A 232,699-nucleotide genomic window follows, 5' to 3' on the forward strand; every position below is an offset into this window, starting at 1 on the left:
GCGCGGTAATGTTATATCTTGTATCAATTTCCAGTACACCATGCAAGTAAAAAAAAACTGTCTTGTGGTTGAGATTTCAGATTTTGATTTACAGAAACCTGTTTAATGCTCAGCATAACTTGGGATAGAACACACACATACAAGGACAACTGAAAAAGTATCCAGTATTGAAATTCAAAAAAATACTTTAATTATATGGATGATGCAAGTAACATTATCCATGTATCCCTATTTTGTAAATATTAACGTTATCCTTTAGTCCCCAGGACACTATCAAGAATATTTCTCCTTCCTGGAAGTTAACATTTGCAACATTTTAATTTAATCAAAAACCCATAATTCACAAAGGAGGTGCAATACAGTATGCATTCTGTACAATGATATTTTCCCCGTAGGAGGAAGCTTACAGAAAAGTCACTGAATTAGAGAGAACATTGTACAAAGTTGATAGTTTAACATTAAGTAACATTTGCTTATAGAATTGAATTAACATGCAATAAAAGTTACCAATAACAAGCAGGTATGGCTGTGTGATTGGTGCAAAAGTTTTTGAAGGGCTTAAATAGGCAGAAATTACAATCAGAGCTGACCACTCATGCCTTTTTTAAAAAAAATACAAGATAATCATAAGTGACTTCCAAGCATTTTTTGTTTTTCTTAACTGACAATTGCATGTCCTGCTTGCCACTTGTCAAAAACCTTCTCCGTTTTATTGTGACAGGGCATAGCACGCAACATAATAAATTTCACATCTTTTCTGCAAACACGTGCTCCGCGTCCCATATTAAAGAAATTTTAGCCAACAAATTCTACTGCAAAGTTTACAAAGTGTAAGTTGTTAATTTTTTTTGATAGTCTGGAGATTTCATCTTTAAGATGGTGGGATTTGCTTACTTTCCAAGAATCCAAGCTTTAGTTGCTGAGCACATCCGACTTACAGAAGATTTCGGTTTCCAAAGATATTATTGGGATCCACATACTGCTTAACAGATTTCAGCATCCCAACACCGACATCTGAGATACTCTCCTTCAACCATCGTTTTCGTAACTTACCCACTAGAAGACAGACACAAAATGCTTGAGTACACACGTTATGTTGCAAGATCAATCTTTTGAACATGGCAAATAAATACTGAGAGATAAATGATTTTATTTAGAAGAGGAGAAATGCAGTGTGTCATATGATTTATTGAGCTCTACGGACTATCAAGCTCATTAAACTCAGTGTTCACCAAAAGAGTACCATGCTGCACAATCCACAAGTTCAGTGCAAAATGGAGAATTAATATGTAGAAAATGTAAAGATATGAAGGTTTTAATGAAAACAGTAACACCTACTAAAGCAGTGCCTTCAATTGTTTTTGAGTAAGGTGAATTTTTTGGTCATGGGGCTTAGACTAACCAGCTTTTAAATTATTAAAAACTGGTGTTCATTTCGGTCTTCCTTACTGCATTTGTAACCAGCACAGCTGATTGCAAATCTATGCTGTACTCTTCAGCTGTTTAATTTAGTTGAATTCTCTTGACCTCAAAAAACCTGTGCAATTTTCCACTTATAGAAATGCATACTGAAATAGGTGGTGTGCAACATACTGTCATTTTTATCAGATAAACATTATTTGGTAGAGTTCTCCATATTCATTCGTGTAGCACAATAATTCATGAATGACATTCTGAGCAAATCACCTTAAATCATCACTACATAAACCTATCCACGAGGCAGCTCTACACATTGCAGGAGAGGGGAGGATGAGCATTATGCCACTTTCAAGTGCAAACATAAATATCACCAAATAGCTACTGTAGTTACAAATGTAGTTGTCCAGAAAAGGACACATACAGTAGTTGACTGGATGTAACACATTATTGCCACTACAGGGTGTACAAACTAACAGGCATGCTTGGCTGCACATTTCCAACATGACTGTAACTCCATGTGGAATTACACTGACGTTTGAACACCAGAAAACAAACATCCCTGCATAGAAAATGAAGCTGCTCAGAGCTCCAAAAGCAGAAGGTACTTGGAGTGCATCATTAGCTTTGTCAGGGTGTTAATTTGCACATCCATCTTGTCATATTTCCTGAGTTTATATTTTTATCATAGTAAATTGAATATTCATTTGACTAGTGAGCTGAAAACATGCAGGTTACGTGGCTGCCATGCTTGCAACCTTGCTTAAAATTTCTTTACACCATCGCCTCTAATAGACAAAGTCATATCCACTTTTCACTGTAAATCAGAGACAACAGAAAAGCACGTTTACAACCTGGAAAAAGCTTTGGGTTTGGTGGTGGCGGCGGCGGGGTGAAGGATGGGGGAAGAAAGAGGCTAAATAATGTGAAACCGATGCTTCTACTGTATTGTTACAAGAACAAACTCTACCTCAATATAACCAAGCCTAGTTCAGCACAGATTTCATGAATGCATCCTAATGTTAATCAGAAGTGACTCTATTGGCCAAAAACTAATAAAATGATTGAGCACTTGAAAGCACAAAGCCCCACATTAACGGCAACATGATAAGAATTCCTAGAAAAACTAATTATTTGCTACATCATATTCCAATGTATGCATTTTTACTTTAACACTTCAAAAGCACACTGAACATTGTTAAAAGGTAAATTTAGATGACCTAGATAATTTTTTTGCCCCAGGAATAACAATGCAAGGGAAAATCCAGCATCTTGTGCTGTGAAATGAAACACTAGAGAATAAGGAACTAAATAGTCAGCGGGAGCACCCGGCTGTCAAGAATTAATTTAGCTTTCCATCCAATGTTATGTCCATCAAAGTGCAACTAATGAGTTCTAGCTCTTAACTTACTGTTATGAATGTCATGGCTGTGTCACACCAGCAACAAGGGCCATTTAAAGGCCCATTTAGTTCACAGAAGTTAAGCTGCCATTTTTGCAAGCAGGCATGGTTTTCACCATTTGAATCTGTATGACTCTTCTGAGCTCTGAAGATGTCATACGGACTCAAAACGTTAATGCTGGGTTTTTTTTCTCACCACAGATGCTGTTAGACCTGCTGAGTTATTCCAGCATTTTCTGTTTCTGTTTCAGATTTCCAGATCCGCAGTATTTTGCTTTTATCTTATGATTTTCACCATTTCAGGACTGCAGCTTCTACTCAAAACTAGATGGAAATAACATGCTTCCCATGTTCAGTTTCTAACTTCTGAGCAACAGTTCCATCTCCCTTCCCTGGTTAATATACTTCACTCACTATTTGTGTGAAAGGTCAATTATTCAATGCACAGAACACCCCACTATCTATTTGTACTTGAATTTTCAGGTTGATAATAGGATATCATTTCACATAGCATTTCTATTGAATGTGGAAGATGCTAAATACTTGCTGATCAATTCCATGTCATTTGGTGCCAGTGCTTCTAAAATAAATCCTTTGTCAGTGTTGCTTCTAAGCAATGTAGATTCAAACTTCACAATAGGGCAGTAGCACAGAATCTAGGGTGATGCATCATTGCTGTAACTGGGTAGGTTCTGCATTGCTGGAGGTGCTATCACACAAATAAGATATAAAATCCAAGACCCAGCTGTTAATTCAAGTGTGCATTGAAGATTGCACACTGTTATTTGAAGGGTATGGAGTTTTTGCAGTACGTGTGCCACTACCAAAAAATAGATTAGTCATTTACTTCTTTGCAGTTTGTCACATTAGCTGTATGCAAAATGGCTGCTGTTTTTGCCTACATAATAATACCAAATAAAACATAAGACTTAGAAATAATTGAGATTTTATATGGTGCTTATATAAATTCAGCTTTCAACAATTGTCAGTTTAGTATAACAGACAACTTGAGTGAAGTTTGTATTTCTTCCAGTCTTCCACCTTAGATTACATCAGTTTTCTTCAATGCACCAATAGACAAGTACAAGAACTCCATTTATCACAAAGTAATTGCAAACAGACAAACTAGTCTGCCGCTCCCCAGCTAACTATTATTAATCACAATTACAGTTGAGACAGTGCAAGAGAAACAATTTTTGAGATGACATTAAATTCTCAATAGAGAATACAAAGGCAAGACCCCAAGGTCAGTAAATGAAATGGATAACAATAAGAAAATTCAGCACAGCACATCTTCCAGAATAATTTATTACGCCTGATACCATTGTACAGTGAATATTTGTCATATTGTGTTCTCAAAATAAGCCCTCAAGTTCAACAATCATTTAGTTTCATGGCTGTAATGCATTTTATCTAGTCAATGGTATGCATGTTATTTTAATTAACTGCATTCTTCTTAATTCAGAAAGATTAAATCATGTTTGAAAACATTTCATTTGGACAAAATGTTTTAAAGCCAGTGGAGGTAGGAGGATTGGAAAGCTTTATTTATCAGTTTGCTGTTTCAGTGACTACAATGGGAAATACAAGCCTATGGCAAGAGTTAACGGGGTTGGGTGTGGGAAGAGGGGAAGAATTGTACAAAAGGTCAGATTCAGAAGTCTGAAGGGTGTGGGTGGAGACATGGCCGGAATGGTTGCAGAAGTGGAGTTTAGCAAGACCATGAAAGGATATGAAGGGTGTTTTTTAAAATGTAATATGTTGGGAGGCAAGAAATTAATATAAATTGATGATGATGGGAGTCAAGAGTTAGTGGAACTTAGTGCGAGACTTGGTATCGAAGCTGAGTTTTGGACAGGTTGAAATTTATGGAGGGAGGAAGATGGAAAACCAGCAAAGGATATTGCCATTCAAATATCAAGGTGACAAAGCATGGAAAAGAGTAAGAAGTGAAAACAAACCATCTTAGTGATGGAGAGGAAAAGGATGGGAGCTCAGCTTTGTATAGGAGAGGACAGTGAGGTTTTGCATGTAGAGATTTAGCAATGAAGAGAAAAGTGGAAGCGTAATGAATTCAGCAGCAGAGTGAAAATTAAGGCAGGGGCCAAAAACTATGTTCGTCCTGATGTTCAGTCAGAAGTTGCTACTCATCCAAGATACCAGACATGCATGAAAGTTCTCATAGTGTTAAGAGCGGTGGGGGAAGAGATTAGCATACATATGGTACTGACAGCAGATGTTACCTCATGGGCAGCATTTAGATAAGCAAGAGGGGGTTTACAATGGATTACTGGCGAACTCCAGAGCTAATGGGATGATCAGAGAAGTTATTGCAAGAGATGCGTTAACTGCATTAATTTTAGCAACTCAGTTGCAACCACCACTTATATCAAATGATCAGGAAAAGTGATCAAAAGGTTTCTTGTTTCCTGAACAATGGCTCCCATTGAGACGACTGATATCTAGACTAGGCGTAAGCCTATCCCCCACGTTGTACTATGCTGCATGTGCCTGCAAACCATTGTAATGTAAAGATGCTCAGCAGAGCAAGGGTTAATGTGGGACTGGAGAGTAGCACCGCCCACGGTATCATGTATAGAGTCACATGGTAACAGAGCAGAGAGAAAACTCTAGACGCAGCCTACCTGCATGGCAGCAGCACCATGCATGACATTAACTGGGATCTGTATATAGTTAAAGACTACCAATAAATGGTTCATGTTTAAACAGAAGTCTAAAGACCTCATCATTGACACATCAAATAAACGCGAAACACAACTCCCCACATCAAGCTGGGTTTTTCTTCCTGCTGACATAGTTTCAATGCCTGCTTCTCCTTTACAGAGATTAGGATTTCTAGCCTGGTTCTGTGTCCCCTCCCCACATAGGCAGTTTACCAGCTTTCGCAATTCTGAATCCAACCTCATGCCTCTCTCTTCTCTTCCTAATCACCTCCATGCATTATTTTCCTCCTCTCCCTCCCAATTATCTAATTACCCACCCTCGGACTCTGGCCTGAAAACTGTTCTTGGTTGTAACTTCTCATGTGCAATGGCACAGGTGACTAACTAGTGTATCACATAGATATTGCAACACTGAAATATGCCAATGGTGTTTATCCGCCACGAGCAATATTTCAAGTCCCATGTACCTGTCCTGTTCTCACACCCCTACATTCCCAATTCAACTACCTATATGACTTATTCTGAAATATTGACAATGTCTGCTTGAATCTTTTTCTAAGTCTCTTACATTTCATCTTATAAATAGTTCTAGATTCCTCAATCATTGGTGACAGACTGTTTTGGTTCAGTACCTTTCTTTCATAATTTTAAAAACCTTTTTCAAATCACTTTTTTTACTTCCTCTGATCCAATGGAAACGGTGCCAATTGCTCAGGTTTTCTTTGTATTTTTATTTCTTCATACCAGGCAGCATTCTAATGACTCTGCACCATTCCAGTTCTATTGCCTCAATGACTTTCATACTGCATCAAGTCCAGAATTGTGCATGTTACTTCACTGTGGTCTTACTAAGGTTTTATGCAGATTCACAATTGCATCTTGATGTATATTCCATGCCTTTTGTCATAAAGTCCTGAATTCCATTAGCTTTATTTCTGGCCTTATGCAGTTGAGATGCTGCTTTTAATATCCTATGAATATGAAACCTCAAATCTCACAGCTTTCCTCCCAAGTATAAATATTTATTTTGATAAAAGCAGGAAACCACAGGCGAGTTAGCCTGACATCTGACATGGGGTAATTGCTAGGATCCATTATTGAGGAGGTTTTAGAAAATCATAATGTGATCAGGCAGAGTCAACACTACTTTGTCAAAGGGAAATCATGTTTAACTAATTTGTTAGAGTCTTTGAGGAAGTAACAAGCACGGTGGATAAAGAGGAACCTGTAGATGTGATGTACTTAGATTTCCAAAATGCATTTGATAAGGTGCCATATCAAAGGTTAAAACACAAGGTAAGAGAACATGGTGTAGGGGGTAACATATTAGTATCGATAAAGGATTGGTTAACTAGTAGGAAGTAGAGAGTAGAGATAAATGGGTCTTTTTTTGGGTTGGCAAGCTATATCTAATGGGAGTGCCAGAGTAATCAGTGCTGAGGCCTTGACTATTTACAATCTACATCAATGACTTGGATGAAGAAACTGAATGTATGGCAGCTAAATTTGCCAATGACACCAAGATAGGTAGGAAATTAAGTTGTCAAGAGGAGCTAGAGTGTGTGTAAAGGGATATAGACAGGTTAGGTGAGTGGACAAAAATTTGGCAGATGAAGCATAATGTGGGAAAATGTGAACTTGTCCACTTTGGCAGGAAGAATAGAAAAGCAGCAAATTATTTACATGGAGAGAGATTGCAGAACTTGGTCATACAGAGGAATCTCTCGTGATACATGAATCACAAAAAGTTAATATGCGGGTACAGCAAATGATTAGGAAGGTAAATAGAATACTGTCATTTATTGCAAGGAGAATGGAATATAAGGAAGTTTTACTGCATCTGTACAGGGCATTGGTGAGACCATATCTGGGATGCTGTGTATAATTTTGGTCTCCTTATTTGAAAAAAAGATGTAATTACATTAGCAGTTCAGAGAAGGCTCACTCAACTCATTTCTGAGATGAGGTTTTATCTTAAGAAGAAAAACTAAACAGGCTGGGCTTATGCCCATTGGAGTTTAGAAGAATGAGAGATGATCTTATTGAAATATATAAGATCCTGAGGTGACTCGATTGGGTGGATACTGGAAGGATGTTTCCACCTTTCGGGGAGACTAGAACTAGGGGATGTAGTTTAAGAATAAGAGATCTCCTTTTTAAGATGGAGATGAGGGGAAATTTTTTCCCTGAATGTTGTTTATAGGTAGAATTCTCTTCCCCAGAAAGCAGTGGTGGTTGAATCGTTGAATTTATTCAAGGCAGAGTTTGACAGATCTTTGACAGACAAGGGAGTCAAGTGTTATGGAGGACAAACAGGAAAATATAGTTGAGACCACAACCAGATGAACCATGATCTCATTAATAGCAGAGCAGGCTCGGAGGGCCAAATGGCCTACTCCTGCCCCTAAGTCCTAAGTCCCTATGTTCATAAACCAAAATGCACTACCTTGCATTTACTAAGATCCTATAAATTTTTTTGAGGAGTTGGATGGAGGGGGAGGGGGTTGGAGCACCAGGGGAGAAGAGAAATGTAGATGTGATGTACATGGACTTTTAGAAAATCTTTAACACAATACCACACGAAGGCTGTTGGAGAACATTTAGAGGTATAAAATTATGAACTCCATTTGCCAACTTTTTCACATTCCATCAATATCCCCTTGTATCTTTCTTTGGTGCCCAGATCATGATTCCTGTTTTAGCATTGCCTGCAGACTCCCTTTAGTACCATCTCCAACTTATTAATTTACACTTATTCAGTTCCAGAAGAGAAACTTGTGTAGCACCACTATCTACATCTATCCACTCTGAGGAACTGCTTGTAACCCTCATTTTCTGTTTCCTTTCCCAAATAGTTTTTAAAAAATGAAATTTGCCAACATCCCCTAATTTTATACCTTTAAATGTTCTCCAACAGCCTTCGTGCGGTATTGTGTCAAAGATTTTCTAAAAGTCCATGTACATCACATCTACATTTCTCTTCTCCTCTGGTGCCCCAACCCCTCCCCCTCCATCCAACTCCTCAAAAAAATTTATCGGATCTGTTGAGCACAATCTTCCTTTCGGAAATCAGCATTGACTGCTTCAACTTATTTCCCCATCATTTAGATAATTACTAATTTCATCTTGGAAGATTCTAACATTTTCCCTAATACAGATGTTGAACCAACTGGCCTATAATTACCCTTTTGAAAATAGATATTACATTGGCAACTCGCCAATCCTCCTGCACATACCTCCTCTCAACAGAACTCTCACCCAATATCTATGGCCTCTGCTGTTTCTTACCTCATTTCTCTCAGGGTCCTTGGGTATATCCAATCAGGTCTCAGCACTTTGTCCTCTTTTAGCTTAACTAGCTTCTCAAACATTATACTTTTATTTTGGTATCTCTCATCTTGTTTTTAGTTCAGAATTTACCCAACATGCCAATTAACCTTCTTTAAATTAAGGTAAAATTCCAAAATAGCAATGCCATTGTGAAAGTGCAGAACTAGAGATCTAAAGTATTGAGTAAATTAAGATATGATGTGGTAGCACTGTATGTAGTTATCAACATGCAGGAGGGATAAGTTACATGCCCCAGATGCCCAAAGCAAATCAGCTCAAATACTCAGGGCCATTTTAGCATTCATGCAGTTTTACGGACATCAAGGTACATTCATCTTGTACTTTAGATACATTTTAAAACATTATTTTATTCAATCCATTTAATTCAAATCCTTGGTCACTCCAGTGAAGTGCAGTGCAAGTTAAATGATAGTGAACTGTAAATTAACTGGAATCAATGTCATATAATCGCATTCTTAACCAGATTTCAATGGTGTACATATTGTAGTTTAAATGATCAGAAACTGATCTGTAGTTTAAATGATCAGAAACTGATCAAGTATTGTCTCAATTGTCAATTGGCTCATTTGCCTCATTACTAATTTGAATACAGGCAAATAGTAGTTCAGTTATGAAGCATTTGTATAAGAGGCTTTCACAGGCAATGGGCCCAAATTTAACTCTATGCAAGTGAATGGGTTTTGGGCGAGTTAAAAATTGGGCCTAATAAATCTAATTATCTGCAATTATTTTGTCTAACCATAATTGAGGCTAGAGATGAAGTGATCATCTCTCCTATTGATCTTTAGGTAAAAAAATCAAACTATTATGCCAACTGTTAAAGTTTGTATATTTCTGTTCAATAAGATTTCAACTATTGCTATCTACAGATTGTTAAACCCAATACGTTTCTTTTGCCAATCAAACTTCTTCCCGAGTCCCAAGATACCTGTATTTTTAAAACATTCCAAATCCCCTGCTGCTGACCAAGTGTTTTCCTGAAGCATAAAGAGAAAATACTGTTTTCACTGGAAATACTCATTTTTTTTAGAACTCATAATGGCGACTTGTACAAGGTGCTTGTGAAAAAAAAAACATTTTAGGTAGGAAAGCAGAGCACTGAAAAAGGCACTGGAGCCCAGCTGGTAGGTCCCAAAGATCAATATGCCTCAATTGTCCACTCAAACATTAATTCAGTTTTTCCATGCTTTAAATATTCACCAATTTTAAATATTCACCACCCTCAATGTAAAGTAGGAAAATCTAAACTGTCTGCCCACATTCCTTTTTCCAACCTTGAGCCCAATATCTTTGATTCCTGCTACAACTCAAATAATAACTTGCTACTGTCTCTGGCCACTACTGATGGAGCCAGTGCATCCATATTTTCAGCTGTTTGACTGAGCTGACTTAAATCACCTCCAAACTTAACTAATCCAGCATACTCTTTGCTGGCCTCCCTTGCCCAAAATTCTGTTGCACGTACCCTGTCCCCAACAATGCTCTGATTGCACATCGCCTGTGTTTTTGCTGACTGCACTGGCTACAAACCGACAGCACATCACATTTAAAATCCAATGCCGACCTTGGCCTACTCTATTTCTGCAACCCACTCCAGCCTGATATCCATCCGAAATGGTTCATTACTCCAACTATGGCATCATGCCCTTTATTCCTTGATTGGTGGCACCCCTTTCAGCCACCTCAGTCTTTGCCTTTAAAAATCTCACGGTCTGTCTCAAATAAATTTTTTTAACATGCTGCAAATACTCAAAGTCAGGCAACATTTGTGGAGAGAAACAGTTAACATTTCAGGGCGATGACCTTTCATCAGAAGTGAAGATAGAAATATAAGAGTTTTTAAACAAATAGAAGAAATGAGGAGGTAGGAAGAACAAAAGGGGTCTGTGATAGGAGGAGAGCAGGGGAGATTAACTAACAAAAGGTTTCATGATGCAAAAGTCAAAGAGAGTGGTAATGAGTATAGTAAAGAAACAAAGGTTGTGTCCAGATGAGGCATGTATGACTACATAGCAACCATCTACATGCAACATGAAAGGATAAAGAAAGCAAGCAGGCAACAAAAAGCAAGAGTAAAAAGTACACAGAACAAGATGGAGGAAGAGTTTAGGATCTAAAGTTGTCGAACTCAATATTGAGTCCAGAAGGCAGCAGAGTGCCAAGATGAAAGATGAGGTGCAGTTTCTCGAGCTTGCATTGAGCTTCAATGGGACACTGGTTGCAGCCACAGGCAAAGATCAGAGTGGTACGAAGATGGGGAATTAAAATGAAAAGCGACAGGAGGCTCAGTGGGCCAGGAAAGGGTTTGAAACAAGATCTGTGTCCCATGCATCCAAGTGTATTAATACAGAGTTACTTAATTGATCTATTCCCTTGAGAATCTTTAATATTTGGATAATATCTCTTTTCCAGAGTAAACAATCTCAACCCCTTCAACTTCTCATATTTCAGATGCTTTAAGTTACATATCAGCAAATCTAGGTCCTGAATATCCTTGCTGTCATATAGCAACCAGAATTGTGCATATTGCACAAATATACTGGTGCTTCATTCAATCTTTCATTGTCTGGAACCAGTGATCTATCCTGTAGGCTATACCTCCCAAGATCTAGTTAGCTTTTCTTCTTTCACTGCTGGTTTCAGTGAACCATATACCAATATCCCCAGATTCTGCTCACATGGTTTCCTGTAGTCTACAGCTATTCAGCTTAAACTCTATTTCTCTTCCCAATAAATTGAAGTTGCCGACATTCAATATAATTTACCATTCATTATCCCACCTTCCCAGTCAACCCAAATCCCTTTGCATTTAGTTTGTCTGCTCCCTAATACTCAACCATCATGTGTTACAATTTGGTAACATTTGCAAAATTATAGTTTTCTTTAACATCAGTACCAAGTTATTTACATATACTACAAATATCCCCAGCACTGACCACAATAACCCATTGACATGTCAATGCAGCCTCCATTCACAATTTAACCAATATTCACTGATGTAGCCAATTCTTTATCCGTCCCAGAAGTTTGTTTCTCATTTCATACTGACCTACTTTGTAGATTAATTGCTTGTGTGGCACAGTATCAAAAGCCTTGCTGAAACCTCAATATATTATCCACCTCGAACAAGGCCTGCTATTTCTTCAAAGATCTCCAACAAACCTGTTAGGCAAAAACTTCTTCCCATAATGTCATGCTGAGTACTTCATGTTATATACATTTAGACTTCATTAACCGCTCTATCAAAGTGCATTTTAATACTTTATGGATGTTAGGCTCACTGGCCTATAGGTTAGAATTATAAAATACTACAGCACAGAAGGAGGCCATTTAATCTATTGAGACTGTGCCAATTCTTTGAAGAGCTCCATTCCCTGTTTTTTCTCCACATCCCTGCAATTTATTCTCATTCAAGTATTTTATCTTATTCCTTTTTGAAGGCAGCTATTCAATCTGTATCTACCACATGATCAAGCAGTGCATTCCAAACCCTAACTATTCATTATGAAAAAATAGCTTTCCTCATATCACCCTCTTCTTTTGCCAATCATTTTAAATCATTGTTAGTGTATACTGATGAAAGGCTTGAAAAATGCCCAGTCTCTTTCAAATTACTCTGGAAGGATAAGGCATCTCAAAAATTTCAGCAACAGGTGAAGCAAGCCATTTCACGCTGCTACTACATGGTAGCAACACGAGTGGTATTTTCCACTAACAGGACGCTGCCGTCAAGCCAAATAGGTGTTCTGCCCACCACAATGAGTAATGTGGTATATGAATTTCAGTGTCAGTGTGATGCCTGGTATGTAGGCTGGATGTCCTAATGACTGGCAGATCATATAAAACAGCATGTCCCTTCAGCTGTTCGCAATAGGCAGAGGACTGACCGTACTCAACCAGCCCGTGCTTGCAAAACTCAGAACATAATGCCTAACATTACACGTGATCTGCAACTGGACAGTACTTGCTGAACAATCCTGTGTGCACTAAGAATTATACCAACAACCAATTTAAGATTCAGTCAAGCTTGCAATGTGGCTCACTTATGCTCACTAGAAGCTACATTTTTGACACGCAGGGACCTGCCCTCTACAGGCAAAAGGAACATGTCCAGGCATTGCCCCATTTCTTAACTAAACAAAAAAGCATGGGGGACAATAGTTCCTGAGTGCATTCTCATTGGCAATGCCTCAACTAATCAGAGTCGAATGGCCAGCCAATCAGCACCCTTTTCTCATATAGTATAAATTGTTAAGACCTTAAGGTGTAGGAGCAGAAGTAGCCCATTCGGCCCATTCAGTCTGCATGGCCATTCAATGAGATCATGGCTGATCTGATAATCCTCAAATCCACTTTCCTGCTTTTTCCCCATAAACCTTGATTCCCTTACTGATTAAAAATCTGTCTATCTCAGCCTTGAACATACTTAATGACCCAGCCTCTACAGCCCTCTGTGGTAAAGAACTCCACAGATTCACTACCCTCCGACAGAAGTTGTTGTTCCTCATCTCTGTCTTAAATGGGCGACCCCTTACTCTGAGATTACGCCCTCTGGCCCTAGGCTCTCCCACAAGGTAAAACAACTTCTCAGCATCTAACCTGTCAAGCCCGCTAAGAATTTTATGCACTTCAATAAGGTCACCTCTCATTCTTCTAAGCTCCAATGAGTATAGGCCCAACCTACTCAACCTCTCCTCATAAGAAAATCCCTCCGTCCCTGGGCTCAACCTAGTGAACCTCCCCTGGACTGCCTCCAATGCCAGTATATCTTTCCTTAGATAAGGGGATCAAAGCTGTTCACAGTATTCTAGGTGTGGTCTAGCTAGTGCCTTGTATAGTTTTAGCAAGACTTCCCTATTTTTATACCCTTTGAAATAAAGGGGGAAAAAAATTCATTGTTGCTCATTTGGCATTCTTGTGTCTGTCCTTATGAATACAAGACAAAAAGCTTCTACAACATATCTCTTCCTTCAGCAGTACTGTCAAAATAGTATATTTCAAAAAGGCTGTTTGAGTGTGGTATGTAAATGCGTTGTGTGGTGTAGCACTGATGGACCTTTGCATGTTTGATCTCCCTGCTCTCTGCCACTAGCTGGTCTTAGCTAGTGGGATGCTACAGTTGACTTTAGCTTAGTGAGAAGAGTGAATAAATAAATCAGGGAGTCATTCCATGAATGATCAGACTTGAGACATCTCTGCCTACACTCGCATTGGGAGAATAGCCACTTGAATGAAGCATCAGAAGCCTTTGGAACAATGTTACATTACAAGCCTTACAAGAGGAAGGGGAAAGCACATGAGAAAGTGTACTCACCTCCGTGATGGTGAGAAAGGCTTCCTCCATTCTCAAGTATTTCTTCTCTGGCTGAAGCCTAATTTAATAATTTAATAAAAATGAATTTAAATCATTAGTTAAATACATTCATCAACACATACCTCAAGTCGTTTTTGATCATGTTACACTGCTATCCTTCAAGTTTTCCCTATACATAACCAATAGTTATAGCTTGGTAGTATAGAACTTGAACATTGTTGAAAAAGAGATATATTTTGCTGAACCTTTCATCTTGCATTCATTCCGACAAATGCAAGAATGCCAAATGTCAAATGGTCACAACAATTTATACTACAGGAGAAAAGGGTGTTGATTGGTTGGCAAATCAATTCCGAATGCTTTCTCCTTGGCAACACCGCGACCAAAGGGCAACTATAGGCTTCCCAAGCTCCAACGTAATTCAAAAAAAGGGTGCAAGGTTTGAGCATATTCCTTTTGTTTGCAAAGAATGGGTCCCTGCATAGAAATGTATGTCACTTCTAGCAAGCATAAATGAGCTATGTTGCAAGCTTGACTGAGTATTTTAAATAGGTTGTTAGTGTAGCTATTATCGTACTCAGGGTTGTTCAGCAAATGTTGGGCAATCGCAAAATCGTATCTAACAGTAGACACTTTGTTTTGTTTTGGATTTTGTAAGCATGGGCTGGTTGAGTACAGTTTGTACTCTGCCTATTGTAAACAATCAAAGGAACATGCTGTTTGATTCAAATCAGTCAATCGCTGGGATGTATGGCCTAAGTAACTGGCATCACATCAGCACTGAAATGATGGCAGCATCCTGTTAGTGGAAAATATCCATCATTTAGCCACTGCATTGTAACAGCGTGAAATGGTTTGCATAACCTATTCAAATCTTTGAGATACTTTGTCTTTCCAGGGTAATTTGAGGTAGACTGGGAACTTTTCAGGTCTGACAGTGGTGGACCATTTGCCAGTTTGTGCAATACACAATGGTCAGTGATCTAATCAGGACAGCCATTGTCCCACAGGATAGTTTTGATTCATTCTGTTTCTACATCAAGCTTGCAATGTGAGCAAATAGCTAGGGCCCAATTTATAAGATTGCTGATAAGGCCAATCTTCCAGCTTGGAGCTATATGAATCACAACATGTTTACTGATCAGTGGAAGAAGGCTTATGGTAGGCAGTAGTGGAGAACCCATGAGCGAATTTCTCAACTAGCACATCAAGGAAAAGGAGCAAGATAGACAACTCCATCTCAAAAGTGAATTTGAGCACAGGATGGAGCTTATTAAGGTTTGTAAGCAAATCCTTACACAGAACTGCAGACTCAAAGATCGCGAAAGCATCATCTACTTATTGGAAGTATGCACAGGGCATGAAGTTAGAGCTCCCTCCATCAAAAGCATATTTGTCATGGAAACCAATAAAAATATTAGCAAGTGCTGGACCTAGAGGGGATCCCATGGCCACACCATTTATTTGGGCATACATGGCGTCATTAATACTGAACTTGACTGCATGAGTTGCTGAGTTCATAAGTTCAATGAATACAGATTCATAAAATGGTGGTGTGTCTATATTGCCGTGATATAGCGATGCAGTGCAAACGTCGATGGTGTCCATCAGTGGCACATTCATAAATAAGCTTGGTCGAGCTCAACTCAAATGGTTTAGTGAATGACGACAGCCCGTGCTTAGTGAGTTTCCAACTTACTTGAAGGATTCCTTCATCTTCACAAGACTATATGCAACCTACATATTGATAGCAATACCTTGTCTAATACAAAAACAGAATTACCTGGAAAAACTCAGCAGGTCTGGCAGCATCGGCGGAGAAGAAAAGAGTTGACGTTTCGAGTCCTCATGACCCTTCAACAGAACTGTAATTCTGTTTTTGTTTTGGATTTCCAGCATCCGCAGTAGTTTTTTGTTTTTATACCTTGTCTAATGCTTGTTCAATTCTAGGAGCATAATTTATGAACGTGCCACAAAAGGAAGCCACTACTATCTACCACAAGCTTACTTTCGCTGGTCAATATAGATGTTGGAATTCGTATAGCTCCATGTGCTATAAGATTGACCTCGCCAACAATCTTGTTAATACTGCCCTAGTCATTTTCTCAGATGGCAAGCTTGACACAGAAATAGGTGCACCAAGACTATGCTGTGGGACAACCGCTATCCTGATCAGATCATTCTTCACTGTGGATTGTGCAAACTTGTAAATGGGCCTAAGGCCATCAGTTTCAGACCCGAAAAGTGCCCAACCTACCTCAAATTACCATTGAAAGGTAAAGTAGCTCAAAAACTGAACATCAGGCTAAGCAAGTCATTTCACACTGCTACTATGCAGTAGTTATGCAAGTGGTATTTTCCACGAACAGGATGTTGTCATCAGTCCAAAACGACTTTCTGGTTACCACACAATTGAGCAATGTCATGCATGAATTTCAGTGCTGGTGCGATGTCAGGTACATAGGCCATACATCCCAACAACTGGCTGATCAAATCAAACATCATGTTCCTTTGGTTATCATAATAAGCAAAGTACAGACCGTACTCAAACAACTCAACGCTTTGTGATTGGGCGGCACTTACTGAACAATCCTGAGGGCGCTAATAGCTATGGCAAGAGCCAATTTAAGATATTCAGTCGAGCTCGTAACATGGCTCATTTATGTTTGCTAGAAGCTACATACATAGGGACCCGTTCTCTGCAATCAAAAGGAATACGTTCAAGCCTTGCACCTATCTTGAATTACCTGTTCCCCCTTGCTTTCTCCATGGCAACGTCTCGGCCAATCAGATTCGACTTGCCAACTAATCAGCACCCTTTTCTCTCCTGTAGGATAAATTGTGATCATTTGAAATTTGGCATTCTTGCATTTGTCCTATGAGTACAAGACGTTTTGGCAACATGTCTCTCTTTTCAGCAATATTCAAGTTTTGTACTACCAAGCGACTGTTTGCATACTAGAGTTTGTTTCCTTCACTAGAGCTCGTCTGGAATAGGATACCAAAACATTTTAATAGCTCAACAGTAGCTTCAGTAAGCATAGGCCAAGATGATTATCTCGACCTACAACTTTGTTCCAACAACTAGATTATGGACCAACAACAAATCTTCAGCTTTGTGCAACTTTGTGTAACCATAGTGAACTTTGTGGCCTGCAAAATCTTACTCCCATTTGTAAACATGCATGTAGGTGATCAGGTGTGTTTCAGAGTTCAGAAAAAAAAAGACGTGGATCAGTTGCACAAAATAGAAGCCAGTCACAATATTACTGTTCTCATTCTGCAAATTAATAAAACTTTACAATTAATTCAAAATATCTTCAAACAAAAGTTGATTTTTTACATTACACATATCTTTAAAATAAACAATAGTTCAGAATAAGAAATGGGGAGGCTCCAGGAGTACCTGGACAACATTACCTCAATTTGCTCAAACACAGCAATTGGGTCGCTTATACCCCTGTAATTAAAAGCAAAGTAGAAATAGACACAAGCCCCAGCATCATAAGTTTGGGTAACTCTGGAAGAGAAGAAAAATGTTTTGTTGGACAATCACACAAATAATTTTCTCAATAGTTTGTTATATTGTTCTTACATTTAATACATTTTAATATAAGTTCATTGATTGAAATCTATGGCCTGGTTCTGCACAGGGTAGCTGTTATAAGGTGAAACCCAGAAGGATGGGCTTTCCCTGAATGTTCTGCAGAATTGAACTGCAGGGCTGCTTAATTTTTTTTCTTTGGCATTCCAATCCACAGTTGAATTGACAGGCTGGAGGCCTCTTGGGCAGGAAGCCTACTTCACACGGTCAAAGCCTAAGAGAGCAGATGGGTCGATTGGAGTTTGGTGGGGCTGGCGGAGCAGATGAAAGAGATAGCTGCAGAAGAGGAAGTCATCCCGTGGTGATCAGGGGTATCCTGATTATGGGGAGAAGATTGGATGGTGGTCAAGGAAGGAGATGGGGGATGAGCAGGAGGGAAAGATAGAGTGGTCAGATTGAGGCAGGCAGGGGTTGGGGCTAACAGGTTAGCATGTTGAGCCTGGGGGAAGTGTTCCTGCTCCTTTTTGCCCAAAGGCAGTGCTGTAAAGACACTCATCTCATGGATTTTGTCCTTCTCGCCTCCTTTAAGCTGCTGAGTTTCAATGTTCCAGATTCTAGCTACCATGACCACCTTAGCCCTTACTCACACTGCCAATGAAAAGCTCTAAAGCTTGATTACTCCAATTCTCTACTCACGGGCCTCTGAATTTTCACCCTTCAAAAACTACAACTCATTCAAACTCCACTCTGCACACCTATCCAACACTAATTCCTGCCCTTTCATTACCAACACTAATTTCCTCAACTAGGCCCTCTGTGGTCTTGGCCCATGTTAATTTTTCTCGCTTTTCTAGCACCATGTTTCAGCATATCGGCCACTCATAGCTCTGGCCTCCTTTGCATCCCCTACAATTTACTCTAGCTACAGTCTCTTTTCTACTTTAAAAGTCTCAAAACAACTATAGTCTTTTGCCACATACCACTATCTATCTCCCATCACGTCTTGGTGTTCAGTTGTCACCTGTGAAGTTTGTTGCAATTAGAATTGTGATGTGATTGTTTACATCTTATGACTGACTGTCTCTTACAGTATTGCAAAGGTTACTGTTGCTAACATGTTAGCAATTTTAAAAAAAAGTTACAGTAAGGCTGCATTTATTTTACAGCACTATTACACAGCAACAGTATTACAAAGGTAAAGTGCACCATTACTGCCTTCAGAGGAATCTGAACTCACCTCAAGATCTGGTTTTCCCCTGTCACCTATGGAGGTAGTAGGAGTAAAGCGAAATTAACAGCCACCCTGAAGGTGCAGGTAGCCATTTTGTTCTGTTCAAAAGTGAGCAAAGCACTCAACCTGCTTACTTATGTCAGCAATACTGTTTACCACTTGGTACAGAAGTTCCACAAACACCAGGGAAGGTTTGACAGCTGATTACATTTTGTAATTCTGAATTAAAAATACTTAAGAGTGCCCCAGTTATTTATTGCACAGCTTAGTAAAAATAAATGCATCAAAATTAATTTTTGTTTATTCCAAATACTGCCTCTCAATGCAAGTTAAAAAATAGGCTATATTATAATAATTACTACAAATGTCTGCTCAGAACTGGGCTTGACAAACATAGTCCCTTGCTCACTGTGGTCAATGTTTACAGAGGTCAAATTATCAGATATATCTTGCCCAGTTGCCCAATAGGTGCTTGGGAATTAAGTTCCATAGGATTAAGTGTTGTATTTCAACATGTTTTGTTCAGCAAGGTCAAATGCAAACATGTTGGCCAGCGAGTTATTCCCAGGAAAGGGCAAGTTAGCCAATTATGCATTCACATGGACAAAGGGTAAAACAATTGTAAATAGCAGACCTGGATAGCATAAGAGGTGGGAAATCACATGAACCAAACATTGTTGAGAGCTGAATTTAAAAAAAACTTACCTGCATGTAGCAAGAGGAGGAAACTGAACACCTTTTTCTTTACATTCTCTTACTAGTTTCTCTTTCACATTCCTGCAGAGGTCAATCACCCTAAAATACATATTCAGAGTAAAACATTGGGTCTATTTATAGGTGAAATAGTTTGTCTGCTGAACAAATGCTGATAAAAGTCTGTTTAAAGTTTGTCTTCCTGAACCAATTCTTCTGCAATGCCAGAAGTAATAGCAATGAGTGATTTTTAAAAAAAAATTAAACTACTGTACCATGTATATTCATTTTGTGTTCAAGTAATTCATCAGCATATATCGCATATGTTAATTATATATTAACCACAGCTGGATCATCAACATAATTGATCTTATAATGCCGAATAAGATATACTGGTTGATCCTTTGCGATGCTGTACACAAGGATGCAATATTAAATGTAGTCTTCAGGTCCAGTAGGGTGAAAGAGCAGGTATGTGGGCTCAAATAAGTTCCAATTTTAAATTCATATATTTTGTCCTTTTTTATATAGTACTTTTATATTTATAATAGCAAAACGCGCTACAATTTTGCGAAGTTAGCTGAAGCACAGGAATTTGTGCAGAACCAGCCAAGAAGCTTGGAGATGTAAACTGAGTCACTACAGCACCACTACTGGCAAGGTTTAAAGACAGTACAAGAGTTTACTTGGGTAATTTTCAATATAAATGTGGACAAAGGAATTTATAATGGAAAAGGCTAGCAAAAAGGTTTGACAATAAGTTGACAAAAAGTAGTTATATAGACAGGAAGTGAATACAGGTGTAGGTTTTTAAACATATTAGAGATGATAATGCATTAAATGCCACATACATTTTCACTTTTATATCCCAATACAATTATCCGTTATAAAGTGATTGCAAAAATGTGATCGTTAGATCCAAACTGAAGAAATTTAGGAGATACTACTAGATGTGAACAATCCAGTTTTAAGGGCATGATTTCTATTGTCAAATTTAAGGCATTCACCAGATCATGAGAAAGCCTGCCGAATTAGGATGCAACTTTGAGACCATAAACCTCAAGGCCTACATATAACATAATCACTATGTTTTGACTATAGGAGGCCAAGTGACAAAGTTAGTGCTGAGGAAAAAAAAAATCCTTCGAATTTAAAAAAGGTTAATCAAATTTAAAGAATAGATTAAGTGTTATTTTCCTCAGACATCCTTCTACAAAGAAAGACTGCATTTATATAGCACCTTATCACATTCTCAAGATGTCTCAAAGTTTAGTCACTGTTATGTAGTCAAGTGTGGCAACTAATTTGCACACTGCAAAAGGTACACAAACAGCAGATTTGCATTTTGAAAAATATAAACATGTTGATTCAGGGAAGAATGATATAGTCAGGATAGAGCACACAATTCCTGTTCTTAGTGCCATGGGATCTTTTAAGTCTACCTGAGCCAACAACTGTGTCTCGAATGGAAGACTACACCTACAATAATACAACAATGTCTCAGTATTTCATTGAAGTGCCAGCCCACAAGTAAGATTTGAACCAAACTGTTGACCTCAAGGCAAGAATGCAAGTAACTGAACCAGAATGAAACTTGGAACATTTCCATAAATATAGGTCTAGAGCCTAGTCCTGCTCCTAATTCATATGTTGTTGTATAAGAAAAATAGAAGCATGAGCAAATGCAAAAGATACAAAATAAAGTGCTTTTTGGTGGCCCAACTAAAACTAGAACATTGAGAGGGGAACAGATAAGAAATTTGGCACATGAAAGTTAATAAACACATTTCTCAAAAGCATGTTTGTTAACACAAAGTGCACCAGTGCACTAAAAATAGATATTAAGTAGATAATTTGCATTTAACATATATATATATAATATATATATATATATATATATATTTGTCAAAACTTACTGACCCCCTTGCCAACTGAATTTAATAGATGGATTTTTGAATATGGTCTTAGTACAGGTGATTGAGGAGTTGAGCCATTTCCCACTGTGGACACTTGCAATTCCAAAAAGTTCACTTTCTGCTAGTTATAACATACTCCTCTCCAGGATTGGGTAGGGGGAATTAAGTCATGAACATACCTTAAAAATTGTGATTGCGTAAGAATAGCCAATGGGTCAAAACCAAACTGAATCTCTTCAAGAACTGATATTTTACTTGACCCTTACGCTGACTGATGACCCAAATTTCTTCTCCAATTTAGCTTGTCACACCACAAGTAGCTGAAGTATAGAGTGAATGTCTGAAGATAACACTGAAGTGGCTCATACTATAGGGAAAGGCACACTGAGAATTTATAATCTGCTTAATTACTCCCATGGGAGTTATGCATGAAGTTTGGGTTATGTGCTGTTATCAATAAGAGTGCACAATAACAGCAGACATTGTTCTTAATGTCTATTCCTAGAGGGACTGCAGATTACCAGAATATCATGGTGCTGGGCCTATTCCAGTGACTGTCATCATGGGCAATACAGGAATGTGCATTTTGGCCTCCTCTGCAATGTATGCAACATTAAAAGATATTGGTGGTACTGCAGGTTTTAAAAATGAACAGTTTTCTTTAGACAGAGCTGTACAAGCTAGAAATTACATTTATAATAAAGATGAACTATTTCATCAACATACAAATGCTACAAAGCAGAATAAAAATACTTATCAGTAAGAAATGTTTACAAGAATTCTTTACCGGTCCCAAGGAACAGAGGTTTCAAACGATTCTCCTATGATGTAATAGTCCATGCCCAAGTCCTAAGGAACATACAGCAGTGTTAGAAATAGTATTTCTTATACTATAAACAGTAACCTTATTCTAAAACATCTATAAAAAAGTTCCCCATCATCAGAATACAAGGCATTCTATTTAATTTGCTGTCAGCTATAGAAATAATGGCAACCTTCCGTCTTGTAAGACGACGGTTTGCACCGTAGTGATCGGCTCTGTTAAGCATCGCCTGGTGTGCTTCAGGAGCCCCACTCTGGCATGGCAGTCTCTGCTATATTTGCTGCAGAGGAAGACATGCGCTGAGAGTGCACAATTCACTGGCCTCTGTTTACTCAGGGCCTTCTTCTCGGCCAGCTGAGCTTTTCATTTCTTTTCGTCCCTTCCAATGTCCTTCCAAATAGTCAGCCTCCAGAGGTTGCAACCATCTTGCAGTTTTCAGTGTCAATGTCATCTTCATATCGTGCATGCAGGTGTCCTTGTAGCAGAGATATGAATGCCCTGAAGGCTGTGACCCAATGGCCAGTTTGATGTACTGAAGGTCTTTGGGTACATGACTATCATCCATCCGATGAACGTAGCTGAGCCAGTGCAGACATCATTGGCTTAGCAATGAGTGTATGTTGACAGAATTAGCATGCTCTAGTATCCTGCCAAGTGACGCTAAGGATATATCTGAGATAGAGAAGGTTGAAGCTTTAGCCTTTTATCCTGCTTAGCATGTTGTCCAGGTCTCACCACCTTAGAGGATTGCGCTGAGGATGCAGGCTTGGTAGACTTGCAGTTTGGTGTTCTCAGTCAGGTTGCTGTTGTTCCACATACACTTACTCAGCCTGGACATAACTTCAGCTTTTGCGATACATGTGTTGATTTCAGCATTAACTGACAGATTGCTGGTGATTGTGGAGCTTAGATATGTGAAGCTATCAAGAACCTCCACTGTCACATTGTCAATACTGATGGATGGGAGTATGGCAACATCCTTGATCATTTCATTTGTCTTTCTGATGCTAATGGTCAAACCAAATTCTTTACAGGTGTGAGTCAGTCCATTTGATGCTGAAGGTGTTCCTCGGTATGGAACGTTAATACAGCATCGTCAGTGTACAGCAACTCTGAGGAGGACTTGGCACACTTTTGTCTTGGGTCTCAGGCGAGAAAGGTAAAGCAGCTTTCCATCAGTTCTGGTATGTAAGTAGACACCTCTGTAGAAAACCTGAAAGTATATGACACCAGCAAAGTGAAGAATATGCCAAAGAGTGTCAATGCCAGAACACAACCATATTTGCCCCCATTTGTGGATGCCAAAGGGTTCCGATGCAGCTATGGCACACTGCCAATTTTCTCCTGCAGCTTAAATAGATCGCCTCTGCTTACAAGGTCGAATGCCTTGGTGAGATTGATGAAGGCAGTATACAGTTCGTGACATTTCTCCTGCAGCTGCTGGACCAGGAGGTTCATGTCAATTGTAGATCTTCCAATTGTGAAGCCTCACTGGGATTTCAAATAGATGCATCCGCCAGGATCTGCTGTCTGGCAAGTGCAACACAGGCAAATGCTTTTTCCACGATGGTCAGCAGGGAGATGCCTCGATAGTTGCTGCAATCACTGTGGTCTTCCTTGTTTTTGTATAGGATCAGAAGCTTTGCATCACACATCACAGGGCACGTCCCCCTCCCTCCAGCAGAAACAGAAGTTTGTGCAGATACTGGTGTGCCAGTTTTCCATGCTTGTTGAGTTCAAGCGGTAGAGCATCAGCACCTGTAGCTTTGCCCATAGTAAGTGAGTCATTAGCTTTACTAAGTTCTTCCACTGTGGGTTCAGTATCCAGCTCTACCATGATAGGCAGACTTTCTATGTTGGCTAGAGCTTCTTTGGTGACAGTGTTCTCCCTAGAATACAACTCAAGGTAGTGTCCTACCCATCTCACCAGCTGCTTACTGTAGTCGGTGATGACTCCCCTGCCTTTGTCTTCAATGGATCCACTTTCTTTGCTGATGGACTTCTTGCGTTTTTCCCCTTCATACATATCCCTAGCATTCAATGTCAAAAAACATTATGGCAAAGTTGTAGCTGGTAGTCACTGATGCACTGCCTAGCAGTCTTTTGGACTTCACTTTGAGTGGCTCTAGCGCATTGAGTCTTTTTGCTCGGATCTCTCTTGTAATTAATGAGAGCGGACCGCTGGGCTTGAATGACAGGTTCCATCACAATGACGTTAGCCTCAAACCAGTCAGCATTTCTCTGCTCTTGTTTCCGAAATGTTGAAAGTGTGGCATTGTGAATGTTTCTCGAAGTATGTTCTATTTTGCTTCTTCACTCTGTTTGGGAATACCAGAAGGTGCACATTCAATCGAATTGGGGAACTTTGATTTCTACCTGGGGTAGGTAGTATAGCTGATGTTGATACAGGACAGCATTTCTGCTCTGAATGAAAAATCTTCAACAGTAAATGGACTGACTCTCACACCAGTAAAGAATTTGGTTTGACCATTAGCATCCAAACACTGGTCCACATCATGGAGTGATCTATATCACAGTCAGTGCTGTGGTAGCTGAAAGGTGTTGAGAATGCTATTCAAACAGTCACATCTGGTGACAATCAGATCCAGCTGGTGCCAATGTCCTGATCTTGGACATCTCCAGGACACATTGTGGCATGGTTTGTTCTGAAGGTGCAGTTACATGAAGCTCATGGTAGCAGCAAAGCTCAAGTAGTCTCTGTCCGTTCTCATTTATCTTTCCCAAGCCATGATGTCTTGAGGCAGAAGGGCCATACCTCAGTCCACATCAAATCTTGCATTGAAATTCCACCAATAGGTAAAGATGTCCTGAATTAGGGATTCTGCTGATAGCAGTGTCAAGCTCCTCAAAGAACTGGTCATGGAGCACAACATCATGAGGTTAACTGGTCCTGAGTTGAAAAGCAGATGGAGGGAACATGTTCTGAACCATTTATGGGGGGAGTTCTAACAACAAGAGTAGCGAGTTCTTTATAGCAAAACCTGCACCTTGCTCACACATTTCCTCTCAACTCTTCCCCTGCCAGGTGTACCTGTAATGTTTTTCTTTCAGTGATCTGCTCTTCGCAAGCCTGGTCTCTTGTAGAAACAGTGGCGTTTGTTTTTCCATGACCAATATTCCAACCAGTAATCCACAAATACGTTTTACCAATTCTAAGCCTTTGCATTAGGTGAGACATCCATGCTATAAGAACAAATTTACCAATGGTTCACACTGAAAGAAAAATTACCACGCTCCCATCCTCACCGATGAACAATTAGCTTCTAGTTACAAGGAACTTGAAGCTCCTCATTATTTTGATTACTAATGCTGCTTAAAGAGTTGAGAAGAATGTGAATCAAATTTTTGTAAAAGTTTTAAATTTAACAGGCCCATTAAAAAATTGCTGGCTAGAAGCATGTTAATGTGAAACTGTTAGTAATGGTTCTGTATTGAATATTTCCATCCGGTTTAGAACTTTCAATTTTTCCCCAAATTCATCTCCAAAATTTTTTGCTGTCTACAGGAAAATATACCAAAATTACTAAATTAAAATGAAAACAGAAACTTAATACTTCTATAAGAAACATACCCGGATGTAAGCAATAACAAATGTTAGCATATAGCCCCGTTGTCCATTATCTTCTCCAGCTGCCAGGCCCCTGTAATCAAAAACATTCATCTTAACAGAGGCAAGGCAACAGCTCTCAGATATCAAACCTTTTATTCACTGATATATTTGATGAGTTTATGTTTTAATTGGGGGCCAGAATTCAGCACTCTTTTTGCATTTCAAAACATATGCATGGGCCTCTGTTTTTCTACACTTGACATTTGTGTGCTGGTAAATGCAAAGTCAGTGCAGGTTGATGCACAATAATTGTGGGCGGGGGGGGGGGGGGGGGGGGGGGTAAGAAATAGATCATAACATTCCAAAAAATACTGAACAGAATGAGGATTTACAGTTTTTTTGTTTCTTTTACATTTAAAAACAAACACACCCAACCCTCATTCTCATTTATTAACTTGCAACTATTTGGTAGAAACTTTTATCATCTATCCAGAATTATCATCCACCCGGAATGAATTGAACAACAGACTGGGTAACAATCCTGCTAATCGGAGTAAGTAAAACTGTAAATGAATTAATAAGAATACTAGACACAGCAGGATTCACCAGAGTGCAAGGAAGCTGCTGAGGTGGGGGAAGGGATGTTACTTGAAATATTTTTTAAAAACCTAAACTAAAACGGTTTAATGAGAATTGTGGACCCAGTTACAGTAAAAACCTTAATCGTCTGACTAATAAATTAAAGAAGGTTATTACCCAGATTAAATACAAATTGACAACTGAGAGATATCTCAAAACTTAAAAACACAATTAGTTAAATTTTTTTTAAATGGCTGGGCTATTAGGTTTTGCAGCACTAGCATGTGGGAATTGGTGACACCAGTGTGACCCACAACAACTACATTTGGTTTAAATGTCTGCAGCTCAAGGAACTTCAGCTTAGAGTTGATGCGGAGTCCGAGCTTTGGACAATGCAATTCATCAGGGAGGGAGAAAGTTACCTGGACACTTTGTTATAGGAGGCAGACACACCCCATAGGTTAAATGCTTCAGATTTGGTCTGTGGTCAGGGACAGCGGACGGTGTGACGACATACCTGTGAAGCAGGTATGGGAATCCAGAAAGTAGCACTCCACCGACTCCACCCCGAGCTTCCTCCAACTCAACTAGTCCCCGCCACCTGAGTCCCCCCACCGGCCTCCCCAATTCCCCTGACCCGATCTGACTAGACCCTACACCTGAAAACACCCCAACACCCCGACTTCACCACCTTACCCACCTACCACCCTAACCACTTACCAATCCTACTCCTTAACCATTTACTTCACCCACCCTACACCCTCAAACACTTAGCTTGCCCACTTACTTCACCCATCCTACCTCCTTCCCACCTACCTCACCCACTGTACCCCCTGACTACTTTCCTTACCCACCTAACCCTGTCACACACCCTACCACCTTACCCACTTAGCCTCTCTTGTAGTTTTTCAAAGAAGCTTTGGGACATTTAAACTCTATCTTCCAAAATACAGCAGCTACTGTCGTAAAAAAGGAATGTGGTTTCCGCATGGATTCTCACCGCTGCTCTCTCAGAGGTTTCCTGCGCTGACTGAGCTCTTCAAGATCCTCCATCGGAAGATTGCCCAGAAAAAAACTGGAGGAAGGTAAGTGTGTACTTCTTTTTGTCTGATCAGCATTGGAAATAGGGGTTCTGACCCTGAATGAAAGATTTGGACCTATAGGGCAGTTAGTCTTTCATCCCTCATTGGGAAAATGCTGGAGCACATTATTGAGGAAGCAGTGGCGAGACATTTAGAAATCATCATTAAACCATGTTGAATCTGCTTGATTGTAAGAAAGGGAAATTATGTTTGACAAATTCATTAAGTTTCTTTAAGGATGTAATGGGCAGAGTGGGTAAAGGAGAACCTGTAGATGTAGTGTATTTGGATTTCCAAAAGCATTCAATAAGTTACTACATACAAGGTTACTGCACAAAATAAGAGCTCATGTGTTGAGGGTAATATATTAACATGGATAAAGGATTGGCTAACTATCAGAAAACAGAGTTGGAATAAATAGGTCATTTTCAGGTTGGCAAATTGTAATAGGATACCACAGGGATCAGTGCTAGAACCTCAACTATTTACCATCTAAATTAATGACTTGGATGAATGACCAAGTGTATTGCAGCCAAATTTGCTGACAATTCAAAGATAGTAGGAAAGCAAGTTGTGAGGAGGACACAAAGAGTCTGCAAAGGGATACATATGTGCTAAGTGAGTGGGCAAATATTGGCAAAATGTGGAAAATGAGGTTATCCACTTTTGTAAGAGGCATAAAAAAGCAAAATATTATTTAAATAGAGAAACTACAGAATGCTGCAGTAGAGAGAGATCTGGGTTTGCTCATATACAAATCACATAGTTAACATGCAGGTCCAGCAAGTAATTATGAAGGCAAATGGAACATTGCAAATACGGTGGAATATAAAAGTAGGGAAGTTTTGCTATAACCATGTAGAGCCTGAGTGACACCACACTTAAGAGTACTGTGTACAGTTTTGGTCCTAGTGTAGGGAGAGATAAACTTGTATTGGAGGCAGTTCAGGAAGATTCACTAGGTTGATTCTTGGGATGAAGAGGTTGTCTTAAGAGGAAAACTTGAGCAGATTGGGCCTATGCACATTGGAGTTCAGAAGGATCAGAAGTTATCTTATTGGACAATATAAGATTCTGAAGGGGTTTGACAGGGCACATGCTGAGGGGGTGTTTCCCTCGTAGGGGAATCTAGAACTAAGGGGCATAGTCTCAGAATTAGTGGTCGTCTATTTAAGACATATACACAGACAGTACTGGAAAAACTCAGCAGGTCTGGCAGCATCTGTGGAGAAATGGTTTTGAGACTAACGCTTTGTTTCTTTACTACTACCATTGCCACTCCCTTTGCCCTTTGTTCCTTCACATCTTTGGTATTTAATCTCCCCCACCCTCTAACCCATCCCTGACCTTCCTTTTTTGTTCCACCTGACCCTCTCTCTTTTTTCAACAGCATAAAACCCATCACGTTTCTACCTCCATTCAGTTCCAAAGAAGAGTCACATTGGGCTTGAAACATTAACTATGTTTCTGTTTCTACAGATGCTGCCAGACCTGCTGAGTTTTTCCAACACATTGTTTTTATTTCAGATCTCCAGCATCTGCAGTATTTTGCTTTTATTTTAGTGCCTATTTAAGACAGGTCATTCAATATACTCAAGGCTGAGATAAACAGGTTCTTGAACTGTTGGAAGTTGAGGGTTATGGGGAGAGGCAGGAAAGTGCAGTGGAATTCAAGATCAGATCATCCATGGTCTCATGACCTTACTGAATAGCTGAGCAGGCTCGAGGGGCTGCATGGCTCACTCCTGCTCCTATTTCTTATACTATGTCTATACAGCAAAAATTAAAGCATGCAGGATCCAGATACTTTTTTAAAAAGCCAAAGAGGTTGTGAACAGTTTTAACAGCTATTGATTTCACTCTCCACCTCATATACAATGACTTCTACCTTACATTGTATGTTAATTATTATAGAACCTTGATGTCTTGGTGGTAGGGATATGTAACTGCACTGTATGTAAATGGAACTAGAAAAGTAATTTTTGTAATTCATTATATGGTCCAGATTTATTTTTTGAAGTCTTACCCAACTTTGGCAGCAATATCATAAACATGTTTTTCTTGTTGAAGAACCTTTTCTCTGCTACCCTCAAAAAGTAGGGTAGCTACGCATAACTCATTTGGATCAAATCCCTTGAACTGTGGAAATAAAAGTATGAAATTATTAAACAGAATTTGAAGGTGTGGTCATGTTGCATCTAAAACCAGAGATATTTTAAATATTTACACTTGAATGGTTCAATTAAATGCATTTTAGAATAACTACCAGGTTCTAATGGTACATTTAAGGAGGGGAAACAGTCCTAATTCCCCTAAAATGTGGGAAATCAAATCTGGAATGAAGTCGACTATCCTTACCCAGTCTGGCCTACATGTGACTCCAGAGCCACAGCAATATGGTTGAATCTTAACTGCCCTCTGAAATAGTCTAGTAAGCCACTCCGTTCAAGGCAACTAGGAATGAGCAACAAATGCTGGCTTTGCTAGCGATGCCCACATCTCATGAAATAATAAAAAACACGAGCAAAAATGTTCTGAAAAATTAGACTGCATGAATTAGCATATTAAATCAAACATTGCAGTTATAACATGCTAGTTGATAATCACAGAACTTAGTTCATTTGACAGAATTTTAAAAAATAAATAAGTGGACAGCAGGTGATGGTGTTCCCATGCGTCTGCATTCCTTGTCCTTTTAGGGAGATAGAAGTCACGAAGTTAGAAAGGTGCTGCTGAAGAAGCCTTGGCAAGTTGCTGCAGTGCTTCATGTAAATGGTACACACTGCCGCCACTGTGCACCAGTGGAGGAGGGAATGTTGAAGATGGTAGATAGGTTGCCTTTCAAGCGGGCTGCTCTGTCCTGAGAGTTGTTGAGCTTCTTGAGCATTGTTGGAACTGCACACATCCAGGCAAGTAAGACTATTTCATCACACTCCTAGCTTGTGCCTTGAATGTGGAAAGCGTTTTGGGAGCAAGTTACCCACTGCAGAACAACAGGCCCCTGGCCTGTTCTTGTGGCCAGAGTATTTATATAGCCCCATCTAGTGATGTTTCTGATCAATGGTGATCCTAGAATACTGGTGGTGGGGGATTTCAGCAATGGTAAAGCCACTGAATGTCATGGGGAGGTCAGGAGGAGGCCAACATGGATCATCTACCCAGCACTCCTGGCTGATGATGGTTTCAAACGCTTAAGTCTTGTCTTTTGCACTTATACTGTTAGTTGTTTAATTGTTCAATATTAATTGTTCAACCGCTGGACGTGGAAGGACTGCAGAGCTTTGATCTGATCTGTTGGTTGTGGGATTGCTTAGCTCTGTCTATAGCATGCTGCTTCTGCTGTCAAGCATACATGTAGTCCCTCCCTTTGTTATAGCTTCACCAGGTTGGCACCTCATTTTTAGGTATACCTGGTGCTGCTCTCCTACACTCTTCATTGAACCAGGGTTGGCCCTGGCTTGATGGTAATGGTAGAGTAAGGGAAATGCCAGGTAATGAGGTTACAGGTTGTTGTGGGATACAGTTCTTTTCCTGCTAAGGGTCCATAGCATCTCATGAATCCCCAGTTTGACCTGCTAGGTCTAATTATGCATCCTCTAAACTGTAAACTTTCCAGCAAATAGCAAGCAAAATCTGAATAATTCAGGCTGTTTACTCAAAGCAGTTACAGTTTCTAGCTCTGTAGAAAAGGTCAACTTCCTTAGCATAATACCTTGTTGTTACATGCTATAATACTCCTGTTCACCTATCTTTTTGTGATTACTCTACTAAAGTGATTCCACCCACATTTAGAAGTTAAAATAGTTGCTTGGAAATCACATATTTCACTTGTAGTGCTGGGCGCTTCGCTCAATTAGGCTAAGACACTTTTTGATTGGGATATTGTGTTTAAAATGATGGTAAACAACAGCTCTCAAGGCAGGATTATGACTGACAACTAACTCAAGTCAATCGGGTTTCCTCTATTGAGCTATTTAATGGAATTGAAGTCGTCATCCATGAATTTGTTAATCTGATACCTTGCCAATTGTGTATAATATGTAAAATTAAAGTTGGCTGCCAAGGACAATCTTTAAGGGAATTACATATATGTCAATAGAGGTAAAACAATTTGGCGCTCAGCAGTTCAAGTAGCGACGGATGTTTTGATCACGGCCAGAACAAGCAAGTTTGGAAACTTTGTAATTCATAAAATATGTTTCATTACAAGAGACCATCATTCTAGAGTTTTCCGGAAACTGAGAAAAAATGGTCTTCAAAAATTCATTGTAATTGTATATATATTCTAAAATAATACTTGTGCCTTAGAATAGCTGGCCATATCTTTCTTTGTATAAATCAAACTGTAGTTTCAGCCTGCAACAATTGATGACAGGAATTTTACACAAGTTCAGTATCTGGTATCTTTGTTAGCTAGGGAATTGCTCTGCTCAAACTACATCAACTCAGCACAGCAGAGTAAAGCATCCAAATTTCAGATTGTAATGGACAAAGTCAATATGCAAAACCTATCAAGCAGTTTGCATCAGAAAATTGCTGAAAGGAGTTCAAATCCTAATGGTTACACTATTAAATGGAGGTTGAATAAATAGTAAAGCTGAAAATCACAATCTGATTTACCTCAACTTCCCATTTGTAAACAGAAAATAAAATGACTGTATTCAAAGCAATGTAACACTTTAAAATGTAAAACTCAGCAAAAAAGCTATGATTTCCAATATAATTTAGATAACGACAAATGCTGCAGTAGCAATTTGCGTAAAAACATATTCACACGACTTTTATAGGAAAAAACCAAGTTTTTTCTTAATTCATTTAGAATATTGTCAACAACAAACTAAGTTAGTTCTGTATGTTTACTCTAAAGGTTAATCACCAGCTTCTGCCAAAAGGTCACTTGGAATCTTAGAATGGTTACAGCACTGAAGGAGGCCATTTGGCCTGTGGTGTCTGTGCTGGTCCTCTGAAGGTGCAATTCACCTAGTGCCACTCCCTACCTTTTCCCCATAGACCTGCAAATATTTCCTTTTTCAATTCCCTTTGGAAAGCCTCAAATGACCCTGCCTCCACCACACTCTCAGGCAGGCACTCCTGGTCCTACCAACTCACTGTGTAAAAACGTTTTTCCTTATGTCACCATTGCTTCTTCTGCTAATTACTTTAAATCTGTGCTCTCTGGTTCTCGATCCTTGCACCAGTGGGAACAGTTTCTCCCCATCTATTCTGTCCAGACTCTGATTTTGAATACCTCTATCTAATCACCTCTCAACTCCTCTTTTCCAAGGAGAACAGTCCCAACTTCTCCAATCTTTCTACACAATTGAAGTTCTTCATCCCTGGAAACATCATCATGAATCTTTTCTGCACCATCTCTAATGCCTTCATATCTTTCCTAAAACGTGCTGCCCAGAAGTAAATGCAATACTCCAGTTGAGGCTGTACCGGTATTTTACGCAAATTTAACACAACCTCCTTGCTCTTGTGCTCTATGTCCCTATTAATAAAGCCTATGATACTGTATGCTTCATTAGCCACTCTGAACCTGTCCTGCCACCTTCAATGATTTATGCACATGTACGCCCAGGTCCCTCTGCGCCACTTTTAGAACTGTATCCTTTATTTTATACTGTCTCTCTGCATTCTTCTTACCAAAGTGAATCATTTCACACTTCTCTGCGCTAAATTTCATCTGCCACCAACTTGTCTATGTCCTTTTGAAGTTCTACACTATCATCCTCACAGTTCACAATGCTTCCAAGTTTCATATTATCTGAAAATTTTGAAATTGTGCTCTGTGCACAGGTGTAAGTCTTTAATATATATCAGGAAGAGCATGGTCCTAACACTGATCTCTGGGGAACTCCACTATAAACCTTCCTCTAGTTCGAAAAACAACCATTCACCACCACTGTTTCCTGCCACTCAGCCAATTTTGTATCCATGTTGCTACTGCCCCTTTTATTCCATAAGCTCCATCTTTGTTCACAAATCTGTTGTGTGACACTTCATCAAATGCTTTTTGGAAGTCATGTACACCACATCAACACAAACATGGGCTGGAGGTGTGTGTACGCAAAAGGGGATTTGGTGGCCGATCAGGTCATTAGATACAATACTATATGGAATGAAAGCAAATTATTCCATTTTAATAAAGTGCACAGTGGGAAAAAGCCGAGACCGTCTGACTCACCTTAAATTGCTCTTCATAAATGCAACTTACAAATATCCTAACAATTTTGACAAAAGCAGAGCGATGATTTATAAAACTTCAGTGCTTGTGCTGAAATTTTAGCTTCTGTGGGTGAGTTATACCTAGCTTATCTTTCTACTTTATTGAAAAGTATTACTTTACAATGTTGAAAAACTGAAAAATTGAACATACCTTGGTAATGTAGAACTTTTTCAGTCCATCCAAAAATGAAGTAAAAATTGAGGCCACTTGTGGTTTTAGTGCATGTCCTATTTTGAAAAAGCATATTTTATTTGGAAATACAGCATTCCTTTGGATTTTAGATAACAAACCCATCTATACAGATTGATAATTTGACCAACATATTTACAGTGTTGATAATGGATTTTTACAATCATAGCTTTCTTATTTGATTGGGAGCATTTAATTGATAAGAAACAAGAATTGAACACAAAAATGCTAATAATATTGTCATAATATATTACAAACCTTCAAGAAAGCAGAAAATGATAAATTTGATAAAGCTCCATTCTCCCAATTCATATTATTTAGTTTGGACATTTGTCATTATTGGTCTCTAAGTCCTCCTAAAAGTAACATCACACTTTACCTAATATTAATTATATTCTGGCAATGCCCAGGAAATGCAAATACAGCAATGTTTAAAAGAATAGTCATTCATGGGGACAAAGGGCACCTTAAGATTTAAAATCCATTTTCATTGTCTGGCTAATTATTACAGTACTAAAAAGCATACAAAAAATGAAAACAACATACATGTTCATTAACTGGGCCATGTCAGACACTTATATTTTGAATATATTGCAATGATTGAAAGGATTCATGCAATATTCAGAGCTGATCTTTGTTTAGCTCAACTTTAGGCACAGCACAGTGCGATGAACTGTCAGACATTAATCCGCTTTTCAATCGATTTAAACAATTTGGCCTGGAATTTCAACTCAATTGCACTTTAAATTTACAATGCAGTCCCGTGATATCAGTGTAACTGGTGCAAAAGACCACAGCACTAAGTGCAAATTGCTTTCAATGCAATGAGTCTCCACGATCTTACTCACTAGTTTTAAAAACACTGCTAGATGCAGGGCCACAAAACTGGTCATGGCCCAAGGTGAAATAATCAGCATTGGAGCATCCACTAATTACAGTTGTTTGCAGGCCTTCTGAGTAGGTTCAAAAAAAATTAAACAATAACTTTTGGGTGCAGCGACACCAATACATATATTACAAATTTATTTCCAGATTTAAGAAGCTCACTATTGCACCCAATCCAACTAGAACATTTTTTGATATCCCAATCCAACTAGAAAATGTTTTGATATATCGTCATTTTTAGTAATTTGAAATCGTGTTACACATGGTGGATTGCCACTGATTTCAAATGCCTATTTTTTTTGTGATAAACTCACTTTCAGCTGTATTAGGTAAACTGCACCACGTTACCATTCTTAAACACATCAAAGAACTTTTTTTCAAAAAAAGCAAAACAATTTTTTTAAATTATGTTTTAAAACACTGCTGATTGTTAGTTCATGAGAGATTTGCATTTAGTGATATGCAAATTAGGGAGTAAAAACAGGGGCAGGTGAACGCTTTTCAACACAATTTTAGGTGCGATCACTGATGGTACCTAAAGCAAAAACTCTACCCCTCTAAATCTACTATATTAGTTGAGAAAGGTTTGTGATTTCACCCATCCATTAAAAACCTGGATTTACTCAGGGTCAGGTCATTTAGCCTGTTGAGCCTGTGCTGGCTCTCTGCAACAGCAATTTAGCTAGTCCCACTCCCCTACTCTCTCCCTGTAGCCCTGCAAATTGTTTCCTTTCAAATGCATATCCAATTCCTTTTGAAAACTACAATTGAATCTACCTCCATCACCCTTTCAGGCAGCATGTTCCAGATTGTAACCACTTGTTGCAGAAAGGAATTTTCCTCATGTTGCCTTTAAATCTTTTGTCAGTAACCTCTGAGCTCGACCCTTCCATCAATGGGAACAGTTTTTCTTGATCTACTTTGTCTAGGCCCCTCATGATTTTGAGCACCTCTATCAAATCTCCTCTCAACCCTCTCTTCGTGAAGAACCACCCCACCTTCTCCAATCTATCACATAACTGAAGCTCCTCAACCCCAGAAACATTCCAGTAGATCTTTTCTACACTCTCTAAAGCCTCTGCATCCTTCCTAGTGTGGTGCACAGAATTGGACATAATACTCCAGCTGAGATCGAACCAGTGTTTCGTAACGAAGTACTTGCTTTTGTACTCTTTGCCTCCAATTATAAAGCCAGGATCGAGCATGCCTGTTTAACTACTTACAATCTGTCCTGCCACCTGCACTGATTTGTGCACATAGGTTATGGCAGATACCGAGGGCACAATACAGCAGAGTCCCTAGAGGAATATAAAATGTGCAGGGGGAACTTAAAAAGGGAATTAGGGAAGCTAAGAGAAGTGCATGAGAACACATTGGTGGGTAGATTAAAGGAAAACCCAAAGGGGTTTTTTAGATATGTAAACAGCAAGAGAATAACTAGGGAAAGAGTAGGGCCAATTAGGGACCATAGGAGGTAATGTGTGTGTGGACCTGGAAGACATGGGTGCGGTCCTCAATGAATACTTTGCGTCAGTCTTCACAATGGAAAAGGACAACGCAGGTAGAGACATCAGGGTGAAGGACTGTGAAACATTAGAGGAAGCTAACAGAGAGAGAGAGAGGAGGTACCAGCGGATTTAACGGCTTTAAAAGTGGATAAATCCACAGGCCCGGATGAGATGTATCCCAGGCTGCTGAGGGAGGAAGGTAAGAGATATCAGGGGCCCAGGTAGTAATTTTCAAATCCTCTCTGGCCACAGATAAAGTGCCAGAGGACTGGAGGACTGCTAATGTTGTCCCATTATTAAAAAAAGGAAGGGGTAGACCAGGAAATTACAGGCTAGTCAGCCTAACCTCAGTGGTGGGGAAGTTAAAAGAATTCTAGAGGGACAGCATATATCTGCACTTGGAGAGATACGGATTAATCAAGGGTGGTCAGCATGGATTTGTTAAGGGAAGGTAGTGTTCGACAAATTTGATCAAATTTTTTGAGGAGGTAACCAGGGTCTTGATGAGGGTAAAGCATTTGATGTGGTCTACATGGACTTTAGCAAGGCTTTTGATAAAGTCCCTCATGGCAGACTGGTCAGGAAAGAGCGAGCCCATGGCATCCATAGCAAAGTGGCATTTTGGATCTAAAATTGGCTGAGTGGCAAAAAGCAGAGGGTGATTGGAGGGGGATATTTCTATGACTGGAAGTCTGGTTCCAGTGGGGTTCCAAAGGGCTTGGTGCTGGGACCCTTGCTGTTTGTGGTGTACATAAATGATTTGGACTTAAATGTAGGGGATATGACATGAAAATTGGTAGGGCGATAAATAGTGAGGAGGATAGCTGTAAACTGCAGGAGGATATCAATGGACTGGTCAGGTGGGCAGAGCAGTGGCAAATGGAATTCAACCAAGTGTGAGGTAATGCACTTAGGGAAAGCTAACAAGGCAAGGGATTACACTTTGAATGACTGGACCCTGGAAAGTACTGAAGATCAGAGGGACCTTGGTGTGCATATCCACAGATCCTTGAATGTAGCAGGGCAGGTAGATAAGGTAGTTAAGAAGGCATATGGGATACCTGTATTCTACATCTCAGCTAATAAAGGCAAGAACAGGGAGGTTATGCTGGAACTGTATAAAACACTGCTTAGGCCACAACTGGAGTACTGCATGCAGTTCTGGTCACCACATTATAGGAAGGATGTGATTGCACTGGAGAGGGTGCAGAGAAGATTTACCAGGTTGCTGCCTGGGCTGAAGGGTCTGAGCTAGATAAGATTGGATAGGCTGGGGTTGTTTCCTTGGAGCAGCGAAGGTTGGGAGAACACTGATAGAGATGTATAAGATTGAGGGACATAGCTAGGGTGAATCTGAAGGCATTTTTTCCATTAGTAGAGGGGTCAATAACTAGGGAGCATAGATTTAAGGTAAGAGGTAGAAGGCTAAGCAGGGAGTTGAGGAGAATTTTTTTCACCTAGAGCGTGGTGGGAGTCTGGAACTCACTGCCTGAAAGGACGGTTGAGTCAGAAACTCTTGTAACATTTAAGAAGTATTTAAATAATCACTTGTGTTGCCATAGCCTCCAGGGCTATGGGCCAAGCATTGGAAAATGGGATTAGTGTAGTCAGATCTTTTTGACCTAAACAGACAAGACTGGCCTCCTTCTGTGCTATAAACATCTATGAGTCTATGTTCCTGCACCCCCTTTAGAATTTCGCCCTTTAGTTTATATTGCCGTTCCTCGTCCTTCCTACCAAAATGCATCAGCTCACAGTTTTATGTTTTAAATTTCATCTGTCACTTGCCCACCTATTCCACTAGCCTACGCCCTCGAAGTTTATCACGATCCTCCTCACAGTTGAAATCATGATCTGTATACTAGTCTAAGTCATCAATATGTATCAAGAAAAGCAGTGGCCCTAGTGCATCAATATATACCTTCCTCTGGTCTAAACAACAAAATGTTTATCAATATTCTATTTCCTGCCACTCAGCCAACTTCACATCCATGCTGCTACTGTCTCTTTTATTCCATGGGCTTCAACTTTGCTGGCAAGTCAGTAATGTGGCACTTTATCAAACACCTGAACATAGAAGTCCACAACACATCATCAACTGCATTGCCCTCATCAACCTTCCTTGTTACCTTGTGAAAAAAAAATCAATCAAGTTACTTAAACACAATTTGCCTTTAACAAATCTGTGCTGTAATTCCTTAATTAATCAGCATTTGTAAGAGTGACATTTAATTTTGCACTGGATTATTGTTTATAAAAGCTTTCACACCAACTGACTGGCCTGTAGTTGCTGGATTATTCTTACAGGCCTTTTGGAACAAGGGTATAACATTTGCAATTCTCGAGTCCTCTGGCACCACCCCTGTATAAAGAGGATTGGAAGATTATGGCTAGTACTTCCTCAATTTCCACCCTTATTTCCCACAGTATTTCAGATGCATCCCATTCAGTTCCAATATCTTATCAACTTGAAGTACAGCCTGCTTTTCTAATACTTCCTCTTTGACAATGTTTAGCCCATTCAGTACCACCTCCTTCACTGTGATTTTTGCAGCATCATCTTCCTTGGTAAAGACAGATGCAAATTATTCATTTACTATTTCAGCCCATGCCCTCTGCCTTCATGCACAAGTCTCCATTTTGGTGCCTAATCAGCCCTGCCCTTCCTCTTGCTATCCTTTTACTATTTGTGCCTATAGAAGACTATTGGATTCTCCTTTATGTTAATTGCCAGTCTTTTCTTTCATTCTTCAAGAAATGCCTACCTTGAAGAAGTATTGCTCTTCTCTCCGACAGGATTTCCGTATCTCTCTTTTGCCTTGTTCACCTTCATTGCTTTCCATTTCTCTCCTGGTGACAAGGTGTTTACTAAAACCCACTTTCACAGCCATATTTTCTTTCTCAGTGACTGTCTCCGTCTCCGACTTACCCCACCTGGATTTCAACTGAAATTCCATCCCTCGTTTCGAACCCACCCATGATTACAGGTATCTCCGGGGCATAAAACGTTTCTCGGACTGCTGTTCCCGTCGCATTCTGAGATCCACACTCAGTGCCATGCGCTGCCATATGAACACACTCGACCTCTCCCTCCAGCAGCACCGCCGCACCCTTTTTCAAAGCTGCGCGTGCCCCCAGTTTCATTTTATTCTTCGTCTCATCTGACGCCTCAACAAGAAACTTTTTCTCTTTCTCTCAAGTGCTAAGGAACGCAAGCTCCAACAACTCATCGACACCAACACCCATCTAGGACCCTCCACCCCTGCCTGTCCCTCCGTCCCCACCCCATCTTCCAATCCCAGCCCCAGCCGTGTATTCGCTATACCCCCTGACCTTCCCCTCACTGAACATTCAGTGCTCAGCAAAGGACTTAGTTTCATACCCTTAAGCCCTCATCTCAATGAATTTCGGGCTCGGCACGATGCTGAACTCTTCTTCCGCCGCCTTCGTCTCCACGCTCACTTCTTTGGGCAGGAGTTCTCTCCCTGTTCAACGGATCCTTTTACCCACCTCCAATATTCTCCCTCCACCTGGACCCCTCCCTCTGCATTCTTACCTTCTCTTGATCTTTTCATTGAGAACTGTCGGCATGACATTAGTCGTTTCAATTTCTCTGCTCCTCTCACCCATTCTAACCTGTCTCTCTCTGAACCTACTGCACTCCGTTCTCTCAGGTCCAACCCTAACATTGTCATCAAACCCGCTGACAAGGGTGGTGCTGTTGTTGTCTGGCGCACTGACCTCTACCTCGCGGAGGCTGAGCGTCAACTCGCAGACACTTCCTCCTACCTCTCCCTGGACCATGACCCCACCACTGACCATCAAGCCATTGTTTCCAGGACTGTCACTGACCTCATCTCCTCTGGAGATCTTCCTCCCACAGCTTCCAACCTGATAGTCGCCCAACCTCGGACGGCCCACTTCTACCTCCTACCCAAAATCCACAAACAGGACTGTCCTGGCAGACCGATCGTGTCAGCCTGTTCCTGCCCCACGGAACTCATCGCTCGTTATCTTGACTCCCTTCTCCCTCCCCTTGTCCAATCTCTTCCCACCTACATCTGTGATTCCTCTGACACCTTACGTCACATCAACAATTTCCAGTTCCCTGGCCCCAACCGCCTCCTCTTCACCATGGACGTCCAATCCCTCTACACCTCCATCCCCCACCAGGATGGTCTGAGGGCTCTCAGCTTCTTCCTCGAACAGAGGCCCGAACAATCCCCATCCACAACTACTCTCCTCCGTCTGGCTGAACTTGTTCTCACACTGAACAATTTCTCCTTTAACTCCTCTCACTTCCTCCAAATAAAAGGTGTGGCTATGGGTACCCGCATGGGCCCCAGCTATGCCTGTCTCTTTATGGGGTATGTGGAACATTCCTTGTTCCAGTCCTACTCTGGCCCCCTCCCACAACTCTTTCTCCGGTACAGCGATGATTACTTCGGTGCTGCTTCATGCTCTCGTCGGGACCTGGAAAAATTTATTAATTTTGCTTCCAATCTCCACCCCTCCATCATTTTCACATGGTCCATCTCTGACACTTCCCTTCCCTTCCTTGACCTCTCTGTCTCAATTTCTGGTGATAGACTGTCCACCAATATTCATTACAAGCCTACCGACTCCCACAGCTACCTCGACTACAGCTCCTCACACCCCGCTTCCTGTAAGGACTCCATCCCATTCTCTCAGTTCCTTTGCCTCCGTTGCAAATGTTCTGATGATGCTACCTTCAAAAACAGTTCCTCTAACATGTCCTCCTTCTTCCTTAACCGAGGTTTTCCACCCACGGTAGTTGATAGGGCCCTCAACTGTGTCCAGCCCATCTCCCGCACATCCGCCCTCACGCCTTCTCCTCCCTCCCAGAAACATGATAGGATCCCCCTTGTCCTCACTTATCACCCCACCAGCCTCCACATTCAAAGGATCATCCTCCGCCATTTCCGCCAACTCCAGCATGATGCCACCACCAAACACATCTTCCCTTCACCCCCCCGGCGGCATTCCGTAGGGATCGTTCCCTCCGTGACACCCTGGTCCACTCCTCCATCACCACCTACTCATCAACCCCCACCTACGGCACCTCCCCATGCATACGCAAAATATGCAACACCTGCCTCTTCACTTCCTCTCTCCTCACCGTCCAAGGGCCCAAACACTCCTTTCAAGTGAAGCAGCATTTCACTTGCATTTCCCCCAACTTAGTCTACTGCATTCGTTGCTCCCAATGTGGTCTCCTCTACATTGGAGAGACCAAACGCAGACTGGGCAACCGCTTTGCAGAACACCTTCGGTCTGTCCGCAAGAATGACCCAGACCTCCCTGTCACTTGCCATTTTAACACTCCACCCTGCTCTCTCGCCCACGTCTGTCCCTGCTGCATTGTTCCAGTGAAGCTCAACGCAAACTGGAGGAACAGCACCTCATCTTCCGACTAAGCACTTTACAGCCTTCCGGACTGAATATTGAGTTCAACAACTTTAGATCTTAAACTCCCTCCTCCATCCCCACCCCCTTTCCATTTCTTCCCCTTCCCTTTTGTTTTTTCCAATAATTTATATAGATTTTTCTTTTCCCACCTATTTCCATTATTTTTAAATCTATACCTTTTATGCCATTTTAGTCTTATTTCACCCCACCCCCACTAGAGCTATCTGTACCTTGCGTGTCCTGCCATCCATTCTTAATTAGCACATTCTTTTAGATAATATCACCACCTTCAACACCTCTTTGTTCTTTTGTCTGTGACATCTTTTGATTATCTGCTCCTATCACTGCTTGCTTGTCCCTACAACCACTGCCCACCCCCCCCACCCCCATACTTCTCTCCACCCACCTTAAACCAGCTTATATTTCACCCCTCTCCTATTTTTACTTAGTTCTGTTGAAGGGTCATGAGGACTCGAAACGTCAACCTTGCTCTTCTCCGCCGATGCTGCCAGACCTGCTGAGTTTTTCCAGGTATTTCTGTTTTTGTTTTCTTTCATTCTCCTTGGCTCTATTTCCTTTCTCACTTCCTCTCTGAACTTTATATTCATTCAATCCGGTACTCAGATGCGTTATACGCACCCTTCTTGTGCTTCATCTCTCTCTATATCTCTTTTGTCCTTTAGGGAGCTCTAGCTTTGGTTACCCTACCTACGCTCTCGTGGGAATGTACCTTGACTATAACTGAACCATCTCCACTTTTAAAGGCAGCCCATTGATCCGTTACAGTTTTGCCTCCCAATCTTTGATTCTGATTTATCTGATACAGAACCATTTTTAATATACTGAATTGGTCTTCCACTTAAGTATTTTTACAATAGATTGCTCCTTGTTCTTTACCATAGCTAATTTGAACTTTATATTATGATCACTGTTGCCTAAATGTCCTCTAGTGACATTTGATCTACTTGTCTAAGTTACGGATTCTGACAATTCCTTTTAGTCACTTAGACAAAAACTAAAGAAAAACACACCGAAAACATGGACTTAGAGTTTGTTAGTTTAGTGAACATTTCCTCCCCAAACATAAAATACCAACTTTATTGCAGCAATGGAGTATTACTGCTCTGTAGAGAAAGAACATTTAGACACAACACATCTCTCACGTGCCATTTGTGATTCACTTGGTAGCCCTCTCACCTGAGTCAGAAGCTTGTGGGCTCACTTCAGGACTTGAGCTCAAAAATTAAGGTTGACACTACAGTACAGTACTGAATGAATGCACTGTTGGGTGGCATGTTTAACCAAGGCTCCATCTGCCCTGTCAGGCAGACGTAAACAATGCAATGGCACTATCTCAGAAGAGCAGGGGAGTATCCCTGGTGGTCTGGCCAATATTTATCCCTCAATTAATATCATAAAAACAGATTATTTGATAGTGATCACATTGCTGATTGCGGGACCTTGCTGTGTGCAAATTGGCTGTCCCATTTCCCACATTACAAGTGACTAAAACACAAAAAATACTTTTGACTGTGAAGCACTTTGGAATGCCCCAAGTTCATAAAAGGTGCTATATAAATGCAAGTCTTTCTTTTTACAGTTGAACTAAACTGTTGGTAAACCATCATTTTCTATAATGGGCTTGTCATCACTAAACTAAATTCTATATTGTTCAGTGTTTTGTAGATATTGCATTAAGCTACATTGCAAATTGGCGAGAGTTATATAATAATTGAATGAAATTTCAAATATAAGAAGGGAATGTGAGCTACAACTTGGCTTGGTCTTTGTGAACTCTAGATAATTTATTTCTTCTGTTCAGCTCTATGGTGTGCAAACACAAAAGAAAAAAAATCAAATCCTGAAAGCTATTCAAAATAATGAGGTCTCTTAGGAACTACACACTTTGAGCCCAGCGATATCAATTCTATGTTTTGTAAAAAAACTACAATGGAGGATAATCCAAAATTTCCATCATTACATATAGAGAAATAAAAGTAACATAATCCTAATTATCTTGTCATAATAGATAATTCAGTGTAACATATTGAACATTGGAGTATACTGATAGTAATGCAGACTCAGTAACTGAAATACAGTATTCTGTAACTATTGAATGGTTTGATGTATTCACTTATGAGGTTTGCTTTTTTGTATCACACCTGCAAAGACTTTACTCAAGACACAAAGCTATTCACACCAGCAAACTCAAAAGTTTTGAAGTTTTGTATCTCCCAAGAGTCACATCACTAGTTATAGGAGAAGATGGTACACGTGGTTGCAGTGTCTAATGGATAAAGTGAGCATTGGCTTTTGATTGCCTTTTTTTTCTTTTTTTCCGTTATGCATGTTGGTAACATTTTACAGACTTCGATACTCAATTTTTTAAATTTCGTAATGAAGACAAAAAGTTGAGAGATTATAGTCATACAGTACTTTAGAATATTGGATTGATCTGGAGGCATAAAATTTACACACCGTTGTGAATCCTTTAAATAACAAATGTATAAACCAATTTGACAAATGACCAGCACTTTGACATATTTACTTAGTAACCCTGAACTTCTGAGCAATTTATCATACTATTTAACATTTAAATATAGTGAACCCTCTACAACCAGTGCTGGATCTGACTTCAGATGTCTCAACAGGAATTCAAATTTAACTCAATAAAACCAAGTTGGGATCATCACGAGCCACTTAACAGCCCTCAAAACAGGTTTCAATGGATTAATATCTACCACTCAAGGAAGCTGTGTGTTGTAACTTAAAGTTAGATTGGCCTTTTTGGGACCGAAGGCTCAAATTCAGAGATGAGAGCAAAAGCTAATTCTTTTTAAAGAAAATATATATTTATTAAAAGACCCTAACAGGGTCTTTGAAGTCAGGTTTTTATTCCCTTCCCTTGTCAATGTAATTAATTGGATATTCAGCCACAATTTTAGCCCATTGCTGAAACGAAAAGGAGAAAAAAAAAGGGCCCCTGATAATCGAATGCATGCACTATGATGTTTGATAGTGTCATTTAACATGGAGTCAATGTCAATTCATGTAGTACTGGATTATTACATCCTTAGCTCTTATAGGTCATATAATAAACTAAAATACAAACTTTAAAATTAATATACATCATTGTTAATAAAAATCTCTTCCAAAAATTAATATTTGCTTACCAAACTGGAACTGTGTATTGTCCATTAGACGGATTGATGCAGGAGCACATCTCTGCAGAGATGAAAGTATAAAACAAATTCTCACTCTGATATCAAAATAAACTAGGTAATAATTTTGAAGGGCAAGAAATTTGTGGGTTTACTCCTGCCAAATTTTCAATATTCCAATTTTTGGTACAAAACTCTTGCATCGGACCTAGTATCTTACCAGTTCCTAAACACAATCTTTTCAAACGGAATATAACCAAAATGCTTGTTGAAACAAGAGAAGGAAATGCACAGTAAGTCAATGAGCAACTCTGGAAAGACAATTCATGACCAAAAATTATGTAACTAATCTTTTCTCTTTAACTGACCTACACATTGCCAGCATTTTCTGATTATATTCAGATCTACAATTTGATTTGTGAAGAACTTAAAAGCCTTGCATCTTACCTGGCATACAGCTTGGAACGATAAGGCAGCAGAGCTTTGAAATGGGCTAAAGTTTATGGAAGGTGGACAATGCCCAGAACATTGGAAGAGTCAAGTTTTGAGGCAGCAAAGGCATAAACCAAGGTTTCAGCAGCTAATGGGCGGAGGTAGGAGCAAGGCTATAGCTTATAAAAAACACCTTTTACATGTAGATTCATAGAATGCTACCAGCATAGAAGACCAGCATTTGGCCTGTTGTGTCTGTGTAGTTCACTGCAAGAGCTACTCAGCTAGTCCCACTTGCCTGCCTTTTCTCAGTAGCCCTGCAAATCTTCTCTCTTCGGATAGATATCCGATTTCCTTTTTAAAGCCACTATTGAGCCTCCACCACGCTCAGGATGTGCATTCCAGAACATATCACTCACTGCATAAAACTTTCCCTCATGTCACCTTTGATTCTTTTGCCTATCACCTTAAATCAAGTTTCCTCTGGTTCTCGACCCTTCTGCCCTTTTCTTTCTAGTCTGTCTAGATCCCTCGTGATTTTGAGCATCTCGATCATATCTCCTCTCCAGCTTCTCCTCTCTAAAGAGAACAGCCCCAGCTTTGTCAATCTATCCATGTAACTGCAATCTCTCATCCCTGAGACCATTCTCATGAATCTTTTTCTGTGCCCTCTCTAAAGCCTTCACCCTCTTTCCTAAAGTGTGCTACCCAGAATTGAACACAATCCTACAGGTGAAGCTGAACCAGTTTTTATAAAAGATCCACCATAATTTCCTTGCTTTTATACTCAATGCCCTATTCATAAAGTTCAGGATTGCATATGCTTTTTTAATTGTTTTCTCAACCTTCAATGATTTGTGCACATAGACCCCCAGGTCCCTCTGCTCCTGCATCCCCTTTAGAATTGTATGCTTTATTTTTTATTTCCTTTCCTTGTTCTTCCTACCAAAATGAATCACTTCACAATTCTCCACATTAAATTCCATCTCCCACACCATACTCCTCCAGCATTTCTTGTTTTTTTGCCCAACATAGTGGGATTGCCCATGCTTGATTCCACTCTTAACCAACCAGCCATTGCATCTACAGGAATGATTTCTCTTCCTGCCCATTACCTCCACAGTGACCCAAGGAGTCATCTCCTCTTCCTCATCCACATGTTGCCCTTTGTCGACAGCATCAGCAGACATGGGGTCAGCTTCCACATTACGCCAACAACTCCAAACTCAATCTCTCTCCACAATGTCACTCGATCCTTCCACTACAACTTTATAATGTCAAACTGCTTGTCCAATACTTAAGTCTTTGATTAATCACAATTTTCTCCAGTTAAATAACTGAAAGATTGAAGCCATTCCCTATGCCCCAAACTCCATCATTTATATCCTATCCCACACCAGGTTCCACTCACCTAACACCCCTGATCTGTTGTCCCAAATTTCCCCTACATCTTTTAAAGTTTAATATAGTCGCCGTCATCTTTAAATCTCTTCATGCCTTAACTCCACCCATACCTAACCTTCTAATGTTTACAACTTTCTCCCCAACAAAAGTCTCCATTCATCTGATTCCGGCCTTTTAAGTCAGCTTAAAATTTCAAAACTGCGACTGATAGATTTTTGTTAGGCAAGGGTGTTAAGGTATAAGTAATCAATGCAGGTAAATTAAGTTACATGAACCATGATCTAACTACATGCTAGAATAGGGTCAAAGCACTGAACAATTCCTATTGTCCATAAAATGCTTTGGGACTTTTTTTTGTAAAAGGGCAATATAAAGACAATTTATTGTTAAGCGAAGGAATATAACACTCAATTCCATTATTAACCTTTGTATGATGAGGGATGATACACAATATTGGAATAAGTACTTTCACAGGTATAGCAAGAAAAGGAATACAATGATGGATGATTAACATTGTAAGGATTGCCCAAAGAAATATAAGATATACAAATAGAAAACTTATTGGTGACCATAGCATCATCTTTTAAGTCTGATTTAACCACCACTTCCATTTGAGAACTTGAATGCAATCAGTTCACAGTACAGGATTCTCAAGGCAGACCATCCTCAGCACCACATTTACACTTTTATACAGCTGAACAAGACCATAAGACAAATCATGACAAGATGTCACGTGGTACAGTTAAAATCATTAAGCATGAATTGCTTGCGTGTTCACTGTGCATGTTAAATTACTGAAGAACTTCTGCTTTAGGTTATTCGCTGTATTGCTGTCAATGTTTCTGTATGCCATGAGTTCTAATCCCTCCAAAAGGAGCTACAAAACTTTGTCTGCAGCTGCCAGTCTTTCAACTGTTCAGAACTGGGTACAAATATAACCGTTTTGTTGGAGGAAATGCTCAGTATCTCATATGCAGGAATGAATAATTACCTGTCGTGCTACCTCTCGCAAACAGGCCACACCGTGTTCAAAATCTGGAAACACAATAGAGCCATATTTCTGGTATTCAGGCAAAGGCCTGACCTTTATTGTTACCTCTGTGACCACACCAAGTGTTCCTGAAATAAGAGAATATAGGTCTATTAAGACAGCTATACATTGCAATCATTTTAAAGTTAACAGAATAAAATCACATACATTGGAGACAGGAAAATATGAGAAGTAAAAGTCTTTTAAAAGAACATATCTCCACCATAGTTTTGGGTTCTTTGGTCTTCCTTCTCCCCACCCCCCCCCCACCCCCCCCACCCCAACCGCGCCAACCAACCCTCCTACCCTGCCCCGCACAGGAAAGACAAGTGGTTTATAATATGGATTCTCAACAAAACTGTCTGAAAGATATTAGCACCATAGTGGACACAGGCAAACAAAAGGCATTTACAAGTTAGCTAGGACTGACCACAACCAAAGCTTCTGCTAAAAGCATAATGACAATCCCTGCAGAAAATGTTTTGCACAGACTCTAAACAATGATTAATTTTCTGCATTGTTGTGTCCAATGGCACAATGCTAATAATAGAACCCTGAAAATCTTAGAGTGTCCTGCCGATTTATCGCCATAACCCTAGTTACCCCTTACAAGGAGGGTTACGGTCAGGAATAAAAGCAAAAAATGCTAGAAATGCTCAGCAGGTCTAGCAACAACTTTGGGGAGAGAAACAAAGTTAAAGTTTCAGGTTGATGACCTTTCGTCAGAGCGAACGAAAGTCAAATAAAAGGACATTAATCCGAAATGTTAATTCTATTTCCCTCTCCACAGAATCTGCCAGACCTGCTGAGCATTTCTAGTATTTTCTACTTTTATTTCAGATCTCCACTCATGCACAGTATTTTGCTTCTGTGTTAGGTTACAGTCAGGCTTGAAGCCTCCATAACCTTCGAGTCCCTACTCCTCATGCCTGAAGAGACACCAATAAGCCAAATAAAAGGGGGCGCACACTGGCCTCAGCTAGGGTTGCCAACGCTCCCACAATGGTCGGGAGACCCCAGAATTGGCGCCAATCTCCTACTCGCCAAACAAAGCATTCCAGCAACGCCAGCCAGGATCGGCCACCAGCCAACCACAGCCCATTCTCAGGTACCACCTGACCCTCCAGACAGCCAGGGCCAATTGCTACCCAATCACAGCCTGTGCTCAGGTACCACTTGACCTTCCCTGCGTCACGTACCAGCTGCCAGCCAAACACAGCCTGTGTTCACATGCCAGCTGATCTTCCCTGAGCCAGGAACCTACTCTCCCACCCACAGAAAAGTCAGACTCGGCATTGGCAGGCCTCACTGGACAGAAATATCCGCATGGCCTACGGAGCACATGATCAGTGTTCCAAACAGTTGGGGCTATGCCCACTTGGGCTACAGAGCTGCAGGAAAGGGCGCTGATTATGAGCCAAGGTTAGGCTCAACTGAGACTGGCTGGATGCTTGTATAATGATTGATTAGTGTTATTGAGGTTATTAATTAGTGTTGGATTGAATTGGTGGTGACCAGGTAAGACTGTGGTTCACTGCGGATTTCCATCCCCCAAGAGCAATTGGCGAGGGGAGGAATTGTTCAGACTCAATAGCAGAATTTAGTGAAGACAGGTTCATTTCCTCTCACTCTGCGTCACACTGAATCGGTGCTCAGTTCACAGAAACAGACGATGTGACTCGAGACCAGGGTAACTAGTTTAACAGAAAAGCTTGATGGAGCACAGCCCTGTAGCTGCTTTCTGCTGTATCTTTGCAGTTACCAATCTCAAATGTATTACATATACAACGATATAATACACAGCACAGAAAGTGGCCATTCAGCTCAACTAGTCTGTGCTGTGACGTCACTTCCGCCAGCTTCCCACGATGTCACATCCGCCAATGTCTCTCAGAATACATCAGCCAGAGTTGGCAACCCTAGACCTCACCCATCAAAATGGTCTAGGCTAGACAACAGCTTCTAGTTTAAGATGCATTCGTCCCCATGATTGAAGGAGTCAACAAGTGTGTTAGCAGGGTCAGTACACGCCTGGGCAAATCTCACTAGCTCAGAAAGATGAAAGGGCAATTTTTCATGTCCACGGGTCAGACAGGTGTCAGAGATGTACTCATAATGGCTCTTAAGAGCTAAGAAATAGGATTGGGAGTAGGTCATGTGGCCCTTTGTGCCTGCTCCACCATTCAAGAAGATCATGGTTGACCATCTACCTCAACTCCACCTTCCTGCTCTAGCCCCATGCCCTTAATTACCTTAGCACCCACCCAAGTATCTATCAGCTTCCATCTTAAATATACTCAAGAACTGAGCATGCACAGCTCTCTAGGGTAGAAAATCCAAAGATTCACAAGCCGTGAGTGGAGAAATTTCTTCTCATCTTAGTCCTAGATAGTCAACCCCTTATACTGAAACTATGACACTGTATCCTTGATTTCCCAGTCAGGGAAAGAATTGTCAGTATCCACCTTGTCCCTGTCAAGCTCCTTAAGAATTTTAAATAAAAACAGAAAGTGCTGGAAAAACTCAGCAGGTCTGGCAGCATCTGTAGAGACAGAAACAGAGTTTAATGTTTCAAGTCTAACATGACTTATTCAAGACTGAATAGAGGTAGAAACGTGATGGGTTTTATGCTGTTGAAAAAAGGGGGAGGGTCAGGTGAAACAAAAGGGAAGGTCAGGGATGGGTTAGAGAGCAGGGGAGATTAAATACCAAAAATGTCAAGGAACAAAGGGCAAAGGGAGTGGTAATGGCAGTATTAAAGAAACAAAGCATAGGTCCAGAATAGGTGTTAATATCAGAATAAAAATCAGCTCAGTCTGAAAGCCAAAACAAGAAACAGATTGACACGTGGCAAAAAAAGAATGGAGGACAGAGTTTATGGTCTGAAGTTGTTGAACTCAGTGTTGAGTCCAGAAGGCTGTAAAGTGCCTAATTGGAAGATGAGGTGCTGTCACTCCAGCTTACGTTGAGCTTCACTGGAACATTGTAGCAGGCTGAGGACAGAAATGTGAGCACGAGAGCAAGATGGTGAATTGTAATGGCAAACAACCGGCAACCTGGGGTCCTGCTTGCAGACTGAGTGGAGGTTTTCTGCAAAGCAATCACCCAGTCTGTGTTTGGTCTCCCTAAAGTAGAGGAGACTGCATTGTGAGCAGCAAATACAGCAGGCCACATTGAAAGAGGTACAAGTAAAGCACTGCTTCACCTGGAAGAAGTGTTTGAGTCCTTGGACAAAAGCCAACATACATTTGCCTTACTAATTGCTTGCTGCATCTTCATGTTAACTTTGTGATTCATGTGTAAGGATGCCCCAGGTCCCTCTGAAGGCAAACATTTCCCAGTCACTCACCATTCAAAAATATTCTGCGTTTTTTATTTTTCTGACCAAAATGGGTAAATTTCAACTCTGCCTCATTGTATTCTGTCTGCCATGTTCATGCCCACTCACCCAACTGTCTACATCCTTCTGCAACCATATTGTGCTCCCCTCACAGCTTATTTTTTCCTCCTAACTTTGCAACAACAATAAACTTGGATATACTGTTACAATCCCCATAGAGAATAATAACTTTTAAAAGAAAGGAATCCCCACAGCACCAATGGAAAGAAAACTGATGGACAAGATCTCACTTTTTAAAACTTTTGCTGTTCCAAACCAAGTAAAATCAACATAATTCAAATATTAACAGGCAAAAGTTACTTTAAATAAAAAGATAAATTTCATTCTAAATAGTTGATACAAAGATACACCTCAGAGTTACAAGTCATTATTTCCCACACAAATGTGGCACCACAGAAAATCTCAATCTTTCCAACTCAGCCTCTGGCATTGGGACCTCTCACTTCCCATTGAACGGATTTGGCCCTCAAGTTGCTTTCACCGGCAGCCGTATTCTCTGAGGTTCCTGGATACAGTTAACACCAAAAAGAGACACTACTACGAACCCTCTTTCACTCAGATCATGATAATCCTGATGGCACAGAATCCCCAGAGACTCCCTTCTCAGACCCCTTTAAATGGCCAGGTTGGCTCTTCCAAAACTGAAATAGTAGCAGTGGGTCCCGTTCCAATCCAGTCTCCTGCTCTCCCCATCTGCAGCTCTGTCCTTTCTAACTGTATAACACACAGTAACAGTCCTGCTCTATGATCAGAGCCCTGCTTCAACACCAAGATATGTTCTGAGCTGCAGGTTCTGAGACCAGTTACATTCTTCTTCCTGCCAAACATAAAACTGATCCATTCTTGGCAAACGTTGCTTTCTTCCTCTGAAGAATTTTGTGTTCCGAACTGCCTGCCACAAAACAGGCTGGAATTTGACACCACTGCAATTAGCTTTCTACTTACCCTCTGATTTTTAGCTTTTCATCTCCAAGTCAACCTCAGGTCACATGGGCATTTCTTGGAACTAAACTGCCTGCTAGAGAGTCTACTTGCACCCCTTTGAGAAAATGCCCCTGTTTCACTTTGGAAATAACGGGGGCATCGCACAAAAAGAAAATACAGGCTTTTCCCAAAGCATATGGATCATCATAATGTTACACTCAATCCCTCAACCGGGTCATTAATTTAGGTCATTTATAGCTGAGGCTGAGGTAAATGTCTTTTCCCGCTTTCTGAAATAGCAGGGTTATGTTTGCTACCTTCCAATCTTTGGAAATTGTTCTAGAATCAAAGGAATTCTGGAAAATCAAAACCAAATGCATCCACTATCTCTGCAGTCACCTCTTTTAAAAATCCCACAATCCAGGTCGTCAGGTCAAGGGGATTTGTCATCACTTGATTCCATTAATTTCTCCAGTGCTATTTCTTTATGTCCCTCATTCTCAGTAGACCATTGTTTCCCCATTATTTCTGGAATATCTGTTGTGCCTTTTACCATGAAGAGATATAAAGCATTTGTTTAATGTCTCTGCCATTTCCCCATTCCCCATTATAATTTCATCTGTCTCTACCACTTAGACAAATCTCTTCCAATTTGCTTACTTACAGAAACATTTATAATCAATTTTTATGTCTCTTCCTAATCTATCATATTCTCTTTATATTTCCTGAATTTCAAGGTCCTCCTTTGCTGAATTCCAAAATCGTCCAAATCCGCTACTCTTTTTGGCAACATTAAAAGCTTCTTCCTTTGATCTAGTAATCTCTTAACTCCTCGAGCCAGGGTTGGACCACTTTTTGTGGTTTTATGTGCTTAAAAGTGTACATTTGCTGCAAATTATCTATTAGTTCTTTAAATACTAGCTATTGCTGGTCTACTGTCATATCTTTCAATGTAGCTTCTTAACCTACCTTAGCCATCTCACCCCTCATACCAGTCTAGCTTGCTTTGTTTAGATTTAAGACCTTAGCTTCATACTTAACTAAATCACTTTCAAGCTTTATATAAAATTCTATTATATGATCGTTATTCCCAATGGGTCCCTTTATTAGAAGTTTATTAATCATTTCTTGTTGCACAATACCAAATCCAAATAGCCTGTTCTCAAGTTGACATGCTGATCTAGAAAGCTATCTTGTATGCATGCCACGGATTCCACCCACCTGTTCCATATTCATGAGCTGCCCTCTCATAGACCCTGCAAATTCTGTGGGTCACTGTCACATGTGGTGTACCTTTCATGGTCAAAACTAGAGTGCTTTCTTAGACTTAGCTCTCTGTCGCATGGTAATAACAAAATTGCTTCAAAAACCACCTTAACACTATCCTATATGCATAATTGTGTAAGCAGTACTGATTAAATTAACTTGGCACAGAATACATTTGGAGCCAATCTACAATGAAGTTTAAAAATATGAAATGCAGGAAATTAAGGTTCTTGTATTTATATAATGGCATTAATATAATAATTCATAGCAGCATTATAAAACAAAATATGACAAAGCCATACAAGGTGATATTAGGGCAGAAATGGTAAGTTTTGAGGCACTCAACTAGATCGTGGCTGATCTTCTACCTCACTGCCATTTTCCCGCTCCATCCCCATGTCCCTTGATATGATAGATTTCTAGATATTAAAGATAACATAAGAAATAGGAGCTGGAGTAGATCATTGGGTCAATCAAGACTGCTCCACTATTCAATGCAATCATCCCTGACCTTATGCCATGTTCTGCCCACTCACTTAGCCTGTCTAAATCCCCTTGAAGAATCTTTGCATCCTCCTCATAACTCAGATTCCCATCTTTGTGTCATCAGCATTTCATTTGGTCCCTACATCCAAATCATTGATTTGGTTATGAATAGCTGGGGTCCAAGCACTGATCCTTGTGGTACCCCACTAGTCACAGCATGCAAACCTGAGAATTACCCATTTATTCCTTCTGTTTTCTGTCTGTTAACCAGTTCTCAATCCATGACAGTATATTACCCCCCAATCCCATGTGCTCTAATTTTGCTTATTAACCTTCCATGTGGGACCTTATTGGAAGCTTTCTGAAAATCGAAACACAACGCACCCATTGATTCCTCCTTATCTATTTTTTTGGTTACATTCTCAAAAAACTCCAACAGGTTTGTCAAATATGACTCCTCTTTCATAAATCCACATTGACTCTGCCCAATCCTACCATTATTTTCTAAGATTCCAGTTATCAATCCTTTATAACAGATTCTAGCATTTTCCCTACTACTGATGTCAGGCTTACAGGTCTGAAATTTCCTGCTTTAGGTCTCCCTTTCTTAAACAGTGGGGTTACACTTGCTACCTTCCAATCTGCAGGAACCATTCCAGGATCTATAGAATTTTGGAAGATGACCACCAACACGGCCACCTCTTTCAACAGGTACAAGGGAATAATCAACTTTCAGTCCCATTAATTTTTCCAGCACTACTTTTTTCCTAATACTAATTTCTTTCAGTTCTTAAATCTTGCTATACCCTTGGTTCTCTAGTATGCCTGGGAGGGATTTTGTATCTTCCTCTGTGAAGACAGACAGAAATAAAGTATTTGTTTAGTTTATCTGCCATTTCCTTATTCCCCAGTACAAATTCTCCTGTCTCTGCCTGTAGTGACAAATTTGTCTTTGCTAAACTTATCCTTCTTACATACCTTAGAAACTTTGACAGTTCATTTCTATGTTTCTCGCTAGTTTACTTTCAAATTCTGTTTTCTTTTTATCAGTTTCTTGGTTCTCCTTTGCCAAATTCTAAAATGCTCATAATCCTCGAGCTTACTACTTTTTCTAGTAACTTTAAAAGCCTCTTTCTTTGATCTAACACAATCTTTAACTTCTCGTTAGCCATGGTTGGATCATCTTTCCTGCTGGGTTTTTGTGCCTCAAAGTAATCTAAGTTTTTGTAAATCATACATTAGTTGTTTAAATGCCTGTCTACCACCATACTCTTTAATGTAGTTTCCAAATCTAACACAGCCAATTTGCCCCACACACCTTTGTAATTTCCTTTGTTTAGATTTAAGACACTAGTTTTGGATCGAACTACATCACTTTCAAACTTAATGTAAAATTCTATCATATTATAGTCACTCTTCTGTCAAGGCTCCTTTACAATGAGATTATTAATTAGCCTTTTCTCATTGCACAATAATAGATCTAAAATAGTCAACTATTTAGTTGGTTCCTCAATATACTGTTTGAGAAAACAATCTCGTATACATTCCAGGAATTTGACCTACACAGCATTAGTGCTAATTAGGTTTACCCAGTCTATACAGAGATTGAAGTCCACCATGATTACTGTATTACTCTTGTTACATGCACCTCTAATTTCCTGAATTATACCATGCTCTATTTGGTGGCCTATAAGCCACTCCTACCAACATTTGCTGCGTCTTAGCTCCATCCAAACAGATTCTACACCTTGATCTTCCGATCTTTGTGCACACTGCCCCTTCCTGCCACACTCAGATTATCAATTCCCTCATTGCTACCTTGCTCTCTTGCCTTGTCCTCTCTCTTTAGTTTATCACATCTTCCCTCACCTGATCCCTCATCCCCACTATTTAGTTTAAAGCTCTGTCTAATTATAAGACTCACTAAAACACTGGTCCCAGCGCAGTTTAGCTGAAACCATCCCAATTGCACAGCTCCCACTTTCCCAGTACTCATGCAATGAATCGAAACCCATTTCCCCCACACCAATCTTTGAGTCACGCATTTTGCTCTCTAATCTTATTTACCCTGCTCCAATTTGCTCCTGGTTCAGGTTATCTTGAGGTTTTGCTTTTGAATTTAGCCCCTACCTGCACATACTCTCTAGGCAGAACCTCTTTCTTAGTCCTACCTATGTCATTGGGCCATTTAAGTACCACAACAATTGGATCCTCCCACAACAAGTTCCTCTCTAGCCCAGAGCAGATGTCCCGATCCCTGGCACCAGGCAAGCAACATGGCCTTCTGAACTCACACTCTAGGCTGCAGAGAACTGTGTCTATCCACTTGGCTATACTGTTCCCTACTACCACTACATTCCTATTACTTTCCCTTGCTTGAATGGCTTCCTGCACCACAGTGCCAGCTTCTGTCCATACAGGCTGCAAGAACCTTGAAGCTGCTGGACAATTGCAAGGACTAAGGCTCCTCCACTTCTACCTTGCTGATCCCCTTACTTGCCTCATTCACAGTCACACCTTTCTGCCCCTGGGCCAAATCAAATGGCCCTATCATAAGGGGTGTAACCGCTTCCTGGATCAAAAAACGTCCAGGTAACTTTCCCCTCCAGCTCAATGACCAGCCAAAGTTCCACCAGCCGCAGACATTTATTGCAGATGTTTTTGCCTTGGATCACGCAGGTGTCCATGAATTCCCATGTTCTACCTCTGCGACAGGACACCTGCCCCATCGTGTTTAATTAATTATTTTACCCATTAAATTTTAATTAACATTTCTAGTACTACCTCTATATATTATTATTATTTCAATAAATGTTCGACTTACCCCAATTGAGATTCCCTCGTTGGAAGGTAAGTAGGAGATACTCATCAGCCAATCTAATAAGTTTTATTAGTATTAGCAAATCTTACAACTATAAATAAAACATTAAAGCTACAAAAATTATCTGAGTTTTGAAAGATAAATGAGAAAAATGCTCAAGCTACCTCTTTTCCTGTGGTATCATACTTCGATTTTTCTCAGAAAGTGGTCACTCCACTCTGGAGCCACGGATTGGATTGCTCTTTTTGGTGCTGCTGCCTGTCTCCAGGCCCTCCTTATGTAAGGACATCAAATTGCATGAACTACTCTAGGTGTGGTCTGTATAGTTGTAGCATGAGTTCCCTATTTTCATACTTACCACCCTTGCAATAAAGGCCAATTTTCATTTGCCTTCCTAATGACTTGCTTTATCTGTATATTGGCTTATTGTGTTTCATATAAGAGGACACCCATATCCATCTGTACTGCAGCAGTATGTAGTCTGTCTCCATTTAAATAATGTTTTGCTTTTCTATTCTCCTTGCCACGTGTATAATCTCACATTTTCCACATTATACTCCATCTGCCAGATTTTTGCCCACTGACTTAACCTATCTATATTTGCAGTGTGCGTGTTCTCCTCACAACTTGCTTTCCCACTTTTTTGTCAGCAAATTTGGCTACAATGCGCTTGGCCCCTTCATCCTAGTCATTAATATAAATTGTAAATAGTTGAGACCCCAGCACTGACCCCTCTGGCACTCCACTCATTACTGTTTGCTAACCTGAAAATTACCCATTTATCCAGACTCTGTTTCCTGTTAGTTAGCCAGTCCTCTATCAATGCTAAGATATTACTCCAACACCATAAAGTCTTATCTTTTGCAACAACCCTTTTATGTGGCACCTTATCAAATAGGTTTTGGAAATCCAATTACACTTCCTCGATTGATTTCCCTTTATCTACCCTGCTATTCACATCCTCAAAGAGCTCTGAAATTTGTCAAACACTATAAAACCGTGTTGACTCTACTTGATTCTATTATGATTTTCTAAGTGTCCTGCAAATATCTTAATAATGGATTCTAGCATTTTCCTAATGACAGGTGTTAGGCCCATAGTTTCCTGCTTTCTATTTCCATCATTTCTTGAACATAGGTGTTACATTGGAGTTTTCCATTCAGCTGGGACCTTTCCAGAATTTTGGAAGATTATAACCAATCCATCCACTATTTCTGCAGCCACTTCTTTTCTTTCCCTAGGATGCAGGCCATCAATACCAGGGGGCTTGTCAACCTTTAGTCCCATTAGTTTACCTTGTACTTGTTCTCATGTGATAATGCTTTGTGTTAAGATCCTCATTCTCTTCTGTCCCCTGATTTTCTATTATTATTGGGTTGCTTTTAGTGTCATCTATTGTGAAGACAGATACAAAATACTTGTTCAAAGTCTCTGGCATTCCCTAATTTCCCTTTATTAATTAATTAGTCTTATCCTCTAATGAACCAACTATAGCTACTCTCTTCCTTTTTTATATACTTGTAGAAGCTCTTACTATCTGTTCTTGTATTTCTTGTTGGTTTACTCTTAATATATTTTCTCCCTCTATTCTTGTTTAATCATCCTTTGTTGGTTTCAAAAAGCTCCCAATCTTCTGGCCTTTGGCTAATCTTTGCAGCTTTGTATGCCCTTTTTTTCAATTTAATACCTTTGTTAACTTCCTTAGTTAACTGTAGATAGTTCAGCTATCTCGGAATCTTTCTTTCTCAATGGAATATATCCTTGTTGAGAGTTATGAAATATCTCCTTAAATGTCTGCCACTGTTTATCTACCATCTTATCTTTTAGAACATAAGAACTAGGAGCAGGAGTAGGCAATTCATCCCCTCGAGCCTGCCCCGCCATTCAATACGATCATGGCTGATCTCCTTTCGGCCTCAACTCCAATTTCCTGCCCTCTCCCCATAACCTTTCAACCCATTACTAATTAAAAATCTGTCTATCTCCTCCTCAAATTTATTCAGCGTCCTGGCATCCAATGTACTCTGAGGTCGTGAATTCCACAGATTCACGACCCTTTGAGAAAAGTAATTCCTCCTCATCTCTGATTTAAATCTACCACCCCTTAGCCTAAAACTATGGCCTCTCCTTCTAGAATGACCCACAAGGGGCAACATCCGCTCCACGTCTACTTTGTCTATCCCCTTTAGCATCTTATATACCTCAATTAGATCTCCTCTCATCCTTCTAAACTCTAGCAAGTATAGGCCTAAACTGCTCAATCTCTCCTCATAAGACAAGCCCCGCATCTCTGGAATCAATCTACTGAACCGCCTCCAATGCAACTACATCCTTCCTCAAGTAAAGGGGCCAAAACTGTGCACAGTTGCAACAACACTTCCCTATTTTTATACTCCATTCCTTTAGCAATAAATGCCAAAATTCCATTTGCCTTCCTTATTACCTGCTGTACCTGCATACTAACTTTCAGCAATTCATGCATGAGGACACCCAGGTCCCTCTACACTGAAGCATTCTGAAATTTCTCTCCATTTCAATAATAAGTCACCTTTTTATTCTTCCGACCAAAATGGATAGCCTCACACTTATCCACGTTAAATGCCATCTGTCAAATTTTGGCCCATTCACCTAACCTGTCCCTATCCATTTGTAAATTTCTTATTTCTTCATTGCAACTTACTTTCCCACCTATTTTGGTGTCATTTACAAATTTAGCTATAGTACCTTCTGTCCTGAATCCAAGTCACTAATATAGATTGTAAATAGTTGGGGCCTAAGGATCGAACCCTGTGGCACCCCACTAGTTACAGCTTGCCATCCAGAAAAAGACCCATTTATCCCGACTCTCTGCTTTCTGTTGGTTAGCCAATCCTCTATCCCGGCTAATATATTACCCCTAACTTAATCCAGTCTACCCAGTCACTTTAAATAACTCTTGACTTCAATGCTTTGCAATTGCTTTCAGGTTTAAGACACTAGTTTCCAAACCAAGTTTTTAACCCTCAAAATGAATGTGAAATTCAATGTTTTGATCAATCTTTCCTTTACTGGAAGGTCATTAATTAATATTGTCTCATTACACATTTCCAAGTCAAAAATAACCAGTTCCTTGTTTGGTTTCAGAATGCATTGTTCCAAGCAACTGTTCCAAATACACTCTATGAACTCAAGAAGATTAAAGCTGTCCGTGATTATTGCAGTACCTTTCTTACAAACCTCAATTATTTCTTGATTTATACTTTGTCCTACAGTACAGCTGATAGAAGGCCTACAGGCTACTCCCATCACTGATTTCTTGCCCCTGTTATTTCTTACCTCCACCCAAACTGACTGTACATCTTGACCTTCCAAGCCACGATCATTTCTCACTCATGTACTGATCTCAACCTTGTTTTTCTACCCTTCCAAAATGTCAATTATCCCTGAACACTCAGTTTCCAGCCTTGGTCACCTTGCAATCATGTCTCTAATGGTTATCAGATCAAACCAGTTTATTTCTATTTTTTCCATCAATTCAACCATCTTATGACGAATGCATTCAAGTAACAATCCTTTAATTTTGTCTTTTAACCATTTTTCCCCTACTCTGACCCTATCTCGTGTTGCAATCTTATGTTTGTAAATTCAGTCCCTTCCTGCCATGCTCTGGTTATTATTAACCATACTACATCCCTGCGCTATTGCTTTGACCTTTCTCTTAAACGTTTTAGATTTCTCCTCACATGAACCCTGTCCTCACTATTTAGTTTAAAGCCCTCTCTACAGCCCTCGTTATTCAATTCACCAGGACACCAGCCCCAGAATGGTTCAAGTGAAGCTCATCCCAATGGAATAGCTCTCTCTTTCCCGAGTGCCAATTCCCTATGAATTGAGACCCATTACTCCCACACGAATCTTTGAGCCGTGCATTCAACTCTCTGATCTAATGACCCTATGCCAATTTGCTCTTGGCTCAGGTAGCAATCCAGAGGTTATTACCTTGGTGGTTCTGCTTTTTAATTTAGCCCCCTGCTGCTTATGCTCCCTCGGCAGAACCTCTCTCTTCATCCTACCTAGGCCAGTGCCACCCATGTGAACTGCCACAACTGAATATTTCCCCTCCCACTACAAGTTCCTCTCCAGCCCCAAGGAGAGACCCTTAACCCAGGCATGGGCAGGCAAACACAGCCTTCACTCTCAGTTGCAGAGAACAGTATCTATTCCCCTAAACATACCGTCCCCTGCCAACACTACATGCCTTTTTACTGTTCCAACTTGAATGGCCTCCGTACCATGGTACTGTGGTCAGTTTGCTCATCCACCCTGCAATTCCTGCTCTCATCAACACAGGACTCTACCCCCTGGTATTCTATCCCTCTAGGTATAAAGGACAAACCTCTTGAATACGTTCTGTGCCTGTTCATGACATTTTCATGATGTGTACCTCTATTCCTAAGTGTCTGTTTCTAGCTTTTCATCATTTAGAAAGTACCTGTTCTATCCTTTATCGATCCAAAGTGGATGACCTCACATTGCCTACATTGAATTACATTTACCACAGTTCTGCCTATTCACTTAATCTATCACTATCGCTTAGCGATTTTAATTTTCCATATATGCTGCTATCAATGTCCTGTATCTTTACATCATCAGTAAATTTGAATTCCTGCTATCCCATCATCTAGGTAGTTAATGAATGGAGTGAATAGTTGAGACCTCTACACAAATTTTGAGGGACACTTCTAGTTACATCCTGCCAAAATGTACCCACACAACGCAAGCTCTAAGGCACAGCCACCCGCTCACTTGCAACTCCCTCAGCCCCACTCTATACCATGAGTCAATTCCAGGCACACCCAGAACAGTCTCCTCTTCGAATGTGTCTCTCTCTCTGGCCAGTAGGTTTCATCAGCTTGTACTATTGTTTGCAATTTTCCTGCATGCCCCAGATTTTGTACCAATGTTAGGAGATAGAAATTCATTATGTTAGCAAAGTGACAATCATACAGTGGCATATATATGGAAATTTATAGAAGATAAGAGGGTGGGGTGGGAAGGGGGAGGAACGAACAGAAACCGAGTGCAGGAAGCAAGGGGAAGGAGCAAGGAAGAACTGATCACACTCATCCTAAGCATTCAGGAGAAGTCCAAAAGTGGATTTAATGTATTTTTTCCTAAATCATACAGAAGTTTTATACAGTTTAAGGATGTTCAAAATAACACATTGTGCTAATTGTTGTCCATTGCCACCCAAACACACCTACCAAGTTTCAATAATAATAAAAACTGGAAAATGTTGGAGATGCTCAGCAGGTCAGGCAGCATATGTTGAAAGAAACAGAGTTAATGTTTCAGGTCAATGATCATTCATCAGAAAAGATAGAAATGTAATAGGTTTTGAGCATTCAAGAGGGCAGAGGGGAAGGTCTGTGATAGCGTGGAGTGAAGAAGCGATTACATGATAAAAGATTTCATAGTACAAAAACTGAAGGGGGTGGTTATGGGACAGGCAAAGAAGCAAAGGATTGGTGCAGACAAGGTGTGAATAGCTGGATAGCAAACATCCACATGCAAAGGCAGGGAAAGAAGGAAAGGGAAGGAAGAGGAGAAAACCAAAGAAAAGAAACAAAGAAAAAAATGAAACAAGATGGACGCAGAGATTATATCTAAAGTTGTTGAACTCAGTGTTGAGTCCAGGAGGCTATAAAGTGCCCAGTCAAAAGATGACATGTTCCTCGAGCTTGCATTGAGCTTCACTGGAACACTGTAGCAGGCCAAGGACAGGAAGGTCAGATTGGGAGAAAGGTAGAGAATTGAAATGACAAGCAACAGGAAGCTCAGAGTCATGCTTACAGACTAAGTCCCAGTTGCCCAGTCTGTGTTTGGTCTCCCCAGTGTAGAGGAGAGCACACTGTGAGCAGGGAATATAGTATACTAAATTGAAACAAATATTTTGCTGCTTCACTTGGCAAGAGAGTTTGTGGCCTTGGACAATGAGAAAGAAAGGGGTAAAAAGATAGGTTTGGCATCTCCTGCGCTTGTATGGAAAGGTGCCATAGGAAAGAGAAGGGGTGATGGGGTGGCTGAGGAGTGGAGCAGGGTTTTGTGGAGGGAACGGTCCCTTCAGAATGTTGAAATAGGGGATGATGTGTTTGGTGCTGGCACCTAACTGGAGCTTGGAGAAATGTCGGAGGATGATCTGTTGAGTATAGAGGCTGGTGAGGTGGAAGGTGAAAACAAGAGCAACTATATCATGGCTCTGGGAGGCATGGAAAGGGATGAGAGCAGAAGTGCGGGAAATAGATCGGACACAGTGGAGGGCCCCGCAATCCACCCTGGGGAGGAATCCTCCGTTCAATAAAAATGAAGGCATATCAGAAGCATGAGTATGGAAACTTGCATCTTCTGAACAGGTGTGATGGAAAGGAGAAACTGGGAGAATAGAAAAGAGTCCTTACAGGGAGTGGGATGTAAGGAAGTGTAGTTGAGGTAGCCACGGGAGTCTGTGGGTTTGCTCTGAATATTAGTTGATAGCCTATCCCTAAAAGCAAGGGCAGAGAGGTCAAGGAAGGGTGGGGAAGAGTCAGAAATGGACCAGGTGAAGGTGAGAGAAGGGTGGAAATTGGAAACAAAGTCAGTGAAATTTTCCAATTCAGGATGAGAACAGGAAGCAGCACCAATACAATGTACTGGGGAAAAAAGAGACGAAGGAGGGTCCCAAGTATGACTGGAAGGAGTGTTCCACGTACCCCATAAAAAGGCAGGCATAGCTAGGACTCATACTGGTACCCATAGCAACACCGTTTATTTGGAGAAAGTGAATGGAGTTAAAGGAAAAGTTGTTCAAGGTGAGAGCAAGTTCAGCCAGGTGAAGGGTTGTGGTGGTGGTGGTGATGGGGACTGCTTGGGTCTCTGTTCAAGGAAGAAACTCTCAGACCACGGTGGTGGGAGATGAAGACGTAGAGGGCTTGGGTGTCCATGGTGAAGAGGAGACAGTTAGGACCAGGAAAATGGAAACTGTCAAACTGATGGTAAGGCACGGTAAGAGTCATGGATGTAGGTAGGAAGAAACTGTACAAAGGGAGAAAAAATTGAGTCGAGAGGGGAAGAAATAAATTCATTTGGGCACAAACCAGCTGAAACAATGGGTCAACCAGGGCCATCCTGTTTAAGGATTTTGGAAAGGAGGTAGAAGTGGGCAATTTGGGGTTGGGGAGCTTTGAGGTTGAAGGCTGTGGAGGTAAGATCTCCAGAAGAGATGAGGTCAGTACCAAGTGTCATTATATACTGGACACCATTTGGGACCACTATCCATTTTGAGCACACAACCAATTAACAAAAGTTTGTTACTTATCCATACCCAAATGCAGACTTTAGTAGCGAGGTGATGAGACAGCTCTACTGCAACATTATAAAAATCAAAAATCTAAATTTATCTACACCAGTTGCACATGTCCTACAGTCAGCATGAAGCTGAATCTGAGAGTCTATATTTTCAAGAAACTGAATTATACAAATGCTTCACTAGCATTGCTAAATTTTATTGATGCAGCACTTGATCAGTTGTTGCTATGCAATCTGAAAATGAAAATCTTTGGCAACAGTACACCTCAAGTTACCTAAACTGTCAGCAACAATGTGCAAAAGTTAGACTAAATTTTGTTTTAAAAACCTATTTATCATGCAGAAACCATCCTCTCAATCACTTGTTACATAGAATTTTACAATGCAAACAGACCATTCGGCCCAACAAGTCTATGCCACTGTTTATGCTTCAATGAGCTTCCTGTCACCTTAACTCATCACATCCAATCAACAAATCCTCTATTCCTTTCACTCACTCATCTAATTTTCACTCACTTATCTAATTTTCCCTTACTGTATTACAATGGAAAACCTGGAGAGGAAAAACTGAAATGGTACCTTCAGATCCCATAATGAAGTGGTAAATATCAGGGCCAGTTGACATTCTTGGACCTTGACAACTTTTCTCTACTATGCCTCTTGGTGTAACCATTTTTATATGCACAACCTGTTAACACAGTAAAAGCCATAAATTATTTGCTATAGCCCAGTTTATGAAAGCATTGTGTGAAGTTAAATTTGATATTCAGTGTTTATTACCGAAAAGAGACACGTTGCCAAAGCTTTTCGTCTTGTAGTTATCAGGACAAAAGCAACAATGCCCAATTTCAAACTATCACAACAATTTATACCACAGGCGAAAAGGCTGCAGATTGGTTGGCAAGTTGACTGATTGGCCGAGGGTTGTCAGGGAGAAGGCAACGGGAAACTATAGGCTTCCCGTGTTTCCGGGTAATTCAAAAAGCGCAAGGCTTGAACATATTCCTTTTGTTCGCAGAGAGTGGGTCCCCGTGTATGAATGTATGTAGTTTCTAGTAAGCACAAACAAGCCAAGCTTTGAGCTTGACTGATTATCTTAAATTGATCGTTAGTGTAGCTATTAACCCACTCGGAACTATCCAAGTGTTGCCCAATCATGGAATCACATCTAACAGTAGACATTTTGTTTTGGGTTTTGCAAATGTGGGCTGGTTGAGTATGGTCTGTACTCTGTCTATTATGAACAGCCGTTGCGAGGTGTCAGCTGTGGCTCAGTTCATAGCACCCTCGCCTCTGAATCAGAGGGTTGTGGGTTCACGTCCCACTCCCGGAAACCAAGAACTGTGATTGTACTCGAAAGAGTTGCAATCTGTGACTGTTAAAAAGAAAATGAACAGCCGTTGCTTTCTCCATAGCAATGCCTCAGCCAAAGTTGACTTACCAACAAATCAGTACCCCTTTTCTCTTGTAGTTTAAATTGCTGTGATCATTTGAAATTTGGCATTCCTGCATTTGTCCTGACGAGTGCAAGATGAAAAGCCTCAGCAACCCGTCTCTCTTTTCAGCAATATTCAAGCTCTGTACAAACAAACAGCTATTCAGTGATTATTCAGAGTCATGTTTCTTTTCAATTCATTGGCAGACATTTATAAAAGAAATCAAATAGTGTAATCCAACTGATATTTTATTGCTCCCTGAGCAATTTCGATTTTAGGGCAGAAAATGGAGATGTTAAGTCAGTTTTAGATTTGGTTCAGAACTACAACTTCGTAAAGACCAGACACAGAATGGCCATCATTCTTCCTCCAAGTCACACACCATCCTGACCAAGACATCCGTCTTCATTTTTTCATTGTTACTGGGTCAAAATGCTGTTACTTGCTGCCCAATACCATTGTGGGAACATCAGCAGCATAAAATCTGAAGTGGTTCAGGGCAGCAGCCCAACATAGCCTTGTCTGGGCAAATGGAGATGAGCAATAAACGCACCTCCCAGATAACAAATGAAAATATGAGTCCTGCTTGAATACATTGAAGAAGCCAATCAAATGCAATGTAATTGCATGTTTTCAACAACTCACCAGATCTTCAATGTTACCGTAGATATTTTTTTTCATGCCTGAAGCCCTCGTAGCTACCCAGCCTCCAAGGCTGCTGAACTCCATCGAATCTGGCTCATGTCCAGTGCAGTAGCCATGTTCACTAAGCTTCAACAAGAAGAAAGTATTAGCATTGCAAAAATAAGGACCAATGGAATATTATAACATTTCATTTTATTATGCTCCTTTGAAGCAGTTGTTTTTTTTTAAATACTCCATAATCAGTATGATATCCTTCACTGTAAAAGACAATGAAACAGTCCAGCAAATCTATTACATACAAATTGGCAACCACTATTATGGAAATATTATTTTTTTTTTAAAATCAGCTTTTACCTTTAATTGAAATTCAGCTTTAAACTGGAAGAAGTTGAGAATCTGTCATTAGCTATTACGGTAGAGTTTTAGCGCTAAGAAAATGGCTGCTATCTCAAAATGCCAGCTCCAATTCAAACATGAAAACTATTAAGAGAGATATGTCGCTGAAGCTTTTCATCTTGCACTCATCAAGACAAATGCCAGAATGCCAAAGTTCAAACAATCTCACCAATTTGTACCACATGAGAAAAGGGCACTGACTGGTTGGCAAGTCTACTCTGATTGACCGTGTTGTTGCCATGGAGAAAACAACAGGAAACTATAGGTTCCCTGTGCTTCTGGGTAATTCAAGAAAAGAGGACAATTTGTTGTGATAATTTGAAATTTGGCATTCTTGCCTTTGTCCTGATGACCGCAAGACAGAAAGCTTTAGCATTTTCTTTCTCTTTTCAGCAATATTCAAGTTCAAACGTGAAAATTTCACAAAGCTGTTGCTTTCAGAACAGAACCAATGGCTTTGAGAATTATTTAACTTCAGAAGTTGCAATGCCTTATGTCCTAAAATCAAAACCTAAGGGCTAAAGATACAATTACCACAGCACAATCACTGTGAAGTTAATGTCAATTGAAGCAGTTTGCCTATAGGAATGGGGACAAAAGTACTTTCAATAAGAAGGTTCTTTCAACATATAATTTAAACTTATGGGTTCCTCCAGCAGCTCATTATCCATCTTCGGTGTGGATTACATGCACAAACCCAGGATTTTTGCATCGGCAATACGTTTATGGCTCTTGCAAAAATAATGTAAAACAAATTCCGCGAGTCTGGTCAGATAACTAATAGGCACAGAGCTTTGCATAAGTTATTCCACATTGACACTCAAAACTGAATCCAGAGCCTCTAACTTAAATAAAGGTAATTACAAGGGTACAAAGACAGAGCTGGCTAAGTGAAATTGGGAAAACAGGTTAAAAGAAAAGGCAATGGAGAAGTGGCAGACATTTTAGGAGATATTTCATAACTTTCAAAGATATATTCCATGAGAAAGAAAGATTCCACAAGAAGGGTGTACCATCCATGGCTAACTAACCAAGTTAAGGATGATATGAAATTGAAATAAAAAATATAAAATGCTGCAACGGTGTGGTAGACCAGAGGATTGGAAAAATTTTAAAAACCAGCAAAGAATGACTAAAGAAGAATGAGGAAGAAATTGAAATGCGAGAGAAAACCAGCAAGAAATATAAAAACAGACAGTAAAGGCTTCTACAAGTATATAAAAAGGAAAGGAGTAGCTCAAGTGACGTTGGTCCCTTAGAGGATGAGGCTGAAGAATTAATAATGGGAAACAAGGAAATGGTAGAGACTTTGAACAAGTATTTTGTACTTGTCTTCATAGTAGAAGATACTAGAAGCATCCCAAGCAAATCAAGAGACAAAAGGGAGGGAGGAACTTAAAATAATTACTATCACTAGAGAAAAAGAACTGGGGAAACTAATTGGCCCAAAGGCTGACAAGTCTTCTGGACCCATTGGCCTGCATCCTAGGGTCTTAAAAGAAATGGCTGCAGAGATAATGTAATCTTCCAAAATTCCCTAGATTCTGGAAAGGTCACAGCGGATTGAAAAACTGCAAATCTAACACCTCTATTCAAGAAAGGAAGGAGACAGGAAGCTGGAAATTATGGACCAGTTAGCCTAACGTCGGTCATTGGGAAAATGTTAGAATCCATTATTAAGGAGGTAGTAGCAGGATACTTGGAAAATTATAATGTGATTGGACAGAGTAATACGGTTTTGTGAAAGGAAATAGTGTTTGACAAATTCATTAGTTCTTTGAGGATGTAACCAGCAGGGTGGACCAAGGGTTACCGATAGATGCAGTGTATTTGGATTTCCAAAAAGCATTCGATAAAGGTGCCACATAAAAGGTTACTTCAAAGATAAAAGTGTTGGGGATGTTATATTAGCATGGATAGAGGATAGGCTAACTAACAGGAAAGAGAAAGCCTGGGTGTGGGGGTCATTTTCAGGTTAGCAAGCTGTAACAAGTGGAGTGACACAGGGATCAGTCCTGGAGTCTAAACTATTTATGATTTTTATTAATTACTTGGGTAAAGGAACTGACTGTATTGTCACCAAATTTACAGATGCCACAAAGATAGGTGAGAAGGCAAGTTGTGAGGCAGATATAAAGAATCTGCAAAGGGATGTAGATAGGTTAAGTGAGTGGGAAAAAATTGGCAGATGGAGAATATGGGGAAAATGTGAGGTTGTCCACTTTGGCAGGAAGAATAGAAAATAATATTATTTGAATGGAGACACACTTCAGAATGCTGCAGTACAGAGGGATCTTGTACATGAATCACAAAAAATTAACGTGCCAATACGGCAAGTAATTAGGAAGGCAAATGGAACACTGACCTTTCTTGTAAGGGGTATGGAGTATAGAAGTAGGGAAGTCTTGTTATAACTGTACAGGGCATTAGTGAGACCTCACCTGAAGTACTGTGTAGAGTTTTCGTCTCCGTACTTAAGTATATGCTTATATTAGTAGTTCAGAGAAGGACCGCTAGGCGGATTCCTGGGATGACGGGGTTGTCTTATGAGAAAGGGTTGAACAGGTTGGGCCTATACTCACTGGACTTTAGAAGTATCAGAGGTGATTTTGGTAAAACATAAGATTCTAAGGGTGCTTGACAGGGTGTATGCTAAGAGGATGTTTCCCATCATGGGGGAATCTAAAACTAGGGAGCATAGTTTAAAAATAAGGGGTCTCCCATTTAAGACAGAGGGGGAATTTCTTCTCTCAGAGGGTTGTTAGTCTTTTGAATTCTTTTCCACAAGAGAACATTAGAGGTTGGGTCACTGAATACATTCAAGGCTGAGTTGGACAAATTTTTGATCGACAAAGGCTTCAAAGATTATGGGGCGCAGGCAGGAAAGTGGACATAAGGCCACATCCAGATTAGCCATGAGCTTATTGAGTAGTGGAGAAACTTGATGGTGTGAATGGTCTACTTCTGGTCCTCTTTCTTATGATCTTATTTCATGTCTGTCTAAGCCTTTGAACCGACTAAATTAACAGAACCCAAATTTAAGCAGATTGAAAGGGTCTTTTACTATTATCTATATCAAGTGATCTGTTCATAACAGTTGAAATTCGTCAATTTTACAAAGAAAATCTGCTTACTATATGGATTTACAGTAGCAATATTACCCTCAGTGCAGGATTTGTTGTCTACATTTTGTTGTCTACTGTAACCAAAGGCAAATTTCGTAAGTTTTTTCTACATATCAAGTCACATAGCTTAATAAATGAATTACACTTGCTGCATTACTCATTGCTGAAACACTTGAGACAAGAAAATCTAACTATTACAGATGCTAGTGGATCAGGGGTTTGGATAGTTGCTCTTTAGTTGCAAATACCGAGGAACCAATAGGAAAATCGTTTCAGCTTCTACAACTGAAAATATATGGCTTCACAGGTGAAAAATTATTGAAACACTGTTCTTGGATAAATATATACTACAGCCCCTAAATGGGGTTTCTGAAAAATCTCATTGGTACAAGACATGAATACCAATTTTGTGGGTGGGGAAACAATGTATATGAAGAATAGGCAAAATTCCAGAATTCTATTCAGAATATGATGAGTTTACATAATAGAGCCATAGTTTAATCAGTATTGCAGCAAATTACCCTCTATGTATATTTATTTATAAATATTCTCAGATACACATCACCATTGGCTGTAGCTAATAGAAATCACTGAAAAGCAAAAACACAAAAAGAGCTATGCTTACAAAAATGTGTAGTTAAGCCAAATGTATATGGCTATCACGGTTAACTAAATTTCATTAGCAATATCACATTGCTTGCTCCGATCTGTAAAATGTCACAAACTGCTTCCAAATTAAAAATTTATAAGAAAGTAGCACTTCGAATTCTTTTGCATTACATTTTGCAAGCAGAATAGATTTCTGTCATGGCAATTGGCAGAAAACATTTGTAAACTGCCTGAAGTAAAACCTCTTAAGAAGTGATATATCCTGGAACCATCTGGCAGGAAAAACACTGATCCTTTGTGGAACACATCAACATCTACTTGAGATGCAACACAAGTATTCTGGCACACCGACTGATTACTAATTCCGAATTTTCAGAATTTACTTTGTTATTCCATCTGCTCAACACCCAAGTCTATCACCTCGAAAACAAAAAGGAACATTTGGGCATTTCCTCAAAGGCAGTTAAAAACCATGAGGTCTTGTCGATGTTTACATTCTGGAATTGTTGTATTACACAAAAATACTGTGGTTTACAACCCACTCAGTACTAAATATGCTCTGCAATATATGCCAGTATTTATTTCCCAGCAACAGATGCCTTCAGAAATAGCATTTTGCATTGCTCAAATCTTCATGGTTATGGACAGTCAACTGGTCTTAGTTAGTTAACAGCGTATTTCATCCTCTCAATATTAACTGGGTGCCTAATTAAAACCCAAGTTCAAAATGCTTGGTTTTATTATTCCAAATATTGTATCCTCTTTTGTCCAGCAGGATAAGAAATGCTAACAGCACAGCTGAGACTCAACCCATAACAATAAAATTGACAAAGTCAGTGCAGAGATTTTCTTAATGCAATGAAGCTTCAGATTTAATAGAAGTATTTATTACTCATTTTAAGTTTACAATTTTTGATTCAGTTTGAGGGCTAACTTCAGAACTATACTTCATTATCCTAGCATTTTCCAGGTTTAAATGCCATAATTCAATGTTTTAAAAAAATATAGAAAAGTTGACTTAAACACAGGATGGCTATGATTTACAAACCTTTTCACACATTTAAAATGAGAAGTTGTCTCAAAATTTGATGGTACTATATCCATATGTGACGCTGTGAGCTGAAGGATATATTTAACCAACTGAACCCAAACTTTTTTCAATTCCAACTGTTGTACTTAAGCTTGGCCACAGAGTGGCACTATAGTAGTGCATTTCCCAAAGAATGGTGGAGGCTTGCTAAAGACAAGTCCAATGTTCTGATAAGAGGCCCATAGGAATTCATTCTCATGTTCTTCCCCTGTTTTTATTGAGTTATGTGGCTTGCCAGCCTATTCAGTTCAACAATATTACTGCTTCATCAGTTCATATCTTCTCTCCAGTATCCCTTAAATGTCTTCCTTGGTCACTGGATTGTTCTGCCTGGCACTGCTGGTTGCTTAGCTACCCTTCCAGGTGGCTTAGTGCCTGCCTGGTTGACTGGCCTTGCAGAAATGCTACCCAGTCGCTATCTCAATGCTGCCTCAAATAGCCCTGTAGCAATCAGAGGGAAAAACAGTTGTCAGTGCTGCTTCGCCCACTTTTGTCAATCAGTCTGTCGACAATTTGTCATTAGTTTTCTTTAATGAAGCAACAATTTTTATTGAATTATTTAATTCACCGCCCCACATTCCACCTAAAAAATATCATACCTTGAATTAATATTGCCCGAAGCCCCAGTCTTTCTTCAAAGTTGACATGTTAGGGTCCTTTCAATTTTTTTTATTCTTTCATGGGGTGTGGGCGTCACTGACAAGGTCAGTATTTTCCGTTGCCCATTCCTCATTACCCTTGAGCTAAGTGGCCTGCTGGACCATTTCAGAGGGCAGTTAAGAGTCAACCACATTGCTGTGGTTCTGGAGTCACATGTCGGCCAGGCAAGGAGGGCAGATTTCCTTTCCTAAAGAACATTAGTGAACCAGATGGGTTTTTATGACAATCAATCAATGATAGTTTCATCGTCACAATTACTGGGACTAGCTTTCAATTCCAGATTTTTTTATTAATTGAATTTTAAAAATTCCACCAGCTGCCATGGTGGGATTTTAACTTGTATTGACCTGGTTCTCACCAGTGATGTTTTCACCATGACATTACCACTACTCCACTGTCTCCCCCACATCTTATTTTCCTCACATCTTTATTTCGTTAATCTTGTCAACTTACTCCTAATGCATTTAACGTATGGACCCCTAATGTTGCCAACTAACTAATTTACTTAGTGTTGTTATGCACCATTCTGTATAAGGCCATTTTAAAGTCATGAACTGACCATTTTAATATAATTTGAGTTGATTTTCAACTTTTGTACTCTTCCCCAGCCCCTCTGCCAATCCTATTCCTCCTCCCCTTTCTTCCCCATTTAACCATGCCACAACCTACCCTTATCCACTACCCCAGCTCCTCCTTTCATTTTTTTTCTGATCCTCCTTCCCCTCTATAAAGTAATTATTTCAATAGTGCAGCCACTTCCTTTAACCTTCAAGGAAACTCTAACATCCTCCATTGACCTTTGCTTCTTATCCATTTCCCCACCAAATTTCTACCTTTTCTCTGCCAGTTTCTCTTTGTACTCTACTTGTACTCTAATGCTTTTTCTTATTCCAAACCCCATCAGGTTCTACCCTTAGCCAGCTCACTATACCTTCTCCCACCTGTTCCTTCCTTCTCTTGTACTCCATCCTCACAGTCCTGGCCCAAGTATTTTCCATCATATAAACCCCTTGACTTGAAGACTGCACTTAGTTTTAAACTTCCATGTGCAGCAACATGTAGATCAATCATCAATGAATGGGTTGCAACATAAAATTTCAAAATTCATCATTTACCTGCAGTAGCTAAATCACTTGCAAATGGTAATGAGATATGACCTTAAAAATTGTAAAGTCCAGTCAGGTAACACTAGTTGCAAAGCATGTTATGTAGTTTAATGGTCTGGAAAGTCAGCATGTAGTTCCAGTACCAAGATATTGGGTGGAAGTACTCATCACAGGAACACAAAAGGACAATAGGCAAGTGTTTTGTTAACATGTATGAGATTTTAAGAAAAAAGAAAAAACTCAAACACAATAGGGTTTTCCCAAGATTCAAACCCCTTCAGGTTGAATGTAAAAAGTCACCCATTTGCAAAGTCAGCTTTGACAAATTTCACATCTCATCTGATAAGGGTTGTCAAACACTGAAAAGGATCAATCTTACCTGTCTTTCAAGATCTTGCCCAGTAATGCCAGCCTCCACATGAGCTGTCAAGTTCTTTTCATCAACCCACAATATTCGATTCTGTTTTAGCGAAAAATTGAAATAAAATAAGTGCACCTATTTCAGTCCATTAAAACCGTTAAAATGTACTAATGTTCAAAATACATCACAAGCTTCCCATCTTTGAATCATCTAATATCAATACTTGCAATTAACCAATATATGGGACATTACACTTGACGCATCTTTTCTTGCTGGGTAAGGTTCCATGAGTGCACGACACCCTCCAGGGCCTTACATTAATTATTCATTCTTAAGCATTTGCAGGGAGACTGAGCAGAACTTTTGACTTCTTGGGAACAGGGAGAGGGCACATCACAGCCAAGTTCAATTCTTTCCCCACCCAAGATCCAACAAGCACACTTCCAGCAGGAGTCAATAGATAAACGATCAGGAGTAGGAACCACTCATCAATACAGGGCATAGGGTATAACTGTAGCAACTGCAATACTGCTCTTGGCTGATCAGTTGACTCAGCACAGACCACAAATCAAACCAGAGGATCATCTTTTTATTCACGACAAAACTACTTATTGTCTTTATCAGCTTAGCCACGGTAAAACGTCACAGGGTACATAACATTACATACATTCAACTGCAGGTGTCCAAAGGTCTAAACACTTTATAATAAAATAGCTTGATTAGAAGCAACAGTAGAATTCAGGAGACCAGCATCAACTGACGTGACTGACAGAATGTGTGTGGTCCCTTCAGTCCGTAATCAGGAGGTTTTTATGTAAGTAGTGTGTAATTTCTTACCCTCAGTTATTTTTCCTAATTTTAAAATAAAATCCAGCAGCAGGCTTTTTGGTGATTTTAAAAAGGAAGGAAGGTTATTTCTTATCACACACTTGCCCCAGTTGTTCAAATTGTGACATCTCAATCACTTGTCTGTTCACACTCACACATGCAAAGATTAGATTCAGATGAAGTTTAAGCCCTAATTATAAAAATGGAATCTATAACTCAGTCTCTATGTTGATGCAGGCTTGAGGTCGTCTTAGTTGAGTTGATACTCTAGTTGAAGCCTCTTGTAGATGAATAGCCAGGAGATTGGTTCTCAGATAGACTTGGAAGCTGGAGCAAGTATAGTACTTTGGCTGCATTAGAAGACTTTCAGCTATGAAGGTTCAGCTGTTTCTTAGTGTTTCAGATGTTTCTCTCCTGGATTTGCTTTGTTCAGGTTATTTTAAACTGCAGTCCCTGAAAGTTAGTTTCAGTCACATGACTGCAGGGTTAACACTTCTGTGGTCCAGACCACCACAATCCATTGGCAGTTGACAATGGTCATTCACTCTTATATCTGACCCAACTTGTACTCAAATATTCTTCTTTGTTCGATATGGCATTCAGAGTCCAGAGATCCCATATTCCTCAAACACTGATCCATTCTTAAACAATGTTATGCGTAAATTTCACAGGTGGCTGCAAAGTACCCTTAAGGATTCAGGTCCACGTTTAACAAAATTTTGGCCACAGAATCTAATCATGTGACAGTGGGCAGTATAGGTTGTAGCCATCTTAACAGGCTTTGTGGCTACTTTCAAAAAGCATGATCTTACAGTCCATAATATCCAATATCATCATGCTTGTACTGAGCATGACACTGACATACAACAGTTGCACAGCAAAAACAGATTAATAACATCTTCACTGTTATTCCTGGAAGCAGTCTTGAAGTGAGCACATACTAAATCACCTCCCCTAAAAAGGTTTTGTGACATCATAATAGCAGAGCTGTGCCAATAGGGGTGTTCCCAATACTACATAGCATAAACTATCTCCTGACTCTGATCAGAAGCCATTGTTGTGCATACACACTTGCCCATATTGCGTCCTCCCGCACATGCACAATTTACCCATTGATGCCGTCAAGTGGTGTAACCAGTACCAGTTTTGCATTGGTACAGAGGCATGCGTAATGATATCATCATGCACCATCAAGTGCCACTCACTCACTGTGCATTTCAAGGATCATGATTTTTGAAACTTTCCTGCTGCAAGCTCCACCAGAATATTTTGAAATTTGGAAACATGAAATTGGTTCTGGAGTGAGTATTTTTGAACACTGATCTACAATTTAGAGCTTTCAATAAAATGTTATACCTGAGAGGGGTTCCAAGGCTCTGGAGCTGGTGTGCTCCTTTACTGTAGATCTGGATCCTTGTCCATAAATTGCTCTGCCCTCTCTGATTGTCTCTCTGCCATTGCCCAAGTTCTCCTGCTTCTAACGATGGGTGCATTTAAGCCATGTTTAATATATTAATGTTATTTCCATTGAGCATGTCTAAATGAGGCTTCCACCACTGCTCATCCATCAACCATACACTACTAGAATAGCAGCTTTATCTCCCTACACTATAGTCAGGACTTGATTTTCCTGCCCTAAACCAGGTGATAAGGCCATGGGTGCACTCAGTGATGCCCTGGGAAGACTCAACAAAATGAAGTGATGGTGCATGTTCACCTGCAAGTAAACCAGATCAATGAATGAATTCTCATCTGAAGGCCTTTCCTGAACAGATGCTCATTTATGGGACAAATAAAATCAACAAGTATGGCTACCCTCTTATCAGGTGATGATGCAGTACAATTTTGGCAGGGGCAGGACTGTGTTCTACACCATAATGAGGAATGAGACGGCTGAGATGCTGAATCAGATTGAGAGTGTGTTCATTGCAGGATCCCATCATTTCATTGATCACATGAAGGAGGCAATGGATAGGGACATCGAGATAAATGCATTCAAGGACCATCTCCCAGCTATCACAGTGCTCCTGTGACAATTCCATGCTATGCAGAGCAGGTGGACATCGGCTTTACATCACCATCCCTGAATGCTAAGGATCCAACCTCGGCTTAAGGAGTGCTTAGACTAATAAACATGCCTGCCTGCACAACATCTGAGGGGGTGTCTTCTCAGTGCCCTGCCACACAGAGAACCAGATATGACATGGACCACAACAACGGAAGAAAACAGAATCACAGAATTGTTACGCCACAGGAGGAGGCTATTTGGCCCGTGTCTGCGCTGGCTCTCCAAATAAGCATTATGACTTAGTGCCATTCTCCTGCCTTTTTCGTGCACCCTTGCACATTGTTTCTATTCAAATAATCATCCAATGTCCTTTTGAATGCTTCGATTGAACCTGCCTCCACCACGCTTCCAGGCACTGCATTCCAGATCTGAACAACTCACTGTGTGAAAAAGCTTTTTCTCACATCACATTTGCTTCTTTTGCAAACCACTTCAAAATCTATGCCTCCTCATTCTTGATCCTTTTACAGGCAGGAACAGTTTCTCCCGATCTACTCTATCCAGCCCCCTCTATCAAATTTCCTCTCAGCCTTCTCCTCTCCAAGGAGAACAGTCCCAACCTCTCTAATCTATCTTCATAACTGAAGTTTCTCATCCCTGGAACCATTCTTGTAAACCTCTTCTGCACTCTCTCCAATGTGTTCAGCTCCTTCCTATAATGTGGCACCCAGAACTGTACACAATACTCCAGCTGAGGTCTAACTAGTGTCTTATATAAGTTTCGCATAACCTCCTTGCTCTTGCACCCTATGCCCCTATTAATATAGCCCAGGATACTATACGCTTTATTAACTGCTCTCTCCACCTGTCCTGCCACCTTCAATGATCTATGCACATATACATCCAGGTCTATCTGCTCCTGCACCCACTTAAGGATTGTACGTTTTATTTTATATTGTCTGTCCATGTTGTTCCTACCAAAATGCATCATCTCACATTGAACTTCATCTGCCACCTATCTGCCCATTCCATCAACTTGTCTATGTCCTTTTGAAGTTCATGTTTCCAAGTTTTGTATCATCCACAAACTTTGAAATTGTCCCCTGCACACCAAGATCTAGATCATTAATAGGTATCAGGGTGTCAACGACATCAGCTTCTTTGTGCGGCAAAGTGCCTCCTGATGCTTCAGGTTGTCAGCTGGTGTCCATCAAACAAGGACGAATGAAGGAATCAAACACTTGGGGAGTATATCCTATGCAATCGGGCTTCTCAAGAGTTTATAATTGATCAATTAGCTTTTAAAAACAAAAATATCCTTCAAGGTTACTGCTTGAGTGAGTGTTGCTCAAACTGTGGGCATTAAACCAGCATCCAACTTAATTGTAATTCTCTGTACAATGGAACTCTTCAAGAAGAGGGCAAAAGTATACAAATGCCAATAGAATACCCAGCAGATATACATTAAGGGGAGTAAAACTAGAGGGAAGAAGGGAATCTAAAATGGAGCTTTTTGTTTGAGTCTAGAGTTCAAATGTGCCAGAGCACATGTTGGACGAAAAGGAAATGGTTTCACAAAGATTATTAAAGGAGATGAGGCAAGTCAAAACATTTGAAAATGGCATATGAGGGAAGTCAAATGTAGTAACCTCTGAATAAACAGTTAATGCATATTGCTCACTCCAAAGCCCATATTGAATACATCTTCTTTAATAAATAGTTCACTTCCTTATTGCAGTTCTCCTCAGTATTGACTACCTGTCTGTTATGACTACAGCCAGTGTTAATTGCTGCCATAATCCAAATTCCAGAGGGAAACTTGGCTTACAGGCCACTACTATTATTATTGTATTCTAATAACGAGAAGACGACATACTGATCTCAGCAGTAAGAGATGCAGCAACACTTTTGGGCTTTTAAAAATGAAAAGTAAAAGTTTTATAAAGAAAGGAAAACTTAAGCACACAAGATTACAGTTACACAATTACGGTTAGTCTTACAAAACATTCCCCCAAAACTCTCTACTTGGTCAAGTCCACAAGTAAACACTTTCCAGGCAACACTCCATTATAGATGTTTAAATATGAAAAATCCAGTAATATCACACAAGGCAAACTGCTGTAACTTCAATAAAGGTACACCCACATGATCTTTAGCCTCTGGTATGGAATCCACTTCAGAATAAAACTTCTTGCCGCAGCCCAAGACTTCTCAACAGCTCCAGCCACCTCTCCAGCCAAATAGCTAATAAAAAAGCTATCCCCAGTAACCCAATATATCTTTTCCCCCTTCCATCACAGTCCCATTGTTCTCACATCTCTTTGAAACTCAAACCCTTCCAAATACTAAATCTTTCATGTTTCCATATTGCCTTTGCTTTTGGGTAAATAAAAATATAACATCCCCACTACTATTTACCCATGAACTCCTGCAAACACTTTCCTCGTTACCTCTGACTCCCCTTTGAAATTCAAACAACCTCTCAACTTATCTAAAAATGCAAGTGTTAGATCTAACCTACTTGTGCCTCAACTTAACACCTCTACCATTTTAATGTTTCCAAAATCCCAAACAATCGGTATAATGGCACAGCCGATGGCAAATGCTGAGATACTCACCAAAGGGAACTTGAAACAACTGCCACAACTGTTTTGCAACCTGTATAAATTTCGAGGTGCATGCCTTGAATTCAATCGTAATAAGACCACAAGTCTTATAAGTTGCTTATAAAACTAAATTAAACCTTTATTAATAGAAGAAATGATTGTAAGCACAGACATACATCTACAAATTACTATGATAACTCAAATCCCCGAGTTAATCTAACTCCTAGTTACACTTTTGTTAAGGCAACAGTAAGACATAGATTTTAAAAGACCAAGGCAAAGAAACACATTACCCTGAACAATCCAATTCAAATTGAGTTTTCTTAATTTAGGTTCTTTGTTGACAGTAGCTTGAGGCTTGGATGCTGGAGGCTTTCACACTTATTGGATCTTAGAATGCCTGCCCTTACACACAACCTTGGCTCCTATATACATATTTTCCCCTTTGAATGCAAATTCCCATTGTTTCACTATGTCTTTGGACTTTACCTCTCTGATGATAAAAATCTCTCAAAGTACCAATTTTACCAGTAATCTTTAGGAAAAATAAACACACTATTTCTAAACTTCTGGCTAGGTGTAATATTTCACCCCTTCCCTTGAATCGATCTAGTCTGTTTTATTTTAAAATGCAAAGGTTCCCTTTACACCTGTTTACCTACTTCACATTTCAAACCTAGCTTATCTTCTGACACAACAAAGCCTTCAGGCCAGCTGCCTTTAATTAAATTAGGTCCACACACACATACATACACAGACCCCACTATTACTCTACTTCACAATAAATCCCAATAACATCATGACAATTATTATATCTTCCTGACACCAGGCTCCTATCAAACCCTTGCCCAGCTTAATTAAATCACACACATCGACATCCAGCCTTAACAGAATAACACAAAATATTTTGTTAAAAATTCATCTCACACTGTCCAATGTGGTGTCATCCACAAATTTAGAAATCATGATTATGATCCCAAAGTCCAAATTGTGAACAGCAGTGGTCCCAGCACTGATTCTGGTAGAACACCACTTCCTACCTTCTGCCACTCTGAATAGCTACCCTTTACTCCCAATCTCTGCTTTCTGTCGTGAAAGCAGCTAACAGTTCACTCTGTCACCCCATTCCACACTCGGACCTTATTCATTAGTCTATTATTTCACACCTAATCGAAAGCATTTTAAAAATCTAGGTAAATTACATCTACTACATTACCATGCCTACTCTGTGTTACCTCATCAAAAAGTTTAATGACGTTAGTCAAGCAAGTTTTTCACTTTTGAAATTTATACTGGCTATTCATTATTACAGTTTTCCTTTCTAAATGTTCTTCTATTCTCTCCTTTGGTAGGGATTCCATCATCACCACTGATATCAGGCTGAGTGGTCTATAATTCCCAGGGCATGTTCTCTCCCCCTTCTTAAATATAGGAATGTAGCTATCCGCCAGTCCTTTGGCACTAGATCTTTTTATAATCAATTATTAAATGTGTAGTAATGCCTTTGCTATATCTTCCCTAGATTCTTTTAAAATATGTGATACAATCCACGTGGACCAGGGACTTTATCCTCTTTGAGTTTAGTTAGTTTACTCAATACATCCCCTTGTTATTTTAAATGCACGAGATTACTCACCTCATCATTCAATGTCATGTCTACCTGGTCAATCTCCCTGGTAAATACCAAAGTAAAATAATTATTCTTTCATTATCTGTGGTATTTATCCTGTCTATCCCTTAACGGTCCTATTTCAATCACAACATTCTTCTTTTAAAATTAAAATATTTTACTATTCTGTTTAATGTGCTGTGATAATGTAATTTCATAGTTCCTCTTTGCCTTAATTATTTTTTTGACTTCTCTCCCAGTATCTTCGTATTTTCTCTCATTATGCACTCCTCTGCTCTCCATGTACTTGATGTATACCTCTTTCCTAACCCTCAATTTTTTTCCTTATGTCTTGATTCAAGAATAGAATCTCACTAGTGTTTAGTATGTTCTTTCCTTTTCGCATAATATATTTTTCCTGCACTCTGTTGAACAGCATTTTAAATGTAGAGCAACTACAGGAAGCATCGCTTTTTGCTAACATTGTTGCCCATTTTATTTTCAAGTTCTATTCGTAGCCCCTACAGAGGCCACTTTAGAAGGCAGTTACAAGCCAACCACGCTAGCATGGGGTTGGAGTCACAAATGGGCTTTACCGGCTGGTTTTCTTCCCTGAAAGACATTAAATACACCAGTTGAGGTTTTACAATTCAACATCTTCGTGATCATTGTTATTGATGGCAGCTTTTTATTTCTAGATTTTTATTAAAACTGAACCCAAATTCTCAAACTGCTGTGGTATGAATTGAACTTCCATTTTCTGGATTATTAGTCAATGCCGATGGATTACTAGTCAGTAGTCAAACCCCAACACTACGATACACCTAACATCTCCTTTCATTGTAGCATAAGTGTAGAACACAAAACTTCATTGAGCATTGCTTATTTTGCACCTTCAGTACAATAATTTCTATGAATCATACTGAGTCTTGACTTGGACAGATTGAGACATATGATAATCATGTAGGTTGATGGGTCTGGGAGTTGCAGCAGTGAAGTTTAAAGCAGAATACAGATGGAGTCAATTAAAGACAAAGTCGCACCTCATTATCTCGAGCACAAGGACACAAGAAATAGGAGCAGGAGTAGACCACACAGCCCATCGAGCCTGCTCTACCGTTCAATACGATCGTGGCTGATCTTGGGCTTCAGCTCAATTTTTCAACCTGCTCCCCAAATCCCTTAATTTCTTGGGACACCAAAAATCTGTCTATGCCAACCTTAAATGTATTCAGTGATGAAGTATCCACAACCCTCTTGGGGTAGAGAATTCCAGATTCACAATCCTTTGAGCAAAACAATTTCTCCCCATCTCATCCTAAATGATCGGCCCCTATCCTAAGACTGTGCTCCTGTGTTTTGGGTTCCCTGACTAATGGAAGCAATCTTTTAGCGTCCACCCTATCAAGCCCGTTCGGAATTTTGTAGGTTTCAATGAGATCACCTCCCATTCTTCTAAATTCCAGAAAATATAAGCCCAATTTACTCAGCCTTTCATCATAGCACAACCTCCTCATCCCAGGGACCAATTTAGTGAATCTTCGCTGTACCGATGCAAATACATCCTTACTTAAATTTGGGGGAAAAATCTGCACACAGTACTCCAGAACTGATCTCACCAAAACCCTGTATCATTGCAGTAAGACTTCTTTATTCTTGCACTCCAATCCCGTCCGTACAATAAAGGCCAACATGTCATTTGCCTTCCTAATTGCTTGCTGCACCTGCATGCTAACTTTCTGCATTCCTGTACAAGCACACCCAAGTCTCTTTGAAAATCAACACTTAGAATTTTCTCACCTTTTAGAAAAATCTGCTTTTTTATTCTTATGACCAAAGTGAATAACTTCACACTTCCCTATATGATACTGCATCTGCCATCTTGCTGTCCATTCACCTAATTTGTCTATGTCTTTGCAGCCCCTCATTGTCCTCCCCACAGCTTACCCTTTCCATCTAGCTTGGTATCATCAGCAAACTTAGATACATTACTCTCTGTTTCTTCATCTAAGTCATTCATATAGACTGTAAATAGCTGAAGCCCCAGCACTTATCCTTGTGGCACTCCACCATTCACTAATTGCGAACTTGGAAAAGGCCCCTTTTATGGCCGCTCTGTTTTCTATCCATTAACCATTCCTCTAATATATATGCTAATATATTACCCCCAACTCCATGAGCTCTTATTTTGCCTATATTTGCCTCCAGTCTTGGCAACCCTGATCTGATGTGGCATGGAATGCTGAAAAGCTGTAATGGCACCTAGAGTTTGTAGAGCAGAATAGCCAAATAATGCTCCAAACCTTGGGGAGTCCATTGTATTGCTTACTAGTCCTGTTTGAATTTTGAGAGGCTGGAGCTGTTTTTAGGACTGCAGCCCCATCAGTAAATAAATCCTAAATCAGAGCCCTTAAATGTTGTCAACGAGATCAAGCAATTAACTTGGATTTAATCCTTTTTCAATGTGGTCCCTATGAAGCTCAGGGAAACCAAACATGAACACCAGTTAATGGAAAATAATCCCCACCCAAAAATAACATTTAAAACTTCCAAGTATATGTTGCTGCTGCCAAAGAGGCATATCCACCTCTTACCAGCTGCTATGCCAGGCATCAAGGTGCCCTCCCTTCTCAGTCTACTGAGCGCCTGGGGGCAAGCCTCAGAGGATTCTGTGAAGATTCACACCATCTTTAATGAATGCAGTTTCTAGTACGTTGCTGTCATTGACATCACATGCATTGCAAATGCACTGTTAATGCACAGTTTGCAGTTACAGCATCACCAATGTAAGAAATGATACTTTTTAGAATATTATAAGATTCCAATAGCAAGCACAGTATGAGGTTATCTGGCAGAAAGTGGTTTCCCTTCTCTCTGGAAAATAACAAACAGTCTCTAGAAATGTCAATGTCGCCTCGTTCAGGTTTCCATATTGACATCCCTAAGTTGATAAGAGGGTGCAAAATGCCATCCTATCTCTTTAAGTGTCTAGTCAGGGCTAACAAATGACTCCCAGCACAAGGTAAACTAAAAGCTGATCTCGAGTTAAAGTGATGGACAAGGGGGAAAGTGAGCCCCCCTTGGTCACCTGGCCTGTGATCACTGGCCAGTGCTATACAAACAAGTGATTGACATAGGGTAAACAACTAGCCCCTAGAAATAGAGCATATTAACTGGTGCTTGGAGGCAGGGGGCAGTCCTCGACAGGCAAGTGCCTTCTTCAGATGTAGGAAGGCCAGGAAAGATGGAGGAAGCCTGGGGGGAGTTTAATACTTCGGCTACTCAGCAGAAGGCTGCTGCCACATGCTACAGAGATCAACATAGACTCTGCGTCATCCATCCATTTGTCCTCTGGCATCAGTAAACTGCCTCTCACCTGTCACGGGCTATATGCTTTTCCTGTCTATTTAACTTATGCATCATATCTGAACTGCTGCTTTTTAATAAACTATCTGAAAGTCACTTATGAGTTCTTGACTGCCTATTTGGGTAATCTATGACTCCAGAACCTTAAAACTGATACTAAGCAGAGAAAAAGGCTTCATCCTGCTTCCTATGTCCCAGATTGTGTGGAGCGAAGAGAAAAACAAAGTCGGTGGACAATTTGGGAAGGGCCATGAGTGGGGGAGGGAAGAGTGCAATATGTAAAGGATGCTTCTCAGAAGACAAAAACTCTATAAAGCTAGGTAATCTTTCTTGTACAGGATGCTTGCTCCATACACTACTGAAGACAAACAGAGTAGTACTAGACTGGACAGAAAGATGGCATTTACAAAGAAATAATGATGTCATTTACAACATTACTCCAAGGTCACAAGATTCTCAGGATAGGAGCGTCACTGGCAAAGTTGACATTTATTGTCCAAGCATATGCTTTCATATATGGGGACAAATCACGTGCCCAACATGCCTATTACTCTTTTAATACACTGATAAAAAAGCAATTGCCCCCAGATTTCCAATTAGCCATATGTGGCTAGCAGCTGAAGTATTGCACAACACTAGTACAGCTAAACAAAGTAAAAGTACTGATGTAACAAAACCAATTTCAAGCTCAAAACTTTAAGAACAGCAAAAATTAAACAAAGGTGAAAAACCATTTGCCATTAAGCAGAACCCTTCCAAATCTGGGTGGAGAGTGAAACTAGCATAATACTAGCAAAGGTGTTCGAAAGAAAATTTATGGGGCTGAGAAGAGTTACCTTCTCTGCTCAATCTTTTGCTATATTTTCAGGATCAGGGAAAGTTGGAGAAAAGAATGAAGAAATCTGTAACTACACAATAGAAGATTGTTTAGCCTCCAAACTGATTCATCAATGTTCCTTGAGCAGAAACATTGAACAGATGATTGCCTAAGGGTGCAAAGGAGACAATGGAATGCAAGCCTGGAAAATGCTCTGGATTACCCATGTGAATGCTTCACTTATGCAAGTGGAACACTAAATAACTCAGGAGTTGCAGATACAATGTTCATTGCAGTTGAATGTTGAGTGCATTGCCCTGGTTAAAGTGCCAACAGTCAAGCAGCACTCTATTTTAACTGAAAAGTGATGATCAGGTCAACCCCTGTTTCACATACCATGGTATGTGCAATTTTAGAAATCTTGAATAGTTAAACCATTGTGATAATGGTTAAATCTTTGGGACAATAACGATGTGTCGCAATCAAGCAGAGAACATGAAACTAATGATTTTCTATCCCAACTGACCCATATCAATGCTGGGGAGCCTTAAGTCCAAATAGATATTTTTCGTTTCTATGGTAACAGACCCAAGCCTAGGTCAAGAACAGATTTAAATCAGTTTTCCAAGCAAATTTTTCAAATGCTTTCAATTTTTTGGGAAGAATTTGAAGAATTTTCACACAGAAAGGTCCCACAAATAATACTTTGATAATAACCAGATAATCTGTTTTCATAGAATCATAGGTTTACGGCACAGAAAGAGGCCACTCAGCCCATCATGTCTGTGCCGGCCGAAAAATGAGCCATCCAGCTTAATCTCACTTTCCAGCAATGGTCCGTAGCCCTGCAGGTTATGGCACTTGAGCATATCCAGACCACTTTTAAACAAGTCGAGTCTCTACTACCCTTTCATGCAGTGCGTTTCAGGCCCCTACTACCCACTGGGTGAAAAGATTTTTCCTTATCTCCCCACTAATCTATCACTTTAAATCTACACCCCCTAGTCACTGATCTTTGTGCTAAATTAAATAGGCCCTTCCCATCCACTCCATCCAGGCCCCTCACAATTTGGTACATCTCAATCAAAGGCATCAAGGGGTATGGGGAGAGAGCAGGAGTATGGCATTGAGATAGAGGGTCAGCCATGATCTTGCTGAATGGCGGAGGAGGCTCGAAGGGCCAAATGACATACTCCTGCTATGTTTTTATGTTTCTCCCCTTGGCCTCCTCTGTTCCAAGGAGAACAACCCCAGGCCACCCAACCTTTCCTCAAAGCTGCAATTTTCTAGTCCTGACAACAGCCTAATAAATCTGACGACAGAAGCAAATTGGTCCCTGGGATGAAGAGGTTGTGCTATGATGAAAGGCTGAGTAAATTGGGCTTATATTTTCTGAAAATCCAAACACTATTTTGTTTTTCCTCTTTGAAAAATTATATATTAAAATCTATTAAGTTAAAAGTGCTTAAAATTAATCAGGAAGCATAATTTTTAAAACAAAAAATTTAAAAAAGAATTTCCCACAAGCCTAGCCCTTTTAGTTGCTGCAATAATTATACCACTAATTCCCCCACTTAGTCTTTCCTGTACTGATGCTTAATTTCTCTGCAATACAGGAGGAGGAATGCTGGGCACATTTACAGCATAAATTGCAAACTCTAAGTAGTTGTCCTCACATGTCACAGGCTTATAAATCAGAGCTGTTTAATTATCAGTGATTAAACATCCCCTAAATAGCTAAGCTGCTTAATCAATTTTTTTGGTTTTCAAGGTTGCCATCCAAGGGCCAGTATCATCTGCAGAGGGCAATGTAGATTGGCTATGTCAGGAATGGTTGGTGGAGCTGGACCTCTGCTGAACTTCAACACTTCTTTTTAAAAAAGCACCAACTCCTGACAGCAATTGGTCGGATGGCACAAACAATTACACTTGCGCACTTGGTTTGCATTCTGTCCGCTGATGCATGCCTATTTTCTCCCACTGATGTCATTGGCGTGCACACGTCAGCCAGTGCCAGTAGTGGTTTGTGCCTGCGCAAATGGTAACATCACTTGCTCAGTCGCTCTCTGGCACGTCCTGTTCACCACTGGCCAGCTCCCTCCGCCCCTCTGAGACCACGCTGTGCCTCGACATTCCATTCACTGACTGTTGCAAGCCATGGTATATCAGGGTCTGACTTGCTCCCCCAGTTGTTGCTATTTACACTCACAAACAACTTATACACACGCCATCTTACCTAGTTACTATTCCTAATGGGCACCATAATATACATCATTGTTGCCTGACATATATTGGTTCCCCAGCCCCTGGTTAATGGTTACGGAATGAATTGTATCAAGTGTCTCTAGCAGTGGTGGTGTCCAGTTATTTCAGAGTGCTAAAGATTTTTATAATTCTGGGATGCTCATTAATTCAGAGTCATATTACCAAAATAACACTGCATCTCAGTAGATGCATGGCAAACTCGATATCTTTCACACCACAATTAGCTTTTGCAAAATTCTCAATGCAGCAAACTACATAGCAAAAGCTTGTGAACATCGTTTTGGTCTGGGAAATAATGTACAGCAAAGTTCAACCTTGTAAACAGAGTTGCCTGACTGCCATTTGGATTGTTTCTACTGGGGCTAACATGGCACTCTAATCCAGGGAGAATTCTGCAAATCTGCTTCAACTTTTCTATGGATCTGCTGCATTTTAATAAGAGCTCTTCAGCTTTGACGTCATGGGCAATTCAACTACATGTGCGAGAAGTGCGTCCTCTACAGTTGTGGCATCTCCAAACTCAGTCTTTTTTAAAAAAAACTCATTTCTGGTTGTTTTACGAAAGCACCAAACAAATTAACTTCTGAGTTTCAATCTTTTCAGAGATAATCAGCAGTGCAAAGTTCAAAGTAGTGACACAAAAACTCAAGCTAACTTCAGTCAAACCCAGGCCCCAAGTGATGCTGCACTGTGCAGAAGCAGCAAACAAGAATTACACAGATCTCTGAAAGCACAGCAATCACCCTGATTTCTTTAGATAGAGTAGAATATCAATAAAGTTGCATGAAGTTGGTGATCATTATAGGGTAGAGGTGAACTCTGCAGAAACTAAAAATTAACAGAGTCATGTGTACTAGTTGCGATCTTCATGTAGTGGATGCAGATATCATCCAGCAGCATTCTCCATCTTTATCATTTTTTCTGTATTATTGGTGTCAATTTTCTTTGCTAGTCAGTACCATTCTGCAAGTAAATAACTAGTGTAAGTTTAGCTAACACAAACTTTTATGCTGTGAAAAGTTTCACACACAAGGACGTCTCTGGTATTATGACACTGCGTCATAATTTGCTGGCAAAACAATGGAGTGTTTAATGTACAAGCCATTATTTTGCACGCAAATCATAATGCAATTTGTGGCAATGAAGAAATACTCCATGTCCACAAATTGTAGTGAAAATGGCAATCGGCTGCCACCCTCCGCATGAGTTATTACTGCAGTTGTGCATTAATTATTAATTAAACTGGTCACAGAAAGTTAGGGCAGGTGCTTGACAAGACACTCAAATACTCCACCCAGAAAAAAAACAAGTGAAATCACAGATTGTCATTCCTGAAGGTAGTAAAGAGATTTTAATTATTACTTTTACCTTTTTTTCTATCTTTATTAAATCTCTTTCCTTCTACTTGTTTCTTTCTGTACTTGATTTGACTTTAATTTACCCCATTCCCTTCTCTTGTCATTCCTCTTTCTTTCACAATCCTTAAATCTCATTAAGGAAATAGACTTTGATTCCATCATTCACCAGCTCCCAGACATCACCACACCATAATCAACTTGCACTTCTAGCAATTTGCGGCGCAAAAAAGCTTAAGCTAAAGGATGAGGGGAAAAAGTCTAACTAACAGAGCCTTTGAGAGGCCTAACTCCTAAAAATTCTGGCCAATGGCTTCACAAAAATGCTTAATGGGAGGTTGCCCCTTTTATTTTCTTCCTTCCCTTTGGACTTGAGTTGGTGCACCCTGCAGAGTAAACAGCCAGTTAATCAGTTCCTCAATGCTTGATTTCGATTCTCTTCCCTCACTGCCTAAGAATTTGTAATGATAACCAATTTATTTTTCCAGTATGTTGAAGCTTAGCCACTCACTGCTCCTCACACATAGGCATTTTCAGCCACTCAACTCTTACTGCCTCACCGGAAAATATGATTTCTATTGACATATACACAGTATTTGCCAAATTAAAATTACCAAGGCCTGAATCTTCTGGTCGGCGTGCAGGCACAGGCCCCGCTCGCTGATGTGTAAAATGACACGGAACGTCACTGCGCGTCATTCCGATCTTCAGTTCGGTGGGCGCACACCAGAGTCGGCTACGCGCCCGCCAACTTGTCAAAGGCCTGTTAAGGCCATTTAAAAACCAACTGAAATCATTAACAGGACTGCCCATCCAACCTTAAGGTTGGGATGAGGTTTCATGAAGGCTTTATAAATTAAATAAAAATTTTTATTGAAATACATAAACATGTCCCAGCTCTTGTGACACTGTCACATGAGGGAACATGTAATTTTTAAAATTCTTTTTTTCCATTTTTCATAATGAAATTAATCTCCTCGAGGCAGCTCCATGCCTCGGAGATTTCTGCGCTCTTTCGCACGCATGTGCAAAACAGTGCAGGCCTCGATTCTTCCTCCTCTCTCTGCCCGCACAGGGAGCGCTGTGCACTTCCAGGTGTGCGGGCCTTAATTGGCCCGCCCACGTAAAATGGCGGCACGCAGCCAATCACATGCAGCGAATGGCTGCGTGCCTGCCTTTGCTCACTCCCGCCCAGCCCATACGACAGAGAAAATTCTCCCCCATGTGAATAAAAGGTGTTTTGTCTGGGTGTTGTAAAAACAATACAAACCCTATCTGTGTTTGCAAATACAGATGGTTGGGCCTCTTTATTTTCATTTAACAGATCCAATGGAGAGTTAAAAAAGAGGACAATGATTTTTTTTTACAAAATGCATTTATTTACATAATGAAGTAAAAAATGCATCGCACTATAATTGTGGATTAAGCTCATTCTTTATAGGTCTTCATTCTGATTGGCTTTAATAACTACTATCTATTTAGTTGAACATGCAGGTTTATTTAAATAGCTATCGCTAGATTGGTCGTGTTAACATGTTCTACCCATCTCAATCTGAAACTAGCAGTCCCCTGTGCTCCCAACCCACACCTCTTTCTGCTGCTGCTGCCAGATCCCATAACTCCAGTGCTACCAGATTCCAGATCTCTCCCCTAACCCCCACCCCACTCCCCACCACCCCACCCCCAACAACTGTCGAGTGCTAACAGACCTCATGACTCCACCATGCTGTCTGACTGCAGCACTTTCACCCGGCAGACCAAAGAACTCTTAATGCCCTCCAGTTACTGAGCTGACACAAGCAATCACAAGGATCAAAGGTCTTTTGGTGCACTTCCAGATGTGTCAATGTAACAAAACCTAAAAGCAATCAGTGGGTGATTGATATATGGATGAGCAGAATAGAGTCAAGCTGCTGATGTATCCATATGCTTGGAAGACATTATCTTTTGCTCATGTTGCAATTCCAGTACCATAACAATTTTGTCACTAGTCAGGTAATGTCTTCTAAAAAGGGTTTTACTCTTTCACTGTCCAAATGTAGAAGATTAGCGGTTCGAAAGATACCAGTCATGCTCACAAGCATAGAACAGAATTAATGAATGGAAGTGTCATGGAATATTTAGTGAAGGTAATTAGCTCAAAGGTGAAAAGCACAAGAAACTGAACACAAAAGCTAACTTGGACCTTTCCTGGCAGCTCACCAAGACATGGGGAATGTGGCAATGAACTAGTAGGCATAAGAAGCAACGGTTGTTCACAAGTAACCAGAAAAGGCTATTTTACATGTAATCGATCTAGAAAGGAAGACTGCAAGCACAGCAAAAGAAACATGGAAGAAACAAATTTCAAAATAGTCAAAATGTGCCACAGTCCAAGCAAGCTCAGGTGTGCTATGCTTGTGAAAAAAGTTATTTCTTTCAACGTGTAAGCATTGAAAAGTTGAAGTTATTGCAGAAAATCACAGAAAGATTTAAACTTGAACTGAAAAAACGCATACTGTGAAAAGAGAAGTCTTTACCGCAATGATGTGTTATTTTTAAAAATACACAAAATAATTAAATAATTTGATAATGCACAAATTCTGGAGGCACATTCTTCAGAATCAATAATAAGTCTAAAAGCAAAATACTGCAGATGCTGGAAATCTGAAATAAAAACAGAAAATGCTGGAAAAACTCCAAAGGTCTGGCGGCATCCGTGGAAAGAAAAACAGTTAACTTTTGTGTCCGAATGACTCTTCTTCAGAGCTCTAATGCTGCCAGACCTGCTGAGGTTTTCCAGTATTTTCTGTCAATAATAAATCTGTTTGCCTGTCCTGATTGACAAGAGTGCTCATTGTGCAAGCTATAAATGATGATAGTCTTGGTGTTTGTAAAATATCCTGAAGAAAAATTCTTATTGTGTAAGGGTAACCAAGTAAACAGGATGCTGAGCTAACCTAACTTTCCTTCAGGTGTGCCAACAAATGCACTATTTCCCCAAAGAGGGCAGGCAATTCATTTGCTCCCATACATTTCTTTGCACCCATACATTTCAATTGTCAATCAATAAATGTGTAAACCTATGAATATGTAAGCCACATGGAATGAGTTGCCTTTTGATAAACCCTTCATTACGGTGGAGAATGCTCAGATCTCTATTAAGTACCTCCAACAAAATTACTGATGGTGACATATATGGAACCATAGACAACAGTTCCATATGCTACTAATCCAATATAAGCAATGTGTTGCCTGATTCCAATTAAGAGGCTATAATTAACGATAGTCAAATAAAAAAATGTTCAGAGCTACAACCAAATAGCAATGTCTTCTAAGACATGAAAACTTTTAATAGTTAATTAATATTTCTCAAAAATCACAAAATAGAACATTGTGGATTATTCTGAAACTTGACAAAAATAGGTGCATTTCTGAATTTTATATTTTAAGATTTTAAATTAACTTTATCATTGAGGAAATCCTGTGGTTTCAGTGGCAATGTCCTACACTCCTAACTGGCTGCCCATTGAGAAAACTGTGTCAGGAGAGATATTTTTGTACATTTTTCGGAAATCAAGTTGAAAGAATGCTGTTTCTCAATTGAACTATTTGAAATATTAATTTACACAGTCTGACAGACCATGTAATTGTTAAAATTAATTCGGGAGCTTAACCAGTAAGGAAAACGTTTGCAGGAAAATGGCAATATCCAGATATTGAATGCCTCACATCACAGGGTGTAGGATCTGTTTCATTTCATGTCAAACATAAAAGAATTCCAATGGTGTGAATCACAACTCAGGTTACTCAACTTTAGTTCTGCTGGAGATCTCAACTCTGAGCATATTGGAAACTCACATCGGAAGACTTGCGTCCAAAGACCCAGCCACTTTGTATCAAATGGATTCTAAAAGCACTCTTAAAAGGATTCTATTTTTATTTTTATGAATTGTGCTAGAGTACTTTGCAGTACCAGATTGTTTCGATGTATTATTCAGCCAAATAAAACAAAGCTGTCCATTTTAGCCTTACATAGTGACCTGGTTGCCACTCCTTAAGAATTTGAGGAATATGGTGAACATGCCACTTCATCTCTAAGTGGTTAATATAGTAATTAATGGTAATTATTTAACCCAGGCAAAATATCTGAAATACAGCAAGGAAAGGGCTAATTAGAAGATATGACCCATTTGTGGAAACTCCCTTTTCATTGTCAATATGGGTCAAAAATGTGGACAGAACAAAAACAATTTCTATTACTCCATTTCAACTCACATCAGAAAGCAGTGCAAGTATTTGTCTCAAGGTAAGACTGGGGAAAATCTTCCATTTTAAAAAAAATCATAAAAATTAGCACTCAAATTTTCCAGTTTGAGAAGAATTCCTGCTCGTGGAGATTACATCTTGCTAAAATTCATGTTTAAAAATTCGGGCATATGTTTGAAAAAGTTGCACAGAATTGTGAAATGTTAGTTCTCTTTTGTATAATCTGACACTTCAGCTATAGTATGCTGTGCTCCTGCAGTACATTTCAAGTTGTTTAATTAACTTTGGAAACTGTTCACCAAACAGCATCACATGCTGGAGTTTTTCAAAAAAAGATTTATGGGCTGGAATGTAAAAGTGACAGCATTCACATAGCAGAGTTCTGGGAGCAGTTTAAGCATTTCTGAAAGACAATTATTTAAGAAAAGCATGTTCAACTACCATAACCCTTTTATGATCTCTCATCAATCTAGTCAAGGAGGTTTTCCCATCTTAAGTGATGAAGCAGATCAAATTATTTTGATGATTTTTTTTTAAAACTAAAAACATTATTCTTGTTTGGAAAGCTATAACAGATTAAAAATCAATAATGTAAAACATTAGATGATATTAGTTTAATAAATGTATTTAAGCTTGCAAAATCTGAAATTATACTGGCAGCAAGACTAGTTGAATGGAATAAGTTTGCATTATCAGTGTCCTGCTCAGGCCAGTGTGCTTACTGCAGCTATGACGTGCTTGCTGATTCATTAGTCTCCATTCAAAGGCTTTTAAAAAAAAAGTGACTCCTGTTGGATCCAACAACTTCACTGCGCTCAATTTAGCTTTAACACAAATAAAATCCTCAACCAGAATCACTTCAAATGTAATGTGTTCGAATTTATGAGGCCACTTCAGCTGTGGTCCAGTTTGTAGCATTTTTGCACCAGAAGGTTGTGGGTTCAAGTCCCACTGGGGCTCAAGTGCAATGATCTACGTTGACACTCCAGTGCAGTACTGAGGGAGTGCTGCATCATCAGAGGTGCTGACTTTTGGATGAGACATTTAACCCAGGCCCCTCTTGGGTGGATGTAAAAGATTCGATGGCATTATCATGAAGAAGAGTAAGGGGAGTTATCTTTGGTGTCCTGGTCAATATTTATCCATCAATCAACAACAAAAAAAGATTATCTGGCCATTATCACATTGCTGTTTGCGGGAGCTTGCAGTGTGCAAATTGGCTGCCACATTTTTCACATTACAAAGTCACAAGTGCTTCATTACCATCTACCATCTATTGGTCATGAAAGACAGTATACAAATGCAAGTTTTTCTTTATGGGATAAATTCTGCAAACAAGGGACACCACATGGCTCACTTTTTGATCAATATACAAGGATAATTTAAGATGTATAATAATTTTTTAACATTTTACTAGTATTCAATTTCTTGCACAATATATAGCAGATTGATAATGAGAACAGAAGAAAAATCAACAAACATCCACGTTTTCACAAAGGTATGCATTTTGTTAAAAATGGTAAATGGAAGGATTATCTTCTCTGAAACAGCATAAAATGAGAAGACCAACCAGTTAAATCCTGATATACCTCAAATTAGCATACTTCAGAAAACTCAGTACAACCAGCACAATCCACTATAAAAGTCAAGCTTCCTAATCAATTGAGTACCTGTAATCACTTCAAATGGAACACAAGATATGTTCTTAGCTGCATGTGGAAGGTACAAAGCTCCTTATGGATGCTTTGGTTAAAATAAGCTTGACAAGAGGGTTGGACTTGGAAGGGTTTAAATTAAGTTTTTACTTTTATTGCCATCAGGAGTCTTTTCCCGAAAACTTTATTACATACCATCTGTGAAGTATCCAAAGAAAGTATGGTTCGTTTTTCATCTGTGGGACACTCCAGAGCATCGGAAACACTTGTCCCTCCTGCAAGTAAAGGAAATTAAATGACTGATTTTATAGTGGTTTTGCTTTTCTTTGTTTTACAAACACTTAACACTGATGGTCTCCAGACAACTCAGCGCAGATGTGCTCAGCAGGACATGGACTGCCATTCAGACTGTGATAATGTTAGGAAAGTGTTGACAGAACTGCAAGTTGAATTACTTCTGATATATGCAAAGTATTGATGCTATTCAATACAAGAAATCACTTCAAAAACAGATGTCACGAAGTATGCAAATAACACCAAATTTTCAATTTATACCGAATAATTTATAACACTAAACTCAAAAGACAACACTACAACTACAAAAATAAACCCAGACTATTTGTGCACAGAAATAGTAGACAATATGGAAGCATATCATATTAGAGAACCAATATGTGCCAGCCAGTGGGACACAGTCAATCATCTCAGGCTGCTCATCTCTATAGAGAAACACTGAAAAGGAACCAACAGCTTTCCCAAAGGAAGGAGGAACTCTATATGCACCTCTATATAGGTACATAGGTTTGTTATTTCACCCATTATATTTTGAAATGTGGCAACTGTAACAAAATAGTGGGAAAATCTCCAGGGCACTTAATAGCGCAAAAGAAATAGAGGGGCATTATACCAAAAACAGGCTTGGATCCATTATAAAAAGAGATTTGTTTCAGTCTGTCCCAGAGAACTCTGCAAGCCAATGTCCAGAATGTAGGGTATCTACTTACAATGTCGCATAGCAAACTGTATAATTTTGGCTGGTTAATGTCATCAGGACCCCATGCATGTATTTCAGAGTTCCGAGTCTCGACTCTTGCCAACCAGTGCCTAGCCTCAGTTACCTACAGGGACAGTGTATGCATTCTATATCAGGCAAAGAAAAGCTCTCTATGTATGAATTTCTCAGTGTTGGTTTGGAGCTGCTGAGCTAATCAATTCTGTCAGGCATCCAGCTGACCAAAAAAGTATTTACTTTGTTGCAGCATGGTTCCATGGGCCTCTAGCACCCAAACAGCAATTATTCATTAGTCCGAAAAGGCTTTATACTGCAGAATCCTACCTTGATGTCTAAAGAGACACACTTTCAGCAAGAGTCACTGGGTAGGGGTCAGGAATGATAGCTGTGACCCATTTTCTCTCTCCCTAATCCAGAAATGCTAAAGAAAAGTACAATGTTTCTACTACCCCAAATGAAATAAGAAAGGGACACATTAGTGGAATACTGGAAGAAATTAGATTGCTCTGCGATTGAGATACTAGGATAATCCTAGACATTCGTGCAGATTTTCTGAAAATTCCAGAGTGTGGGTTGTCAGAGAGATTTGATGCACCTAAGGTTTCAACTAATTTTTTCTTTATAGCCCAGAATAAAGGTAAATTACACATCATTGTCCCTCTTTGAAGCAAGCTCAAGCAATGCAAAACTCCACCTACAGAGTTCTATAGAACAAAACATCCAATATTATTAGGTTTAATTCTATTACTAGTTAGAAAACTGTAATCTAGCTTGAAAAACAGCAACAATTAGCAGCAAAAATACCTTTTAAAATTTAAAATATAATTTCAGATTACATAGGTCAATTTATCTAGAATAATACTCAGTAATAATGCTCAGTTTTTGTCTTTCTGGGCTATTTTGATTTTAAGGAGCATGTCTCCAGGTGGGCTTATTTGGTGGGCATTACCTGGCACATGCAGAGGATTGGAGTGAGTGATTCACGTGCAGCAGGTGGAGAAAAAAAATACAGCAGAAGATATGGGGTGCCCAACAACAAAATTACCCTGGCTAGAGACATTACTTCCATGAGGGATGGGATGGATTGATAGGGACAGCAAAGAAAGGATGGGGATGGCATTAGAATGATGAAAGGAATTGTAAAGATATGGCATGGATGAGATGATGGAGTTGGTTACATGTGACAAAATGGCAGGGACAATTATTTGATACAACTTATTACTCAAAAGCTATTCTTTGTGCTAAAAATGAAGATCCACTAGATTTGAATGAAAAAGTTTTAGAAACGCTGTCAGGTGAATTTTAAAAATACATTAGAATTGATTCTGTAGATGAAGAACAGTCTATACCCTCCAGGGATTCTACACAGACTAGTTCCAAAGGGCATGCCATTGCACAAACTGCTCATGCATGTATGCAACTGCTCAGGAAGAAGGAGATATATTATTGCGACAATACATGAATCCTAAACAAGGACTTTGTCATGAACAAGACTGGTAGTTCAGAAGCTGTTTTCTTCAATGACAGATGCTGAAATTATTACAGGCAAATTTCAAGGGGAGTGTATTTAATCCTTGAATGATATTGAGCCCATCAGTTGTAAACCTTCTTTTTCAACTCAGGAGAAAACAGTTCCCAACGAGACTTCCATATTCTATGACTATAAACACGTCACAAGGTCAGATTCCTGACAACATTTGTATTTATATTCCTAGGCCTGTTTTTACACATTGACAGATTTATTTAGCTTTCTCAGAGAAGTTCTGATTCTGTTAAAACCTTTGGTGAAAGAAATATTTAAAGTAGTACTTTTGCAATAAACATACTAATCAGGCCACAGGGCTCTAATAGTTCCTGTGTATTCCTTTAGATATGGGCATCCATTCAGCAATTAGCTAAAGTTCTTGCAGCAGGTAAGCTTTTTTTTTGGTCAATTCTAGAGTTTCCCTCACATCACTAAACAAATGCAAAAGAACAAATTAATTAATTCTTGGGAATGCCAAGTTTGAATGTTAGGTAGCTTTAAACTCAAATACATATCTATCTGGCTGAGCGATAAGTATTCTGCCACTTCTGTTGCCAAATCATTCAAGCAAACTTATGCTTCTAAGTCTAAACTAGTGAAAAAGGTTCACCGGATATATGTGTAACAATCATAGAGGGCGTCTACATCATATGCATCAGTAGAACTGCTACAGAACATTAGGATTCCAGTCTTCATATCAAATAAGTTGGAGAACATGGAGGCAAAAGACAACAAATTACTACTGGAACCGTTTCACCAGCAGCCAAAACAAAGGTTTTTGAAAACACAAATTAGATTTTACCCTCTCCACATCCCATGATTTGTGGGTACAGAACACGACTAAGCCAACCATAACTACATTATGAAACTAGAACAGTCAACAGACTATACAAGCAAAAACTTTGAACAATTAATGAAAAATAGATTCTAAATTGCCTGCAGGAAGCAGACTGGTTACTTCAGTGTCCAGCAGAGACACAAATCAAATTAATGTAGATTTTGAATAAATTTGAGAGCAGCATTTGTAATTGTGCCTTTAAAAATTAGGAAGGTGAACCTTAGTTTGAATAAAAACTGTAATGTTATTCATTGAAACAATTATTCAATTTTACTTCTTTTTCCATAAATTTGTTCTTCTCCCCTCCTGAAGAAATTATTTCCTCATTAGTGCACAATTCCAAGGAGATTTGATTAGAAGTCAGCTTCCAGTATACCCAATGTGATCATTCTTCATGTTAGCTTAGGCACAACACAGTCAAACTCAATCCTGTCCCTATCTGGTCTCCACACACATTGCCAGTAATCAAAATTGCAAACATTGCCTGATTTTACCCTGCCTAATACTATTAACTGGGTAGATTTAGCTACCTTTGCACAAAGCAGTGACTGAACATAGAACCGTCCTGGTTCAGTGGTAATTCCCTTGTTTTAGAGTCAGAAGGTCATGGGTCAAAGTCTCACTCCAACAACTGAAGTACATAATCTAGACTGCTACTTCAGCGCAGTGCTAAAGGAATGCAGCGTTAGAGGCAATGCTTTTCAGATGAAATGTTAAACCAAGGTCTGCCTGCCCTCTCAAGCAAATATAAAACTTCATGGCACTATTTGAAGAAATATGTCCTAGCCAAATCAAACAACATGCTCCAGTTGACACTTAAGTGTTTCCATGTTTTAGTGTTTATACAGAACCCGATGAAACTTAAAAACATGCCACTTCTCAAATTTGCTCAAATGCTGGATTCTCCACAAGCTTGGATAAACTTCACCTTTTTTGTAGATTAAAAACACAACTGGTACCAACTTTCAATCTAACTCAGTGGCAGCCTTATGGTTTGTGCTGTTATGCTCTTTACTCGAGTGGCTGAAATAAAATCACTGAAAACGCTGCAACCAACAGCAGCAATTTACTGATCCAAGTGAATAGATTGAACTCTCACTAATAAAAACAGATGTTATAAACCCACTTTTTTTTCTGAAATCTACTGACTTTTATTAGCATTTCCTAAAATAACTAACTGCATACAAGCAGGCACTGTTATTCTTTATTTGCTGACTTCTAAACAAGTTACCTTTCAATAGACAAATCTTTGTAGCTCACTGGTGCGTGCTTAAGTTTCATTTCAGATTCAGTAGCAGGAAAGCAAAGCCTCTGTTTCTATATTTTGTTATTGGAGCCCAGAAATCCAGGTGTTACCATAAATCTCTCCATAGCCTATATTTGCTATTTTTTGCAGTGTTACCCAAATCATAAGCAAAGGTTTAGAAACTAGCAATTACAAGTAAATATGGTTGAGAGCCAAGCATTTAGCTTAAAATGCAGGTTCACTAATTTAGAATTTACTTCAGATTATTTACATAAAACAATGACTATTACAATTAGGAAATAGAAAATTGATTTTATGGTTGCTTTATTGACCTAGGTATAGCTTAAAAGAAAACAAGACCTCATTCAGCTGAAACTCAAATGTACACACTCAAAAAATTTTAATTTATGCTTGGATTATAACTTTCATGCTGTGGGTCAATGGAAAATTTGAATTGGATTAACATATGTACATGAAGCATACATTATCCAGATTTTTTTTTTTATAAATTTCTCTCTTCTGGAATTAAAAGGTTTATGGAGTATGTAAAATGATGAAAAACAAAAAAAGTTACAGTAACTAAAACTTATCACTTTGGATAAGCATGACTACTAATGGTTCAAGAAACCTCCCAACAAATTCTACAAAGTCAGATTTTTGCCAGTTTCCTGTAATTAGCAGCAGTGGAAAAAAAACTGAAATTACAGTTAACCAACAATCAATGGAGTGAAACTTTAGTTCCTACAAGTGCCATTCCACACATTCAATGCTCCCGTCTACTTTTTCCACTAAAGTCCGTGATCAGAAATTCTATTCCCATAACAAACACTTTTCACTCTCAATTTCAGGATGTGGTCTCAGATATACATGAGCAAAGCTGCATTTATTGCCCACTCCTACTAGTCCAGGTGATGGCAATGGCCATTCTTGAACTGTTGAGAGTTTTTGTGATGGTTGAACTTCCATAATGTTACTAAAGTAGGGAATTCCGGGATTTTGACATGATGGTAAAGAAATGGCAGAATATGTCCAAGTTAACATGGTGAGATTTGAAAATAAACTCAAGTGATGGCATTCCCACTATCTTTGATGCTTTCGTCTTCCTCACCATTACAGGAGAAAGTAAACGTGATGAATTGTTGCAGAGCATCCTGCGCATAGTAAACTTGGTAACTAGTCTGCCGATGGATACTGAGTTCAGTAGGAGGGGTGGTCAAGTGAACTGTTTTGTTGAATTTCAGCCAACATCATAGATTCATCTATCACACCCTTGGGTTCTGTCCTGCTCCAACACCAAAACAAACCATCAGAAGTGGAGGTAGTGGTATACAGTTGGGTAGATGTGAATCTGGAAAGTCCTTAACATAAGACTATGGATCCCCATGATTTCAGACCAAACAATGCCAAAGAATTTTGCCGATTACGACTTGCCTCCCATAACTGACAGATCAGTACTCCTCTATGTTAAACATCAGTTGGTAGTACTGAGGGAAGCAAGGTGCAAAATACGCTCAGAGAACTTCAACGTTCACCATCAAGAGTGGATTGGTACCATCACCACTGGCTGAACATGTCACATTCCAAACCACCACGGTACTGGATAGGGCCTGTGTTAGGTGAGAAAAATCAGCAAAAGGGAATAACCTGCTTTATTATGTCCTCAAATCCACTGATAGGAGTAACCACCAATAGGCCTCAAGAAGAAAGCATCATTTTCGCAGTGAGGTCTTGCTCCCTCAGGTAGTGTGGTGCTACCACACTAAGTCACAGGTCTTACAACCCAAAACCAAGCATCCAATAAGCATTTGAGGACATCAGCAGAATTGAGTGCCATCACAATCTGTTACCTCATGGCTTGACATCCTCATTCCTCCAGATCCATCAAATCAGGATATCAACTTTGATTCAATCAGAAAGGTTAGAAAGGCGCATCAGGAGCAGAAGCAGGCATACGTCAAAACAAGGTGCCAATCTAGTAAAGCTACAACATGCATGAACATCAAAAGGAGATGCAGAGAGCTTAATGATCCCAAAAGCAAACTGACTAACACAAAGCTCTGCAGCCTTACAAACTCCAGGTGAAAATGGCACTGCTCTATCAGCCAACTAATGAGAGCAGGAAGCTTAATGAACATCTCATCTTCAACCACTATAAAGTCTTGCACAAGTGCAAGAAATATGACTTGTGTTTGCAAGCATTTTGAGCCAAAAGTCAAATGAATGACCTTACTCAGCCTCTTCTTAAGCCTCCTCACCATGGATGCCAGCATCTAGCTAATACAATTTGATTTATGTAACAGGAAGAGGAGTACAGTCAGCTGAGCACAGCAAATGTTATAGGTTGTGATAATATTCTGACTGTAGTGAAGACTTGCATATTAGAGCTGGCCTGCCAAAGTTTACAATGCAGTTATGACTCCGGCATCTATGCAGCAATGACAAAACTGCCTGGTAGAACCTATCCACAAATAAAAAAGGAGAAATCTAGCCCTGCCAATCTAACAATCTTGTCAACCTCCACCCAATCAAATTGTAATGCTTCCTACATTACAAGAGTGACTACACTTCACAGTACTTTATCAGCTGCAAAGCACTTTAGGAGCTTCCGAGTTGTGAAAGCTCCTCTATAAATGCTGGTCGTTCTTTACGAGAAGCAATACCATGGAAGAAGAGAACAATGCCACCTCCTAACTCCAATAGCCCTGCTTGCCAACACTCAGTTTACATTCCACTGAATTACTTGTCATAGACTTCATCCAGAAATGGACACAAGATAAATGCCAGGAGAGGCGCAAGTGTAACTGCCCTCAACATTAAGGCAGCATTCAACCAAGTGTGGCCTCAGGAAGCCCTACTGTGATTGCAGGCATGCAAGATGACTATTGTGGTTGTCAGCAATCAATCACCAAAACTTCAAAACATCGTTGCTGGAATTCCTCAGGGTAGCATCATTCTCCTAACTATCTTCAGCTGCTTCAATGACCTTTGCTCTGATATAAGGTCAAGGGTGGAATAGATCACTGCCTATTCGAGTGCACAGCTTCAGTGAAAACACCTCAATGATGCAGCAGACATGGGACGATATTCATGTTGGGCTGATAAGTGTCTGGTAATATGTGCCACACAAGTGCTGGGCGACAGCAATCTCCAACAAGATTCAACCCCATCCTCTGATCGACAATGGCACCAACATCACAGAATTCCCATATCCATAACCACAGCTACAGAGCAGGCAACATACACTGCAACAAATGGCTCACTTCCTAACCTAAGCATGTCTTAAGGCAGCATGGAATGCCACTGGCTAAGATGGGTGCAGTTGCAACACTCAAGCAGATCGACGCCATCCAACATACAGCAATCTGCTTGATTGAGCCACTGTTACTGAACTCCATATTCACCTCATCAAAAGTGCACAGTGATTGCAGTATGAAGAGTCTACAGGACAAACTACAGCAACTCATCAAATTTTCTTCAACTAAACCTCCCATCCCCTTGATCTCTCCCAATAAGGAAGTCAGGAATACCATGGCCATCACCTCCATATTCCTAAATACCCTGATTTGACCATATTCCACCAGTCCTTCATCTCCATGTCAAACTCCTGCCATTTCTTGCCTAACACCATCGTGCGAGCACCATCAGTACAAGGAATCTGGCATTAATCCATCGTGTACCACTATATTCTGAGGATAACTTGCAATGAGCAATAAATGTGGTCTTTCCAGAGTAACCTACAGCCTAGGGACAAAAGTTAAAATAAAAACTTGGTTTGATATTTATGGCCATTATCAGAGATCCAAACCCACAATTTTTCTAGCTGTTGGAAAAGGACATGTGATACTTCATTGCAGGGTCTAATGTCTGCAACCATGGGTCTGGTATACATGAAAAGTGTATCAAGTTTTTCCATCTGGATTGTGAAGCCATGAATTTAACAAATTATTTAGTGTTGGGCAAGACATGCATTAACACTGCTGGTTTCCTTAAGCACCAAACTCACACCGAGAAGTTTTATAATTAAATGCTTACCAACAACACAAATGTCAATATACAGCAGATAAAACTACTTAACACAAAATGGAAAGCCACAGGGGACTCACCAAGAATGACTGCCAGGAAGACCCATTTTAGTAGTCTCTCTAAGTGGCTGCTAGTTTTAACGAGTACTGGCTGTTTTGCATTTGGCTTGCAACCAGCTGCATGAATTCCATGCTTCAGAAACCCAGCAGCAATGATGCAATATAAAAGCTGCCTTAGAATCTATAACTGTCTTTTAAGAACAATCCAGGTCAGGTTCTTTTAATGAAAAAACAATTCAATATTACTTTATAAGTTTATGGATTCAAGGAGCCACTGCTGACACTATATGGACACTGGCATTTGACTCACTTTCCTATCTTGATGTATGCTAATATCTGCCTGAATGTTTGTTCTTTTGATCCTTCTTTTTTCCCGCTTGTTCCTCCATTTCTCCCTCATTCAATTGCCCTCTCATTCTGAGTTTGTTTTCTCCCTAATTTTTTCTGCCAACGCAACTTTGTACTTTATCTTTTCTTTTCCGTTCCCCATGAGTAGAGTGATTCATATCGTGACCACATAACACAGACTTGCATGGACCCAGCATTAAACACAAAGCTGCTAGGTAAGGCATACAAGAGAATACATTAACCACAACAGGTCACATGGCACAAAACAAACATGTCAAGTAGCTATAATAAAAACAGAAAATGCTGGAAAAACTCAGGTCTGGCAGCATCTGTGGAGAGAGAAACAGAATCAATGCTTCAAGTCAGTATGACTTCTTCAGAGCTAGAGAAGTAGAAATGTGATGGAATTTGTACTGTTTTGGGGAGGGGGGGTGGGGGGGAGAGTTGAGCAGGTGAAGCTAAATAAAAGATCAGTGATGGGTGAGAGTCAAGAAGAGATTGACAAAGATGTCATGGACACAAGACAAAGGGAATGTTAATTGTAGTGGTAAGGGCTAAAGGTGGTGTTGATAATGGCATAAAGGTAAGAAAGCAGAATGTGTGAATAGCAGAACGAGAATCAGCGTTATGTGAAAGTACAACATAGAAACAAGTGTCAGATGGTCCTTTTGGGTGTGGGTTGGGGGGATGGGGCAGTGGTTGGGGAAAAATGGTAGGAAAAGGGATTTTAAAAAGGGATAAAACAGTAAATAAATGGAAATAAATAAAAAAAATTAAAACATAAAAACTAGGAGCAGGAGTAGGCAATTCAGCCCCTCGAGCCTGCCCCGCCATTCAATACGATCATGGCTGATCTCATTTCGGCCTCAACTCCAATTTCCTGCCCTCTCCCCATAACCTTTCAACCCATTATTAATTTAAAATCTGTCTATCTCTTCCTCAAATTTATTCAGCGTCCTGGCATCCAATGTACTCTGAGGTCGTGAATTCCACAGATTCACGACCCTTTGAGAAAAGTAATTCCTCCTCATCTCTGATTTAAATCTACCACCCCTTAGCCTAAAACTATGGCCTCTCCTTCTAGAATGATCCACAAGGGGAAACATCCGCTCCACGTCTACTTTGTCTATCCCCTTTAGCATCTTATACACCTCAATTAGATCTCCTCTCATCCTTCTAAACTCTAGCGAGTATAGGCCTAAACTGCTCAACCTCTCCTCATAAGACAAGCCCCGCTTCTTTGGAATCAATCTACTGAACCTCCTCTGAACCGCCTCCAATGCAACTATATCCTTCCTCAAGTAAAGGGACCAAAACTGTGCACAGTACTCCAGGTGCAGTCTCACCAATGCCTTGTACAGTTGCAACAATGCTTCCCTATTTTTATACTCTAATCCTTTAGCAATAAATGCCAAAAGTCCATTTGCCTTCCTTATTACATGCTGTACCTCCATACTAGCTTTCAGCGATTCATGCATGAGGACACCCAGGTCCCTCTGCACTGAAGCATTCTGAAGTTTCTCTTCATTTAAATAATAAGTCTCCTTTTTATTCTTCCGACCAAAATGGATAACCTCACACTTATCCACGTTAAACTCCATCTGCCAAATTTTGGACCATTCACTTAACCTGTCCCTATCTATTTGTAAATTTCTTATTTCTACATTGCAACTTAGTTTCCCACCTACTTTGGTGTCATCTGCAAATTTAGCTATAGTACCTTCTATCCCTGAATCCAAGTCATTAATATAGATTGTAAATAGTTGGGGCCCCAAGGACCAAACCCTGTGGCACCCCACTTGTTACAGCTTGCCATCCAGGAAAAGACCTATTTATCCCGACTCTCTGCTTTCTGTTGGTTAGCCAATCCTCTATCCAAGCTAATATATTACCCCTAACTCCGTGTGATCTTATCTTGTGTATTAATCTTTTGTGCGGCATCTTATCAAAGGCCTTCTGGAAGTCCAGTATACTACATCTACAGGATCCCCATTATTCACTTTGCTTGTCACATCTTCAAAGAACTCTAGCAAATTAGTCAAACATGATTTACTCTTCATAAAACCATGCTGACTCTGATGGATTGCATTTTGTCTTTCCAAATGCCCCATTACTGCTTCCTTAATAATGGATTCCAACAATTTCCCAACAACAGACATTAAACTAACTGGTCTATAGTTTCCTTCTTTCTGCCTCCCCCCCACCCCGCCCGCCCCGCCTTTTTGAATAAGGGCATTATATTAGCATGTTTCTAATCCACTGGAACCTTTCCAGAATCCAGGGAATTTTGGAATATTATAGCCAATGCTCCCAGTATTTCCTGATTTATATTGTGCCCTACTGCTGAACTACTGTTTGGGGACCTATAGATTACTCCCACCAGAGACTTCTTTCCCTTGCTATTTCTTATTTCTACCCAGACTGACTCTACATCTTGCTCTCCAGTGCCACTTCCTTTAAGACCCTGGGATGTAGGCCATCAGGTCCTGGGGACTTGTCACCCTTTAATTCTAATAGTTTGCTCAGTGCTTTTTCTCTAGTGATGGTGATTGTTCTAAGTTCCTCCTCTATACCCTCTGCACTACCTGTTACTATTGGGGTGGTACTAGTGTCCTCCACCGTGAAAACTGAGGCAAAATATTGATTAAGCGTCTCTGCCATTTCTGCGTTCCCCACTATTAACTCCCCAGTCTCATCCTTCAAGGGATCAACATTCACTTTAGCTACTCTCTTTCCTTTTCTATACTTGTAGAGGCTTTTGTTATCAGTTTTTACATTTTGCACCAGTTTTCCTTCATAATTTACCTTTGCTCTTTTTATTATTTTTTAGTAACCCTTTGTTGATCTTTAAAAGTTTCCCAATCTTCCAGCCTGGCACTGACCTTTGCAATTTGGTATGCCTTAGTTTTTGCCTTTATGTTATCTTTAACTTCCTTGCTTAGCCATGGAAGCTTTTTCCCCCTCTTACCATCTTTCTTCCTCTTTGGAATATATTTTACTTGGGAGGAATTAAATATTTCCTTAAATATCTGCCACTGTTCACCAACCTTGTAGTCTTCCCAGTCCACTAGGGCCAAATCTGCCCTCATGCCTATGTATTTACCTTTGTTTAACTCCAGAACATTAGTGTGGGACTCAAGTTTCTCACTCTCAAACTGAACTTGAAATTCTGGCATGCTATGATTACTCTTCCCTGGAGGATCCTTTATTATGAGATCATTAATTAATCCCATCTCATTACACAAAACCAAATCCAGAATAGCCTGCTCCCTAGCTAAAAGCTACTGCGGATGCTGGAAATCCAAAACAAAAACAGAATTACCTGGAAAAACTCAGCAGGTCTGGCAGCATCGGCGGAGAAGAAATCAGTTAACGTTTCGAGCCTTCATGGCCCTTCGGCAGAACTGAAGCATAGTTAGAAGAAGGGAGAAATATAAATTGGTTTAAGGTGGGTGGGGTGGGGGGTGGTGGAGAGAGAGACACATTGAGGGTGTGGTGATTGTGGAGATGAGCAGATAATCAAAAGATGTCATAGACAAAAGGGTCAAAGAGGTGTCGAAGGTGGTGACATTTGTCTGAGAAAAGTGCTAATTAAGAATGGAAGACAGGATATTCAAAGTACAGCTCTAGTGGGGGTGGGGTGGAAAGACTAACAAGGTATTAGTTTAGATTTAAAAATAATGGAAATAGGTGGGGAAAGAAGAATCTATATAAATTATTGAAAAAAAAAAGGGGGGGGGGCAAGAAACGGGGTGGGGATGGGGGGAGGGGGAGTTTAAGATCTAAAGTTGTTGAATTCAATATTCAGCCCAGAAGGCTGTAAAGTGCCTAGTCGGAAGATGAGGTGCTGTTCCTCCAGTTTGCGTTGGGCTTCACTGGAACAATGCAGCAAGCCAAGGACAGACATGTGGGCAAGAGAACAGGGTGGAGTGTTACAATGGCAAGCGACAGGGAGGTTTGGGTTTTTCTTGCGGACAGACCGCAGGTGTTCCGCAAAACGGTCGCCCAGTTTGCGTTTGGTCTCTCCAATGTAGAGGAGACCGCATTGGGAGCAAACAATGCAGTAGACTAAGTTAGGGGAAATGCAAGTGAAATGCTGCTTCACTTGAAAGGAGTGTTTGGGCCCTTGGACGGTGAGGAGAGAGGAAGTGAAGGGGCAGGTGTTGCATCTTCTGCGTGGACATGGGGAGGTGCCATAAGTGGGGGTTGAGGAGTAGGGGGTGATGGAGGAGTGGACCAGGGTGTCCCGGAGGGAACGATCCCTACGAATGCCGCCGGGGGTGTGAAGGGACGATGTGTTTGGTGGTGGCATCATGCTGGAGTTGGCGGAAATGGCGGAGGATGATCCTTTGAATGCGGAGGCTGGTGGGGTGATAAGTGAGGACAAGGGGGACCCTGTCATGTTTCTGGGAAGGAGGAGAAGGCGTGAGGGAGGATGCGCGGGTTATGGGCCGGACACGGTTGTTGACAGGGCCCTCAACCGTGTCCGGCCCATAACCCGCGCATCCTCCCTCACGCCTTCTCCTCCTTCCCAGAAACATGGTAGGGTCCCCCTTGTCCTCACTTATCACCCCACCAGCCTCCGCATTCAAAGGATCATCCTCCGCCATTTCCGCCAACTCCAGCATGATGCCACCACCAAACACATCTTCCCTTCACCCCCCCTGACGGCATTCCGTAGGGATCGTTCCCTCCGGGACACCCTGGTCCACTCCTCCATCACCCCCTACTCCTCAACCCCCACTTATGGCACCTCCCCATGCCCACGCAGAAGATGCAACACCTGCCCCTTCACTTCCTCTCTCCTCACCGTCCAAGGGCCCAAACACTCCTTTCAAGTGAAGCAGCATTTCACTTGCATTTCCCCTAACTTAGTCTACTGCATTCGTTGCTCCCAATGCGGTCTCCTCTACACTGGAGAGACCAAACGCAAACTGGACGACCGCTTTGCAGAACACCTGCGGTCTGTCCGCAAGAAAGACCCAAACCTCCCTGTCGCTTGCCATTTTAACACTCCACCCTGTTCTCTTGCCCACATGTCTGTCCTTGGCTTGCTGCATTGTTCCAGTGAAGCCCAACGCAAACTGGAGGAACAGCACCTCATCTTCCGACTAGGCACTTTACAGCCTTCTGGGCTGAATATTGAATTCAACAACTTTAGATCTTAAACTCCCCCTCCCCCCATCCCCACCCCGTTTCTCCCCCCACCCCACTTTTTTTTTTCAATAATTTATATAGATTCTTCTTTCCCCACCTATTTCCATTATTTTTAAATCTAAACTAAAACCTTGTTAGTCTTTCCACCCCACCCCCACTAGAGCTGTACTTTGAATATCCTGTCTTCCATTCTTAATTAGCACTTTTCTCAGACAAATGTCACCACCTTCGACACCTCTTTGACCCTTTTGTCTATGACATCTTTTGATTATCTGCTCATCTCCACAATCACCACACCCTCAATGTGTCTCTCCTCCCCCACCCCACCCACCTTAAACCAATTTATATTTCTCCCTTCTTCTAACTATGCTTCAGTTCTGCCGAAGGGCCGTGAAGGCTCGAAACGTTAACTGATTTCTTCTCCGCCGATGCTGCCAGACCTGCTGAGTTTTTCCAGGTAATTCTGTTTTTGTTTTAGCCTGCTCCCTAGCTGGTTCCACAACATATTGCTCCAAGAAACAGTCTCTAATACACTCTATGAACTCTCCCTCAAGGCTACCCTTGCCAATTTGATTAGTCCAGTCTATATGCATATTAAAATCACCCATGATTATTGCCATGCCTTTCTTACATGCTTCCAGTATTTCCTGGTTTATATTGTGCCCTACTGTTGAACTACTGTTTGAGGACCTATAAATTACTCCCGCCAGGGACTTCTTTCCCTTGCTATTTCTTATTTCTACCCAGACTGACTCTACGTCTTGCTCTCCAGTGCTTATATCATTCCTCACTATAGCACTGATCTCTTCCTTTACTAACGAAGCTACACCACCTCCTTTTCCTTCCTGCCTATCCTTCCAAAACAGAGTACCCTTGGATATTCAACTCCCAAACCCGCTCTCCCTGTAACCACGTCTCAGTAATCGTCACCAAGTCATACCTATTTATCTCTATTTGCGCTGTTAACTCATTAGTTATATTCCGAATGCTATGCACATTCAGATACAAAGCCTTTAAGTTTGCCCTATTGTCAATTTTCCCTACTCTTATATGGTTCTTTGGTGCAATATAGCGTTCACACACACTGTCCCTTCCTTTCACTCTTTGGTAACAATCAGGCTCGTCACTAACCTGCACTCTTACCCTCTCCTTAAACTTTGATTTTTTATATTTCCATGCAACTGAACCCTCCTCCCACTATTTAGTTTAGAGCCGTATCTGCAACCCTAGTTATGCGATTCGCCAGGACACTGGTCCCAGCATGATTCAAGTGGAGCCTGTCCGAACGGAATAGCTCCCTCTTTCCCCAGTGCAGGTGCCAATGTCCCACGAATTCAAACCCATTTCTCCCACACCAATCTTTGAGCCACACATTTACCTCTTTAATCTTATTGACCCTGTGCCAATTAGCTTGTGGCTCAGGTAGTAATCCGGAGATTACCACCTTCTTAGTTCTGCTTTTTAATTTAGCCCCTAGCTGCTCGTATTCCCTCAGCAGAACCTCTTTCCTCGTTCTACCTATTAAAATAAGTTTTAAAAAAGGGATGAAGATAGAGGACAGAGTTCATGGTCTGAAGTTGTTGAACTCAACGTTAAGTCCAGAATGTTAAGCTGCAAAACGGTTTGCGTGGGCTTCACTGGAACATTGCAGCAGGCCAAGGACAGACATGTGGGCATGAGAGCAGGATGGTGAGTTGAAATGCCAAGCAACAGGAAGGTTGGGGTCATGCTTGCGGACAGGCCGAAGGTGTTCTGCGAAGCAATCACCCAGTCTGTGCTTGGTCTCCCCAAGTAGAGGAGTCCGTATTGGGAGTAGCAAATGCAGTAGATCAAACTGAAGCGCTGCTTCACCTGAAAAGTGTGTTTGGGTCCTTGGATGGTGAAAAGGGAGGAGGTAAAGGGGCAGGTGTTGCACCTTCTGCGATTGCACGGGAAGGTGCTGTGGGAAGGGGATGAGGTGTTGGGGGTGATGGAAGAGTGGACCAGGGTGTCCCGGAGGGAATGGTCCCTAAGGAATGCTGACAGCGGGGCGAGGGGAAGATGTGTTTAATGGTGGCATCATGCTGCAAGTTACGAAAAATAATTTGTGATGCTGCCGACATTACCTACTGATGCTGTGCTGCTCAAGTTAAGCAGCCTATGCCTTTATTTTTCTTAACCCAAGTCACGATACTCATCCTGTAATTTCCTTCAAGTCAAATTGCATAGCTCAATTGCAATACATTTTTCAAATTAGAAAAAAGTCAAAAGAACTCCAAGTAAAGGAACTTGGAAAAATATTAACCTGTTTGACATGGGAGTAGAAAACAAAGATTAAACAGAATTATTGGCTTTATTTAGAACCCAGGTGGTCATAAGCAGCCTTTTAAAAAGTAAGTATGAATTGAATTTACTTTTTGCAAAGGTATATTGCAGCATGAACAGTGAAAACAAATGGCCAATGTTAGAACAATTTTAAAAGTACTCTGACAAATTAGATACTCCTTTGCAGCATATCTCCTGAAATGCAAGGTGGAAACACATGAACAATCATGAAGAGTGCAATTGAAGTTACATCATCAGCTGAAGCATCGATTCCAACCTGCTTGAGATAACAGGGAACTTCAACTCAGCTGTAAACCACAGTTGTACTTTTGTGCAGAATTACAACAACAATTTATATTTAAATTGTGCCTTTCACATAATGAACTTCCCAAGCCTCTTAAATAAGCTTTCCAACTCCCCAGATAATGTGAAACGAAAGTGTTGACATGGACAGGCTGAGAGCAATCAGTATAAATTCCATATTTCAAGCAACACCAAACATGTTGTAATTAAATGTAATTTTTCTGTGTCTTACACATAGTGTCTCGGCAACCTCGGGATCAAGCCCGTGCCGGATTTCGGATCTTGCCGGTTTTCTGATCGGGAGGGTTCGGGCGTGCAGAAAGTGATGAGGGCATGTTTTTCTAGTAGGGATTGCAAAGGGCAGTTTTGAAAGAGAGACAATGCTGCAAGCTAAGCCAGGAAATTTCTTGAAGCTGCTTTAGATCAGCCAGTGTTACTTTGCCGAAGCTCTGTTTATGTATGTAAATGGGGTTCCCACTGCATTGGCGGTAGAGTGGGAGGAGCTTCAAGGAGTTTCCCAGCCATACAATTAGACCAAAGATGTCAGTGAGGTGATGGCTACTTAAAAAAAAAAGTCCAGTTTTTGGATAGCCGGATTTGAGACAGTACCTGTACTGACATTTGGTACTGCAAAAACAAAACCCAAGTTAGATATTTGGAAAACACATTCTAGTTCAAATTTTCTTCAGGCTATAAAACTGCAAATTCAAAAGCTTAATGAATTGCCTTTTCTTGAAAAAACTTCTTGGAAGCCAATTTCTCTTCAGTAAATGAACATTTTTCAGGGTCGATTCTGTTTGAACCTCAGTTAATTTGGGGCAATTAAGTAAAGTTGAGCAAACTACAATTTAGTTTTATAATTAAACTTACAATTATACAATATACAATTAAAAATACTTACCACCAAATGGAATGATGCAAACATTGTGCTTAGAAGCCAGCTGTACTATCTTGACAACATCAGAATGACAGCCTGGAATACAAAATAATTTTGGTTGTAAAAACGCGTACTGTACATGACAGACAATGCAACACTTATGGCTGCAATTAGTTATTCAGACAACATGGAATATGGCAGGAGCAAAAATGCACATGTAATTTGAGCAAAAGTGTACTTTGGAAACATACTTTCCATATTTTTCACATTTAGAGAATTCTATGCTCATTATATATTTGGCTAAGCGTATGCCAGTTTGAAAACGTTGGCAAAAAACACAAACCACTACACTTACTTGGCCAGATTACAACATCCGGAACTCGTTCAACCTTGCCTTCACGTAGAGCAAAAATCTCATGTAAGCAATGGCCTGCATTTAAAACAAAGTGCAATAGTTGATCACAAAATAGTTTGAGTATTTTATATTTATTTAAGAAAAATTCAGATTTCTTACCATGGGACCTTATTAACCTATCTTCTGGATCTTGTGAAAACGGGATACCCAAGTCCTTTAGTTCCTTCAGACATTCTTCATTTAGAATGGATAATGGAAGATCATCTAAATTTGGTGTAGTCTTCAAAGTAAAAAAGAAAGTGTAATTAATTTCTATAAATTATTGTTCAACCGCAAAAGAGAATTCTTTCAAGTTAGCAGTCTTGCCAAAACCAAAACAGCAAGGCGGCATTTTTTGTTTTAAAATTAATAGGCCAAACATGCCCCATTTTCTCACTTAAGTACTTAAAACGGTGCACTGGAATAAATCAGGCCATCATTTGAGCACCAACATTTTGTACCAGAAAAATTTTACAAAACTAGAACCTGAGTTAGGCATTTCTCTTGTTATTTCAGGTTCAACAAATCATGCAAAATCTTTTGCTTATAGTATACCAGCAAGATATCAAAGGAATGTCAAAGAACTGTTGTGCACAACTTTATTACCCTTGGGGTCGTTCTGTGCTCCAAACTCGCTCCAAAGGATTTTTCCATCCACTCCTTCAAAGCTGGCAGTACCATGCCACTAAGCCGATACCTGAGCAAGAAACTTTCACTCATCAGTTACCATGAGCATAGTGCTGTATTTTTACAAGTCACTATTTTTACACAAACCCTCATGCGTTCAGCAAAAGAATCCCGACCCCATGCATAGTAAACAAACTGCTGGGTGAACGATTAATGGTTAATGCGACAGTGTATTTGGGTCATCGCACTTACACAGAAAAACGGGTAAGTGGTGTTTTTGACAAGTTTACAGAATTTTAAAGAAAATCAAATGCTCAATATTTTAATACCTGCTTCTCTAGAGAGAGGAAGTAATCATTATGGTAAAACCTACAAGATATACTCTTAGATTTCAGAACTATTTGATATGCTTCAAATCTATTAACCGTTTCCAAATCAAAATATTTGATATTAAATGATTAAGTTAATTCTCTCCAGTTTCAAAAATATTCCAGTTCATATCATTGCAAATTCTAAATAAATTCCAAGAAAAATAAATGTACTTCACAGGGACTCTTGTCCACATTCATGTTTATAAGATTCAAGTGTAAATGTCAGGTTTGGAAAATGAAAAAATGCAGTAATTATTCAATTGAAAAGGGTTAAATGCTTCCTTCCCCTGTTCCTTCTCAAACTGTTAAAGGACTGGTTTGATTAGTTATTCATGATGATGGCGTAAATTGAGCTTTATTGTTGTATTTCTTGTCATAAACAAAGTTATTTTGGAAAAACAGTTAGAAGAAAATCAATTTTTTGAAATCATAACGGATAATTTCAGTTTGTTCCAAAATTTATAAACTATTAATGTATGGGTCTTACCTTTAGTAAACTTGAACAGCAATAACTATCACTCTGAACATAGAGTCATAGAGTTATACAGCACAGAAATAGGTCCTTCGGCCCATCGTGTCTATGCCAGCCATTAAGTACCTATCTATTCTAATCCCATTTTCTAGCGCTTGGCCCGTAGCCCTGTATGCTATGGTGTTTCAAGTGAAGTGAGAAAACATCACAGAATGAACATTTATCTACAATCTACTTCAGATATCTAGATTTATACGCTAAGAAAGAAAAAATTAAATCTTAAATACCATGATATCTGCTTATTGTAGACCAGAGTCATACAAGGTGAGTGTTATTCTCTGAAGAGTTCGCTAAATAAAAAAGTGTATTGATTAAGGGCCTTAATGGAAATTGTTTACCAGTTCCATTATGTAGAGTAAATTTAAACTGTGCTTTAGTCAGTGCTTCCGCTATTGTAGGAGTGGTGTTAAAATTGCCTATTACTGATGTTGGCTTGGTCTTAGGGAACAATCTAGCTAGAGGCCATGTACTGCAGGCATGTCCAACATGGGGCCCGCAGGACAGCTCTGCTATGCAGACCACGGAGCCAATTTTGAAATTGCCAGTCAAACAGGTAAATTGGAATGGAAGATTCTGCAAGGGCCAACACCTCCACTCACAGGCTGTTTCACTACCATGTTTTGTCAGCAGCAAATATGGGAGAGAAACAATCTATGATTTGAGGAGCAGCTGCAGCGAGTTCAGGGAAACAAGGTGGGGAGGGCAGTGCGTGCACACGCGCAGGAGTCGGGGCGAGAGAGACAGAGTGTATGTTGGAGCGAGAGTGAGAGCACACCAGTGTGTGGGAATGAGGGAGTGTGGGATAGAGTGAGCACCCAGAGACTGGAAGTGAGTCCGGCTCTCCCACACTCCCCCGGCTCTCCCACACTCCCCCGGCTCTCCCACACTCCCCCGGCTCTCCCACACTCCCCCGGCTCTCCCACACTCCCCCGGCTCTCCCACACTCCCCCGGCTCTCCCACACTCCCCCGGCTCTCCCACACTCCCCCGGCTCTCCCACACTCCCCCGGCTCTCCCACACTCCCCCGGCTCTCCCACACTCCCCCGGCTCTCCCACACTCCCCCGGCTCTCCCACACTCTGGCTGTTCGTATTAATTACTCTTTTTTAATTTAACAACTTTTTGCTAAGAAATTGCTTTATTTTTGCTAAGCAATTGTTTCTTAATACCTCAACTTTTTTTTTCAAAATTCAGTTTAAAGTTGTACTGACACTTATCTTTCTGAAATTTGCTCATCAGCCCCTTGAGGGAGAATAAAATGAAAATGTGCCCCCCCCACCAAGTGAAAAGGTTGAACGTTCCTGATGTACTGCATCCAGACACTTCCACAAAATCAACTGAAGCTGTTAAAGATAAGGATGAATCAGCAAGATCAATGGGCTTGGAAAAACATATAGATAAAAACAAAAAACTACTGCGGATGCTGGAAATCCAAAAAAAAAACCAGAATTACCTGGAAAAACTCAGCAGGTCTGGCAGCATCGGCAGAGAAGAAAAGAGTCGACGTTTCGAGTCCTCATGACCCTTCAACAGAACTGAGTATAGTTAGGAGAGGGGTGAAATATAAGCTGGTTTAAGGTAGGGGGGTGGAGAGAGAAGTTGAGGGTGGGGTGGTTGTAGGGACAAGCAAGCAGTGATAGGAGCAGATAATCAAAAGATGTCACAGACAAAAGGATCAAAGAGGTGTTGAAGGTGGTGATATTATCTAAGAAAATGTGCTAATTAAGAATGGATGGAAGGACACTCAAGGAACAGCTCTAGTGGGGGTGGGGTGGAAAGACTGACAAGGTATTAGTTGTAGATTTAAAATAGGTAGGAAATAGGTGGGAAAAGAAAAATCTATATAAATTATTGAAAAAAACAAAAGAGAGGGGGAATAAACGGAGTGGGGATGGGGGGAGGGAGTTTAAGATCTAAAGTTGTTGAATTCAATATTCAGCCCAGAAGGCTGTAAAGTGCCTAGTCGGAAGATGAGGTGCTGTTCTTCCAGTTTGCGTTGGGCTTCACTGGAACAATGCAGCAAGCCAAGGACAGACATGTGGGCAAGAGAGCAGGGTGGAGTGTTAAAATGGCAAGCGACAGGGAGGTTTGGGTCTTTCTTGCAGACAGACCGCAGGTGTTCTGCAAAGCGGTCGCCCAGTTTGCGTTTGGTCTCTCCAATGTAGAGGAGACCGCATTGGGAGCAACGAATGCAGTAGACTAAGTTAGGGGAAATGCAAGTGAAATGCTGCTTCACATGGAGGAGAAACATGATAGGGTCCCCTTGTCCTCACTTATCACCCCACCAGCCTCCGCATTCAAAGGATCATCCTCCGCCATTTCCGCCAACTCCAGCATGATGCCACCACCAAACACATCTTCCCTTCACCCCCCCGGCGGCATTCCGTAGGGATCATTCCCTCCGGGACACCCTGGTCCACTCCTCCATCACCCCCTACTCCTCAACCCCCACCTATGGCACCTCCCCATGCCCACGCAGAAGATGCAACACCTGCCCCTTCACTTCCTTTCTCCTCACCGTCCAAGGACCCAAACACTCCTTTCAAGTGAAGCAGCATTTCACTTGCATTTCCCCTAACTTAGTCTACTGCATTCGTTGCTCCCAATGCTCTACATTGGAGAGACACCAAACGCAAACTGGGTGACCGCTTTGCAGAACACCTGCGGTCTGTCCGCAAGAAAGACCCAAACCTCCCTGTCGCTTGCCATTTTAACACTCCACCCTGCTCTCTTGCCCACATGTCTATCCTTGGCTTGCTCCATTGTTCCAGTGAAGCCCAACGCAAACTGGAAGAACAGCACCTCATCTTCCGACTAGGCACTTTACAGCCTTCCGGGCTGAATACTGAATTCAACAACTTTAGATCTTAAACTCCCTCCCCCCATCCCCACTCCGTTTCTTCCCCCTCTCTTTTGTTTTTTTCAATAATTTATATAGATTTTTCTTTTCCCACCTATTTCCATTATTTTTAAATCTACAACTAATACCTTGTCAGTCTTTCCACCCCACCCCCACTAGAGTTGTACCTTGAGTATCCTGCCATCCATTCTTAATTAGCACTTTTCTTAGATAATGTCACCACCTTCAACACCTCTTTGATCCTTTTGTCTGTGACATCTTTTGATTATCTGCTCCTATCACTGCTTGCTTGCCCCTACAACCACCCCACCCTCAACTTCTCTACCCCCCCCACCCCCCACCTTAAACCAGCTTATATTTCACCCCTCTCCTAACTATACTCAGTTCTGTTGAAGGGTCGTGAGGACTCGAAACGTCGACTCTTTTCTTCTCCGCCGATGCTGCCAGACCTGCTGAGTTTTTCCAGGTAATTCTGTTTTTGTTTTGGAAAAACATATGTCTGTCTCTGAATCTGTTGCCAAAAACATTGGTTTGACTCAGGTGGTGTCCTAATAGTCAGACGCTTAGGCTTCTGAGATTAAAATGACACTGAAGCCTCAGGCTGACAGCAAAGATTCAAGAACAACTGGAAACAAATTGAAGCTTTGAATTAAGCTCGCTGACAGAACCTAAGCCACATGTGTCAAAGCAGAATACAGCAATGGCACACCAGGCTGATGGAGAAAACAAAGGAAGACAGTGCTTTAAAACAAAATGACTTGGCTGTAATTAATGCTGATACTGTGGAACTGCGAGGGAGAGTTAAAATTCTGAAATGTAAATTAAAACTTCAGAATGACAAAGCAGTTGCTCTTGAGGGAAGAATTAAGCAAAGTTTGTGCTGAGTGGGGAGAAGAATTTTTTAAAATCCATGGATCGGGTAGAAAAGAGCATCAGGATTTCCTGGAGGATCATCACTGTGACCCTAAGGCAAATTCTGAATTGAAGGAGAACCATAATTCTGCATTTAAACAGAAAGAGAACGATTCAGTTGTTTGACTGGCTGAGACTTTTTTTTAAAAGAGTTGAACAATAAAAACAATAAAAAAAAACTTAGAGCCATGAAAGAGCATGGTAATCCAAAGTTAAACCCTGAGCAAAGTGGTTTGCACGCTGTTAAAATCAACATCCTACGACAATGTAATTTCTAATTCTAAAGAACAACAAAAGGACATAATTAAGCCACAAGAGAAGGGGAGTTGTGACAGAGGATTTTGTCTCGATTTACAGATTATACCTATTGGAATTCAGAAACACGGGATTGCAAGCAATGTTACTACATTTTAGTTCTTTACAAAGTTACCCAAACTGATCCGATTGTGCCACCTTTAATAAGAACAGAAAATGCTAGTAAAACTCAGCAGGTCTGGCAGCACCTATGAAGAGAGAAACAAAGTTAATGCTTCGAGGCCATATGACTCTTCTTCCAATCTAAAGAGAAGTAGAAATGTGATGTGATGGATTTTATGCTGTTTGAGAGGAGGTGGAACAGATGGAGCAAGATAGGAGGTCAGCGATAGGTGGCAGCTAAGGAGAGACTGACAGATGTCAAGGACACAAGACAAAGGGAATGTTAATGCTAGTGGTAAAGTGTAAAGAAGATGCTGATAGTGGCATAAAGGTAAGGTAGCAGAAGCAGGCCGCAGGGCACAAGAGGGGGTGCAGGTGTGAGACGGAGTGCACCTCTATTATTCACCACACAGAATGTGGTTGGAAGCTTGTGCTTGGATTGATGAGACGAAGTTCGCAAGGATTTAAACAAGGCTGGAGGGAGAATTCTCTTGGTTAACACTTACCGTGAAAGTCAATTTGGGGATTAGAAGTTATCTGGCTGGAAAAGGAAAATGGAAGCAAGCCTACAGGAGCTGAGAACAGCTTCGGACTGGTTCCTGGAAAACGAAGTGTCCACCTGAGGGACAGAGTAAAGTATGACCCTGGAGGGTGATTTTGTCAGTTTAAAAATTAAATGGGGGAATCTTTTCTGTAATTTAGGGTAGAAGTTGCCTACTGTCAAGGCACGGAGGGCATCACAGAATTTATCCTTGACTTCATCAGGGTTTGTCATGGTAGGGGCATATACACTGATGAAAGTTGCTTGCCTGTTGCCATGCAGGGGGCGATTAAGCACTATCAGACAATCATTAATATCCTTGGGAAGGCAAGTCAACTTACTGACGAGATGGATCATGGCAGCAAAGTCTATGCCAGCTTCGCACCACTCTTTTCCACAGCCACTCCAAACAATGTGTAACCTGCATCAATTACCTTGGGCTGACCTCCTCAGGTAGGAGAGTCTCCCCAAGAGCGACAATCTGGACGTTGTAACTGATCAGCTCTCTAATAATAAGGGCAGTTCTCTCAGGTCTGTCAGCTGTGCGTTGTCAATGAGGGTATGGACATTTCTTGTGCCAATGGTGACCGGTGTCACCTTTACTTTCTTTACAAGAGATTGCGACATTGATGGGGTCCTTGCAGGCTGCAGCCTGTTGGCCAGGGAGGTGAAGCAGACAATGTTTAGGCCACCTTTTCTAGACCCTTCCTCATACTAGGGGAGTGAGCAGTGTGGTTTTGAAAAGGGCTGCTCAGTTACTTAGGGGGCTGCCGAGTTCCACTTGATTCCTTCCAGTGAAAAACGACCCTACGGCCTGAGCTGCCTGTGTGCAGGTTCATGACTACAGCTCCCAGTGAATTCACACCTGCTGCTACATCGCTCACCCATCGCAACTTGAAACAGATAAATGATGGATGACCGGTGATATAATTATGAACAGGACCTATACATGAACTGGATTATAGCAAGGTAAGGTCTCACATTGTCAGCCTCAGTCTCTTGTCCTGACCAATCTTGGCCCAGTGGTAAGACGAGTTTAGATGGCTCTACAGTTGCTAGTTACCCTCCAATAACTTGTCTACCTTGTCCAAGTAGCTGCCATCACAGCTGATACTCAGGCATGAATTCCGGGAATCAACAATGCATGAAAGCAAGGATCAGTGTCCCCATCTCATTTCAAGACAACTAGCAAGTCAATGAGGCATGCAAATTCTTCGCACTTCTGAGAAACGTTCGAACCAAAAATTCAGCTCTTCGTGCACATAGACACTAATATATTGGCAGCAACAATTCCAAATGCCAAGCCACAGAATTAAATGGCTCTTCCAGTCTCAGGAACCAGGACACTAACAAAATGCTCTCCTCAAGCTCTTTGGAAGATGTCACGGCTTCTTCCACTTAAGCTTTAAACTGCTGTTCAGCCAAAACTATGGAAGTTTTGCTAAAACATGATCATCACATCCTGTTAAATAAGATTCTGACACTACTGGATCAGAATTTTCCTTTTTTAACAACAGAAAAGGAAAAGCTATGGTCCAATTCTGATTCAGTTTAGAACAGTAGATATTTTTTGCTTGGAATGTCTTAAGTGCTGCCAAACTTCATTATACATATTTGGTGAACAGATGAGTGCACTTGGCGCTGACAAACTCAGGTCTACAATTAAAGATGTGCAAAGAGATTACAACACAATTAAGTTCCTTATTTCTCTTGTAGCCATTTACTATCCAGTTTGGAATCTCTTGCAGTTTCAAGTAACACAGGCTTAAATTCAACAGCAGAAGGTGACAGAAAATAATCTTGCTCCACTCTTGTGAAAACAGTCTAGAGATTAAAGTATAGAAAAAAAATGCCTTCCCTCGTGTGTATTTTTACTTTCATTTGTGTATTTTGCATGACATACTTCTAAACACTAATTAATCACTAACTCTCCAGCCACATAGCTCTGCAGCAGCACTGCCACAGCTCAAAGGCTACTTTGATCGCCACTCCATTTTTTTTAAAACCACATTTGCACGGCAAAAGTCAATGTCTTCAGGTCATGCTCTAAAGGCATTAGACGACAACATTAGTGTCTGGTCTCTGTTGAGGGAAACAGTTGTCAAACATACAATTTTCTGTCGGAAATCATTTTTCACTACAGATTGAAAACAAAATGATAACCTTCTGCAGAATTTCAATTTGAAACAATTCTTATAGATGGCCCGGGGTGGGGGGGGGGGGGGGGGGGGGGTAGGGCGGGGAATTCTTCCAAAGCTATAAAGACAATTTCAATATATTTTTATGCTATTAAAATATAGCAGACTAAACATTGTTTCAAACATTTGGGGCCAGGTATTTGCAACACAGTTTAAATGTCAAAGCCAAGAACTGGGTGGCACTTAACTACAATGCCATGCAGTTGATGAATGCTGTGATACAAGTCTGTACCCTGATTATGTATGCAGCAAGTTCCAGACCTCATCCATGCCATTTGTGGGAAGGAGAAAGGAGAGTCAAAAGCGCAGCCCACCTCTTTCCAAGTCAATTTCACATGCTCTCTGATGAGGGAAAGTTAAAAAATAATCATACTGGGAACAAGGTTTGAAATCCTACACCCAATTCTAATGAGTTTCAGTCAGTTTTTTTTTGGTGGAAGTGTGGAAACTTTATTAGAGAAGGAAAGTTACAATTAGGTTTCTTATTGAAGGTTAAAGTCAACTCTTGATACAAGTTTAATAAATGCTATTATCTAGGAATGCTTTTATAATAAAGCCAGCCTTGAGGTATCATTGCAGTATTAACTTCTTGAAAATTCAAAGACTGCTTTCTTTTGTTGGAAAGATTACATAAAAGCTACTACTTTACTGCAAACATACCCCAGCTGTGTAGACTGGGGAGGTTACATTGCTTCTAATCAGACATGTTTATGAAATACATGACTGAACCAGTACTGACCAAGCGAGGGACAATGTGGGGCTTTGTAAAGATTTTAATGCAGTGAATTAAAATAAAGTGATTAAGTATATATCACTTAAAAAGTGAATTTGAGAATATTCCATCCATTCGTCATCGTAAAATGTGAGGATGTTGTTAAACCTCAACATATAGCTCTGAAGTATTACAGCCTGTTTATTTGTAACAGAAAAATCAGCATTATTATTTTGAGAATATCTGTATACTGAAACAGTAAACAATGGTGGGATTCAGATATATCAGCTTAACCCTCCAAGCACTGCAGATGAGTTTACACAATCTGAGGCCAACAAGTTTGTATGCAGCAGCAAGCATGTGCATAAATTGCATCAAAACCAGTATATCTGGTTACATGCTTATCTTCATAATCTTGGCTTATCATTGGCTAGAAATTCGGTTTCCATCCAACCAAACCCTTATTTAAAAATACGTTGCTCTCATCTTAGTTAGACAGTGTAGGAAAATAGATATAAATTTGACATGGGAATTGCTAAGCATAGCCAAATGCAAAAGAAATCCTTACCTTCTGCCTGTAAATTCACCTTGCCCTTTCTTATTAAATGTAAACTTGGAGTCATTATATCCCCATCCATTCCACTTCAGGACCTCCTGCCTGTAAATAAAGAAATTACTTTAATGTCCAAAAAATTAAATATTCAAGATTAGCTTGTTATTTAAAAACTATATTAATGCCTCTATAGATCAAGTCTAATTCGGCACCTGGCATATTTGTGGTGTACTGAGAACAGCAAAAAGGCACCTTGAATAGAAGTTTAAAATTGGTTGACTCAACAACTGATAGTTATATAACACCTTTAACACAATGCAACGTCCTAAAGTGCTTCACAGGAACATTATGAGACAAACACAAAGCCACATAAGGAGATATTAGGTCAAATGACGAAACATTTGGTTAAAGATTTTATAGACCTCCTTAAAGGAGGCAAGCAAGGTAGAGAGTTCGAGGTGTAGGGAGCAAATTCCAGAACTTGGGACCTAAGGCAACTGAAGGCATGACCACCAATGGTGGAGCAATTATAATCAGGGATGCTCAAGGGCCAGAATTAGACGACAGATAACTTGGAGGCTAGAGAAGATTAAGAGATAGTAAGGGGGTGAAACCATGGATAGATTTGAAAACAAAGATGAGAATTTTAGAATCAAGACACTACTTGACTGGGGGCCAATGTAGGTCAACGAGCACAGAAGTGATGGGTAAACAGGACTTGGTGCAAGTTTAAGAAATGGGCAGCAAAATTAAGCTTCAAACTGATAGAATGTGGAAAACCAGTCAGGAATGAGTTGAAATAGTTGAGTCTAGAGGTAGTGAAGACATGAATGAGGGTTTCAGCAGCAGATTAGCTGAAGCGAAGGTGTCATTACAGAGGTGGAAATAGGCAGTCATGGGGATGGCACAAATATGCGTTTGGAAGCTCATCTCTGGGTCAAATCTGACACCAAAGTTGCAAACTGACTGGCTTAATCGCAGACTGTTGCCAGGGAGAGGGATGGAGTTGGTAACTGGGGAATGGAGTTTGGAGCGGAGATCAAAACAATGCCTTAAGTATCCAACTTAAGATAATAATTTAACAATGCGTATCACCAACATAGGCAAGACAGAGTCAAAATGGTTCAAATTCCTTCAAACAACTAATCACGACTCATAAAAACAGAAAATGCTAGTAAACCTCGGCAGGTCTGGCAGCATCTGTGGAGACGTTTTACCAGCATTTTCTGTTTTTATTTCAGATTTCCAGCATCTGCAGTATTTTGCTTTTAATCACTACTCATATATCAGCAAAGTTCTTTCCATTGGACTAACTTTGAGTTCTCATCTTAATTGGAGGAAATTCCTGCTCACCTCCTACCGAATGTCAAGAGAAGCAGTCTGATAAGTTAGCAGCAGTGGAGGAGTCAAGACAGGTTTTTTTTTAACGCTTTCATGGGATGTGGACGTCGCTGGCAAGGCCTAATTGCCCTTGAATTAAGAGAAAATCATATTGCTGTGATATACAAGCCAGACCAGGTAAGGAGGGCATATTTCCTTCCCTTTCTGGTGAAACAGAGAAAAAAAAAAGATTTTTTTTTAAAATGACAATCGATGATAGTTCCATGGTCACCAATACTGAGATTAGCTTTTCATTCCAGAATTTAAATTCAACCATTAGCTATGGTGGGATTTGAACCCATGTCTCCAGATCATTAACCTGCGCTCCTGGATTACTAGTTCAGTGACATTTACCACTACACCACCGTCTCCCAAGGTAGAGCTGGACATCACTAGCATACATGTGGAAACTTATGCTTGCTTTCAGATGATGTGATTAAGAAGCAGCCTGCCGATGAGAAATAGGAGAAGTCCAAGGATAGATCTTTGGCGGGCTCCAGAGGCAACAACTCAGATCAATGGGTTTGGTTTGTGATGGTAAAGAAAAGAAGCCTTTGTAACATAAGTTACAATTTAAAAAAAAATCAAATTCTCAGTCCTACTGCTAGATTGTATTATTTACAAAATGAGGAAATCTAGATTTAACTTTGATTACATTGAATATGCATTACAGTAGAATGTAATATAAAAGCTCTCCAAACAAAATTTGCGTTTTATATTTAAAGTTAATTCACTTTTATTATTTATGGAACTTGGGCAAAATATTAGTGTGGTTCACTATGTCCTCCACACTTCTCCAAAATGGCATGATCTAGTGTCGAAGATGCCAAAACACCAAAGTATCCAACTTAAACTAACAATTTAACATTGTGTAATATTGTTTATCACTGACATGGGCGAGACAGAGTCAAAATAGTTCAAATTCCTTCACACAACCAATGCTCACAAATAAGCTAAGTTCTTTACACTGGATATACTTAGAGTTCTCAATTTGCCATCTCAAGCAGTTCACATAGAAATTTTACATCTGATTTGTGAGGGGACTAAGACCTCACCCTGTATATTTTTTTATATAAAATTCACATAGATAGCCTCATGGTTATTTCTGAATTTTTAAAAACCGGACAAAAACCTTTTAAAATGGCTGAAGCTATGTCTGTCTGTGACCCTCGAACGAAAGGAGCTATCATGGCAGTATTGCAGAACCTTGCACGTCATCATCACTGAAGAGATACTAACAACCCCTGGTGGGCTCCAGAGACCAAATTCAAAGAGAGCTATACAAAGGCCATCTGCATTTCATAAGCCAAGTTGGCCTACCAGAGTCTTTTCGGCTGCTAGGACAAAGGACCTCACAAACTTCTTTTCAAGTCTTAATGGGTGAAATAATTAATTATCTTGGGCACACAGACAAGGGATACACATTCCTTGTCAAAGACAATGTAAAGAGGTGGGAGTCATGTGACATGAACCCCTCGCTAGTAGAACCAGTTATACTGCCTTGCTGTAGTGCAAGCTCAGTCTTCCATTTTACCATTTACAAGCAGCCTCTCAGAAAAAGGGGCTCTGCCCAGATTGAATATCTGGCCTCATCTACACTGTTTCTGCTGGAACTTCTGTAGCATCACCTACAAGACGGATTCATCTCTGCATGCCTATCTTATCGTATGGAGTGAACTCCACTGGAAAAGTGAATTCCACAGCATCGGTTTTCAGCCTGCTAAACTCCCTGAAGGAATACCTCATTGGACTTCAATTTTGGACTCTGAACCCATGTAAATCATAATTCTTTTCTCTGTGGTCTTTGCCTTGTAAATCTTTCTTTTCTCCATCCATCTTTTACTGTATGAGTGCACTGGAGGCAACGTGGTGTTCCTCCTCTGCAGTTTGAGAGGGTCCAAATAAATTAACCCTTTGAGCTCATCCTATCTCAAGTTTGCTGTAGGGTGATTAATAGAAAACTGGATCACACCAAAACTGTGGGGCTGAGAAATATGCCACTGCTTATAAAGGGGAAAGCAAATCAAAACACCTTTCAGTTTATGGACAGGTGGGCAGGAGGAGCATTCAAAGCTGCTTAACTTCACCCTCCTCCTGTCTGTAAGAGATTTTGTTATGGGGAGACTCCAGATAGAGTCTAGTAGCTTCCTCACAGGAGATGGGGAAGAAAAAATGTCACAGAAGGTAAAAAAGGCTTGGGATGGGGGGAGGTGGGGGGGCGGGAGAAGGAGGAAAGAATAGGTTTCAATTCAAAGCTGAAAGTAACAGCCATAATTATTTTTTATTTTACCCTTTTTACTGATAGTTTTGATCACTCACTTAAAATTAGCTAAAGTTTGAGATTTTATTTTGCCTTTGTATATCACTTTTTAATTTTGTGGTAATCAGCTGGCATCTTTTGCACTGCAGGAAGTAGCAAAAATCATGCAACTTTGAAACTAACTAGAACAGGCTTGTCCAACGTACACAGAACGCAGGCCACATTCTATACGGCCCCCAGAGCTAGTTTTCAAAATTCCAGTCAAACAGGTAAGTTTGAATGGAAGATTCTGCATGGAGCTGCTCCTCCAGTCACAGGTTCAATATCAGTAGGAGAGAAACAGCCTATCAGCAGCAAACGCAGGAGAGAAACAATCTGTGATTGGAGGAGCAGCAAACACCAACAGCAGTGAGTTTGAAGCCCAGGGAGCGTGGACAAGGGAGCGGAGGTGCTGGGTCCTGGAGCGCGGCTCAAGCAATGAGGCACCTGGTATGGGGCTCAGGCAAGTTCAAGTGGGGGTCCATGCAAGCTGAAGCAAAACACGAGGCAGCAGAAGCAGTGCCCAATGGCACCTGAGAAAGTGGGTGTCAGGAGGGGGCGCGGGCCTGAGGGTGGCAGGGAGCGAGAGTGCGGGGGCGGAGGGCACACACACACACGCGCACGCCCTTTGAGTGAGAAAAATTCTGAAATGGGGCCGCTAGGCGAAAAGGTTGGACAAGCCGGAACTAGAGCTTCACATACAATTTCGCAAGACATACTTTTGCTCCAGAGAAAATGGTTATCATCAAAATGATCTTAGCTTGCTACCATAGAAGTTATACAGGTTTAGCAGCCTTTCTTCGCAAGGATGTAGCTAAAACATGGCAATGAGGAAATCAGAACACGGCAGCTATGACAAATTATTTTCACGAGGTCCATCGGTAGAATGCCAATGAAATGAAACTATTTTTATGCTACAATGAATAGCCATTGAATTCATATCTACAGTACCTGGAAAGCCTCAACTTATTTAGAATGACTGTTCAGAATCAGACTAACCCATCTTTCCCACATTGATTGAATAGCAATATTAAAGTATGCACACGTGCAACACCTGTGGAAGATCATGGATGACAATCTTCTGAAGTTTTTTTGAATTTCACTGCTATAACTTCAACATGCAGCACTGCTTATAACATCTGCCTCACAGCTGGAGAGAGGATACATGCTAATAAGTAGTGGATTACTGAAAACACACCAGTGAATAATAAATGGTTGTGTTTCTGTGTTTTTATTCTCAGTAAAGCACCACTGTACTTGATGTATTCATAATATCTTTTGGCACCTATCTTTAAAATATTTATTGCCCTGAAAGTTTGGATGTTTCCAGTACCATCCTCATCAATGCAGCTACAGCTTTGAGGACACCATCAAAACTTTGACGACTGGCATTCATACTATCTTGAGCTAAGAAGCAAGATTGACTGGGTTCCACTGTTCATCTCAATAAGCGCCGAAGAATGGAAAGGAAGGGACCAAGTCTGAAAAAAATAGATAAGAATAACCAGCAGTACAGGGTTGGGCCAAGTCCCACTATCTCTGAAGAATATTTGCACCTACTATGAAAAGCTTTAGCAAACCCCTCTTTCCCCCACCCATATTACATAAAATGTTAACACCTTATGGAAAACAAACAATAAATATTTTAAAATTTAATGTGTGGTTAGGGTCACTTTTGACTAAAGATTACTAGTGGACAAGTAACACCAGTCTTGCATCATAACTGTGCCTCAGAAATCAGCAAGAATTTGAAATAAACATATCGAGTCTACAGGAAGTATAATGGCCAAATCTTCAGAATAACATGTCAAATTTTCAACACAATATATCAAATTGTAGTACAATATTTAACATACAATGCTATTTTCAAAAAATAACTTATGCTAATGTGCCTGGTTTGTTATCAGGTCATCTACTAGATACAAGACTAGAAACTATCAAGCTGAAGAAAGAATGGGCTTTAGTCTTTGCTTTTCTTACCCTTTACTAACTTACACTCCGTTGCTCTGCTTTTTACTAATATTCAAAATTAAGTAAATTGCTGGAATAATGTACCGAATGAATTAACCTCCAGTTATTGATCTCCTATGACCTTGCTCATTACTGAAAAATTTAGGGGTTAGTAACAAGGGATTAAGCACTTTCTGGTGTATTTGTCTTACAAAAGCATACCCCTTAGTATATCTAAATATGCTGTTGGGCTCTGATGTCCATCTTACTCGAATGACATTTGTTGAGAGCTTCAGAAGCAGAGCTCTGGAATTAAGTGAAATTAGAGGGAGGAGTTTAAATATATAACTACATTTTCTGTTCTTCACAACGTACAGAATAAACATTAAGCAAGCAAAGTACGCAAAAACATGAAAACAGATGAGGGAGCTCAAGTTGTTTGGCATCATAGCCTCATTTCTGGATCTCTGACTTTGTATTCTTTTAAATGCTTTCATTGTAAATTTTAGTTTTAGACATGGAAAAAAAAAATCAAACTGGAGTTTTAGCTTTGCATATTTTTGTTCTAGTTAACAATTTATTTTTAACAATTGTGAAAATTTGTACACTTCTCACAACTGAGAACTTCACATGAAAAATGTAGACATTACAATAGTATGAGTCAGCCCAAGACAGTGGTCAGGGAGGTGGATGTCAAGGAAACAGCGCTTGTCGTAAGACCAAAGACAATGTAAATACTGAAGCCAATGTTTACTTAGCCTTTAATTTGAGTAAAAATTGTGGCTAATCCAGGACTGAATATTGGACAAGCAGTGGAACAACACAGAGGCTCGCACATAAATAGTAGTAGTGTTGCCAAAATTCACATTTCCCAAAGAAGTCCAAAATGGGAGCCTTGACATGGTACTAAACATACATACAAACATACGAAATAGGAGCAGAAGTAGGCCATTTGGACCCTCAAGCCTGCTTCACCATTTGATAAGATCATGAAAAATCATGGCTAAAGGTTTCAGGCCATTTCTAATTCCTTCAGCTTCGCTTTGGCACAGTCTTGAGACTCCCTGTAAAACTATTTTTGAGCACCCTTGAAAAATATGACAAGACAATGTCATAAAAGCCACTCGGATGAAGTGTACCAGAGAGCAAACCCAGCAGGGGTCAACCTTTATGAAGTTAGGAAAGAAATTAGCAAAAGGAAAAGGAAGCAAAGTTTAAAAATAAAAAACAAACATTTCTAAAAAAAAACTTGATATGACTTGAATCAGAGCTTATTGTGCTCAAAAGTATTGCTGTCTCATTTGTGCTCAATATCGCAATGAAAATGACATCTATCTGTTCCCTGAACTACTGTAAAACCATATTTGGATCTCAGTTCACTACATACACATTATAACAGATTAAAAAACCTGAATCAGTACCATATCCTGGTTAAACTTTGTAAAGACTCATGAAGGTTAAGGGTTAGCAGTCAGGGGCTTAACAGCGTAATTCAATATGCTGCTCTGACAGCCAACAGCAGTTTGGTTACTGCCATAAATTTATAACTAGATATTTCTTATTCTTTACAACTATTCCTTAATTTAAAAATAAACGTGAACAAAACTACATTCGTTAAGCAAAGAACGTAAAAACGTGAAAACAGATGAGGGAGCTTGGCATCATAGCATTGTATTTCTGGCAGAATATAAAGAAATTCCAGTTAATAGTGCGCAAGAGAGTTTTTTCCTTCGAGTCTTTTCAAAAGTTCCAGGTTTCCATGAAGGTTTTAGGAAATCGCGGCCATTTGTAAAAATAATCCATCGTCTGTTGGGATAAGATGCTGTGTGCTCACACAACAGTATCCAGGCAAAATTATAAATCAAACTAATGTTTCCCTGCTTTCCAAGAATTAAGGAGGAGATGCTATTTGATAATAAATCATTAATTGTATAGTGCTTTAACACAAAACATTCCAGGGCACTTCAAGGAGGCAAAAATAATGAAATATCAAGGACTAATGGGAGAATATTCAGGTGCAAAAGCGAAAGTAATTTCAAATTTTACGAATGACAACAAATTGTTGGTTATAGTTAACAAAGGAAGGATGCAATACTATATAAGACAATATTACTAAACGTGCAGAATTGGCGAGTAACTGGTGAATTCATTTCAATATAGGTTGTACATTTTGATAGAAAGAACGTGGCCACATACTGCTTGGATAATAAGAGGCTAAATGGGGTAAGGAAGGAAAGGGATCCAGCAGTTCACATTCACAAATCACTAAAATTAGCAACACAAGTTAATAAAGGCCACAAAAAAAAAAAAGCACCCGTGTTCATTTCTAGAGGTTTTCAATTGAAAAGCAGATGTGTTAAACTTGTATCGAACCATGATTAGGCCGCACATGGATTACTGTGTTCTGGTCTCCATATAATAAAAACAATGGAAAGGCACTACAGAAGATCAGAAAATTTACAAGGATGACACCAAAACCTAAGGGTTATAACTATCAGAAAAGGGTGAAGAGGCAGCGGCTCTTTTTTCTAGAAAAAAGAGAGAAGGCTGAGAGATGGTTTTTTAAAAATTCATTCATGGGGTGTGGGTGTCGCTGGCTAGGCCAGCATTTATTGCCTATACCCAATTGCCCTCGAGAAGATGGTGATGAGCTGCATTCTTGAACCGGTGCAGTCCATGTGGAGAAAGGACATAAACGGTGCTGTTGGGGAGGGAGCTCCAGGATTTTAACCCAGCAACACTGAAGGAATGGCGATATATTTCCAAGTCAGGGTGGTGTGTGGCTTGGAGGAGAACTTCCAGGTGGTGGTGTTCCCATGTGCCTAATAGCCTTGTCCTTCTAGGTGGTGGTGGTCGTGGGTTTGGAAGGTGCCGTCCAAGGAGAGCAAGGGGAGACGGTGGCGTAATGGCATTGTCACTGGACTGGTAATCCAGAGACCCAAGGCAATGCTCCGAGGGCCATGGCAGATGGTGGGATTCGAACCCAGAATTAGAATCCAATAAGAATCTGTAATTAAAGTCTAATGATGATCACGAAACCAGTCATTTGTCGTAAAATGTCCTTTAGAGAAGGAAATCTGCCATCCTCACCTGGTCTGGCCTACATGTGACTCTAGATCTGCAATAATGCCCTTCAAAATGGCCCAGCAAGCCACTCAGTTGTGTCAAACTGCTAAAGAGTCAATCAAAAGGAATGAAACCAGACGGACCACCCGGCATTGACCTAGGCACCGGAAATGGCGACAGCCCTGCAAAGTCCTCCTTACTAACATTTGGCCTGTGCCAAAATTGGGCGAGCTGTCTCACAAGACTAGTCAAACAGTCTGTCATAGTCATGCTCATGGAATCATACCTTACAGGTATTGTGCCAGACATCTTGCCGCGCCCCTAGCCAAGCTGCTCTAGTACAGCTACAACAATGGCATCTGCCCAGCAATGTGGAAAATTGCCCAGGTATACCAAAAGTAGGACGAATCCAACCCAGCCAATTACCACCCCATCAGCCTACTCTTGATCATCAGTAAAATGATGGAAGCTCACTTTGGGTTCTTCTTCCGACATCATTATAGCCTTGCTCATGGAACTAGGACAAAACGTGAACAAAACAGTTGAACTCCAGAGGTGCATTGAAGTGACTGCCCTTGACATCAAGGCAGCATTTCACCAAGTGTGGCAACAAGGAGCCCTAGCAAACTGGAATCAATGGGAATCAGGGGGCAAACTCTCCATTGGTTGGAGTCATACCTAGCACAAAGGAAGATAGATGTGGTTGTTGGAGGTCAGTCATCTCAATTCCAGGACATCACTGCAGGAGTTCCTCGACATCGCTGCAGAAGTCATCAGGGTAGTGTCCTAGGCCCAACCATCTTCAATTGCTTCATCAATGACCTTCGTTCCATCATAAGGTCAGAAGTAGGGATGTTCGCTGATGATTGCAACAATGTTCAGCATCATTTGCAACTCCTCAGATACTGAAGCAGTCCATGTCCAAATGCAGCAAGACCTGGACAATATCCAGGCTTGGGCTGACATGGCACATAACATTCACGCCATCATCTCCAAAAAGAGAGAATCTAACCATCACCCCTTGATGTTCAATGGCATTACCATTACTGAATCCCCCACTCTCAAAATCCTGGGGGGTTACCATTGACCAGAAACTGAACTGGACTAGCCATATAAATATTGTGGCTACAAGAGCAGGTCAGAAGCTAGGAATCCTGCAACGAGTAACTCATCTCCTGACTCCCCAAAGCCTGTCCACCATCTACATGGTACAAGTTAGGAGTGTGACGGAATACTCCCCACTTGCCTGGATGAGTGCAGCTCCCACAACACTCAAGAAACTCGACACCATCCAGGACAGAGCAGCCCACTTGATGGGCACCACATCCACAAACATTCACTCCCTCCACTACCGACACACAATAGCAGCATGTGTACCATCCACAAGGTGCACTGCAGGAATTCACCAAGACTCCTGAGACAGCACCTCCCAAACCCACGACCACTACCACCTAGAATGACAAGGGCAGCAGAAGATGGGAACACAGCCACCTGGAGGTTCCCCTCCAAGTCACTCAACAACCTGACTTGAAAATATATCACCGCTCCTTCACTGTTGCTGGGTCAAAGTCCTGGAACTCCCTTCCTAACAGCACTGTAGGTGTACCTACACCACATGGACTACAGTGGTTCAAGGCAGCAGCTCACCACCACCTTCTCAAGGGCAACTAGGGTTGGGCAATAAATGCTGGCCCAGCCAACGAAGTCCAGATCGCGTGAAGGTATAAAAAAAAATTACCCTGTGTCTCTGGATTACTAGTCCAGTGACAATACCACTGCACCATCGCCTCCCCAACCTAATAAAGCTTTTTAAGATAATGAAAAGGTTTGATAGGGTAGACAGAAAGAAAATGTTTCCACTTGTGGAGATAGTCCAATGCTAGAAGTAGATTTCTTCTTCACTGTTAATAAAACCAATAGTGAATTCAGGAGAAACTTCTTTACCCAGAGAGTGGTCAGATTATGGAACTCGTTACCACAAGTAGTAATTCAGGCAAATATACAGATGCATTAAGGTAAAGCTGGATAAATACAAAGGAGAAAGGGATAGAAGCATAAGCTGATAGAGTTAGGAGGAGGTTCAAGTGGAGTATAATTGTTGGCATTATCCAGTTGGGAAAATGGCCCATTCCTGTGCTGCTGAGTTGAGTACCAGCTGTGCCCCTCAACTTTGTATGCATATATTTAATGTAAAAAACTTTCAAAATGGTCTTCATTATTACAATAAACGCAAAATACTGCAGATGCTGGAAATCTGAAATAAAAACAGAAAATGCTGGGAAAGCTCAGCAAGTCCGGCAGCATCTGCGGAGAGAGAAACAGAGTTAACATTTCAAGTCTGTATGGCTCTTCAGAACTAAAGACAAGTAGAAATGTAATGGATTTTATACTGCTTAAGAGGGATTGGAGCAAGTGGAGCAAAAAAGATCAGCGCTAGGTGGGACCTCATGAGTGATTGACAAAAATGTCATGGAGACAAGACAAAGGGCATGTTAATTTTAGTGTAAAGACGAAAGAAAGTGCTCATAGTGTCATAAAGGTAAGATAGCAGAATGTGTTAATAGCAGAACAAGAGTCAGCACTCTGTGAAAACACAACATAGAAACAAGTGACAAATGGCCCTGTGGGTTTGGTAAGTGGGGTGGTTGGGGAAAAGGGGAAAAAAGGATAAAACAGTATATTTTTAAAATATTAAAATAAAAATAAAACAATTGGATTGAAAAAAGGGTCAAGATAGAGGAGAGTGTTCATGGTCTGAATTCAAGGCTGCTGAATTCAATGTTAAGTCCAGAAGACTGTAAAATGCCTAATCAGAAGTCAAGGTGCTGTTCCTCCAGTTTGTGTTTGGCTTCACTGGAACATTGCAGCAGGCCAAGGACAGACATGCGGGTGTGTTATTTGTGTATTTAAATTAAAAAAAAATTTTTTTTTAAAACTCTTTTTCCCCGAACACCACCCCCCGCCTCCACCAAACCCACAGGGCCATTTGTCACTTGTTTCTATGTTGTGTTTTCACAGAGCGCTGACCCTTGTTCTGCTATTAACACATTCTGCTATCTTACATTTATGCCACTATCAGCACCTTCTTTAGTCTTTACACTATAATTAACATGCCCTTTGTCTTGTGTCCATGACATCTTTGTCAATCTCTCCTTAGCTGTCACCTATGCCTGACCTATCTTGCTCCACCTGCTCAACCCCTCTAAAACAGTGTAAAATCCATCACATTTCTACTTCTCTTTAGCTCTGAAGAGTCATACAGACTTGAAACATGAACGCTGTTTCCCTCTCCACAGATGCTACCAGACCTGCTGAGTTTTTCCAGCATTTTGTCTTTACTTCAATAATATTAGTTGGTTTCAATAGTTCATAAAAAGATGCAAAATCTAATTCCAATGGTAAATCTAAGCATTCATGCTCACCACATTGTTAAATGTTTGCTTAGACAAAGATAAACATAAACCAAATTGGTTACACTCCCAAAGAAGTGAAGTGTTGAAGTTTTAAAAAAGCAAAAGGTTTTACTGAGATGAATATGCATGCATTTTAAATAGAGTCAGAAATGCACGGGTTCATAGGCTGAGAACTGCAGACAAAATAAAGCATACGAGACTGTTGGTGTTAATTTATGGAATAGACTGCCACCCTGTGGAAATGAATGGTACAATCCTTTTACCTCCTGGCCACAGGTTCAAATCCAATCCCAACAGACTCTTTCCTCCACACACGTCTTAATTTCAATTGAGATTCAGATCCCAATCAAGTTCAAAATCAACATGAATCTATCGGACAAAACTGTCCACTGCTCAACACGAACAATCAATCCAATCCAAAAGTCACAAGGATGGCAAGTGTATTTAACTGACTGGTACAGTTGGAATTAGAGTACTTAGGCCAACAGAGCAGGAACTTAATATTGCCTCACCCTTTTATACTTGGCCTACAAGTGCACACAAGTGTGTTCATACTAAGAAGCAGAATCCCTCATCTTGTGGGGGAAAAAATGCCAACGAGCACATTTGTTGTCCAACCTTTTGATTCTAAATAAATAAATCATTGGACCAGATGTTCCAAGCAGCAGCAATGATCAACAGGCATTGCCGCAACAATCAACAATTCCTCTGATTCCAAGCCACATTTCTACTGGGATCTCCCAAGCTCGGCTTCCACGGAAACGTAGAGGGCAGTGTATTTCAGGGAACTTGAGTGGATTAGAGTTGGGGGAAGACTAGCTGCCGTATGGCATTTCTTAAAAGGTCCAGTTAGTTAATGAATAGGTGGGTGAATGGGCAGCAGGGCCGGGAGGGCAAGGCAGGCAGTCAGGTCGGGGGGTTAGATTTGGGGGAAATATTAGATTAAGTTTTAATCTTGTTAACATTTCACAGAATCACACAGCGCAGAAGAGGCCGTTCGGCCCATCGGGTCTGCACCGACACGTGATAAACACCTGACCTACCTAACTAATCCCATTTACCAGCACTTGGCCCATAGCCTTGAATGTTATGACGTGCCAAGTGCTCATCCAGGTACTTTTTAAAGGATGTGAGGCAACCCACCTCCACCACCCTCCCAGGCAGTGCATTCCAGACCGTCACCACCCTCTGGGTAAAAACATTTTTCCTCACATCCCTCCTAAACCTCCTGCCCCTCACCTTGAACTTATGTCCCCTCGTGACTGACCCTTCAACTAAGGGGAACAGCTACTTCCTATCCACCCTGTCCATGTTTCTCATTTCCTGGGTAACTATTCAGCCAAGTACTGTGCAACTGTCTGAAGTCTCTGACTCCTGCTCAGAGTCGGAGACGCTCATGCAGGGTCCCAGGAAGGAGAATTGCCCGTTGGATGTTGAAACTTCTTGGCCAATTTCCATATAGGTCCGCATGTCAGGACTTCCATAGGGTCCCAAAGTGCATCTTGTCACACATCTGGTCTCCAACAATCCAACATTGGCCCAATGTTTTAAAATTAAGTCCATCCTGGGAAGCACATTTCCCCTTAAAGAAAAAAGTAGTGCATGGAAAGTAAAACTTGGAAATTTGGTGGCTAGTTCACAGAACAACATACAACTGGATTGCCCATTGGGTTACAAGCAATACCTCTCTCTTTTAGGATTGTGATTCAAATGCAACCCAAAACGACCAGATTAAAATGATCTTCTCTCTGGTGGCCATGTGAGAGAAAAGGTTCGGCAATCTCAATCTAGTTTTCACTAGAAACAACTTCATTACAATTTGATACAAACTCAAAGACCATATGCTAATGCAAGAGACAGAAGTTTTTTCATGCTGGTGCACTAGGCTCTTTTTAGATTGTAGTTATGCACTGTTGGAAGTGGAAGGGGGCGGGGGTGGGGTAAATGTTTTACTCTATATCTATGATTGCCAACATCCAGGATTGTCCATATCCAGGATTGTCCTACAGTCTCCAAAAATTAATGATTAATCAGCAGGACCAACCTGAGAATATATGTCATCAGAGAATATTTTTAAAAATTTGTTTTAGTTATACAAATGTTGGGAAATCAGAAAGCAGTCTTTGACAAACAGTCAAGAATCACCCAAACCAGTAAAAGTCTATTCACTTTCCAATTAAAATGGGAAAACAGTGCCCCATGAGATTGAAAGTGTTAGGTGACCAATAGTGAGAGAGGAGACAGATTATGGAGAGATAAAACCTCCAGGAATACATCGAACCAGAGTTGGCAAAACTACTTATATCTAGTATGTGCTTGAAGCTAATTGTGGTTACTGAATGCAGAAAACTTCCACTTTCCCAGTGCAGTCCCCTTTACCCAGATGAGCACCGAGTAGAGGTGATGCGATGTGGGGGTATTAAGAAGGGTGGTCTGGGATGTGGGAATATTGAGGAGCAAAGGCCATTGGTTCAGGGGAAGTGGAAGGTTCTGAAATTTCTCAGTTGCAGAAGCAGAATTAAAGTATAGGCCAGGAGCCGGCAACCTATCTTACTGGAAGAGCTTTCTTTTTAAAAAAAAGTTTGCCTAAAATAAAATTTATTGGGAGCCTCGAGGCTGAAAATAATTAAAGAATGGAATAAATCATACCTTAAGAAAATAATTGTTTTTTTTCCCCAAACAGAAAAATTTAAGGAACATTATGTACTTATTTGATGCTGTAAAAAGTAATTTGCTTTACCTTCTCTGAGACTTATGAGTGACCACAGTTACTATTGAATTTCACATAATTTTAATCTCATATATAGGTTGGACAAAAATGCAGTGTTTATATCTTGGTAATAGGTGAAAAAAAACATGTGTGCTTTCAGATTTGAATCCTGACACTACCCAAGTCTAAATTTGCCTTTTGCGTTACCAACTTTTTCCCAGAGAATCATAACAGCACATTTTCCTTCACTTTTTTGGCAAAAAAAATCACTGCAGTGAGGTTAGCTGCACAGTATTATTTGAACATACTGGATTTTTAAATTCATTAAGATGGAAGGTCCGTGAACCAGATCCTGGATTAATTAATGCAATGATGACATGCACCATTAGAAGTCTTCTTTTAGTTGCTGGGGTGGATTAAATTGCATATGCGGGTAAGAAAGAACAGTCCTCTAAAATACTGTTCATTTTCCTGCTTCAAAACACAGTTGTAAAATAGCTTTGATAGGAGCAGAAAAATTGAGAGAATTGAATGTTACCACACCGTTACAAATTGGTCATATAAACACCATTAAACAGAAGCTGCATATGAGATCAAGAGCCACATGAGGTACGAGAACTGCAGGTTGCCAACCCCTGGTGTATGCAGATGAACCTTTGGGGTTGGGCAGTCAAAAAGCAGAGTTGGAAGAGTCCAGAAAGGCCATCATGGTGGCAAAGAAACTGGAGAGGCCAGATTTTACAGGTTTCAAGTGAATTGCATCACATTAGGGAGGAAGTAAAATTCACACCACACAAATGCCAAGCAATGATCATCTCTAATAAGAGGATGTCTAACCATCACTGCTGGGAGATTTAATGGCATTTATCAACATCGAATCCCCCATCAACATTGTAAAGGTCATTGTTGACCAGAAGCTTAACTAAACCAGCTACATAAATACTGAGGCTACAAGAGCAGGTCAGAGGCTGGATATTCTGCAGCAAGTAACTCACCTCCTGACTGTACCCCTCAATCCCTCCCACTAAGCCATTGCGCTACCTACAAAGGTACAAGTCAGGAGTGTGATGAAATACTCTCCATTTGCCTGACTCCCCAACAACACTCAAGAAACTCAACACCATCCAGAACAAAGCAGCCACTTGATTAGCACCCCATCCAGCACACCACAGCCAAAACATGCACCATTCACACGATGTACTGTGGCAACTCGCCAAGACTTCTTCAACAGCAAGCCATTCTATCACCTAGAAGGGCAAGAGCAGGCAGTGCATGTGAACATCACTACCTCCAATACCACCCCCCCCCAACCAAATCAATTGACACATCTGGCTTGGAAACATATCATAATTCCTTCATTGTCACTGGGTCAAAATCCTGGAGCTCCCTCTCAAACAGCACTGTGGGAGCACCTTCACCATATGGATGGCAGCAGTTCAAGTAGGTGAATCACCACCACCTTAGAGGGCAATTAGGGGTGGGCAATAAATGTTAACCTTGTGAATGAATATAAGAGTCCCACCAGCTTTGGATACCAAACTAGAAAAGGAATGTGTGGGAGAGAGGAGAGTGAAAAATTAACTGTTACAGTTACAGTGTTACAAGTAGGAGGGAGAGTGATCACATTATTAGCTGATCTCCTGAGAGCAATATCCAACCTGAGTGTGAGGATACGTTGTTTTATAAATCAGAACTACTGATCCATGACAATTGGGTAGGTCAAATTATCTGTTTATCATTGTACACGTGTACTTATTTATGCACATCATAGCACTTTGTGAATAAATTTGTGTAAAAACTTCAAAATCAGTAGCTTTGATTACTATTAAAAGCTTAACTAGGTAGTTACTTTAATCATTTCAGAAAAATCCCAGAAGTAGGTCAGATGAAGATTCAATTATCAAGTGGAGTGTTGGGTGATGTGGATTACTGATGTGGGGAAGATAGTACTGGGCTCAAGTTGGTGTCAACCAGTGTAGAAGCAGTAAATTAGGATGCAAAAGTCTGGAAGAATTGAGGCAAGTTGTAAAATAACAGGAGACAGATCTGATGTTCAAGTACACTGGAAAACAATTTGTAAGTTTAAGAGATAAGGGATGAGGGTGGTGGGCAAAGTTGCATTGGGAGTGGGTTTTTGAAGAACCAATGACAAAACGACACTATTGAGGGTCTGGGTCAGGCACAAGAGTAAAACTTGCCCCACTCTACTTACAGTGCATTTTCTCTAAATGATGCTATTTGTAGGTACCCTATATGTTCAGTTGATTTTTATTGCTTTATGTATATTTGAGCAATCAGCTGCATGTGTGACACTTCACATATGTAATATTTTCAAGTATCATGGATGAGCTAGATATACACATATATTTGTGACATAGTAAGGGGTACCCTAATGTCTTTTTACCCTCTAATTGTTCTCATGATTGCCATAAAATCATATGGCTGAGTAGGTAAAGAGACAAACTAGTTTAAGCACAGCTCCACTTTAGCAGCGGAATAATGCATTGTGCACTAGAGTAAAACACTCCTTTCTCATCCTCTTACTTCCTATAAGCAATTTATAGACGATTGCAAGTGTTATTTTTTTCTTATAAAATCTTTTAACCCTAAACTATGATATAATGAAACTCGACAATTCCCTGAATATAAAAACACTCAACTTTCTTTTACAGCCAGAATTGAGAAATTATTCTTCACTTTGCCAATTCTGTTTAATCTCAAATGTCAAGCAGTGACCTTAAGTCTCTGATTACTTTGGAATCAGTGTGCAGTGCACTACAACCAAACAGCAGTATCAAATATAGTAAAGTTACATAAATGTATATTTAGCACTTTAAACAGCAACATCCCTCTATTTATCCAGATGGTGGCAGTGTTGCACTGTTAGATCTGCTTCAAGTTCCCTGCTTTACTGTATGGTCAGTGTGTGTAAAAAAAAATCACCAAATTACCCTTTTCCAGGCAAATCAGGTTAAAAATCAGTTCACCAAATCCTAGTTTAAAAAAAAAATTGTAAGATTTGGGTCTAAAGATGTGACAAGTTAAACGAAAAGTGCATACATCACAAACTTTAAATTTTACAAAGTATTTCCAGTATGAAATTTTTTACTAATTTATAATTTATTAGGTTAAAACACATTAAATGGTACCTTAGAAAGTGTGGTTCATGCTTACATGAGCTAGAAAATTATTTTTAACTAAGTTACTACACATAAATATGAAAACATTACAAGTCAATTTGTCATTTGAAGAACAATCTAAATTAATGCATTTCACAGACAGGAGTCAAGATTAGAGACCAGATGAAAAATTACTTCAAGATTGGGCAACACAGCTGGTTAGGACACCACTACTGCTTCTGAACAATTTAAATCCAGCTCAAACTGATGAAATTGAAGTTTATTTTTTCTGCACTGTCAAAAAAGTAATGGATGAAATTAACTTGGATACCGAGATTGAAGCCATCCATTACACAATATTGCTAATTTATACAAAAATAAGAGCAACCTGTGGGCACAAGGTTCATTGTTTTGGAAAACTTATGCTATCTGACAAGAAAGTACCACAAAATTAAAGATATACTATCACGATGGAATAATGGAAACTCTATTTGATCCATAAGTCACATTCCTGCTTTTGATATTAACATCACCTTTTCAAAGAAGAGGACATTTTTCATGCAAAGTGGAACACCAAAATGCAGTGTTCTGAAGAAGAGTCATACGAGACTCAAAACGTTAACTCAATTTCTCTCTCCACAGATGCTGCCAGGCCTGCTGAGCTTTTCCAGCATTTTCTGGTTTTACACAAAAATGCAGGGGCACAATGGAAGGGCACTTGCCCAATGTGAGAACTATATTGGTGCAGGGACATAGATATGTCCTTGTCTTTGCCAGGTCACTGGTAGAGGCCTGGAAGTAGGCCACACACACCTATGGGTTTAGGAATGATTTATGATTATATGGTGCACTGATCAAACTGTTCTCTTTAGAATTGAATGCTTTTATGAATATTACAGCATATTTAGATATGGATTTATAGGCTTTGTCCAAGGTACTATCTGGTTTTTAACCACAACTCAGATCTGAATTCCCCCAGAAAGAGATCGATGCAGCATGCTCACAGTCCAGACAGACAATTAAAATTTAAATATTTTGAGAGCACACTTCAAAGCAATCATCCATTTACAGTGCCATCACTAAATCATTTCAGTGCAGCGCATATATAGTCACATAAGAATATTTACCTTGTAATTTCCTTGAAAGAAAACAAAGAATTTAATGACCCATGTATAAACCTGTTTTTGTATCACCCTTTGACTGTAGACTCCTAGTGTAGTTTTCAGAGGCACATACTATTTATATTTTTTAAAAAGCCATCCACGTTTTGGATGGAATGTTCCAAGTTTTTTTGGAACTGGTAAATGAGCTGCTATAATAATACTGTTTCATATTTACATCATGGCATTGTTTCTTGATGTCACCATGTAGAAATGTTTCTATCATCTTAGTAGTCACGACATCACTACTCTTTGTAAGCGAGCTGGCAAAAATCGTCAGCACCCACATGCCTTAAATGTTGAGCATGCATACTGCAGCAGACTGGAGAAATTATCTGTGTCTTCACCTAGCCGACAATGTAACAGCAACCAGAGATGATAGTGCCAAACATCCCAGCTCTTTAACTCCTAGTCTGTCTCTCCCTCTTCAGGTCCCCACTTTATTACTGCCCTCTCAAAAGTATCTAAAATGTAGACAATTCTCAAACCTCTCAATTGTGTTGTGTGTAATGGTGGGCAATGCAGAATAATCAATTATTATAAGTTTCAATCTCTAGAAAGAACTAGTGACTTATGTAAATTCCCAGAAAGCAGGAAATTTGATTTATGTATGCACATTAAGACGGTTAGGATTACTTTAATTAATATTCAGAATATAAATCAGAATCTTTTCTTTTAGCAAAGCAAGGAAGGAGTGATAAAAAGTTGGATACTTTCTTAAACATGCTTGTGGTGCTATGGGTGGGTTTAGTATGTAGTGTTCAGCTCAAGTGTAGCACTATACTTTCTGGCGAACTTGTAATAATGTAGCTGAATAAAACATTAAAAGTAAAAAATAAATAAAAATCCCTAGAAACAAACATCATCTGTGGGAAGGTAAGATTGGCATTTAAAATCCATGGTCCATGATCAGAACTGGGGAGAAAAGTATTTCCAGACTGAAAACACTAACCCTACCTTGCTTCCCCACCCCACCCCCACTCCGCATTGATGCTGCCTGATTTGCTGAAGGTTTCTAGCATTTCCTGTTTATCTGTCAAATTTCCAGTGTCTGCATTCTTTTGCTTCCATTTGCAAGTACGGAACTGCATCTGGAGCAAGTTTTATCCAGCCATCATCAGTCAATGTATATTGTGACCTCATCTTACCAGGATGTTCCTCAATTCCATCCATCAAAAGCCTGGAGAAGCACCTGAGGGTTCCAAAAATCCAGTATTTATGCTAACGGGAATGTACTGTCATCCTAAACAATGGGCAATGTGAATCACCTCCAAAGTGTAAGAGTGGTGGGATCAGCTTACAGGAATCAGTAACTCCACTGAACCAAAAGATTAAATTATTTAAGTCTTATGAATTTGTATCAACTCTCACCGTATTATTAAAAAGATTAAAAATTCCTGTTCTTCACTAAAAATCAGATCACAAGGCCCATGCAGCACATTTGTCAAGTCATTAGCATAATGTGTGCTACATATGCAGTATGTAAGACTGTGCATGTATAACAACATCAAAGCATGGCACAGACTACAGGACCTAGTTTACAGCAGGAAATTTGTCTTGAGAATTCAGGTATTAAGCAGCAATCATTCTCTTTTGCAGCTGTTTCACCTGTACTGCTACTGCCCTCAAAATACCAAGATTTTGGCCAGCTCTGGACAGTTAGATACATGGATAATCAGTGCCTAGCCGTTAATATTGAATAATATTACCACTCACTGTGGTTTGTGAACCCTTATCACCTCTTTGTATCAAATTCTAGTGAAGTAGGATAACTGTTTCTACAAGATTGCTGAAGAAGTCTAGATTTACTAAATGTGAAAACAACAATTTAGGTATTTTACAAAAAGGGAGAAAACTGCATTAATAATTGTGCATTGTAATTTAACTTAACTGTGCCTTTTTCTGTCTCTTGCTCATTTACAGTTTCAATAATGTTCAAAATAAAATTGATCCATGCTTTTTTTTGGCGCCAATGGTCCATCTCCCCCTCAGTTTTTCTCATGTTTGACATTAAAAGTAGAACTTAAGAAAACATGAAAAACCTTTTTTAAAACAAAAGAACTAACTTCAAGCAAACCAATTCACAAAAATCTCAAAATCTTCCCATTCTAAATCCATCCTAACTGCTAGTTCCTCCAGTTTTATCTTAGCAAAATTTACCCCAATAATCAATCCCATTATGTCATAATTGACTGAAAACAAGACTAATGGGTCTATAGTTTGTAGGGTGGGATTTTACGCCCCCGCCAAAGTCAATGGACTTTTGAATGACTCACTCCATTTTACGGCCTCACCCCTGCCGTGACGGAGCCATAAAATTCCGCCTGTGGTGTCTGCTTCATCGTTTATGAATATGGACATTAGCTTGTTTCCAATTCTAAATTGCCAAAGAAATACAGTTCATATATATTAACCTATATATACACAATGTACAATAGGTTACAACCATCTCTGATCTAATACCATCTCTTCAAAAATGCACAGCACAAACTCATTAAACATATTGTCTCTATCTTCAGAATAGCTAAAGTACATCAACTTCATCCAATTAAGAGTCTTCATTTCATGGCATAAATATGAAAGCTATGATTATCTTAACAACTGCAATGGCATGTATAGTAATTTGCAGACAACAATCCTTTTCGGGGTTTTCTTTAATTTTTACATAACAAATTTACTTACAGAAATTGCCTTACAATGCTTTTCAATAAAATGTCTGCAAATATTTCTGAGGGGGCTTATTTTTCTGGTATTTAGGGCAAATCTTGAGAATGGATAAGAAACTGGGTGAAATCAAGGTAACTAGTATTCATTAGAAGAGTTATGATCGGATTGGAGAAAAGAATACTGACTGTAGTTTTCAGTGCTAAAGCCACTTGGGCCTGTTGTAACAGTCAGCACTTTAGACAATCCAAAATCCAATCACAGGACCAAATACTGAAGACAATTCTTAGAATGAAGTCAAGTTATGGCCTGGATAGAGATTTCCTCTCAAACTTGGCTTCTAATTCCTGTACTTCTCTGGACATCAAGACTATGTTTCTGGGCGAACAGTGGCAACCTTCTGTATCATAAGACAATGGTTTGTGCCGTGGTCAACTGTGTGTTAACCATCGCCTGGTGTGGCTTAGGAGCCCGGCTCTGGCATGACAGTCTCTGTCATATTTGTTGCAAAGGAAGACATGGGCTGAGAAGGTGCACAATTCACTGGCCTCTGTTTTCTCTGGGCCCTCTTCTCAGCCAGCTTAGCTGGCCACTGACCTCTTCCATTGCCCTTCCAAACAGCCAGTCTCCAGAGGTTACGGCCATCAGCGATCGCCTCCCATATTGACTGTCTGTCAATATCTGCCATCTTCATATCTCACTTGCAGCGGAGGCGTGGGCATCCAGTGGCCAGTTCACTGCACAGAAGGTCTTTTCATACACTACCTTCATCCATCTATGAATGTGGCGGAACCAGCGCAGACATCGTTGGCTCAGCAATTAGAGTATGCTGATGGAAGTAACACACTCGACAACTAGTCATTTAGTAGTTCAGAACTTGAGTATTGCTGAAAAAAAACATTTTGTCGAAGCTTTTCATCTTGCACTCATCAGGACAAATCACAAGAATACCAATGTCGGGGGAGCAACAACTTTATACTATATGAGAAGAGAGCGCTGATAGGTTGGCAAGTGAACTCTGATCAGTAGAGACGTTGCCATGGAGAATGCACCAGTTAATGGTGTCTGACAGTTAACTGCCAAGCATTGTTGGAAATTTAAATCAGACATCTTAACTCTGATTGGTCAAGTCACTGCCCTGAGGAATGAACCAGTGAATGGCTATCACTTGTTTAGCTGAAACAGGTGCAACGTGTACACGTTCTGTCTGCGAAGAACAGAGCCTGTGTATTAATATATGTAGCTTCCAGTACACACAAATGCGCCACACTGCGTGCCCAGCTGACAATCTTAAATTGGTTATCTGCATAATTCTTAGCAAACTGAGAATTATTTAGCAAATGTTAGCCTATCACTGAATCACATCTAATGTTGAACACTGTGTTTTGAGTTTTGCAAGCATAGGCTGGTTACCTTGCCCATTACAAACAGTGGAAGGGATATGCTGTTTGATACAATCCACCAGTCTTTGGATGTACAGCTTACTTACCTAGAATCACACTGGCACAAAGTCATTTACCACATTACATGAGATAGGCAGAATGTCTTTTTGCCTTGACGGCAGCATCCTATTTGTGGCGAATACCACTTGTGTTGCTGCTGCATAGTAGCAGCGTGAAACAGCTAGCTTCACCTGTTGCTCAAATTTGTGAGATACCTTGCCCTTCCAGGGTAATCCGAGGTAGACTGGGCATTTTTCAGGGCTGAAAGTGATGGCCTTGGGCCCGTTCATGAGTTTGCGCGATACACAGTGCAAAATGATCTCTTCAGGTTTGCCATTATCCCACAAGATGTCTTTGATGCATCCTACTTCAGCATCAAGCTTGCATGGTGAGCAAATGGCTTGGGCCCTATTTATGAGGTTGCCGATAAGGTCAATCTTATAGTGTGTGGAACTATAAGAATCCCAATACATGTATTGACCAGTGAAGATAGGCTTGTGGTAGGCTGTGGTAGAGAATCCCCTGATAGATTTCTCAACTAGTACGTCAAGGAAAGGGAGTTTGACTGCTGCATTTCAAAGGTGAATATGAGAGCAGAATGGAGCCCATTAAGACATGTAAGGAAATTATCACCTGCTGCTACAGATTTTAATATAACATATGTATTATCCACATATTGGAAATATGGTGACCTTCTCCTGCCAAGAATATTTCTGAAACAATGAAGGTGGAAACTGTGCAGTCTTTTCTCCTGCCTAGTATATGTTGTCCAAGTCTCACCACCATACTGGAGTTCGCTGAGAATGCAGGCTTGGTAGACTTGCAGTTTGGTGTTCTCTGTCAGATTTCTGTTGCTCCACATTCTCTTACTCAGCTTGGACATAACAGCTGCAGTTTTTGCGATGCGTGTGCTAATTTCAGCATCACCATTGCTAGTGATTGTAAAGCCTATATACGTGAAGCTATCAACAACCTCCAGCATCACATTATAAATGCTGATAGATGGCAGTAGGGCAACATACATGACATCTGTCTTCTTGATGCTGCTAGCAAGGCCAAACATTTTACAGGTGTGAGCGAGTCTGTCCATTTGCTGCTAAAGGTGTTCGTTGGCATGGAATATTAGTGCAGCATCACCAGTGTAGAGCAATTCTCTGAGGGGGACTTGGCACACTTTTGTCTTGGATCTCAGGCAAGCAAGGCAGAACAGCTTTCTATCAGTTCTGGTATGTAAGTAGACATCCTCTGTTGACAACCTGAAGGCATATTACAGCAGCAAACTGAAGAATTTGCCAAAGAGTATCAGTACCAGAACACAATCCTGTTTAACCCAACTGCAGATCTCAAAGAGTTCCAATGGTGCCCCATCATAGCTGGCTTTACTCATTATGTTGTCATGGAAAGAAATCACATTCAGTAGCTTTGACAAGCAGCCAATTTTCTCGACCGGCTTTAATAGACCGCCTTTCTCACATGGTCGAATGCCTTGGTGAGATCGATGAAGGTTATATATAGTGGTCTCCTTTGTTCACGGCATTTCTCTTGCAAATGCCGGACTGAGAAGATCATGACAACTATAGATCTTCCAGTTCTAAAACCACACTGGGATTTGAGATAGATGAGTTCAGCCAGGATCTGCAGTCTGCCAAGGGCAACACAGGCCTTTTCCGACGATGCTCAGCAAGGAGAGATACCTCAATAGTTGTTACAGTCACTGCAGTCATCCTTGGTCTTGTACAGAGTCACAACCTTGTATCACGCATATCCTGGGCACTGCACCATCCCTCCAGCAGAGACAGTGAAGTTTATACAGATGCTGCAGGAGTGCCAGTTTCCCATGCTCGAGTTCAGGCAGTATAGCATCTGCACCTGGAGCTGTGCCCATGGCCAGCAAGTCAACAACTTTGCTAAGCTCCTCCAACTTGGGTTCAATATTCAGCTCTGTGACAGGCAGGCTCAAACAGATCAATGTGACGCATCGAGTGGGTGAAAGGGGTTAAAGTGCTTTCCACTTGTACGTGCTAGTTTGCTACTCATTTTCAGCCTACACAGCTAGTTATTTGCAGTGCGAAAAAGAGCCATATATGTAAGTCTCTCCATCGGAAAGTCCTCAGCTGTACAGAGCAACATTGGAATAAAACAGAAGACTGCTTGTATCTATAATCTGCTGCTGCTTTTTGCTCTGTAATCGGTGGAAAAGATATAGAAAAATCTGAATCTAGATCTTCTATCAAACTTGACTTCAAATTCCTGGACTTCTCTTGACATCACAAAGATGCAATTTTCACTGCCTGACAAGGGTTATCAGGGCAGAAACCCTCATAGCATTTAAAAACACACTTATATTTGCATTTGAAGTGCCATAAACTACAAAGTTATGCACCAAGAACTGTAAAGTGGGATTAAATTAGTTACTACATGTCGTCCGACACAGACAAGGATGAGATTTTTAAATTTTTTAAATCAACCGGGACCAACCGGGAGTTGGTCAATGTAGTAGGTCTGTGAGCACAGTTCGGTGAACAGGACCTGGTGCAAGTTAAGACACAGGCAGCAGAGTTTTGGGTGACTTTAAGTTTAGATGGTAAAATGTGGATGACCAGCCAGAAGTCTTGGAATAGTCAAGCATAGAGGGAATGATGACATGAATGACAGTTTCAGCACCAGATGAGTTGAGACAGGGGTGATGTTCTGGAGTGGGAAATAGGTGGTCTTACTTAGTGATGGCACAAATGAAGTTGGAAACTTATCTCGGGGTCAAATGTGACATTAAGGCTGCGAACGAACTGGCTTAATCTTAGACTGTTGCCAGGGAAAAGGATGGAATTGGTAGCTAGAGAATGAAATTCTGAGAGGGGGCCGAAAACAATGGCTTTGGTCTTCCCAATATTTAATTGAAGGAAATTTCTGCTCATCAAATACTGGATGATAGCTAAGCAGTCTGAAAATTTAGCAACAGTGGACAGTGTGGTGAGGGAGAGGTGGCGTCATCAGCATACATGTGCAAAGTTTAAATTAGTTTAGGCAAAATATCATTCCAGTTCCCTGTGAAAATTGGTCAACAGTAGAAAACTGCCCATAATTTGGCTCCTACTCCATATCTCAAATACACATACGTGGATAGTTAATGAGGAAAATGGAACTGCCCTACTGATGCAATCAGATTTAGAGAGCATTTTCTGTAGTTGGGTTAAAGTACGTGTTGGAAAAAATTATGGCATATGGATCTTAATGTAAATTTTTTGTATTCGTTCGTGGGGCGTGGGCATCGCTGGCTAGGCCAGCATTTATTGCCCATCACTAATTGCCCTTGTTCAGAGGGCATTTAAGAGTCAACCACATTGCTGTGGGTCTGGAGTCACATGTAAGCCAGACCAGGTACAGTCCGCAGATTTCCTTCCTTAAAGGACATTAGCGAGTCAGATAGGTTTTTACAACAATTGGCAATGGTTTCACAGTCATCATCAGGTTTTTAATCCCGGATTTTTATTGAATTCAAATTTCACCATCTGCTACGGTGGGGTTCTGGAATACTAGTCTAGTGACAATGCCACTATGCCACCGCCACCCCATGTGTGAGAACCCATCCAATTTTTAACCTATAAAAGGATAGAACAGCTAGGAGAAGTGGAGGCCCAAAAGGGACTTGGGAGTACCACAGACCCAGACATGAAAAGAGGAAAACCCGTGATGGAAAGCTTTGGGAATCATAGATTCAATGACAGCTATTCTTTCCATACATGCTACATTTGTCATACGTCATGTCTCAAGTTACTCATACTCTATCCCAGATTATTTACTGAAACAAAATCTAATTGCATTTGAATGAATCAATGTTATCTTCTTCCATCTTTTTCCCAGGGAGTATCTTCCAAAGGTTGATCACTTGCTCCCTGAAATGCTTCTACAGGTAAGTAACTTCAATGTAGAGACATTCAAAAATCTGCCAACTAACTGCAAGTTAGCAAGAATGTTCAAATCCTACAATAGCATATCATATTCACAGGTGAAGTCTGCCATCCTCATTAGCTTTGTAGCATCTGTGAATTTAATAATTGTGCTTGATGTAATTATTTGCTGCTTTAAAAAAGAAAAGCACTTGCTTTACCTGTACTTAGACACTTAGTATCTTTAATATTGTAAAAGGTCCCAAGGCACTTCACAGGAGCATTAACAAAATTTTAAACTGAGCTGCATAAGGAGATGTTAAAACAGATGACCAAAAGCTTATCAAAAAGGAAGGTTTTAAGGAGCACCTTAAAGCAGGAAAGAGGCAGTGAGGTAGGAGATTTAAGAAGGGGACTCCAGTGCTTAGGGTCTTAACAGCCAAAGGCACAGCTGTCAATAGTGAACCAATTGAAAACTAGAGATGCTTAAAAAGCCAGAATTGGAGGAACACATATCTTAGAAGATAGTGGAGCTGAAGGGGCAAGGCCATGGAGGAATATGAAAATAGGATAAGAATTTTAAAATCAAATTGTGGCTTAATTGGGGGTCAAAATAGGTCAGTGGGCATAGATTGATGGGCGAATGTGAATTGCTGCATGTTAGGACATGGGTTGCAGTTTTAGGTGACCTCAACTTTCCAGAGGGTGGGATGTAGGAGGCCAGCCAGGAATAACGATGTCTAGAGGAAACAGGCACATGGATGAGGGTTTTAGCAGATGAGCAGGGGAAGGGGCAGGGTTGGGCATTATTATGGAGCTGGGAATAGGCCGTTTTAATGATGACACAGATATGCAGTTGGGAGCTCATCTCGGATCAAATATGACGCCCAAGTTGTCTGGTCATGCCTCAGGCAGTTGACAGGGAGAGACACAGAGTCAATAACTAGGGAACGGAGTTTGTGACAAGGGGATCAGTCTTCCCAATATTTAGTTGGGGAAAATTTCTACTCATCAACTACTGGATGGCGGACAAGCAGTTTGACAATTTAGAGACAGTGGAGGAGTGGAGAGAGGTGGTGGTGAAATGGCAGTCACCACAAATAGCACAGACTCTGAACAGGGTGGTGGGAAATGTTCAAACATAAAGTATACACAAAATAATAATGCAATGTTCATGAAATTGATTAATAAAAACACTTCTAAACCTCGGGAAAATGTTTTTTTTTAAAAATAGGTACTGAAATTTATTTTCCCGAACTTATGATGTATATATGACGTGGTAAGCTGTAACATCTTATGGTGTTTCAAAATGAGGTAGTAGAAGTGGATACAAAGTTGCATTACTCAAATTAGGCAAAGTGATCAGACAATTGAAATGCAACAAGACAGAAAGGTTCAGGAGAGGAATTTCAGAATGGCAAGACATGATAACTGAAGTCACTTGCTGACAGTAGTGTAAAGAAGGGAATGTACAGCAGGACACCTCAACTACATAAACTGCGCCCATTGATAAAACAATAATACAAAGAACATGCAATGTTTAATTATTTGTTTTTATGTTTGGAAGTTATAAAGTCACATTCAATATTTTTTGTTTGGGGGACATGAAAGGGAGGAAAAATGTCAACTGGTGTTCATAAATTAAATCTTGCTTATGGTTTATGGAATTATCTGACTTTCCTTAACTCCAGTCTCAAAATACTGACCAAAGTATCCATTATTTTATATTGAATTACAGGAGCTTGAATGGAATTTCAAGACAAACAATAGTCCGTCCAGTTTTGAGGTACATACATCATTACAATTTGGACATAAAACTTTCAGAACAAAAGGGAAGTTTTCATTATGATCTTATTTAAAATACATGCTGTAATGAAAGGAAAATTATTTTTAGATTAGACTTTAAACATGCTATGCCAATGATCTAAAAATAAGGGAACAGTCATGATAAATTTGTGATCCCCAGTGTTACAGAGCTGAATGTTAGCAAGAATGTTAATCTTGGAGATTTATCCAAATACATTATTTTATTTATAGAAGGAGACATCTTCCTTGCATTATTAACCCTAATCCACCTTTCCGCAAAAGATATCAATAGTCCAAACAGAGGAAAAATATTGATTTTTGAAAAGGTAACACTGACAGCAATGCTCTAGCACTTGTCTCAAGTAAGTTACTGCCTATAGTACATTTACTACTGCAATACAGTAGGTAAAGTGTAATGTAAAAAAAGGCCTTTGTTTGCACTCAAATTTCCATTGCAGTTAAGATTAACAGCACCAGATTTGGGAAGACGATGAGAAAGAGGTCCAGGACATCAATCTACAATAGACTTTTACAAATTAATTTCAGACTAGTATTTTCACAACTAATCACCAAAAGCATTTACTGCAAAGTTGCCAGGGTCACCTAAGAACATAATGTACTATTAACTGATACATCCTTCACAAAAAAGAACGAAGGAGATCCTTGAGATAATAAACTTGTTAAGGTGGCATAAATCCATTCTGTATATGAATCTAAAATATGACAATGTAGAAAACTTCATGTTGTTAATAACTACTGGCTCTTCTGTAATGTTACACATGGTAGGTCAGAGGATATGTTGGCTTAGAATGACAGGAGCATTAACTATTAATGTCTAAAGTGTTCCCTTTACTAAAATATAAATGCATGAAGTCAAAAATTCTACAATTTAACTTACTGAAGAAAAAATACAAATTGAAGGCAACTTGAAAACAAAGTGATAAAATCAGGGAAATACTATGACTGCAACAATGCAGGGTAATGCCACACAATTGGGAATTATAAATCTTTTTTTCCTGTTGTAGTTACTTGTTAAAAAATTAAGTTGTGCAGATTATGCAAGAATGTTGGCGCTCTATTTCAATTTTTAAAATGTCAAAACTATAGCATTTTAAAGTTACTGAAGAAAGAGAAAAGTGAAAGTTAAAAGAAATTGAATTTGAAACAACGCAGCATGCAAATTCAAGATGGCCAAAAGCAGCGCCTCACATGAGCAAACAGACATAACAGTAAATAAAATTGAAGAAAAAAGTTGAAAAGCATGAAGATATAAAAAAACTGAAGTCAGCCAAACTGAAATTTTCATCTTAGACCCCAAAATAATGGCGTACCTCAAGAGAAATTTTACTACTGCATACCTTTCTCCAGTCCTACAGATCCTCCAACTCAAACTCATGCCCAATAAATAGTATTTTAAAATATGTAATACATGCTTATTGCTTTACGGAGTTCACCAGCGTATTTTATATCATACAGAATTTAAGGTATATGATCACCCAAAATTTCTGGCAGATTAAAAAATAATTTTGCAAAAGCCCAATTGGACTACACTGTGCTGCAGCAAAGGCCTCATCCAACTTCCAAAATTAAATTAGAAAGTAGTACCGTGACAGCTTCTTCAAATTCAGGCATTTCTCATGGTTAAAAGGAAAGAAAAGACAACCCATTTAGTGCTTTCCACAAGCCCAGGATATCAAAATTGGCTATAAAGTGCTTTAGGAAGTGTAGTCATTGTTGTAATCTAGGGAAACACAGCAACCAATTTGCAAAGTCCTAACAACAACAATGTACATAACGATGCTGGCCAAGGGAGAAATGTTGGCCAAGACACTGGGAGAACGGTAAATAGTGCCATGGAATATTTCATGTTTCAGAGATGACTGTTTAATCCTTTTAGTACTGCACTGAAGTGTCAACTGGGATTATGTGCTCATGTCTCGAGAGTAAGACTTGAACTCAAACTCTTAACTTGGAGGCAAGGCCCACTGAGCCAAGGCTGACACCAGTGCAATGAGTGATGCAACAGGTCTAAGTGTTTACCTTGAGAGAACAGGCTCACAAAAGTCTTATTTTGAGCAGTCATTGACAATGGGAAACATGGAAGGTTAGCCAGGATGCGCTTCTGGCAACCTAAAGTTAAATAGACTCAGTTAGTTAAGTTCAATGGCTGTTTTAACTATCAAAGTAAACAAGATAATAAAGAAAGATGACCAAGGACATAAGTGCAATATCCACAAGTGAGTTGTAATATTGCATAGAATATATTTTTGGCAGAATGAATAGTAAACCAACCATCAAGGCAAAAATTCCAGAGCATTCAACAATTTTCTGTCAGTGTAAAGAAACAGGTCTATCACATAGCGAAGAAGAGAAATGTCAGTACAATTAGAGACAAATGTTAAATGTGTCCAGTTATTAGTTGCACCATCAAGTGCATAATATTTACCTCTCAAAAACTTGCCTGATCGCCTATTTCAATCAGGGAAAAAAAATTGATACTGAAATCCTTAAGGAAATTCCACTTTGGTTAACTTGCCTCCATTCATTTCTTACCTATATATAAAGAATACAGCACAAATACAACTGTATTTGCAAAATGGGAAACTAACGTTCTCATTTAAGCTTCTTGTTTGTGGTGCTGCTCAAAGTTGAGCATCATGGCCAAGAGGCTTCCTTATATTCTAGCAGTGTGACTGAACATGATCTTGTTCAGTTCCCACTGACTGTAACTCCCAGTAACCTAAAACCTTAACTCTGTATCTATTTTTTATGACAGGGCATCAATAAAACAGTAATTAGAGGAAGCCACTCTGCGTGAACCATATGTGACTGTGAATGAAGATTTAACTTCTCCTTTAAATGTATAAACATGAAAAAATTTAATCAAAGATCAGAGTAAGTTATTATTCCACATATATCCATTCATCAAGGAAACCAGACCAAGCAGAAAATACTTCATTAAAAGTAATTTTCAAATTGTTTCCCAAACAATTAGCGCCTTTACATGAAATGTACTGAAGTTACTATATCTTTACAAATCAGTGAGCATTTCCATTGCTCATTTTAAGTATACAAGGAAATGTACTTGAACCTATTAACAGGAAAGAAGTTTTATTTGAAATCTATAGACACAAAAATTATAACTGATTACACAGATATATATTTTTGTTATTCATTCTCAGGATGTGGGCACTGACAAGGCCAGAATTTAATGCTCATCCCTAGAGTCCGCCAGCACATTGTGGGGAGTTAGCTTCTTAAAACCACTACAGTCCATGTGGTGAAGATGCTCTCACAACACAGCCAGGTAGGGTCTTCAAGGACTTTGGCTCAGCCACAATGAAGGCTCAGTGCTATACACCCAATTTAGAATGGTGAGAGACTTGGTGGGGGCGTTTTTGGAATAAGTTGTTCCTAGCACTAGTTGCTCTTCTAGTTGGTGGAGGTCATGGGTTTGGAAGATGCTGCCGAAAAAGCCTTGCTGAGTTGCAGCAGTGCATTCTGAAGATAGTACACATGTGCAGCCATGGTATTCCAATGAAGAAGAAAGCAGATGTTTAACCCACTAGGATAGATTCTGATACGATTGTTTTATTCTTTGATTGGATGTGGGCATCGCTGACAAGACAAGTATTTGTTGCCCATCCCTAACAGCCCTTGAACTGAGTGGCTTGCTTGGCCATTTTAGAGGGCAGTTAATATTCAACCACATTGCTGTGGGTCTGCAGTCACATATAGGTCAGACCTGGTAAGGATGACAAATTTCCTTCCCTAAAAGGGCATTAGCAAACCAGATGGGTCTTTATGACAATCGATGACAGTTTCATGGTCATCGTTACTGAGACTAGCTTTCAATGCCATATTTTTAGTGAAATTTGAGCCAGTGTCCCCAGAGCACGAACTGGATTATTAGTCCAGTGGCAAGTCCAGCAGACTACTTTGTTAGTGTCAATGCTTCAAGTGATGCTGCAACTACATCCAACCAGGCAAGTGGACAGGATTCAATCATACACTTGACCTATGCCTTGTAGGTGGTAGAGGGAGTCAGCCACCCCTCTCAGGCCTCTTCTTCAGCAGTCCCTCAGGATTAAGGGTAACTTGTTTCCACACCAGTTTGATGATTTCTGAAATTCCTGCGAAGTCCAATGTGCGATCTGCAGACTCTGCCACATGCGGAACAGGTGGTGCTTGAAGGGTCAGGCAGATGAGATATTTGGAGGTTTGTGCGCTCCTTCAAACATCTCCACTTTGCCTCCGCATGCTCCCGAAATCTCTCCCCCTGTGGTCGGTGCCTTCCCGACATCTCCATCTTGGTCGCTTACAAGCCAGGGACTCCCATCAGTAAGTGGGGATGTCTGACCTCTTCATGCATGCTTTGAGGACATCCCTAAAAGGGTCCTCCTGGGGGTCTCCTGCTGTGACCAGGTTCTGAGAAGAACCGCTACTTCGGGAGTCTGGTGTCAGGCATACGAACTACATGTCCCACTCAGCGGAGTTGGTTTTGAGAGATTAATGCTTCGATGCCAAGCAAGTTGGCTTAGGAGAGGACACTGCTGTTGGACCTCCTTTCTTGCCACTAGATTTACAAGATTTTGCAAAGGCAACATTGATGGTACTTAGCCAGTGCCTTGAGGTGCCTGCTGTGGGACTTTAGTAGCCACAGTATTTATGAGGCTAGTTAAGTTTCTGGTCAATGGTCACTCAATGTTGATATAGTAGGGGACTCAGAAATGAGATGCCAATAAATGAGAAATTTGAGGTGACAATGCTCTCTCTTGGATATGGCCAGTGCATAACGTGTGTGGTATGAAAATATATCTCGTTAATTGACAGCACGAGCATGGATGTTCTCCAGGTCTTGCTGAAGATGAACATGCACTGCTTCACTGTATGAGAAATAGGAATAGAGTGCAATAGGTGCACAGCCCCCAACTTCTGATCTTATGAAGGAAAATTATTTGTTGAAGCTGCTGATGATAGTTGGGCCTAGGATGCAGCCTGAGGAACTTTCGCAGTGATGCCCTGGGACAGAAATGACTGAACTTCAATGCCAACAATATTACTTCGAATCAGGTATGACTCCAACCACAGGAGAGTTTTCCCCCTCAGTCCCGTTGACATCAAATTTACTAAGGCTCTTTGGTACCACACTCAATCCAATGCTAGCTTGATGTCAAGGGCAGCAACTCACCTCATTGCTGGAACTCAGATCATGCTCGTGTTTGGACCAAGGCTTGAATAAATTCTGGAGGATCTCAAAGTGAACATCAGCAAGCATATTATTAAGAGGCTGCTTGTGATAACTCTTACGCCTTGCCAACGACTAAAAGTAGGCTAATGGGGCAGTAAATGATCAGGTTGGATTTGTATTCCTTTTTGTGGACAGGATATACTTTTAATTCTTTCATGGGATGTGGGTGTGGCCAACTAGGTCAACATTTATTGCCCATCCCTAATTGAGAAGATGGTGGTGAGTTGCCTTCTTGAATCACTGCAGTCCAGGTGGTGTAGGTACAACAACAGCACTGTTAAGACCCAGTGACAGTAAAGGGACAGTAACATAATTCAAAGTCAGGATGGTACATGGTTTGGAGGGGAACTTGCTAGTGATGGTGTTCCCATCCATCTGCTGCCCTTACCCTTCTAGATGGTAGAGGTTACAGGTTTGGAAGGTGCTGTCGAAGGAGCCTTGGTGAGTTGCTACAGCACATCTTGCAGATGGTACACACTGCTGCCACTGTATGGTGATGGAGGGAGTGGATGTTTAAGATGGTGGATGGGATGCCAATCAAGCAGGTTGGTTTGTCCTGGGTGGTGTCAAGGTTCTTGAGTGTTGTTGGGGCTGCACTCGTGCAGGCAGGTGAAGAGTATTCCATCACACTCCTGAATTCAAATGCTGCCGTGATGTCAAATGCAGTCACTCTCACCTCGATTCCGGAGTTCAGCTCTTTTGTCCATATTTGGACCAAAGCTGTAATGAGCCCAAGAGCAGAGGGGCCCCGGCAGAACCCAAACTGAGGGTCAAAGAGGTTATTGATGAGTATCTGCCACTTGATAGCACTATTGAAGGTGCCATCCATCACTTTGCTGATGATTGAGAGTTGGCTGATGGGGAGGTAATTGGCCACATTGGACGTGTCCTGCTTTTTGTGGACAGAACATACCTGGGCAATTTTCCACATTGCTGCATAGATGCCAGTGTTGTAGTTATACTGGAACAGCTTGGCTAGGGGCACCGCTACTTCTGGAGCACAAGTCTTCAGTACTATTGCCAGAATGTTGTCAGGGCCCATAGTCTTTGCAGTGTCCAGTGCCTTCAGCCATTTCTTGATATCACATGAAGTGAATCAAATTGGCTGAACGCTGGCATTTGTGATGCTGGGTCCTCATGAGGCCAAGATGGATCATCCACTTGGCACTTCTGGCTGAAGATGGTTGCAAATACTTCAGCCCTGCCTTTTGCACTGATGTGCTGGGCTCCCCCATCATTAAGGAAGGGAATATTTGTGGAGTCTCCTCCTCCAGTTGTTTAATTGTCCACCACCATTTACAACAGGATGTGGGAGCGCTGCAGAGCTTAGATTTAATCCGTTGGTTGTGAAATAATTTAGCTTTGTCTCTCACATGCAACTTACACGTTTCACCATGCAAGTAATCCTGTGTCGTAGCTTCACCAGGTTGACACCTCATTTTTAGGTGTGCCTGGTGGTGCTCCTGCACTCTTTATTAAACCAGGGTTCATCTCCCAGCTTGAAGGTAATGGTAGAGAGGGGGATATGCCAGGCCACAAGGTTACAGACTGTGGTTGAATACTACCTCCCAACTGTATACTACTGTGCCACCCACCCCTGGTGAGTCTGTCCTGCCGGTGAGACAGGACATACCCATGGGTGGTGATGGTGTTGTCTGGGACATTGTAAGGTATATTTCCATGAGTATGACTCTGTCAGGCTGTTGCTTGACATCTGCAGAACAGCTCAGATCTCACTGAAGTGCAGGAAAAATAACTTGTGTGAAAACATGCTAGCTCAGTCACTGAATACAAATATGTACCATGTCAATTAACATGAAAAAAGAGGTTTTATACTGAATTGCACAATTGATTACTAATCTCTTAGCAATATTCTTGTAATTGCTGAAAAAAAGAGACATGTCAAAACTTGTTGTCCTGCACTCATCAGGACACTTCACAAGAATGCCAATAGAAGGGGAAAACAACAATTTGCGCTGTATGGGAATTGAGTACTAATTGGTTGGCAAGTGGACTCTGCAAAACTCAAAACACAGTGCCCAACATTAGACATGCTTCTGCAATTGGACAACATTTGCTAAATAATCCTCAGTGTGCTAAGAATTACCAATTTAAGACTGTCAGTCGGGCTCACATTGTGGCGCATGGGTGTGTACAGGAAGCTACACATATTAATACACAGGGCCCTGTTCTTTGCAGACAGAAAGAACAAGTACACACATTGTGCCTGTTTCAGCTAAACAAACTAAGTGACAGCCATTCGCTGACTCATTCCTCAGGGCAATGCCTTGAACAATCAGGGTCAACCTGCCTGGTTTAAATTTCAAACAATACTAGACAGTTAACCGTCAGTCACCATCACTGGTGCATTCTCCATGGCAACGCCTCTACCATTCAATCAGCACTCTCTTCACATACAGTATAAATTGTTATTTTCCCCTTGTATAGGTATTCTTGCAGTGTCCTGATGAGTGCAAGACAAAAAGCTTAGACATCCCTTTTTTTCAGCAATACTCAAGTTCTGTACTACCAAACAATTATTTGTTCTTGTAATTGTCAATCCTGATATACAATCATTCAATAAAGATGAACTGAAATACCAATTTTATATAAAACAAATCCAGATTTCTGACATGCCAGAGCATGATTATGTGATTATCAGAATTCAGTTAGGAACCACAGCATCTTCACATCAGTCAGCTGAATGTGGCCTAGACTATATGGCCGTATAATATACGCTGTATTTTTGCAATCAACTTGAGTATCATTTCATTAATTACCAGTCATTATGTTACAATTCTTTATCCTTCACACATCAATTACAAAGTAGCACTGACCGCACATCCACTGCAATCCCAGAGGCAAAAATGCTGAATTAATCCTCAAACAAAATTCTCATGTACTTCATTATAGAGCTGTAATGAAGGATTAAACTATAATCCACAAAAATGAACCTCAAATAATGTCAACAAACATCTGAACCTTGAAAGATCTTCAGGCCTCAAAATACATATAAAATCAAGTGATAATCTATATCATACCTGAACATAGAAACCTTGCCATATGCACTGTTTTTGTCAGTGGTCTGAACTCCGCTTGTCTGACATGAGGCCATGAGTAACACTTTAATTTCACTGACTAATGAAGTGGCATATCATAGCTTCCATATATTAATATTGTTTATCTGGTATATTCATGTTAAGTACGAAATTCAATCAGTCTATAAACTACTCAAACTTAACTCCTGTAGTTTACACCAGAACTTTAACTCATTTCTGTTTTGTCATTCCTAATCTACAATTTGCAGTTTAATCATTTTATTAATCTAGTTATTTGTAAGTAGATACAATGTCAATATGTTAATCTACGTTAAACTCCCTGTCCGGTTTTGCAGAAAAACATTCTGTAGATGTATCCAATTAAGTTAATTTGTTTCATAAATAGCTTCTTGTTAAATCTTCAAAGCACGAAATATGCATCTTAGAAAAGCACTAGTGCCATTTTCCAGTTGTGATTAAATACACCAGGGGGAATCTGAAGCGCTCTACTGTTTTAAAGAATACAAAGTCCCCAAAGAGAATGTACCACTAGATGTCACAGCGTAATGTCAGAAAATAAGTTACGTAGGCTGGAGAAACATCAGACCACCAATCACCCCATCCTATCACTACAACCCAACACTAACTGGCATGCAAGTGTCACTTTTCCATTTTATGAACAGTTCAAAATACTGATCCAGCATATGACTAATTTGAAACTTTGCAACTGAACAGTATTATGCAATACAATAAATTAAACGAGTGATTGTACAGATGCCTCGACAGCTCCAATTTTTATTACTTCTGGTTTTCTCCATCAGCAGTTGTTACTCCACTTTTGCAGAAAGCAACTCACACACCCCATCAGTGTATTTATTATTTAGACATCTCACTGAAACCGATCCACCCCGTCCTGGGCCCGAGCTGCAAACTCTGAGCGCTGTCGCCCTTCCAGATAAACAAGGCTCTCTCCTTTAAAACTGGACCAGAACCCAGCCACGGAGGTGGGCACCTCCTCGCCGGACGCCCTAACTCCTTCCCCCTAGTCCCGGCTCCCGGTCCCGCCGCGCCCATTCAAACCGCCACCCACCTCCGCCTGGGGATGGTCCCGGCTGATTTAGCTGCACTGTCTGAGCTCCCCGGCTCCATGGCTCGGCACTGGCTCAGTGCTGGTGGAGGTGCAGGTTCGGCTCTCCGCAGGTGCCCCGCCATCACCCGCAGCCGTTGCCGGGCACGGAGCTCCCTGCGCTCTCCCTCTGCCGCCATTCTTCCGTGTTGTGGCTGCCAGCCGGGGTCAAGGGTCAACTCGCAGCGACCGTCCCAGCAACCTCTGCGCGCATTCAGCAGCAACAGGTGGGGGGAGGGGATATGTAGTCAGAATAGGTCAAATCCATCCAAACTCAGCTTTCATAGGCTGTCAGCGACCTAGCTTCCAGTTTCAAGAGATGAAACTACTCACGTGGCAATACTAAATTTCTCAAAAGCCTTCGACAAAGTTCCTCATTAAAAAGCTCTTGTTCAAACTTCACTACTATGGAATCAGGGGTCATTATTAAATTGGATCCGGCACTTCTGAATCAACAGAAGTCAAGCAGCGGTGTTTGAGAATCATCCTCTCCTAGAAATGTCCTCTCCACTGTGCCCCAGGGAACTGTGTTGGGACTCTTACTCTTCCCAACATAGTGGATGGATTCTTGTTGAGGTGTCGGGGGACTCGCCGGCAGTTGCAGAACTAGCGAGAGGCCTGCACTGCCTTTTTCTGGGAAGTCCCACTGAACCACACGCCAATCAAGCAGTGGCGTTGCCAGCAGAGGGCCTTCCCATGGAATAAAGACCCATGGGCACAAGTCTCACCTACCAAGTGCTACCAGCCAATTAGAGGTGAAAGCCCTTGTGCTCAGTAGCGCCACTGGGGAGGCCGTGGCTGCTGCCAGAAGAAAAAGGAGCAGAGAAAGAGACTCCAAGCAGAAAAAGAGCTGCGGTTGGCAGACCTTAAGTGGAGAGGACTCAGGAGAAACCCTAGCAATTGAAGGAAGCAACAGAAGGTTGGTATCTCTGTGCTGTGGGCCGTTCTGCAAAGATAACCCTTTTGAGCAATAGTGTTCTGCTCAGCATAGCCAAAGAGCTGAAGTTGTGCTTGTGAGTTAGTGCTGGAGTGCAGTCTCAGGAATCCAGGGGAACAGAGTTTCAGGAGACGAGATTGAAACCCTGTGAGATGGGCTATCATTGATACCATCTGAGTTGGGGTGACTTTTTAGAGAAAATTCTCCAAGGTGAGATCTTTGAAAGTGAAGACTGGAATTCCCTGTGAGAGAGACTGAGTTTCAATGAGATTGGTTGACCCATAGTGTTTACTGACATCTGGGTGGTTTGCTGAGAAATCCATGGAATCTGTCTTGGTCGCATTTGCTACTTATTGTGCAGTGTGGTGTGTTCAACCACAGTTTGCCTGTTAATTCACATGTAACTCATATTAACCCTGAATTTTAATATAAGATAGATATTGTAAATTGCTTTAACTTTCTGACCTTGTATAGTAAAATTTATTTTTGTTTGTTCAAACTCGTGGAATCTTGTGGCTTTATTCTCTTAGCAAGCGTCTTGGATCTCAAACTTTGTTTACTTTAAACAATAAGATACTGGTCCTTAACCAGATCTTACCAAAAACTTCAGGGTCTGGTCTAGGATCATAACACAGGCCACAGGTAAGTAATATTGTAGTGGAGGAGGGGGTTTGCAGGGTGGGGTCTTGGGAGGGTCACTGGAGGTCACAAGCTGGTGGCATATCTTTACCTGTCATGTGTACCACCTGTCAACAGGCCCGTCTACCACTGGGTTAATACCATCAGCCGTAGGATGAGGCTTTTAAGTGGTAATTAATTGGCAACATCAGGGCCTCAATAGGTGGCAGGGCACGAATGTCAACCTTGGGTCTTGCCGCCCAGAACTTAATTCTGGCACAGGCAGGAAGGCAGCGGGGTTCCAGTAAGCCAGCATCCCACCTAATTAGATGACCATCCCACCTCCAAGCTCGCCACCAGCAAGAGCAGAAGATTCTGCCCAGTGACTGCCAGAGACACCTGAATAACAGCCCAAGGCAATCTTGGGTCAGACATTTTTCAGGTGTCCTTCGGACACCAGGAGGTTAGTTCCCAAAACTAGGCTTCATTACACTGATTTAACAGCTACAAAATGCAATTTCTACCCCTATATTTCTTAACCTTATTTACAACGCATTAAGAGCTTTCGAAGAGGTAAAATAAATTCACTCTGTTCCTTTTTTTGCCTCATCAACAGGAAGCAGTGATTCCCAGGCACTATTGAGTTGAACCAATTGACTACCTCCAGCTTGACTAACATTTCCATTTGGGAGCACTTTTGCTCTTTAATTTAGTTCAGAATGTGACAGCTGAACGCTACTACATACAGCCACCACTTGTGGCATCTTTGTACAGAAGTTAGAATGTGTTCCACTGTTGGACAGCATTTATTTCTCACCAACTTCCTTTGACTTACACAAAATCAGCTTTTTTAAAACATGAACTATGAGAAAAAAGTTTCAGAGTTTAAATTTTACCAGCACTGATCTTTTATTTTTTAAACATGTGTAAACTCCATGGTACGTAGATTCAAACCTTTAACGAATGATTCAGAATCACAAAATCATACAGTGCAGAATAGTCCCTTTAGCCCATCAAGTCTGCACCGACACGTGAGAAACACCTGACCTACCTACCTAACCCCATTTACCAACACTTGGCCCATAGCCTTGAATGTTATGACATGCCAAGTGCTCATCCAGCTACTTTTTAAAGGATGTGAGGCAACCCACCACCACCACCCTCCCAGGCAGTGCATTCCAGATCGTCACCACCCTCCGGGTGAAAAAATGTTTCCTCACATCCCCCCTAAACCTCCTGCCCCTTTTATGTCCCCTTGTGACTGACCCTTCAACTAAGGGGAACAGCTGATCCCTATCCACCCTGTCCGTGCCCCTCATAATCTTGTACACCTCGATCAGTTCACCCCTTAGTCTTCTCTGCTCCAGGGAAAACAACCCAAGTCTATCCAACCTCTCTTCATAACTTAAATGTTTCATCCCAGGCATCATCCTGGTGAATCTCCTCTGCACCCGCTCCAGTCACATCCTTCCTATAATGTGGTGACCAGAACTGCACACAGTACTCCAGCTGTGGCCTCACCAAGATTCTATACAATTCCAACATGACCTCCCCACTTTTGTAATCTATGCCTCAATTGATAAAGGCAAGTGTCCCATATGCCTTTTCACCACCCCACTAACATGCCCCTCCGCCTTCAGAGATCTCTGGACACACACGCCAAGGTCCCTTTGTTCCTCAGAACTTCCTAGTGTCATGTCGTTCATTGAATACTTCCTTGTCAAATTACTCCTTCCAAAGTGTATCATCTCACACTTTTCAGGGTTAAATTCCATCTGCCACTTATCTGCCCATTTGACCAACCCGTCTATATCTTCCTGTAGCCCAAGACACTCAACCTCACTGTTAACCACCCGGCCAATCTTTGTGTCATCCGCAAACTTACTAATCCTACCCCCCACATAGTCATCTATGTTGTTTATATAAATGACAAATAATAGGGGACCAAGCACAGATCCCTGTGGTACGCCACTGGACTCTGGCTTCCAGTCACTAAAGCATCCTTCTGTCATCACCCTCCGCCTCCGACAAATAAACCAATTTTGAATCCACCTTATCAAATTACCCTGTATCCCATGTGCATTCGCCTTCTTTATAAGTCTCCCATGTGGGACCTTGTCAAAGGCTTTGCTGAAATCCATATTGACTACATCAACTACACTACCCTCATCGATACACCTGGTCACCTCCTCAAAAAATTCAATCATATTTGTTAGGCATGACCTCCCTCTGAAAAAGCCATGCTGACCATCCCTGATCAAACCTTGCCTCTCCAAGTGGAGATAGATTCTCTCTTTCAGAATTTTCTCCAATAGTTTCCCTACCACTGACGTGAGACTCACTATCCTGTAGTTCCCTGGCTTACCTCTACAACCCTTCTTAAATAGCAGAACCACATTAGCTGTTCTCCAGTCCTCTGGCACCTCCCCCATGGCCAGAGAGGAATTAAAAATTTGGGTCAGAGCCCCTGCGATCTCCTCCCTTGCATCCCTCAGCAGCCTGGGACACAAATCATCTGGACCTGGAGATTTGTCCACTTTTAAGCCTGCCAACACCTCCAATACCTTGTCACTCCCTATATTAATTTGCTCAAGAACCTCGCAGTCTCTCTCCCCGAGATCGATACCTTTATCCTCATTCTCTTGGGTGAAGACGGATATGAAGTATTCATTCAACACTCTAGCGATGTCCTCTGGTTCCACCCATAGATTGCCCCCTTGGTCCTACTCTTTCCTGGTTATCCTTTTCCCATTGATATACTTATAAAATATCTTGGGATTTTCCCTACTTTTATCAGCCAGAGCTTTCTCATATCCCCTCTTTGCTCTCCTAATTGCTTTCTTAAGCTCCACCCTGCACTTTCTGTACTGCACTAATGCCTCCGCTGATTTGCTTCCCTTGTACCTGCTAAAAGCCTCTCTTTTCCTTCTCATCGTAACCTGAATATCTCTGGTCATCCATGGTTCTCTGGGCTTGTTACTCCTTTCTATCACCCTAGCGGGAACATGTTGAGCCTGTACTCTCCCCATTTCCTTTTTGAACGCCCCCCACTGCTCCTCTGTAGATTTCCGCACAAATAGCTGTTCCCAGTCTACCTTGGCCTTATGAACTCTCTCCTCCATCCCCACCCCCTTTCCGATTTTCCCCCTCCTTTTTGTTTTTTCCAATAATTTATATAGATTTTTCTTTTCCCACCTACTTCCATTATTTTTAAGTGTATTTCCATCCATTGTTTTATCTCTACCTTTTAGCCTATTTCGATCCCTTCCCCCCACCCCACCCCCACTAGGGCTATCTGCACCTTGCTCGTCCTGCTTTCTACCCTTAATTAGCACATTCCTTTAGATAATATCACCACCTTCAACACTTCTTTGTCCTTTTGTCTGTGACATCTTTTGGTTATCTCCACCTATCACTGGCCCTCTATCAAGCTCTTCTTGTCCCACCACCCCCAAAACCAATTTATATTTCACCTCTTTTCTATTTTTACTTAGTTCTGTTGAAGGGTCATTCGGACTCGAAACATCAACTGTGCTCCTCTCCGCAGATGCTGCCAGACCTGCTGAGTTTTTCCAGGTATTTTTGTTTTTGTTTTGGATTTCCAGCATCCACAGTTTTTTGCTTTTAAACTGTACCATATTGTGGTTGCTATCACTAAAATGCTCGCACACCACCACCTCAGCCACCTGTCTGGCTTCATTCCCCAGAATTAGGTCCAGCACTGCGCCGTCCCTTGTTGGACCCTCTACATATTGACCTAAAAAGTTCTCCTGTACACATTTCAAGAAATCCACTCCATCCAAGCCCTTAACACTATGTCTATCCCAATTAATGTTGGGAAAGTTGAAATCACCTAATATAATTACCCTATTGTTGTTGCTTTTACACGGCTCCGCAAATTGTGCACATATTTGCTCCTCAATTTCCCACTGACTATCTGGGGTCTATAATAAACACCTAACAATGTGGCTGCCCCTTATTTATTCCTAAACTCTACCTACAAAGCTTCATTCGATGTCCCCTCCAAGATATCAACTCTCCTTATTGCAGTAACTGACTCCTTAACTAATAATGCAATGCCTCATCCTCTTTTACCCCCTCCCCTGTCTCGCCTGAAGATTCTATGTCCCAGAATGTTGAGCTGCCAATCCTGCCCCTCCCTCAACCACGTCTCAATGATGGCTACTATATCACAATCCCACGTGTCAATCCTCACCCTTAACTCATCTGTTTTACCTGTAATACTCCTGGCATTAAAGTAGAGGCTATCCAGCCTTGCCTTACTCCCTTGAAACTTAATGCAGCTGTACTCCCTCTGACTTGATTGTTTTACTGTATTATGATGTGTCCCTATTCTGCTAACATTCTGTGTCCCCTCCCCCTGCTGAATTAGTTTAAACTCCTCCCAACAGCACTAGCAAACCCGCCCGCAAGAATTCAATGAAACAAAATGCACATAAGCAATCAGGTTACATATTGTTACAAATCCAAAAGTTACTTCCTCTTCTTCCTATTTAATGATAATTCTGAACACCATAATATTTCAAAATTCCATTGTCGCATGTTGGTTCACTCTAAATGAAGTTAAATCCTTCCAGCAATGGCCGGACCCTAGATTACAGCACTTGTAAATCTGATCATAGATCAAAAAGCATGAACAGTGCTGCAGCCTCAGCTACTTTCAGAGTCATACCTAGCACAAAAGAAGATGGTTGTGGTTGTTAGAAGTCAGTCATCTCAGCTCCAGGACATTACTGCTGGAGTTCCTCATGGTCGTGTCCTTGGCCCAACCATCTTCAGCTGCTTCATCAATGACCTTCCTTCCACCATAAGGTCCAAAGTGGGGATGTTCGCTGATGATTGCATAATGTTCAGCACCATTCGCAGCTCCTCGAATACTGAAGAAGTCCATGTCCAAATGCAGCAAGACCTGGACGATATTCAGGTTTGGGCTGACAAGTGGCAAGTAACATTCGCGCCACACAAGTGCCAGACAATGACCACCTCCAACAAGAGAAATTCTAACCATCACCCCTTGACATTCAATGGCATTACCATCACTGAAACCCCCACTATCAATATCCTGGGGTGTTACTATTGACAGAAATTGAACTGGACTAGCCATATAAATACCGTGGCTGCAGAGCAGGTCAGGGGCGAGGAATCCTGTGGCGAGTAACTCACTTCCTGACTCCCCAAAGCCTGTTCACCATCTACAAAGCACAAGTCAGGAGTGTGATGGAATACTCCCCACTTGCCTGGATGAGTGCAGCTCCCACAACACTCAAAAAGCTTGACGCTATCCAGGACAAAGCAGCCCACTTGATTGGCACCACATCCAGAAATATTCACTCCCTCTACCACCGATGCACAGTAGCAGCATGTGTACCATCTACAAGATGCACTGCAGGAATTCACCAAGGCTCCTTAGACAGCACCTTCCAAACCCATGACCACTACAATCTAGAAGGACAAGGGCGGCAAATAGTTGGGAGCACCACTGCCTGGAAGTTCCTCTCCAAGTCAATCACCATCCTGACTTGGAAATATATGCAGTTCCTTCACTGTCACAGGGTCAAAACCCTGGAACTCCCTCCCCATCAGCACTGTGGGTGTACCTATACCTCAGGGACTACAGTGGTTCAAGAAGGCAGCCCACCACCGCCTTCTCAAGGGCAACTAGGGATGGGCAATAAATGTTGGCCAGTCAGTGAAGCCCACATCCTGTGAATGAATGAAAAAAAAGACACCAGGCCTTGATCTGGCACAATTTACAGATTTGACAATGAGAAACCCTGGCAACATCCTTCCGCAACTAAGCCCAATAGTTCTGATGAAAGCCTGGCTGCGGACTCAAACATCTTGGCTGGTGATGGGCAGTCTGGCCTGGCTGGGTTTCCTGCATGATCCCAGGCATTGGATGAATGGGTGACATGGGAGCAAGCATGTTGTCACCCTGAGAGAGGGCAACATGTGCAACTCCCATTGTGCCACTGTCACTTCCATGGAGCTGCAGCTCATCCTCCCCACTGATGCAGGACAGCAAACTATCGGCAATAAGAGACATTTTTTAAGTTCTTATCCATATGTCCCACCAAACTGTTGAAGTTGATGGAAGCAGTTGAATTTAAATGAATGACCTTTGATCAAAGCTGCAAGAGCTGGTGTTACCGACTCCTATGCAGAGACATCCCACTGAGGTTACCAGACACACCATGGTTGGCTGCAGACTGCGAATGCCAATAGCCTCAATGCAGCAAATTCTGAAATTGTATCCTTCCATACTCTCAGACATGCTGCGCCAACTTTCTAAATAGGCTGTCCAATACTCAAAACAACTCCTGGTGCATATCAAGCAGCTTCCTTTTGTAGGCTGGTCCTCAAAAGTCTAAGGACTAAACTTTACAGGAGCATGTGGGTTTGGGAGCTAAAACCACCAAAACTGAGATCTTATCGGGAAACCGGCTCCAACCTGCCAGCTTATGGGTTTCACTGCAGCGCAATAAAACTGTGTGCGAACAACCCCTTTGGGAGGGGCAGGTTTCCACTTAACATTTGTTAACTGCTCAATTAGAGTGATGTTGACAGGTGCGATTTCAACCTTAACTTTGGGTCCATAAGATTCTTGGCCTTCCTGGAACTTGCCAGTGAAAGCAAGGTGAGAATTGAGCAGCAATTGAAGAGCTGAAAGCATGTCAGGGAAAAGTGCCAACAAGTACTCAATATTCACAGCTGCTTTCTTACCTACTTATGGGAAAGGGTGTTCAAAGGACTTGTGCTGAGAGGATACTTACTTATCAGGTTTCTTTAACAATGGCGGTTTTGAGATATGATCTGCACTTTGGAGGCCTGATTTGATCCTAATCATATCAGCATGGATGCTGCCTATGCTGCCTTAGTTGTCAGATGAGGACAAAGAGCTCCAACAACAGCAGCAGCAGCAACTGCATGCTGCTCACAGACCTGTAGCTCCAGAAGAGATAGGGAAGCAGCAGAGAGGTACAGCTCAGAGGAGGTGCAGCTCATAGAAGACATAGCCAACACAGAGTTTACAGACAAAGGCTAAGCTGCCTCAACATGTTTTAGGAGGCTCAGGCATTAAAGCAGTCCTGCAAACAGCCAAGCAACCTTTTTGAAGATCCCCTTGATCGCTGTCAAACCATGTTTTCCTACTCATCAAAAAGCTGTAAAACCCACTTGCCAGCCAGCAACCAAGAATGCGCAAGATAGAAAGTGGTGTAAAGGAATCATATTTACATGCTTCAAAGACACAATAAAAGCTTAACTACTGGTATATAACAATGTCTAACACACCCTCATATGTACCCTTGTGCACTACAATTTTTTTACTGGGATTTCTATGTGGTGCAACTCCTGTGGTTTTAGCAGAGTTAAGGGCAGTCTGCTCATATTCTTGCTCTGATTGTTGAGATGTTCTTGGCCAACGATGCCTGGGTTTAGGAGCCCATGAGGACCCTGCCAAAGATTGCTCCACCTGCCCCTGTCAGGGCTTTGCCATCAGGACATGATGCAGTATTTTTTGTATTGCCTAAGGTGGGGAGGGGGCAAGGGGTGAGAATTGGAAGAACTCTGAGCAGAGTCCCCACTTCTATGTCTGCTTTCGTCATCATCCCTCTCAGCTCAGTCACTCTTCCTGGCTAGCAATGAGCTGGAGAATACTTTGCTACAGATCAGTGAGGTGCCGAAAGGGAATGCTAGGGTATCATTCATCCTACTTAAGGGGGCATTCAGAGTGTGCAAGCCCTTGCAGTGTACTCCATGCAGTTGGCCATTTTATCCGTGGGATAAGACATCATTGCAATGGCCTGCATTGGACTCAGGAACTTGGCACCATGCTCCTACCACTATGCTGACCTTCTCTGCAACCTCTAACCATGCCTTCTTTGTCTCACCAGCTAGATTCTTCCTTCTGTTACTCATGAACAATATCTCCCTCCAGGTCCTCACAGACCCCAACAACACATCCAGAGATGTGGATGAAGTGGACCAGTGAAGTGGGCTCAACCTTTGACCATCTGGACACCATTCCAAGATTTGCTTCTCTCTCCACAACATTTCCAAGATTGGGAATTTTTCGGGATTTCCCATGTGCTATTAGATTCCCCCATTCCTGCTCCCAGCTCAGCTGCATATTACAATCCAACTCTAAATCTCTGTTCTCCACAGCAGAATCCTGACACATGTTTGTTTCCAGTACCTTCTGCTCATGATCACTTTTGCTGCGTAAGCCCTTTTGCATCCCCCTCAAGATCACTAGCCATCCAAGCTAAATAGATTTGTAGTAAAATAGCAATGTTAATTGAATTAAATTGACGGATTAACTTGTTGGGAGGTTAATTCCAAATAAAGGTGAAAGTTATTTCTATTAAATTTAAAGCAACTTCACAATAGGTAAGAAAAGACGATACAGAAAGTAAATTATATCAACACCAAAAATTAATTGATATTCTCCAGTGCTGACCCCAGTGGAATTTGCAGGGTGAACAAGAGAGCATTTTATTTGCATGCCCCACTAGCTGAGAACCACCCACCTGTCTCTCATTGAACTCAACTACCAACCCTATTGTTCCTTCCTTTTCAGGTCTAGGCCATTTATTTCATCTTGATTCCCCACCACTTCCTCCCTTGTGCCCTGCTGGAGAATAAGATGCCTCATTTCACTCAGCATGCCAGCTTCTAGTTTAGTACTTCCAAATTTTAACACTTGAAAATTAACATGACCCTATACACCAACAAAAACAAAGCAGCAATAAAGCAGCATAATAACATTCATTATATAATTATTAAAGTTTGCGTTATCAATGTGTAATACACCATTTAAATATGGAAATCTGTGTTTTAAAGAACTTCGTAAAACTGCTATTATTTTATGCATCCACCAGTCCATTACTTCATCTGAGCCACTCTAGCTCATGGACCTTGGCCAGGAAGCAGTGGAGCGCAGGTTGAGGATCTTGAGGTGACTGATGAAGACCAGGTCATTCCACGGTGTGCCAGGCTGTCTGAGCTAGGCTCAGACAGACCGCAGCTCAGCAATGGAGGTATTGCCACCAGGTTCATGGTCGGGCTGGGCTTCGAGACTCAGGCAGCACGGGAAGAAGCCCATGGCCCCAAGAAAGGGAAACAGACGAGCAGGGAAAGGGCAGGGACAGACACTGCCTGGGCCTCGATGCCAGAGGGATTCAGTATTGGAAAAGGGGAGCTCACAACCCCATTCACTGTTTCCACAAGCCCAACTGGGGTTGCAACCCACAGTTTGGGAACCACTGCTCTAGTTAGAGCCCAGGATAGGAGGAACCCCCTGTGTAAGTAATCCCTAATCCTGGAGATACCCTATGAGGCCATTGGCTTTATAAAGAAGTGGGAGAAGTTCCAACCTTTTGAAGACTAGGAAATGCCAACTGGGTAAATTCCAATGTACTTCTTGATAGGTTCCATCAGACTCCTGCTGGGAATTTGGCAGAACCCTCCTGGAAATTTAAGGCCAATCTTTGAAAATACATTCTCATACTAATATTTTGTAGTTTGCAATAGTCATATTTTCTTTCTATGGCATTCTATAGCTTGATATTGAGAGAGCTGTCTTGTACATTGTATTCCACTATTAGAATATACATAGATCTTTGTCAAGTTACAGCTTTGTTAGATACCATGTTAAATACAAATGGTTCTTTTTGGTGTCAGATCACTACCGAGCAACTACATTTAAATCTGATAGAAATATTTCAGTTTCAATTCACAAGACTTCAATTACATTTTAAGTCACTCAGATAAGATTATTTATTGTAAAGTTATTTTACTTTAACATCATTATTTATGGCATGATTTACATAGAGTCTGGATTTGAGTACATAATCTAGGCCGATAATTCAGTGCAGTACCGAAAGAGTGCTGCATTCCCCGAGATGCCATCTTTTGGCTGAAATAGACAGAGGCAGAGTCTGACTGTTGAGGTGGAAGATGAGGGAATTTTCTTGGAGACTCGTTCAATGTTCATACCTTAGCAAACATGATTAAAACAGATTGATTTATCCCATTTGTAATTTATGGGACCTTGCTGCGCACAAATTGACTGCCTTGTTTGTCTACATAATAACAGCAACAAAAGAATGCAATTCCTTGTATGCAAAGCACTTTGGAATATTTCGAGGACATGAAAAACACTATGCAAATGAAACTTAAAAACAATGTTTGTGTTTTAGGTGCTTAGCTTTAATCCAACTTTGGTATTCATCTTTTTACTGTAATTATTGAGTTAAAGCAGCAAATCAAAAACCATTATCATGGTCCATTACAGAGCCTGACAAATGCAGAGTTTCATCATGCATTCAATTTTGGTAAAAATTAAACTGTGAAGAAGTAGTCCTTTAAGCATTACTGACATGGCTATACTTTCATTCCCATTTTATTTAAATGCACTTGCATCCTACCACTAAAAGATACTCTGAAACTCTTGACTTGAAACATTAACTCTGTTTCTCTCTCCATACATGCTGCCAGACCTGCTGAGTTTTCCTAGCATTTTCTGTTTTTATTTCAGATTTTCAACATCCACAGTATTTTATTTTTATTTAAGCAGCTATATTGATAAGTGCATGCATTTCTGTAAAGACACATCAAATATCATTATATTAGCATAACTTTCCAGATTATGTAATGAACATCACTGAACAGATAGGCTGGTGTTGTTTAAGGAGGCAAAACTTCAGAAAAGCAACATTATACTAGTTAATCTTCAAAATGTGCCAAAATGCTTTTGGTGTGACAGTTAGTAAGTATTTAGCATTTAAATTGTGGATTGTTTATGACGTATTGGCACTTGCAATTACAAAATTAAAGTACCATGCTGCAATTTTCAATTGCTAAAGTAGGTTACTAGTCCTAAAGAGAAAATTCAATGTTATCCTTTTTTCCTCTCCTGGAAGCATTGCAAAGATTCATAGAAATTTGCAGCACAGGAGGCCTTTGGTCCATTGTGTCATTGCCACCTCTTTGCTGGAGCAATTCAAAACTAATCCCACTACTTTACACTCTCCCCATTGCCCTGCATCATCTTCTGCTTCAAAGGTTTACCTACTCTTCCTTTAGTATGGTCCTTGCCTCAACTACTTCCTGTGGAAAAGCACCCCGTGCTTCAATAACTCTTTGAATAGTGTCCTCTAACCTTTCATTACTCTTTGTGATAATTGTTACTGACTCCTCAGTTTTAAAAATCCCCAAGTGACTCACCTATTCTTCATTCATGAGGCTAGACAATGAGTGTTAGCAAGTTATTTTTCTGCCTGAACTATATACAGCTAAACTCAGTACTCCTCTCACCCAAGGTGCACGCATACACAAATTGTCAAATAGTGATTAGAAATGGAAACCCTGCTTGATTGCCCCCTTTAAGAAGGCTGAGGGCAATTATAGCAACTCCAGCTGAGATCCAGCATCTTAACCTATATGAAAAATGTAACCTGGGATCTTTTGGCTTGTATACCCAAGTTATATACTGCCTTTTACCAAGGGAGTTCTGTAAATTATGTGACAAAACATACTTTTTAATCTAAAAACTATAATAAATTCCTGAGTGAACATTGAAATACGGTCAACTATAGAACTAGCACAAAAAAAATTTCTTTTTTTGTGCTTCCTATATTTCTCCAGCAACAGTATGAACATACAAACATATGAAATAGGAACAGAAGTAGGCCATTTGGCCCCTCGAGCCTGCTCAGCCATTCAATAAAAGCATGGCTGATCTGTTTGTGTTTCAAGTTCCACATTCCCATCTACCCCGATAAACTTTGATTCCCTTGCCTAACAAGAGTTCCTCAGGGTAGTGCCCTAGGCCCAATCATCTTCAGATGCTTCATCAACGACCTTCCTTCCATCATAAGGTCAGAAGTGAGGATGTTCGCTGATGATTGCACAATGTACAGCACCATTCGCGACTCCTCAGATACTGAAGCAGTCCATGTCCAAATGCAGCAAGACCTGGACAATATCCAGGCGTGGGCTGACAAGTGGCATGCAACATTCACGCCACACAAGTGCCAGACAATGACCGTCTCCAACAAGAGAGAATCTACACAATGCCCCTTGATATTCAATGGCATCACCATCACTGAATCCCCCACGATCAACATGCTGGGGGCTACCATTGATCAGAAAGTGAACTGGAGTAGCCTTATAAATACTGTAGCTACAAGAGCAGGTCAGAGGCTAGGAACCCTGCAGTGAGTAACTCACCTCCTGACTCCCCAAAGCCTGTGCACCATCTACAAGACACAAGTCAGGTGGAATATTCTTCACTTGCCTGAATGAGTGCAGCTCCAATAACACTCAAGAAGCTTGACACCATCCAGGACAAGCAGGCTTGTATGGCATCACATCCACAAACATTCAACCCTTCCGCCACCGACGCACAGAGGCAGCACTGTGTACCATCTACAAGATGCACTAGATCTACAAGACTCATCAAGGCCCTTTAGCCCTCACCTTCCAAACTCATGATTGCTACCATCTAGGAGGACAAGTACAGCAGACACATGGGAACACTACCACCTGCAAGTTTCCCTCCAAGCCACTCACCATCCTGACTTGGAAATATATCACCGTTCCTTCACTGTCACTGGGTCAAAATCCTGGAACTCCCTCCCTAACAAGACTGTAGGTGTACCTGTTCAAGCCTGTACCTGTGCAGTTCAAGAAGGCAGCTCACCACCACCTTCTCAAGGGCAGTTGGGGATAGACAATAAATGCTGACCTAGCCAGTGTTGCTCACATCGCATAAATGAATTTTTAAAAAAGAATTTATCTACCTCTGCCTTAAAAATATTCGATGACCACGCCTCCACTGTCTTCTGAGGCAGAGAGTTCCAAAGTTGCACAACCCTCTGAGAAAATAAATGTCTCCTCATCTCTGTCCTAAAAGGGTGACCTTTAATTTGAAAACAATGCCCCCTAGTTCTGGACTCACCCACAAGAGGAAACATCTTTTCCATGTCTACCTTGTCAAGACCATTCAGGATCTTATGTACTTCCATCAAGTCACCCCCCTCTCTTCTAAACTGCAGTGGAAACAAGCCAAGTCTGTCTAACATTTCCTCTTAAAAAAAGTCATTCCAGGTATCAATCTAGTAAACCTCCACTGAACCATCTCCAATGCATTTACATCCCTCCTTAAATAAGGAGACCAAACCTGCACATAGTATTTGAAACGTGGTCTCATCAATGCCCTGTATAACTAAAGCATAACATCCTTACTTTTATGTTCAATTCCTCTTGTAATAAAGGATAACATTCCATTAGCCTTCTTGATTACGTGCTGTACCTGCACACTAATGTTTTGTGACTTATGCACTGGAACAGCTGGATCTCTGCACCTCAGAATTCTATAGTCATTCTTCGTTTAAATAAACTCTGCTTTTTTATTCTTCCTGCCAAAGTGAGCAACTTCACAGTTTCCCATATTATTCTCCATCTGCAAGATTTTTTCCCACTCACTCAGTCTATCTATATTAGTTTGCAAATTCCTTACGTCTTCTTCACCACATACTTTCCTAACTATCTTAGCGTCATCTGTAAATTTAGCTATCATGCCTTAGCTCCCCTCATCTAAGTCATTAATGTGAACTAAAAAGTTGAGGCCCCAGCACAGGTTCCTGTGGGATTCCACTCATCACATCCTGCCAATCAGAAAAAGACCCATTTACGCATACTCTCTGTTTTCTGTCAGCCAGCCAATCTTCTAACCATGCTAATATGTTACCACCTATACCATGAGCTTTTATTTTCTGCAGTAACTTTTGAGCCCCAGGGATCATTCTCTTTCCTTCATGAAGGGTAAGGGCGCCCTGGAATGGTTTTCCCCGAGAGAGGGGCCCGTGCCTCAGAAAGCATCGTGGTTCCAGCGACGTCCGGTGTGGTCTTGCTGGCCCTTGAAAATCTTGGGGCATGGTGTAAATCTTGCGCCGAGCCGTATCCGTATCTGCCGCAGGTCTCCAAGATCTCTGGCTTGTTAGAACTAATTTTTCCATCTCTTTGACATTTACAAGAGTCAGCAGAACACATGCATTTCTATGCCTGTGCCAATCCCACTCCAGTCAGTCACTACAACAACATGAAAGCAACATCTTTAGACAAAGCTTTCAAAATTTCTTCCTACCTACTTAGGAAGTGCCTAACTTTTCCTTATCATTACATGGGAAAACATCTATTATATTGTTATGTTATTCATAAAGAGCTAGGAACTAATTGTTATGTGAATATATCCCAGAGTGTCGTTCACTGTTGTACTGGGGTCATGTGCCAAGTAACAAAGTATTAGGGCGGAATGTTCCATTCCCACCAGCAGTGGGAATCATAGCAGGCAGGGGGCACTAAATTTGGTGTGATGGAAAAAGTCTGTTTTCCGCCAGTGGGAAATTACTTCGGAATTTTGTTCTCCCGACTTTAATTAGTTAAAGGCGGATCTAGTTTCCCAATAATGTATGCTGGGAACCACTTTTGCATTCATTTGCATCCCATGAGCACTCATTAAAAGGCCAACTCGCCAGAATTACATTCCTCCTCCAAATTAAGTGCTCCTGCCAGTGAGAATTTAGAAGGGTCTGTTTCCCAACTGCGTATAAGTGGCATGCGCCTGGCGAACTTCACTTCATCAATGACTTTGAGGTCAATAGATGTTTGTCCTTCTTGGGGACCTCGCATAACTTCACCCAAGTGCCATTAGCAGACGCTGTGCCAAGGCTGGACAAGGGAGGCAGGTGAAGGCTGGTGGGAGGCGTGGAGGGTGGTGGTGGTGGTGGTGGTGGTGTAAGTGTGGAAGGGTGGAGCGAAGACTGGACAGGGGAGGACTGCTTACAGGGGGAGGGTGTGGAGGGTGACCAGGGAAGAGGAAGGGAATGTCCGGGAAAGTGGGGGAGGGCGGTGTCATGGAGGGCAGGTCAAGCAGTGTCAATGGTAAGATCCTGGAGAGAGAACTGAGGGTGCTGGTGATAGGAGGGAACAGTCACAGACAGAGGGGGTAGTGGGATGGGGTAGGGTGGCAGGTCCAGGGTGAGAGTCTGATAGGTGAAGGTCTTATTGGGTGGGTCATGGAGAGGGACAGGCAGGTAGCTCAGATAATGGGAGGGACTAGTGTCAGTGTGGGCATGGGGGCAGTAACGAGTGTCAGCTCTGAGGAGAGAAAAGGCATGCGGAGATGGATCGTGATAGGGTCCAGGGTAATGGTGGAGGTTCAATAGTGACAGAGGGGAGAAGAATGGTGATATTGGGTGGGTCTACGGTGATGGGGGGAAGTTAGTGGGTAACAGGGGGAGGGTAGCAGGTGGTGGAGTGAGTTTGAAAGGTGACGCGCACCATTTTTTCCAAATTGACCTTGACCATGCAGTTAGTCAGTCAGTGATATCCCTCATGGTGGGAGGGGGGACTTTTTGGTTAGGTGCAGTTCAAAGTCAGCACGTGTGGCTGTCTAAAGAGACTCCTGATAATTATAAGGCAACTGGATGTCAAAATGCTCGGTTGTGTTCTCCTCTCTTTGGTGAAGCCTGCTTTGCAGCAGGTTTATTCCAGACTCATGGGTCTCATTACATTGACATCCCAGCAAGGTGCGGAGCTGCCATTCATTCTGTGCCATTTGCCATCACCTGCAGTCAGAGGCAGGGACGAAGGGAGGGAGGGAGGTGGATGCCTCCAAGGGGCACGGCTGGTGGAGGGCAGCCAACTCACAACTCCAAAACTCCATCCTCCTAGGTGAATGGTCATGGCTGACAAGGGATCATGAGGTTGGTCTTTCTATGCTGCTAAGGTAATGGTCTCTATATAGAGTTTCGAGGGTAGTGGAGACGAGAGGAAAAGTGTCCATGTGAGACTTCTCGCACGTAGCTCTCATTACCATGATCAAAGAGCAATGTCTCCATTCGCATTCATGTATGAATGGGAGGAACATCCATCTCTGATCCTCCAGGATGTCCTTTACCTGGAAGGGGTGGGGTGGGGATGCCAAGTCTAGACGGAGGCCAGGTGCTGGTCTTAGCACTGGCCTGCTGGCTTTGAGATGGAGGGAAACCTGCGAAGGACATGTTCACTCAAAGTATCACTTCAATTCATTCACATATCCACTGATGCTTCTATGATGCAGGCTGCAGGCAGCCCTGCTGTGGTAATGCCTCTCATCCAGTTGAGGAGAAGGAGGGCCTGTCACCATTTGGCACAGAGCCAGGAGGAGCAAGGGCCTGAGCAACAAGAGGCAGCGGGGTCTCTATAAGGTCAAGAAACTGGCGAACATGGACCACTACAACGGCAAGCATTGGCCTGACCATGAGTGTATGGCCGGCAGAGCTCTTATCTAGACATGAGTGAAAGACAAACTCAGAGGTGCTCACATTTGCCAGCTTCTCTAGTACGAACTGTGGCCGCAATGACTCTGGGGGGGTCGTGCAGAGCTCCTGGCCTGCAATGGGTGAATGTCTGTCCAGTTGCCATTTAAATATACCAGCAGGACCTTCAACCCCATGAGGTAATGGCAGGGTGAACAATTTCCTGCTGCCCTGCCACACGATTCGCTGAACTCCTCGTGGATGCATAATTAATGAGCTGAAAAATAGAAGATCACATGTGTTCACCCGCCCTGCTGTCCAGCGGGAATCACGCTGACTTTCCCGCCCACCATCTGACTTAGTCTCCAGAATGGAAAATTCCGTCTTCAGCCTATCAGTCTAGCAGCCACATGGAGAACTATAAGAAATACATTCACTGTTATTTTGAGTCTAAAGTGTGATTATTTCTAACTTATGGGAACCAGAAGACATAACAACGGCAATGCACCAATAAACATGTGACTCTTTTTTTACTAAGCTGAAAAGGTACACACCATTACTGAATTTTGCTCTTGGACCTTTAGAGCAGAACTTATTGCGGGTCAGATTTGCAGGGGTTTATTGTTCTGTGATGATTAAATTCAAATTAATTGTGATCATTATAGTGACTGTAAAATGTTTTAATCTACCTCCTGTGAAATTAAGATAAACCAGAATTTCCAGCTGTAAAATGTAATGACTAGGACAAAAGTTCAGCATATCAAGCCTTGGGAGGGGATTGATTTTGGACAGAAATCCATGTTATTGTTAGTAGCAAAATAGCTGCTGGTTTTAAGTGATATTGAAGAGATGCTTATGCCCAATATCTAAATTAAACTGATAATCAACATCTTTGTGAGTCATATTACAATGCTCTGCTTTGGTTGTGTTGGTATCACAGACTAACATCCGTATTCCACCAACATATTCCACCAAACATCCTCCTCTTTAAATATAACAACAAATATGAAATCATTTACTTATCAAAGCATATTTGAATTTCCAGAATAAAAAGGACTCTTCTGGGAAGTCACTGAATTCAAAATAAAAAAGCTAAATGATACCAAATTCAGAATATTTTCTTAGCCATTGTCATTCTTGCCCTTCTGCTTTCCTTTGCTACAGATTCCCGCCCAGCTGCCCACATCCTTTTAACAGCAGCCAGTTTGAGAGCACTGCCATAGGATTTGGGTTTTGCCAGTCTGGTCAGCTGTGGTAGTGGCTCTACAAAGAGACAAGCAGTTTCTGAGTTCCCTTTGTACAACTCTCTGAACAGTTCAATTTCCGGAATCACGCTCAGAAGATCACTGTGTTCAGAACTATCTGAATGTGTATCCAGGTCTAAAACCAATTTTCTCTTTTTCTGTTGTGCTTCAGCACAAGGTGGCTTCATCTTGCCCATCAGAATCTTATTTAGAGTGATGGGAGGTGTTCTTATTGCACATGTCTGATGATTTGGGATAATTCTAGCTTTTTCTGCAGGAGTCCAGGTATGAGTACATTGAATTGAACTTGACTGCTTAGACAGTTCTTCTTATTTGGAAGCAGTGGATAAACTGTTCCCACAGGAGTTGAAGGTACTTCACAATTTGGAGCATTATTACTGAGGGTCTTCAACATGGAACTTGATTCCACTTTCTTCTTTAGTTCGTCTGTCAAAGATTTGACTGTGTCCTTCATTGCTTTTGTTTGCTTTGTAAAAACTTCCTTTTCCTCAGTTACTTTCTTCAGATCTTGTTTTATACCTGGGAGTTCATCTTTGACAGACCAACTTCCAAAGGCTTTTGACATAAATTGATACTTAGCTCTTTTCCTTCCAACATTTCAATTCAGCATTGTTTTCTGTGATCATTTTATCACACTGGTGTTTGTGCTTTTCCATTTGTGTTACCATTTCAGCAATATTGTTCTGGCATACAATCTCAATTTCTTTCTGTGCAAGGTCCCTCTAGAATAAGTAAAAACAATGAAGGACATTAAAGGGAAGAAGGATTAAACACTTGAACAGTACATTTGCATTCTGTACTCATATCATTACCTTGACATTTAGCAATACAATGACAATTTACTTGTTCCTTTCTCTTCCACTATGACTTACATTCCCAAAACACAACACTCTTCTGAAAGCTAAGCATGGGCTAGTAATATTGTATCAGTTATTGGGAAATATTTGCCATCCTTCACTATTATTGATGCATACAAAACTAAATCAGACTTCTTTTTCTTCAAAAAGAAACCTGTATATGTAACCAGGTTTCATCAACTACCTATACTGAAAAACACTTCAGCTGAATGCATTTAAAGTGAAAGAATAGTACTTTTTCCACTGTAATTGTTACATCAAACACAGCAACAGTTGTGGTCTATGATTGCTTGCTGAGAAATTGAATAGAAACTTCTCAAAACAAGGTTCTATGACGCAATTACATGTAATAATCAGAGCCTAAATGAATTAGAGAACTTTCGTTTGAAAGCCTTTGGTTACTGTGAAACTCTTCTAGATTTTCCAGCTTTCTTGTTGGATCATTTTGCAACATAGAAGTATTTTTGATGGCAGTCACTTACTTCAACACTTGTTTAATCCATAAATGTATATTAGTATGTAGGTGTGTGTCCATAATTAACAGGGGAGAACTTAAGCTCATGATTGTTCATGAGACTGTGGCAAAGTAAAGGACCTAATGAAACGAATATCTGCGAAACAGTTGGTATGAGATACTTTGATATAGCAACAATTTTATTAGTAATACCTAATATTTATTTATTTTTAATTCATTCAGGGGATGTGGGCATTATTGACTAGGCCAGCATTTATGGCCTATCCCTAATTACCCTTGAGAAGGTGGTGGTGAGTTGCCTTCTTGAACCGCTGCAATCCATGTGGTGTAGGTACACCTACAGTGCTGTTAAGAAGGGAGTTCCAGGATTTTGACCCAGCAACAGCGAAGGAACGACAATATATTACCAAGTCAGGATGGTGTACGGCTTGGAGGGGTCCTCCCAGGTGTTGTTGTTCCCATGCACCTGCTGCTCTTGTTCTTCTAGATGATAGTGGTTGTGGGTTTGGAAGGTGCTGTCTAAGGAGCCTTAGTGAGTTCCTGCAGTGCATCTTGTAGATGGTACACACTGCTGCCACTGTGCAATGGTGGTGAAGGGGATGAACGTTTGTGGATGGAGTGCCAATGAAGTGGGCTGCTTTGTCCTGGATGGTGTCAAACTTCTTGAGTGTTGTGGGAGCTGCACTCATCCAGACAAGTATTCCATCATACTCCTGGCTTGTGTCTTGTAGATAGTGTATAGGCTTTGGGGAGTCAGGAGGTGAGTTACTCGCCGCAAGATTCCTAGCCTCTGATCTGCTCTGTAGCCACAGTATTTATATGGCTAATCCAGTTCAGTCTCTGGTCAATGGTAACCCCCAGCATGTTGATAGTGGGGGATTCAGTAATGGTAATGCCATTGAACATCAAGGGGCGATGGTTAGATTCTTTCTTGTTGGAGATAGTCATTGCCTGGCACTTGTGTGGCATGAATGTTATTTGCTACTTGTTAGCCCAAGCCTGGGTATTGTCCAGGTCTTGCTGCATTTGGACATGGGCTGCTTCAGTATCTGAGGAGTCACGAATGGTGTGAATATTGTGCAATCATCAGTGAACATCCCCACTTCTGATGGAAGGAAGGTCATTGATGAAGCATCTGAAGATGGTTGGGCCTAGGGCATTACCCTGAGAAACTCCTGCAGTGATGTCCTGGAATTGAGATGATTGACCTCCAACAACCACAACCATCTTCCTTTGTGCTAAGTATGACTCCAACCAGTGGAGAGATTTCCCCCTGATTCCCATTGGCTCTAGTTTTACTAGGACTCCTTGATGCCACACTCAGTTAAATGCTGCCTTGATGTCAAGGGGAATCACTCTCACCTCACTACTGGGGTTCAGCTCTTTAGTCCATGTTTGGACCAAGGCTGTAATGAGGCCAGGATCTGAGTGATCCTGGCAGAATCCAAACTGAGCGTCAGTAAGCAGATTATTGCTAAACAAGTGTTGCTTTGAGGCAAAGAGATGCATTGAATGGACTGAGCCTGTAACTACTGTAGGTCAAAGGTAGTTTCATTGCAAATGCCATGGTGATCAATTCATTTTGGTCATTTTCAGGTAAAACAGATGGTGTACATGTTACATGTGCCAGAAGCTGCGAGCCTGAGGACCACTGAAAGTTGTGCCTCTGGTCTCAATCTTAATAATTCAGACCAGCTGTTGGTGTCTGTCACACTTCCAGAGTTCTGACAAAGGGTCATCTATCCATAACACTAACTTTGTTTTTTCTTTCCACTGATGCTGCCAGACGTGCTGAGTATTTGCAGTATTTTCTACCTATGCTCCATGGGCAGCTTGTTGTTTTGGTGCCCTCTATTTTTGGCCAGCTGCCTCACTGGCACCACTCTTAGGTAAGCCCAGTATGTTGGGGGCAGTGGGAGGATGCCGGTTTGGATAGTGAGCTGCAGTAATGGTAAAGATCTTGGGGGAACACCACTACTCCTATTCCTCCCCGGTTCCACATTATGGTAAGCATATATTTTTTAAAAATTATCTTTTTGGTGGTGACCTTCAGCAGTCTCTTTAACGACCATTGTTAGGTCACCATGTAGGTTAAGTATTATGGGTGGGGGATCAAAAACATGACTTAGACCCCTAATTAATATTCAAGTGACCTAACGCCTGTTTTAGTGAGGCACTTCTTCTTCTTATCGTGTCCATGGACAGTCTGTACATGGCCCAGCCAGAACTGGACACATTTTTGTGCCTTGATGTTGAATTCGGCAAGATCTGCAACAGTGCAGGGTTCCTCTAGCGATAGGCATTGCAGGAGATGTTGCATAGTCTGTGGCTCAGTTCCACATTCACAAGTTGTCGGGCTGGTTGTATATCCCCATTTGCTGAGTGACACCTTTGAATGACCTACACCAGTCCTAAGTCTGTTAAGGCACTTCGAGGTTGCCTAGTTGCAATTAGCTCCTGGGGGAAGGCTTTCATCCAGTAGAATTTCCATCGCTGGGGGTTGTTCGAGACTGGCGAGCCGGTCTTTCCACAAGGCGATGCGGGCTTCAGATGGGGTTGATTGTAATGGAACAACACTGTTCATAAAGCTCTTCCTTGACTTTAGGCGGCTTGGTGTAGGTGTATGACCATGTAGAGGGTGCCTCTCATGTGATGTTTGACAGAGTCGCTCTTTCTTGCTGGCTACCGTTCTTCTAATATCAGGGGGAGCGATACCCGCCAGGATATATAGGCTGTTGATGTTTGTTGGTTTTAAACAACCTGTGATAAGTTGGCAGCTTGCATTCAGAATGGCATCCATCTTCTTAGCATGAGTAGATCTTTCCCATGCAGGGTAGGCATATTCGGCAGTGGAATAGCAAAGAGCAAGTGCACTGGTTCGCAATGTTTTCGAGCTTGCTCCCCATTTTGTGTTAGTGAGCTTATTCAGGATGTTGTTTCGTGCGCTCACTTTTGCCTTTGTCTTTTCGATGTGGTTCTTGAAGTTGAGGCATCTGTCAAGGGTGACTCCTAAGTAGATAGGGTGCTCGCAATGCATCAGTGTTGCTCCACACCAGGTTACTTTAAGCTGGCGTTTGGCTTCACAGTTTCTGAGGTGGAATGCACAAACTTGTGTCTTTGATAGGTTTGTGTGAAGGTGGTAGAAGGCACTAGGAATGCCTGAAATATTTGGGGTTAGATGCCTTTCAGGCTCTTTTGTGGTGCAGGTAATAGCCCCATGAAATCGGCCTTTTTGCTCACTCACCATCCTGACTTAGAAATATATCACCGTTCCTTTGCTGTCACTGGGTCAAAATCCTGGAACTCCCTCTCCAACAGCACTGGGGTTGTACCTACACCACATGGACTGCAGCAGTTCAACAAGGCACCTCACCAACACCTTCTCGAGAGCCCCCATTTCTGGGGGTGGTGGGACCTGTGCAAGGTGGATGGGTTGCACCTGAACCAGAATGGGACCAACATCCTTGCGGGGAGGTTTGCTCATGCTGTTGGGGAGGGTGCTAGGAAAACTGAAAGGTCTGAAGGTGGATAAATCACCTGGACCAGATGGATTACACCCCAGAGTTCTGAAGGAGATAGCTGAAGAGATAGTGGAGGCGTTAGTGGCGATCTTTCAGGAATCACTGGAGTCAGGGAGGGTCCCAGAGGACTGGAAAATCGCTAATGTAACCCCCCTGTTTAAGAAGGGAGTGAGGCAAAAGATGGGAAATTACAGGCCGATTAGCCTGACCTTGGTCGTTGGTAAGATTTTAGAGTCCATTATTAAGGATGAGATTTCAGAATACTTGGAAGTGCATGGTAAAATAGGGCAAAGTCAGCATGGTTTCATCAAGGGGAGGTCATGCCTGACAAATCTATTAGAATTCTTTGAGGAGGTAATGAGTAGGTTAGACAAAGGAGAGCCAATGGATGTTATCTACTTGGACTTCCAGAAGGCCTTTGACAAGGTGCCGCACAGGAGGCTGCTCAGTAAGATAAGAGCTCATGGTGTTAGAGGCAAGATACTAGCATGGATAGAAGATTGGCTGTCTGGCAGGAGGCAGAGAGTGGGGATAAGGGGGTCCTTCTCAGGATGGCGGCTGGTGACTAGTGGAGTTCCGCAGGAGTCTGTGTTGGGACCACAACTTTTCACTTTATACATTAATGATCTGGATGAAGGAACTGAGGGCATCCTGGCTAAGTTTGCAGATGATACAAAGATAGGTGGAGGGACAGGTAGTATTGAGGAGGTGGGGAGGCTGCAGAAGGATTTGGACAGGTTAGGAGAATGGGCAAAGAAGTGGCAGATGGAAAACAACGTGGGGAAGTGTGAGGTCATGCACTTTGGTAGGAAGAATAGAGGCATAGACTATTTTCTAAATGGGGAGAGAATTCAGAAATCTGGAGTGCAAAGGGACTTGGGAGTCCTAGTCCAGGATTCTCTTAAGGTTAACTTGCAGGTTGAGTCGGTAGTTAGGAAGGCAAATGCAATGTTGGCATTTATTTCGAGAGGACTAGAATAGAAAAGCAGGGACGTGCTGCTGAGGCTTTATAAGGCCCTGGTCAGACCACATTTAGAATATTGTGAGCAATTTTGGGCCCCGTATCTCAGGAAGGATGTGCTGGCCCTGGAGAGGGTCTAGAGGAGGTTCACGAGAATGATCCCAGGAATGAAAGGCTTAACATATGAGGAACGTTTGAGGACTCTGGGTCTATACTCGATGGAGTTTAGAAGGATGAGGGGGGATCTGATTGAAACTTACAGAATACTGAAAGGCCTGGATAGAGTGGACATGGGGAAGATGTTTCCATTAGTAGGAGAGACTGGGACCCGAGGGCACAGCCTCAGAGTAAAGGGAAGACCTTTTAGAACAGAGATGAGGAGAAACTTCTTTAGCCAGAGAGTGGTGAATCTATGGAATTCATTGCCAGAGAAGGCTGTGGAGGCCAGGTCATTGAGTGTATTTAAGACCAAGATAGATAGGTTCTTGACTGGTAAGGGGATCAAAGGTTACGGGGAGAAGGCGGGAGAATGGGGTTGAGAAACTTATCAGCCATGATTGAATGGCGGAGCAGACCCGATGGGCCGACTTGCCTAATTTCTGCTCCTATGTCTTATGGTCTTATGGTCTTATGGTTTAAACTAACTTGGCAGGGGGTTGGGATCCTGAAAGGAGGTTCAGCAGGGGGAAATGCACAGCCAAAATTAGAAGAGAGAGCAAGTGAGTCTGGAAGGCATAGAAATTATAAGCCCGTTAAGGCACAAAGGAGTTTGGTAAAATTGGATGGTATTTATTTTAATGCAAGGAGTCTGACGAATAAGGCAGATGAGTTGAGGGCACAAATTAACACATGGAAGTATGATGTCATTGCTGTCACAGAGACATGGTTGAGAGAGGGGCAGGATTGGCAGCTCAATATTTCAGGATATAGGGTCTTCAAGCAAGACAGGGAAGGAGGTAAAAGAGGAAGGGGTATCACAATATTGATTAAGGAATCAATTACAGCAGTAAGGAGGGATGACATCTTAGAAGGCTCCTCAAATGAAGCCAAATGGGTAGAACTGAAAAACAAAAACAGAGCAATCACATTGCTGGGAGTGTACTATAGGCCCCCAAACAGTCAGAGAGAAATAGAAGAGCAGGTATGTAGGCAAAGTTCAGAGAAGTGTAAAAATAATAGGGTAGTAATAGTGGGAGATTTCAACTTCCCCAACATTAACTGGGTTCATCATAGCATCCAGGAGAGCTTTTCAAGCCAGTACATAGAAGGTCCTACAAGAGAAGGGGCTGTCCTGGACTTAATTTTAGGGAATGAAGCCGGGCAAATGGTAAAGGTATCAGAGGGGAGCCTTTTGCAGATAGTGATCATAACTCCATTAGATTCAAAGTTGTTACGGAAAAGGATAAGGATGGGCCAGAAATCAGAGTTCTAAATTGGGCAAAGGCCGATTTTAATAAGATCAGATATGATTTGGCCAGAATGGACTGGGACTACCTTTAGGTAAATCTGCATCAAAGCAGTGGGGCTCATTCAAGAAGGAAATAGGGAGAGTACAGGGCCAACATATTCCAGTCAAGACAAAGGGTGGGACCAACAAATCCAGGGAACCCCGGACGTCGAGGGATATACAGGATTGGATAAAGAGAAAAATGGAGGCTTATGGCAGATACCGAGGGCTCAAAACAGCAGAAGCCCCAGAGGAGTATAGAATGTGTAGGGGAGAACATAAAAAAGAAATTAGGAGAGCAAAAAGGGAGCATGAAAAAACATTGTCAGGTAAAATAAAGGAAAATGCAAAGTTATTTTACAAGTACATTAAGAGTAAGAGGATAACTAGGGAAAGATTAGGGCCCATTAAGGACCATAGTGGTAATTTGTGTGTGGAGCCTGAAGATGGTAGGTAGGGTAGGGTACGGTTCTAAATGAATACTTTGTGTCAGTGTTCACAAGTGAACGGGACAACATGGGAAATCAGGCAGAAGGATTGTGATATAATTAAAGAAATTAGCATAGAAAGGGAGGAGGTTCTAAGTGGTCTGGCAGGCTTAAAAGTAGATGAACCTCCAGGCCCGGATGAAATGTATCCCAGGCCGTTGAGTGAGGCAAGGGAGGAGATAGCAGTGGCGCTGGCAATAATTTTCAATAACTCTCTGGCCACAGGAGAGGTGTCAGAGGACTGGAGGACAGCCAATGTGGTACCGTTATTCAAGAAGGGAGGAAGGGATAAACCAGGGAACTACAGGTGAGACAGTCTAACCTCCATGGTGGGGAAACTATTGGAAGCAATTCTGAGGGACAAAATTAACCTACACTTGGAGAGGCAGAGATTAATCAAGGACAGTCAGCATGGTTTTGTTAAGAGGAGGTCATGTCTGACCAATTTGATTGAATTTTTTGAAGAGGTGACCAGGTGTGTAGATGAGGGCAATGCATTTGATGTAGTCTACTTGGACTTCAGCAAGGCTTTTGATAAGGTCGTGCATGGGAAACTGATAACGAAGGTAAGAGCCCATGGGATCCAAGGCAATTTGGCAAACTGGATCCAGAATTGGCTGAGTGGCAGGAAGCAGAGGGTGATGGTCGAGGGGTGTTTTTGTGACTGGATGCCTGTGTCCAGTGGGGTTCCCCCGGGATCGGTGTTGGGCCCCTTGCTGTTTGTGGTATATATTTAGACTTGAATGTAGGAGGGTTGATCAGTAAGTTCGCAGATGACACGAAAATTGGTGGGGTGGTAAATAGTGAGGAGCATAGCCTTAAATTACAGGAGGATATAGACGGGCTGGTCAGATGGGCTGATCAGTGGCAAATGGAATTTAATCCGGATAAGTGTGAGGTGATGCACTTGGGCAGGACAAACAAGGCATGGGTTTACATGATGAATGGTAGGACCCTGGGAAGTACCGAGGATCTGAGGGACCTTGGTGTGCATGTCCACCGGTCCCTTAAGGTAGTGGGACAGGTAGATAAGGTGGTTAAGAAGGCAGATGGGATACTTGCCTTTATTAGCCGAGGCATAGAATATAAGAGCAGGGAGGTTATGCTGGAACTGTATAAAATGCTGGCTAGGCCACAGCTAGAGTATTGCATGCAGTTCTGGAATCTGCATAATAGGAAGGATGTGATTGCACTAGAGAGAGTGCAGAGGAGATTTACCAGGATGTTGCCTGGGCTGGAGAGTTTTAGCTATTAGGAAAGATTGGATAGACTGGGGTTATTTTCCCTGGAGCAGAGGAGATTGAGGGGGGACATGATTGAGGTGTATAAAATTATGATGGGCATAGATAGGGTCGACAGGAAGGGGCTTTTCCCCTTGGTGGAGGGATCAATAACCAGGGGGCATAGATTTAAGGTAAGGGGCAGGAGGTTTAGCGGGGATGTGAGGAAGAATTTTTTCACCCAGAGGATGGTGGGAATCTGGAACTCGCTGCCTGAAAGGGTGGTAGAGGAACAAACCCTCATAACATTTAAGAAGTATTTGGATGTGCACTTGCGATGCCGTGGCATACAAGGCTATGGGCCTAGTGCTGGAAAATGGGGTTAGAATAGTTAGCTACTTGTATGACCGGCACAGACCTGAGTCTATGACTCTATATTTAGCAATGGGCAATAAATGCTGGCCTGGCCAGTGATGCCCACATTACATGAACAAATTTTAAAAATCTATTAAACCATTCCGCTCCTAATCGCCATCTGATTTTGCTTTTTTTCTATATTACTTCTCTGTACATTTGTGTATATGTTTCTTTTTCTCCCTCCCATTTCTTTCCCTTGCTGATTCTGTTAATATGCTTGTTTATCACTTATTTCCCAGTTGTAAAGGAAGATCAAACTTGGAAAGTTGACTTGCTTGTTCTGTCCACAGATCCTAACTGACCTATTGTATGCTTCTAGTCTTTATTTTGTTTCATTTTACTCACAGCAATGTTCATGTTGAGTTGACGGATAGCTGTTTAATGGAAATAGGGCTATTATCAAGAGAGCACAACGGGGGCTCATTCCCGGGTTTGAGCTCGGGCTACCCGTGTCATGTCATCACCGTGTGATCCGGAGAGCTAGGCCTTGTGCATGCACTGTCCTTGTTCTGTCCCTCCCAAGCACAATGGTGACTTTTCTCTTATTTATTGCTTCTGCCATTGCTGGCTTTTTGGGGGCTTTCAAGGGCGAATTCGTCAGCTGCCACCGTGTATTTTGAACCCTGATACTGGATCCTGGGCTATATAAATAGAAACTAAGCAAGGAAATTATGGTGACTTTCAAAAGGGAATTGGACAATTATACGATGAGATTTGCAGTGATACAGTGAAAAGTCAGGAGGGTGGCACTTGCTGAATTGCTCTTCCAGCCCCAATGGGCCAAATGGCCTTCTTCTGCTATGTAAGCATTCTATGATTCTATATCCTTTCTAATGGTGTCTTTTGTTGTAATTTCTACCAGATCCTTGGTAAATACTGAAACAAATTATTGAATATTTCTGTCTTTTTGCTATTGCTGCCTGTGATTCTAACCTGACTTTTCTTTCTTGATGTGCCTGTCTGTTGGTTTTCCCTTATTGGAATTTTGTGGGTCTGGTGTATTGGGATAGGCTTTTCTTGGCACTTATTTCTCATTGGTGTAAAGTTCTTAAATCAGAAGAAAACAGTCTACTACTATTAATAATTTGAGATATATCCAAACTATTGAGATTGATTTATCTACTCACAGTGCACTCGAGACTCCATTGTTTGCACCTATTGCCTCTCGAAGACAAAATGCTGGAAAAACTCAGCAGGTCTGGCAGCATCTGTGGAGGGAGAAACTGAATATCCAGCATCTGCAGTACGTTGCTTTTGTTTTACTGGCATATATAAACACTCATTAAGTTTCTGACATTCAAGATTTCCCTTCGTACAAAAGTTCATTTCTTATTAACCGAATCTGTAGAAACTAGTTTTTAATTTTACCAGGAGCAAAAACATCAAGCAAAATACCCCTGCTGAGTATTTTCCAGCATTTTCTGTTTTTAAGAGAATTCACTATTCTCCCAGTTGTTCCTTTTTACTTTTGTAATTAACAACATTTTGTCACCATTGGCATATTGCAGTTAAAGTTATAACACTATGTTTGTCCCAGTATTCTTCACCGATGCGATAATTTCTGCCCATGGTCGTTAACGATGTTCAAATATTTTCGCTGCGATTTAATTATCGAAATTCGGAGTGGGTCAGAAAACAGTAAATATAACACTATGGAAAAAAATGCAACACAGAGACTAACCACCCGAGAGATACTGACCGCTCGCAGTTCTGTTTCGTAGGGGATGTAGCTCAGTGGTAGAGCGCATGCTTTGCATGTATGAGGCCCCGGGTTCAATCCCCGGCATCTCCACTTTTTTTTTGGTTGGTGGGGAAAGCGCTCGTGCAGTTGAAATATTTTCGCGGACCTACGAAAAACAATCCTAACATAAGCGAGCTGTATATTTCACGCGCATGCTGTAGCATCGCTTCCATTGCAGGCAACGGCTGCACATTCTTCTCAATGCAGATGAGAATGATTTAAGCTAACTTTAGTAATCGTTTTTAAACAGCATCATTAAATAAAAGAAAGTTATTTTAGTAAATTCAAAGAGGCATTTACACAATGCCTACAGTAGGAGGGGATGTAGCTCAGTGGTAGAGCGCATGCTTCGCATGTATGAGGTCCCGGGTTCAATCCCCGGCATCTCCACAGATTTTGCTTAACATTCGAGAGTAATTTACCCAAGACTTCGTTTAAGGGTTGTAATATGAACAATAGGCCGAATATTACGTGGAATTACTACTGCATTTACACTGTTACATAGAGATATTTCTCCTTAGTAGCCCATGCAAACAAAGTTCAGAATCGGAAACAACGATGATAAAAGGCAAAATATTGAAAGGATCATTGATTTAAGGTTCATTGATCTATGTTCACAACTCTGGTAACACTTGTAACGAGCAAAATGCATTTTGGTTGCTAAATACAGGTACTTACAATAACAATTAATGAATACATTAATATATTGCTTTATTGAATATCAGTGCATTTAACTTATTAGAATGTCTGTTGAACAGAGCTAACATAATTATGTTAGGATTAGGTTAGTGGTCTCTGCAAGAGCTGTTGTGTAACAACCCCCTTGTTATTTACCAATATTGCTAACTTTTTTTGTTTATTCATTTTTGAAATCTCCACTGTCATCAAATAGCTCACCCTCAACCCATCTCTACTATTGACCTAATTCTATTTGGAAGGCCTCCACCTCACAGGCAATGCATTCCAGGTCCTAACCATTCACTGCATAAAAAAGTTTTTTCTCATGTTGCCGTTGCTTCTTCTGTCAATCATTTCAAATCAGTGTCCTCTGGTCTTGATCCTTCTCCTCATCTATTCTGTCCAGACTCCTCATGATTTTGAACCCCCCTGTTAAATCTCCTCTCTCTAAGGAGACCAGCCCCAGCTTCTCCAATCTATCCACTAACTGAAGTTCCTCATCCCTCAAACCATTCTCATGAATCTTTTCTGCAGCCTCTCTAATGCCCTCACATCCTTCCAAAGTGTGGTGTCCAGAATTGAGGCCGAACCAGTTTTATAGGGACTTTTCATAACTTCCTTGCTTTTGTATTCTATGCCCCTATTTATAAAGCCCAGAATCCTGTATGCTTTATTAATCACTGTGTCAACCTGCCCTGCCACCTATAATAACTTGTGCACATATACCACCAGATCCATCTCCTCCTGCATCCCCTTTAGATTGTATTTTTAATTTTATAATTCCTTTCCTGTAATACTTGAATATGCTCCTGCTAATACTTAGCAGGTCAGACAGCTTCTGTGGAGAGAGAAAAACAGAGTTAATTTGATCTTTCATTAGAACTGAGAAAAGTTAGAAATGTAATAGGTTTTAAGCAATGAAAGGTGGAGAGTGGAAAAAGAACAAAAGTGATGGTCTGTGAAAGGGTGGAAAATAGGAGAGGTTAAATTACAAAAGAGCTGGGTGCAAGGCCAAAGGGAATGATAATGGGATGAGTAAAGAAACAAAAGGTCTGTGTAGAGGAGTTGAAAATGGCAGAATAATGGACTGCTGCTGCCTGAAAGCAAGAACTAGAGAAAAACGAGAGTGAGACCGAAACGTGCAAGGAGAAAGGAAACAGAATGGGACACAGGTTATGATGTGAAATTGTTGAACACAAAGCTGAATCCAGAGGGCTGTAAAGTGCTTAATCAAAAGATGAGGTGCTGTTCCTCAAGCTTATGTTGAGCTTCCCTGGAACACTGCAGGAGGCTGAGAACAGAGAGATCAGTGTGAGAGGAAGATGGAGAGTTAAAATATCAGGCAACCAGAAGCTCAGGGTCATGCGTGCTGACTGAATGGAGGTGTTCAGCAAAGCGGTCACATAATCTGCATTTGGTCTCTCCAGTCAAGAGCAGACCCCAATGAGAGCAGTGAATACAGTTTACAAATTGAAATAAGTACAAATAAATCTATTTTACCTGAAAGGAGTGTTCGGAGCATTGGATGAAGAGGGCAGAGGTAAAAGGGCAAGTGTTGCATCTCCTTTGCTTGCTTGGAAAGATGCTATGGGGTCGGGGGGTGGGGGAGGAGTGGGGGGGGTGGTGGTGGTGGTGATTGAGGAATGTATCGGGGTATTACAGGGGGGAATAGTCTCTTCAGAGTCCTGAAATGGGAGGGGAGGGTAGATGTGTTTGGTGGGGGCATCACGCTTGAGATGGTGGAAACGGTGGAGGATGATCCAATGAAGTGCAGAGGCTGCTGGGCTGGAAGGTAGAAAGGGAATTCTAATATGGTTGTGGAAAGTGGACGGACATGGTTGAGCATTCTGTCAACTATAATGGGGGGGGGGGGGGTGGGTGGGTGGGGGGGAGAGGGGGAGGAGAAGTGTGCGGGAGTGGGGGAGTCCTCAGTTAATGAAAAAGGAAGACATGCCAGAAGCTAGTATGGAAGGCAACATCATCAGAACTAGGAGAATAGAATAGAGTCCTTACAGGAAGCAAGACGTGAGGAAATATAGTCAAGATAACTGTGGGAATCAATGGGTTTACAATGGATATTCATTGATAGCTTGTTCCCAAAGATAGAAACAGAGAAGTCAAGGACAGGAAGGAAGAGATGGAGATGGACCATGTGAAGGTCAGAAAACAGTGGAAATTAGAAACAAAGTTGATGAAATTTTGTAGTTCAGGGTGAGAGATGGAATGGTACCGATAAAGTCATCAATGCACTGGAAAAGGAGGTGAGGCACAGGCCCTGATTGGGACTGGAACAAAGAATGTCCCACATATTCCACAAAAATAGCAAAGACCCATGTGGGTACCCATAGCAACACCTTTTATTTGGAGGAAATGAATGGAATTAAAAGAGAAGTTGTTCAAGGTGAGAACAAGTTCAGCCAGGTGGAGGAGGGTGGTGGTGAACGGAGACTGGTTGTGCCCCTGATCAAGAAGAAGCAGAGAGCCCTCAGACCATCATAGTGGGGGATGGAGAGGTAGTGAGATTGGAGGATCATGGTGAAGAGTGGACAGTTAGGACCAGGAAATTGGAAACTGTTGAAGTGACGGAGAACATTGGAAAAGTCATGGATGTAGGTGGAAAGACAGTGGACAAAAGGGGAAAAAAAGAGTGAAGATAAGAAGAAATCAGTTCAGTGGGGCAGGAACAGGCTGAAGCGATAGATCTACCAGGGCACCCTGTTTGTGTTTCTTGGAACACTGTGTCTCCCGTAAAATTAAAATGGCCATCTGTGCATGACATTGGTCTGCGTGGGCATCACTCTGCTCAGTCGGAAAGCCATCAATGTCTTGATCACGCACAGGATATAACTCTGGTACAGGATGAGGGGCCATAATACATTTAGTATTGATTAATTGGGACAGACTTGGTTCATTATCTAACATTTAATTATGAGTGCTCATGGTATAATCAAATTCAATTTGAAATTTGCAACAAAGTAACATTTTGAGAAGAAGTTACAGTGTAATCACAAACAACCTGTAGGGAATGACTGTGAATTGAACATCTAAATGTATCAATGCCACAGCGCCCAGTACCACCCAACTCTCCCTGCCCCCTTAACCACTCCAGGCTTGGAAACTTTGTCCTATCGTTGATGATGTTGAAATAGGGATAATTCTCAATAACTTCTGTACACTGTGTATCCTGATGTTTTTTTCTGCAAATCCAGAGGAATGTCCTTGTCTCTTCAGAACCAAGGGTGTGTCTGGGTGCAGTCAAAGTTTGGGTTAGTTTCCTTTTTCACAGATTCAGGGTGACAGTCTGTAAAACAGTAAACATAAGGGAGAAACTCTAGAACTGTGCATACACGGCAATGGCAGCCTTCTTGGAAAGGAGATAGAAGTGGGCGGCTCGAGGTTTGGGTCTATGAGGTTGGAGGTCATGAATGGAAGATCTCTAAAGGAGATGAGATCAGTGGTAGACACCGAGAGGATGGCTTGATGTTCAGTGGTGGGGTCATGGTCCAGGGGAAAGTAGGAGTAAGTGTCAGAGAGTTGGCATCAGCCTCTGCAAGCTAGAGGTCAGCTTGCCAAACAAAACCAACACCAGTCTTGTCAGCAGGTTAGATTCTAATGTTAAGGTTGGACTTATGAGAACAGAGTGCTGCAAGTTCAGAGGGAGACAGGTTAGACTGACTGAGGGGAGCAGAGAAATTGAGTGTCAAGCCAGCAGTTCTTAATGAAATGATCAAGAGAGGGTAAAAAGCTAGCTGGAGGGTTCCAGCTGGAGGAAGAACTGGAGTTAGGTAAAAGGGCCGCTGTGCAGGGGTAGGATCCCTGACCAAAAAAGTGGACGTGGGGAGAAGGCAATGGAAGAAGAGCTCAATGCCCTGCCAAGCTCGAAGTTCATTGAGGTGAGGCATAAGGGGACAGAGCTGAGGACTTTGCTAAGGACAAATCATTAAGGCTCAGAAATGGTAGGGTTGGAAGGTATTGTGAATATGCAGCAAGGGATCAGATTAGAAGAAGGGATGGGGTCAGAGGGAGGTGAAGGGGAAGAAACATCCAGAGGGGTGTTGCTACTCATGAGCTGTTGAAACTTGCAATCCTTCACACGTGAAAGGAAGAAGAAAGTTATGTTTGAAAGCATTGGATGAGATGAAGGATGAATTGAAACTGCGAACCAGGACCGCTTTGAGATAGAGTGAGTTGGTGCTGCTGAAGACAGAGGTTGAGAACATACATGTAGCAGCTCATGGCAGTGAGTGTGATTTCTCAGGGTGTGAAAAGAACAGTGGTCCAAGGAACTCTGCAAGTCTTGGAGATTATTGTAATTGTGGGTGGATTCAAAATATGAAAGGTAGAATTTCAGAAACTTAACTAGACCAAACACATAAATACTATGGCTGCATGAGCAGGTTAGAGATTGGGAATTATGTGATGAGTAACTCAGCTCCTGACTCCCCAAAGCCTGTCTGCCATCTACAAGGCATAAGTCTGGAGTGTGATGGAATACTCTCCACTTAGATGGATGAGTGCAGCACCAACTGCATTCAAGAAGCTTAGCAACATCCAAGAAAAAGCAGCCCGTTTACTCAGCACCCCATCCATCACCTTAAATATACACTTTTTCCACCACCAGTGGACACTGGCATCAGTGTGTACAATCTACAAGAAGCACTGCAGCAACTCATCAAGGCTTCTTCAACAGCACCTTCTAAATCCATGACCTCTACCACCTAGAAGAATAAGGCCAGCAGACATTTTGGAATACTATCATGTGCAAATTCCCCTTCAAGTCACACACCAACCTGACTTGGAATTATATCACCTTTCCTTCACTCTTACTCAGTCAAAATCCAGGAACCCCCTCCCTAACAACACTGTGTAGGTATACCAGATGGATGCAGCAGTTCAAGCAGCTGGCTCACCACCATCTTCTCAAGAACAATTAGGGATGGGCAATAAATGCAGGCCTTGCCAGAAACGCTCACATCCCAAGAACAAATTTAAAAAAAAACTTCACACACGAATACTTTAAATTCAGGTTAAGCTCTGACATAATTCTACTGTTACCTGCCCCAGTGCAGGCAGCTCACCTCCAGCAATGGCTTCCCCTCCTGCACACATGGTCACCTCTAGTGTTCCCCAAGATTGATTCTTAGTTACTTCCTCATCCCCATCTACATGCTGCCCCCAAAGATGTCATCATTAGATATGGAGTCAGTGTCCATACATAGCCATCTCACCCCTGCCCCAACAGTTGTACCACTGAAGCTCCCATGAAGCTCAAGTCACTGAGGATTGTTCTTCTCCCCAGTATTCCACTGATGGCCACAGACTTGCCAATTGCCAGTTGGTCAAGAACAGCCTTCTGCAATCCTTGAGATATCATGAAACAATAGAGTAAATTCAGAGACCCTTCACAATCGGAGGAGAGCTGCACTTCAAGGTACCACGGGTCAATGATGGGCTACAAAACAGGTGGCCCCAATTTACTTAGCTCATGACTCCTTCAAGCGTGCCTCCCTGCCAGCTGTGGCTCAGTTGGTAGCTCTTTCACTTCTGAGTCACAAGGTTGCAAGTTTAGGTCCCACTCCGGGGCAAAAATCTACATTGACACTCCAGTGCTGTACTGAGCTTGCACAGTCAGAGGTGCTATCTTTCAGATGAGATGTTAAACAGAGGCCTCACCTGCCTGGTTGAGTGGATGTAGAAGACCCCATGGCACTATTTTGAAGAAGAGCCAGGGAGTTACTCCAGTGGCCTGGTCAATATTTATCCTTCAACCATTATTACTAAATAGATTCTCTGGTCATTGTCACATCACTGTTTGTGGGAGTTTGCTGTGCATAAATCGGCTGCTGCGTTTCCTACATTATAACAGTGACTATACCTCCAAAATACTGAGTTGACTGTGAAGCATTTTGAGACATTTGGTGGTTGTGAAAGGTGCTATATAAATACAAGTCTTTCTTTTCCCTGCTGGAATGCAGGATTACTAAACTTAACCTGTAGTAGCAACATAAAGAGCACTATGCAATTCGGTGATTCAATGGCACAGAACACATATGTATTTTATAGGAACACGCTCCTTAGCACTTCCAAAGGTTTCTCTTTCATCTTAATTTATTTGAAAATAATCATTGTTAATATGAGATCTAAAATATTTATGTACTTTAATTCCAAGTTATTGAATCACTGTATTTATGTTATTGAGGATTATTTTTAAAGAAGCCTCATATGTTGTACCTTTATTCGAAATGATCTAGGGAATTGTAATTCTAACTCAAGCTACATTGAGAACGATTGGATGTCATCAGTTACCAAATTACTTACAAAAATGAAAAGAATTAAAGGGATCAAAATATAATAAAACACCTTCAGTGACGTCTGTGAGAATGGTAAATCATTGAGTGTTACCATTTTTATCTGTTTTCTATTTTTCTAATTCTTTTTATCTTTTATTCGATTTTAAAAAAATAATCCAATGACTGGCAGTGTATCATGACTTTATGAAGTATTTCTTGAACAGTATTTCCCACCATGGAATCTTTAGAAACTATAACAGTAACTGTTATTTCAAAACTAACAAATCAATCTATAAATATTATCATTTTCTGCAAATGGAATTGGAACAAATGCCATTTAAATATTTGTCTTAAATTTAAGCTGGAACTTATTTCACTTCACTCAGATATTTCAAGATTATAGATTGTTATTTTGTAGACTCTGCCTAAGTCATAGATCCTCCATAGAAGTGTGCATGGTCCAGAAAATTGAAACTTGAATCAAACTTCTATTGGACCTGCCTGATTTTCCAATAATTGCTTTTCCTGAATGAAGTATACCTCACTGTCAGCCTGCCAAGTTGGCTGAAGGGCATTCAACAGGCCAGAGTCACAGGAACAGAGAATTCTGGGGCAGAGTGCAGCAGGAGGAGTCCGTGAAATGAATTTAAACATGAAGATGAGAATATTAAATTGGAAGCATTGGGAAATCCCAAGTCTTCAGTGTGGTTGCCAATTTAGGGCACGTAGTGCTGTGAAGTTTTCCTTAGATGAGCAGAAAGGTGATGTTGTCTAGACAGGTCTAGTAATCAATGGCTGTAACATTTTTATGCCAGGTAGTTCAAGTCTGCTCCCCTTGAACAAGAGGTTTTACAGTGAACAAGGGCATCAAAGGTAAAGTTAAGGGAGTGGCTGAGCAGGAAAGGAGGAGGAAAGTGGTGGAAAAATATCCATGAAAGTAAAGAAGTCGAATGTTCTATCCAATAATCACTGGTCCCCTTGTTGTGCAATTATGTTGGGCATATAATATATGGTACTCCATTTTCGTGCACTTGTCCTCAGGGTGGCAATGGAATGCCAGCACTAACTCCTCCCCATTTGACAATTGTAGATGTGGGATACAGAGCCAAAAGAATCTAAAGCAGAGTCAAGAAAAACTGAATGTTGGATATACAAAATAAAATTGAAAATGTAGATTGGTAGGGTAAAATAACCATTTCTCTGTTGAAATCCGTGCGAACTTCCAGTATTTTCTGGTTTTAATTTTAAAGTGGTTGCACTTCCTCAAAAGGAACAGAAGTGGAAAATATACAGTTTTTCTACTTTAATTGTTCTGGAGTTACACTTAAATAACTACAAAATCTCATATTTTGGTACAACATTTCCCTTATGGTTCAGAACAATTTTAGTTGGGAAGTATTTTCATCTTTTTATTTATCAGCTTTGACATTGTCCAGAACACACAATTTTTCACCTTGGAGCACGTGGGACCTTAAAATTCCGTAAAACTCAGAATCACAGAATCGTTACAGCGCAGAAGGAGGCCATTCGGCTCGTTGTGTCTACGACGGAAGACACTCCGTTTGCCTTTGGCATAATAGGTATATTTGGATTTAAAATGCAAAAAACAGTTTTAAAAATGTTATAAAACGAAGATAACAGCGTAGGTGTAAGTGAAATAAAACAAAACAATGTCATACATTAAAAAAATTAATTTCGCCTCAGATACGAGAATAATCCTGCTTTGAAAGAGTGGAAACAGTACCATTGCGCAATTTCAGGGACGTCATTTAAAAAGGGACTTTTTGCTCGAAAATGTTTTCCAGCTCCCCAGGAAGGTTCTGAGACGGACTGCGGAGGCGGGCCAGACACAAATGTGGATGGATTGGACTTCGTGAAAAAGCTGTTAAACAAATACTGGTGTCAGCTCCAAATTATAACAAGTATACATTACTGAAGTTATTACAACCAGATTGGGTGAAGTGGTTCTATTCATTGCTGATATATTTTTCAACACAGATGTTTAAATCTACAAATATTTACTAATCGTATTTTCATTATAATACGTTACGTGACTATTACCAAACTTACTTTCAAAAAGACTTGCATACAAATACATTATAGGGTTCTACTACAAATACTGTACAAGTATTAAACTTTCTGGGGGAGCGGTTCGCATCATATTGTGGAGGCAGAGGTGACTTTATACCTTAAGGGGCAATATATATTTTTATCCTTTAAATCTATAATGGCCTGCATTTGATACGTGTAATTGCATAATAATTAATTGCGTAATTTTATACCGCGTTCCTTTTCTTATGATTACGTGAGGAGATTCAGCTTGAGGTCAAATCAGAAGTCCAGACCTTTGACAACACAGCCTGTTATTGACTCTGGATGTCATCCTCTATGTCCCAGTCTTTATCGCTCCTCTCCATACAATCAGATTGTGCCCGGCACATCCTGATGGACAGATCGGAAGGCGGGACTAACGATGATTGACAGGGGGAGCTTGATGATTGGCAGGATGACACCGAATAGCAAGGGTGGAGCGGGACCTGACGAGTGATTGACAGGTAGACTCGGTCTGTTGATTGGAAAGGAAGGTTATGGGCGGGGCGTGAGGCGAGTCTCGCGCTGTTCTGGGAAGTGTGCGTCACAAGAGCTGGAAGAGTCAGGCCGGTTGCGCGTGATCCTGCAGTGGCGACTGGGGACAGCAGTGATGGAGATTGAACGGCCACTGGCACAGCAGCAGCAGGTATTGCCAGCAGCAACTTCCCTCTCACCTGCAGCTTCAGGGTAAAGATAAGGAAAGCATTTTGGAGTAATTCGACCGGAGACAGTGGGGCAGAAAACACTTGGCAAAGGGAGACAAAGTAGTAAACTTTCAGACAGTTTAGTCCGATCGCGTGATACGAAAGGTCTTCAATGTAGGTGAAAATGTACAGGTTCCTACAGTTAAGGTAAGTTGGGTGACTAGTTTGAGATTGGTGTCGTTTCTTGACTCCCCCCTCCCCCACCTTGTAGTTCTGATCGTTGGATTTAATTTCCTCACCCATCCACTCCCACGACATATTTTCTGAGCCTGTGTTGCTGTAAAACATTAAAACCTGGGCGTTCACCAGGAGCGTTATTTCCGATTCTGCGCCAAACTTATTGCAAATTGTGCAAAGTCATTCCAGTGTAGCCTCAGTAGTAATAAAGATACGGTGTTTTATAAGGTTGATTGTGGGCTGTATTTTGCTTTCTCTAATGATGGCAACTTGTAGTGTGTGGGTCGCTGCAGCGTTCCGAGTCTTGTGATTTCTCTGAAAGGCTTTGGAGGTTGGTTGTCGTATGACCCTTTGAGGTTTCCAGCTGATCCCAGGGTGTGATCTTATCTCCACAGGCGCTTACTGTAGCAGAATGGCAGGCGAAAGGCAGGTTTGTCTGAAAAGGTTGGGTTCGGCTTATCAGCTGTTCAGCAAAAGCAGTGATAAAAAAATTCTACTCGTTTCTCCTTTAAACTTAGGCTCTCTCCCTCCTACCCCCCCCAATAACCTGTCAAACCGATTGTTCCTCTTTTATTTGCCCTGATATCACAATTCAGTGAGCTGTCACGTGCATGTTACATTCGTGTTTGGCTAAGATTCCCTGACCCTTAGTATGAATTGCAGCAATTGTAGGACAACATTTTTTCTGGTAGTTAATGATTAATGTCTTGACTGGTTTGCGTGATGGTATTGTGAAATATTTACTGTATGGTGAAGGTCATGAGTTGCAGATAGAAATCATAGAATGATTGAAACAGAGGGAGGCTATTCAATCCACTGTGTCCCTGCCAGATCTACAGATTTTAAACCAACTCTGATCAGATAAATAACCATCGACTTCCAGCGTTTATAGTACAAAGTAAAGAATGAAAATGGACAAAACAACAAAATGAACAATAAAAATGTTTAAAGAACAATAAATAAAAGAGGTTATATATGGATCCTTTAATTTCCTAACTGACAAGGAAGTATTGTAATTTATATATTTCTCCACCCCTGAAAATCTTCAGCCTTTATTATTTTTGATCTTGTTGTTGGAAAGATTCGCAGTTGTTCCAAGATTTCCTTTTCAGCTACCTTTGCTAAGTTTCTAATTAAAACTTGAGGATCAGTAGTGTCAGTGTTGGTTAAATGCAGGATGTGTTGGATTATGTTTTTCCATTTTTCTCTTTCCAATCAGAAGGATTTGTACTGATCAAATCCTGTATTCAGATTGGACAATTTGAGAATATTACAAATAACTTGGTTTGCTGGTCCTTTTTTTAAAAGCAAAATGCTGTAGCTCATGCCTAGAGCAATCAGAGGTCACAGTGCACTGCCAAAAATTTGCATGTATATAGCACCCTTTAAATGTAGTAAAATGTCCCAGGTGCATCACAGGAACATTATCAAACATAATTTAACATGTAGCCATAAGAGATACTAGGACAGGTGACCAAAATCTTGATCAAAGACATACATTTCAAGTAGTGTCTTTAATGAGTAGAGAGACAGAGGGGTTTGTGGAGGGAATGTTCCTTCATTACTGCAAGTGTGCAAAAGCCATTTTGTTTCATGTGGCAATTACACTTCACTTTAGAATGCAGGAAATGTATGTACAACCATCGTTTCCCAATATCTCATCTCTGCGCCCCCAACCCCCCAAACCCCCAAACCTCTGAAGGTGATACGTGCTGATGGTGTACAGTTCTATTAGTACTGGCATCTGTCCACTACATTACTAAGTAACCATTCTTCGTGTGCTAGCCTGCATCATGAGTGATAGGCTAGTCACAGCATTGAAATGGCTCGAATCAAAGTTGCAAATGACATCTTTGGGATTGTAATCTGTCTACATTGTTTGACACAGTTGATCTCACAATCATTCCTGAGTTGATTAGTTTTTTAAGACTGTCCCCCCACTGTTAACTCTAGAACTTTCCTTTTTCCCATCTACATGCTGTCCCTTGCTGACATCAGCTGTAGTCATTATATCAGGTTCCATATGAAGAGTGAGGTTCTACCTTAATACCACCTCTATCCACCCTTTCACTGTCTCTATATTGTTAGTTTACTTGTCTGAGATCCTCACAATTAAACTTTGGGAAGACTGAAGCCATTGTTTTTGTCCCTAGCCACCAGTTCCATTCCTGGCCCAGACCACTAGCTCTGGCTGAACCAGACTGTTTGCCACGTTGGTATTCTATTTGACCCTGATGTGGTCTTCCAACCCCATGATTTCCATCATAAAGACTGTTTACTCATATTGCCCCTCTTCACCAATGCCTTAGCCTATATGCTGCTGAAACCCTCATCATTTTTTAAATTACCTTCAGACTTGACTATTTCAATACTCCCAAGTAATGGGCACCAAGCTAAAGAAGGAGACATTGGGAATGATGACTAAATGCTTAGTCAAAGAGCTGGGTTCTAATGAACCTCTTAAAGGAGAAGTGAGAGGCTTAAAGAGGGAATTCAAGAGCATAGAGTCTAGATAATTAAAGGCACATTCTCCACTTTCTTCTGTGAATGGTGGGACAATGCACAGGAGACTCAAGTTGGAGCAATAGTGTGTTCTTGGGGAACTGAAGGACTTCATAGTGGTGTGAAAGGATCAAGGCAAAAGGTGTTTATACATGAGGATGATTATTTGAAATTTGAACCATGGAGGACCAAGATCCAATGTAGTTAAGTGAGCACAGGGATGAGTGGGACTTGGTGAGAGATAGGAATGGACTACAGCGTTTTGGTTGAGCTGAAGTTTGTGGGGAATGGGAGACTGACCACCAGAGTACTGGAATGGCCATGTCTGTATGTGACAAAGGCATTGATGAAAGGTTCATCAGAATATAAGGCCAAGTTAGGCCATTGTTACATGTGCTGTGTGCACTTTGGCACCCCATTATACATAAGAAATTAAACTATAGAGGGCATACAGCACAGAAGCACCAGGTTGAAGTCAGGTACAGGTGTGGGAACCTATAGTGATGAGGATAGACTTTAGGCACTATGACAGTTTCTACTTAAGATTTCCTCCTAATCTTCTGTAGTTTTTTTTTAATAATCAAGGATTCTGATAGTGTCTAGGGGAAAAAATATTGCCTTTTAGTTGTGGAGCAAGTCACTGCGATCAACAGTTTATAACTTTGAGGGAAGAGGTCCAAAGGAATTCTGTGCAGAAGTTGTTGCAACATAGTATGCTTTGCCAGAGGGAATGGTTGCGGCAGAAATCATTCCATCTTTAAGGGAAAATGGAATTCATATTCAAAGAAGTGGAAGATAAAGAATTGTGGGATTAGTTTTGGCTTGCTCTAGTGGTATCAGCATAGACTAGATGGGCTGAATGGCCCATTTCTGTGCTATAAGCTTTTATTAATGAGCGCATTAAAACAATGATTACATATCAAAAGTATTTCAATGGCTGTAAAACTGCTTTGGGACCTCCTAAGGTCTTGGAAATAAAAGGTCACCCAGTTCGGATGGGCGCATCCTAGGTTGCTGAGGGAAGTAAGGGTGGAAATTACATAGGCTCATTGCCTATTACAGGGCAATCATTGGTGTGAAAATCTTTAGTGATATTAATCCAGGGACAATTAATTGGCACTTTAAAAGTTAATAAATGAAAACCAGCACAGATTTGCTAAATGCAAATCATGTTTGATTAACTTGAGTTTTTTAGTGAAGTAATGGAGAGGGCAGATGAGGGTAATGTGTATGTACCTGGACCTGATGGCCTGCATTTAAAGGAAGTGGCTGCAGAGATATTGGATGCTTTGGTTGTAATCTTCTAAAATTCCCTTGTTTGGAAAACCACAAATGTAACACCTCTGTTCAAGAAAGGAGGAAGGCAAAAAGCAGGAAACTATAGGCCAGTTAGCCTAACGTATTTATTGGGAAAATGCTAGGAGCCGTCATTAAAGAGATAGTGGCAGGACATTTAGAAAATCGTAATACAATCAGGCAGAGTCAACGTGGTTTTGTGAAAGAGAAATTATGTTGGACTAATGAGTTCTTGGAGGATGTGACAAGCAGGGTGCATAATGGGGAACCAGTAGTTGTAGTGTATTTAGATTTTCTAAAAGGTATTCGATAAGATGCCACATAAAAGGTTACTATACAAGATAAAAGCTTATGGTGTTGGGGGTCATTTATTAATATGGACAGAGAACTGGCTAACTAACAGGAAACAGTATTGGATAAATGGGTCATTTCCAGGATGGCAAACTGTAACTATTGGAATGCCATAGGGATTAGTGCTGGGGCCTCAACTATTTACAATTTGTATTAATTTCTTGGATGATGGGACAGACTATATTGTAGCCAATTTTGCTGATGATACAAAGATAGGTAGGAAAAGCAAGTTGTGTGGAGGATACAAGAGTCTACAAAGGGATAAAAATGGGTTAAGTGAGTGGGCAAAAATTTGGCAGATGGAGTACAATGTGGGAAAATGTGAGGTTGTCCACTTTGGCAGGAAGAATAGAAAAGCAGAATATTATTTAAATAGAAAGGGATTACAGAATGCTACAGTACAGAGGGATCTGTGTGCCTTTGTAAGTAGGAAAACAAATGGAATGTTGGCCTTTATTGCACAGGGGAATGGAGTTCAGTATAAAGTAGGGAAGTCTTGCTACAGTTGTACAGGGCATTGGTGAGACCACACCTAGTGTGTACAGTTTTGATCACTTACTTAAAAAGGGATATGCTTGCATTGGAAGCATTTCAGAGAAGTTTCACTAGGCTGATTCCTGGGATGTCTTATGAGGAAAGCGTGAGAACGTTGGGCCTATACTCATTGGAGTTTAGAAGAATGAGAGGCGATCTTATTAAAACATATAAGATTCTGAGGGAGCTTGACAGGATAGATGCTGAGAGGAGGCTTCCCTTCATGGAGCAATCTAGGGGGCACAGTTTTAAAAAAATAAGGGTCTGAGGGAGATGAGGAATTTCTTCTGAGGGTGATTAGTCTTCGCAATTCTCTTCCTCAGCGAGCAGTGGAGACGGGATCATTGAGTATATAACAAGGCTGAGTTAGACAGATTTTTTATTGTTAAAGGAGTCAGGGGTTATGAGGGCAGGCAGGAAAGTAGAGCTAAAGCCAAATCAAATCAGCTATGATCTTATTGAATGGTGGAGCAGGCTGTAGGGGCCGAATGGCCTACTCCTGTTTTTTTGTTGTTATGTATGTTTTCGAAAGACATTTGATGAAGTATCACATAATAAACTTATTAGCAAAGTTGAAGCCCATGTAATTAAAGGGAAGTTGCGGTGGGGATACATAATTGACTAAGGGACAGAAAACAGAGAATAGTGCTGAATGGTTGTTTTTCAGACTGGAGAGAAGTGTGCCCTGGGGTCCTCCAGGGTTCAATGTTGGTTCTATTACTCTTTTTGATACATGTTAATGACTGAGTTATGAATAGAGGGCATAACTTTAAAGTTTGCAGATGTGTTAAACTGTGAGGATGATTGTTGAGACTGCAGGAGGACTTGAACAGACTGGTGAAATGGCCAGACACAGAACAGTTGAAATTTAATGCAGAAAAGTGTTAATTAATGCATTTTTGTAGGAAGTGTATGGAGGGGCTGTATAAATTAAATGGTACAATTTTAAAGGAGATGCAGAAACAGAGACCTGCGACATAATAAGTTTTTGAAGGTGGCAGAATGGGATGAGAAGGCTGTTAAAGGGACATTCAAGATCTTTGGCTTTATAAATAGAGGCATGGAGTACAACAATAAGGAGGTTATGCTAAATCTTTATGAAGCACTGGTTAGGCCCCAGCTGGAGTATCGTGTCCAATTCTAGCACCATGCTTTAGGAAGATTGTCAAGGCCTTAGAGAGTGGAGATGAGATTTAATAGAATAGTTACGTGGAGCTACTACAGACACTGGAGTTTTCCAATAGAATAGAGGTTAAAGAGAGATTTGAGACAGGTGTATAACATATTGAAGGGTTTTATTAGAGTAAATAAGGAGAAACTATTTCCAGTAACAGAAGGCTTGGTAAGCAAAGGACACAGACTTGAGGTAATTGGCAAAAGAATCATACAGAAACACTTTTTTATGCAGCATCTTGTGAACTGGAATGCACTGCCTGAAATGATGGCGGAAGCAGAGTCAATAACTTTTGAAAAGGAACTGGATAAGTACTTAATGGAAAAAAATGCTAGACTATTGAGGGGAAAGCTGCGGAGTCGGGGTGGGGGGAAAGGATTCGGCACAGGCATAGTTGGCCGCCTTCTGTGTTGCATCATTCTTTGATTTCAACGTTTCAACGTGGCTGATGAAAGTGGTGCTTTTGTGTATAAACACAACTGAGCAAGAAAGGGAGAAAGAAAAGAAATAATGTTGTTAGTAAAAATATGTATTGAAAAGGGAAAGATTAATAGTAAATAAAAACAAGAATTAGCTGGTCCAAAAGTGACTGAGGATCTGAAGAAAGGTCTATACTGAAATGCTACTCTTCTGTTCTATTCACTGATACTGGCTGACTGTGTTCTGCTTCTAGCATTTCTGTTTGTCTCATATTTCCAGCTGTGTAGATTTTACCTTTCTTGACTAAGAAATTAGTCAGCCATAAATGATATATTAACATTACTATTTAGAAAGATATACCCTCCCAAGTTCATGTATTCGTAAATGTATTCTTGTACTGTTTGTTAACATCATCCATATTATCATTCTGTTGATGTTTGAAGTTGCTGATTATATCTATAGGGTGGGGAAATGGTTATCGTAAACTCTGTAAATGCCAATCAAAATCTGTGTTCTAAATCTGCATGTGAACTTTGCCACTTGCTACTTTCCTTCCCATTATTACCTAAGTTTGATCCTGATGTAAACATATGAGGTCTTTGAAAAAATATAGGAGAAAAAAAAACAATGTTTTTTAAAAAATTAAACACAAGCTGTCTCAATTTGGTAAACTTATCTGGTGATGAATAAAGTCTGTAACTTGTGGAAAAATATTTGATATGGTGGCAATATACTGGCAAATTAATAACTACCCACAATGGATGATCAAGGTTGATTCTTTTTATATAAAAATATTATGGTAGTAGCTAAATCTATACAAACAAAGTCTGTTGCAGATTTTACCAGCTAAATCAACATGATCTGATTTCGACCCCATTCCCACTGCTGGATATAAATGTCTGGTTATTAGCCACTTTTATGAATTTGAACCTGTTGCATATAACAAGATTGCACTGCACTATGTGAACTTTTACCTACAGACTTAATGATAGGCGAGCACGTATCACGTTATGCAATTTAATTACATGGGTGTCTTGCCCTAATGAACTGTGCTTTTTGTGTTGAATGAGTTTCTGTACTAATGTCGTCTGGTGTTGCTCTTCTAAAAATAATTTGAGTAGTGTCAGTTTATACTTATACTTTTTACATTAAGAGAAAATTATTTGGCATAGTTGGGGTATTCTTCGAATTATCTGTCTCGATAGTGAAATCAAGGTATATACAAAAAATGGTATGATGGGAGCCATAGCTAGTTCTAAATTACATCTGTTAGCAGATTACACCAACTACCAATTTGATCCTGATGCCTCCCTACATTACAATAGTGACTATACTTAAAAATTACTTCATTGGCTTTGAAGCACTTTGGGATGTCCTAAATTTAAGCTATTAATTATTAATGGGATGTAGGTGTTGCTCACAAGTTTAGCATTTATTGCTAATCCCTACCTGCTCTCAAGAATGGTAGTCAAACATCTTCTTGAAACACTGAAGTCTGTGTGGTGAAGGTATTCCCACAATGCTGTTAGGTAGGGAGTTTCAGGATTTTGACCCATTGATTAAATGAAAGGATGGTGATATAGTTGCAAGTCAGCATAGCATGTGACTTGGAGGGGAACTTCCAGGTGGTGCTGTTTCCTTATCCTTGGTAGTACTGGTCGTAGGTTTGCAAGGTGCTGTGGAAGAGGCCTGGTGGGTTGCGCAATGCATCTTGAAGATGGTACACTCTGCAGCCACTGTGCATCAGTGATGGAGGGGCAGGATGATTAAGGTGGTAGAAAGTTTGCTGATCAAGTAGGCTACTTTGTCCTGGATGCTGTTGAGCTTGTTGAGTGTTGTTGGAGCCTTACGCATTTAGGCAAGTGGAGAGTATTCCATCACAGACCTGACTTGTGCCTTCTAGATGGTGGAAAGGCTTTGGGGAGTTGGGAAGTTAGTGATTCACCACAGAATACCCAGCCTGCTCTTGTAACCACAACAGTTTTACGGCTGGTCTAGTTAAGTTTCTGGTCAATAGCAACCTATAGGATATTGATAGTGGGAGATTAGGCAGTGATAATGCCAATGAACATCAAGGGGAGATGTTAATATTCTCTTGTTGAATATGGTCATTGCCTAGTACTTGTGTGGCATAAATGTTACTTGCCACTTATAAGCCCAAGCCCGAATGTTGTCCAGGTCTTATTGTAGGCAGGTATGGACTGCTCCAGTATTTGAGGAGTTGTGAATGGAACTGAGCAACAAGATTGCACTGCACTATGAGCACCATGCAAACACCAGCAAACATTCCCATTTCTGACCACCTCATGGAAGGAAGGTCATTGATGAAGCAGTTGAAGATGGTTGTACCTAGTACACTGCCCCAAGGAACTCCAGCAGTGACTTCAGGGGCTGAGATGATTGACCTCCAACAATGACAACCATCTTCCTTTGTGCCAGGTATAAACTCCAGGCACTGGAGAGATTTCCCCCGATTCTCATTGACATAAAATTTACAAAGGCTCCTTGATGTCACACTTGGTCAAATGCTACCTTGACGTCACGGGCAGTCACTCTCGCCTCTCCTCTGGAATTCAGCTCTTTTGTCCACGTTTGGACCAAGGCTTCAATGAAGTCTGGAGTCAAGTGGTTCTGGTGGAACCCAAGCTGAGCATCAGTGAGCGGGTTATTGACTAGTGCTGTTTGATAACACTGTCGATTTTGAAAATACATGTGGAATTTACACTTTAATTTGATATCAGTGTTGTAGCTGCACTGGAAAAGCTTGTCTAAAGATGTGGCTAGTTTTGGAGCACAAGTTTACAGCACTACAACCAAGACACCTGTTGATGTTTAATGGCGTTACCATCACTGAATCCCCCACTATCAACATCCTGGGGGTTACCATTGGCCAGAAACTGAACTGTACTAGCCATATAAATACTGTGGCTACAAGAGCAGGTCAGAGGCTGGGAATCCTGTGACGGGTAGCTCACCTCTTGACTCCCCAAAGCCTATCACCATCTACAAGGCATAATTCAGGAGTATGATGGAATACTCCCCACCTGCCTGGATGAATGCACTCCCACAACACTTAAGAAGCTTAACACCATCCAGGACAAAGCATCCCACTTGAGTGGCACCACATCCACAAACATTCACTCCCTCCACCACCAACGCACAGAAGCAGCAGTATGTACCATCTACAAGACGAACTGCAGGAATTCACCAAGGCTCCTTAGACAGCACCTTCCAAACCCACAACCACTACCATCTAGAGGGACAAGGGCAGCAGACACATGGGAACACCACCACCTGGAAGTTTTCCTCCAAGTCACTCACCATCCTGATTTGAAAATATATTGCTGTTCCTTCACTGCTGGGTCAAAATCCTGGTACTCCCTTCCTAACAGCAGCGTGGGTGTACCATCACTACATGGATTATAGCGATTCAAGAAGGCAGCTCACCACCACCTTCTGAAGGGCAACTAGGGATGGGCAATAAATGCTGACCCAGCCAGCGAAGCCCACATCCCCTGAATGAATTTTTAAAATGTTGTCGGGGCCCATGGTCTTCGTTGTATCTAGTGCGTTCAGCCATTTCTTGAAATCGTGTGGAGTGAACTGAATTGACTGAAGGTTGTTGATGGTGGGTACATCAGAAGGAGGCTTAGATGGATCATACAGTCAACAATTCTGGCTGAAGATGGATATGCATGCTTCAGCATTCTCTCGCTTGCTGGGTTCAGCCATCATTGAGGATGGAGATGTTCGTGCAGCCTCATCCTTCTAGCAGCAGTTAGATTGGTGAGAATGTGGTCAAGTAGGTTTTTTCCCTTTCCACAGGCTCAGTTGGGCAGATTTTTCTCTCTGACTCAGTGGTGATGCTACCTAGAAACCTCCCACCCAGAGTATGTCTGTGTCATTGCTACCCTCTGTGCTTCTTCCAAGTGGTTCATCAACTAAGGGAGAGTGGTAGGTTGTAACCAGCAGGAGGCTTTTTTTTCAATGTTGACCTGGTGGCATGGGTTTTCACTGGGCCCAAAGTCAATGTTGAGAACTTCTGTGCCTCTCCCGTACACCACTGCGCCACTGCCTATGGTGGGTCAGTCCTGCCTGTAGGACATAACACAGCCAGGGATGATGGAGTAGTCTGGGTTGTTGGCTGATGGGTGTTTAATTACAAGTTCTTGCTTTTTTTTCAGCTATCTCTACTGCTTGTTCATAAGGTCAAAGGATGCTAATTTTATTTAGTTCTTTTAAAAAGCAATGCTGTACTTACCACCGGCTGCTAAGAAGACTCCAGGAACAACTGAATAAATATTCTACGTATACTATTCATGTGATATTGAGCTTGCTATTTATCTCTTGTATTATCGAAAGACAGTAAATAAAAAGTGAAGAGCAGAGATGCAGTCAGCTGAGATTATTCTTGTGGAATACATCAAATCTTGTCCGGTGTTAGGAAGTGAAGTGACAGTAGAGATAAGGAATCTGTGTTTGAATTGCTTGCTTTTGAGGTGAGTTTAATTATTAGCAGAGCTCTTTACAACAGGCACAATCTAATTTAAATGGAAAATACTTGCACCTGTTTTCGGCTTTACTCTTCTCTTTTCTTCCCACTAAAGCAGTTGATCATTTTTACCAAGCAAACCTTTTGGTTTATTGAAGTAGGCGATGTATAATTAGAGAAAACTCTGGAAGATAATGGCGAGTTTCAACACAGTTGTGACTGTATTGACACCTTGCCACCCCATAATCAGGACGTTTACCTGATCCTCTACATTCAGAGCAAATACTCTAAGTTCAATAGATTTGGGCTATGTCTGTTCAGATAATTCAGGTGATATGATTCAGCTTTGGTGCGAGTGTGGAATGGACGATAGCAGCCACTCGATTTGTTCCTTTCCATTGACACAAACAGGAGGAGAAATTAGGTGGGGTGCACAGCAGATGGCCAAACTGATATCTCCTGTTTTCTGGCCCCACTGAAATTGAACGTTGCTCCCTAGGTGCCTTTCTGTTAGCTGTCCGTTTCTAAATACCAACTGCAGTTTTCCTGTTCTTAGCTGGTCTAATGTCTATCTTTTTGAGTGTTTGGTGAAGAAATGCTCAGATGATTAGTTGCTTTAATAAACGTCTGATCACACAATAGGTGTGGCAGATTGCAGTGTAATGTAGGGAAGGGCATTTTTTTTCAATTCCATGATTTTATAAATATGAAACCTAAATATTGGGCTTGTGTGCAGGTTGTTTTGGAGATGCATTTAACCATGTAAATATTGCAGTCACACAAGCTTAAACTTTTAGTTAAACCCGAATTTATTTGATTTTAGAGAGTGAAATGGAGAGCTGCATTTACGTAACATAGTTTAATATATAGCAATAATTTCAATGCAGCAAAACATGCCAAGGTGCTTTGCAGGAGCAATTTATCATTTAAAAAAAAAAGCTGACACTGAGGTACATAAGGAAATTTTGGTACAGGTGACCAAAAAATTGGTCAAAGGTAGGCTTTAAAGAGCATACCTGAGGTGCCAGAGGATGGAGGACTGCAAACGTTGTCCCATTATTAAAAAAGGGAGGAAGGGGTAGACTAGGAAATTAAAGGCCAGTCAGCCTAACATTGGTGGTGGGGAAGTTACTAAAAAGAATCATGAGGGTAAGAATATACCTGCAGTTGGAGAGACACGGATTAATCAGGGATAGTCAGCATGGATTTGTTAAGGAGGTCGTGTTTGACAAGTTTGATCTAATTTTTTGAGGAGGTAACCAGGAATGTTGATGAGGTTAATGCATTTGATGTGGTCTACATGGACTTTAGCAAGGCTTTTGATAAGGTCCCTCATGGCAGACTGATCAAAAAGTAAGAACCCATTGGATCCAAGGCAAAGTGGCACATTGGATCCAAAACTGGCTGAGAGGCAGGAAGCAGATGGTGATGGTACAGCGATGTTTCTGTGACTGGAAGTCTGTTCCTAATGGAGTTCCACAGGGCTCAGTGCTGGGGCCCTTGCTGTTTGTGGTGTAAATAAGTGATTTGGACTTAAATGTAGGGGGTATGATCAAGAAGTTCGCGGATGACATGAAAATTGGTAGGGTGGTAAATAGTCAGGAGGATAGCCGTAAACTGCAGGAGGATGTTAATGGACTGGTCAAGTGGGCAGAGCAGTGGCAAATGGAATTCAACCCAGAAAAGTATGAGGTAATGCACTTGGGGAGGGCTAACATGGCAAGGGATTACACTATGAATGGTAGGACCCTGGAAAGTACTGAAGATCAGAGGGACCTTGGTGTGCATGTCCATAGATCCCTGAAGGTAGCAGGGCAGATAGATAAGGTGATTATGAAGGCATATGGGATACTAGCCTTTATTGGCCGAGGCATAGAATACAAGAGCAGGGAGGTTATGCTGGAACTGTATAAAATGCTGGTTAGGCCACAACTGGAGTACTGCCTGCAGTTCTGGTTGTCACATTATAGGAAGGATGTGATTGCACTGGAGAGGGTGCAGAGGAGATTTACTAGGATGCTGCCTGGGCTGGATGGTCTGAGCTATGAGGAAAGATTGGATAGGCTGGGATTGTTTTCCTTGGAGCAAGTATGTTGAGAGGGTACCTGATAGAGGTGTATAAGATTATGAGGGCCATAGGTAGGGTGACTAGGAAGGCACTTTTTCCATTAGTAGAGGGGTCAATAACCAGGGGACATAAATTTAAGGTGAGAGGTAGAAGGCTAAGAGAGGAATTGAGGAGAAACTTTTTCACCCAAAGGGTAGTGAGAGTCTGGAACTCACTGCCTGAAAGGGTGGTTGAGTCAGAAATTCTAGTAACATTTAAGAAGTATTTAGATATTCACTTGTGTTGCCAAAACCTCTAGGGCTGTGGGCCAAGCGCTGGAAAATGGGATTAGTGTAGTCAGATCTTTGTTGACTGGTGCAGACACAATGGGCCGAATGGCCTCCTTCTGTGCTGAGGATGTCTGAGTCTATGAGTACCTTTAAAAGAAAAAGAGGGACACAGGTGTTTAGGGAGGAAATTGAAGAGTTTGGAGACTATACAGCTGAACGCAAGGCCGCTAATGGTGGAGTGCAGATAATCAGGGATGCACAAGAAGCCAGAAATGGAGGAATGCAAATGTGAGTGTTGGAGGAGATTACAAATATATGGCGAGGACATGGAGGGATTTGAAAACCAGGATGAAAATATGAAAATAAGTTTTGCCAGATCAGGAGCCAGTGTAGATCAGTGAGCACGGGGTGGTTGGTGAACAGTACTTGGTGTGATTTAGGACACGGGCAGCAGAATTTTGGATAACCTCAAGTTTACAAATGGCGCAAGGTGACAGGATAACCAGGAGAGCATTGGGAACAGTTGAGTCTGGGTACAACAAGACTTCCATGAAAGTTTAAGTAGCAGTTGAGTTGAGGCAACTGAAGGTGCTGGTGAATTTCAGAAGTGGAAGTAGCCTATCATGGTGATGGAAAGGATATAAGCTACTTCCACCTCCAACCTTATATCCTCTCCATCACCATGATAGGCTACTTCCACTTCCAACCCTATCATGGTGATGGAGAGGATGTGGGGTTGGAAGCTCAGGTCAGGGTAAAATAAGATGCCAAGGTTGTGAATGGTCTGGTTCAGTCTTACACCGTTTCCAGGGAGAGAGATGGAGTTGTTGGTGGCCAGCGAACAGATTTGTAGCAGGGACTGGAGGCAGTAATTTCTGTCTTCTCAGCATTTAATTGGAGTGGTCACTCCTATGCTGGAAATGTCTCTATGACTCTTAAGAGAGATGGTGCTGAGGTAAGGTCAAGTGTCTTCACCATACATATGGACCCTGATGTGTTTTCGGATGATATTGCTGAAGGGAAACATGTAGATATGAGCTAGGAGGGAGGGAGCCAAGAATATATTCAATAAATGTGCCAAAGGCAGCATTTGTGCCCTGTGATAAATAAGGATATTGTGAAAGTATTACAACGTGTTCTCTTTTTAAAGAAAAAGTTAACCACTTGTGAGCTGATTTCTGTTTGTTATACTGTTTGCTGTGTCTTAGTGCTTCTGTGTACCTATAAATAAACCTTTATAAGGCTTTAGCCTATACATTAGGCTGATTGCAAGATATTTTTCATATTTAGACTCAAGAATTTGGACAACGTGAACTCCAGTGGTCATTGCATCAATCGGAAAGGCAATACTGATTTTGGGTGTGCTATTTCAGACATGAGATGTATAGAGTTCAGGTTTTGAATCTACTTTTTCACCATGAATGTATAACAAAAGTGTTTGGATGAAAACAGAACTTTAATACTAATCAAATTAATTTGAAGAAATATACTGGAAATCTTTGCTGTAGAGCAGACTCCGTGCTGATTTTTCTCCACTCTTCCATCTCTTTCCACCCCACCAACCCTTTCCTGTGGCCGTTGACACTTGTTGGTGATCATCTTCCAATACCTGGTCATTCTTCATCTTGAGGCTAGATGGTGCAGATTCATATTCTCTTTCGAGTAGCGGTTATTCAAAGTGATCAGAAGAGATACACTCTTATTTTTCCCTTCCTTCAACACAAGGCTTGGGCCCAATTGTAGCACCTTTGCCACATGGTACAGACTGCAGATGGATCCTGGGATCTGAAAACTGGCTTAGTTACAAAGTATTATTTGTTGAACCAATGGGGAAACTCCAGATAGATTTAACTAGTTTTCTGGCTGTTGGGTTGAAAATACTTCACTTATGGAGCTGCAGCCTCTGCATTTTATTTTATATTAATTGTAACTAAAGCAGCTAAAAATGTCACAGGTGCCTTTCACCTCATGCATGAGGTACTGTACAAAAATATTAAATTGTGGCAAGTAAATCCATTTGAATGTTGAATTGAAACATTTCTATATGAACCTTGCCATGGCTGTGTACTTACACGATGAATGTGGTAAGTTTGAAATATCAGATATATAGCAAGTATAAAAACAAATTTACTGAAATCTTCAAACACATTTATTGCTGCCTGCAGATGAGACTTTTTTATATCTGTTGTCGATACACTACTTGAGCCAAGAAGGTATCTTTGTTCCTGTAAGTATCTGAGCGTCCTGCTATTGTGGGAGTTGCTCACTGCTCAATATCCACTTGTGCAATGGTACAACATGGGGGTGGAACAAAGTACCCTTGTTACCTGAACAAGATATCGGTCTTTTGCACGTCTCCCTCGTGAACTGAGTAAACATGGTTTAATCAAGCCATGCGTGAATTATTGAGATGCTTTATTTTACAATAAAATAACACACAAAATAGTTGTACTGCACTCACTTAATTTAATCCACACCATTTACCTATGTGTATTCATACAAAACAAAGAATAAACCACATTAAGCCATGTCAGTGGGTCATCTTACTTGACTGAGAGACCATGGCTTCTAATTACCAGTCAACATTTTTAACGTCTTTGCCTCAGTGAAAACCATCACCAGCTTTCCCTTATGCAAACTTGACTACCTACCCTCTGTCTTCCTGTTCCAAAAAAAAGACCTCCTATTCTTTTCTGGCTTTTATTTTTAACCCAAGAGTGGAATTCACCAGCCTAAATTGGAAATCGTCCATGTGGAGTTTGAATGAAAAGTTATTGCAGCAATTCTAAGTGACTGTTTACTAGAATGTTAAATTATCTTTTGCCGTCAGCATGTTGCCTTCAGCACGGTTTGAAATCTAATCTACATTTCCCAGCCCTGATGTCCTGTGATCTTAACCTCCTGTTAGGTTTTTGGATTTCTGACTATCCTAATAGTTTGTTACAGTTCTGAATATTAATGTAAATAGATTGTTGGGAGAAAATGTTTGTACCCAGCATGTGTGAAACAATTTTAATTTTCAATTTGAAGGAGAATTATGAAATTGGATTAGATAACTGGACTAGCCACAGGAATACTGTGTCTGCAAGAATAAGCCAGAGGCTGGTAATTCTGTGGAGAGTAACTCACTTCCTGACTCCCCAAAGCCATTTACAAGGCACAAGTCAGCAATGTGATGGAATACTCTCCATTTGCTTGGATGTACAGTTCCAACAGCACTCAAGCTGGCAACATCCATGATAAAGCAGTCCATTTGAATGGCACTCCATCCACCACTCTAAACATTCTACAGCAACTTGCCAAGGCACCTTCAAAAGCACCTTCCAAATTTATGACCTCCACCATCTAGAAGGACAAGGGCAACAAACACATGGGAACACCGTCACCTGCAAGGTCCTCTCCAAGTCCCATGTCACTCTGACTTGGAACTATATTACTGTTCCTTCAATGTTGCTGGGTCAAAATTCTGAAACATACTCTCTAATAGCACTGTGGGTGTACCTGGACCCAAAGGACTGCAGTGGTTCAAGAAGGCAACTCACCAACTTCAAGGGCAAATAGAGATGGACAATAAATGCTGGCTTTGCCATCAACACACTCATCCCAAGAACAATTTTTTTTTAAAAAGCATCCATTTGTAAAACATAGTGAGATTATAGATCTACCCTGTAAATGTATTTTGTATATATGTTAATTTATCTTTAAATTCTAAAAGCATCTGATATCTAATATCTCCTTACATGACACATTGTCAAATGTTTGATAATATTCCTGTAAAGCACCTTGGAACATTTTATTAAGTTACGAGTGCTATATAAATACATGTTCCTGTTCTTATTGACACAACTATTCAGGGTTATGAGAATTACTAAGAATACAACTGATGTGCCACTGCCAGTTGATCAGACTTATGAAGGAGCATTCCTGTTGCCAGACAATGGTAGTTTTCAGTTTTACTCTCATTGGTAGCAGAGCCTGTTAGTACTGTAAGTGTGTCACTAGAGGCAGGGGCAACTAAAAACACAGCTAGCATGGACTGAATCACAACATTCAACACCAAAACAAGGCAGAAAAGCTTGTGAAAACTTCCACTAATAATTGGGAAAGGTTTACACCTCCATGGATTGATTGTATACGTGTGATTGTTTTAAAGTGGATCTGATTGCTGTAGAAAGTCCTTCATAATATGAAATAAGAAGATGCTGTAGCAGTGTGAATGACAGCTGAAATGGCAACATTTGTTAGAAAGTGGTTCTCCCAAATAAATGTAACATCAGTTCATCTTCTTGGTAATTCTCATAACCATGAATAATTGTGTCAACAACAATAACCTATATTTGTAAAGCACTCTTAAAATAGTAAAATGGCTTTTAGACTTTGTATCCCAATATTTATTCAGTGCTACTAAGAAAGGGTAATGGGAGAAATTTCCCAACAAATCTGGAAGTAAAGACTTTTTAATGATGTGCACGATTTAATTGGATGACACCTTTTAAATGTTTTCTGTAAGTTTCCTGCCTGAAAGTGGAAAGACGGTGGTGTAGTGGTAACGTCACTGGACTAGTAATCCAGAGGCCCAGGCTAAGAAGTGTCCCCCAGGCTGGGGACACGGCTCAAGTCTCACCATGTCAGCTGGTGGCATTAAAATTCCATTAATAAAATCTGGAATGTAAAGCTAGTCTCAGTAATAGTGACCATGCAACTATCATCGATTGTGATGAAAATTAATCCGGTTCACTAATGTCCTTTAGGGAAAGAAATCTACCATTCTTACCTGGTCTCGCCTACATGTAACTCCAGATCCACAGCAATGTGGTTGGCTCTCAACTGCCCTCTGAAATGGCCTAACAAGCCACTCAGTTCAAGATAATTAGGGATGGGCAACAAATGCTGGCCTTGCCAGTGATGCCCACATCTCATGAAAGAATAAATAAAAGGTGGGGACGGATCGCAGGAGTTTGCTGAGGCGTAAGGAGGGAGGCTTGTTGTGTCAACAGGAAACATCACCTCCTCCTGGCCCATAAGTGGTGCTGCAAATGCACTAACGTTGAGGGTACAGCCAGCTCTTGCCTCCTTTTCCTGCCATTTAAGATTTGTGTCCCATCCACCTTCTGAGAGCCAATTGGTTGCTTGCCCCAGACACACCTGGAGTTCGAGCTTTAAAGTACTTTTACTTCCCACTTAACCCAAACCCATCCAGCCTCAGGAATTAAAAGAACCCCCTATGTCCCTTATGTTCAGAGCTGCTCTGAAAGTTTGAGGCTTACACAGGTGGAATACTTGTCCTGTTTCTGCCCTGTTTCTCTACAGTAAATATTCAGGGACAACCCAGTGCCCTCTCACTCCTCCCCCCGAACCAATAGCGTTTAATATATTGTTGTCATCTGTTAGGGCTGTTGAGAGTTTGCTTCAGTTATGTTCCCAGGTTGGACATCCAGGTATTTCCAAAGAAGTGTCCTTTGTCTGATCCTGTTCTATTAAAATAGTGATTTCCTTTCACCCAGACTCAACTTCAGAGGTAATTAATACTTGACTTAATAATTGCATCTTAGCACACTAAAGGATTGATTATTCACATTGTAAAATAATATTCTTAAATGCATCATCCATATTCTTCCCTGGATATTTGGGATGGTGGGTGTTTTTCCATTACATAAGAATGTAGTAAGTGCTGTGAATCCCAGCAGGTCTTCACAAAGGTTTTGTACAATAAGTGAACACACTATTAGCTGTGTTCTGTTATGAAGGTTCATTCCTGTGTGCCAGACACCACTGAGGTCACTTAGATAATTTGCAGCATTCATGTCCTCCGGATGACCCAAAGCACTTCCTGGTTGATGAAATACTTTTGAAGTGTCATCAGTGTTATAATGTAAGGAAACATGGCAGCCAATCTACACGCAGGAAGATTTCACAAACAGCAATAAGATGTGACCAGATAATCTGTTTTTGTTAGCTTTGGTTAATGGATAAATAATGCCCGGGGCATTTGGAGAATTCCAGGCTCTAATAGTGACATGGGATCCTTAATGCCAACCTGACCATGGATCTTAATTGAAAGATGGCACATCTGACCCTGTGCAGCACACTCTCTGTACCACGCTTAAGTGTCAGTCTAGATATGTGTTGAAATCTCTGGAGTGGGGCTTAAGCCCGCAACCTTCTGACTCAGATGACTGTGCTATTACTAAGTCAAGTCTGAGGTAGCTGTGAATATGTTTCTGAAAAGAGTCCAGGTTGTGTACGTTGACTGCAATTTACATGCAGTTACATTAGAACAGATTTACAGTTTGAGTCTTTTACTTCAGTTTGGCTTTAAAAGTTGGTTAAAAGTTGGTGTGTCAAAAAGGACAGGTATGAAGGTGTTAAATTTGCAGATCCAGATTTATTTAGTTATTGAGTTAATCAATTGAAGAATGTCAAAAAAAACCTTGAGTTGAACAGGAACTCCCAAGTATTTAAATTAACATAAAATTTCAGAATAGAGGAGAAAAGGAAGTTGAATGCACTTGACTATGGTCTGAGAGTTTTGCCTGAAGACCATTTTAATTCTGAAAAAATCAGTTACGCTGTTGCTGTAGTCATTATTATCATCAGACTTAATGTAGCAGCTGATATATTTATATTTTCCTTGTGTAAGTATGGTGTTTTGTCCTCTATTGTGTAAACTATTTTTATTGTCTATTCTCTTTAAAAAGAACTATTGTCTCACTCTGGCTTACATTCTCCAAGTGAGGCAGATATAGGTGTGAACAATGTTCTAAATAACTGCACTTTTACTGTTACTTCAACTTTATACATGTAGCATTTTCTGAACCTGGACTAGTGGTTTCAGCCTTCATTAGATTTTTTTAATATCTTCTGCATCTTAACTTTTGTTACTGTGAGTGACAAAGTAACATGCGGCAGTCAGAGAATCATAGAAATTTATAGCACAAAGGGAGGCCATTTGGTGTGAGGGTATGCCACAGTGAAGTCAACAGAATTTATTGTGTTATTCTTCTTGATTTTTGGTGAACATTGTTTAGTTAGGATTCCATAAGTGATAAAATATTAAATTCCTGGAACATCTAAGCTGTGGGGAAAAAACGAGACATTGGAGCTGTAATCTTGTGAGAGATTTTGGAGATTATAGCTAAAGCAAAAACAAATACATTTATTTGAAATATTACTAGGCCAGTAAAGTATATGACAATGAGTGTTATACTTAGGTTATATAAACTGCACTTGGAATACTGTATCTAGTTTTGGTCTCCACATTTGGCGATGGATAGTAAAGCATTGGGTGTGTGTTGAGGATGTCACTAAACATGGATATATTAGCGAAAATAGTCTAACTGAGTTAGTTACCCACTTTGGAGAAACATGGGACAAATGTAGTTAATGACATAAGTTGTGGATATCGATACAGACATTATTGTAAAATACATAGGCCTGAATTTTCCCGTCGGCGATTTGGGGGCGGGGCCCGCTCGCCGAGGGGAAAATGACGCGGGATGACATCAGGAGGAACCCCCGACGTCACCCCGGTCCCTTTAAATTTTTGGGAAGGCGGGCGGACAGCGAAATCAGCTGTCCGCCTGCCAACCTGTCAATGGCCAATTAAGGCCATTAACAGGCTAATTAAGATAATTAAAGACCCTGCCCGTCCAACCTTAAGGCTGGCGGGCAGGCCAGGAGCCCCAGCGGGCTTCTGATGATGCATGAAACCTCATCCACTGGCGGGATGAGGTTTCATGTCCGTTTTTAAAAAGTCTAATAAAGTTATGTCATTTTTATTAACATGCCCCATCTCGTGTGACATTGTCACATGAGGGGGACATGTTAATAATTTTTTAATTTTTCTATTTTTTGACTTTTCTTACCTGTCACTAATCTCCCTGAGACAGGACTTTGCCTCGGGGAGCAGTGCGCTCTATCGCGCACATGCGCGAAACAGCGCACTTTGACAGATGGGGAATCCCCCCCGCCAACCACACACAGAAAGCACTTAGCACTTCCTGTCGGGCAGGCCGCTGGGCGGGCCTTAATTTGCCCGCCCACTCAAAATGGCGGCAAGCCCCGTTTCGGTGGTGGGGGTCGGCTGTCCACCCGCCGCCGAGCCGGTGGGGCCCGCCCTCCATCCGAGGGCAAAATTCTGCCCATAGACAAAAAGTCATTGATGGCAGGAAGTATCTTTTGCAGAGAGTTGTCTTGTTTGCAGTTTACTGGTGAATATATACCTTTTTGTTGGTGTCTTTTTTAAACTATTTCCTAAACAATGAGGATGTTTGGGTCTTTTGTTGGAGACATGGGTTATTTATGCCTACCTGCTCCAAAAATGAAGGGAGTGGCAAGGCCATAGAGAGATTTAAATACAAAATTGGGAATTTTAAATGTGTGGCCAGTGCAAGTCAATCAAAATGGGTGTGAAGAGCAAGCATGTGATGTGGTTTGAGGAGTGAGCAAGAGAGTTTTGGACAAGCTGCAGTTTAAAAAAACATAGGAATTAGGAGCAGGAGAAGGCCACTCGTCCCCTCGAGCCTGTTCCACCATTTGATAAGATCATGGCTGATCTGATTATGGCCTCAACTCTCTTTTTCTGTCTATCCCCTATTTGATTCCTTTGTCAGTCAAGAATCTATCTAACTTGGTCTTAAAAATATTCAATGACCCAGCCTCCACTGCTCTCTGGGGAAGAGAATTGCACAGACTACGAAGCCTCTGAGAGAAAACATTTCTCCTCTTCTTTGTCTTAAATGAGAGACCCCTAAACTGTGTCTCCTAGTTCTAGTCTCTCCCATAAGGGGAAACATCCTCTCAGCATCCACCCTGTCAATCCCCCTCAGGATCTTGTATGTTTTAGTAAGATCATGTCTCGTTCTTCTAAACTCCAATAAATACAGGCCCAACCTGTCTAATCTTTCCTCATAAGATAACCCGTTAACCATAGAAATCAGTCAAGTGAACCTCATGGGGATGGATGGTTGGAAGCCAGCCAGGAGAATTTTGGGGTAATAGTCTGAGGTGACAGAGGCATGAATGAGGGTTTCAGTGATGTATGGGGTAGTAGCAGTTGTCTTTTTGAAGGTGAAAGTAGGAGGTCTTTGTGATGGAGAAGATACGTGGCCGAAAACTCAGTTTAACTTTGAACAGGAGACAGAGCAGTTGTGAATGATCTGGTTTAGTCTGAGTAATCAGACAGAGTAATCCACGTGTTAATGGCAAGTGTATGGAGTTTGTGATGAGTGCTGAAGACAATGGTTTCAGTTTTCCCAGTGTTTAGCTGAGAAAAATTATAGTTCCACCAAAACTTTGTCAGACAAGAATTCTGACAGTACAGAAACAATAGGTGAGTCTAGCAAGATTGCGGAGAGATTGGCCTGTGTCATCAAATATGGAAGCTGCCACTGCCATGGAATAAAGTTGAAGACGATTTCCGAAGACGACTTTTTATCCTGAAGCTAGCCATTATTATTTGTCTTTTCCACCAAGTATCAGTGATACCTCCTGGGGTTGGGTGCGGGGGTGGAGGGGGGCTAGTGAGGGACAGGTCCATAAGATCGCACCACTGAGCAAACTGGGTGAACGTTGATGGAGGCTCTTTCTAACCTGTGTCAAGTGTGGCTCAGTTGGTAGCACTCTTGGCTATGTGTCACAAGATTCTGGGTGTCCTCTTCAGGGCTTGAGCACAAAAAACAAGGCAAGACACTCCAGTGCAGTACTGTGGGAGTGCTGCACTGTCAGAAATGTCGTCTTACAGATGAGAAGTTAAACCGAGGCCCATTTGCCTACTCGGATGTAAAAGATCCCATGGCACTATATTGAAGAAAAGCAGAGAAGTTATTCCCACTGTCCTGGCCAATATTTATCCCTCAATAAACATCACAAAAAAAACAGATGATCTGACCATTATTACATTGTTTTGTGGGAGCTTGCTGTGCACAAATTGGCAGCCATGTTTCCTACAATACAACAATGACTACGCTTCAAAAGTATTGCTTTTGTTGTAAAGCACTTTGAGATAACCAACGGTCATGAATAGCGCTATACAAATGTAAGTCTTTATATGTTTGTGTGGATTGAGTAGACTTGTGGGTTTTATTGCTTCTCTTTCTATGTTCCTTTGGATGCATTGTTAGCATCTTTGCAAATTCTCTCCCTTGATTGTAATGAAAATGTATATGAGGTGTTCAGTTTGAATTTCTTCCTTTCTTAGGTTCGTTAAAGCCCCATTGTCAGCATAGGGAGTAGCTTGTTTGTTTGAAGGCTAACGATCAGACATGCTTCAGAATGTAACGGACAAATTCTAAGAAAATTTTGAATATTAAGCAGTAGGTTATACAAAAATGTTACAGGAGAAAGAGCTTTTCATATTAATCATGAAAGGTTTGCTGTGACTATCGGAGCCAAACGCATCATTATAATTGTTATTAGAATGTGGGCAATTTTTGCATGTTTATTACCCATTACTGGTTGCCCTCTGGCCATGGAGCCAACCCCCTGGTGTAGGACTGGAGGTCCATACTAGCTAGTAGGGTAGGGGTGGCAGATTTCCTTGAAAGGCATCACTACAGCAACAGTTTGCATTTATATAGCACCTTCAATGAATAAAATATCCCAGAGCACTTTGCAAGAGGATTAAAAACAAAATTTGATATTCAGCCAAGTGATCAAAAATTTAGTCAAAGAGTTAGGGAGAATTAGAGAGGTTTAGGAAGCAAGTTCCAGAACTTAGGCCCTTGGAAGACAAGGTGCCAGTGGAGGAATGAGTAAAATCAGGATTTTAATAAGTGAACCAATTGGAATTTAAACACCAGTCTGATAACTTTCAAGGTTATCTTCCTTGGTGTCAACCCACAGCATATCAGGTTTATTGAATTTAATTTCACAACTGGCTATGGTTGGATTTGATCATTCTCTGGTATTTTTTGCCTTATATGGGCTCTACTTGTGATATGTAATTTTATTTAAAAATAATTAGGTACCAGAATACTGCGAGCAGTTGCCTAGAAAACAGATTGCTATACATTTCTGTGCTGTTTCTTGGCTCTTTTCCATCTGGGGTGGTGCAAGAATTTGAGGTCAATTCATCTAGGATGTGTTATCATACACTGGCTTTCAGACTGCAATGGTAGAGGCCTGGAAAAAGGTCAGCTGACCTCTCTAATAGGTGGGAACAGCAGTCGGGGAATAGCTCAGATCTAATATTGTGCTGCAGCTTAAGTTGGCAGGGATGTGCAGAACAGGTATCTGTTGCTTGTTTTTCTCGGCTCTTTCCTCCTTCCATCCTGGAGGGTATGCAAATCAACTGATTCTTGTGGTTACAGGGTTGAGTGGGCATTTCCCTAGTGAACTAAGAGACAGTCGGAACACTGCCTCTCTTCCAGTAAGATGATGCAATATATTGAGCAATCAAGGAAATGAAGATGCCTTCTGTTCAGGCTTTCATAATACATGAATTGTCTACTGTTTCCTTTTAGCTGTAAATGGCAAGGTTTGCTTTAGAGCATTGGCTTACATAAGAGGAATGGGGCACAGGTGAACTGTAAATTGTTGTGTATTTTTCATTAAAATGCTTGCCTCATGTTCATCTTAAACTATTAAATATTTATTGCATTCATTTTAAAGTTTCCAATTTTTTTTGCAATGCAGAATGGTTGTTTTATTTTTAAAAACTTGCAGTGAAGTTAAACAGGAATCAGTTACTGTAGTGCTCACAGGACTGTGTTTAACAGGGGTACTTTTGGTCACCCTGGTGACCACGTACTTGGAATACAAAGGCAGCTTTTGTATTCCATGTGTTATAGCCCCCCCCCCTTTTTTTTCTAAAATGACATACTCTCTTTTAAAATATTAATTAATAAATAATTGCTATACTTGCCTGTCAAATCAAGTACTGAGTCTAGTGGCAATTTAAAAATGCCACTCTGTCAGCAGCTTTGAAATTGTCTTTTTTTGCAATAGGTTGTATGAAAAAGGGTAATTGACTTTAGAGAGCGTCTGAAAGAACTAGATCTGACCTTTTGTATTTGAAGTAATGTAAAATGCCAGTTCCTTATATTAATTTCATTATAACTGTTCACATGTAGACATATCAAGTGCTTTAAGTTAGGAGCTAATTGCTCTCTGCTCAGAAATGTTGGCTTTCAATAATTGCATACCGCATGTGTCTCTTTGCCTTCTGCTTTCACCAAAAAGAATTGTTAGTTCTTGCTTCAATTGAACCTTAAAATTAATGGCTGTCTGTTTCATTCCTTGCAAAAGCATACTGTATGCCCTTGGCTATGGAATCCTGGAGTCAAATTTCAGACTTGTTACATATTTGAAATTAAGAAGGCAATACTTACAGCTTTCTGATCATTTGAAAAAGTAGAAAAAGTTATAAAACTTAAATCAGTTACAATATATTGTGACAACTTTTGCACGTACTGTCAGCCAAAGCAAGAAATAGCTTTATTGGAGTTCATCACCTAAAAATGATGCAATTTTTAAATGTTTATAAATGACTGAAATTCTTTGACACAGTTGTGCATTTGAGCAGGACTGATTTTTGTTTGAGTCAGAAAATCAGTGGTATTTCTAACTGATGTACTACAAGGCATTCAGGCTTTTTATTTTGCTTAGCAACCAACACCTAGCCTTAGCTTAAACATAGTTACTAATGTAAATTCTGAACTAATCCTTTGTATCATGGAGGAGTGTGAAATGAAATGGTTAAGTATTTCCACCTAACCATCAGATTGATATATTTATAACCAACCTCTGGGGTTATTTATGTATTGTATCTGTGACGCAAGTGCATTGGTGCAGTTCACTACGGCACTTCTAATTTGACTTGCATTTTTTTTAAAACAGAACATTGATTTAATTGACATCCTGTGGAGGCAGGACATAGACCTTGGTGTTGTCCGTGAAGATTTTGATTATAACTACAGACAAAAGGAGTATGAGCTAGAGAAGCAGAAGAAACTTGAGAAGGAAAAGCAGGAGCAGTTGCAGAAAGAACAAGAGAAAGCTCTACTGGCGCAGCTGCAGCTGGATGAAGAGACAGGCGAATTTGTTGCCATTCGGCCGGCAAAGCGCAGTGAACCTGAAATCCCAGGAGGAATTACAGAACCTGCACAGGTACAAAGACTTTAATAGCTCTGTATGAAGCACAGCTCAAGCCTGAGGAACTACTTTGCTGTTCCACTAGAGCTTTATGAAAACTAACATTTAATTCTTATAGATCTCTAAATATGTACAAAAACATCATATTAAACTTTATTTTTCTTCTTCCCCAAATATTTATACAAAATATTTGGTTGCCGGCCAATTTTAATTTAGACTGCAAAGACAACAGAGAGAGATGATGGAGCTTTGTCGTTTGATGAATGCATGCAGCTTCTCGCAGAGTCATTTCCATTTGTAGAGGACATAGAGGTGAGTATTTTTATTATTAGTCCTAACATCTAACTGAAAATCCTAGAAAGGTGCTGTGTGTTTGCTGGGCTCCTAATATTTATTTTTATAATCACTGTGTATGAAATTTTGAAAATGTTAGTTCCTGTGGTTACAAGGCTTGTGATTTTAGTGGCCTTGTGAGAACAGGCATTCATTTACAATTTGGATGTTTCTGAAATAAGTACTTTGACTATCAGGTAGATTTTATAAAAATGCAAAACTTTTATTCTAAAACCGATGGATGCACAACAGTGTTATCTTCTAGTTCTACTGTTCCAGTCATAAAAACTGAAATAACTGTGGGAACTTTTGAGGAAATGTGACCATAGAGATTCAAGGAACCTAAAGAGTTCCTCTGAGATATGTTTGCAACATAACTCAGGAAATGTAGAGTTTACAGTAAGGGTTGGGCAGCAACAAAGAGAACTTTTAAATTTTAAAAAAAGATATTGTTTCTAGTCTCGTACAGTCGCATTTGAACCTCCAGTTCCAGCTCAGACCAGTCCACAACCAATGTCTCCTCATCAGACACCGCAAGGAACTACTTCGATCCTTCCGTCCTCAGCATCAGAATCAAACTCTTTGGAGGACCTGGAGCAAACCTGGCAAGAGCTGCTCTCGATCCCAGAACTTCAGGTAAATACAATAGCTGAATTCAGCACGATATAATACAGAGGGAGCATGGATGTAACAAACACCCAAAGAATTCAGACCTGTAATAAACCATTTGTTCACAGAACAAACCAGTCATTGTCTCTGAGGATATTAATCTGAAATTCAGGGTCCAGCTCTGTTTTCTTTTTTCTACAAATGCATATTATGTGACCTTAATTTGCGTGTGTGCGCGCCTAAATGCAGATAACTAGACATTTTAAATAATAAAAGCTTTCATCCTGCAGAGTGTTTCTAAATTTGATTTGCAGGGTTTAATCATAGTGTGTAAGTACTATTTGAGTATAATTATTGCCTTTGAGACAATCTATTGAAAGGAGGGGTAGGGGGTGAGGTGGTTATATATAAACTTTTACTTTCCTCTAAGTTACAGAAGCTACATTTTATTATGAAAGTTGAGACCATACCAAATTTAATGACAGCACAACAAGTATAATTATTTAAAGGGGAAGGAATGTAAGAGAACAAGAAATTTTCTGGATTTATATTTAGTCGTTGTGTCATTCATAATAACTTTTCAACATTTAGAAGTAGGTCCTGGGAAAATCTTCAATACTCCAAAGTGATTCGAGAAACACATCTGTTGCAGTAAAATCACACCGAGCACTGGCTGTCGGTGGCTTTTTTGCATTTGCGATAGAAAACTTTCCACTCCTTCATTACATTAACATCACCAAACTAATACAATCAAGTTCTTCTAACATTTAAATTTTTTAAGCTAAATATTTATTATATTCTTAGTATCTTTAACAAATGGGCATTTGTTTGAGAATGTGCTTGCTTCTTGCACTTGCCCTTTTAACTAAGACTACATGAAAGTGATCTAATTACATTATTATACTCTCAATTTTATTTTTGTAGATATTTATTATAACATTTCAGGCAGTTTCTTATTTTCCCTTTGAAAGTAAAAGCTGGGTAAATATTCAGCCTGCATGTGATACCATTTTTTTGCTAACTTTTTGATTAGATGGAGCCTTACCCATGTAACTTCCTGCATTATTTTCTGCACTGACAGTACAGAAACAGGCTCTTTGATCCAACCAGTCTGTGCAGGTGTTAATGCTCCATGTGGCCTTCCTCCCACCACTTTTCATCTAATCCTATCAAGATGATTATCTATCCCTTTCTCCTTCATATTTTTATGCAGTTTCCCCTAAATGCATCTATGAAATTTGCAACAACTATGTGGTAGTAAGCTGCACAATCTAATTACTTTCCCAGTAAAGAAATTTTTCCTGAATTTATTAATGTAGTAACTAATAAATACAATATAGCTATGGTCCCAAGGTTTAGTCAAGTGGAAAATTTTCTCCAAATATCCTGTTAAACCCTTTCATAAATCTTAGACCTTTCAGACACATTCTTAATTTATTTGATAAAAGAAGTGAAGGTAAAGCTTGATCCTCATTATATGTTTGCACTTTTACTCTACAGTGTTTGTACATGCAGAATGAGAATGTTACTAATATTGGATCTACAGGATATACTTCCAAGAGTAGAACTTCTGAAGTGCAAAGTGACAGCTACAGCCTCAGTACAACTCTGCCAGCTGACCATATGTCAGGCAGTAACACCAGTTTTCTCTCTCTTTTTGATGGTCCCTATGAAGAGGTAATGCCACCTGAAAGCCACACACTCTTCCAGTCCAAAACAAATGCCTCAGATAGCATGAACCTTTCATTCAGTAATAATCATTTCAGTGACCTGCTTTTCTCTACACCTCTGAATACCCAGAGAAGTAGCAATATTTCCCAAGGTAACAATATGAATGAATCACTTACTAGCATTCTAGATGATCCTCTTCTTGAACAAATCAACATCTCTCAGTTGGAGGTGAATAAAGATTTTGATTGTAAGCAGCCACAAAATTTGCCTGAGATTCTTGATTCGGACTCTGGCTTGTCAATGGGCTCAAGCCCTGGTGGAGCCTCTCCAGGTAATTCAATGCAATCGTCCCTTTGTGGAGATGCTTCTCATGGTTATAGTGATTCTGACATGGATGACATGGAAAGCAGTTCTGGGAGTGTTCAGCATGAATTTACTGAGCTGTACCCAATGCAGTTTCAAAATGACAGTAACTATCAGGCACCCTCTCTTCATGATCTTACACAGTCAAATGATAGCCTGAATCTTTACAACAAAGGACCAAAGGATGATCTGCCCGTGGGTCCTGGTCACAATAAAGCCCCATTCACCAAAGACAAGTATTCAAAACGAATGGAAGCTCGGCTCACAAGGGATGAGCAGCGGGCTAAAGCACTAAATGTCCCTTTCTCTGTCAAAAAGATTGTTAACCTTCCTGTTGATGATTTCAATGAAATGGTGTCCAAGTATCAGCTTGGTGAGGCCCAGCTTGCTCTCATCCGTGACATCCGTCGCCGTGGCAAAAACAAGGTGGCAGCTCAGAATTGCCGCAAGCGCAAACTAGAAAACATAGTGGGTCTCGAACATGATCTGGATCAACTTAAAGATGAGAAGGAGGAGCTTCTGCAAGAAAAGGGGGAGCATGCAAAAAATCTCCACCAGATCAAACAGCAGCTGAACAATCTGTATCATGAGGTTTTCAGTATGCTACGAGATGAAGATGGAAATTCGTATTCTCCCAGTGAATACTCACTGCAGCAGACCAGCGATGGCAGTGTATTCCTTGTTCCAAGGAGCAAGAAACTTGAAGTAAAGAGAGAATGAAATTCCAAAGGCTTTGTTTTATTGGACCCTTTTTTAAAAAAAACCCTGAAACTTGTGAAATGCAAGTTTAAGACTTTCTTTTTTCATATGTTATTGAGTCTCCTATGCAAAAGAAAACTAACTAAAGCTATTTTTAATGGCTACTGGTGGCTTAGAGATGAAACAGAAGTTATGGCTGTAAATTGACTCTATATGATATTCCTTTTCTCCAGTGTTGTTATTTTGATTATTTCTCTACTGCTTATCACATCTTTTTTCTATTAGTGTTCCTGTATAGATTTGTAAATACTGCACATTTTATTTATATATGCAGATATCTCATTTGCTATTAAATTGAAGATCTTTCATAGAATTAAAGATTGTATTTTAGTAAGCTAATGTTTCTTCTGTTGCAAGCACAGTACTTGTTTTTTAACTTTATTACATTTCAAAGTAGATAAAATGGAAGAATTGAAAATATATTATGATTTTGTTCATTTCCTTTGCTTTATATAGAAAAAAAATAAAATGTAACTGCCTTTATGCATCGCAAGAGTGTTGACTAGTGTTATGAAAGTATGGCTTCTGCAACTTCAATATTTACACAGTAAAAATCCAAAAACATGTTCCAGTTTGGATCTATTTCAATGATCGTGTAATTGCTGATCTCCCACATGTCATTTTCTTATCCTAGGTAAATAGTCCTGTATCTCCTAGAGTCCTTTTTCTGGTCAGACATATTTTAGACTCTTGTATAATTGTATTCTCTGCACTGTTTGCTCTAGTTCTCTGGAATTGTTTTATGTTGATCCTTCAAGTCACTGAAAAACAGCCTGTTCTTTCCATGGAGAATTAATGAAACTGAGAAGAAAGACTCACTGAAAGTTGTGAATAGGTTATGTTCCCACTGCTTTGTTTTACCTTTTCAGCGGATTACTATTTTGGAAGTCTTTTTATAACTCACTTTAGTGGTATTTATGTGTAATTTAAACACTGGTTTGTGGGAGCTGAAAATCAACACTGTGACTACCTGAAAGTAAATAAATCATGTTTTAAGACCAGACCCACATACCAAAATTGGCTCCCAAAGACTGACTTGGATAAAAAGCTGTATATAAATTTAACTATGCAGTTAAATAGTTTAATTGCTGAGCATATGCATTTGAATACTCTTCACTTTTGACTATTTCTGAAAGCCTCTTAAAACATATAGCAAATGGTAAGAATAACATCAGATTATCTAGAAGATCCTATTTTCTTTTGCACATTCTTGCACATATTGAAACTTCTACAACATTCAAGGATTTTTGAGTAGACACTTGATTGATTATCTTTTCAAATGATGTAAGATCAACCTGCAAAATTCTGAGGCTAGGAATTTCCTAATCAATCAATCAATCTCCTCCTCGGACTCGTTCTACTGCTGTAACTAGTCATTTTTTCTATACAATTCTCACTCTATTGAATATTTTCATTAAGTGGATTTTTTAATAGTCCGCTATATACAGGTTTAAAATATAAAAGGATTAGGCCATTCAGCCCCTTGAGCTTGTTGTACAGCTCAGCTATGATCTAATTGAATAGCACCTCAACTCCATTTACCCACTGTTGTTCCATATTTATTGATAAACATACCTAACAAATTTAACAAACTGAATAGAAATCATAAAAACTTTGAAGCTTTTCAGTTTTTTGTATGAAACTAAATAAATAACCATAAACCTCAATCTGAGGAGAAGAAAAATGCAACTAACTATATGTAAAGGATTTTTATTCATGCAACCACGGTACAGTAGATGCATAGATGTCATTCTGGTATTTGAGGGACACATTTATTTAATTCCAGTGGTTAGAAATATGCAACACCAGGGAGACCCAGAAGAATGGGGATGGGGGTGGGGGGCCTGCACAACTCTATCCTGAGACCTCTTGAAGTTGGTGCTCCAAATAATGGGTCCAGAGGCAACCCTCATGAGATGCAAGTTATTCTGTTGAAATTGTGAACCTAACAGGTTAATTTGATGCATCAAGCTGCTGACAAACAACAGGAAATAGAGAAATTTTAAGACGACAGTGTAATAAGATAACTTTGTCACCATTTAGATCATGGAAAGCTCAGAGATATGGATAGTAATTGAAACTTTGAGTCTGTATCACGATCCCTAAAATTTGACTTTCATAATTTATGAAATCTGTTTTTCTATTTCAAT

At 40.8% G+C, this 232,699-nt stretch overlaps 2 protein-coding genes, 1 long non-coding RNA gene and 2 other non-coding genes across 8 annotated transcripts; 3 read left to right on the forward strand and 2 right to left on the reverse strand.

Moving 5' to 3' along the window:
• Positions 1–299: 299 nt before the first annotated feature.
• On the reverse strand, positions 300–160,583 carry agps (alkylglycerone phosphate synthase). Its single transcript, XM_078552025.1, has 20 exons — positions 160,366–160,583; positions 122,106–122,195; positions 112,975–113,065; positions 112,489–112,609; positions 112,330–112,404; positions 111,999–112,070; positions 94,478–94,557; positions 73,544–73,624; positions 66,179–66,304; positions 64,677–64,785; positions 47,839–47,966; positions 45,024–45,075; positions 33,989–34,065; positions 29,633–29,745; positions 25,967–26,036; positions 22,339–22,400; positions 19,648–19,737; positions 17,588–17,687; positions 14,168–14,225; positions 300–1,056 (listed from the first exon to the last, which is right to left on the reverse strand). The coding sequence occupies exons 1-20, from the start codon at positions 160,539–160,541 to the stop codon at positions 935–937; spliced, it is 1,893 nt and encodes a 630-aa protein (XP_078408151.1). The 5' UTR covers positions 160,542–160,583; the 3' UTR covers positions 300–934.
• Positions 160,584–190,655: 30,072 nt separating this feature from the next.
• trnaa-ugc (transfer RNA alanine (anticodon UGC)) lies at positions 190,656–190,727 on the forward strand. The gene has a single exon. It is a non-coding gene; the product is annotated as a tRNA-Ala (tRNA).
• Positions 190,728–190,994: 267 nt separating this feature from the next.
• On the forward strand, positions 190,995–191,066 carry trnaa-cgc (transfer RNA alanine (anticodon CGC)). The gene has a single exon. It is a non-coding gene; the product is annotated as a tRNA-Ala (tRNA).
• A 7,935-nt stretch (positions 191,067–199,001) lies between these two features.
• On the reverse strand, positions 199,002–200,148 carry LOC144686602 (uncharacterized). Its single transcript, XR_013577958.1, has 2 exons — positions 199,927–200,148; positions 199,002–199,526 (listed from the first exon to the last, which is right to left on the reverse strand). It is a non-coding gene; the product is annotated as an uncharacterized LOC144686602 (long non-coding RNA).
• Positions 200,149–200,243: 95 nt separating this feature from the next.
• Positions 200,244–231,032, forward strand: nfe2l2a (nfe2 like bZIP transcription factor 2a). 4 transcript variants are annotated; one of them, XM_078552029.1, is made up of 5 exons: positions 200,244–200,381; positions 226,560–226,829; positions 227,031–227,126; positions 227,607–227,783; positions 229,257–231,032. In XM_078552029.1, exons 1-5 carry the CDS (start codon positions 200,346–200,348, stop codon positions 230,508–230,510), a joined length of 1,833 nt encoding a protein of 610 aa, XP_078408155.1. In that variant the 5' UTR covers positions 200,244–200,345; the 3' UTR covers positions 230,511–231,032. The 4 variants fall into 4 exon arrangements, with proteins under 4 accessions (XP_078408155.1, XP_078408158.1, XP_078408157.1 ...); XM_078552032.1 differs by having other exon boundaries at positions 200,301–200,422; XM_078552031.1 differs by having other exon boundaries at positions 200,327–200,586.
• Positions 231,033–232,699: the final 1,667 nt, after the last annotated feature.

The sequence above is a fragment of the Cetorhinus maximus genome, chromosome 11, assembly GCF_964194155.1.
Source record: "Cetorhinus maximus chromosome 11, sCetMax3.hap1.1, whole genome shotgun sequence".
Taxonomy (NCBI): domain Eukaryota; kingdom Metazoa; phylum Chordata; class Chondrichthyes; order Lamniformes; family Cetorhinidae; genus Cetorhinus; species Cetorhinus maximus.

What these genes read in the sequence shown, in the direction of transcription:
- agps (XM_078552025.1), bottom strand. Translation starts at nt 160,541, where the DNA reads ATGGCGGCAGAGGGAGAGCGCAGGGAGCTCCGTGCCCGGCAACGGCTG. An exon ending in CTTCATTATGGGATCTGAAG is followed by an intron (nt 47,967 to 64,676) that starts GTACCATTTCAG and finishes CTCTTATTTCAG; the next exon opens with GAACACTTGGTGTGGTCACA. An exon ending in AAAAGTTCTACATTACCAAG is followed by an intron (nt 29,746 to 33,988) that starts GTATGTTCAATT and finishes TTATTTCCACAG; the next exon opens with TTCAAGGGATTTGATCCAAA.
- nfe2l2a (XM_078552029.1), top strand. Translation starts at nt 200,346, where the DNA reads ATGGAGATTGAACGGCCACTGGCACAGCAGCAGCAG. An exon ending in GAATTACAGAACCTGCACAG is followed by an intron (nt 226,830 to 227,030) that starts GTACAAAGACTT and finishes ATTTTAATTTAG; the next exon opens with ACTGCAAAGACAACAGAGAG. An exon ending in CATTTGTAGAGGACATAGAG is followed by an intron (nt 227,127 to 227,606) that starts GTGAGTATTTTT and finishes TATTGTTTCTAG; the next exon opens with TCTCGTACAGTCGCATTTGA.